Source organism: Vicugna pacos, chromosome 29 (genome assembly GCF_048564905.1).
Source record: "Vicugna pacos chromosome 29, VicPac4, whole genome shotgun sequence".
Classification (NCBI taxonomy): Eukaryota; Metazoa; Chordata; class Mammalia; order Artiodactyla; family Camelidae; genus Vicugna; species Vicugna pacos.
In genome coordinates, this window is record NC_133015.1 from 12,979,502 (window position 1) to 13,267,859 (window position 288,358).

Genomic DNA, 288,358 nt, shown 5'->3' on the forward strand with positions numbered 1-288,358 from the left:
AGATTGAGTTCAAGCTCCCAGCCAACAATTGGATCAATCATGCCCTACTTAGTGAAACCCCAATAAAAACTTTGAACTATAAAACTTGGGTGAGCTTCCCCCGTTGGCAGTTCTCTGCAGGTTGTCACACATCAGCATGCTAATTGAGTAATGCATCCCTGAGGATGACAGAACTTTCCTGTTTGGAATCTTGCCAGACTTTGCCCTGTGTGTCTCTTCGAATTTGTATTCTTTTGCTATAATAAAACCATAATCTTGTGTGTATATATATACAAGATCTTGTGGTAGCTCACAGAGAAAAAAATGTGACAATGAATATATATATGTTCATGTATAACTGAAAAATTGTGCTCTACACTGGAACTTGACACAACATTGTAAAATGATTATAAATCAATAAAAAAAGTTAAAAAATCATAACCATAAGCACAGTGCTTCCAGTGAGTTCTGTGAGTCTTTCTGGTGAATTATTAAACCTAAGAGGATAGTAGGAAAGCCTGAATTTGTAGCCAGTTGGTCAGAAGTGATGGTGGTCCTGGGAAACCCCCAAACTTGTGGCTGATGTCTGAAGTGAGCACCGTCTGCAGAGGACTGTACCCTTTCCCCCTGTGCACCCAGGAATAGAGAGGCTCTCAAATACCCATACTCATTCTCTCTCCCTCCCTCCCTTCTAATTAACACTACACATATGTTTAGGATGGAAAGCTCCTTATTGTTCATTTATTTTACCAGCACAGTTTTCATGTGGGCTCACTTCACTCCAATTTTGCCACAATTTGCTTAGCTTCTTTCTCTGGGTTGGAGGGCGGGTGGTTGGCACCAGATCTCTCTGGATGGGGGAGGGGAAGGGATTCCCAAAATGCATATTTAATTCAGAAGGTGAGAGAGAAAGCTATGGTAGCAAAGTGTTGCCTTCTTTTTTTAGCTGCGTTCCAAGTCTCTTCAGACCCTGTTAAACAGGACCAAGTAGCTGAATGACGCTGGCAGGAGCTGCAGCAGTGCAGGGACAAACAAGTAGGATTAAGTGGATCAGCCCACAAGACAACTGCAAACAGAATCAGATTTAAACAACTTTCACGGCCAAAGGGGCCCTCGGATCCCGCTCACCTCTCTGACTCCCTGTCACTGTGCATTAGGCTCCAGCCACACCGGCCCCGTCCTGTCCCTCAACCACTCTGTTCTTGCTTCAATCCTTGCCACTTGTTTTCACTCTGGAAGGCTCCTTCCTCGCAACTCATTTGGTGGCTCCTTCTAAGCACGTACATTTTAGCTCCAATGTCACTTCCTCCCAGAGGTCTCCCTGGCTATACTTGGTAAAGCACCCCCACTCCCCAGCTCCACCCCGGAGGCTCCTTCCTAGCCTCTTACTTGGTTAATTTTCTTTGCAGCACTTAATGGCTACAGGGATTGATTAGGTATTTGTTTGGTTACAATCTTGTCTCCTATTTGTACTTCTCCCACATACACCACCCTAACATGAGCACAAAATGACGGGGACTTTGCCTGTAATGTTTACATCAGATCCTTGGCTCAAGGAATAGTAAGGAGCAGCTCTCAGTGAGTGAAGGACTGAATGGAGAGCATTCGCCAGCTGCTTCGCCGTGGTAGGTGGTGTGATTCCTACAGGTGGTGTCTCAGATGCATCTCCTCTCTTTAAGGAACTGTGGAGACTGAGTCACATATCCAGCCATTTCAGTGGCTGCTTCTACTGTCTAGTAAGTGTTGCTCAAGGTCGTGCCCTTGACCGTCTCTTCTTCCTGCCTTATGGATCCAGCCCTGCCCAGACTTCAAACAGTATCCTTCTGTGACTGATTCCTAAATTGCTCCCTACAGTCTTAGCAAAATATAATAGTCCTTTTTTCCTCCTTTTTCCTTTTCTCTGTCTCTCTCATTCTTTTATTTAAAAAAAATTAATACTGTCTCCCAGGAAACATAAATTAGAGGTCAAAACAAAACAAAACAAAGAATACAACAACTCATAAAGAAATTGGAAAAAAATATACGGGAAAATAAGATTCAGTGCTTCAAAACTGACTAAATTTACACCATGAACTATAAAGCGATATTAACAAGGGGAAAAGGACTTCTGGTGCAATTATTTTCTTATATTATTCTTAGGGCACAGCTTTGTTAAGATTTAATGGATGTGATTGGTATGTTTTAAAGTATAGATGGATCTGTACAATAATAAGTAAAGCTTACAGGGAATTTGATAAGATGTATACAACATGTCATAATTTAGCTACAGTGTTAAAGACAGAATAAATACCAATGGTGAGTTGCTTGTCTCAGAAGAAAAAAAATATGTAAAGCAAAGAACTGAAAATGAATTAAAATTTATCCAATTTAAAATCAAATAAAAATGCTATAGGCCCAGCGCCAAGGAATATTCTTGGATTGGAATTTGTTCAACACCCTAAATTAAACCAGCTGCAATTCCTTTTTAAGTGCCATCCAACACAACCTTTTGAAATAGAGGGTGTGCTTTTAACGGGAAGTTGCCATTCCGGCTGAAAGATGAAACAAAGCCTCCCTGGAATATTTACTCTTTAAGATAAAAAGATGCAATTTTTTTTTCATTACAGTCAACCTCTATTACAAGAGGTACAGGTTAGAGATAGGAATGACATAAAAATGAGGAGTCATGTGCCTAGAATATTGCCACGCTGATAACTTGTGCTACGGACAGGCAACTTCAGTGTTACCCCAATGCCTGCTGTTGGGAGGGTAATCCATCAGCCAGAGAGGTAAAAGGGCAGTGTATTTCTACTCCTGGCTCTGGACTGTGGCTGGGTAGGGTGGGACATGTCATCCATGAGAAATAAAAATCCCCAGTCTCCCCCAACCATGGGTACAGAGTCTGAATTTATACCACCCTTAGGGTGTTAGGAATACTAAGCAAAAATAATCTCTACCTAGCTAAACTATTTTTCAAGTGTGAGAGCAAAACACATTTTCAGAAAAAGACTATGAGAATGATCATTATAGACCTGTACTTGAAAGAATGACTAAAGAATGAACATCAAGAAAAGGAAACCCGAACACAGGAGGAAGGAATGGGATTCAAGGCTCAATCGAGACAAACTACCATGCACAAAATAAACAAGCAACAAGGATATACTGTACAGCCCAGAAAAATACTGCCATCATTTAGTAATGACTTTAAACGGAGTACAATCTATAAAAATATTGAATCACTATGTTGTACACCTGAAACTAATAGAATATTGCAGATCAATTATACTTCCATAAAAAAGGATCAATAGTGAATATGTGTGACAAAACCTAAAGAAGCCTTACCTGAAACCATAATCACAATGCCATGTAAAAACAGGGTAGGTAGCAAAAATGCCCACAACTTGAAAAATGAGCACAGACAAGAGAGTCACTGATTCTGTCCAGGGAGTTAAGAAAGAAGTGACTTTTGAACTGAGGATCAAAGGAGGAGCAGGGATGTAGCAGGCATTAAGGGGGTAAAAGGGACCTTACAAAGTTAAAGCTCCCAAATATGATGGTACGTGGCATTGTTCTAGAAACCGCAGAGTGGCACACAAACCGTGTGTTCATTGGGAAGCGGCAGAAATAAAGGCTGGAAAGGCGAGTATGAAATCTGGTCTCCTTCCTCTCAAACCAAAGTCATCAGAGTTAGCCTGTGCAAAATGCCGTATTATAACCAAAGCTCTTAGGGAGATACAGAAAATATATGAAGTTTAAACATAATGTTAGAAATAATAACAAATTTGGGGGCTTTATTGCCAAGATTATTTAAAATAGTTATTTTAACTATTTTCCAAAGACCTCTGCTCTTTTTCTTTCCTTTAGATTTCATGGGGGTTTATTATCCCTGAGACTCTATGTAAGAGGAAGGAAACTTCTCATTCATTGAGGTGATTTTTTTCCATTTCCATAATCAACAGTATTTTGGCTCACAGTGAGAAAGTGGACCTGAAAAGTGAACATGTCTTGAGAAGAGAAAAACACATCAATTAAAAACAGTAAGATATCTAAGACATCAATTAAAATATCTAGAATAAAGTTATATTATATACGATGCAATAGCCCATGGAAAAATTTAGAATTCATTTTCCTCTTTCTGCAAATGCTACCTGTCGAGATTCAAAAATACTTAGTCCCGTAAATTCTGAAACACTTCACTTAGTTGGAAGAACAGATGATACAAGATCTTACGAGAATTAAGTTAGGTACTGAGGATTCAAAGACAGGCTGATGGATTTTCTTTAGCTGTAGTTCTGACTGAATCATCAAAGGAGAATACAGGGCTGGCCAAGTATACCGTGAGCAGGGTCAAGTTTGTGTTTCTCTATCTGAGCCTTTTTCTGCTCTATCCCTTCCTTTTGGCAGCGAGTGGTTTATGGTCCTCTTAGGTTTTCCCAGAGACAATTTGCTCTTTGGGAAGGATTTCATAAACATATTCATATTAAGTCTGAATGATTACTAAGGATTAACAAAGTGTCTTTCCCTGCCACGTTTGTAGTAGGAGACAGCGGTCCAAACTTCTTATTGAAGAAGTTGAGGCATTAGCTGGCTTGACTGGGGGAATTCCAAGAGCCCTAGCACTCACCACATAGGTCCCTGCTCACACCTCCCAGCCAGAAACCTGATTCTGAACCTGTGTTTTAGAAAATGATATCTTATATGCTCTTCTGGGTCAATGTCAATAAAAACAGTACCTGTTTGGCATGACACAATTTCAAATATCATACAAATAGGCTGACTTCAACTTGATCTAAATTAAGTCACTATTTGAATATTATCCAACCTCAAAGAGTATCAATATCAAACAAATGCAGATAGAAGTTCACGAATAAGTTTTCTTTTCTTTCTTCCTTTTTTTTTTTTTTAAACAGGTAGAGCCTTAAAACCCTCAGAAGCTGAGTACCTACAAAAGGATACTCATGAAGTCACTAAGCTGGGCCCAAACTATAGCCATCTAGAAGCAGGTGGACTGTTCCAATCAATCAATCAGCACTTTTTGGTTCAATGTCTGTTTTCCCTATAGTGTTGAACATGGCACAGTTTGATATAGTTTCTCTCTTTTCTTTATTTGGAGAGATAAAATTCCCAAGAAACAATTGGAGAAAAAATAAAGGGGAGAACTATGTGGTACTGATAGAACTGATGATTGATTATTCTTTCTATTTTTCTGAGGCTCTCTTTAATCTTCAGGACAAAATCCAAGTCTGTTACAAGTTTTAGGGAACCCATTTTACTTGGTCCCTGATTTTTTCCAGCCTAATCTTCTGGTCCTTTATTCCCTGAACCCAAAGTCCTAGCCCTACTAAATCATAGGCCATTTTCCAGATTTATCTTTTTTTTTTCTTTTTTTTTTTTTTTACCTCCAGGCCATTTCCTCTGCTTGAAAAGCACTTCCCACTCTCTTTGTTTAATTCCTACTCATCCACTTAAAAGTCTCCTCTGGAAAGTCTTCTCTCATCCTGAAAAGTTCTGTACGTCTCCTTTTTGCTTCCACTGTACCTCCATATTTGACTGTTTGATAGCAATTTCACATGGTGTTGAAATCTCTTATGTATTTGTTGAATTCTCTTATTACCCTAGTTTTGTAAGTGAGGATGAGGATCTGAACCTAATTTACATTTGTGTCCCTAGTGCCTAATGTGGAACTAGGCATACAACGGGTGCTCAATAAATATCAGTTAAATAAATTCTATTGTGGGGGTGGTGGCAGATAGCACAGAGGTTTTCTTCAAGAGAGCTGAAAGATCTGAAAAGAAACCATAGAGCGCAATAGGGTGGAGTGATTACGGGATGATACCTATGAAACCATTCAGAAGCTTAAACTTATCCACTGAATCTCGTAATATGTCCTCAAGCCAGGATCTTTCACTTCATATTTGAAAGTCAAATTTAAAGAAAATAGAAAAATGGATCTTTTAATCCTAATAAACAGTATAGTTGGAATATGTAAATAATATTTAAAATGATGGAAATTTGGGATGATTATCCATAAAGAATACTTTGAAGTTACACCCTTTCTAAGTGTGATGCCAACACGAACCACGTCCTATGCCATCATGTTCTCAGATGCCCCTATTGAAGAAACGCTCTTTATCAGGCTAGAACAACGATGTAATTTAATATGATGAAACTATTTTTAGCTTAATTCTTTGTTCAGTGTGTTGTTCTTTTGCCAGAGAGTCTCAGACTCGACTCCCTTTGCCCTGGTACTGAGTTGCAAAACGATGCCAAAGCAACCAATTAATTTGTATCACCATATGCCGGCTGTGTACAGTCACAGCAGGACAGCGAAGGGTGGGCTGAAAGTGGTTTGCTTTTCTCCCAGAGATTAATGGAGGGCAGGCAGGGCTTCTTGTGAGTCCTCATCATAATGCATCCATGTTTCCAATGGCTGGGGATGGCTCTGAATTGGAGAAGTAAACCCCAGGGAGAGCTGAGGAAGAAGGAAGCAGACACGGGGCTGGCAGGTGCTATCTTAGAAGACAACTTAGACGACTGCCCTTTAAGCATCAGGAAACAATCCTACAAGTCACTTCCGGTAGTATGAGCAATCAAGTGAGGATCTGACAATCAACTCCCGGAAGGACTTCCTGCCCAGAGTCAGAGTTCAGGGTGAGTTGTACAGGTCAGTACGCATTTTAAATAAAAAACAGAAAGATATCCATTTGTAGTTTAGAAACTGTAGGTGGTTATTTCTCTAAAATGAGGGCTCTTAACCTTTTTTTGAGGGGTCATAAAGCTTCTGAGAAGTTGATGGATATCACGGACTGTATTCCAGGAAAAATGCACAAATTCCACACATACAGAACACTGGCTATCCCGTCCCCACTCCTCAGAGAGGCCCTCAAGTTGAGAACTCTTTTAAGGAATCTATGAAGATTGTATTTGTTTTAAGTTTGTCAATTTGAGTAAAGTGAAATATTTTGTGCACAAATACTTTGAAAACTCTTGGTTCTAAACATATGCTGCAAGTCTGCAGTGAGTATAGGGCTGCCATTTTGAAAATCAGGAAAATCCCACACCTCATTCAGATTTTTTTAATGGGACCCAATAGAGATGCTTCTAAATTGCAGTAAAAATATCATCAAAAGTAAGGAATCTGACAAACAATTGCTATGAGTTAATAGCTATGTAAGAATTAAGTACTGAAATTTGTATATTTTTCTGAGGAAAGAGAATCCAGACTGTTGTCTGCTCTTGAACTTACAGCAGGACAGTCTTCCACAAATGATGTTCTATATCCACCCCCATTTCTAAGCTCAACTGCTAGTTAGTAATAGTTAATTTAGTAATCTTCCCATCCTACTGCAGAGGACCCGATTTATGACTCATTACTAAGTTTACTGTACTTTTCACACTGTCATGAAGTTGGTAACTATAACAGTTGAAACTAAACATTGAATCTAGCTATCTGCAAAACATCGCAGAAAGGATCTACATCCTCTTTAAATATGCTGTTGAGAACATTTGTCTTCAACTAATTTGCATTAATGAACACTGGCTAAGTTGACATGCTTACAAGCTATGAAGGTGTAACCTCGTCCCACAGTAACTCTGAATTGAAGCCAAGATTTTAAGCAGAGTAGGCAATTGATTTTGCCCATAAGGAGCATTCATTACTTAACATAGTTGGCAAAATCCATACATTATCAATCACAACTAATAGTCCTTATTTGGAAAGCAAGCACATTGTTGTTTATTTAGCTCAGAAATTATTTGCAAACTCAACTACAACCCAAACTTATGTTAAGAATCAGCCACAAGCATTGTTAGGTTCTTGCGTAAAAAGTATATGATGCTTAAATAATCCATTTTTACTTGGATTTTTTTCGCTATTGAATTGTATGTGTTCTTTACACAGTTTGGATATTAAACTCTTATCAGATATATTGTTTGCAAATTTTTCCTCCATTCTGTGGGTTGTCTTTTCACTGTTGATGGTTTCTTTCGCTGTGTAGAGCCTCTTAGTTCAATGTTGTCTCACTTGCTTATTTTTTTTTCTTGCTTGTGCTTTAGGTGTCATTCCCAAAAATCACTGTCAAGACACATGTCAAGGAGCTTTTCCCCTGTTTTCTTCCATGATTGTCATGGTTTCAGATCTTACATTTAAGTCCTTAATCCACTTCAAGCAAATTTTTGTGAGTGGTGAAAGATAGAGGTCTACATTCATCCTTTTACACGTGAATATCTAATTTTCCCAGCACCATTTATCAACGAGACTGTCTTTTCTCCATTGAGTCTTATTGGCTCACTTGTAAAATACTGGTTGACTATATGTGCTTGGATTTATTTCTGGGCTCTCAATTCTGTTTCACTGGTCTATTTGTCTGTTTTTATAATTTGGCTCATTTTTGACCATCACATTTACCTCTGTTTCAGACTTCAGTCATAAAGTCAATTTAGAATGTATTACCCCTACATTTTGTAGACTCTGAAGAAAAGGGGATCAAAAGGGTGGGCTAGAAGGTAAAGGATGGTGGGATATGCATCTAAAACCAGACAAACTCCTTTTTGCTTTTTTCAAGCAGGGCATTTTGTCAGAAAAAAAGTAAAGAGATCCATGGTTCATTCAGTAGAGAATGAGCATTAACATCTGTCATATTCCTTAATAAGGAGAGTTAGTCATTTTAAGTTTCAATCGAATGAATTTTATCTTGTTGAATTTTATCAATAGCAACTGTTGGGAGTGAGCCAACGTGGCAGATGAATCTGCAGCTCTCCATCAACAATATGGAATAATACATTACTGCTCTACAGCTTCATCTCTGACCATTTTGAGGCCAGATGTATCCAGGATTCAGAATTTTTTTTTTTAATGATGGAAAGGCAATAGGGTGCATATGCCGGACTACTGCGTAACATTACCAGCAGGGAGTCCAAATCAGGACTATTTCTGCAGTAGAATGTTTCAGTAGTCACACTAAATTGTGTAATTATGCAATAAGTAAAGGCTATTAATAGTCTCACATAGATTCAGGCCAAATTTTGTTGTCAAGAGACTTTATATGCAAAACTTGGGAAATCTTTTAGTCTTCAGTGTTTGGGGACTTTGGAGCTCAGATTAAGGACTGTGGTCCTGCATGGGCATTTGGAAATTATTTCTCTAGCATATATATTCTCCAAGCGGGAGCAATGATCATACAATTTGTCTATAAACTTGTAGTCTGATTTACTGGGAAGCTATAATTTCTGTGAAATCTGAACTTGAGTCAGCCCCATCCAGTTTCTATAATATATCTTAATGGCATCCATTAAGAACAATCTTGCTGGCATCTGGGCAAATCAGGAGATTAAGGGATTGACCATCTAGTTTATTAAATGACTACTATGCGTACCATTCATACCCTATGAGCATTCCTGGGAAAACAGAGCCATTACTGTTCCCAGAGGACAGTCCAGGCTTGTTCTTCTCCTTATTAAACCAAAGCATGAAACGGTCTAGCCCAGTGTTCATCAGCCCCTGGAGAGACCGTAAAGAATACAAAGACCAGCCTCGCTGAAGTAGGAATGGGCCTCAGTCTCTGAGTGTTCACCAGGTAACCTGGATGACTCTGATACACTGTGAAGTTTGAGAATCACTGATGCTGACAATAACTTGTTACTTTATGGCTTCGTCTTTTTTATGCGTTGGAGACCTTTACCCAGGCTGAGCATCAGGGCTGATGTGCAGATGCTTGAGGGAAATGAGAAATTATTACCTTTTTTTTTTTTGGTAAGATACACAATGACTTTCATGAGTGAAATAATAAGCCTTGCTGGGAAATGACTGCGATTCCAACTGTTTATCATCAAACTACTTTGTAAAAGCCCCAACACTTTTCTATAGCAAAGCACAAGAAATAATCAAAAAGTCACCTCCTGGTGACCGATTCTTATTTGTGCAAATTCAAAATATTGTGTTAAAAAAATGGAACTGTGCTCCTGGGTGCTATTTAAAATCGTGAAGTTCGTAAATTGGAGAGTCTGTGATTTAAATAGCTAGGGTGGTAGAAAGTGACTATAATTTGACTATGAATCATGGTGATGTTCACAGGAAGATTGTGACAAAGAGACAAAGGGGCCCTGCTGTCCATTAAAAACCACTGAATTGCCTTCAGATAAATGCATCTTGTCTTTTGAGTGGAAGCCACCTATCAAATTTCCCCCGCAGCCTGCTTTGTTCATAGTTATGAAAATGCACTTTGTACAGTGTAAGCTGCCTAATTCATTAGCACAAGCCTGCTAGTGGCCCACCTGCCTGGCTCTAGGGGGGAGAATAAGGGACAAACAAAAAGTCCACATTTTTCTGAAACGGCTGTCCTTTATCCGAAACCACTGAAAATTTTCCGTGTTACCGTGAGATACTGCCCACACCACTCAGCCAGACGACCCCCTAGAGCACACCCCAGCACGCTGATGCTGATTTCCTCTCTAAAGAGGTCACCGTCTCAGTCTGGACACTTGGTACTGAAGACTCAGAGGTGATGGCAATGAGTCTCATTCAGCTTTCTTCTTCCAGGGTCACACGCGAATATATGCATTGGCATCGTGCTATGGAGTCTGTGGCTCAGGTGTTGGAATGATAATAGTCGCATCCAGACTCTTAAAAATAACTTTTCAGGGTAGGCCAACAGGTAGGACATGTTCCGACAATTCTTTAAAAAAATATTTTCAAAGCGCCAAATGACACAGACGTCCTACTTTTGCATCAGTTTGTAACTTCATATAAACGCTCTTTGGGAGCAGGGGACTCGAGTTGAACCAGTCTGATAACAACGGGAAAACGTCTAGAAACGGTCGAAATCAAGGTTTCATCCTAAGAACAAAGAGGACAGGCTTCTGTGGTGCACCGATGTGAGCACGAACGTTCACTAAAGCTGCCTTTGTTGTCAATCTAAAGCACTTTTGAAATGGTAATGCTGTTTGCAGTCTTGATAGATAAAATACCATTATGCTGAATCCAGGCTATGGTTGATAATGAGACTGTTTTTACATCTTAAAGGAGTAGTTAATTACTAATCTAAACGTTGTCTATTCCAGATTGCAGATGATAAATACTCTGCAAGCCGTCTTCCAGAGCAGCTCAGCAGCCTGGGAAAGGATGGAGGAAGAGTCGCCTTTAAGAAAAACCAGCCACTCTAAAAAGAGCTGGATCAAGAAGTAGACTCCCGAACACACACCCACTGTGGCTGGGCTGACAAAAATAGCCACTTGCACAGATTTAGTTCACTTCAATGTCAGGCTTCCCCCTCCAACCACCCTGGCTCCCTCCCCCCATCCAGCTCCTTAAACGATGATTTCTATGGTGCGTTCTGTGCTCCTAGCAGGCGCGTTAGAGTCATCAACACCAGAGGCAGGGGCTACATCGGAAGCTGCAGCGTGAAGCTGTTGGCTCAGAACATCCCTCCTCCCTCGCTCCTCTTTCTCCTCCTTTTCCTCCCCCCCCCCCGCCTCTTCCTCGCTGTTCTAACAACAGCCTTCCTGGGAAAGGATGGCTTTTTAGTGCTAACATTTAGAACGTGTGTACAAGGTGCCGGGCACTGTACCGAATGCTTTAATACACGACTTCTTGAGTCTTTCAACAGCCCCATGAGGAAAAGAGGGCTCAAGTAAAGAACTCGTTCAAGGGCACATGCTTAATGAGGGGTAGAGCAGATTCTGGTATCAGAAGACAGAGCCCGGCTTTCAGCCATTGTGCTCTGCTGCCTGTTTGGTCAAGAACAGTAAACTCACCACACACCCAAGTTAGTGCCCTCTTAGGGGATCTGCCAATTTGCCCTACGTCCCGCACCCCCATCTCAAAACCAGAATCTTGAGTCTGGCTGACTTGAATTTAAAAAAAGAAAATATAGGTGAAAAGTAAAGAAATAAAGTGATGCAGTTTTGTTAAAACTTGGAATACACCATGATAATACATGGCTGAAAAGTGATGGAGTTTTAGCTCTTGCTGTAACATCTGTCCATGCTAAGTAACCGTAACTTTAGCATTTGCAGAGCCTCCCTTCTTTCTTTCTGTTTTTATTGAAATATAGTCAATTTACAAGGTAGTGTTAATTTCTGGTGTACAACATAGTGATTCATTTATAAATCTTTTTCATTATCGGCTATTACAAGGTATTGAATAAAGATCCTTGTGCTACACAGTAGGACCCTGTCATTTATACCTCCCTTCTTTTCTTCCTTTTTCTATCCCTTTCTCTCTGTTTCTCCCTCCCTGTTCTTTCTCTTACAGATTAATTTACTTATTCATGTATTTATCTGTTCTATTATTTCTTCACTGCTTTCAACACACCAGGCCCAGTGCTGTGTGCTGGAGATACAAAGATACAATTACTGTCTCAAAGTGCTTCCTTTCTAGCTGGGGAGACATAGAAGTCACAGGTAGGTAATGGTGCAGAGTGATACCACCTATAACAGGACATCACACTGAATACTGTCTTCGCTCCTAGGATGGGTAGTCAAACCAGCCTTAGGCAGGTACAAAATGTAGTTACATGTCTTATTTTTAACAGCATTCCTATGTTTAATACTAATCTCAAGCATGGTTGAGAAAACAGTCAATAGAAGGAAGTCACTCTTATTTTTTTTTTCTTATTCTCTTTGTATTTCTGTTTTCTTTTTTTTTTTTTTTGGAAGTCACTCTTATGTACGCCATTTCACTGTCCAAGTTCACAGACTCACCACCTTCAACATTACACTCACTGTAAATATGGGTCTGGTGAGAGGTCCTAAGTACTGTGTTAGCTAATCAGTCCTGTAGTCAAAAATCTTTTGAAAAAAAAATCTGTCTCTCTAGTAGTCACCTCAGTTCTATTAGTCACACTGTCTGGTAATGTCTAAACGTCCAAAAGGTAGAGAGTGACCAGCAGGATGTTGCCAAGTGTTTCCTAGAAGCCTGTGGGCTGCCTCCCAGCAGTGGAGTTGGGTCTGAGTGACGACTGGCTGTATGACCACAGCTTGTAACACAAAGCAAGCTCTGCCTCACCTCCCTCACCTGGGAAGTCTGGAGTCCGAGCGGATAGAGCGATAGACCGCAGTGTTCACAGGTGCTGGCCAAGGAGTAGCACCTACCACCTAAATACCTGCTGCTTAACTCATAGTAAACTGCCCCTGAATAGACAACTGTGGGATCGTGTAAAGAAGCCACTTCCAACAGAATAGAAGAAAACATCTTCCGTGGAAAATAAAACACCCTGTACTGCACAGAATCAACTCTATGCACACGGCTGCAGTGACTTCCGACCGACACATCCTCTTGGGATCCAAAGCGGAAGAAGACTCAGCAGAGAACTCAAGTCCATCTGTGTGAAAACATCTTCCATTCTGCAAAGATGAACTAACTAGACTCATATGTGCTACCAGACGCCATGTGACTTCAGCAGAGGCTGTCCCAAGGCAGCTGGTTTCTAGCGAGCCAGTGGCCCCAGAATGACAAGATCGCCATGGCAGGGATCCAGCTTTCCAGGCATGACATCAAAGAGCCAGTTTCTAGAATCAATTACCTGTTCAAACGTAGGACACTGTGAGAAGTACTATTGCTCTTCTGTTAAATATCTATTGATTTATGATGTGTTTTCCTCTCCTCTCCTCTCCTTAGCTCACTTCTCACAGTTGTACTAAGAGGAGGAGACCTTAACACCCCATGGGAGCCAACAGAGGCTGAGGAAGGTTAAATGACGTGTTTACACCCAAACTGCCTCACACTTGAGAGGGAACACCACACTGCCTCACAATATCTACCCATGAGCCAGTGGCCATGCTCAAATCAGCTCCTAAAGTGGTACCTCTTATAAGGAAGCATCTATCTTCTTGTTTGTGATGTATTCTTACAAACATAGTAATGCTTGGTTAACAGGCAAACTCTCTTGGCAGGTCCTTTCATGTTTAACACACAATGACGACTGACATTTACAATGAGGATTTCAAGATTCCGAAAAGCCTTTTGAAACACTAACATGAAAATTAAATTCTGCCCAATATGGATTTTTGTCTGCAGTGCATTTTATTGTATGCTACTCTTAAGTGAACAATTCATCATTGATATCCATGTATGATGATTTTTTTTTTTTGCAAGGGAAATATTTCATTCTCTGAAAAGGTAGGATGATGCAGGTACGATGCAAGATGTTTTCCTCTATCTCTTTTCCCTGTCATTCATCCTTCCATCCAGTCCATCCTTGCAGACCTAGGGCTTCTGATCATTGTACCAGAATTGCCAGAGATTCCACATCTCACTTCCAGTAGCCATTTCCTAGTAATTAGGATGACACACAACAGAAGGGAGGCGATGGGGAGAAGGCTTCCTGGTCAGAAATGTGGCTGGGAGATTTGGCTTCCTGGCCAGGAAAGCTATATCTGGCATCATTATTTTTGTAAAAGAGAACATCCTCTCTTGGTATGAAATTTCCAAATCATTTATACTCCAAAGTACTTTGTTTTGATGAGACTTATCTGAGTGATTTCTTGATAATAAGCTTTTAAGAAACTGGCTAAGTTGGCTGGTCTTTAGAAGTTCAACCTTGAGCTTGGTTATACCTCCTAATTCTGATTTTTTAAAAAAAAGATATACTATATTTTTCTGTCTCCACATACTGTATTTTATGTAGATGATTTAACTCTGCCATTTTATTTTTGGAGAATTCACTGTGGAAAGTAAAAATGTTGAATATAGAGCTAATTACTTTTTTCCTTCAAATTTCACTGCTCATTGGATGGGAAAAACTGGAAAAGTGACACTGATTGTGAAGAAACCAGGACAAATGAACTAGTTCGTGAGTTACTGCCTCATTATACACTCAGTAAGACTTCGCTGGATTAAAAAGGCCAACCACAAGAGGTAAAACTTAATCAATCATTAAGATAAGCATTATACACTCTGTTCTTTCTCAATATGGTTTCAGTATTCAATTGACATTTCCTTTGAAATTAATACAAATTAATCTAGATTTCATCAAGGCTATTTTAGACATCCAATTTAAAATGTACTGAAATAAGTTTGGAATGGTGGTTGACTGCTTGAAAAATAAGGACAGTCTGAAGGAGAAATGTATCAGAAGCAAATCCATGAGTGTACTTTGGAGTCCAGCCAGCCCTAAATAAGCTCAACTCCTCCCCCACTTTCTAGGCGAAACTGAAAGTTTTGCTACAATGTAAAGTACAGGGTCTCCTGCAGAAGTGGACAGAATGGGGGGCCTCTCGTACGTGGGGATGATGTCTAGAGGCATCAAAAAGGAACTCGAGATTAAACAGCATCAGTAAACAACAAAAGCCACAGAACTAGCACAAAACTTCTCTCCCCTTGGTTACTAAAAATTGAAATGGCCGCAGTCATATTAAGTGAAAGAAGTCAGACAGAGACAAGTATCATACGACGTCGCTCACATGTGGAACCTAAAAAGAAAAGATACACATTCAAATTTTATTTACAAACCAGAAACAGAATGACAGACGTAGAAAACGAACTGTGGTTAGCAAGGGGAAGGTGGGGAGGGATAGACTGGGAGTTTGGGAATGTGAAGTAGGTAAACATCAGGGACCTACTGTATAGCACAGGGAAGTATATTCAATTTCTTATAATGAGCTGTGATGGAAAAGAAACTGAAAATACATATAAGTAGGTATGTATGTATATAACTGAACTGCTTAGCTGTACAACCAAAACTAACATTGTCAACCAACTACACTTCAATAAAAAATAATAAAAATAGATAAACCACAAAGATGTGATCCTCTATACCAATAACGTTTAAAAACAAAAAAAGTTTATTCTTTGCCCCTCATTAAGATCCAAATATTCTGAGGAGTCATTGAACATTATCAGCTATTTTGTAGGAAAAATAAAAATTCTTCTTCCTGAGAAATTTGAAAAGGGAGGAGGTGTTTAGAGAATATCCTAGTATCAAGTGAGACTTCACAGGACAGGAATTCACTGCAGAAGCATCTTTCTCCGTGGAAACACATGGAGAACCCATGGCTGGGCAGGAAAAGGCCCTGTTAGTTTGCATTTAAGAGTCAGTTTGCTAGCCTTCAGGTTCCTCTATGTCTAGAATCCTGGAGCTGACGCCCCAAGGAACACCTGCAAATTAAAAACAAAAAATGGACCAATGGAATGGTATTCATCTAAAATTCTTTGAAGAATAACATTGAGTATAAATAGACAGTTTGCTATTCTTCCTGTAATGCTCTTCATTGCCCTCTCTGTCTGGCAAACTTCTCATGATACTTCAGGCCTTGCTTAATGTTACTTTTTTTCTGTAACTTCTCTTGTGTTATTGTCCCTCCCCTTTACCCTAGAGGGGAAAACTGAATAATTAAGGTCTTAACTAAGGTATAATTAATTTCCCCATAGTGCTCTTTTATGTCTCCATGACAGCATGTATCACATTATATATCACAGACATCTGTCCACCTCTGCTGGTCCCACCAGACTATGGAGACCCAGGGGGCTGTTGCCTGTTCTGTATTCTAGAGGAGTTTAGTGCTTGAAATGCAATCCATATAGATGTTCACTGAGGACTTGTTCAATCAAGTGTTTGTCTTTGTCTACTGGTCCCGAATGAGTGCTCATTTATCTAGCTCTTAAAACACAGTACATTATTAGTATAGCAGGGAATTAGACCAAGGAAACAAGACCAGAAAATACAGCAGTATTAACAGGAACAGGGGGCAATGCCATTTATGACATTTCGTGAAGAATAACTGAGTATCACATTACCAGGACAAATGAAAGCATTCTAAATCACATAGATTTTTCACCCAAATAGTTAGCTGACGATACGTGGAATTAATGTTTACTTCCTCCTTCCCACTTTAAAAAGTGAGCAGAGATGTCAGGAGAATAGAGTCAGACTGAGAACAAGACACTTCTGGAAGCTCTGCAGTTGGGAGAGAAGGGTTGACCTCCATTCTTTCGCATGGTTTCCCGGCTGTGACGTGCTTCAGGTAAAAGGACAATTACAACCGCCCAAAGAAAGAGACTATGTTTTGCTTTCTGCAGTTTGGACCTGTTTTTCATGCTTCCCAAATTAGTTTTCCTTGCATTTTGGGGTAAATAATCTTGGTATTTAAATAAAGTCTAGAAATGGAAAGAAGGTATTGCTAAGATTATTACTTACGTGTATGCCATAAAACTGTGCTTTAAAATAGCTGCTTAAAGAATTATGTTGATTCTCTCCTTTTATAATAGTTCTAACTCATCTTCAAAGTTCTTTCGTACGTGTTTAAAAGTAGTAGTTAATGATTTCTGGCCCAGTCTTCTTTGTGACTTAGTCTGCTAAGGATTCATGTGCCACCAGCCACTTTACACAGTCTTTATAATTTAGGCACTTCTCTAGGCTTAGGGTCACTCTTCATAGCTTGTGACCAAAAGGGCAAGGGTAATTGTCCCATGCAAGGTTTCAACCTCAACCTTGCTAACGAGGTACAGACTTTGCATTATTTCCAGTGAGATGCCGGGATAAAAGGACCTCGCCTATGTTAAGGGTTGGAGATCACCCAGCAAATGAAGAGACTGAAATCTTTTGAATGTAAGCTACACAAATGCTTCCAATTTATAACAGTGCAGCACAGTCACACAGATGTACTATTATAATGAGCTATATGACAAAAAGAAGACAAAGAAGTGGGGGAAAATGTCTTGGTTAATGAGCTGACTGTACTAACCAAAGGAAAATAAGGCACATACCCCTGTTTCTGAGTTTGCAGTGTAATTGTTAAAATATTTGATAGCAAGACACATTTTCAAACCATGCACCGATTAAGGAAAAGGGTGAGTGCACAAGGGATTTAAAATTGGTCTAAAGGGAAGGGTAGAGAAGCCAAGTCAGACCTTTGAAACAACTCATTTTCTGTTTGAAACATTTCTCCTCATTTCGTTTCATTTTCTAAAGGTCTCTTTAGCTCATTAAAACATCTTTCTGTTTCTACTTGTTAAAGATTTCCTGGTTCTTTTTGGCTTACTAGTTTTTTCATCCAATGAGCAGAAGTATCAGAAAAATTGGCAAGTGAAATAGTGATGAGATAAAAAGCTGAGAAAAGAAAACAGAGAGCATTTCCATTAGGTGGGGTTCAAGACGCTACTGGATCTCTGAGCTCCATCTCTTGGTACAGTAAGAAGCTGCTGGCTAAAGCTGGGGCCTCTGAGCCATCATGGGAGAGACTCCAGGTCTAAGAAACTACATCTGTATTTTCAATGTTAACCCCCCTAAGTGGATATCAGCTCATTAACAAACAAACAAAAAACCTCAAAAACAAACAAAAACTCTAAATTTATTTTTCTAATCACAAAACCAAAAAATATTCAGAACCCAGAATTTGTAAAATACAGCAGAGCACAAAGAAAAATTAAGGGAAAAATAACCTGTAATTCAATCACCCAGAGATAATTATTTATTCATATTTTGGTGTCTGACTTGTATTTTTCAAAAATCTGTATATAATGTGTATATGTGTATGTATATTGGTTTTAAAAAATGGTACCACATTCAATACTATTTTTTTAGCCTCCCTTTTCACTTAAACACAGTGAAAATATTCCCATACAAGTCTTTTAAAGAATGATTATGACCACACAGTAATTGACATACGGATTCGGCTTCTTTTATTTGACCAATATACTATTCTTCAATATTGTCTTACTCTGTGGGGGCTGAAGTAACAAAATAAAGCATAGATTGTGTGGCTTAAACAGCAGAAATTGATTTTCTCACAGGTTTGGGGCTGGAAGTTTGAGATCAGGGTGTCAGTATGGTAGCATTCTGATGAGGACTCTATTTCTGACTTGTTCACAGGTGCCTTCTCGCTGTATCCTCAGGGCAGGGAGGGAGAGATAGAAAGCAAACACTCTGGTGTCGCTTCTTAAAAGGCCACTAATCCTGTCATGAGGGCCCCAGCCTCTTGACCTTATCTAAATTTAATATTCATTCCCAAAGGCCCCACCATCACATTTGGAGTTAGGGCTTCAACCTATGAATTGGGGCAGTGAGTCCATAGCTGATATTTAAGTTGTTTTCAGTTTCTTCTACTGTATGAATATTGTGACAAACATCCTTGGGCATATATCTCTGTGAATATAAAAATCTTTCTTTGGTATAAATTCATAGAATTATTGATATATCCTTTATTAGATAGAGAAAGAAGATAAAATGCATGTATTCACCACAAATACCCTGTTCTGAGGTACAATGAAGAAGTGAAAATTTTAAAATATTTAATATTTCTTGCTTACAGTTTAATTTTGGAATAATCTGGTGGGGAGGGGGGAACATCAATGCAACCAAAAGTTTAATTTTCTTATCTGAAATATGATTTGCTTTAAGGACTGATTTTCTAGAGGTGTTAAGTGAAACTAAATCTTAAAACAATTTTTTGGAAGTGATTTTGACATCTCTAGTGTTAACAGAAGAAAAAGAAAAGTAACATTTCTTTGGTGCTAAAGCTCTCAAACCTAAACTATTTCTCTGAATAATAAAGAATTTCTTTTCTTTCCTTCCTCCCTTGCTTCCTTACTTCCTTACTTCCTTCCTCCCTCCCTCTCTCTCTTTCTCTCTCTCTTTCTTTCTTTTTTCTTTCTTTCTTTCTTTCTTTCTTTCTTTCTTTCTTTCTTTCTTTCTTTCTTTCTTTCTTTCTTTCTGTCTTTCTGTCTTTCTTTCTTTCTGTCTTTCTTTCTGTCTTTCTGTCTTTCTTTCTTTCTGTCTTCTTTCTTTCTCTCTCTCTCTTTCTCTCTCTTTCTTTCTTTCTCTCTTTCTTTCTTTTATTGAAGTATAGTTAGTTTACAATGTGGTATCAATTTCTGGTGTAGAGCATAATAGTTCAGTCATACATATACATACATACATTCATTTTCATATTCTTTTTTACTGTAGGTTACTACAAGATATTGAATATAGCTCCCTTTGCTATACAGCATAAACTTGTTTATTTTATATACAGTAGTTAGTATCTGCAAATCTCAAACTCCCAGTTTATCCCTTCCTACCCCTTTCCCCCACTGGTAACCATAAGTTTGTTTTCTATGTCTGTGAGTCTGTTTCTGTTTTATAAATAAGTTCATTTGTCCTTTTTCTTTTCTTTTCTTTTCTTTTTTTTTTAGATTCCACATATAAGTGATATCACATGGTATTTTTCTTTCTCTTTCTGGCTTACTTCACTTAGAATGAGATTCTCCAGGTCCATCCATGTTCCTGCCAATGGCATTGTTTTATTATACTTTTATGGCTGAGTAGTGAAGAATATATTTTTTTTTCAGAATGATAACCCATGACTTCTTAATAAAGGGGAAGAGAAACTTACTGTGTGTTGAGTATTATGGTAGATTCTTTCATTTATATTATCTCAGAAAATTGCTTTTATTTCTTACAACTGCTTTATATGGTAGGGTTATCAAGTTTAGCCAAAAAAAAAAAAAAGGACACCTAGTTAATCGGAATTTCAGATACACAACAAACACGATTTTTATTAGTGTGAGTATGTCCCATGCCATATTTGAGACAAAATTATACTAAATGTTATTATTCAACTGAAATTCAAATTTAACTTGGCATCCTGTATTTTATTTGGTAACCATAGGCAGGTATGGTGATTTGCATTTTTCTTTCCATACCATGAAAATGAAATGGCAGGGAAAGAAATCAAATAAAGCTGCCACTGTTTGTCTTGAAAGATCTGAACTCTCGCAAATTAAGGCACTAGTTCTCCTCCAACATTCAGTTTCAAAATCTTATGGCATATTTGGCTTGCTTTCTTTACCTTCACTTTGATTTAAGTTTTTCCAAAATGATACATTCACTGTTCTCCATTTCTAAGCCAAGGCACACATTAAATGGAGAAACAGCTATACAACTGGCATTAAAATATTAATTTGTTTAAAGATTGATTTTCTTGGCCATAACCACTCACTCATATTTAATTTATGGAACTGTGAGTACACAATAAAAATACAAAGCAGACAGTGACACACAATATCCTCAAGTAAGGTTATGAAATATGGCCATTACTCTGTGACAAGAAGGTAGAGCAAAGAAAAGGGCAGGAGGCTAATTGGGAGCAGAAGAGGTGAAGCTCTAACCCTTAAGGAAAAGGTCCTTAGAACCTGAATAAAGGAAAGAGGAAAGAAGGATTACTTCCGAGGCACGAGATGCAAAAATCATGGTCAGACAGACAGTGAGGAATTCCTTTGAATCTGCCCAAGTGAATAGATGCAGGGAGCGATCATGGTGTAACAGACGCATATAAGGGGTGCTCTGACAAGTCACAGCCAAGGCTTTTGGCCTCTCCATGTAATTGCCAGGGAGAGAAAGCTGCTCCAGAAGGTTCTGTGACCAAACGCCCCAAAGCGGGCTTGGGAAATCCTACCATTTCTTGGTTCGCCTCAAGAGCCCTTGTTCAACTGATTATGGACTGGAAAACGTGACCATGACCCCGAGTCTTTCGCATTTTGGACCGCTGGATTGTGAGACTGGGGAAGCAATCCCCACTGGTATCTGAGGTTTGAGTGTTTGCCAGGGGCCTAATCATCAGGCAGAGGAGGACCTGACCCTTGAATGAAGAGCTGGCTACCAAAGGGAAGGCAGAGCCCAGGGGTTTCCCAGGCTCTGGATTTCAGGGCTTCTGCCTTCATGGAGGCCATAATGTTAGCAATTGCTTCCTGATGATCTGAGCAAGGACACAGACTTTAGGGAGAGACTACGGAGGGGCTTGCTGAAAAACGAGTAGGTGTTGGCCAGGCAAAAAGGGCAAAAAGAGAATTCTGAGCAGAAGTCACAGCACAGGCAAAAGGCCTGGGTTAGGAGAGCACTGCACATTTTAGGGAGGGAATGGAGGTCCTGTGCTGATGCAGCGAGGACAGCAGGGAAGGGAGGCAGACAACAGGCCCTGCGGGTCTTGTGGGGATTTCCCTTAAGTGTATGAGCAATGAGAAGCTATCCGAGTGTTTCAAGAAGGGAGCTGGCAGGATCACTGGCAGTTTTGAAGATCACTCTGCCTGCAAGGTGGAGAGCAGGCTGGAAGAAGGCCCCAGTGGACGCAAGGAGGAAAGGCTGCAGGGGTAGCTGGGACAGGTGATGGTGGTGGGGAAGGTGGGGTCAGACTTGAGGGGCAGTGAGGAAGTAAATCAACAGATCTGATGACAGATTTCACAGACTCAGTAAAGGGAGCTTCGAGGAGGGTCCTGGGGTTTCCTGCTTGCTCAGCTGGGAAGACCAGGATGTTGATCACTAAGACAGCAAACTCCAGAAACAGAGCAAGCATGGGGAGAAGAGGGTGCGTTTGGTCTCGGAAAGGCTGCTCTTGGGCAATCCAGAGTGATCTACCCAACAGGAGGTTGTATATATGCATTTGGAATTCAGAGAAGGACCAGAAAACCCATTGGTTCAAGTGTCTATTGCCCAAGGTGTGTCAGAGAACAAGGTTCATGTTTGCTATATGGGGCAGAAGCCAGCAGAGCAGAAGACTTCAAGCTAGAGCACCAATTCAGCCTCAGCTCTACCATGTGCAGGCTCGATGTCTTCCTCTGTCCAGTAAGAAGGATGATGCAGGGTGGAGTCTGCATTAAATGATTTCATGTACATAAAGACAGTCAACTGCAGAGTCCTGCACCGACGTGGCTCTTGCTGACCATTGAGCCTGTGTTGCCCTCCCACTCTTTCTGCCTCTGATATTTTCTCTCTCTGTTACCTTACTCTCACCTTCTTTTAGGTAGTAGGGACATAGCAATATTGAGAGCCTATTAACTGTCAGACATCATGTGAGATAGTAGGAATATGGCTAAAACAAAGACACGAGGTGCTTACCTTCCTGAAACTTCTATTTTCAAGGAGAAAAAACCATATCAAACTCATTTCCACATTATAACTCATCAGAAGAGTTCACCAGGAAAGACAGCAACCTCTGGATGATGGGGCATAGCCTAGGCTTGAGAGAGACCTGGTGAAGAAATGCTAAAACGGGGGTCAGAGAAATAGCGGTATACACACCAGAGGCAGTATGAGCCAGGAATGGGATAAAAATTGTAAAGTTGGATGATAAAAGTCCTCCTCTTTTAGTTATTTCAGCTTATCTCTAATGTCTGCATAGCATCACTTGGTGATAATGACAAAGTCCAGATCTGAGGTCCTTTGTTTATTTGAGACTAAAGTCAAATGGAACTTCACCTGTCTCTTCCCTTTCTGCAAAAGGCCCCACTCAACCAGTTGTACTGTCTCTAGATAGTATAAAACAAGATGTCAAGAGTCAACAGAAGAAAAATTCTTCAGCAAATTTTAATATAAATACTTGGAAAATAATGAGACATTTATAACATGAAGCATTTAGATTAGTTGATGATGCAGAGTGTCTAGGGTGGACCATATAATTGAGATTGAGTGCCTTGGCACAGAACAGATGCTCAATAAACATTTATCAAATGTCTGAATTCAATCTCTGTTCATGCACTCATTCTACTAATTTTTATCAAGCATCTACTATGTGCCAGTCATTGTACTGGACCCTGGGATGTGATGATGAATGGTCCCATGACTAAGTAGGGAAGAGAGTGAGTGCAAACAAATAAGTACAATCCAGCATCATGAGGGCTACAAGAGAGGCAGGCATAAAGGGTGACAAGAACACAGTGGAGGAAACCATGACATACGACCAGGAGAGGTTCTGTTTGGGTAGGAAAAGTTTTGGAAGGAGATGAGCTTGGCCATGAAATGCTTTTGGAAGGAGGATTTGAAGGCATATTTAAAGATGTTGGGAAAGACTTCTGTGGAGTGTGCGGATGGTTCTGATGTAAACTACCTGAAACTAACACAACAATGCAAGTCAACTATACTTCAACAAAAAAAGGTGCCAAGCAAGAAAAAAAAGAGAGAAACAATTGCTAGGTGAAGAATTAGAGCAAAATAGCAAGGGTTAAGATCCAGAGACGTTTTCTCCACAACAGATAATATTTAAAAAAAAAAGATGGGTAAGTATCATCCATACATGACAACTCTCTCCTGTTCTCTGATCCCTCCCAGCTCAGTCTCAGCAAACTTGGCAGCAAATGTGTCTCCTTCCAAGCACCAAGATACTGGTGTACCTAGAGAGAGCAGGACTTACTTGTGTCTGGAGGTTCAAGTACTACAGATCATCACAGAAGAGAAAGGTAGCATAAAATATACTTAAAAACAGAATTTGTGGCTTAAGGTATAGTTTCTAAGATCACAATGTGAAACATGCAGGGAGATGGAATGGATGAGTGAGTAGGCCAGCCTTGGTCACTCATTAGTTTGGACCTCATTTCTCTTTAATTCCATTCTTCATCTTAAATGCTTCAGAGCCTCTGAATGTTTTCTTCAGAATATAGAATAGAAGACTGGTCATCGTTGTTTTTTTTTTTTTTCACCTCACTATTTCCCTTAATCTTTTTTTTCTTCCTGTTATGTATTTGAATAAATTTAATTTTCTTAGGGTTTTCCTTTTGTCTTTTTGGCTCCTTGTTTTTCAATTAGAATTGATTTTTTTTGCCCTTCCTTTCTTCCTCCCTTCCTTCCTTCTGCACTAAAACACTACAATTGTCAGCTGCTACCACCTACTCATGACTTCTCCCTGGTTTAATATGACTGAGCAGGGGCAAAGGAGGAAAGTGTTTAACTCTCAGGCCCCAAAGCTTCTTTCTACTTTTCAACTAAAATGAAATCTGTGGGAGGACACTGATAATGACTTAGGCAGACAGAAAATTAAGGGGTAATTTAGATTTTTATCAAAGAAAATATATTTTGATGGGAAAACCCCAACCACTCTATAAACCAAACTTGTAAATGTTTAACTATGAAATGAATGTATTTAGTAATAAATACATCTGCATATTTTCAGCAGAAGAGCTCTGAGATGAGAGGAATGTCATTATCCTCTGTATTTTAAAAGATTAATAAATTAGATGGTTTCATGACTGGTGTCGCCAAGAAAGTTTCATTCTAGGGAACAGGTGAGCGAGGACCTTGCCTTCCTAGCACTTCCACTGTTTCCACAAGAGTGTCAGGAACTATTGGGGGTTGAGTACTCCTTTATGGATATGACGGACAACCTGGGTTTGCAGCACTTGACGGTAAAATCAAAAGAAGCCCCACGTGGTGATTGGAGAGAATGTTCCATCCCTTTCTTAATATTAGGCATTATTCCAAGTATATCAGCCAAGAGACTGGATACCAATGCCTATCACACATTTGGGGTCTCATATTAATATTGTTGCCGTACTAATATTAATTCAGGTCTCATATTACTATTATTGCCGTAATCCTTCTCCTAACATTTGAGGTATTCACATCTACTGAAAGGTAGGAAAAAATTATCTCGACTTATGACCTTGCCAATTTACTCCCATCTCTGAACTTCTTTTATTTGTAAAAAAGGGGGAAAAAAACCCGATAATAATATGCACCTTACAGATTTATTGCCATAATGGATAATTCCATGAGTGGTCACTAAACGTTAGAATACTGAAGTGCATAAACCACATGCACGTAAAGCTTTGACCACCATCTATGGCATACAGTAAGCATTCAGTAAATGATAGCTAATGTTACATTATTGTTACAGAAGAAATCCACATTATCTAACTCGATGTCAGCTCAGGTCACAGGACCATGGACAGAGCCATGGTCTGAGTCAGGCCACCAGGACAACCGTTTTCAAAACAAAATGCATATGGCAGGATAAAAGGGCAAGAAACCTGCCACTCTATCAGCAGGAATCAGTGAACAAAATGCTACTACCCACTCTACCAGCAAGACTGTAGGTAGGCGTCACGGCTGATGTGGCGCCTGGCACATCTCGTGACTCTATGAATAATTTAGGCTTCCCTTCATATGTGCTCCTGTGCATTCTTTATCAGAGGCCTTATTAAAAGTAACTGAAGTTGACAGTTTACGTATCTGACTCTTCAGTATGAACGTACAGACTGCAAGAGGAGACTGTGAGCCTGGACCTCCGAGACAGCACAGCACATGTAGGCAGTGTGGCTATCATTAGTGCTGTTTGCAAGTATCCCTGGCTCTCTGCCTCCCCGGCTCACGGTAGGACTGCACCACCTGGCCCACCTATGGTTGTGCTGGGCTGTGCAATGTGGTCTGGCCAATGAGCTACGAGTGGAAATGAAAGGTATCACTTCTGGGACAGAGCAATCAACTGCCAGTGCAAGATGCGACATAGCACTCTTCCTCCCTGCCAGGGGGGCCAGCAACATCCCAGACAGTGGCTGCTCTGTCCATCTGGATCCTGGAGTGAGGACAGTGCTGAGCAGAGTCCCTGGCTGACCTCGATGGACATGTAGCAAGAGCAAGAAACAGATTCTTGTCCTTGTAGACTACTGAGATTCTGGCGTGGCTTGTTATTAGTATAACTTAGCCCATCCTGATACGGGAGGCCCATAATATTGATGAACGAATAAAGAAGAAATAGCACGCTGACCCATCTGCTTCAATAGTCCTGAGGGGCTTTCCAATCCAGTGCCTCTCTTTCAAGGAAGCCCGTACTTTAAATTTAATCTCTTCTTAAAATCTCTAGAGATGACTAGGAATACATCTGGATGTTTAATGCCTTGGTTAGGAAATTCTTCCTTGCATCTAACCAAGGAGGTGGCATATGGAGTATGTCTGGCAATACGGAAGGGTCCTCTGAGATGTCACTATGCTGTTGGTTCTGGCACACTGTGGCCAAGCCAGCGATAACTCAGCTCAGTGTGAGGCCACCTGTCACCACTGCTGAGGGGGGTGGGCCTCCCTGCTCTTCCCATCCACGCGTCCCTTAGTTTCTGCTCTTACTCAACACACACAGACACACAGACACACACACACACACATTCTCTTTCCCTATGGTTCAAAATATGCAGAGCCTGAACAAGAACAAAGGCCACATTCCTCATGTCAGTTCATTATTGACTCTAATTATCTGTGTCCTTAGATAAGTCACTTATCATTTCCAAGTACTGGTTTCTTATTTGGGAGTTTTTATGAGATCTGAAAGAGGTAAATATGGGAAATAAAGCAGAACTGTAGTGTATTAGCCACGTCCTGTGGCACGTGCTCTGAAGGGAGTCAGAAGGCGTAACTGTCCCCAAATTGCCAACATGCCTTTGCACTGGTGTGCCTGAGAGACCTTCATGAAATCTAAGCTATCTGGGGATAGATTAAAGTTAATTAATTACTGCCCTAAAACATCTGCCAGCTAATGTGGTCCTGGGAACACTGGGACACCAGATAAAGGTGTTTTGATGCTATGAAAGTGCTTCCATAGATGCTCTGGACAGACTGAAGGTCACGAACACTTAGGAGCTGGGTTACTGACTGGGCAAGAAGTTGCAATGTCAAAAGCTCCATTTCATGGCTTCATCCAGAGTCAGTGCAGCTATTTCCCAGGGCTGAGCAACCGCTCGACTATAAGAGGCGTCTCTGAGACCATTCTGGTTAAAAAGCAACTTACCGAATGGTTCCACTGTCATCAAACAGAGGCATACTTGGCATAGCTGAGAGACAGAAAGAATCTTGTTCTTTATTTAAGGAGGTTAACCACATTCCAAAAGAGTAAAAAATTAGTTTGGGATCTTCTTTTGACCTTACTGCATGCCAAGGAAACTTCAAAAAAATTTGTTTTTGTTTTACAGTGTAAGTGATAGAGACAGACTAGGGAGAGTGTTCTTTTTCTCTTCCTCTTTTATTTATTTATTTATTTATTTTGCTTTCAGTAGAAAAAAATAGTACTCCTACGCCTCTTCTTGTAGACATATTTAATAACCGCAGAGGTTAAACTCAAACCACTGGCTGCTTGATGAAAATATGCAAAGAGGCAATAAACAAAGTCAGTGCCTGGGAGAGTGATGTTATCACAAGGTAAAATGACACATCACTTTTTTCAGCACCTGCCATTTTTTATTAGCTGTTCCTTAACCACCTGGCAGGGCGTAGATATCCAAGTCACACGTCAGGCTACTGATGTCCGCAAGGTAGAAAGGCGATCCTGGGAGAGTTTGATTTCTGAAATCTCTTATGTCACCAAGCCAGCCTGATAAAAATAGGACAGGGGTAAGAATAACCATAGCCAGATTCTCACTCTTTAAACTATGTCAGACTTTTGGAAACACTTTGCTTCCATTTTTATGAAACACGGAGGCAGAAAGACATTATTGTGAAGTCCAGAGGTTGGAACCAGGAAAACCACTGGAGCCCATGTTTCTGATACAAAACAAGTCTGCATGTGCCTTCCCGCTGAGCAGAGGGAGAAACAGGCACATTCATGAAGACACTGAAATCAAAGACTGAGAAGTCATCACTCTTTGCACTCTAAAAGGGTAAAATGCCTGAATAATTAACACCAGTGGAAGAGAGCCTGCAGGGAGATTTGAGGCTTCTCCCGACCCTTGAAAAGAGAAGCATCAACTCTAAGATAATGCACCCGAAGATGGCATTCCTTGAAATCAATGGCAACTTCCAGTCAGTACTCAACTATTGATTCCTTATTGTCCCAGGATAAGTCATTTTGGGTGACCTCAGCACATTAAAACAAACTGTACATTCACCTCTACTCACACTTAGCTGTTTCTTCTGTGGTCACACTGTTGAAATAATGTACTTTCCAAGGAAAAGAGAACTAAGCAGAATAGACAATCCAAATTCTACTTTCCATAAGAAGCCACATTTCTTCTTACCGTCAGTACTGGAACTCTCTCATTTGCCCACCAGGCCTGCTCTCCACGTTTCCCTGTTTTCCTCTGGGCCCTGCAAGGCTGACTGCAATGGACCACAGTGAAGTCTGCCTGCAGTGCTCTCCAGCTTCCTTTTGGGACTGGTCACCTTTTGGGATGGGGCACACTGGTAGGAGACTGGCTTCATCACAGGAGTCTGGCCACACCCCTCACCCAGGGACTCTCTCTACATTCTCTCTGTGTCTGGGTTCTGGTGTCCTCAACTCTTCAGGCCTGGGCGTGGGAACAGAGCCCCACTATTACCACTTCCTTGGGGTCCCCTCACCCTGTTCCACCTAAGGGTCCCTTTGTTACACTCTCCTCCAGTTTGAGTGTGCTGCGTGGTCTGTTTCTGGCCAGCTGACACCCTGAATGACAGCTTATTTGAAAGTGAAAAAGTGTATTTCCCAGGCCATGTCTTGATGACCTGGAAAATGGAAGAAAAATAACCCTGAACAGGAAACACATCAAGCCTTATTCCTGTCCTAACTTTTTTACAAGATGCACCGCTTTTAGTTCCGAGCTCTGGATAACCTCTTTCTTGGGCACGGAGTGTTGGTGGGGCTTCTGTGTGTGTGGCAACTCCTGTGTTTGTGCAGCCTGTGCTTGCAGGAGTGGGGTCAGGTTTTTTGATTCCCTAACTCGCATCACCGACTCACCATGTCACCCCTTGTTCTGTTTTGCATTCTGTGAAATGGAGCTAAAAAAATAAAACCAGAGTAACCAAATCGGGTAGCTGAAGGAGAAGAGAAACATAGGAACAAAAAAGGGGACAATTAGGAGGCTCTTTCAAAATCTAAAGGGCATCCACCAACCATTCTTCATCCCTCCTGTGCTCGCAAGAAGAATTTAAATTGCAGCATGAGGAACCTAAGTTAGAGATTTAAAAAGAGAGCCACTTCCTGTCTGTAAAGGTTATTCTCTTTGAAAACACTGAAGTGGGAGAGTAAGGAAAGCTGTGAAATTACTTTCTCTGAATGTCTTTGAGAATTAGGTTCTCACCTCTCCGGGATGGTTCTTCTCTGACTCTCTCAGAAGGCAAGGTTTGAGATTAAATGATCTCTCAAGGTCCCTTCTTAGTCCATAAAGTACTAATCAGTAAGCACCATTATTTACAAGGCAATGGCAGAAAGGGGTATCAAACTGGTATCAAACAAAGAAGCCCTAAAGCTGATCACGGGAAGCAGCGGCACTGATGGGAATGGGATTCAGCAGAGAACCGGATGGACAATGAGCAACACACACCCGAAACACACAGATTCGTGAATAAAGACTGAAGCTGTGGGCAATGCAATGGCAAAGCAGGATCAGTTCTTGAAGACTTTTTAAGAATTATATGACTTGCTTCATAATCTCATTGCTTCAAATGAGACCCAACTGTTATTTTAACAAACTGGTGGCAACTTTGCTCATCATTCTTCAAAGGGGGCTTTACAGAACACAAAAACTGTAAGCATATTTTTTATTCTGCATGAGACAATGGAAAGACAGGTCATGTTTATTTTTCTAACTTGTGGAGTGTTTATTGCAGCATTCTGTACAGATGGAAACAATGATCCTGGGGATAGTAAAAAACCAAAAGCAAAACAAAAGCAAAACACGACTATGAATCCCTGTGCCTATCTGCACGAGGAGAAACCTGGCACCATGACACTAACTGGTAACTGACCTCTCTGGGGACATGAAGCAGCAATCCCGCTGCCTGACGAATTCACAGTTGTCTTAAAGGAAAGGCATTATAGTCAACTTGGGTACCTTGTGGACTATACTTATGTATTTTTTATTAAAAAAAATTGTGGTTGGTGGTTTAAAACCAACACTTTGAGCCAAAACCCTTGGTGCTTTCTATCTACAGATCCATAACCAAGTGTCCACATTGAGCTATTAGATCAGCTCATAATAATAAATACGTACTATTTCTAACTGTGGAAACTGAGGACTTCAGGTAGTGAGAGGAGAGAAGGATCAGAGTCTTCAGAAGGTGCTTAGGCTCATTCTGACCAGACACACACTCATCACTCAGGCTGAATGCCTAAGAAAGATCTCACCAGTCCTCCTCTAGTCACTCCATAAACATAGACACTGCTGTGTGACCTTTTCTCTGAACACAATTTCTCAGACTGACCCCTTCTCTTTCCATTTTCAGGAGGCTTAGCATCCAGGGGCCAGTCTCCTGTGCTTTCAATCCCCTGCCCCTCGACTAGCCCAGCTCTCCCTCACTTTCCTTCAGTTGAATCCGGCCCTTGTCTTTCAGGTTTGCCCTGGCAGGGGAAGGTCATCCTCTGAGCTTCTCTGTCTAACATCCCTCTCTCTCCAGCCACACCTGCTTTTGGCTCCTTCCAACTGAAGACTGGAGCTTTAGGGGTGGACTTTCTGCCCCAGTTGCCCAGCCAATTCCCCGAGGTAGATCTTAGTCAGGAACTGGGTCCCAGTCCTGTTCCTCTGAGTCTGCATCTGCCCACGTAACCCGCAGCAACCCCGGGTCTTTAAACTGAGCCTCTCTGCACTTCCATTTCTCCCACCGAGGTTGCCTGGGTGCCATTATCTGCTGCCAGCAGTCCTGGTAGCACACACCTCACTCCCATGCTCCATACACCAGACAAACAACTCTGATGCCTCTTAAGATCCCTCCCCTACATCTGTCTAGACCTTACATTGTCTACCGACACCCAAGGGTGTTCTGACCTACTTGGCTTGATTGCTTTCTTCCACCCTAAGACAAACTCAGTTTTCGTGGTTTCTCACTGTCTACTGAGCCGCCGACCACTACCACACCCACTGGTACAGCAGATAAGAGAAACCCATCCAACATGTCCATCTTCACAGAACCTACAATGACTTGCCAGTAAGATTTATTTCTTCACAGATACAGTGTCTCAGAGGTTCTTAATCTTTTCTTCCCTGCTCTCCATTAGTTAAGACCTAGTTTAAATTCCTCCCAACATTGAATTTTATAGTCTTTACATTTTATCAGAAAAACTGGATTGGCTCCTGTGTGGGAATTCCTTACTGGACTTGGTCAATGGGGGATGGGTCCTACCTACAATCTAGTGAGGAAAACCAGGTGGGACTTCGCATTATAAGGCTGTGTGCAATAGAAAGGGCCAGCGAAAGAAACAGATTCCAGGGATAATAAAGCTTTAGCTAGACCACTTTGCTGGTAAATAGCTTGAGCTTCAGTCCCACTGATGATTAGGTAAAGGACAGATCAAGGAATTAAAAAAAAAATGTCAAAGGAATTCACCAGTGTAGAAAGAAGGAGTCCTGAGCTAAGATTTATATCATCCTTTGTTGACTTGTTACCTTTCACATCTTCAGATCTGGAGTTACTGCTAGATTTCTCATCTTTAGAGAGATCATCAAAAGAGTAACTCTTAACTTATCTTGAAGCCTACTCCATATTCTTGAGTGTCAGGTCAGAGAATTCTTCTGAAGGCTGATGTCCTCTTAGGGATGCAGTGCTCATCCAATCTATACCCCGAGTCCAAGATGGCTTATCTGTTTCATACACACACACACAAGCTACCTCTGACTCTCTCTACAGCTATTAATGAGCTGTAATAGCTGTGTCATTTCAGTAGCTCCTTCCATTCTGCAGACTCCTAGAAATTGTTTAGAGTAATAAATACCACCTATTATCAGCTGCATGAAATTGGGCAATTTACTTGCTTTTCTGAACTTCCTTTTCCTCATCTATAAAATGGAGACAGTAACATAGCTCATTAAATGAGATAATATAATGCTAAAATATTCCACATACAATGAAGAATGAGCCAAATGTTAGTAGTCATTGTTTCCACTCCTCTTTGATGGTGCCTTACAACCTTTATATCAAAGGTTATTTGCTCAATAAATGTCATTGACTAAATGACTGATAAAGTAAGTTGGACTTGAACTCTCTCAATTAACTCTAGTGCAAAGGTCTGTTTTTCACAGTCACTGACATTATCCAAGAATAGATTTTCAAGCTGGATGGTTGACACGTGGGATGCTTACTTACCCTCTGGCAGCTGCACATTGAGAATTTAGATGCAGAATCAGTCTTTGGCCTCTTTCTGGAAACTTATCGACTATATTTAAATGTTTAAGCATAGAATCAAAGGCGGTACACTTCTCAGAGTGACATTAATAGGACGATGTTTGGAAGCATTATCTATTCTTCATGAACAACACACTGTTCAATCCAGAGCTTCTTCCCTAAATGCACACCATTTCATGGGTAGTTTTCAGAGAGTTCAATGACATTATACCTCTTGTCCCAGAACTACCTACATAAACCATTTAACCACCTACTACAGTCAGATTTCTTTTTCTTTTGGCAGGGATGGGGGTGGGGGTGGGGTTCTATTCCTTGCAGTGCATTCCCCTCCAGGATTCACTGCAAAGAATAGAACCCCAGCTTTTCCCCTACCCTGACCCCAGGACTGAAGTCCTCATCCTCTCAGATGCTGGAAATATTGGCAGCCAGAAGCTCTCTCGGCTGAGACCCTTTCTAGGTATTGTCAAGGCTGAAGAGCATCATTTTCCCCAAGATCATGTCCCTTTCCTCAGGACAGCCTACACCCAATGAGTGGTCACAGGAGAGGTATAAAGGCCCAGTCTTCTCATCCCAACTGCTGACAACCTGTGGGATCAGCTGAGGCTGTGGTGGTGACATCACAGGTCTACTTCTTCCTCTGCTGTCCACAGTCCCAGACAGGTCACTTCCTGATAAGTTAGGGCTTGCAAATTTCCGTCTCAGAGATGCTTCCCAGGAGCTGGAGCCTGACGCCCTCATCTCCTTGCAGGAGGAGCGTTCCAGCATAAGACGATGGCCAAGCTCTCTCCTTCCAACAGCACCACAATTGCACTTAGAACTGTGCATAGAACGATGCAGCCAGGAAAAGAAAAGGCCTTTAATTTCCATACTTTTCTCTCCCTGGCCTTTTGATGAAGCGTTTATTGATATTTACATAAGAGCTCTTAATTGCTGCCCTAACAAGATGAGAAGCAAGCCTAAAAGCTTCCTTGGTAGAACCGGGCCAGGGAAGTGGTTCCTTAATGCTCCCCACTGGCCCAGAGATGAAGCCAGGTCACCGGGAAGAAGGACAGCCCAAATACAGGGCAGCATGGCTCTGAGGAAGGGATCACTGGAAACCTACAGACCTCCAGGACCCCTAATGTTACCCCCTAAATCTGGTGACCCAAGTGCCTCTCACTTCCCAAACCTCTTCTAAGGTACAACAAGCGCTCTGCCTCACCACCCGCATCCAGGGCCGTGTCTGCCAGGTTGAAGGCCTCCTATGACAGAACACAACATTTAACAGTTCAGCTCACTATTTTTCTAGCAGATTCGTGGCAGAAGCTGGCTTTTCAAATTAAATGAACGACACATCATGGTTCAATTTCTTCACATCATTTCTTTCCCTCCAAGTGTGGCAGCCTGAGACAGTGAGGGCCTGGTAAGGTCAGCCCTCCTCTCCTTTCTGATGTTCTGGGAGCCTGAAGTTTCTGAAGGGCCACTAGCAAAGTAATTGATGGTGTGCCCTATTTTCCAGGCTCTGGGGGAGAAAACACAAAATGAAAACAAAACCAGACTTCTCTCTGAGCCAAATTGGCAACCAGGCCACATAGAAACCATGTTCATAATTTTAGGACATTAACAATAGGAACCAGTATAGACTCTGTACTGCTGGCACGCTTTGTTTGGTGTTATTTGAGGGTGCACATTTTTGTCTGTGTTCACAAGCTTCTATCTGTCTTGGTCCCAGTGAGGAGTTCCCTGGAAGATGACAAGCTGGAGGGTGGGGGAGAAATCGAGTTAGTTGGAAATGACAGCAGTACTGAATGAGTTCTTCCACCCTTTTATAGGCGTGTTCACGAAATCTGAATCCAGGGAAGTTAATTTATGTTTTGGTTATGTGCACCCACTGATGAGATCATGTTTTGATACAGCGCTGGGGTGGGCTTTTGACCTCATCACTGACAACAAAGGTCACAACGGAAGTCTCCTAGTGCTCTGCGTTCTGCGGGGAATTCTACACCCAAGTTAGGAAAATCATTGTAGAAAAGCAGCAGGAAGTTTCAAAAAACCTACGTGACAGGACAGGTGTAATGTAAAGCACCACAGCTCACATTACACCTACACGGTATCAACATGGATGCAGGGCAGGGAGGATGTTGGAGGCTGATGTTACTAACAGATAACTTGGTCGCTAAATGACATCCATTGCTATGAGATGTGTGTGCTTTTACACAACTGATTAATCTTTTAAATAATGAATGTAAGGAAAATGGTAATAACATTTTTAATGTGCAACCAACAGTGCCTATTCCACAATGAAGTTTAGTTTTAATTTGAGATGTGTCAGAGAGGTGGTTCTCAGACCTGAACATGCATCAGAATCCCTGGTTGAAACACGGATTGCTCAGCTCCAAATTCAGAGTTTCAGATACAGCAGGTTGGGTCCGGGCCTGAGCACCTGCATCTTTAACAGCTGCCAGGTGATGCTGCTGCTGCCGGTGCCTAAATCATACTTTGAAAACCCCAGTTTTACAGGAACTTATTTAAAGAACCTGAAGAAATACTTTCTTGTTTTTATTCAATGTTGCTTCTTGTTAAAAAAAATCACATTTTATGTATCTATAGACTGAATGTTTCAATCCCCCCAAAATTCATATATTGAAACCTAATCCCCAAAGGGATGCTTTTTGGAGATGGGGCATTTGGGAGGTGATTAAGACATGACGGTGAAGTCCTCATGAATGGGATGAGTGCCCTAATTACACAAACCTCTGAGAGCATCGTTGCCCCTTCTGCTTCGCGAAGACACAGTGAGAAGACAGGTGTCTATGAACTAGGAAGTGGGCACCCACCAGACACCAACTCTTGATCTTGGACTTCCCAGCCTCCAGAGTTATAAATTTCTGTTCTTGACAAACCACTGAGTCTGTGACATTCTGTCACAGCAGCCCAATGGACAAAGAGAGATGTCAATAATTCCTCCCCAGAATTATCTGTTTTGTGAGTCTGAATTTTCTGAAAGTGGACTGACCTAAACAGGGCCCTGCTTCTAGGGGGTGATGACTTCCTGGGTAAAACCTTTGCTGAATAGTATGTAGAAGATATTTAGCTGGAGAATCAGGTACTGAGAAGACACAGAAAATATCTAAGGTAAAAGTAAAAATAAATGCTGATGATCGCTGACATTTACTGAGCGCTTACTATGAATCAGAGCCTTTCACAAGCGTTGTACAACTATGATTTCTCCTCCTATCAGCACTGCAACTGTAGGAGGCGAGCCTAGCCCATCTCTTCCTAAGATAAGAAAGCAGAGACATATTTCACATGCTATGGAAAGTGAATTGTTTGGTTAGTTATCTGCTGTACCAGTCTATTTTGCAGACAGACCTTGAAACACCCCCAATAATGCCAAATGCATAATAAACTTTACGAGTAAGGCAGCAGTGATGTTTACAGTGATTAAATAGTAATTTTCTCAGATAAATACTTTTCAGTCTCTCATATAAATGACTGGTATGATTTTAAGTGACATTCCAAGTTTCTTAGGAAGATGACCGCATTTTAGGTGTACACAGGTAGGTTTAAAAACAGATTAATCACACAAATCCATTATTTTTACTTGCTTTTCTCAGATGGACTACTGTGTAGAAGAAATAATTTCTTCTCAGGAGAGAGAAAAGATAAACGATGAAAAGAAAGGATTTTTATGAAAATAAGAAACTTTTAGCATGGCTGTGGCTCATGAAGGTCCCTAACGTTTAGCAGGGTGATTTAAACAGAAAAGTGGTTCTCAAACAAGAACGCAGAATCCAAGACCAGAAGAGTTGCTCCCTCCATGGCCATGCTTCCTTGGTTCCAAGTTTCCTCCTGCTGCTCTCGCTGTCCCAGGCTCCTTCCCATATGGCTTTTCCATCCAAATGCTGTCCCTACTTGAAGGCTCAAGTCGAATGCTCATTCACTAAGTCAAGGATTCTAACCAGACTCCCACCACACACACACACACATCACACACATATATACACACTACACACACCACACATAAACAGACACTATACACATATACACTACACACAACACATGTACACCACATATATAATCACATATCACACACACACACCACACACACTACACACATGTGCACATCTACACTCACCACACACACACACATCACACAGTACACATCACACACACACACCACATACACATACATCACACACGTCACATGCACACACACATGCCTCCAGTGGTTCCATAAACTCTCTGAAGTTATATGCTTACTGGGAGGTTTATTCTGCTTGAGAAAGGTCTAAATCCTTTATTGGGCTCCAAGAGATTCATATTTTCCTTAGTTTCCAACACTGAAATCATCTCTGCCGTGTGAATGACCCCTCACTTTAGACACCTCTCATGCCACAGAGCAGACGAGTTCAGGCTATTCCTGCTCTGGTGTTTCTGCTAGATTATCAACCTCTTGAGGGCAGGAGCCACAACTGATTTCCCCCGGCTTCTTACCAAAGCACTTAAAGAAAGCCTTCAATAAATATTTACTGAAGGAAAGGAAGGAAAGCAGAGAGGGAAACTTCAAAAACTAGATTTATTCCTGGTCCCCCGACAAGGTTACACCAAACCGCCTCCAATGGATGACTCCGTAGTGCCAGCTACTAAATCACTTTAGAAAAATCACTGTCTCGGTGTGGTTCATGGGCTGTAGCCTAGGACCACAATTCAGCCAACCTATATTCTATCTTTGTCACTAATTTGATGTGTCACCTTGTACAGAGGATACTTAATTTGGAAGAGGTCTTGGAAAATACAAAACAGACAGACAATATTAAGCAATTAGGGCAAAGAAATTGTTAGAATGATTTGGCTGTCTACGTTAAACAAGGACCCAAGCTCAGGCAGTGATTCACTCAGGGGTTATGGATACACTGATGTGTCAAAAATCAGTTCTAGGAAATACATCAAATGAGTTAAATTAGTCAAGAAGAGAAAAATTACACCAGAAAAAAAAATAATGCTCTTGTTTAATTTGCTGATGGCTCTGCCTCTGTCACTTACAGGAAATTTCTCCTCTGAACATATGATCTTTGCATGGATGAATTAAATGAGACATCCAGTACCGATTAAGAAGGCTACTATCTTTTAAAATGCTTGTTGTTTCGATGACTTGATTAACCTTTAAAATCTGTCATCTTTGAAAACACCATAGTCTTATAATCAGGTTCACATGGGAAAATTTATCACTCTCTAAATAAATACCATACTTGCTTGAATACCTGGTTCCTACTTTTTGAAGGAGATTTTTTTACTGTATTGAAGTAAACTATTTCTAGTGCTAACAGGGTGAAGTTTCCAGGTTGAAGAAACATCATTAAATATTGCAATATTAAAATCTGAATTTTTATTTCCTCATTTCCTTTTCAAAACTGGAGGAGGGAGATAGCAAAGGCAGTAGAATAAAGGTTGAAAGATCTCTACAACTAACTAACAAGAACAGCATCCATATGCTGCGCACTTACTTTATGCCAAGCACTGTGTTATTTCCTTAGCAGTGATTGTCTCATTTATTCCTCAAAAGTTCCCTTTAAATAGGATATATTATTAACCCATTTTATGGATAAGAAAATACAGGCTTATAAATGTAACTGTTCAGCTTTATATATTTAAGTTAATGAATTAACTAGGACAAAAATTTAGGTGAGCCTGAAACATACATGCACTCCAATGTTCATAGCAGCACTATATACAATAGCCAAGACATGAAAGTAACCTAAATGTCCATCGACAGATGACTGCATAAAGAAGTTGTAGTATAGCTATACAATGGAATACTACTTAGCTATAAAAAAGACTAAAATAATGCCATTTGCAGCAACATGAATGGGCGTAGAGATTGTAATTTAAGTGAAGTAAAGAAGAAAGAGAAAGAAAAATACCTTATGATATCACTCATATGTGGGATCTAAAAAAAAAAAAGGATGCTATGAACTCATCCACAAAACAGAAACAGACTCACAAACATGGTAAACAATCTCATGGTTACTGGGAAAAGGGGGTGGGAAGGGATAAATTTGGGATTTTGAGATTTACAAATGTTAGCCAGTATATACAAAAATAGATTTAAAAAAAAGTTTCCTCAGTATAGCACAGGGAACTATGTTCAATATCTTGTAATAACCTTTAATGAAAAAGAATATGAAAACAAATATATGCATGTATAGGCATGACTGGGACATTGTGCTGTACACCAGAAACTGACACATTGTAACTGACCTCCATTTAAAAAAAGCCTGAAACATAGAGTTTAGTAAGTTGAACAAATGAAATATTTACTTATTTAAGAAACTTTATATTTTTAATGAGAAAAGATGCAAACCCAGATGCTATAAAACTTTTTATTAAAAATAGTCACTACTATTGCTTATTGCTTGATCCAGATTGATAGTGTAGGTAACACATTATACTCAGTATTTTTAAAGAAGCCCATTTATCAACAGCTCACACTCATGAAATAGTATATAATATCCCCTATTTTGTTATAGCTGACAGGATTTGAAAACACTGTTTTTTTAATGCCTATGTAGAAGTCACCACCTTCCAGAACATTTTGATCTAATTTTTCCATACACATTAAAAAAATGTTATTTCAAAACTGCTGCTACATGATGGATTTATTTTTGGTCTTTAGAATGATTGCTTAAGGCAGCTTTCTCTTTAAAATGCAGGAATACTTAAATGGAACAAATCCACACAATATATAAATCCTGGTATTTCTGAACACTGCAGAGGGCTTATGGTTGGAAAGACAAAAGGAAATGCACGTATATACCAGTGAGCAGATGTGACTGTGTCACACATGCAAACCCGCCGATTTGACTCTAAAAGCCAGTCTTCTTCACGGCCACCTTATGCAAAGTAAAATACTCTGCCTGCCTGCAAGAGGATATTTTAAGGAATGACCTTTGCAGAATAAACAAAAATTAAGTTAGGCCCCAGTACTTCCATGTCCTTTAATAGTTCATAATTGAGTTATGCTACAATTACTCCTCTTCCTCTCCCCCAAGGACAGCAGATGACATAAAAATGTACACATTTAATACTACAGTTCTAATTTCTTTCCCAATGTATCTGTTATTTCATCCACAGGATAAACATTTCATATTCTGTTTGGAATACTGGTCAATTTGAATGCAAGTTGTCCTGTTGTTAGCAAAAGGAAAAACAGAATATTGAAGTGTAAGCCACAGCAGCATGTCCAGGGGAAATCCAGGTTTTGCTGATTTCTAGGTAATGTTTCCCAGATGCAGGGGCGAGAGAGAGACAGGGACATTCTTACTCCCTCCCTCCCGGGGCCTCCGCTTCTCTGTGCGTCTCCGTTCTCTCCTCCCTGGGGACATCCAGTACAAACTGAAACCCTGTGACTCCTGGGAGAAGCAGGCTTCCTCAGATAAGGTTAAACTGGCTAAATTTTAAGTCCTTCCGAGAATATGTCTGAAATATTATGAAATGCCTATATATTCCCGAGCCAGGGCCCAATCGGGGGCGGAATGAGTGACATTCTTCTGCAGAGAGTTGTTGCCTATTTTAGAATGTAGAACTTGCCCTCTCTCTGGCTGTGGGGTGTGGATGTGCAAGTTGACAGACAGTAGGATTCATGCTCCTTGTGTGACACAGTCTCTCAGCAAGTCCCATAGAACCTGGTACAAGGGCACGGGAAGGACAAGGCCTGACATCCACAGGTGTACTCTCAGACACGACAATGGGTGTGACAGCAGTGCTTCTGTGCAAAGACAGCTGGGCACTAAAAGAGTGGTCTCCGCTTTGTGCAGAGAGCAGATGGCAACTGCAGTAAGAAAAGTGCTCTTGGAAGCGCATCTTCCCCAGGCCCCGGCCAGCGTCCCCACGGTGTTAAACACAGACCCACGCATACGCCATCCACAGGCCTGGCTGTCGCTGAAGACCAGCCAGCCATAAATGGAAGGAGCTGGTGCAAAGGTACTCAAACTGCTCATTTGTTCAAATTAGACAAGGCAGCTAATCATGGTGACCAAAAGAGGGTTGTCAGGGATAATGCTATCATAATATGATGATAATCACGGTCTTCTATGTTTTCATTATCAGCAGCAAGTTGCAGAATTTCACCATTAGCACAAAGCCTCAAGACAAAATCCGTGAGACTTAAGTCGCCATCGGCACTACTACCTGCCGGAAGGTTTGTCAGAGACCTAGGCTGCCTTGCAGTTCACCACTTTAACAAAAACAATCCCGAATTAGGAAAGCTATCAATATATTTTAAAATGCAGTGAATAATATAATATTAAGTACCAATAACCCCAAAGTAGGGAAAAAACCTAGTATTATGGAATATAGTTTCAGAAATAAAACAGGGAGCTGTTTTATGTAATTTGTGAGATTATGTACGTGGGATGGGACGACATGTAGGTGTGGGGAGCACTTCGGTGGGCACAAGCCTAGAATTCAAGACCCACGTGTCTCTTCATCCCAAAATACAATCTTTGGATGTTGACATGATGCCAGACGGAAGACATTATAAACCACTGGAGGAGACAAACTCTCCCACTAACTTTCCCAAATAATAGCAAACTGTATTGTTAGGTGGGAAACATGGGGACCTGTCCATTCTGCTCACAAGCCAGGTGCTGCTAGAATGGGGTAGTGTTTCTTTAACTACCTGGGATAAAGGGTCTGCTTCCCCTACTCAAGTCCTTCACAGATGGATACTTCTGTCAAATACAGTAAAAATTAAGGAATAGAAAAATGAACTTGAAAAGAAAACCCAACATGTCTAACATGCACCCCCAGTTTCTATAATTAGATTCAGCAGACACAAACTATCGTATGTATCTCATCGCAGACCACTGACAAACAACTCACTTTATGTAGCAACAAAATAGGAAGTCAGGGATCTTTAGTCATCTCGTGTGGAAATACTGAAATTACAGAAGGAGAAAGGCGGTGATAGAAATGAAGTAGAGCCAATATATGTTGCCGTGAAAGTTTCCTGATAACCAGCTTTGAAATGAATTTTATTTATTTTACCTTTTTTATTGAATGAAACATTCTTTACATTCTACCATGCCTTACAATTTTCAAAAGTTTCACACACGTGATTTCATATAATCCCATAAGAACCTTTTTTTGCTACCCCTGTGTTGCCACTTCCCCTTCTCTCTCCCCACTAGTAACCACTAGTTTGTTCTCTATATCTGAGTCTGCTTCTTTTTTTTGTCTTATCGACTAGGTTTTTGTATTTTTTAGATTCCACATGTAAGTGATATCATACAGTGTTTGTGCTTCTCTGACTTATTTCACTTAGCATACCCTCCAAGTCCACCCATGTGTCTGCTGACCAGCTCTGAAGAATCAAGACACTTCCAGGCTCTCTGTGGGAATCACTGGGCTTGAGAATTTTGCAGATATCAAATGACTTGTGAGCTTGCTGTATTTGTACTACGATGTGCAATTAACCTGTGACACCTGCAGAAGTTGAATATTATTGCAGCAAACAGATTAGCTCCTTACACAGGAGTAAAACCTACCACTTACGTTTGCTGGAATGATTATAAGGCTTCCTACTGCTGAGATTTCAGGATCTAAAACCGATTATCAACTGGAAGGAGTTTCCCACTGCGCAGTAAAATGGCATTAGTTCAAGTAGGTAAGACTTTTCTTTTGACTGCAACTTCAGCACTGGCTGTTATGAGAGGATTTAAGTCAACTGGTTATTTGTCCAAAGTGATAAAAGGTGTCCTCACAGCTGTGAGACTTCGTTTTTATTCTGTGCAAATGTCAGGTGCTTGGAGAAGCACAGTGATGTCTGCTGTGAGAGCTTGCTTTTCAGAATTACAGGGAGTCACAGGCACTGGGGAAGACAAAGCCAATTTTTTCAAAACGTCAGGTTATATAAACACTTGCTTCAAAAAGGAAACAGACTAAATGTCCCTTGGCCTGGGGGAGCTGAACCCGCCCATCATATGAAGACAGGTACCAGGCCGACTTGACACTCACCTCTGTCGACGTAGCAAGTTCAGGATCTGCCAGAGATCTTTCAAAAAGGACACACACCGGCTACCTGTAAGACCCCGTCTATGCATCCAGATGTCTTTATTTTTCAGGAGGATGGAACCAGAAGCTTTGGCAAATGTGAGAATCAACCACTCTTTTCTGATTTTAAAATGTGAGGGACTTTGTGAGATTCTTCTTGTATCTGCTGTCTTAAAAGACATGTAACACATGGTTCTGGACGCTCTGCAGCATCTGAATTGACTAATCATGGTATCCTTTTATAGTTTTAACTTAAGGAAGTACAGTCATGCATTTGATGACCCCATGAGATAAAATGGTCATATACAATTTTAGTGGTAAATCGTTTAAAGTCATATCAAAAGCTGAAGTTGGGCACTTCTAGAAATGATGGCTCTAGCCAAGGAGGATTTAGCTGTTGTCCTCAAGGAAGTTCAAGTCTTGTGGGGGTGACAGACAGAGTGAGAATTAGAGAAAGTACAAAGTGCTACAAGAGAGGCAAGCATGTGTGGGGACAGGCAGAAAGATTTTGTGGGAAATGAGAATGCTTATTTTTGGCTTTATTCCATTAAAGGAGGGATCTTCAGCTGGTCTACAGACACTGAGATGATAGTTGATTTAACTGATGACAGTTAGTAATGACAGCGATTTGCTTCTTGGGAGAGAAGAAAACAATAATTATTGAATCATCTAGTTCCTCTTACTGTACAGCATTTGACAAGTCCACTTTGAAAAGGATTCAAGATGAAAATCACGTCCATTTCCACACAGTAACTGTTCACAGGAGCAAGTGACTTGAAATAAAATTCTTCCTATGTCTCAAAGCTCAATGTATATAGAAAATGTGACAGGTTGGCTTCAGAAAAATCTCTCTTGCAGGATCCCACTATGACTACAGAGCTTTAAACTTTTAGCAATTTGAACTTTCTTTTTCATGGCTAGAGCAGGCTTTAATGTAGACTTGGTAGTGGAATGAATAATTTCAGAAAAAATAACCATTTTTAGTGTCACAAATAAAAGAAGCTGGGTCCCAGTCTGGTTAACAAATCTAAAATAAAGACAGATTTTACAGGTAGCAATGCAAAGCATAAGCCAGACTCAAAAGCAGAAGAATTTTTCTTTAATTCCAAAGTTCATTTTATTCCCCCAAATGGAAACAACACAAAATGTCCATCAACCAGTGAAAAGATAAACAAAATGTGGAATATTCATATAATGGGATGCTATTTGGTAATAAGGAGAAATGAAATACTGAGATAATCTACGCAACGTGGGTAGGTCTCAAAAATCTCATGCTAAGTGAAAGAACCCAAAGACAAAAGATTACAGAGATGTGATTACATTTTTGGACGTGGCCTGAAAAGGTAAATCTATGGAGGCAGAAAGTAGATTAGTGGTTGCCTAGAGCTGGGAGAGTGACTGCAAATGGGCACAAACTTTGCTTTTGGGTTGATGGAAATGTTCTAAAATTAGGACATGGCAAAGACTGTACAATTCTGACAATATACTAAAAATCATTGACATGCACACTTAAAATGCGTGAATTTTTTGGTATGTAAATTTCATCTCAATAACATAGCTGTCATTCAATACATATTTATTGGTGAGCAATTACATGAATGAAATAATTTTTAAACTACAATCTATCTCTGTTATTTATCGATCTATCTAAATTTATATCTATATCCACCTGTATATCTATCTCGACTCGAAATGTTTTAAGGTTATTTATAAACACAATGTACCTTAAGTGAAAGAATGAGTGAATTAAATTCTCTCCTTTCTTTCTCCTTTCAGTAATTATAAAGTAGTTAATTAATTAATTAGCAAATTCAATATTTCCTGAAATATTTATTAAGCACTTCACTGGGCACTGAAATGCAAAGTGCAATGAGCCCTGGTCTCTGCCCTCAGGAAGCATATGACATAGTGAAGAGCCAAATAATGAAGGATTAGAGTAAAATGTAGTGAATATTACAATAAAGGCATATGGAAGGTATTGTGGGGGACTATGAATTTTCAACCCAGCCTATCCACGAAGGCTACGGAAGAATTAGCTATAAGATAGCTCAAAGAGGATGGATAATCCAGCAGAAGGACCAACACGGAGGTGTGAAACAGCACCATGAACTTGGGGAAGTTTCACAGGTTCTGCAGCCTAAGGTGTGAGGGCATCCCTGGTACCAACAGGAAACAATGGGAAACAAGACTGGTGGACCAACACCAGTTTAAAAAAAGGCCTACTGAGACAAGCAGAAAAGGTCGTTGATTTTTTTTTTTAACCTGAAAATCAGAGGACCCATGAAGGATTTCAGACTGGTGATCTGAAGATCAGATGGGTATTTTAGAAAGAACATTTTGACGTCAGTGTTGGGGACAGATAGGATATACCTTGCAGACGAGCTGCACAGCAGTGGTGCTCCTGGCATCTCTCAGGGCTCTGCCTCCCAGGTTTCCAGACTCTAATTCCATCTCCAGTAACCAGGACTTCAGTCGGCCTCTGGTGTTTCCACACTTCCTCTCATGGACTCTGGCCTGCCCTGTCCTCTGTGGCCAAGACCTCTCCAGCTGCCCTGCACAGGAGTCCCTACTCTCCCCTTGGCATTGACAAATCCAGCTCCCAACCATGGCTGCCCATCGGGCATCCAGAGCAGGCTGCCTCTGGGCCTCTGTGACATGGGATTTAGAGGCATCGTGCATCTTATTTAAAAAGACATTCAACTAAAAGAACGCGGACCAATGTCTCCATTTCCAAGGCCATTACATTTTTCTAGAATTCACGTGCTAGTGCAGAACCATCATTGTTTAAGGTCAAAATGAAATTACTAAAACAAAATTTTAGTGGAAAAAACCAACGAACTCTTTTAACTATCTGGAACAATATAGTTTGTGACCTAAGCCACAATACTTAGATCATGGTTTATTTTTGGATTTTTATTGCTGCCATCTTATTGTTAATGAGTTCCATTGTTGCAGCCCGTCCCCCACAGAGAAAGTCACATGTCTACCCCAAGGCAGCATACTTGCTGCAAACGACAAAGAATAAATCTCCTTAGACAGTTTTCTCATCACTCACTGAGGGAGAAAGATGACGGGTCAAGCCTGAAAACAGGCTAAATATAATATACACACAAAATAAACCTGTTTAAGTGAGGAAATTTTTCTGTTACGGTCACGTAGGCAGTCTAAAATTTCCAGAGTTAAGAGAAAAATACTAAAACTCTTCCAAAAAATGCTCACAAAGTCATGAGAAAATACCATAAAAACACTCATACTGATTAATCAGTTTTTAAAAATTGCTTTGTTTTCAAGAATAGGTATTTCAATATGTTACTATCAAAAGCTATCAACAGCAAAGAGTGAGTTGAATCAGATTCTTTCATCTCAAAGAGCTGTGGAGACATCACCAGCTTTTTGCCAGGGAGAGAGGATGCTTTTTATTATTCTCAGCAGCATTCCCCAGTGACTTCACACCGAGCTTCCCAGGTAATTGATGCTGTGAGACGAGCATTCATGTGGAGCAGACCTCCCAAGGGAATTCTATAGGCACCTCATCCTCATTATTCTATGTCATCGAACTTGGAAGAAGAACATTGTCCTGGAGAGCAAAGTAATTTTACGATGGCTATTTAGGACACACACTTAATTCTAAGTATTGATCTGGATAAACATGATATGGGTTTAATCTCTGAGTTCTGTGCCTCAGGGTTCTGTTTCTAAACAAAATCAACCAGGGTATGTAATCCTACCACGGGTGAACAATCATTCTCAGGCTTAGAAAACTACTTACCACTCAGTGACAAGAAACAATTTCTTAGAGGTCACTACAGAACACTGGCTGATGTACTGCGTTTGAGGTTAAGTTTGTTTTCAGGTCGCTTACCATGCTGGTAAGAGAATTTATTGACGGCTTTTTTGTATTACCAACTTCTTTCCCTGTAGCTTTGCTTCCAATTCTCTTTCAAGTTTCTTAGGTAGAAATTTCCAAAAAAAGAAGGACCACACACTGTGAACTTGGAGAAGCCCAGAGAGAGCTTGTGAGCCTAATATTAGGATATTTACGGAGGAGGCTACACTACAACAGGCCTGCACTACAAACTCCATCTAAGGAGCAGAGCATTTTTCTGTGTGAAATGTCAAGGTCTTGAAGAAGCATACGTTGAGAAATTTTGTTTCGAATAGAAATGTCATCTTACAGACAACGTTGCAAACAAACAGGACTGACATCAGCAGAAATCTCCTTTTCACGTGCTGCCCTTCCAGCATCTTGGATTTCCTCTGTTTCCACAAACGGACCCAGGTACCATCCCCTCTCTGGCATCTGGACCTTCTTGCACCGACTGACGTTCCCTCTGCTGTCTCTTTCTGACCCTGCCTCACCCCCTCTGCCACTCATCTGCAGGTCTCAGCTTGAACATTCCCTCTCAGTTACCTTCTTTGACCTACATTTAGTTAGGTGCTTCTGGCTACATGCTCGCATGGCTCCTGGGCTCTCCAACGTCAGAAGACCTACCAGGCCTCATTTTTAATACCCTGTGCCTGTCTTTCTCTACAGACTGCAAGCTGAGAGGATAGGGGCCATGTTGGTCCATTCAACATGGTACCTCTATGTCCAAGGACAAAGCCCGGCATAGAGAACTCAAATAAACATTTGTCGATGAATTCATGAAAAACTTCCCCAGTTTTTATGAACGTGCATTTTGCACATACTGTTTTTAGAACTTAAAAGAACAAAAAAGGGATTGTCAGAAACATGGTAAAAAAAAAAAAAAGCCCACTGTAAGAACATGGGATGCTGATTCTAAGAGTCAGGTTTCCCCAACCCCGAGTCATCCTTTTCTGAGCCCTATACACATCGGTATGTCCTGTCACAGACGGTGCAATGTCAGAAGCTTTTTTCTGATTTATGAGAATGGCATTATGTACTGACTCTACACATGTGTTTCAGAACAGCAACAGAGTCCTGTCGTAGTACCTTAGTGAAATGTTTCTTGCTTTTCTTGACCTTAGTAAAATTATCATTTTATTTTCATAACCTGGAAACCTCCTAAATTTGCTTTGACATAAGTTATTTAAAGATGAAGGACTAAGAGATGACCGTGTTTATGCACAGGGTAGAAGCATAACGAAGGTGATTTAAATTAAGGTGGGTGCACCTCAGAAAGTCAACTGGAATACTCTGTGTGAACATCTCGGTGTAGAACTACACATACCACGCATGCACTCGGTGGCTTTCTAATTCAAACACTGAATACACTGATGCTGGTCCAAATCTTAAAAAAACTCTAAGCCTTCTAGTGATGGTTGGTGTCAGCTGTCGGTCACTGATCAAATAGTCTTTTCAAATCGCACATATTCAAGAGCTCCCCATGGTACCAGGATGTACTGTACTAGGGACGTGCTTTTTTTAGAGAAAAGGGATTATTTGAATCTCTACAGATTTATCAAACCTACTTACAGTTTGGGGGTAGGGAAGGGTCAGGCAGGGACAGATGACGTTCCTTTTTTCCTCCTGCCCTCTCTTCTTCCTCCTGTCTCAAATCCTGTGAATTCCAAGGATTCTAACTTGCCCTCTTAACACTTTCTGCTCTGCCTGAGCAATCCTGCCGACATCAAGGGCTTTACTACCACCTATCCGCACTGCTCATGGCCAAACCCCCAGCCCCGACCACTTGGCTGGTCTCTGATCCTTTTACACCATGGCCTCTTGGGCTATGCCACCTGGAAGTCCCAGGGAAATATCAAGTCCATGTGTCAAAAGTTCAGCACTTACTTTTTTCTATCTCCTCTCTTAGTTGGCTTGAGCCAGAAGCCCGAAAGTCACTCAGAATTCTAATTCTCCCCTATGTCTCATGGTCAGCTGGTCACCAAATCTTTACATTTTAAGTGTGTCAAGAACCTGCCCTCTTTCAGCTCCACCAGTGCTGCCCTTTGTCCCTGCCACTTCTCTTAATTGATGACCTTGCTCTTCTCTCATGTCATCTGTCCACTGCCTTGCCAGCCGAGTCATTTTTCTAAAATAATTTTTTATGTTTATATCCTTCAATCTCTAGCCATCATTCACAGTATAAAGCACAACCTCACGAACAGACCATAAGAGGCCCTTTATGATCTAGTCCCTCCCAACCCATCCAACCCCATCTTTTGCTGCTTTCTAATACGTGGATCTCCTCTTGCAACCTGTCCATCCGAACCCCTAACACCTCACCCTCACAGCGGGTGAGAATGGCTCTCACCTGCCCCCTCTGCAGCAGGCATCTGCTCTTCTCGCCTGGGCAGAGTCTGTTCTCTCTTCTGGTAGCGGAACTTTGGAGTTACCTGGGCTCTGGCTCTGTTGGAAAGCCCGTCAATCAAACTACTCTGCCCTCCTTTCTCAAGGGGTGGGCTCCTGCTTATACACCAGGCTAATCAGAAGCTCCTCCCAGATTTTCAACTGGTAGAATGACCCCAAATGGACAAGAGGTGGAGCTGATACACTTCAACAGCACTGCCTCTGTTGGGACAAACCCTTAATTCTGCCATCTAGATGCTACGAGTGACCCTTGCTCCAGCATTCCTAAAACTTAGTTCTTCGGATCTTGTAACTTTTTTTTAAGTTGCTTGCCAATTGGCCCCCACCTATCCCACCAAAACACACACACACAAACCCTAACTGAAAAAGCTCTTGAAAAATGGATTTTATTGTTTTACTCTTCTTTCTCTGCTGGCCTGGTACAGTACCTAGAAATCAATGAACACTTATTAAATTAATTAATGAATGCTTGCATACATGAATAATGAAAACCCTTGAGAAGGAACAGAAGAAAACGTGTCAAAGCGATGGAAAGAATGCTGACATTCAATGATGATGGCAGAGTACATGAGCTATCTTGTCTCTTTACTTCCCTAATGTTCACTTCATATTCCCTGACATTACAAAGGAAAGAGTAAGAGAGCTTTTTCATTACGTCGGGATAAATGTTGCCCACAAGGACCGAACGTATGACTTCATCAGTACTAGACCACGTGATTCTTTGATTTCTCTTTCTACTTCACATGTTCTGGAAATACAATAAATATGGGGAAAGAATAACTTCTAATATTTGGATGCAATCTTAATGATAGTATTTTATCAAATTTGCCCAGGTGACAATTAGAATTCAGCTCTAACGCCAATGACTACCTGGACAACTGTGTTGAGAAAGACTCTGAGGCTGAGTCAGGAGACAGTGAGAAAGAGAAAGAGCCACCATCAAATATGGGTTTTTTTCTAGTTTCTGGGATTTACTAGAAATGACTTTAGAGCTTACAGAAATTCTTGTGTGAACAGGATGATATTAACACTGTAACTGGCAACTTCTTTTTAATTCTAGTCAGCAGTATTCCTAATTCCAGAGGGCACAGTACAATAATTATATATATTACTATACATTATATATGTAATTACATAAAATTTAGAAAAGTATAAGATATTCTGTTGCCTTGGTCCATCACCGCCCAGTAACCAGTAAGTCATGCCAAGCCTTTCAGGAGACTCCTGCTGAAAGGACCTATGGTTCTCCTCTAGAATCAAAGATGGTATTCTTTTTTTTATTTAATTTTTTTATTGAAGTGTAGTTGACTTACAATGTTCGTTTCAGGTGTACAGCAAAGGTATTGTTATACATATGAATACATATATTTTTTTCTTTTCAGATTGTTTTCCATCATACGTTGTTACAAGAAATTGAATATAGTTCCTTGTGCTATACAGTAGGTATTTGTTGTTTATCTATTTTATATATATAGTAATGTGAGTCTGTTAATCCCCAATCCCTAATTTATCCCTCCCTGCCCTTTTCTCTTTGGTAACCATAGTTTGTTCTTTATGTCCATGAGTCTGTTTTTGGTTTATAAATAGAATTTATCTCATTTTTTTTAGATTCCACATATAAGTGATATCATATGATATTTGTCTTTTTCTGCCTGACTTACTCCACTCAACAGGATAAAAAGATGGCATCCTGATTGGGAAAGGAAGGCTCACTTATGAAAGCCTGCAGCCTTCATGGGCCTTTCTCCCAACATCTATTGCCACAGAGGACCGAATCTGGGATGTAGGTTACCCTAAACTTACTCCTAGGCAATATCCATACAGTGAGTCTGGGGGATAAGTAAGACTTTTGTTGTTTAATTCTGGCATCTACCCAACAGTAATAAAGTGAGCAGAGAGCCAGGTATGAAGGAAGCAAGGTGTCATCCCAAGAGCAAGCAAGGGGAGGCTGGGGACAGGGGTCCCATCTGGCTTGTCCGTTCAGCAGCTGTATGTACGTCCCTGAGCAAATCAACTGTCTGCCTTGGGTCCCCATTTACTCAGCCAAAGAATGAGGGGATAGACTCAGATGATCCCCTTCAGCTAGAAAACTCAGTGAAAAATTTTTTTTTCCTTTAAAAATAGCCACGAGGGAGGGTCTATGAAGTTCAACCACCCTGCAGAAAGTACAACTGGCAAGTTTGGGTTTTCAGCCCCTTAGTGCAAATATTAATAACATCCTACATCAGTGCCTGATAAATGAAGAGTGAAAATAAAGTATGCTGCCCCAGTAAGTTTATCATTTGAACTTGGTATTGGCCTACTATTGCCAGTGGAAAGTTACTTCAAGTCAACATCTCCCACTATATCATTTCATCCCCTCAAACTGAACTCACTCCATTTCCTGATTTCCCGTTGACTGTCCATCTAACCATTTTGAGGGCTGACTTATTATTTGCAATACCCTTAATATGAAACCAGTTATCAGCTCTTCTCCACCTTTGCCACGCCTGCTCCTTTATTTCTTTTTGCTCCTAGACTGCAGGCTGTTACACGACAGCAGAAGAGATACAAAAGCGGGCAGAAATTGAATGCTTATATTTTTAATCTTCACAAACTGCCTTTGGAAAGGCTCTATAATCATCCCCCTCTTCTGGGTGGAGGGAGGAAGTGAGGCTTGGAGAATTTGGGATTATGTAGCAAGCCCCATCCAGCACATAGGTGCCAAGCCAGAGCTCAAACCCAGGCAGTAGGCTCCAGAGCTCAAGCTACACCACTCTGCCTCCAGCACTCCTGCACGCCCACCAGCTAAACGTTCTATTTTACTGCATAAGTCATCAGGAATGACCTTGTGAGCTTTGTCATGCCCTCACTTGACACATGAACTCTCACAGCCAGGAAGTAGCCCCCAAATCCACATAAAATCTCCAAATTCATTTTCATGTCAACAATCCAAAGGCTTCCAAAAGCCTCCCCTTAGCAGCATGACAACTTTCACTAATAAACTCCAATGTCTCAATGGCGCAGGCATCCAAGGCCAAGGGAGAAGGTTAGATGTCGTATTACACCATGACCTCACCCCTCTTATCCTTCTGACTTCACCTCCCACGGCTCCCTCACCCTGAGGTTCTCCATCCTCAACCTGTCTGGTTTATCCCTCCATGCCTTTACTTATGTCATGGCCCTTTGTCTGTAAGCTCTTCTAGGTGGCCTCTAAGGCTTCATTCCCTGGAATACGGGCTTGGGTAAATCCCCAAATGTATCAGAGCTGAAAGTGTGTTCTAGTGCCTTAGAAATTTGGGTAATGAAAATCTTATTAAACGTTCAATATTATTAAACTATGTTTTGTGCTAAGGAGGGGTGACACCATAGCGAAACTTGTATATAATTTGAGCTTTCAGGATGCTAGTTCCATTATTGATCTTGGCTTAATAGAACAGGATGAATAAAACAGGACCCATTACACAGTGATGCATCATTCTATTAGAGATGAGGATTGGATCAGACAGGAAGTTATCAGCTGCCAAGAGCAGCCATAAGACCAGAGGGCAGCCATCCTAGGCAGTTGGGTTGGTTCAGTAGCTGCCAGAGCCACATCTAACAAAGATGGTCAATTCTGATGTTTGCCAAACATCGTGTAGTCAGTCCCAGATCCAGGATTTAAATTGATGCCAGGTCCCAGGGGCTACTCCAAGCCACAGGATAAACAAGGTTCATTTTTGATTTACTTTTGAGGATTCAGGAAAAAATATAAATAATTGAGCTGAAAATATCTCATAGTATTTTATGTCAAAACATAAAACTCCATGGGTTTATTATAGAGTAGAATGGAAAATTCCATAATTTTTTTCATAATAAAACATGAACCACTTTTGAATTTGCTGCTGACTCTTTCGGTTTACACAGCCAGACTCTGGGGAGTGCATGCTGCCATTCTCTCATATTACAAGTATTTCACTGGAAAAGCTTGAGACATGCTGATGTCATGTGCTAAGCATTATGAACCAAGACCCACTGCAGTCTAGTTACCATGTGATGAAAGGCTCTTGCCAGACATGAAGGGCATGTCCTATTAATACATACAAAAAGAAAAATGTTTAAATTGTTTTATATGAGACTGTGTACAAATAAGAATATTGTCCACGCTATTCTTTAAAAGTTGGTTGTGAAAAAAAAAGTTGGTTGTGGCTTTTATTGCTTTAGCTTATTTCACTAAAGTTTCACAAAGTACCCTGGGTTTTCTAAAACATGATTTAGTTGTCATACTTTGGAAGATGTGCCATCTAAATCCCTTTAAAACAAATCTGTCATGGAACAAGATTATAGCAGAATCAATTTGGGTCAGGATTATAGCTCAAGATTAAAAAGCTAAAGCCAAAAACCAACTATACACTTAGCCATTCAAAATCATTTACCATGTGATGGGTACTCATCTAGACATGAAGACAATACAGAAAACAAGAGAAACATTCCTCAAAGGTCATCACCATAAGAATCCACACTGGGACACCTGGCAGGATCTGAGGTGGATACATCAGAGCATTGAATGAAGTATAGGAATACCAGGCTATACTCGGCAGGGTAAACTTACCAGGCTAATCCTGGGTTATTCAGTAATTTATTCAACATAAGTTTGTGTGTCATGAAGCTTTTAGTGTTCCTTCAAATAAGGTAAGAGGAATAGTGATGGGGAAGAGTTTGATCAGGGAAGACTCTTCAGTTAGATGACATTTGAGCACTTGAAGGGGTGAGGAAGACAGCCATGGGACCATCCAGCAGAGGCATCAAAGGCAGAGGGAACTACCAAGTGCAAAGGCCATTAGGCAGGATCATGCTTGGCATGCCAGGGAAAAAACAAAACAAAACAAGAAGTGAGGCTGGGGCGGCTGGAACAGAATGATGGAAGAGCAAATCACATGGAGCCTGCAGGTCAGGATAAGGACTTTGGATGGAACTGAGATGGGAACTACAGGAGATGGTGACATTATCCATTCTTTTTGAAAGGATTATCCAGGAAGCCATATGGAAGGTAGATTACAGGGCAATTATTAACATAGCATGTCTTCAATTAGAAGACTCTTGCAATAAATGAAGAGAGAGATGATGGTGGCTTGCTCTGGTAGTGGAGATGGTGAAAAGTGGTTGGATGCTGGCTGTTACAAAGATATTTCCAATTTTCTGGTATCATGGATATGGGTGTCAGAAAAAGAGAGGAGTTAAGGATGTTTCCCAAATATTTAGTTCACACATCAGGAAGAATGGAGTTTCCATCTGGAGAACAGGTTTGAAGGATCTAGGTTTACTTTGAGATCCTTATTGAGATGCCTCCTAGTAGCTGGACACACAATTCTTGAGTTCAGGAGCAAGGTCCAAGATGAAGACAAACTTGGAAGCCTCAGCATAGCGATATTTTATTTACAGCCAGGGGGCTTAGATAAGATCATCTAAGAATGAATGTAGATTTAGAGCATCTTAATAGGTCTGGAGATGGAGATCTGAAGTACTCTACTGTCAGTCTGTTTTTGTAAGAGTTTTACTGAGGTATAATTGAAACACAAATGTTTAAGGGGAGCAAATAGGATGAAACAGCAAAGGAAATAAGAAAGAGTAGCCATTGACTTTGGAGAAGAACAAAAAGAGAATGGTGTCCTGGAGGCCAAGTATTCACTGCTGCTGATGGATGAAGTAAAATATATACTGAGATACAATGCCCTGGATTTGGCACTGTAGCAGTCAAGAGCAGTTCTGATAAAAGCCTGAATGGAGTTAGTTTCAAGGAGAATGGAGGAGAAGAGGAGGAGGGAGGGATTATAAATGATTTCTTGACTTTTCTATGAGGGAGCAAAGAAACTGGGCCAAAGCTGTTGGGGGCTTACAGTATGTTTATGTGCTGATGGAAATGGTCTACATGGAGGAGAAGATGTCCTAATGCTGTGAGAATAATGGCTTGGTGAGGAGAGGGGCTGGTATCTGTGTCAGCTTCCTGGGGCTGCCACAAACTGGGTGGCTTAACCAAAAGATATCTATTCTGAAAGCTAGAAGCCCAAATTTAACATGCTGGCAGGTCCATGCACCCTCTGCTCGCTAGGGAAGGGTCTTCCCAGGCACCACAAGTCTGATCTTCACAGCAAGTTCTTCCTGAGTCCAAATTTTCCTTTTTCATAAGGACACCAATCATTGTAGATTAGGGCCCCATCCTTATCCAGCATGACCTCATCTTAACTAACTACATCTGCAATGACCCTGTTCCAAATAAGGGCACTTTCTGAGTACCAGAGTTAGGACTTCAATATATAAATTTTGGAAGGACACGAGTCAACTTGTATCAGGACCCAATGCAAAGTGGAAAGGCTGGTGTTTGTAAGAGGGAGGCAGACAGAGAGTGTATACAGATTCAGGTACAGATAAAGGGTTGGTTGTGGTGGTGGAGTGTGTGGACGTTCTCTTCTGATTGCTTCCATTTTCGAAGTGAAATAAAAAGCAATCTCAACATCCTAATGTTAACCCCTGCTTGCCCAACTAAACTAAACGTCTGCTGACTACTGCCCAATCCAATTGCAAGTGAGTTCTACTACATTTAAATGTAAATTCTATTATCCAACCCCCACCCCAAAAAAAGTATGCAATTCAGCAAAGCTCTAGCTGGAATGATGATTTAAGGAATCAAGGAATTATGCTTTAATGTGCACATGAAGAGGTATCTAGTACTACCTAGAAAGGTGGGTTAATGGATGTGTAAACATTAGATTATGGGAGGAGGTAACAGAACAAGAATATAGGGAGCAGAAAACACTAATCCAAAGCAGAAACCCTCCTCAAGCCATGAAAACTATGACGGAGTCTTCCCAGGATGCTATGGGAGAGAAGAAATATTAAAGTGGATTTTAATAATCCCAGGACTGAGGAACAATTTTATTATCCATGGGAATTGAGGTAAATGCTCATTGCTCATTGGCCTCAATATCTTTATGATTTAAATGAATTATTTTCAACTTCTTTATGTTTAGCAATTATTGCCCTTGATTTTGCAATGGAGACTTTGACAAAAGAAATACTATCATTTCCTCTCAATTTTCACCTCTAAATCTAAAGATGCTCTGTGCATTAGTGATGACTAGGTTGGGGTGGTGGAGGAGATAGTGTGAACAAAAACAATGCGACTGGTCTGGAATGTTCATTGCTGAGTTATTTTAAACATCTCTCCTTTAAATGAATCTTTGCAATGTTACCCTTTTCTGAGGCTTAATTCTTCTCCAGTACACTCACATAATTGCTACCAGCATTTTTGTCTGTCTTGAGTGTATAATGAGGGACAATGGAGTTCTTATACCAAACAGAATGATCTCATTCCATAAATAAAAATAAGACTGCAGATTGCCTTATTTCTGCAATAAGCCTCCCATTAATGTCAGTGAAAATGGTGGGAGTGGACCAAGGGTGATATGTGGCCTCAGCCACCTAGGACTGTAGACACAGGAAAATGGAAAACATCTATTATATTGTCAGCCTGTTCATACCCAGGGGGATGGCACAGAATTTTTTATTATTGCATATTTTGTTCAATTTTCCTCAATATTGCTTTGAAACAAATTGAACAAAGATTGTGCTCACTGCTTCCATCAGAAAACTCATAAACATAAAAGCTTTGATTCAAAAAAATTCTTGGCAAAGACACTTAAATACTTTTTATTAAGTTTTTCCCCCCAATGTACCTACATACACTACCTTGTTTTGCAATAAAAACAATCCTTTTTTGTTTCATGTTGTTCTCTCCCAGCACTGTAGCCCGCATCGGTCATTTCTGCATTTAGCTGTATGTAAGCAGAGGGAATAACTAAAAGAATAAACAGAAGTCGGCCCTCCCAGCAGAGTGAAACCACAGCAGTTACTTTTGGGTTGTTTTAGGCACATGTTTGCTTTCTCATTTCCATGTAACATCATTTTTTCCTTTTATAAAAGGAAAAAAAATCCTTATTTTTCATTTGATGTAACTTTATCCAATGCTCCACAGTAGAACACATACATTTTTCTAACAATTCTTTCAACTGTTCAATCTGGAAGCTTGTGTGCTGGAAGCATGGTTTCACAGTTGCACCCTTGTAGTTTTCAACCTACAAATACCTTTCTCTATGAGTCAGAAGTTAGGTTTCATATTTCCATTCAAAACACAAATTAAATACTTAATATGTGCCAACTGCTGGGGCTACAAAGACAAATGGCATATCTCCTATCACCAGTTATTTAAGCAAATAACTTCACACTTACTTTATAAATAAAGAGAATTACAATCTTTACCATGATGGTATTTGTAAAGCTTCTTTTCATTTATATTGAACTTTTTTCTTCGATAAGTAAATGGGGCTGATGAATGAAAAGTACTATATTTGTAAAGTTTAATTACTATACACTAACTCCTCAAGACCTTAAAATTACAAATGGGAAGTAACGAAATGCCATTCCACCCTTCCAAAACCTAAGCAGACCCTGATATGTCCTTGATCTTTGATGAAACCTGTGACTTAACGTAAGTGGTATTTAGCAAACCAAATGAAGGAAAATCAGAAGCATTAGTGCAAAAAAAGAATGACACTATGATCTCTAAGATGCTTAATTCTTTAAAACAACCTATCTAGGTAGATATTACCATCACCATTTATAGAAAAGAAAATTAAGGGTAAGAAAAGGTTAATTACCTTGCCTCATAGCCGTAAGAGATGTGCTTGAGATTTGAACTCATGCCATGATTTGACCTTACAGCCTATGACCTTATCATCATACTATCATTCATCCAGTTCTTTCTGCAGAGACAGGCAATCAAGAGGCTGACGGAAAATGTTCACAGAATGACCAGGGAATGTACTGATGCACTTAAGCTACTAGTAATAGTTTTTTTCTCTTTCATATTTTGATGTTGTAAAATATAGCCAACATAAAATTTACTATTTTAACCACTTTTATATGTACAGGTCAGTGGCATTAAGTGTGTTCACTTTGATGTGCAATCGTCACCACCACCCATCTGCAGAACATTTCCATCATCTCAGACTGAAACTCTGTACCCATTAAATAACTCCTCTTTCTCCTCCCCTTCAAGCCTTTGGTAACCACTACTCTATTTTCTGTCTATCTGACTTTGATGATTCTAAGTACCTCCTCTAAGTGGAATCATGCAATATTGTCCTTGTATGTCTGGCTTCTTTCACTGTGCATAGTGTTTTCAAAGTTCACCCGTCTTGTAGCATATATCAGAATTTCATGACTTTCTAAAGTTGAATAATATTCCATTATCTGTATAAATCACCTTTTGCTTATCTATTCGTTGTCAATGGACATTTGGGTCTTCTCCAGAAGGATGTGAATAATGCTATTGTCAATAATGCTGCTATGAACACTGTCATACACATATATGTTGGAGTCCCAGCTTTCAATTCTTCTGGGTATATACCCAGAGGTGGAATTGCTGGGTCACACGGAAGTTCTATGTTTAACTTTTTGGGAACTGCCATACTGTTTTGCATAGAGGCTGCACCTCTGTGCTTTTTACATTCCCACCAACAGTGTGCATTTCTCCACATCCTTGCCAACACTTCTTATTTTCCATTTTGTTTTCATTTTAAAAAGAATTACTTCATGACAGACATGATATTACAATAATAGAAAGCCAAAGCAAAAACTGCTCACAATCCCATCCTGAAATGAAATCAATGAAAAATATGCATGATATCCATCAAATATAAAATTCTATCCATGATGCTACAAAGGAAACCAAGCTCACACGTGGACACGGCCTAGGAGATGATGTCGACTAATTAAAGAGGGTTTTCTCAGGCTTAAGCCAATCATTCTACCCACTACCAAATTTTCAAGATGACTTTTCAAGATGCTCTAGCTTAGATACCATGGAGGAAGGCAACCCATAGCTCAGCCAGACCCACCCTGTTCTCATTCTTCTCCTCCCGTGGGCCAGTCTATCCCTACGAAACAACTGCAGGTCTCTGTAGGAGGCAGATCTTCTGCTACTTTGTGACATGGCCCCTTGATGCTAATGGCAGGGAATGAACCCAGTCTATGCATCTGCCACTGAACAAATGGTGCTTCACCTGTGGTTCTTTGTACATGTGTATGCTTCTGCATTTCCATGATTTCTTCCCTCCGTAAACAACCTGTTAAAGGCAACATTTAAACCAGCCTTTATCTGCCCTCTTGGTGCAGCAGGCAGCGCGTCAGTCTCATAAACCAACCTTGCATGCATTATTGCAAGGCTGGGGCTGAGTCACATCAACTGAAGGCTGCTAGCTTCCCCTGACAGAAGCAGGAGGCACTGGGAAAAGTGGAAATTGGACAGTAGTCTGGTATACTCTCTGCTCTGTCATGGATGGCCTTCCACCAACCCACAGAATCAAAAGAACAGTCTCCTCTTAACATAGAGAAATATCAAATCCACCAGACATTACTGACTCATGCCTTGTGTGCCAGTCACTGTCAACCATGGTATTTTTTGTGATAATGCTACTAATTTTTAAGTTGCAATTTGATCCAGAAACCTTTTCAATAAATAGAAGACTTGGAGACCTTAGAAACAATCGTCATTAAATAAAAAAGAGCAAAAGACAATATAAACTGAACTTTCACTAGAGATGGTATCAGTGAATGGTAATAGGAGCCATTATAATAGAAAATAAAACTATCTTACTTGATCACAACTGCCTACAGCCTTATGGTGCCCCCTAAAATTGTCTCTCAAGGAGCAATGTGCCATTGTCAAATTTCATTAAGCCATCTGTAATTCAGGATGCGATAGTATGCTGATAAATAAATAATTACTGATGTGGAGAAATAGTCCACGTTAATTTGCTGCAATGGTGGTGGAAATGGCTATGCTAATGAGTTTGAGGAAAACAAGTTAGTTGAGTAGTATCTCTTTTATGGTTTTAAATAGAGAGATTCCATTGTTTTTCTAATTCATTTAACTCAATTAAAAACAATAATTTTGTAGCCAAATAAACCTTCCAGAATACCTTTGATTTTTTTCAATGAACATTGGATCCAGCTGCCCTTAGATATGCTAGCAAATAGGAAACCGCTAGTGAACGACTTGTCACTTCCTTGCTAGGGCAGGTACAAGACTGAGGACTCTCCTTGCTCTCACTGTGTCAGTTATCAAGTGCCCCACTAATGCTACAAAACAATCAACTATTGATCCTCAGTGGAATGGAATGACCATTTATGTAGCCGGTGAGTCTGCAGGGGCTGATCTGGCCAGGGCTTAGGTGATGGAAACTGGGCTTCGTGACATGTCTAGGTGTCAGCTGACTGTTGTCTGACCCAGGATGGCCACACTCAAGAGACACGGGGGACTTGGCCTCAGCAAGCTAGTCTAGGTGTATTCTTGTGATGAGGGAAATGAAGTAGGAGAGGAAACAGAGACAGGCGAGTGTGTTTTCAAGCTGCCGCCTGTGACACAACTGCTAACGTGATATTGGCCAAGGCAAGTGCAATGATTACATTCAGAATCAAGCAGCAGTGAACTGTACTCTACCTTTCGAAGGTACAAACTTCAAGGTCATATGGACAAAGAATCTGCATACAGAAAGAGGTGAAAGACAGAGCCATTAATGCTAACAGTCTACCACACTCACGTTCATATATTTAGGCTGTGATAGAATTTTTCTTAATACAGTTTCTGGGGCTGGGCCCTTTTTCCTTTGGACCAATTACAAGTCTCCTGACAAGTACCTTGCTAATCTGTAAGTACTCTAGAACAGGAAGAATCCAACCCAGTACCTAACACAGAGTAGCTGTTCAGTTAAGGCTGGATGAATGAGTTAATGAAGAATGAAAGATTCTTCAGACTGTAATGTTCAACATGATATTAACTTGTGACAGTATTAATTAGCATAAGAAAAGTGTGTGTTGGTGATTTTTCTACATCAGTATTTATTTTCCTTTGTTGAGGTGACTGCATCCAATGTATCCAATAAATGTGAGAGGTGCATCTCTTTTGAGCAAAAAGCTACGGTAAGAACTTAGGAATGTGAGTGATATGACTCTAGTGAGAAATCAATGGGCAAGATGAAAAATCAATCTCCATCCCTGCTCAGAATTCTGCTGCAGGATCCATAAAATATCTTTCAAATTAAGAATGCTCTGTAAGATTTCATTCAGCTCTGAGGTTCCCCAATTTTATTATTTAAGGTATAAAATAATGGAAGGCAGAATATAAGTACTTTAAGAGAACTACCCAGAATAACAGATGAATTTAAAAGAAAAAGAGGTGACACACATTTGCAGCCAGAGAAGGTCTTCATGGGAAAGGTAACATTTAAGGACTTGTAGGACTTTAAAAACCAGTGGGGGCAGGGAAGTAGCAGAGTTAGGTGAGGCTGGGCATACTTAAGGCCAGGGGGTGATTCAACTTTGCTGAAACAAAGGGTAAACATGGACAATTGGTGGGAGATAACCCTGGAAAGGCAGGTGGATCTATATTCTTTATGGCCTTGAACAGCAAGCTGAAGAGTTGCACTTTTTTCTGCAGACTTAATCTTTCTAAGGCATTTCTCCATGCTTATAGTGCTGTACAGAACTGCCTTATGTAGAGAGAGGAGGTGGGCAGACAAGTCCATGGGTTATTGAAATTGTCTAGGTAAGAAATAACGAGAATCTAAATTAGGAAGAAGGCGGTGAGAGTGAAGAGGCTCTGAAAGAGAAGGCTGTGGGTAAGAGAGGATCTTGGTGCCTTAAATTTCTTTTTTTGAAAGTAGGAAGCCAGTCCAATTATACGCCAAGTTATATATTCTACAGTAAATGGTAATCCTCAAACTTTCTCCAGAATTTCCTGTTGAAATGAATTTATTCCAAATCCAGGTTCTATCAAAGACAGAGATCCTTGTCATAGGTCATAGTAATTAGCCTTGAAAGCATCACAAGAGTAATGAGAGGCTCAAATTGACCTATCACTAAGAGCAGTCATCACCTATTGGAAGCACTTTCCTGGCCACTCAGCTTTCAGCAGGCTCAGCTGTTCACCTGGCTGGTAGAGCACAATCTAATCTCTTGATAACTACTGAGGTCCTCTAGGACATCAGCAAAGGAAGACAGAATCTAGGTTATTAGTATTGTAAGCAATTTTGAGATCATCGTGTTCAATCTTCTTGTCTTATGAATGAGGAGACCGGGGCTTGGTGAGCTGTAGTCAAGTGATCCAGTTAATCAGTGATGGGACTGAGACCAGAGTCCGACTCCTCTGATCAGGGTCAGCCGGTGCTCTTTGTATGATACTATGAGCACACAGGCACCTTTACGTCTGTGCACATCTTTAAGTCAATATTCTCAACCATGTGATCTTCAACTAGACTATAAAATATTTGAGGACAGAGAGCAGCAGGCAGTATGGTAAGGTTGGTATAGGGTAGATCCAGGTAATCAGATGAGCCTGTGAATACTGGCTGCTTCCTAATTCTCCAGGACCCTGAATGGCAAGCCCCCAGATTTGAAATCCCTTGAAATAGAAAATGTGAAATCATGAAATAATGAGAGAATTTTTTTTTACGGCTGTGTTTTATTTAAATTCTTGTACAGAATCTGAATGAAATACCTGTCAGATGATTTCATTACTAAGAAAGAATACATTTTCTGAAAACTGCCATAAGCTATTAGAGTTTTTCCCCAAAACTTCAAAACTGCAAGAAGTTTCTGTTTATGATAGTGACATTTCCAAAATTATACACATCAAAGTGAATCAGAATCTTTTGGATATATTTATCTCTTTCCTCTCTGTGTCACATTTCCTTGAACTGAGAAAGTTACCTTTTTATTCGGTTATTTCTATAACCGTTATTAGTAAAATATTTTAGTTAAAAATTGAAAACAAAATGTTATACATACTCTAAAATCTTACTAAGCTATGACACATTAATTCTACTGAACTCTCTGAATAACGCTGATTCAGTTGAAATGTAAATGTCATACACATGCAATTCACAAAGTAAATGGAGGTGTGATCTAATGGCTGTAATGGATCTTGAGCTGTGCTGTGGTTCTGGGAAGAAGTTATGAAGAATGAGTTGCTTTCCCTCAGGGCCTGCCTCTCTCCCTCATTCACAGAGTGGGTGCTTCCCATAGACACACATGAAGGGCCAGCAGAAAGGTGGAAATTGCCTGACCAGCCAGGCTAGCCTAATTAACCCAAGAGGTTACAGACAGGGCAGCCAGAATATCCTCACAGCTGACTGACAAATTAGATAATGAAACAGTCATTAAAATTACAAATGAAGGAGGAGGTTATAGCTCATGTGGTAGAGCTCATGCTTAGCATGCACAAGGTCCTGGGTTCAACCTCCAGGACCTCCTCTAAAAAAATAAATATAAATGAATAAACCTAATTAGCTCTCTCCTCAAAAAAAAAAGAAAAGAAAAAAGAAAAAAGGTTTTAAAAAAAGAAAAAAATTACAAATGAAAACCAAGGAGACAAGTATACATATAAAAATAACAGTTCCCATCATTCAGAAAATGTCTTTTGAGTAACAATCACATCTCAGACAATGTATTGCACACAAGACAAACATACGTCTGTCTGCATCCTTATGGATCTTCAAATCTAGTTGAGGAGACAGACAAGAAGCAAGTGAATGATTACACACACACCTAATTGTCATTTGAGATAAGTGTCACAAAGGATTTGATGACGGTTCTGTGATGGAGTGTAATAAAGGAATGGACCTACTTAGGTATGGTGGTCAGGAAAGACGTCTCTGCACATATGACATTAAAGTAAGATCTGAAGGATGAGGAGGAAATATCAAGTGCAAAGGCCCAAGGAGGAAAAGGGCTTGGCCTGGTCAAGGAACTTCTAGATGACCGGTGTCTAATCAGGGGTTAACTCAGCAAGCCTGGATTGTCCAAACCCCACACACTACAAAGAAAAGTCTAGCCTTTGACCTGCTCCTGGTCTTTAACCTCTAAGCCCTTGGAATTACCTCCCTGATTAGAGTGTCTGTTTCCTTGTGGCTGTGGTCCCCAGACAGTTAATGCTAATAGTGTGATTTATGGTGGGGTCCTTGGGCCAGTGGTATCAGTTCTGCCTCTGGAGAGAGTGGAGGTTGAGTAACTAAGGTCTGTCACATGGGAGCTCCGTGTCTAGATAACCGATCCCCAGGAAAAACCCCAGACACCAAGGCTGACTCGAGCTTCCCTGGTTGACAACAGTCCACATGTATTGTCACATACATGGAGCATGCTAGGAGAATTAAGTGCTATTCATACAACTCTGCTGGGAGAGAACAACTGGAAATTCATGACTGGGTTTTCCTAGACTCTAATCTATATGCTTTTTTCCTTTGCTAATTTTAACCTGTATCCTTTTACTACAATAAACCATAACAATGAATATAAAAGGTTTTCTGAGTTCTGTGAGTCCCAGCAAATCACTGAACCTGAGAGTGGTCTTGGGGACCCTCATACAGTCAGTGAGAGCAGAGGGTAGTGACAAGGACGTGATCATGAGGAATCTCGGATGCAGAGGTTACAAAGGTTACGGAGTTTAGGTTTTAAGCGCAACAACACATCATACAAAGGGTTTCAAGTAAGGAGGTAATATCTGATTTACATTTTCCAAATATCTCCACGGCTTCTTCTTGGAGAAAGGGTGAGAGTAGGGTCAGAGAAGAGAGAGACAAATCAAGCAGCTGTCCAGAAGGAGGATGATGGGAACTTAGACTGGGCTGGGAAGGGAAAGGTTGGTGAAGACAGAGAGAAATGGCAGATGTGAGATATTTACTAGATAAGTAGGAAGCAGTATTTGGTTATGGGTTGTATTTGAAGAGGAATGGAGAGGACAAACCACAGATAATTTACTAGGTTTCTGTCTTAAATAACTGGGTTATGATGGTGTCACTGACATGGAGAAGACTCAGACTCAGGAAAGAAGAGTCTGTGGCATAAAGGAAGGGCCAAAAGTTCAGCTTTAGATAGGTTCAGTTTGTGATGCCTGTGAGACATCTTAAGTTGAGAGAACCAGAGATGTAAATTTGAGAGGTAAAAGCAGATAGATAGATATTTAAAGCCACAATAATGGATGTGATCACCCAGAGAGGATGTATGCAGATTAAAGAGAGAGGGCTCAGCACTGATTCTGGAGGGCCTGCAACATTCAGAGGTCAGGAAGGGGATGAAGGGGCAGCCCACTGTGTATCAGGCCCAGCACCACAAGGGACATCATTAAATTCCATACAGTGAACAACATGTGATATAGACCCACTGATGTTTATGATGTATTGAGCTCATAAGTTTTACCACTCTGCATCACCAATGGCTTTGGCAAATAAATGGTCTTCTTTGAGCATTTTGTAAATCTCACCAGTGAAGCCAGCTGGTCCTGGACTTCTGTTTCCTGGGAGGTTTTGATTATTGAATGAATCTCCTTACTAGTAATTGGTCTGTTCGGATTTTCTATTTTATCACAATTCAGTCTTGTGGTAGGTTGTATGCTTCTAGGAATATATCCATTTCTTCAAGGGTGTCCTTGCTGGCGTATAATTGCTCACAGTAGTCTCATGATCCTTTACATTTCTGTGGTATCAGCTGTAAGAATAGTTTCATTTTTGATTTTATTTGCATCTTCTCTCTTTTTTTCTTGGTGAGCCTAGCTGAAGGTTTGTCAATTTTGTTTATTTTTTCAAAGCTTTTACTTTCATTGATATTTTCTATTGCCTTTTTAATCTTGATTTCATTTATTTCTGCTCTACTCTTTATTATTTCCTTCCTTTTACAGGTAAAAGCATAACTCAGAGATATCGTAGGTTCAGTTCCAGACCACTGTAATAAAGTGAATCACATGAAGTTTTTGGTTTCCCAGAGTATATAAAAGTTATGTTTACACTCCCCTCTAGTCTGTTAAGTGTGCAATAATAGCATTATGTCTAAAAAAAAGAGTACATATCTTAATTTAAAAATAATTTATTGCTGAATAATCTATCATCTGACAATGCAAGGGGCCACAAACCTTCAGCCTGTAAAACATGTAGTATCTGTGAGGCACAAAAAAGTGAGGTGCAACAGAATGATACATGCCTGTACTAACTTTGAGCTTCATTTGTTCTTCTTTTTCTGGTTCCTTGAGGTGTAAAGTTAGGTTGTTCATTCAAGACTTTTCTTGTTTCTTGAGATAGGCATTTACTGCTATAAACTTTCCTCTTAGAACTGCTTTTGCTGCATCCCATAAATTTTGGTATGTTACATTTCCACTTTATTTGCCTTAGCGTATTGCCTTTTTTTTCCTCTTTTGATTTCTTTTACCCATAGATTGTTCGCATATTTCCATTTTTAAGAGGAGCAAATCAAGACTCATTAAAGAAGCCAATCAAGACTTACTAGAGAATTCAGATAACTTTCCTTAAAGTATCTCAGTTTCTCCTTCCCTCCAACACAATTATGTGGAAGAACCAGAATCCAAATATCTGGCTCCAAACCCTATGTTCTTTTTAATTCTACTTCAAGTCATAGAAAGAAAGGAAAACAAAAACCAAAAAACAACAAAATAAATGACAAAACAGGCAAGGATTGAAGAAATTTCAAGTAATTACAATTTGCAGGATCAGGAGAAATATACACACAAAGAAATTATTACTGATATAAAAGTCCTTCCACTTCTTATTTGAAAGTCTCAAAAAAATAAAATAAAACTGTATACATTTCAGGCAACTAGCTAAATAAAAGATAACACCATAAAATATTGCTCCCCTGACATTTCATTCAGATCAATACAAGCTTTTGATTTTTTTCATCTATAAAATCAAGATAATGGTATGAAAATGAACTGAAAAGTGCTGTGCAAAGTGTTACAGATGGTGGCCATTGTTATTTTCTTTAAAGAATGGGCAAAATCACATTCTTCTCCAAGTGGATGACATATGGAATAAAATGGGAGAATCTTTCCTCCTTATTTTAAGCAGCAGAAAGAAGTATGAAGACGGGGTCCAAAATGTAATTTTCTAGTGTGGGGGGGATGGTATTAGGTGTGTGTTACTGGAGGGAAAATGAAGCCTACATCTGCGCAATAGCTTTTCTTTGTTTTAAATGTATTGTTGTCGTTATTTTTGTTGGTAGAGAAAAGAAAGTTGAAGATGCCCATAGGCAATTAAAAAAAAATCCTCTTGAAAAGGAACATATCTTTCTGATTTTACTTTAAAAAAAAAAAAAGAGCTAGCAATCATGGTAGGGGAATGCTGGCAAATCAAAAAAAGGTAAGGGATGTTAAACTCTCCATGCAGACACAGCGAGCCATTTCACTTCTCTCCAAGGGCGCACAACTCCACCCTCCTTATTCACTGCAGTACCCAGTTAATTTTCACAGTATGGTAGCTGGTTAGGAAGGGAAAGTTTTGCTGTGTTTAATGATTAGCCTGATGGGAGGCAACTAGTCTGTTTTGACTGGAGCTATGGTTGCTTTTTCAGTTGAAAAAAACATAATCATCTGGATAGAACTAAGTTTTTGTCTAGGACAAACTCAGGCTTACAATTTGTAAATATCCATAAACCAGGAATGATTTAAGCACAAATTTACTTATGGTAATCAGTGGTAAATCTGGTCGACTTCAGTCAATATCCATGGACTAACTTACTCTGTGCCAGGGCACCTTAGGTTCTGAGGATGTAACAGTAAGTAAGAGATTCTTCCCAAATAATCTGATGATCTGTCTTAATCATGTTATTTATAATGTTGATTTAAAAAAATCTCTACTTGGAAATTTCACTGATATGTTTCTCAAAAATATGGTTCATATATTTACTTTAACTTTTTTAATGGTGATAGGAAGGACAAGCAACAGGTATTTTGCAGGTTTTCTCTGTTCTTTCCTCCAACCTGCTCTCCTACAGTTTCCCCATCTCAGTTAATGGCAACTTCATCCTCCCAGGTGCTGCAGCGAAAGGCCTGGAGACACCCTTGTCTTCTGTCAGTCAAGCCGCACACCGGGATCTATCCACATCTCACCATCTCTCCTGCAACTACTCTGGCTCCTCTTGTTTGGATGATCACAAACCACCACATCAGCATCTCCTTGATCCTTCTGATCCTCCTTCATCCTATTCTCAGCACAGCAACTCAAGTGAGCACATGCATAAGTGAGTCATCACGGCAACACATCCCTCCGTCAATACCCTCCATGAGTGTCCCAGCTTACGTGGAGTGAATGTCAGTCCTACAAGGTTCCTCCAGATCTGTTCCCGTGTCCTCCCCCACTGCTTCCACATTTGCCCTTTTCCTCTGCTCTTGGCACTTCAGCCTCCTTGGCCCCTGCGATGCCCACTGAACCCTGAAGGCACTGCCTTGGGCTTTCGTCTTTGCTGTGTCCTCTGCCCACGTTCATTGGTTTGCATCCACAGCCTTCCCCGATCACCCTACTTAAATTTGGCAATCCCCCAACAAGCCCCAAACTGTTTCTCAGCATTATTTTTTCCATGACAGCTGTCATTTTCTAACAGACTACACTTTTATTTATTTATTTTATCTATTTCTCTCCACTCAAAATGAGTACCAGGTGGGTAGGATTTTTTGTTTTGCTTATTGCTGTATCCCCGGTACCGAGAACAGCATCTGGCACGCAGCAGGTATGCAATAAGGACTTGTTACATGAACGAGCGTTATAATGAGACGAATGCTTTCTATGTTCTAAGTCAGAAAGGGTAGGTAGTGTAGCCTTTGAGATAACAGATTCTGCAGAAGCAGGCTCTGTGCTAGAAAAGGTTTTTATGTGATGCAAGCAGCATTTCAGGTTGACCCTCGGCAATGAGGCCATTAATCAAACCAGAGATGATGGAAAGGGTTAGGGCTCTGGGTTGGGAGAAGGGACAGGTGTTTGTCGATGCTACCTCGGATGTGTTTATGGCACTTTATCCTCAAGCACAGAAACAAACGGACGGTTGTTTGACCTCAAGTCCTCTCCGAGCCCAAAATGCAGGCACGCTCTTCCTCAGACACCATCACTTTACATTGGCCTGATCCCCGCGCCGGCCCTGCATAGAGTCACGCATGCAGACTTCATCTGTGAGGAAGCTGCAGAGGAACAGAGTTGGGAGGCAAAGCTGACACGGGGGAACAGGCGGCCACTGAACAGTGAGGGTCTGGCATGTTCATCCTTATCTCCTGGGAACTTACAGCTTTGAGAGCCCAGATGAGTCACATCATTCCTGCTGTGAAAATGAATTCCCCTTTTAACTGTAACCTCAATCACAGAACTGGATCTTATCCTAAAGCTAAAATGACCCAACTTTTGCACTCAAAGAGAATTTCATTTAAAGTAGGGTCCCATGGTGAAGCACCAAGGAAGGGGCCCGTTTATTTATGGAAAGAAAATCATAAGGAGGCGACGATGTTGCATTGCTAAAAGAAGAAACTGTACTTGCTTCCTGGAAATAATACTTTAGGATCTTTAAGGTCTTTGTTTATAAAGAAACAATAAAAATGCAGAAATAGGAAAGCTATTATTCTATCAGTGTAAAAATCATCCTTTCTGGTTGCCCTAATTTTCATCTTTCTCGACAACCCCCCTTTTATGCATATCTTAATGTGACTGTCGTTCATCCCATATCATGTTACTCCCTCTCAAATACTTCCAGTGACTTTTCATTGTTCAAAACAGTGGTTAAATTTTTATGTTTAAGCAATAGAACTCTTTCTTAAAAATAAGCGCCATACTAAAATATAATACAGATAAAAACAGAAATGCTCTGCTTTAAGAGGGTGGGGTAGCAGCCTAGAAATCAACTGACTGGTTCTCATACCTACCCTCCCCTGTCCACTCCCCAATATCCCACACACACATTTGCAAACATTAGGTCTCCCTGGCACTGTTTGCAAAACCTTGGCCTGAAATATTGACTAGCTGTTTTTTTTTTTTTTCACTCTGCTTCCCAAGATTTTCCACCAATGATGACCCCGAAGTACCTTCCCATTGTTCTCTGATTGTATATTCAATATCTATCCCATGTTAAAGCAAAGCATCCTACTCACCGTCATTTGGAATACTTCCTCACTTTCATTCTGCCATGTCCTGTATTATTAAAAACTGGATTGGAATCAAGCGTCTTCTAGTTGTACAAACCTTAGGCAGGTTACAGAGCCTCTAAAAGCCTTTGTGAATCCATCTGCAGGAGCTGGAAACAGAAATATCTACCCCATAACACTGTTATGAGCTAACCCGCGAGCAGCAAGCAGCACCCCACCTGGGTGGGAGCCGTGTCCCACGGATGTCGGCGACTCTCCCAGGCCCAGGGACGGTCTCCACATGGGGGAGGCACTCGGCGGCCCAGCACTCCTGCCACTTCAGGGAGAGCTCTAACACCCTCAGAGATCATCTTTCTGAATCTCAGTGCCCCGAAGAACCTCCTCGCCATCAAACATTTCACCCGAGGGAGGAAAAGTCTGAAAGCATGCTTTCCTTGCTCACAGCTGGGCTGCACATTCTTGATCTGTGTGAACTATGACCACCCTACTTACTTTTTTCTTAGTTTTTAAAGGTGCACTTCAGGAAGAAAGCCGAAACCCTCCAGGAGCCCTCCTGCACCCCTCCCTGTGCTGCGCAAAGCAGGCCAGACGCAGATGCAGGAGGGGCCATGGGCAGTTTCCTGTGACTCATGTGGGCAGGATGAGGTCTCCAGAGTCACAGAATAAAGTGTGTGTTCAAGAAAATGAGGAGCCTTGGAGTCGAGGGCCTGCAAACCCTCCATAGCAAGGTGGCCCAACCGGTGACACTGAATGGGTTACAGTGTGACACTGCTTCCCTTAGGAGCAATCAGGTAGGGCCTGGGGGGCCTGGAGCCCTGGGTCATCGTCCACATCCTCCAGCAGCCTCGGTTCATGCTGCCCAATGCCATGCAGCAGTATCACTATCTACATATTTTGTAAAGTGAGGAGGTTCGGAGGAACTGTCTGTCTTCTCTCCCCCTCCTCCACTGAGGTCTGTGCTGGTTGCTCCACACTGGGTTGGTTCTTGGAGGAATGCTCTCTAGTGTTCTCTGTGGTCTGCTATGGCCACCAGAGCCATGGAGCTAAGGCAAGTCAGTGGTAGCCCGGGGGGCCCTGGAGGATGCACAGATGATCACGATGCTCTGCACTGTCAGGGCCCTGGAGAGGCTGTGCCAGGCGGTGCAGTGCTGCCAGGGCCCGGAGACCAGGCCCAGAGCCCCATGGATGGCTGTGGAAGGGGAGGCTCTTTTATCATGAAAAGTCTACTCTATGTAAAACAAAGTCAGGAAGAAGGACATCAAATTCTTGAGAAGCTTAGCCTCATTGAAAAAGAAAGGGAAGGGCTGGAAGGGTCTAGCTCTTTACTTGGGTTTGCAATAGAGACTTTAAGAAAAGGTCTTCAAGAAGAGGAATCTAAACAATTAGAAAAGTTTAACTGATGTCTGACATGATGAGAAAGACTCAGTCTTTAGAAGGTGCATCAACACATATCCAATTCCAAGTAGCTGCCACTACAGCCTTCAAAGCACAACAGAAAAATGAAGAACTTTATACAGCATTAAAAGACGCTTTGGATGGAAATTCTACTCCTTTAAGGAAGTATAAGCTGCTTTTCATAAGAGATTGATGGATGAAAAGAAAGAGTGAACAGACTAGTTGAACAGAATAAAATAGTAGAAAATGCTAAAGTGCCTACGGGACAGGTTTAAATAACCAGAAAGTTAAATGAAGGCTCTGGATGACTTCTTGCTAAAGAAGAGAGATTGGGGTGCTCTCGACGAAGCAACACGAATAGTGGGAACTTGAAATTGGATCAAACAAAACAATTGGAAAATGGAGGCCTCTTAGAACAAGGATCAAAAGTAGTTTTGAGAAAACTAATTGAAATCAAATACATATTGATAAAAGAAAAAATAAATCAAATGTACCCCAAATTAACTGGAGGAAATAAAATAAACCAATGAACCTAAAGATCACATTAGAAGTCTCCATACAGAGAAGGCACTCCTGTGGTTAGAAAAAACACAGAAAGCGAAATGCAAAAAGTCCAGTAGAAACTTTAGACCCTTTCTGAACTGCATTTAAAAAAAAATGGAACGGATTTTCACCAAATATTCAATTTAGAACTAACTTAACTCATAAAAATAGAGGTGAATTTTTCCAAAGCTGATACAAGATCATCTGTGCACGTGAAGAGGTGGGCATCTATAAAGTACAAGCCAGAACATGTTTAGAAAAATTCAAATGAATCACTGACTCTTATCAAAGCCAGTTTATTTCTCACGAAAGAAAAGTTTATGGCAACAGTTCAAGAGTCCTGCTGGTTGACAGAAATCTCAATGACTTAAGAAGAGAAAAGGCATACATCAAATAAAAAACTTACTGCAGAAGAATTTAAGCATTTTGAAAAGTATACGTATGTTCTTGATGCTAGAAATGGGGCATTTTGCAGAAGCTTGCAGGGATCACCAAGGAATCCTCGATTACCAAGGAATCCTCTGGATGATGAAATCACCAGAAACAATGAGACTGTGATGGTGCATAGATTCAGTCTAGCACCCTGTGTGGACCAGATGTCCCGGGGGGGCCAAAAGTGTAGAGGGGAGAATCCCTCCCTCCACGAGGCCACCTCCATCCTGATGCAGCAGGTCCTCAGTGAGGGCGCACCAGCACTTCTCCTGGGGCTCCCTGTGCTGGCACTTGGGACCTTCTTTTGAGTGAACCTTCCCACCTAGACGGCAGCCAGAGGCCAGAGCGCTGGTCCTCCATCTCATGATCCCATCAGTGGTCAGATGTTCCGGAGGGCTCCCAGGAGGAGATTCCTCAGAAAAGAATTCCTATTTCTTCCTCCATTCTTAAAAGCGGGGACAAATTTTCCCTGGAATTATCTAGGAATTCTCTCTCCAGTGAGGGACTTCCCTGGCCTGAAACATCACTACAAGCATCAAGAAGTCTGCACCGAACTCTGGATTTGGTTTTCCCTTCACACAAGTGGAGAACACAAGTGAGTCACCCTTGCAAGTTGATCCCACCTTAATAAGCCTCCTTCTGAAGGTCCAGAACCTCAGCAAGATGCTTTTTTCCCCCTGAGACTAAAATAATTCAATGTTTCTGCTACTGGTTGTATCGCCATTAAGTGATTATGGCTCAAATGAAAGCATGATAGAATTTAATTCCTAGGATAATGTTTTATAATTGTAGATGACTGAAATGTAAATCTGGTAGGTTAGTAACATCTATGTAATTCTATTCATAAGTAGTAAAATTACAGCATTTTTACAGCATTTTTATTGTTAACAAGTCCATTAAAATCATCCAGAAACACAGCAAGATTTTTTAGTTTCTCCTAATATAATTTTGAATTTTTTCTCTTCTGGTTTTACTGCTGTTATGTAATGATTATGCAAATAGTTCAAATGGAAACTTGACATGATTAGCATTCTTAGGAGAATGCTTTATAGGTATACATTATATAAATGTGAACTTTATTAATGGTTTTTACCTTATTTGATTTTTAGATAGTCTAGAGGTTAGACTACTTCACAAGTCTCTTCTATTGACACAGAAACTTTTTTGTTTTCCTTCTAAAGTCATTTTGAATTTCCTCTCATTTACTTTCACTACAGTAGTCAAGTGATTATACAGTTGCTCAATGAAAGTGAGACACAATCCTTAGACTATTTTGTAAATGTAGTTTAAACGTGAATTCCATGAGTAAATGTCTCCTTTTCTTTTTGTTCTAAATAATTTAAGGATAAAATTTCCAATTGTTGCTGTTTAATAAGTCCTCCATAACATGATCTGTAATAAGAGCTTTACATGAATAATCTTGCAAATAGAGACATTTGAAACTCTATTTCTGTGTAACCAGGGCTGAATATACTAAAGATTACTATATTTAACTAAATGAAACTTGTTTTAAAAATCCTGTCCAGCTTTAACATCTTCTCTTTCATAGTTTCCTTTCTGGGAATCTGCCTTTGATCTCTTCCTGTAATTCCTCCCTATAAACTCTCAAAGCACCTTATACTTCTTTAATTATACACTATCTTGCTCAATCTTTGTCTAAGTTGACCACTGTTCCTGTAGATTACAATTTTATTGTGTGTGAGTAGGGAATATGTTCCAATCTATGCATTTTATACTGTGCCTAGGTGTATGTTGTGAATATAGGAACAATAGAGATAGTCAATTAAGTATTTACAAACTGAATTAGAATCACTTTTCTTTTAGTTAAGTGAATTTGATAACACTCTGAATCGTTTTCTACCGTAATAAAATAGAGCCTGATGCCAGTGATCACTTCGAGGCTGGGGGGCCTATCCCACTTGCGTGTTTACAGACATGGACCATCAGATTTTCTGTCCCAGGCAACCTGACTCCTCTCCTCGGGAATCCTCAGAATTTGACAGTGAGCTTCTGGTCCTCAGTTGGATTTGGTGAGAAGGCACAGAGGCAGCAAGGAAATCTACGTCCCTCTACTGAAAACCAGCTTCCACAGTACACGTGCTCCTGCTTTCAGAGAGAATTATTTACAAATACAAAGGATGGTCTGCTTTTACTCCTTAATATAAAACTTCCTGCTAATACAATGTGATGGCTTTAAGCCATAATACTTAGAAAAGGTCCAAATTGTGAGAATCTAAGGTTCTCATTAGAATGGTAACTTGACTATATTGCACATTTTTCATATAATAAAACAACCCTGGAAAGTTTATATAGATATTGAGGCACAATATATGTGTATGATTGGGACAAGTTAACATTGTAATGAAAGCCTTCGCTTTGGCATTTCCTGCCTTTTGTGCGCCATTATCATTATTTATGATTTGAATGTGACAGCCAATTCAGCATTGCATAAGCCATACAGTAAGCATGGCTTCCGCCCTGGGGCTTAATGAATGAAAAACACAGGCAAAATATTTCACATTAAAACTCTCTGGAGGTAGCTGACTCTCAAGGGTGCAAGGAGCTTTGTGTTTAAAACACCTGTCCTTTTCTTTCTTTATCCTTTTTAACCTTTTGCCTTAATTTGTGCACATCTTCATTCAGAGAAGATCATTGCAACAATGAATGAAGATGTTAATTTCCCTGAAAAATAGTTGGTCTGGGGTTCCAGTGTTGCAAAATTGAAAGCAAAGGAGTGAAGAAATGAAAAAAAAAGACAATGACCATGAGAATGAAGCTAAAACTTGTTTGCCTCTGTACTCTGGCACATGCAGGCACTTCTGCTTATAATGCCCCTTCCTCCCTGACCTCCTGCTCAGAAGCCTCTTCCACTGAGAAGCCTTCCTAGATCTCTCCTAGGCCACACCTACAGAAATTGTCTGCCTCCCACCTGACTGCACTCCCCGAGTGTGAGGCATGTGCCTTACTCGGCCGTGTGTCACCAGCATCTAGCATTGAGTGCTCAGCAACCACGGACAGTGAAGGAATAAATAAAAAACAAGAAAGGACCAAGTCTCAGGTAGATGTACTGACTCTGTCTTTTAGAATACTGTGACTAGTGAATTTTTTACCCTTCTATTCAAAGTCTTAATCATGATTATGAGTATGCTCTAACTCCTTAAATAATCTTGCAAATAGCTTACCAACCAGCATAACGCCTAAATGCATCAGGGTCAAACTATGTCTGTTGTTTGATGAACTTTCCTTGATGGGTAACCTATTACTGGTTTACAGGTACTCTACGTACTTGAGAAATTATCTCCTATGTCTCTTCTTCACTCATGAATCCTGTCATAGTCCCTGAATTTTTTCCAATTCAACACTCAAGACTTCGTTTGATAATAGTTTGTACTCTATCTCCTTTTCTCCTTCTGAAACTCCCATTGTACAGACATTGAATGTCTCGCACTGTCCCTCCTTATCTTTCATCTTTTCTGTCATAGTTTTCCCTGCTTTATCGCTCTGCTCCATGTTCTTGGAGAATTTTTCAAGTTAGTATTGGTACTTACTAACTGTTCTTTTTCCTATCCATTCTGATGTTTACTGCCTTTTCATTTAATAGTTCCTTATTAAAGCAAATGGTTTTAGAACCTGAAAAATCAGATAATGATACAAAGAGTCTAATAATTAACAATTTAGTGTTCCCCTGGGCCTATTACCTTACCCTCCATCCTATAGATGACCATTTGAGAGTTCAAGGAAATATTTTAAGTCACTTAGGCCTTCAAGTAGCACCTCTTTTTATTTTGTATTGGATATCAGAATTCAATTACATTTACTACGTATTGATTACTTATCTCAGTTTATATCTTGCACTTTTTCAGATACTGTGGGGATACAAAAATATATAGCATTATTTATGCTCTGAGGTAGCTGATAATCTTTAATCTTTAAATTTTACACTAAAATGTAAGCTAACACTCATGATCTGGGCAGTCTGAGAGGTATGTGAAGTCATGGTGAGGTATGTGTCTCTAGACTGTTGGAAACATGAAGTAGCCCTAGTGAAGCATCTGGATTTGCTGTCTTTAGGGGATAGTTACATTTGCTGTGAAACAGAAGCAAAGGGAAGACACCTGAATTTAAAGCTAGAGCCCAGTTGGAATCCTGGCTTTGCCTCTTACCACCTGGGTGACCTCATTTTTATCTGCTGTGAAATAAAGAACATAATGCTGACCTAATTGGGTAATTATGAAAATTAAACAAGATGGCACACCCTCCAAAGTAATTTGTGATCTAAGAAGTATATTCTGTAATCTTATCTTAATAGAATTCCTCTTCCTCTTTTAAGCACCCAAATTAGCATTTATAAATTATTCTAAATTAGGGGAAAAAAAGAACCCAGGGATCTTCTTCTTCAGGGTGTCAATCCTAAGACCAAATTAAATTTCTGGGTTTAGAAGTAACTCTTTACAATGTAAATTAACAAATACAATAACCCGGACACACTTGCCATGCACATGTCATTTTCCTTAAAGGGCCAGATAGCAGACATTTTTGGTTTTGTGGGCCGTATGTCTCTATCATGACTTCTATTTAACCTTTCCTGTTATAGCACAAAGGTGGTCATAGACAACATTAGACATATGGGCTTGACTGTGCTCCAATAAAACTTTACTTATAAAAATAGGTGGCAGGCCAGATGTAGCTGGTGGGACATAGTTTGCTGACTCCAGTCCTAAGTGATACTGAGATGAAGAAGACAAAGTCCCTGACCACACAGAGCATACATTTTAGTGAGGACAATAATCAATAAATAAAAAATAAACAATACACAATGAAATGGCAGATGGTATTAAAGGGCCACAAAGAACAATAAAAGCAGAATAAGAGAATCAAAAGAAATGGTGGGGGAGATGCTATTTTAGATGGGGCAGTCAAAGAAGGCCTCTATGAGAAATCATTACTTGAGAAGAAATGGATAAAGTGAAGGAGCAATGCCATGTCTGCAAAGTGACAAAATTTTCAAGAAGAAACTGCATATGCAAAACTGTTAGAAAGAACAGTGGTTTCAATAGTGGTGCTCCAAAGTTTATGTCCACCGGGAACCTTAGAATATGAACTTACTTGGAATAAGTGTCTTTGCTGATGAAAGCAAGTAAACGCTCTTGAGATTATCCTGTGTTAGGGTGGGCCCTAAGTCCAATGACAAGCCCTCAGAAGAAAAGGGGAAACAGACACAGAGAGAAGAGGGAAGAAGAGAAGGCAGAGGCAGAGACTGGAGTCACGCAGCTATAAGCCAAGGAGCACCGAGGACTGCCAACGTTCACCAGAAGCTAGGAGAGAGAATGGGACGGACTCTCCCTCATTGCCTCTAGAAGGCACAACTCTGAGGACATCTTGACTTCAGATTTCTTGCCTCCACAACTGTGAGAGAATAAATTTCTGTTATTTTAAGCCACCCGCTTTGTGGTGATTTCTTAAGGCGGCCCTAGGTAATGGTGATATGTTCCAGGAAAACCAGAGTGGCTGGAGCCAAGAGGTGGAGTTGAAAGAGGTAATCAGGGTAAATACTCAAAATATTTAATGGCTGACCTGATAAGGTACCCACCAGTCAGAACAGATGCCAGTTATTAAGCCCTGCCAGCATCGACTGATACATTTACAGCCTAAGAGGTGGTAGGAAAGACTAGAGAAAAGATTTGTGGGCTATGGAAGGGAGTTTGAATTGTATTTTGAGTGTAAATGGAAGCTATCGGAAGGTTCTGAGAAGGGGAGGGACATGATTTAATGACTGATTTTAAAAAGATCATTCTAGATGCTCTGTGAGAAAAAAAAATGACCATAGCAGGAGGGCCAGAGAGGAAGCAGGACAGTTAGACAGCTCTTGCAGAAGTCGAGACATCAGAGGATGGTTGCCTGACTCAAGGCTGCCATACAAGATTCTGTCGGCTTTGCACAGCACAACCTCAGGGGTGCCACTCACAGCGCAAACTTCATGGGCTTGTATGTTTGCTACGAGAGCGTTCCGGCAGACGGGCATGGTGTTGTCCTCTTTGGAGAAAAACAGTATAGAAGAGCAGTATTCCAACAGATTGCTGTGTCTTGAGAAAGGGATGCCTTTTAAAAATTTTCACGAGGGCTAATGATGGTTGGTCCTTGGGCCAGTGGTGAGAAGATCCTGAGAAAGGTCAAATTCAAAGTAGATTATGGTAGAAACTGATGGACTTGCTGCCATTGGGAGAGAGAGAGGGAAGATTCAAGCATGACACATGACTTTTGATTTGAGTCACTGAGTGATATAATTTACCAAGATGGGGCAAACAGGGTAATGCCCTTCTGATTGTTTGTGGGGGCAGCCATGGACTCAAGGATTACTTCTTCCTGTTACCTTTGAGATGTAGAGAGACTGAGCTGTATATACTAAATTAGGGGTTAATGTCTGATAAACTCTTCTCTAGAATGATTATATCTTGAAATTATGTAATAAATTGTTATTACCTTTCCCTCCCTAATAGTGTAAGAGTGACTGGGTGGACTGGACGTGGATCGAGTGCCCAAATTAAAAATAAAAGCATTTTTCAGAAAGTGCTTGTAATTGACTACGATTATCTGGTAAAATTTATAGAAGACGAACCACATCTGGGCCTAGAGCCAAGTCACCGCTGGGCCTCTTATCACTGGTTTGTGTGGCTCAGGGCTGCCTTCATTGACTTTGGGGTTAGGAAGTCTCTGTGGATGTTAATGTTAAGTAATCTTGAACAGTAGGGGTTTAATGAGTTGTTTTAGTGTTGGATGGTAAGTACTTCAAATCCATAATTCCACTTCCCGCTGCCTTTGTTATCCAACACCATGTCAACTGAAATGCAACTTTTGAAAGAATTCCCAAGAGAAAATTGTTTATTATTCCTTTGTCCAAGTAGCCACCCTTACTGAAAAAATTACTTACTTACGGAAATCATAACTTTAATCAACCATAGGTCAAACTGGATATTAATAGAAACAGAAACTTTTTAATATAATTATTTTTATAAGGCTTGTAGAAAATGAAAGATGATGCACAATTGTCTCATGGGTGAAAATCTGAGCCTGTTTATACTGGAAGAAAGCCACCAGGCTCCTGTCCGATCTTTTCCTCATTCCCTAGACTCTCTTCACTGAAGTTTTCTCAATGAAGGCTGCAGAAACAGGTAAAGACATTTTTCCAATGCTTCCCACAGGCCTGTGACACGGTAATTCAAGTGTTTGGAAAATTAATGTCAGTTTTGACACCTACGCTATCTTGACATTCTCAAATGTATCAGTCTACTAAACAGGACTTGGCTGCCAAGGAGTAAATATAAGTGTCTCTGGGGAGATTGAGTCATTTTTTTAACTGGTGGATGGGGGTGGGGCGGGAATCTCTACATCTGTGTCTTTATTTCTATGTTTTCATCAGAGCTCAGAGACACTGACAAGTAAATTCTTTAGAAAGTACGATAAATTTTGACTTCTCCCTTAAAAATAACCAACAAAAAATACTCTATAAATACCGATTCTGCTTTTTTTTTTTTTTCCAAGCAGACTGTCACAGATACACTCATTCATCAGTGAGTGACTCAACTGGTGACAAGACCTTGGACTGCAGGTTGCCCAGGTGGCATCAGAAGGACCTGTCTGGTGGTGATCCCTGGCTCTGATGGAGGCTGACAATATGAGTTTGAGCAAGTTACTTAACCTCTCTGGCCTTATTTTCCTCATCAGTAAATTGAAGATTGTTGCAAAGATTAAAGGAGAAAATATATTGAAAGCGCCTAACTCAAAGCCAGAGCTCTTTCAGTGTTACTTCCTGTCTCTTTTTATTTTAAGTAAGAGCAAGTGGGCAGGGGTAGAGTAATTAGAAAAAGGGAGCCACTAGGTGGGAGCTAGAGGATAATATTGAAGTACCAAGCAGACTGAAGTCCCAGGTTTGGATTTTAGAGAAGTGTCTAAGGTAGCCAAGAAATCTAGAATCACTGGTTGAATAGACTTGTGAAAATAAAAGCAGGCTGTATGTTAAAGCAATTTACAGGCAGGGGCCATAAAATGGCTACAGGATGTTATCTATTTTTCCCTCAACGAAAAATATATTTTATTTAAAGAATTAAATATGTATGTGACTACTTTAGTTTAACTATTTCTAGGTATTGTTTTTCCTTTGACTCTTTACTAATTTATGATCCATGGTACCATCAAGTGGGTGAGAACCCTGGACCACTTTTACCTAGCCCCTCCCTGCAAGTTCACTGCCTTCTCATTGTCAACTAATCAAGAACAGACTTGCCACTATTGGAAGCACCGCCTGTCCAGTGAGCTGCAGATGCCATTCCTTCAGATGCAATTTAATGATCTGCCCCCACTGGAGTCACTCCAGGTGGCTCTGTTAATCACTTTATTGGATGTGATATTTGGAATTGTTCAGAATCAGAAAAGATCACTGTGCTTAGAGGTTTGCTGAGACTTTAATGGGATCTCTGTCCACGACAGAGGCCTGGGAAGATTTTCACAATATGCCACTTGACCCATTTGATCTCACATGTCCATCACTGAAGCATCTATTGGCGTGGATTAGTGGAAAACACTTTTAAAGAGCCCATGACTCATCCTCCAGTCTCCCCCTGGCAAACTGAATGATATCAAATCCTTCAAAGTCAGCGAGAGCTGGTGTTTCAGTATCTCCCTCAGAAAAGTTCAGAACAAGACAAACAACAGGCTCTTAGTAATGAAAAACTTAGAAATACAAACATAAATCCATAAATCTGGCACAGTATAGCTCTGGAAACTATGAGTGAGATGTCAAAATAAGCACTATTTATTCCATTCTGTGAAATACAGAGGAATAATAAGGAAAAACATATTCTTAGTCTATCAGATATGATGAAAGGCTCTTTTAAAGGTAGATAAGAAAAAATGTCTTCAACAGAAAAACACAGCAGACATAGTTTTGTATTATGCACATATTTATAAAGACAAGAAAAGTAAACAATGCAAAAAAATTTAAAAAACCTTGCACAATGAAAAATTTCATAGGAGAGACAATGTCAAATTAACTTAGTCGCAAACATATTTCCTATGAAGTGAATGCCTACTATGCAGATATTTTCTATGGGCTCTTAGGTATGACTACTTGGTCTGGTGAGTAATATAATCTTCTCTTTGCTTATAAAAGCTATTTAGACAGACGTCATTTCCGAATCAGCAATTTTTCTCTCTCCTTCTCTGATATGCATTATTTCACATAGATTTCTCTAGACTAATATATCTTAGGTATTCTGTACTTAACCAGGAAAATACACAAGCCAGAATAAAAGAAGATAGAAACTCAATATATTAACGAACATCCATTCATTAACACTAATTTGTTAATACTTTACTGAAAAAATACATTAAAACATGCATTGTGCATGAATCTTCTGAAATTTCCACTGAATCTAGTGAAATTTCTCATGCTTCTGATGCAAAAATATTACTGTGTAGTTTAAAAGCTATTTCTTATTCCTTTTATCCTAAACTACAAATATCTTGGCCCAAACACAAGCGACCACTGGCAAGGTGTTCATCAAAGCCAGGTCAAACCTCATTCACAATTCTCACATTTAGATCCTGAAGAGCTAAAGCAGAGCTCAGAATCAAGCTTTTGGTTGCCCCCTCCAAATCAGATACTATGTTCTTTCCTATAGAGAAATAACATCTTTTCTACTGAGACGTAGTATCATTAGAACTGTGGACTACAAAACCTGTCGGGCACAAACACTCCATTCAAACTCCTGCACTAAGATATTTGACTAAACTTGTGGCTTCTCACAGCCCAAGGTGGTGTCCCTGGATGACCCAGTTCCCTTGTGACTTCCTGCCTAGAAAAGCTCAAGGCTATCAAAAGGATTTACTGTTTCTCCTAGCCAACACCTGAGAAGACCCTGCCAGCCCTTTCTTAGAGGATTTATTAAAAAGGACTTAACAATTGTGAATCCTTCTTCTATTCCTTTGAGATGTATCATCAACACACTCAAAAGAGCATCTTTCTCTCCAGGACCTGGATTCCTTTGAAATGGAATCATTAGGAGAGCTAAGGCCTTGGTCCCCGTGGGAAAACAGTCCTAACTCTGACTCTACAGGAGCCTGGGCTTGTCTTCCTCCCTGCTCCCTCAGCCTCCATTTAAAAGGCCCAGTTGCCTCTGTGCATTTTGCAGTTCAGAATGGAGCTCTGCCCTTTCCCCTACCATCAGCGGTTAGCAAATAAAATCTGTTTTCACCATTTTAAGTAATGTCCAGCTTTGTTTATTTTTGACAGCACCAAGCCTTTACTTTTTCATTAAAATATGCAACTTCACCGAATTGTCACTGAATATATCTTTGGTAAGTATCCAAAGAACCTTTCCCTGAAAACCATTGTGGAGTTCCGGTCTCTTGAGCACAAGCCACCCGATCTCTTTACTTGGCCCTGCAGTAAACCTTTCGCATGTGCTGTTTAAAGCAAACTGAAGACTAATCTGTTTGTTGATATTGAATGCATTTTAAAATTTCCATTAATTTCTGTGACACTGAAAAAGTCCTATCAAACTTAATAAAGGCACTTTTTGAAAAAGAGAAAAAAACTGAATTAAAAGGGACCCAAACAATTAAGAATTCAAGGAGGAGGAATTCAAATAGAAATGGCCACATGACTAATAGAAGAAGGAAAGCTGTTTCCTCAAGTTCCTCTCCATCAGGAGATAATGCCGGGCTGGGGAGCAGAGTCAGAGTGCGTAACAGAGAGTGCTTTGCCACCAGAGGTTTTTATTTTAAGATGTGGAAGGTTCTCTTCACGCTTCTAGCCTCTCACGTGTCCTGACAGCCTCGCTGCTGCAGAGAAGGACTCAGGCGTGTTTACTGAGAAGCAGGGTGAACTGGGGAATCCTTGGGTCCATTTTTAGCTTTTCCTTGTATTTACTGAGTGATCTCGAGGCTCCTCAACTTCCTTTTCTTTTGGGACTTCAGCCAAGCAAATAAAATCACTATAACTTTTCCTAGAAAATTCTGGTAACAAATGCTTTCTTCTAAAAATGTGTTATGATTTTGTGTCCTTGTGATCTTTCTCAGAATCGCAGAATCTCTATCAAGAATTGTTGAGGGCTGTGGTAAACAGAAGGTGCCATTTTCCCAACTCTTGCACTAACTTTTACAAAGTTAGGGAAGATAGATCCCACAAACCCATAGATTATTAAATGAGCACTGAGTCCCCTGTTTAAATTCCCCGCCTTTGTCTGCAACTCCTTCAAGACTTGGGGAATCACACTCTCTAGTTACAGGAAAACCAGGCCAGGATGACTTTTTTTTTTTTATTGTGGTGCAACACACATAACATAAAATTTACTACTTTAACCATTTTTATGTGTACAATTCAGCGGCATTAAGTACATTCACACTGTTGTGTAGCCATCACCACCATCCATTTCTAGAGCTTTGTCAACACTCCAAACTGAAACTCCACACCCATTAAACACCAACTTCCATTCCCCTCCCACCCCTGCCAGTCCTTGATGATATAAGGGAGCAAAATGTGCCACCCCAAAATGTGTCTCTTAGTTAAGAGGATTAATTTAGCCTGATTGTTATTAAGAAACAGAAGAGACTCAGGAAGTTTTAGATAAACAGCCTATTCCAAGAAAAGAGCTATCACTAAAGAAATCTACAAGAATGTGGGCGAGGTGTGAGGCGAAAACTCTAGGCAGGACCTGGAGATCGCAGTCTGCTCTGTTTCCCATTGTCTCTGCACAGCCCAGCAAACATTGGTTCACCAAACATTTGCTTTTTCATCTTCATGTGAATGGCCTTCCTCCTTTTTGATGTCCCAAGCCACTATCCGAAACATCCTCTTTTGTCTTTAGCTGAAGATGACACTCAAGGTGAAGGCTTCAGCCATTCTGGGGAGTTACTCAGTTTTTCTGAGTCTCTCCCACGTTTACATGTTATTAAACTTTTGTTTGACTTTCTCCTGTTAATCTGTCTCCTGTCAATTTAATTCTTAGACCAGCCAGAAGAGCTAGAAGGGTAGAGGGAAATTTCTTCCTCCCCGACAGAAACCACCATTCTACTTTGTCGTCATGAATTTGCCTACTCAAGGGACCTCATATGAGTGAAATGGAATCATATATTTGTCCTTTTGTTGTGTGTCTTGTTTCACTTAGCATAATGTCCTTGAGGTCCATCTGTGGTGTAGCATGTATCTGAATTTCCTCCTTTTAAGGCTGAATACAGAATTACTTTTTTTTAAGGTAGAACCTAAGTTTATTAATGCCAGCCTTTATTATGACCACTCTCAAGTGTAAAAAATAAAAGGATTACTAATTAAAATGTAGAACTCAGTTGGACTTGCTGTTTGGATCTTCACTGGAGGTGCCAAAGTGGGGGAATCTTGCCTGATTCTTAATCAGGTTCACTGGAGAATGTGTAATAAACAAAAAAGATAAGAGTGCCAATTGGAGAGCTCAAAAATTACTTTTTAATCTAATTTTTTTGGGAAGTATAACCTCTGTCTAAATAGTATTTATTTCTGACTTTCGTCATGCAAACAAAGAGATGCTGGAATACTATCACTGTATTTCCTCATAAGAAATTAAGACTTTGGGAAAAATATATATCTCTTAATTATACTTCTTATAATATCTGCATTATTAAACATTAAGCACTAAATAACAACCAAAAATGCAGAAAAAAGACAATGTTATTCAAATAGCAATATTAATGTATAATGTATTTGACATATATATTTGAATATATTGTGTAATTTTAACATACAAACATTTCTGATAGATCTATATCAGGTTATATTAAATTTATATATACCTAGAAAACTAGTAAAAATATAATTCACATCTCAAAAAACACTCCCTAATTCAACCTGATAAATCTTTCATCTGCTTTCAAATGAAGGGGATAAATTCTGCTGTCAACATTAATGAAAAAGCTAAAGAAGAGAAAAAGATGACAATAGTTGACATTTCAGAGGCTGGTGGCCTAACATACCAATTTGTAGAACAGGATACGTATTGAATATCAATGACAATAGTTGCAAAGTCTCCTCAAGGCCCTCTGTCATCTATTAATCAAGGTGACATCATTGATGGATCAGTATCTAAAACTGATAAAGGCAGGAGAACTGTTGCTATTTCCACTTGGAGTTTCAGCTTCAAGTAGGTGTGGTTCAATTCATGAGTGCTTAGGGCTGGCAAGTGGAAGCATCGGGACATAATTTGGTTCCATTTAGAGATCACCAGGCAGTTTAGCTGACAGAGCTGTCCCGTGTCCCATCTGAAGTGCCAGCTGAACACGGCCACCCATAAGCTCCTCTGAAATAACAGCCCAGAAGCTCTGATATCACTACGAGCTGAGCCAAGTGAATCAAAGTGAACTATATATAATACTTTCTCTGGGGCTGCCTTCAGCAGTGGAGGAAGACGGCAGCTGTGTTACTAGGCTTCGTGAAGACAGAATTGATGTTGTGAGATACATTATATATTTATATATAATGATGCCTTTGAAAGCATAAAATGTACTACTGCCATCTTGCAGCTGCTCATATGAAGAGTCCAGGAGCAGCTTGGGGCTCCTTCGGATGGGGCATATCCCAACCACAGGACATATAATCTATGACAAGGCACTGGTAAAGTGGTACACGGCAGAGATCTGGCATATGTACCCCGCACGTGAATCGTTAAGTGCTGGGGGTGAATCCCTGCCTCCACAAGACGTGGTTCTGAGGTGGGAGATGAGCGCCAGGATTCTGCATCACTGCACGTGAGACTCAGTCAATACAGGTGTGGTACCGATTAGGTTCTTCCAAGTGCTCATCAGCAATGGATCTCATCCTGGTGCCGTGACTCAATTATATTCTGCAAAGATCACAAATACAACGTCTCTAATTTCTAATAAGATGAGTATAGAGGAAATGCTGGCACCATTTCCTTTTCTCTACTGCAATCTGGGGCATTCCTATCGCAATCCCTTCAGCACAGGCTCCAGACCTACTGGTGGAGCAACAAGTCTATTGCTAGACTTGGGGGCGGCTGACTTGGATTTCAGTCTTGACTTTCATTTCTTTTGATCAAGCTGTTTAATTCCTCTAGATATCTGTTTCTTTATTTGTAGAGCAAGAGAAAGAAGCTCACAGGCTTCTGCCAAGGACTCCTTGAGAGAATGGAAATGAACAGATCCGTGAGTGCCTGGCATGGGGAAAACACTCAACAAATCTTGATAGGATTGTTTGCTAATACAGTCAGAGACCCACACAAATGCTTGACACACATTTAACAGATAGTGATGACTCTGCTTTAAATCCAGGGTACTGCTAGTGACATTCTAGTCAAAGGCTACGTGTGTGTTCTTTAGACAAACGTGTGGTTTCTAATATGGCAGCCTCCAATTGTGCAAAGCTTGTCCTAATGCTGTAGGAGCAATGGTATTATTATTTTCAGGGTCCAGTGTGTGGCACCAACATATTACACTGCCAGTCAAACACCTTTTCATCTCTTGCTTCCTTTCCTTTTGTTATAAAGATTCCAACCTGTACCATCAGGACTGGCCAAACTGACTAAATGGTATAGATAGAAATCTGGTAAGAAATCAGAAAATATCATCAAGCAGTATAATTCACTGCAAAACAAAATAAAACAAAACAAAAAAACACTTCATTTCCAGATAGCATTTGGCTGAAGAGAAAGGGGTGTGTGATTTTAAAAAACCAGGGTTTAATGTGGTTGGCACAGTTACGGTACACACAGGTAATTAAATTTCTGGTATGAATGATTGTTTTGGGGGTATGAAAACAACTGGTTCATGTACAAGACAAAATCCACTTTGAAAGAACATGGCATTTTACACATAAATTTAGGTTGCTGATCATAATGTTATCACTATTTATTCACTGCATACGTTTCAATGAATGAAGGGCCATTCTTTCCCCAGATGTTCAAAGTAATATAACCTACTGACAAACAAAGGTTATTTTGGGTTGTCCCAATTCAGCCAATTTCAAATTTCTGGGAACATGAGAGAAAAGTTTGTTTAAATTTCCTTCCTGCAAGTTTTCTCTATAGGCCTCCGCTCAGAGCAAAGAGAAATTTGTCCAACAGACGAAGTTTCCTTTGCTCATGCAGATGTCCACCGGTCTTCAAAAATCAGTTCTGTATGGGAAGTGTCTAGAGTCCCTATATTTTCCATTAGGGATTCATGGCATGAAAGAGTAGTTGCCAGAAGGGAGGACATAGCAGTGATCAAAACTGATACAAATTCAGAAGGAAAAGAGGAGTCAGCCTCAAAAACGTGCACCACATTCTCACCAAAAGGCAGACAAACACATCCCGGCAAAGTGAATGGCCATGCCCCACACTGCGGAGAGATCTTCCTCCCTGCGGGTGATGTGAGCGGGACACACAGAATGGTTGGAAAGAAACCTCAAGATAAACACTGAAGGGTCTCAGTCTAGACTAGGAAGTAATGCAGGGTCTAAGGTGTGCCATACTGTCACTGTCCTGGGATGACCAAGGAGCTTTTTGCTCCGTACCTGAAATTAACTTCCAGAGAGTTCTAGCCGATCACACTCCTCCTCAGTTAAACATGATGCTGCTGCCAAGCAGAAGAATCTCCATGAAGATTCTGTTTTTCTTTCTATCCTTACTTCCACCCTTCCCTTATTTATTTCAAAAAGCTAAAGGTTCAAGATGCTCTGTGTTTATTGGCTATGCATGCAAAGGGTCCCTGGATGTTTCTGGAAGCAGTGAAAGCGTGCTCCTGCACTAGAAGATAGAACAGCCACTTCAAATTTGGCACATGGGGAAAAAAAGAAAATCAAGTTCTGGTAGGCTAGCTGAAATTTTGCTTCCTTTCCTTGGCAGGCTCAAAAGCTATCTATCCGAAAGTCAAAATAGCTATTTCTTGACAAGGCTAAAAGCTTTAAAATGTGCCTTTTTTCTCCTGATTTCAAGTTCTCTATATTCAGACTTATTTTACATCTTATATTTTTTCAACAAAGCACTCCAAAATATGTCTTGATTCTATTGGCCAAAATACTACACAAACTAATGCAAAAATAAAAAAAAAGTTCTCTGAACAGAGAGGATCCAAAGATCACAGAACAAGCAGTGAGCTGTTACCTTCATTTTGCTTTTTTGATATCTGATTTTGCAGAAGACAAACAGGGTGCTGTGAAGTTCTCAAAAGTGTTTAGGAAAATTCCTCTAATGCTTAGGTGGGTTTTTAGATGATGAGAGCCATAGTTGTAACTCCCTCAACTGCACTTAGTATGTAAAAGATGCAGGTGACCTCAAAGCCCCCAGGTGTTATGAACCAGGTTAGATAAGGTACTGTGGGTGCCTTTCTCGTGTGTATCAATAGAAGTTTTTTGAGTCATGCCCATTCCACTGTTTTCTTTTTAATGATGAGCTGCACCATCTAGAATAGTGTTGTCTGCTAGAAATAGACTGTGAGCCATATATGTAATTTTAAGTTTTCTAACAGTCATGCTTTTCAAAGGTATAAAGAAATAGGTGAAGTTCATTACATTTCATTTAACACAATATATCCAAAATATTATCAGTTCAACATATAATCAATATAAGTGAATGTGGTTACATTTTCTTTTTCTGGACAAAGTTTCTAAAATCAGGTGTGTCTTCTACACTTAGAGCACATCTCAGTTTAGACGAGCCACATTTCAAGTACTCAGTAGCTACATGTAACTAGAGGCTATGATAATGGACAGCACAGATTATTCTTCCTTTCTACTTACTTAACTAAATCCTCCTTAATTAAACTTCAAGGTTCATTCAAATCCTGGGCTTAATGTAGCCCTGTGTTCAGAGTATTTATGATTAATAAGTAGTTGACAACTCAGTGAATAAGTGTTTCTGGCTTATGGAGGTCCCTGGCACAACTTCCCATGAAATATCTGGCTAAATATTATATTTAGTACTTAAGACCCAGCCAGCTCTTCACTGGTCCCAGGCACGGTGTTAAGTGTTTTACAAGACATTATTTTATTCATCTTTGTGACTAGCCTGTGAGGTCTGATGGTGCTCATTTTACAGACGAGAAAACTGAGTCTTAGTTAAGTAGCCTCTCCAGAGGCATACTGCCACTGAGAAGCAGCGTCAAGATTCAAGTCCAGGCGGCCTGATCACCAAGTTCTGGCGCATGCTAGCCATCATGCTCTTTCAGTATTCACATGGCTCGAGGAGAGCTCACAATACCCAATTTCATTGGTTTCTAATTTAACATGATATAAAAACAGAGGTTAAGAGGCCTGGAGGCAGTAGTAATGAGAGTATCCAAGTGGGGAAAGAAGATCTAGTCCAGGACATCCAGAATGTCCATTTATTTTCCTGACACAGAAGGACATAATGCATCTCTCTCTCTCTCTCGAGCAGACAGTGAAGAATTAACTACATGGGCTTGATTTAACCTACCTGGGTAGTTACAGGAAAGTAAGTCCCTGGAAGGTGCTTTAAGGGATATGAAAAAAATGGATGCATCTAGTAGTAGGGTGCAGTTAGGTCTGTTATCACCAGTAGAACCGTTACCATCAAAATAATCATCCCCAAATGAAAGCATATGATGGTACTTCGATGCATCAAAAATTTAATTAAGTAAGAAAATTTTGTTTGATTGTAAAGAGGGAATTGAGGCAGTTTAATCAATGGCATAATTAATAATTATACAAGCTAGCTATTGCTTGATCTCCTGCACTTTTGCTTTCATTTAGAACAATTCTTTTAATTCTCACTGTCTATTTACCAATCTCCTCCCCCTTTCCCCCCTCTGCCTCCTTTTCCAATATATGAACATGCATAGAATAAGCATCACTGTGTAAGTTTCTGAGGCTATGGCTGAGGAGGGCAGTTAAGACAAGCTTCTTTCACTTTTATACCTTTTCTTAAGCCTGGTCTTGCATCATTGGTAATTTAAAGTGGAATTAACTGACTAGCTTATAATAGCATCATTTAAAAAACGTTAGGTTTAGAAGATAAAGTTTTTCACCAAAATCATGAAGCCAGTTGGTCCGCATTGAAGTCAATGATAATGTAGCACTGACAGTTTATACACTGTCATTAAATTCCTTCTTCCTAATGTTTTTTTTATCATGAGTTGTTATATGGGCTTTCTTATACTTTTTCATCTAGCCTCTGATTTTATAGAGCTTAAAAATGAAATTTTTAATGAAGTTTTTCTTTTTTTTTTAAATTCCTAGACCTCAGCATTCGTGTTCCCAGCACACTGGATTGAGTGCTACTACAGATACCCGTTGAGAGCATGTTCCGAAAGGGCAGGATGTGATTTTTCTAAAGGACTTGATAAGGCAGGACTTGGGTTACTTCATGCCCTGATGCCAGATCACTGACAACCATAACAAAACCCAGCAAGATGGCGGACTGCCCCAGAGGTACGATTTTGTTGTTCATCTACTCATTCTTCCCTTATTTGTTTGCTCCACAAGCACATCTTTAGCTCCTGCTAGCGCTGGAGACAGACATGTTCCCATTACTGGAGAAGTCACTGTGTTGCAGGAAACTGATGTACAATGAACAGTCAGTATCACACAGCAAGTAAAACCCAGAACGAGAGTTAATGATCACCATTCACTGAACAAAGCACATACTACTCTATTCCTCCATGTCTTGCTTAAAAGGGTCCAAAAGCCCCTTTATCATGGGTCAGGGCCATGGCCCCACCACCCTGAGGCTACAGCTCCAGACACATGCAGTGATGCATTTGATCAACTGCTCTTGAAAAAAGTATTAAAAAAAATCCATAATGTCTTCTCATCAGGCCCAGCCCTGCCTTCTCTGCCATTAGCTCTCCTTTATTTGACACTGTGGATCTGTCTAACCTTTCAGGGGTTCAGTCCTTATTTCTATGTTTAGTTTTATTCTCTGTTAAAGGAAAACTCACTGAGAAGTTCTGAACCCTGGCTGCATACTAGGTTAACTTGGGAAGCTTAAAAGCAGACCTATGCCAGGACCTCCCCCCGGAAATTATGTTTCAAGTGGTCTCCAGGGTGGCCCTGGTTCCTACCTTTTTCTTTCCTTTCAATTTTATCATCATATAATTGACATACAGTGCCGTGTACATTTAAGGTGAACAGTATAATGACTAGACTTATATATACTGTGAAGTGGCTACCACAGTAAGTTTCATTTCCAATGCTCCCTCAGTGATTCCAGAAGACGGCCAGGATTCTAAAACACTGCTCCACTCGGTGATCATGAAGCCTGAGGAGCAAACTCGGGTGAAAGCACAGACTTCCCTTGGCTTCCTTGCACAACCCTAGGGAGGAACGAGCCTTCTCCCCCAGGGAGAGTTGTGGAGCAGAATATCTGGGTGAGAGGCAGAGGAGAGGCCAGAGGAAAGAGGCTCTGTTTGTCAAATAATAGCATAAGGCAACCACCGCAGCGGGAGGTGGAGAAATCTCCAACCACAGGAAGAAAATGTGAAACAGTAAGGAGGTTTTGACATAAACACACGAGAGCTGGGAATGTTCTGCCTGAAGGTTGAGAAACAGGTAACCAGTGACATAACTGGTGGACGTTCAATCAAGAGATCTGGGGCCTGTTCATTCTATTTCTGAGCTTCCACGATGGATGGTGGAGCAAGCTTACAGTCACCTGGGATCAGAATCAGGAGTCGTGTGGCTCTTCTACAACAAAGACCGAGCTGGGGAAGGTCATGTTCATCAGCCTCAAATATCACGGACCTGAAAATCCTGGCTTCCTTTGTATCATGATGAATTTGTTAAACATAAAAGTACCTAAAAGTTTAACGACTGATTCCCATTTCCAGCCAGGACCACCACTGTAGGTAGAAAGAAGGAGAGATCCAGGTGATAATTTGTGCACACTGGGACTGTCTGCAGCCAATAATGAGAATTCAAAGAAGACAAAATGATCTACATAAGTTGGGTAATGAATTTAATACCGTCTAAAGCTGGCCCTGGAAATGCTTTCTTTGGGCATTCATCCTCTAAAGGCATGAAGGGTGTTTTTATTTGGAGTTTTTCCATTTGGGGATGGGAAATGGTACAACGGAGTAGAAGTTCCAGGCTCTTTCAGAATAACCGTGTGTCTGAGCAGGTTCCAAACTCTCCAATATCACTCCTTCAATTGTAAGATGAAAGAAATGGCATCGAAGGGTTTCTGAGTTTCTTCTAGAAGCTATAAAAAGCTATGAATTGATTGAAATTGAATTTCACAGGAGTTAGGGGGCATTGCTGCGTTGTAGTTCGTTTTTTTTTTAATTTAAGAGGCAGAAATTAGACAGTAGTTAAGATTTTAAGGCTGAGTTAAAAATATAGGTGTTTGCCTTATACAAGCAAATGGAATCATTAGAAGCAGTTATTAAGAGAAGAACTCAGCTTCTACAAAAGGATTTTCTGGGGCTGTGAAAGAGATTGTGACGTGGTTATTTTGGAGAGAGACCAAACAATTAGACCAAACAATTGTGAAACTTGGTGGCCAGAGCCCTGGGTAGAAATAGCTTCTAGGGATTAAAGAGCAAAAAGGCTTAATTTCACCACGGTTTATCAATACTTTGCAAGTTTCCATATACTTACCAGGGAAAACCTTGGGGTGTTTACTCTAGTTTTAGCGTAATGTGAAAGATAAAAATGGAAGGGGGTAAAAAAAAGACGAGATGACAGAACAGGTTCTGACACATTTCAAAGCTCATAGGATCTTAAATGATCCCTCACAGAATCTCTAATTACTACTGTGAGGAAAAGAGTAATGATTCTAACAATAGCAAATGAACACAGGTGATAATCTGTGCCAATTGCTTTCCATTATTTTTTCACTCAGTCTTCACAACTATATGACATTGGCATTATGATTATCCCATTTTGCAGATGAGAACACAAAGGCCCAAGTCTCAGGGTTGGTAAGAGGAGAAACAAGGAAGCACCCACCCACAGTCCTTCCAGTTTTTACTTCTGTTTACTCCTCACTCCACAGCTGGTGTTCTCCTCCTCCTTCTTCTTTTTAATATTCCCCTCAAGTACCTTCAAATCTGGTGTCTAGTTGGCTTTGCAGCCCCTACTCTACTTTTGTTCCTCACTGTTTTCATACAAGGTTGATGGCAAGTCCTTGGTGACCTGTAGGTTTAATAGTCTTTTCGTCAAATGCATAACAGTGCAACTCAACTGTTAAATGACATTTATACATGAAGGAGATGAGAGAAGAGGAACTTGAGGTCTTCCAAGACTTTCAAGATTTAGCTACTTTGAAAGGACAGTAAGAGAAAGGGAGGGAGAGAGACAGAGAGAGAGAGTGTGTCTCTGAGCTCAACCAGGAGCACTGGGGCACATCTTTGCTGTTAGCAGCATGAGCAACACCGCACACATTTCTGCCTTCTAGGTCCTTCTCTGCTTCCTCCCGTCTCCCAGCCCACACACATGCTTACGATCAGCTAATAGGATCATCTGATGGAAAAGAGTGACGTGATTACATCCCTCTGGGTGGACTGATAGCTCTAATTTCCCTACAAAAAGATCTATTCAGAAGGAGGAGGAAAAACGTTGTTTACAAAAGCAATGAACTAAGCTGTGAAATCCCTTAGTACAACTCGCCCAGCAAAAACAGATTAACTCTCTCGATACGGGCCAGTATGAAATACAGAGTTCATTTAGTGTAGGGGTAGGGCTATTCTTTGCAGCCTAGTTTAATCCAGTAAGGCTAATAAACACTGGGTTATTCCAGACCACACTATGCAGTAGACTTTTTCATCTTCACCTACCTCTGGTTATTGTTGGCAGAGACTGAGTCGAAGGCCTCACACAGGTCTATCACCTAGAGATGGTGGCAGGGAGGCTTTGGCTCTAGAATCACTATCAACCACGTCAAGCCACCCGAGTAAGAATGGCACTTTCAAAAGAACCGTGCGCTTACTCAGCAAAGGCAGCTTCCAGGTAAGAGCACCAACCATTCCTTCCCCTTCTAACCCAGTACTGCTCACGACGCCCTCCTGTAAGGGGGATGATTTTGGGAGGCAGGCATTTCAAGACTGGAAGATAGCGATTCAGCCTTAAGGCATGTCAGAGTTTGTCAGTGTCAGAAACGGATCAGCACCTGACTTTTGTGAACCCTTGCTCTTTCTTCTCCTTTGGCCACCTTGCTTGCTTTGAACTGAAATTAAGACCTGATCTTCTCTAATTTGAACTGTCACAACAAAAACTTCTCTGAGAGATCAAGAGATTTGACTTGACTTATGGAAGGGAGAACATTGTAGTTGTAAAGCGTGCCATCTTTGGCGTCAGAGAGAACTAGGTTACAGCCTTGCCTCTGCCCCTCAGTGGCTATGTGACCTTCGGCAAGTTGCTTAACCTCTCTGAGCTGCAGATTTCTAATATACAGTATAACAGGGATCGTAATATTCGCTACCATGATTTTGCCTGGTTGTGGGAAGGACTGACGAGATGAAGGATATAAAGCATTCAGTAAATGTCGTTGTCATGATTATAATCTCATTTAATCAAAATGAAAGGATTAGAACAAACTAGAGGAAAACACATCACTTCCACTGCTCACAATGGGTACGTGTTTGCAAGAAGATGTCTAATTTAGAGAAGCAGCTTGTTTGCTTGCTCTCGGTTAACTTAATACCTTTTAGTAGGTACATACTTGCTGTCATGAGCTGGACTTCAACCTCCTCGAGTGACAACCTCCTCTTCGTATAAATTGTCCTTTCACCTTAACTGGAACCAGAAGAGACAGGTACCATGTTCCCTGTTTTACAGAGACAGAGCTGCAGAGACCCCGCGTGACAGGCCCAAATTGGTGCCCAGAGTCAGACTGAACCCATGTCTTCTGATCTCACTGCTGTTGCCTCAGGTTCTCTGAACATCAGAAAACTCAACAGAAAGAGCTAGTTTTCACCGAGCTCGTGGATGTGCCAGGCAATGTCCTAATCAGTCAGATGTGTAAGCTTATAATCCTCACAAGCCCCTATGGATTTCTACTAGTCCCATTTCATAGATGAGAAAACTGGGGCAACTAGGAAATTAAGGAGCTTGCCCAAAGTGACACAACCAGTAGGCAGAAGGGTGCCAGGAATCAGACCATTTCTCTCTGAGGAAACAGATGCCACAGAGAAGACCCAGATTATAAAACACTTTTGGTCGAAGGCAGGCGGGTGGGAATTGGTCTACTCTGAATGCTTTGTTCACACAGACTCTTGTCTTTTCGCCTTTATCTTTCATACCCCAAATAAGGTTTTAGCCCTTTTCTGCATAGGGTGGGTACCAGCCTTTGCAGTGTACCTCCATCTTACAAAAGTAGCCAGATGCAAACCCGGTAGCACTAGAGGTGAGGAAATAAAACTGAAGACCGGGAGCCTTTCCCACTATCCCTGGTGAGATCTCGGCTGCAGAGAGAGATGCTCTTCGTTCAAGCCTGGGCTCCAAGTTCCCCAGGAGGACCCCACCGAATGCCTCAGGGGCCTCTGCTGTCAATCAGGCACACTGAGCTGAGTCACCAGGAAGATAATTCCTTCACTTTGATGGTAACCAAACCTAATCTTGATGATTCAGAATCTCTCCTAAGTTGAGCTATATTGCTTTAGAAACGCTTTCAAATTCTTTGACCACGGAAGGTGAGGGATGTGATATCTGCCCCCACCTACCTTCAATCAGGATTGAATGGGGAGAAGAAGCCTATCGGAGTCCAGCTTTGCCAGCAAACACAGACAAGCAGGCACCTCCCCGGGGATACCCAGCCTCACACCAAGCTTCAGGTATGACAAAGCACTCTGAGAGGGTTAGGCTTCTCCCATAAAAGGCTCGAGTGTGGAGCCTGTGCTATCCACCCAGACCGGACCCGGGGCCACTTAACACAAATGCTAAGATTTCGGACTCATACTGCCTGGACCAACACAACACACACAACAAAAGCTAGCATGTTTCTGGGCTTCCCAAAGAACTCTAGGAGGCTGAAAAGAGATGTCGAGGAGGGAGAGAAGGGACTATTTTAGTCCAACCTCAAATGGCTCCCCATCAACACAAACCATTAGACCACACTGTCTATTCTCCAATTGTACCTGAAACATTTTGAAAAAAATGATCTTCCTCATGCTAACCCAGTCATCAGGACCCTATTTGGATCCAAATTTTAACTTGATGTATTCTTTTATACACTTATTACTCTCTTTAATTAGATTAGAGTTGATTAGAATGAATGGCGTTCTTCATAGTTGTTTTTCCCTGCTGAGGGAATACAGTGTCATTAAAATTACACTGAAACCCCAATGCCAAGAAAGAAAAGTGGAACTGAATTATTTGACTGTCCCAGTAACATGAATTTATTTAACCTAGAAATCACAAATTAGAATGGGAAAGAAAATAATCCTTCGGAAAGAAATTCACCCATTATTCTCATCATCTAAACTCCTGCCATGACAAGTGTGGTCTATGGACTTGCAGGGGTTACATCACCTGGGAGGTGGTTAGAAATGTGGAGTCTTAAGTCCCAGTCCAGACTCATATCATTAGAACCTGCATTTCACAAGTTCCCCAGTGACTGACGACCATGCTAGAGTTTAAGCAGTCCTGGTCTATACTCTCTCTGAGTGCCTCTGTGCTGCGGTTATAGTCAGTGAACAGAAAGGTAAGTTCCCCATTACCACATCCCCCACATCGTGTGGGGATCTCCTTCAGTTAGTTATCCAGCATTTTCTAAATGCATTTATAATGGAGCCTGAATTTCCACAATAATTCAAGTTTTCTCACACTTGGATTAAGTCCAAGAACTCTTCCAAACCTGGACTTCAACAAGATTCAGATGGGTAACCAGGAATAGAGGACCCAGTAAGGTGATAATTTGCCCATAATTTGAAAAGTCAGGAATAAATGGATATATTCCAAACTTCAGAGAGCACCCATGTTTTTCAGTCTCACTCCCCTGCTTTTGACTTTAGAAGAGAGAGAGGGTGGGTGACCAGAATATAGACAGAACTTTTGTTAAGATGGCAGTGTCAGGCTGAGTGTGTTGTGCACTGCACAAGCCTAGGTGCCATGTTCATAGTGTTGTTAATGTATATTTTATCCATGAAATGACTAAGTATACATATTCTGAGCGATTTTGGCTTAGACTGTTTAACTGTGTTGCATGGGAATAACATGGTGACGCCCAGATGAAATGCCAACTTTACAGTTCAAAGAAATGACCCAGCAAAAGGGGCTCCCAAACTGAAAAAGAGAACACAGTCACCAGGGCCATGTGATGATCCTGCGTTGTCTTGAAGGGGAACACAGAGGAGCAGAATGCTCAGGTTGGAAAGACAGAATCCGCAGAAGATGTGCTGGCCAAATGGCTCCCCAACGATGTCCTCACTCTAATTCTTGCAACCTGAATCTCTTAAATTACATGGCAAAGAGACTTTTCAGATGAAATAATGTTATAAACTTTAGGGAGATCTTCCTTAACTGCCTGAAGGAATCAATCTCATCACGTAAGCCCTTAAAGGTGAATGTTCTCTGGCTACAGGCAGGAGCGATGAGGCAGAAGGAGAAGACAGAGAGACTTGAAGCATGAGAAGGAGTTGAGGTGCCATCGCTGGTCTGACGATGGAGGTGGGCATAAAGATGAGGGATGCAGGCAGCTTCCTGGGACAGCCTGCAAGGAAGCAGGGGCCCCAGCCCTATAGCCACAAGGAACCGACTTCTGCCAACAATCTGGAGGAGCATGGAAAGCAGATTCTTTCCCAGAATCTCCAGAAAGGAATGCAGCTCTGCTGACATCTTGGTCTCAACCTGAACAGAGAAATCACTCGACCCCCTGGACTTCTGACCCACAGATCTCTGAGATAATAAAATTTGCACTGTTTTTAAGTCAAGTTTATGGTAATTTATTTTGGCAGCAATAGGAAACCAATACAGAAGGGGTTAAATACAAACCCACTGAATTTAACTCATCTGAATTATTTCAAGGTGTAAACTACACGCAGAGGTTATGTTCAACAAAATACTGCCATAGTGGGGGGAGCCTGGGGGCGGTGATGAACACACCTTTGATCTCTAGCAGTTAATTCTGTCAATGGAATATTAAGCATGCCCATTAACAGCATTGATTCAGCTTTCTAATTAAATGCTTACTGATTAACTGTATGAATCGTCCCATAGCAACGGATTAGGCCAAATCATGATGTTATCACTGATGAACAAAAACATCCCTCACAACATGAGGTTGGCAACATCATACTTATTAGCTGCCTTGGCGGCTGGGCTGTGTCATCTGGGAGTGGCAGCAATGGACTGTGAATGACGTACGGTTCACAGAATTAGCATCCTAAAGCAGGGGTCAGCAAACATTTCCTGTAAATGGCACATGGTAAGTATTTTAAGCTTTGTGGACCAAACGGTCTCTTTTCCAACCCCTCAACTCTGCTGGTAGAGTGTGAAAGCAGCTAGAGATGATATGCAAATGAGTGAGTGGGGCCATGCACCCATAAAACTTTATTGGGACTGATATTTGAATTTCATGTAATTTTCACATGTCATGAAATATTCCTTTCCTTTTGATTTTTTTCAATGCTTTAAATATGTGAAAACCATTCTTGGCTTGGAGGCCATATAGAACAAGGCAGTGGGTTGACTGACTCGGCTCTAAAATTAAGGTTGTACTTGCCCAAAGTAAGTACCGGCATACGGCTGAGGACCAGGACCGACTGACAACTCCCACAGGCCATTCTGAATAATATGGAAAGCAACTCCCTAAGAATATCTGCTTTCTAAAAGGAATGAAATGTTCATTTGTTAGAACTCTAATGTGGCAAAGGACATTTGTTCGCGTATTGATACCAATGTCTGACAACTGAACAATTTAATTACAGTGCTGTTACGAGTTGAATTACGTCCACCTCAAAAAGATATGTTGAAGCCCTAACCCCCTGTGCCTCACACTGTGACCTTATTTGGAAACAGGGTCTTTACAGGTAATACCTGAGTTGAAATGAAGCCATTAGGGTGGGTCCTCATTTACTATGATGGGTCCCCTTATAAAAAGAAGGAAAGTTGAACACAGACATGCACACAGAAAGAATGCTATGTGGCCCCTTGATATTGGAGATGATTCCAGAGTTTCTAGACACTGTGCTGCCTCTAACTTGCTGTGTGGCATCGAGAAAGTGACTTCACCTCTCTAAGTTTCACTTTCCTCAATTGTGTATTTATTCAACGAATGTCCCCAAACTACTGTAAACTGAGGGGGCCAGAGGCTCTGTCTCTTGGTCACCTATACAGCCCCAGTCCTAGCAAGAGGCTGGCTTAGGAGGCCCTGAGAGAGGCCACCTGCTCTTCTTGCGTGTCCAGAACCCGTCCCCCTTCTGGGGACAGCGCTGTGATTTCCTCTGAGGAACTGCTTATCTTCTACTCTCAATTCCTGTGATGCAATTTGAAATTTATTCCTTTCCTGGCTCCAAACTGAGCATGAGTCAGGGCTGGCCCATCAGAGCATCACATTTCTCTTGTCACACCAGCTTCATGCCTCGCTCAGGGTTTGGCATGCAGTTCACACCCGACCAGGGAGGCTCCATGTGGAGTCGCTATTATTATTGTTGTTATTACTCTGGAAATTCTGGGAAAGATACATTTGTTTTCCACTGGGATTGCTGAGAGGATAGACTGTAAGCCTGGAGTTTGCGGAAGCCTGTTAAGGAGAGAGCCTGCCTACGAAAGACTAAGGTAGGGCTTGAATTAACTTCAAGTGACATCAGTGCCCCTAAATAAGGAGTTACCAAACACCAGGAGTCTCCTCCTCCTGTCAATGGGATTCTTCCCATGGTTAACACCTGAATTTTCTCTTTGGCATTTGAGTACAAGTTGCAATTTATTTTTCAAAAGTCCTGAATTTAAACTACTGAGATTTACCGTATCTGGCTTTACCCTACTTCAGAACCACTGGATGGCACTAAGGCTTCCAAATGTCGTCCTTTTTTGTCCTTGGTGTCACTGCCTTCCGCTTACTTCTTGACGATGGTTTTGACTCTCCTGTTACATTACCATTGATTTAGTGCCTAAAAGGTAAGTCTCTCACACATGCAGCTCTAATGAATTCTGGAGCTGCACAGAGCTCCAAAAGCACAGATCTACTTCCGAAGCTTTGAAGCAAAGGAAGGGAGACTCAGAGGATGCTTTACAAAGGTAAGAGGAGGGAGTCAGCAGGCTCACCAGCCAAGGTCTTAACCTCACGGTGGGGTTTTCATGTGGATGTTATTCACCAGCAGGGAGCAGGGTTAGGACTATTCCCAAATGTTGACCCCAAGGGAAACCCACCAACTCCCGATCTCAGCTAAATCTGAGAATAAAAAGGTGGAAGCAGAGGTGAGAATTTCACTATCTGAAAGCTGCGCCCCGAGGCACTGGAGAGAGACACATTGTCATTAGCATGAGTTCTTTTGACATATCAACCTAGACGATCAATGCACCTAGTCCTGTGGGAGCTGTCCTCCGGGCACTCTCCTAAGAAGTATTGTTTTGATGCCTGGTTAGCGCTTCTTTCCTGGAGAAACCTGCCAACCTGCTAAACTGCTGTGACAAGAAGTGCTTCAAATAATGTCGGCCTCCTGCACAAACACGATCCACATGATACAGGACAGGACAGTCAGTTCTGCTCTAACGTTTCTAAAAATCACCGCGCTGTGTAAAATCGCGCAATAAAGAGCACGGGGCACATGAGAAAAATGGATGCCCAAAGTTTCAGCAGTGAAACATTGAAAAAAAGAAAAGTCACCTGATAAAAATGGTAGCAAAGTTTTACACATGTTAAATGGTTCCGGAATACCTAAATACTACAACATATAGAACACTTTATCCTGAAATGGCCTGGAGTTTGCTTGTGAAAGTGAACTTTGGAAGGACGGCAGCTTGTGAGTTATGGTGAAGTGTTGGGAGGAGGGTTACCTGAAACCGGGGAAAGGGGGAACCCCAGATGTGGATGGATGTGGCTCATAACCCGCAGGGAACTGAGGCAGCTGGCAGATGCCTGAGGTGCGTACACATGTGTGATTGGTGCATTTCTGCACAGCTCATTGTAGCTGAGTGCACTTTTCCTTATTCATCTAGTGTTCATCATGACAAAAACATGCATAAGAAAACAAGAAATGCCTGTTATGCTCAAACTGTTCTCTAATGTATCAACTGTGTTTTCAAAATACGCGTATAGCAGAACTGACTCTACCTCGCTTTTCGAATCTATACAGGTACTTTCCACTGTTTCTACTCTACAACTTTCTACTGTGATAGAAAGTGTAACTATATGCACAGAAAACTCCAAATTTAAAAGCTCTGGAAAGTGTTTTTCATATCTGTTTGTCACTAGGCTCCATCCCTCCTGCCCCTTTTCTTCATTCTTTGGTGACTTTTTCTAGATTTAGCACCTGGGAGCCTTATATTTTTGTATTCTCTTTTGTATAAAACTCTGCTTTCATGGAAGAGTGAGATAAACTTATTCTTACTAAAGTATACATGACTGATAAGGTTAAAGGACTAGGAACAATTTCAAGGAGATCAAAGCTTCCAGGTAAAGGATTTTAGCATGTAATTTTGGATATGAGGCATTATTAAACTCATGGTGGGGCTACAGGAAGTAAAGTGGTCTTTTAAATACTTCCTAAATAGCATACACTGGTCATCTACTTAGGACCATAGTCCTCAGTGCCCCTGTTCATCCCGGCTGTGTAAGGTGTGACTGTGCCATCAGAGGCATGTCTCCATCTCAGTTCCTCCTCAAATTGGTTGTTTGAGAGAGTCACTCAATGCTCATCCTATCATCCCCAGGTGTCTTTCACAAGGTTGTTCTAAGGAACAAACAAAAGAACATGATTTCTGGCCTCGTGATTATCAGGTTAATGGGAGGCAGCACACATGGTGGTTGAGGGCACAGCTCTGCAATCAGACTGCCTGGATTAGAATCTTGATCCCACCCCACTACGTCTCCTTTGTTGGAATTTGGGTATGTCCCTTGGGTTCTCTGAGGTTCAGTTTCTTCATCCATACAATGGGGATAATGATCCTTTTAAGAAAACAAAATGAAATACATTTCAAAATACTCAGTACAATGTCCAGACAGAGCTGATGCTCAATATGTGTTGCTAAGAACAAGAATTCAGACACCGTCTGCACACACAATACAAATGTTAGCCATTTAATGCAGTGCAGTACATGTATAAGCTGCCCATGGATGTTCTGAATATGATGGGTTACTTATTAATTTTAAAAGGTTCTTAAGTCTGTTCCATAGAATGTGGCATTAGCTTTGTGGTCTGCTAAATAAAGCACAGGCTCCTGGTTCCCAAGAGACTAGTAGCACAGAACCACCAGACACATGACCCACTGTGTGCCCGGCAGGATGGGACTGCAATATAAAGCCAGGGTGCTTGTATAGAGATTCAAGCCAAGACCCTGCCCTCCTTAGCGCTTCAGCCCAGACACCAGAACTAACATTTGTGCAGGTTAATAAATGTGACTTCAGTCTTCTGAAGATGCAGAATGATTCCAGGTTTTCCTTTAGACAGTCGTCTTTCAATCAAAATAGAATCGTTTGGCTAATTTTGAAATTGCTTTTTACTTTGATGACTTTTGGCAGTTTTGTATTTAGCCTTTAAGTATATTGCTTTTGAAGTGGGTACATGTGCTGTGTGACCAAATTATCAGGCACTGCCCATCTCTGATTCTGACGCTGCAGCTGCAGAGAACTCGTCTCTCCACAGCTGACAAAGCCCAGCTTATGGTCTTTCCTTGAAGAGCATGACCTGGTAATTCAATGCTAGCATTTGTTCAGAATAATCTTTTTTTCTCCTCTGAACCAAAAACAAAACCTTCAAATGTAAAATGTCTACCATGTTGGAATGAGGATTTTAAGCAAATTTGGATTTTCTTTCTTATTTAGCTGAGACTATCAAGCTTTTTATTTTGAAACTATAATTTAGATGAATTAAAGCTTCTAATATATATACGTGTGTGCGTTCTGGATTTATTTGAACCCAAGCTCCTCGGGGAAGACTGTTTTGCCCACTGCTCCATTGCCAACATCTAAGACCGTGTCTAGAACACTGTAGGTGCTTGTGTTAGCTCCCTATTTCTATGTAAGAAATTACTACAAGCTTAGTGACTCAAAACAACAAACACTTAGCTGTTTGTTAGAAATCTCCCAGTTTCTGTGGGTCAGGAGTCCTGATACAGCCCGACCAGGTCCTCTGCTAGGATCTCACAAGGCTACAATAAAGGTGTCAGCCAGTGCTAAGGTCTCATCTTAGACTTGGCTGGGAAAAGTATCTGATTTTGTTGGCAGAATTCAGTTCCTTATGGCTGTGATACTGGGAGCTTCGGTGATTTACAGCTGTTGGCTAGAAGCTCCCTTGGCTCCAGGAGGCTGCCCTCAGCCCCTTGAAATGTGGGCTCCCAACACGGGCAGCTCAGTTCTTCAAAGTCAGCAGCAAGGGGAGAGAGAGAGAGAGACTCCAACAAGATAGGCGCTGCAATGTTACGTAATCACATACATGTTATCACATAGTTCTTTCACCCCGGTTCTATTGGTTAGAAGCAAGTCACAGGCCCCACCCATACTCCAGGGAAGAATGAGACACAACGGCATGAACATCAGGAGGTGGGAGTCCTGGGGACTCTAGTGAACAAGATCATATGGGACAAGTTTAAATTTTGAGACCTTTATTCTGTAACCAGTAGATTTTCAATTCCCTCTTTAGTTAAAAAACACCTGAGTAAAAATAATTTGTGAAAAGCCATCTCCGGCTTATAAAACCATTTGGAGAGAGATTGTGAATGCAGTACAGAACCATCACGTGATTTTTTTTTTTTTTTTGCAGAAGACAGCACTTCCACAAGCACAGAGGGATGAAGTGCCGTGGCAGAGTGGCAGCCCAGTCAAGCAAAACGCCCTGGATGGGTGCTTCCTTCTTTTAGGCAGTTCTCCGAGGTTTTCTGAGCATACAGATGATCCGAGAAGTTTTCCCTCAGACCATTCAGCTCCATATGCTCTGAATGGGAGATCGGTACAGAAAGCAAAGTTTGCATAAGGCAGAATAAAGATATTTAGGAAATTAGTATGTATTTGGAAAACAGATCATGTTTAAATATTTTACTAACAAGAACATCAAATAAACCAGATTGATTTATATATTAAAGTGGAGTGGATAGAAAAACGAGGAGGCACGGTTTTCAGTTCCGTATCTACTAAGTGATTTATAGGATAAGCTCCTGACCAGCTTAACCACTCTATCTAATGAACAGAGGCTTAGGTGGTGATGAATAAAGCCCTGAAGCATCTGGCCATCTGTGAAAAGAAGGGGTGAGCAAGAGGGCACCGAGGGAGCAGTGGCTGGAGAGGACACAGTATGCAAATGGGAGTGTCATCTCTGGGGCCAGCCTGAGTGTGACCCTCCCTAGGTGAGACTTTGGGTTCCTGACTTCTCCGTGACTTCTCATCTATAAAACGGAGAGTAACAGACCTTCCTCCAGTGGCTACTGTGAGAATCAGTTACAGGTAATGCATTTAGAATACCGCCAGGAAGATAAATGTTAGCTCTGAGATTTACTATTATTCGTTAGAAAAACAGATTTAAACGTATCCAACTGATAATATGCATCCCTTCTAGCACAGAAACATTAAAACACCAGGAAAAGTTGTGTAAATTCATTCTGATAGCCCTAGAAGAAACCATATTAGTTATCAATTATTAATTAATAAATATTAAACTATATTACTAGCCTTACAAGAGATCATCATTACCAAGAGCCATTTTCCTTTTTTTTTTTCCCCTTCCAAACCAACCATGAAATGGAGTGCCCACGTTGTGACATTTTACAAATGAGTGGGTAATCTTTGTCGTCTGGTCCAAGCTTCCTGAACACTGGAAGCCTCCTTCCTTGCCACTCGATCACAAGGTCATGACTCGTCTCTTTCCCCTAAAAACCTATCAGCCTTCCTTCCATTTATAAAACCTTTTTTTTGTTTGTTTTTCATTGTCCCCTGAAGCATGTCCAGATGGCTTGGGTCCTAAAGTCCTCTATTAGAACAAACCAGTAACCGCACATCACAGCCTTCACTTTCCTGCCTCTTCCGTCTCCACCCTCCCCATTTCAGTAAATGATGCCTCTGTTCTCTCCCCCACCCCTTCCTCGGTGCCCACTTCCTCAGAGCTGTAGGTGAGCATGTGTTCTCCTAGAGCCATGTCAACTTCAGAGGGAAAATGATGAGAAAAGCCCCTGAACTGTGATGGGCATCTCTATGATCTACGTCAGTAGAAGGAATTTATTTTTTCCCTCCAGCTATGGGGATAACTGTTTCACTCGATCAATACAGTCAGAGAAAGTTAACCTCAACATCGATCAGCTCCGGCTGACTGCAAGAGAACCTTTCCCAACAGAAATGCTGCAATGAGACAGCATCGTCTTAACAAGCCAGCCAATGAGGACAGACCCAGAATAACATTTACAAACCTCCAGTTTCCTTCTTCTTGCATTATTCGGATTTTTTGTACAATCAGGATGTTGAGCCCACCCCCCCTTGTTTTATAGACAGGAAATTCTAGCTCAGGGAGATTCAGTGTTTCACACAAGCCCACACGATGGGTTCAAGAAGAGTTGGAATGGATCCCAGGTACAGAAGTGCTGGGATCCCGGGGTCTGAGAACTGAGCCACTGGACTCTCCTATAGGTTCCTCTGACTCCAAGGAAGACACACTGAGCACTTCGATAGACAGGGGTCCAGGATGCACCCCCTTCAGATCAAATTCTGCCTCATGCAAATTACAGGCAAGTTAACATTCTGATACAGAACAGAACAATTAAACATTAGGGTTCTCTTATCAGATTCTTACAGAGTCTTCCTGGCATTCACCGTAGACCAACTTATAAAGAAAATTGCACAGTAGGACTTAATCATCTGGATTATTCATGTCCCTCTTCATTAGATTCCTAGGTATTTTTTTTTAAATTTCCTAAAGTATTCTGATTAATAAATTAATCATTTTTGGAGATTTGACACAAGAGAAAATGACTTTCATCCCCATTTCACTTTGGCTGTGTAGGAGGATGTTTGTTCATCACTTGTCATCACAGTAAAATTTACTCTTAGACTTTCTATCAGACCATGATTCCAGTCACATTATATCAGCTGATGTGTGTGATGGCAGGTTATGTGAGTAACGTATCTGAATGTCTCCTAATACTGGAGGGTCAAGAAATGCTCCCACTGGTCTCTATATTCTTGGATGACAATGAGAAGACTGTCTAGATTATTCATAAGACCAGACACAGAGGTGGTGGGTTTTCCTCCTTCTGAAATCATTTATGAAGCATTTAAGAAATGTTTACATCCTGTTGAAACCAGGCAAACATTTTTATTCCTATTTTGAAGAACAAGAAAAAACTCTAAGAAAACTCTAAAGCATGTTTTTTTCCTTGCACATCATTCCACAAAGATTAGAATGAGATCTTATCAATTTATTCATAACACTTCACATAGGGCTTGGCATATTGTGGATATTCATTAAATAGGAAAGAAAGAAATAAAAAAAAAAGAGAAAGAAACGACAGACTAGATTATGGATAATACAAGTTAATGCCGTAGAAGGCAAACCTGACTATAAATCATTTGTCTAAAGGTCAAATGTAGCAGATTAAATAACAACAAAGAGGGAAACAGTCCCTGTTTATATGTTTGGGTTTACAATGCACACTCATCGGATGTGTGAACACAGCCACCAACATTTAACCAGTGTCTCAAATAACCCTGTAAAGTGAATACCAAATGATGATTAGATTAAGCTACAGATTTCAATAGGTTTTTATTTGATTTTGTACTTAATTGAAGATTTTAGTCTAGATTTTATTAAAACTGTGGTGTTGATACTGGATTATTTCTATTTTTTTTTAAACCTCTAAAGTAAGTGAAGGAAAATATTTGAGTCAAGTAATGTTGTTCTTATGGTATAACAAGACAAAAAAAAAAAAACCCTCTCTGGGAAAAAACAGAATGAGTCACTAGCTGAACTGATGATCATTTCATCTTTCTAGGTTTTAGAATAGAAGGATCTGGAAGCTGGGATGTGGACTGGGTGATGTGATCATGTTGGGGATCTCTGCCAAGTCTTCCAGGTACACCAGCAGGTGGCAGAAGCTCCTTGGTATGTGCAAGAGGTCATTACTGAGAGGCTGGATTTAAATCATTTGGATCATATAAAAAATTCAGATCAGAAAGGGTTAAGAGATGTAATTTCACTGAGATTCTTTTGAAAAACACATTTGCATAAATTTGCAGTCTTCTGTCTTGTATCAATAAAAAAGGGAGACCCATATGTACAGAATCACTTATATTCATCATAATGTATTAGTATTTCTTATTCTAGAACATTCACATATGAGATGGTTAGATTTCTCAGAAAAACAAAAGTCTCAGACAGACACAAGTCCAGATACCATGGGAACAGGGAGGAACAGGGAGCTGCTGTTTAACGGGTAGAGAGTTTCAGTTCTGCAAGATAAAAAGAGTTCTGAAAATTGGTTGTGTATGAGTATACTTAATACTACTGCAATATACACACTTAAAATGAGTAAGACTGGAAATTTTATGTCATGTGTATTTTACCACAATTAAAATGAAAAAGTCCAGATATTCATTTCCACATTTAAGGACTTAATACATAATGCACTGAATTAATATATCTGAGATGTAACATTGGAGGGTCCGACAACCTTGGACCACAATTGCTTCTAAAAGAAACGTTTTGGTTAGAAAGGGACACTGGTTGATGTGGTGTCATCCTAAGTGAAGTAAGCCAGAAAGGAAAATACCGTATGATATCACTCATATGTGGAATCTTAGAAAATGACACAGATGAACTTATTTACAAAGCAGAAACAGACTCACAGACATAGAAAACAAACTTATGGCTACCAATGGGAAAGGGAAGGGTGGAGGGATAAATTAGGAGCTTGCGATTTGCAGATACACACTACTATATATAAAGCAGATAAATAACGAGGTCCTACTGCATAGCACAGGGAACTATATTCAATATCTTGTAATAACATAAAATGAAAAGTAATATGAAAAGGAATGAAAAGGAATATATATACATGCATAACTGAATCACTATACTATACGCCAGAAGTCAACACAACACTGTAAACCAACTATACTTCAATTGAAAAAAAAGGGGGCACTGGGATTTATCACAGTCATTCAAGAGGGCACTGGAATGCCTGTCTCTACTGCACAGGGTAGTTCATTTGAATCCCTTTCTTTCCAGAAAGTTTAAGATCCTAACTCCTTCCAGGTAGCACTAATTGATATTGTTGATGTTGCAGAAGAGGGACTCAGGATAGAATCGGCACAGACAATAAGCCTGCCTGTTCCTTTCCAGACATGCCTTCCCAGTCTCTGCTGGAGGGGCACTGTCAGCTCTCTGTGGTCCACCTGAGGCAGCTACTCTATCTTCCTTTCATTGTTGTATTAAACTGTTTTCCAGTAGAATAACCAGGAAACTTTAGTTTCTAAAGCAGCGCTGTCCAATAGAAATACATGTAAATAAAAGTTTCTATGCCACATTTAAAGAAGTTCATGCAAGCAAGTGATGTTAATTTTAATAACACATTTAACACAATATATTGAAATATTATTTCAATATGCAATCAATACAAACTTTTTTTTTAATGAGATAGGTCACTTTTTTTTTTTTTGGACTAAGTCTTTGAAATCCATCACTCTTGTAGCACCTCTTCAATTCACACCAGCTGTATTTAAAGTTCAGTCGTTACCACATTGGACAGCACAGCTCTGAAGTATTAAATCCTATGAATATGTAAATCCCTTCATATATCATATAAACTGAATGGTTCTGACCGACTCCTCTGTTGCTAGGTCCTACAGAAACTTGAATCATTTGGGATGTTAGAGCTTTGGGATCATTTTCTTACACACGTTGTGCAGCTCGCGAGGCTGGAGAGAGAACGTCGGTCTCCAAGCCATCTTGGCAGGTATTTTTAGCTTCCCTGTCACACACAGGCAGCACCACGGGGGCTGCCGGAGAGTCGGCCGTGCGCGGGGGGACCACGGCGTGGGAGGCTGCGGCGCGGCCGCGGGTGACGGTCTCCCGGGGTCACCGCAGATGTTCTCGCCCGTGAGCCCCCAAGCCGGGCTCCCACATATTCATACCCCTCGCTAAGGAGCCTGAGGGGCTTAGATCATATTATGGTGTGTGTTTTCTGGAAAAAAAAAAAAAGGCTGTTGACAGCACTTGCCAAGAATCACTATTTTTAATTGGTTGTTTATTTATTTATTTATTTATTTGAAGAGTGTGGGGGAATTCAGAGTCTGGGAAAACCACTAGATGGAGAATTTAGAAGTGGGGGAAGGCAGACGACTGGGACCAACAGGGTCCGCTCTGGGAACATCTGTGAGTTCTGCAGATTGGTCTGTGTCCCCTCCTTTCCTCCAGGATTCTCAGCTAGGAAATGTCCTCATGTCACTGTCTACCTGCAACCTGTGTAACTTATTTTGGATCAGTTCTGTAGATATCATTTCTGTATATATCACTTTGTTTTCCCAACTTTTCTAAACCTTTCCTCTCTCTGCATAATCAAACTTCATCGTAAAGCTCCACCCAGTGCCAGACAAACAGGTAATCAAAGGATCCAACCTTGTTGTAATCCTCCAGCCTTTCTTAGATGATAACTTCTCCCCTGGTGTCCAAACAGTATTTTAAAAAACAAACAAAAAAAAACCCAAAACCCTTATTTCCAATCTCCAAAACAAAGATGTGCGTTCACTGATGTATGTTTCAGATGGAAGAGGGAGACCCAGGCAGGGTTTCATTTCAAGAAGACAGGGCTTTGGGGCTTGAATCAGACTCGAGTGATTCCTTCATCCAACCCTAGAGACACTCAGAGGACTCTCATCTTTGACTGGCAGGCTCAGCTCCTAGGCCCCACTTTGCCTCCAACATGAAGCAGAAACCAGCACATCTGACTGATCTAGACTAGCAGAATGGAAACACAAAAAGAGACAATGAACCAGGGCTCCTCTTGATTGATTAGCTGGCATTTTTATAACAGACCCTTAATTATTCCACCACTATGTCATTGGCTACTTGGAATTAATTTGTATAAATCACATTAGCGCCAAAAACCTGGGCCTGTATCTAGAAAGAATGAAGACTTTTAAGTTGAAAAGATACATGCACCCCAACATTCATAACAGCACTATTCACAACAAACAAGACATGTAAGCAAATTGTCCATCAACAGATAAATACATAAAGAAGATACGGTGCGTATATACAATGGAATATTACTCGGCCATAAAAAAGAATGAAGTAATGCCATTTGCAGCAACATGGATGGACCTAGAGATGATCATACTAAGTGTAGTAAGTCAGACAGAGGAAGACAAATATCACATGATATTACGTATATGTCAAATCTAAAAACTACAAATCAACTTATTATAAAACAGAAACAAATTCATAGACATAGAAAATAAACTTATGGTTACCAAACGGGAAAGGGGAGGAGGAGGGATAAATTAGAAGTATGGGATGAACATATATACACAACTATATATAAAACAGATAAATAACAAGGATTTACTCTATAATACAGGGAACTATGTTCAGTATCTTGTAAAAACCTATCATGGAAAATAATCTGAAGCTGTACACCTGAAACTAACACAATATTATAAATCAACTATAGTTAAAAAAAAAAAAGAGCCAAAACCTGGCCCAGAGTATGAAGTCACAGAACTCTGAGAGAGTAAGAAATTCTGGAGGGCAAAGGGCGGGACACAGGGCCCCAAGGAAGCTGTGCCCATCATATCTACAACCCACCCCAGACAATAAGCAAATATTTCTTAAGCTTCTCTCTTTGTGCCAGGTGCAGCTTTAGGAACTGGAAAGAGCTGTCATCCTGACAGATAGAATCCCTACTCTCAGAAGTTTTACATCCTAGTGGGACGCAGAAGACAGTTAATGGATAAAGAAATAGGAAAATTTCAGGCAATGCTACACGCTATGAAAATAAAAACAAATAACATGATGGAAGAGAGACAAGTTCTTTATATGGGGGAGTTTGTGATACACTCTTAGAACAACACTGAGTATTTAAATACAGACCTGAATGAAAACAAAACAAAACAAAACCCTAAGAGTTGAAGAATTTTACACTGAGACATACTGGAATGTGCCTGATTTTGTTGGTTAAAAATATTTCAATAAATTTTGGAGTCAAAAAAGCCCAATGCAAGCCTCTTTTAACATCAGCAGGTCACTGATGACATTGTTTTGTTGTTACCCTCTGTTCCTCATAAACATGTCACTTGTACAACCAAAATCCATATTACTCTGGAAATGACAGCTATATTTCCACCCCAGATCTAATTTTATAGCTATTCCAAATTTCCACCTGAAAGTCTCAGTGGCCAGGAAACAGAAGATGACAATTCTTGCAGGTCCTACACTTAATGCCAACAAAATGTATAAACTCAAAAGGAATCCTTTAATACAAAATTTAAGGAAGAGAAAGGCTGACATGATGGTCCGTTGAGAACTTTAAAATATTAGAATCACTTTAAATAGCTCAGAGAAGCTTTTTTTTAACCCTTGTCAACATATAGCCTTGGGTTTCAGGAACTAGGGAGAGTTAATCACTGGGACAAGCCAACACAGGGTAGCTGACGTTCCAACAGCAACACATTATTTTCTGTGTGACTGAAACTTAAATTATCTTTTGTCCACTGACTTTATAAACTCAGTAAAGCAAATTATGAGACTTGAAGCTGTGAGCTGACAGACTCTAGCAAGGATGAATCTGCTTTCTTCATCTGTTCACTGTGTTCATTCACCTTTAAAAAAAAAGTTTGCCTCATGTGGGCAAAGAAAAGCCAATTTATAGATCAGATAATCTCTCTTTTTTAATCTTACTCAATTTTTCATAAACTTTCCAAGTTTTAGTGTACAACACAGGCATCAGAGTTCCCAGTCGACAATATACACCTCTTCTCTACTTTATTATTTCTCATTAATCCCCCAAACATACCCATCCTCAAGAGTTTGGCCTCTTATAGCACAGAACAACATTTTTCACAGAGTGGCCCCAGGACCAGCTCTATCCAAACCATCACCTGCAAGTTTGTGAAAATGAAGGTTCTAGGCTCTCCTATGGCCCAGATAAGTTAGAAACTCATAGACTGGGGTCCTAAATTCTGTGTGAAACCAGCACCCTAGGTAATTCTCCCACAATTGAAAACCCAGACTCATGCATAAGGTGAGTTTTGGGCTCCATCTTGGACCTGGTGAGCCTCTCAACTTATGGTTCCAGAGCCAGGAAAAGCCAGGTTAAAAAACCAAAACAAAACAAAACAGGACCCCAGATTACCAAGTGCTTTCACGTACAACATCTTAATTGATTCTCACAACCAGTCTTCAAAAGAGGCAAAAGAGATCTTATGATTTTCTTTTAACAGATAAGGGAACTGAGGTTCAGAGGGAAAAAATGATGTGTGCACTGCATATAGTTAGTTAACAGACAGACCTGGGGCTAAATTTCAGGTCTTCTAAGGAGTTCCATGCTCTTGTTTTCTGGATTGGCCATACTTAACCTACACACTCCAAATATGGAGTCCAAGGGACAGCTCATAGCTAATGCCATGTGGGAAGAGGTTATGTCCATGGCTGTGGAATGCTGCTGCTTCCCTGGCCATGCCTATCAGCTGGCGGTGGGGGGCCTTCAGTGACAATACATAGTCCCTGATATGAACTGAACTGTGTCCCTCCAAAATTCATATGTTATAGCCCTATCTCCAATGTGATGGTATTTGGAAATGAGGTCTTTGGGAGTAATCGGGCTTAGATGAGGTCACGAGGGTGGGGTCCTTGTGATGGGATTAGTGCCCTTGTAAGAGGAGACACCAGACAGCTTGCTCTTTCTCTCTACCATATGAGGACTCAGTGAGAAGGTGACATTTGTAAGCCAGGAAGAGCTCTCACAAGAACCCAACAGTGCTGGCACCCGATCTCAGACTTCTAGCCTCCAGAACTGTGAGGAAATACATTTCTGTTTAAGCCACTCAGTCTCTGATATTTTGTTATGGCATCCCTAGCTGACTAAGATTGCCCTGTTTCTCTGATATTTTTGGCACCTTAAAAGTATTTTGGCATTTGATCACCTAGATCATATGTGCCACTATGTGGTCCTAAGTAAATATGACATCTCTTCAGGTCTCCATGGAAACATGTCTCCTCTGAACTTTTTTTTTAAATTCTATTTCTCTCTCTCTCTTTTTTTAAATGGAGACCCTGAGGATTGAATCCAGGACCTCATGCATGTTAAGCACATGCTCTACCACTGAGCTGTGTGCCTCTCCCCTCCTCTGAACTTTTTTGTCAGGATGGAGTAGGCACAAGAAATTATTCAAGAAATAAACAACTTGTTTCAGAAACAACAGAACCTACAGAAGACAGACTCTGAGCACCTAGTTGCAGGTGACAGATTTAACGTACCCTGAAGCAGTTCTCCTTGGAAAAGCCATACAAGAGCACACACCCTTATAAACACCCTTCCTCCAGAACACAGAGCAAGGACAAACATCAAATAACTTCAAAAATCACACACCAGTATTTGCTTCGTGCCCAGTTCTCTAATTTACTGTGTGATCTCCTTTAGTTGTAAGAACAATACGGTCAGGTAGGGAATATTCATTTAAAAACAAAGGAAATTAAGTTCAAAGTTACGAACCTTGCCCACATACACAGAGCTACTAGGGCAGAGCTAGAGCTTAAACGCAAGTCCTCTCTGATCCTTCATATAACATTATGCAATGACCCTTTAGAACACCACCACTAAAAATCCTTCAATGGCAGGAGCTAAAACAAAGAAATATATTAGAAATAAATTAGAAGGTGTCTCCTTCATATTTGGCATTTAATCAACATCTAATAGAACTATTCTTTCCCAATCAACAGCACTGGAAGAAGAGGCTGTGATGTTACCAGAAGCAAGAGCTGCTTAATGCAGACTGTACATTACACACTGTTGCAAGAACAAAACTAGTTTGCATCAATGGTGTGACTCGGTACGTTTCCCCGTCTGTCCCAGCAGGAAGACAGGCAGCATTGCTCCAGGAGAATTCACGCCACCCGACTAAAATTAGATCGTCCACATTTATGCTTTGAGTTGGTGTCATTATCTCAGTGGCAGTGTGGGAGTTTAAACCCGTAATCTCTGCGTATTTAAACCTCATCTGCATAACTGCAAGAGCTCAAGAAACCACTCTGCCGCATGACTTCATTCTGGGGAAGAATTTTCAGTGTGGACTGTTCAGAATTTACCAGAAGAGGAAAGGAACTCCACTGACGAAACATCTGATGTGCCAACGGACAGCAACTCACAAGTCCAGTGTTTAAGCCCAGCAGGATTAGAGTGTGACTATGTCAGACGTGTGAATATGGGATCAGGCATCCCGGAATGGCTGGGACAGGACAAAATGGGATGCAATTTACTCCTGGCAGCACAGCTCACACTGAGACATGATGTAGCACCAGCTGGGCACACCCCGCAGATGGCCAGATCTCAATACAGAGCAAAACGCTGATTCGATACAAGAGGGATTTTCTTTTTCTTTTTTTTTTCTTCTAAGTCAAATGCTGCAGAAACATAGGACTAATTAGCGATATTTTTTATAGCTACATTACACAAATCATCATAGTTTGTCAGTGACTCAATGTATATTGGATAACAGTGTGAATGGTATTTAAAACCTTTTTTTTGAGGAATATTAGATTCATAGTCATCAGAGGCATAGTAGCAGATTCCCTAAGAACTTTGCAGAGGCCAAATGTGACTGCCTGTTTTTTGCTTGTTATGATTGAATTCAGTGGGAAGATAATTGCCTATTCATAATCCACTGTTTCCACTTTTATTTTCAGCTTATCTTTCTAAATCCAGATTCACTCTGTCTGGTCACGGTGTGGAAAGCACTTTAATGATATAGAGGGACAGAAACAAATTAGCCCATATGGAACTAGGGAGCAGTTCTCTATCTGCTCTTGTCTAGTTGCCTTTTTCCTCTAACTGTGTGTGTGCAGGAATAAAGTGATACTCACTTTATAGAGATGTTATTTCAACGGGGGACTGTATCTTCTAACAATACCATCCTCTTTAATTTTCCAAAAAAAGTATTAAAACACAGAGAAACTAACTCTGAAATCTACTGTCACGCACATTCCAGCTATTTTCATGCTGCACTTTATTTAAAAAAAAAGAATTCTCAGTAAGTTAGAAACTTGAAAACGCCAAGGAGTTCTAAGGACTGAAAGAATCCTTGCCTCAGGAAAAATCAATCATTTCATCCAGCAGTATCCTGACGCCCATCCAACCTCCACAACGCCCAAGGCAACCGCTTCTGTTTATCTTGTTCTAGACTTTGACCCTGAGGTCTGGCTTCCTGGCATTGTCTGCTCCAAAGTGTTGAGCTTCACTAAGAAGACCCTGAATTCAAACCAGATTTTCAGGGGCACGTGTTTCTAATTCCTGTAGCATATCCTGTGATTATGATTTGCTTAAAAGAGACAGAAAACTTCGGGGACGAGAAAATCAGGGCAAAAAAATTCCATCGGTTTGAAATGACAAAAAAGAACTGGAAGTGATATCTTATTCTGAAAATTCACCAGCAAGTCTTCAACAAGGTTTTATTTCTGTGTGTTTTCAAGACGTTTACCAAAAGTTCAGTGTAGTGAATCTTGAGTCACTTGTGGGCAGCTTAAGGAACACTCTCCACCCAGAACCCAGCACTGCTGAATCCTTCAATCCAAGAACACTGAACAGATACAAGTAAATTCACATCTGTCAGGAAAGTAAGCTGGGACAGGCCAACAGTCAGGCTTTCTGTGCTAGTACTTAATGTTGTTGGAACAGCTGTGAATTGAGAAAAGCCACAGAATATATTGATTATGAGTTTTAAGTGAAAGGTGGGGCTGATAATGACATTGCTTAGGATATGTTGAGAGTACCTGACATTTGTATCGTGTTTTTTAAGGTCTATATGCCAGATTTCATTTGGACTCAATAATAGGGGAGTGGGCATTATTTTTTTCTACTTTAAATTATAGTTAACATTAAGTGAGTTTTAAACATATATTAATTCTTTAGCTAGTTGATTAATATCATTTAATCCTTATCAGAGTCCAGTTGTCCCCATGTGCAAGTGAGGAAAGTGAAGACCTGAAAAAATAAATGGATTTCTCAAAGGCAGGCAGCAAGCAGGCCACCTAGGTACTAAGTCCAATTGGAGTGAGCTAATAAGGCCTGGCATCTTCTATACCTGTACACAGCAAATATAAAGCAAAAAGCTGAAATGGAAAGAATTATACTATGGTCTTTATATGTATTCACAGTAGAAGGTGTTCTTTCCACAGTCCACTGTAAAGAGCCAGTGTGCCACAGAGCAAAGCAAAAGTCCACACAATCCTCTCTGCATCCACTGATGCTGCCAACAAGGCATGTGTAATCCACAAGGCAAGGGAGCCCTCCTCGTAATAGGAAGTATAGATCATTAAAAGATCATATATTACACAATATAAACTTATCTGTGACAAAAATAGCATAGGAAATGTAGCTATGGGACACACATCCCTATCAGGTATGGGACTTCAATACTCCAGGGTCCCCAAAACTCACAAGTTGCAAGCTTGAAAGTGGTGAGCCCAACTGTAGTCCCAGAATAGCATCTGGAAAGAGAGCGACCCCATCCATAGTTAAGAGATTTCTTTCTAATCCCAGGGTAGCATTTGGAAACAGTGATCCCTTCCATATTTAAGAGATTTCTTTAGATCAGTTACCTTTGTTAATATATTGGCGAAATTAATAGAGCTACCTATTTTGTAATAGCTATCAACTTTGAAAATGATGTTTTAAGCTTAAGCATGGGCATAATTGTCAGGAATTTATAAGAAAACACTGATAATATTCTGAGAATTAAACTATTATCTCAGTTTTAAGATTTATAGCATATCCATTTCTCCCTTTTTTCAGTACTCCACACTCCCTACAAAGTGACAGATCCATGAATTTATAGTGACCTCAACATACACACCTTGACTCTTCGAGCAAATCTGTTAATCAGTACCAGTGACGAAAGCAATGTTCTAAAGGTGGTTTCTTAAACCCAAGGCCAGCCTGTCATTACTGATTTGAGACAAAACCATTTTCCTCACAAATCTGCTCTCACTGGATTTGGCCTAAGACACCCCGTTATCCCCTCATGACCCAAGCTGCCTGTCTTAAATGACCAAAATCCTGTGTTAGGTAAACCATGTGTCTTCTGAATTTAACCAATCTAATTGCTGATTTGTCTTCATTTTCCTTTGGGATGATTTTATTTTTAATGTAATGCTGACTTAATTCTTCACCCACATTTTAGAATGAGCTAATAATAGACTTTACATCCCATGGTTTGTTGTGAGGGCTACTGAATTAACACACTTATAAAGTGCTTAGCGTGGTGCCTTCCACATGGGAAGTGCTGTGTAATTTCTGGTTATTATTAGTGTTATTATTACTAAATATGCAATAAGATATCAAATAACAAATATCCTTTTGTTAGCTGTGATTTGTTTTGAAAATTTCAGGAAGGGACAAATAAATTGCAGGTCTACACTTTAAAAAAAATCATGCTTACTAAACACAAATAAGAAAAGAATACTAAATAAATCTTCATATCATCATAAAGTAACTGCTGAAAGTCTAGATTCTGTTTCAAACTTTGTTCCTGGCTTGGAGTTCAGTTTCCCAGCACATCAGTTGGAAAAAGAGACCCCCACTGATTTAAACAGGAATTTTGAGATGTAAAATCCTTGAGTCCAAGGGGATTATATTTCAGTGCAACATCTTTTCAAGAGATACGATTTCAAGTGCTTTAAGAGTCATCATCTTTTTTTCTCTTTCCTCCAACAACTCCCTGCTCTGATCTTTTTCTGTTCATTGATGTGCAGATTTTTCCCTGTGGTCTTATCATAAACCTAATATTAGAAATGTCAGCAAATTCTTTTCAGGTATTATTAATTTATGGTACTTTAATAGGGGCAAGAAAAAGCTACTTTAGGTTTCCAGGATCCTTTACATAAGGAAAAAGAAGATATCCAGGGCTGCACCTTGTAGACACAGTCCATGTAAACCCATGTAAACAGCAGCCCCTAGGCCACGGAGTCCTAGGTGAATGCTATCCTGAGTGCAGTGCGGCAGCACTGGAGATGTGCATTCTAGATGACAATGCTTTATTCCACTGAGGACCATAATGAAAAATGATGGAGATAAATGCACACTTGAGCTTAATGCTCAATGGTCTAAAATATTTTACAGATTTTCCAAGAACTACAAATAAAATTATACTACACTGACCCTAATTGGCATTGTAGCAGCATAAAATGTTAAATATTTCTTTCTTGCTCTTTTTGCCTGAAAACAGATTTTACAGTACATTACAAATCTGATTATATCTCTGTCTACTCTAGTTTATGTTCAAATACAAATAAAAGGGCAGAAGAACATACTAATAATACTTATTGTAGATAAACTCTTGTAGCTAATGGGGAAAAAAGAATAAGATTACAAACCCTGTGATCTATTATGCTAACATTTTTTAATTGGAAGGAATAAAAGTTTTTGTTTTTTTTTTTAAAGAGGGCAAAATGGAACACAGTTTATAAAGAAACTTCTTGGAAAAATGTTAACTGAAATTTTATAAATCAAATAAACTTTTAAAAATGCTCCTGGAGAGTTTGTTATTTTTCAGCATGACTCTTTTAAATAACTTTTAAAGCAAATAATTATCACCTAATACCCTGTGATCATATGTGTGAATGGACTTGTGAGCACATGTGAGAATTGTGTGTGTGTGTGTGTAGGACCTGTTTGGCCTAAAAAACACAGACGCAGGTTATAGCTTTGGATTGCCATGGAATCTTGAACGAGTTCTCTTAGACACTGTGGGACTTAGTTTCCTTATCTGGAAGATAAAAGGGGTTTTGGACCATAACCTTTGAGATTTCTTTTCATTCTAATAATCCATGAAACAATTCACCTGCTTCTCATCCTATCGCTCTTGCTTAAAGTTATACCTCCATCATAGAAAATGACCTGTTGCATGTCATTGTACCAAATTATGGATTGTTAAGGTAAACTACTTGTTTGTACATATTGTCTTCCTTACAGTCACCCTTTGACAATCTTTGGATGGTTGGCATCTATATGATAAATGTAAGTTAGATGGGCCAAGTTGTGAGACTCAGAGCAGGCTCCTGGTCTTGAGCTAGTTTATGTTCACAGTGGTGTCTTCCATCTGGCCCCTGGACTGACCTCTCATCCCTTCCTTTTTGAAACACTTCCCTCTCTCATCTTCTGAGAGACCACACTTAAACTGTTGTTCTCTATTGGCCTCCTTGACTATCTTCTCTTATCCGCTCAACCTCTCAATGCTAGTAGTGCCCTTGGGGTATTTCCTGGCTCCCTTCCTTCTGTCCACACACTCCAGCTGCTAGGCTGACACCAGCAGGCATCTCTAACTTGCATCCTCCACTTCTCCATCTCCAGATCCACTACCCTCACCCAAGGCACCAGCACCCCTCACTTACTTATTTCTTAGTCTCCCAACATCCTCTCTGCTTCTACTCTTACATTCCTAAAGCCCACCTTCCACACAGAAGCCAGAGTGATTGATTAAAAGTATAAATCAGATCTCATCACATCCCTGCTTTAACACCATTTAATGTTTGCCCACTGCGGTTAGAACCAAGTCCAGCTACCACTCCCTGGCTGACACTGCTCTGTGTTACTCAGCCTCTTCCCAGCTCTCCGCTCACTTTCGCCTCCCATTCCCAGTCACCCCATCTCTACTGGGAATGGCCACCCCATCCTACTGCAAAAATACACGTGGCTAGCTCCTTCTCCCAGGGGCTTTCTTCAACTACGTGACCTAGAGTAACCACCCAGAAGTCTCTACCATATCATTCTACTTTCAGATCCCTGAGTGGCTCATCACTATCTGAAAATATTTTCAGGTTATTTCTCTCAGCCCCCATGAGCCTATAAGCTCCATTAAAGCAGGAGCTTGTCTGCTTAGTTTACATCAAAAAACTGGCTCTTCGAACAACGCCCGGCACATAGCAGATGCTCAATAAATGCTTCTTAATAATGATGAATGAATGAATAAATGAATGAATACATTTCTGCCTTTTCATTTACTGACCCGGTCTAAATAAGTCACTTTTCTTTCATAATTGTAATTTTAATTTTATAAATAAATACATGAACTTTAAAACAGATTTGACAAATTCAATTTTATTTGTAGGATTTCACGTTTGTATTCAAATGTGCTACTTCATTCCTATATGAAATGTATCTACGGATCTTTTCTAATTTATAAACTTTTTTCCTAAGACCAATTATGCAATGTGGAAGTGACAAAACTTCCTGAAGGTGAATTTTCTATAGCTATCTCTAAGGATTTAAAAAAAATTGATCATTTTCTAAACATATCATAAAATATGAATCACAAAATCATATTTTTTTGCTCATTATATTACTATTAGACACAGAGATTTAAGTGTTTTATCCTCATCATTCTTACACTTCAATATTTTTGCCAGGACACACCAGCCTAGGAATACAGTAATAAAGAACAAGTCACTCTAACAGCAACACAATTAAATTCTCTAGCTCAGTCTCCAATGGTAGATACACTGGGCAGATTCCAACCCTTCACCTCTCTCCCTAAATCGCTGCATTTGGAAACAAGGGGTCCTTGGAGTGCCTTGCAATATTCTTGAAATGACAGTCCCTTCTACTTTATGAAGTCTACCTTCCTTCCTTCTGCTTCTCAGGAGCCTCTGCGTTGGCTCCCATCCATGTTCTTCAAACTCTACCCTCCTAACTCTAACGGCCGCTGTTCCTCTGGCTGTCTTTGACGCTTGTGACAGTGTCACTTATCACCTTGTGAGCATTACCACTACCCCTGCTGCCCCAAATACTCTGTTGGAAGGAACCCATAAAGGAACCCAGGAAAGGCCAGTCAGAGGTTGAGGCAGTTACCCTGTTACTTACCTTCTCTCCCTCCATCAACACCAAGGACAGTCCATCATTCTAGAATAGATTTTGCCCTGGTCTCTTCTGTAGCCAAAACTGAACTCTTGGCTGTATGACCCCATCTCAGTCCCCAAGACTGGTCCCTCAGGCCTGCTCTCCCAGACACCAATCACAGCTCTCTCTACATCCAGCCCAGCAATGATGTCTTGGAACCCAGAACGCAGCTCTCATCTTGGATATGCTTTTCCACCTCAACTTGCTCCACCTTAGGGAGAGTTACTTCATCACCTGGGATCACAGGTTGCAGCAGTTACATCGTGGACATTCACATCTATCTGTTTGCCTCTCTGCTCCATGGAGAGCATCCCTGATGGTTTATTCATAACCTCTCCTCCATGGTTTATCAGACCTTCATGCAAACTGACCAGTCTACAGCCTCATAAAGGGCCAAATCCATAGGGACTATGGAGCTGAGAGCCTCTCTCTAGATGCCTCTGTGGTAAAAAATTAATGTTCCACTTGTTTTTGATTATAAAGTAGTAATTAATAGTTAGTATGATAAATAATAATAAAATAATACATCACCATTATCCCACCATTCACAAATAACCATAACATTTTGATGTGTTTCCTTCCCTATCTTTAAAGACATTATAAATTCTATACAATGATATATAGTATTTCATCTACAATTCTGTAGTTTTTTTTACTTGGATTATGAGTATGTTCATGTATCATTAAATATTCATCAACAGTGCATATGAGTCCATGGATTTGTCACTAATACTGAGTAATTCCTCTATAATTATTTTTAGTTTCTTCCTATTATAATAATTCTGTGAAAGAAGTATTTATACCTAATACTGAGAATTTCTTATTATTCCTCAGGACCAATTCCTAGAATTAAAACTGCAGAGTCAATGATGTGAACCAACTGTTCTGCCAAATTGTCTTCCAGAAAATGATAACAATTTTTACCTATTCTAGGGGTCCTGTCTTGTTGCACCAGAATTAAGGCTTCTTTCTTTCTTCTTTTTTTTTTTTTGATCTTTGAAATTGTACAATTTGAAAATTAGGTTATTTCAATTTATATTTCTTTGGTACTACATTGGTTAATTTGTAAATTTTCTTCAAATGTTTTGTCTTTTTTTCAATTGTTGGATTAATGTTCCTTTCGTTGTTTTGAGATATTAAAGATATGACATCTCTATAGTTTCTATTGAAAAGCTAGTCTTAAAAATTATGATTTTTTATATTCCTATAAAAATAAATTCCATTTAATTCCTACCTTGTCTATAATTTTATGCTCACCTGCCATCATTAGCATCTTTATTGAGACACACATCTTGACAGAGACAAGTTGAAATTGGAAAAAAGATTCATTTGGAGTACTTCTTTCCAATGAAATTGGTCTGCAGGTAAATTAGTTTGTGCGACATAAAGACTTTTCCACAATCTTCTGGAAGTAGTTTTCAAAGCATTAAAAAATACTCTACTTAACACATCTCTCTTAGTGTCTGTATATAACATGAAACTGTTGAAAGACATTCTTTTTGTTAGTAATGACTTACAAGCTGTTCTAATAGGACCACATGGGATTCACTTGAAATATAGTTCCCTTCCTCTAAGAAATTTCTTTAAGGCTATGCAATAGTGTTCCCCATAGTTTAAAGTCTTCATGTTTCCAGATTTGTAGTAATGACACAAATGGGCCCAAAGAACAAAACCAAAAGCTGTCACCACCACAAAACTCCTAATGATGTCTTGTGCTGGGCCCCAGTGTAGCTGAGACACCAGCCAGCTGCCTATGAGCGAGGTGACCGTGTGGGCACTGCTGCTACCACCACGTCCCAGCTGTGCTGTGTCAGGCTTGCTAACAAGCATGGCAGCGAAGCGATGGGGCATTCCATTTCTTCCTGACATTTCCCCCAAGCGACTTTTTACAGCCTCCTTCTATTAACTTTACCTCCCAGCCTTGTGCTGCAAATACTTTCTTATTGCAAATGTGAGTGGCACACACTATGGTGAACCACACTTAGGCTGACTGGCTGTCTCAAAAGTGACAGCACAACAGGAACAAAATAAAATATTCTAAGCGAAACGGTCAATAAAGTCATGAGAACAAGAGAAAACAACCTGGCATCAAGATGCAGCCACAGAAAGCTTGTCAAAGATGTTAAAACCATTACCTCTTCCTTCACAAAACACAGGGAAAGGTGTGATTGATGGCTAGTTCATAAAATAATGAAAGATGCATTTTTAAAAAATCATGTGCTTTTACTCAGCATGCTAATCCCTGAGAGGCATGACCTTTGGAATCTGAGTGAAAGGACACAAAATTCAAAACCACAAAATACTTCAGGGAAAAATACAGAATTAATTGCCAGAAATATTCATTGAAACAGGTACTGAGGGATTAATTAATACATCCAATTGAAAGACATTTCTGAGTAATTAGTATGTTCATGGCTCTTTGCCAGGTGATTTTGGGGAAAAGTACATAGCTCTCTCATTATCTGAAGACCTATTATATGTAAGACATATAGAAATTCTTATTCCCACAACAACCCAGCAAAATCAGGATCATTTGCCTCAGTTTACAGATGAGAAGACTGAGGCTCAAAAATCACACAGTGGCTTAAATAACACGTCTTGAAACTGAAAGCAAGGTTTTTTATTTTTCTGAGCATTGACTCTTTTTGTAACGTCACACTGCTTCTCAAAATAAGGCATAAAAAACAAACAAAACATGCTCTCCATCCTAGTGGAAGACACACACATACACATTAAAAATAGCTTAGAGAATGGAGCACTTATTGTATGTAGGTGGTATTTTAAGCAGTTACCACCTCTTGATTCATTGAATTCACACAAAAAATCTATTAAAATTCATTATTAAGACCATTTTAAAGATGAGGAAGTCGAGGTAGAGAGAGAGGATATGTGACTTGAGGTCACACTGGTAGAGTGTTAATTTCCTAGGGTAGCCGTCCAAAGGAGCGCAAACCAAGTGACTTCAAACAACAAGTACAGATTCTCTCACAGTTCTGGAGGCTGTAAGTCTGAAATCAAGGTGCCAGTGGGGACAAGTTCTAGGGGAGAATACACTCCATGTCCTTCTCCTAGCTTCCTGGGTTACTACAATCCTTGGCATTTCTTGTCTTGCAGATGTATTACTCCAGTCTCAGCCTGCATGGTCACATGGGGTGCTCGCTGTGTCTCTCATGTTTGTCTCTGTGTCTCCTCTTCGTATAAGGACACGAGTCATATCGGATGAAGGCCCAACTTACTCCAGAATGACCTCATCTTAACTAATTACATCTGCAAAACAACCCTATGTCTAAGGTCACATTCTCAAGTTCCAGAAGGATGTGAATTTTGAGAGGACACCATTCAACCTAGTACAGCTAGTAAGTTGTGAAACTGGGATTCCCTCCAGCTCAGAGTCTATGCTTGCGACCACTGTGTTCTGGGTACCTCTCCAACACACATGCGATGACTATCAGCAAAAGCACAACCCGCTTTTGCCCTGGTGGTACAAGCACCATGTTGTGGGAGAGCAGGGCAGGTGACATTTGAACGGAACCTTGAAAGATGAACAGACCACCCACTTTCAGTACGTGGATATGGGGGAATGGATTGTATTCAAGGAGGAGAGAACTGCTAAGGAAGGCACATAGCCATGCAGGGGCACGCCGTGTTTGGGAACAGCTTGGCCCTAGCACTCTGGGATGTGGTGAGGAGTGCACGTGTATGGCAGAGTTGGGAAGGGAGTGGTGCAGGCTATGGTTAAAAAGAAGACTGAGAACAAATAATGTGTGTCAGACTAAGGCATCTGGATTCTGGCTTATAGGCCACTTGGGGCCATTAATTAGAAATGACACAACACACGTGTGCTTTTGTACGATCATTTGGGGATACTAGTTAGGAGACTATACAAGAGATGCTCAGAGGCTAAATTCCAGGGGTCAAACTCAAGATAATAATTTGATTGGCTGAAGGGAGTAAGAGAAGGATGGACTACACGTTAGGTTTAAAGGAGATAATGCTTTATAGTCAGTGACTAGCCTGCAGGCTTTGTTTGGTGTGCTTAACCACAGAGAAAACGAAATTGACTAACCCACCTGTGGTGGGGTAAAGATGCCCACGAATTCTTTGACACCCTTCTGTGTAGAGTAGGGCAATGTTTATCCTCCTCTCCTTGGTTTAGGGTGGGCTCCGTGACGTACTGGGACGTCTGGAGCTAAGTCATTAGAAGCTTGGACACTCCTACCTGGGCTTCTCGGAAGACTCACTCTGGGAAACTGGAATTGCCACATAAGAATTCTGACAATCCTATTGGGGAGATCGTGAGGAAAGGCCGGAAGGGCACATGGAGAAGGAAGGGAGCCTCTGGGAGCCCGTCCTTCCAGGTGCTCCCACGAAGGCGCCAGGCTTGTGAGCAAGGACCAGCCAGCTGCCAGCTGAATTCTACCAAGTGACCTCAGTTGATGATGCTGCGTGACACTGAAGACCTACCAAGGTGTGTCCCGGCTGCATTCCCAAACCACGGAACTGCAAGTCAGAGTAAAACGGTTGTTGCTAAAGCCACTACGGTTTGGGACAGTTTGGAAGCGGTAACTGGAACCCAGCCACAGAATGAGATGGCATGACTTATTTAATCTCTCACACAGATGTTACGGAAAGCTAAGTGAACAAATATTATTAAGAGTGACAAATTAAAATAAGTTTGAAATGTACATCCCTCCTTTGATTAAAAGTCAGTAGGGTATTAAGTATTCTGGTAGTGATTCAGTAGTCTATGCAAGTGAGAAAAATTCTGCTTATTGTGTGATGCAACTCAAGGGAAGGAAAGAAATGAAAACAACATTGAGGCTACTTTCCCTCATATTTAGTTGGGTACAACCATGACAGATCACTCAGTTACTGAGACTTAAATGCCAAGGTTCATTCTCTTTTAATCGTTTTAAAAACGGCTGGAGCTGCCTAATATCAGTGATTAGTACAAAGAATAGAGCTTCTAAGCTAAATAGAACATTCTGCATTTCAGGAATGATAACAAAGCTTTTCCAGGGCTTCTGCCCACACACATGGAGTGAACAAAAATAGAGCATGTCTGGAAAAGCACAAGCCTTCATCTACTTGATTGCTGACCAAACTCGATTGCAATTCTGAGGACCTAAGCAACGTGAAATCTGTCTGCAAATGTGTGGATGTTCGTGGAGCTTCAGTTCATGACTCCTTGTTCTCATTAGTTGTCTTCCCACATCTTTTAAGGTCACTGAAGTACTGCTCTGCTGATATTTTCAACAAAGTGTTTTTACGCTAGCATGTCCTGCACTGACCTGGCATTTCAAGCCACTTAGGTCAAGAAACTACATTAGCATCTATTTCAACTGTTAAGATTTACCCTGCTAGGATAATAGTCGTATTCAGTATTCAGTAGCATGCCTGAGTGTTTGCCCTTAAACACTTACCAGTGGAAGCTAAGTCATCAATCAAGTTATAACGAGTCAAATCACTATCTAAAAATCAATGCAGGATTGGATCCTTAACTCCATACAAAAGTGGTTAGATCTTTAACCTACAGAAGTTTAATTTGTCATGTCGGTATCACCACTAAAAAGAAGCTAAGAAAGTTTATAGCCACATCTTCCTACATTACTGTTTGCTGAAAGGTCCATGACTTCTTTTGTAAACTCATGACTCACAATTCTCCCCTTTCTCTAAGTCATGGGAGGCAAAATGCTAATTGATAGAGGTTTAATAATCATATTTTTCATGCTCTCCATCAAAATGAATATTAACAACTTAATTTTCACAGCTTTATCTTTAGGATCACTTTGTGGGGGGGAAATGCTGATTAAAGATAATCCTTTGCCAGCATAAATAAGGCCAAAGTAATTGACATAAATGGTGAAATTCAAGTTCGTCAACTCTTACTGAGAGCTATATTTATGATTAAGAGAATGTTTAATGAAATGCTAAAATGTCAACTAAAACATGTAAGTATAATTAATGGATATGCTGATACTATTTCTTTATAGGTAGTAACACAGTTTTAAGACTCAAACACATAATTCATTGTAACTAGGATATATCATCTTTGTTTTTAGTGTTTATGAGTTGGGAACTACTGGCTGGCAAAGTTACGGCTGAGTTCTAGAACCCTGGGTTTCATGACCTTAATATTCTCATATGAGGCCAGAACAAATGATCTTAACTATATCTTATATATATCTTAACTATATATATATATATATGATTTGTCCAATAAAGTTTTTCTAAAAGTGATATGAAGAAAATAGTCTCTTTGTAAGATTTAATTCTCAAGAAGCTGGGACAGGTATGAAGAAAGACTATAAAGCCAATTTTTACATTGCACGGGCAAGGAACTAAAAAAAAAAATCCCAAACTGTAAATAGATTTTAGACTTCTGTGGTTTTTATGCAGTAGTTTGATATTGTCATTTATAAAAAAGGAAAACATGCCAGCTTCAGGCAACGTGAAAATGCGAACAAGCTGGCCGCATCACAATGCTCCTATGATGGTGGGGCCAACAGCACAGGAAGTAGCATCAGCAGAAGATCCTTAGGAGGGAAACCACACGCTGATCTGCGCATCTCATTTTGACACCATGTATTTGACGTTTGGAAAATTCCAAAAAGCAGGCACAGTTAATGCAATAGCAAAAGCAGATGATTTCTTTAGCCCAACACAGAAAATAGGATATAATACTTTGTATTACTTTTAATAAGCTGTATCTTGAACCACTCCTTTACCTTTATACAGAATACAGAACACAAGGCAACATTGATATTAGGTAAACGTAAGTTACAAATAGAATGGAATTTCTTGAGAATTCCGAGCTATGAGCAATGATTCTGAGGCACCTTTATGTAATAACAAAGATTAACATGTCTTGAGTGCTTCCGATATGCCAAAAACCTCAAAGCACCTTGTGCATAATATCTCATTTAAACTTCACAACATTCAAATGAGATGCTGAACTCTTCGCACTTACTAGCTGCAGAGACAAAGGCCAGAGGGGTTAAATAACTTGTTACAGTTGTGGACAATAAAGCACAGAGCAATTCAGTGACTTCCTGTTCCTGGTCATGAAACTTGTAAGTGGTGGAGTCAGGAGCGAAACCGGGCTCTTCACTCCATGGAATGCTAGCTAGTCTCTCCGTGTTAGACACAGCTCCTTACTACAGGGGAAGTCTAAGTTCAAACCCCAGGTAATCCATTTTTACTTACTTTGTATCACTTAAGGAAATCATTCATCCATCCTTAACTTCAGCGTCTCAATTGAAAACTGGATATACTAACCCCCACTTCACAGGGTTTCTGTGAGGATTACATGAGCGTACACGTACAGCACCTAGGACAGCGCCTAGTGCACGGAAGCTGCCAAATAATTATCTTCATCTTTCCTTGGTCACTCTTCTGGTATTTACGTTTAACTAGTTCCTTCAAAATATACAGAACATCTACTTTGTGCAAACACTGTGCCAAATACGAGAGATTCAAAGGTGAATAAGGTAGACATGCTGCCTGTTCTTGAGACCAAGAGTCAGCAAATTTTTTCTGTATAAGCCCAGATAGTAAATTTTTTGTTTTGTTTTGTGGCACATCAAAGTATCTGTCTCAGTTACTCAGCTCTGCCACTAGAGTGTGAAAGGAGTCATAGAAATAAGCATGGCTGAGTTCCAATAAAATTTTATTTACAGAAGTAGGCGGGATCTGGATTTGGTCCACGGGCCACAGTTGGCCAAGTCCCACTCAAGACCACTAAACAGGCTGTTACATTATAACGTAGCATGGCATACAGGAAACACAGGATGCTATGGGAAGGCCACATGGCAGGGCCACTTAACTCATTCCAGGAGCATCAGTGACATGGGTGAGAATTAAAGTATGAGTAGAAAGTAGCAAGAAGGACTTCAGGAAGAAGAAACCAGGAGGTCCAGAGACAAGAGAGATACATGATCCATTTGAGGCTGATCATGTGAAGGAGCTCAAGGGCTGGAGCAGAGTGGCAGGAATGGTGGTGGCCAGGGGAAGCCAGGGCCAGCATGCGAAGGGCTCTGCGAAGGAGTGCAGGGTGGATGCCGATGGGAAGAGGCTGATGCTTCCCCCAGGACAGCGGCAGGATCAGGCTGCACTACCGTCTGCAAAGTGGCAGCACCTCAGGGATGCTGAACGGAGACCAATTCCCCTCCACTACACGGTGCCGGGTTGCTGAGCTCGCTGTCTTGGCATCAGCTTTTCACAGTTTTTCTTTCTCCTCTGTTGTCCAGGTGTTTGTCAACTAATGTGAGTAGACTGAGGAAAACTTTCTAACCTAATTTGCTGCTTCCAGCCTGCTATACTACATAAAACTATTTACTCAAATGCTTTAATTTCTTTCAACTTTTTAAAAAGAGTAAGCAAACTGGCTGAGCGTACTTTCAGAAGTAGTATGAAGGACTGGGATCGAGGGCCCCTGGACTCTGTTACTACCTGTGCTTCCTTAGCTGGACTTGCTGAGTTGATGACCCCCAGGTAAAGAAAAGTGCCACTGTATTAAAGAGCATACTGCTTGCTGAAATTTGCATCGCTTTTCTGCTGACACATTCATCTCGAAACTTCGACCATTACCAAAGGAAGTCTAGCCTCTAGCCACCAAAATCAAATACCCTACTTCCTTGTTTCCAAAACCGTCAGAATCGACCTGAGATGTCACTTCAGGCATCTTCAGCCATATCTCCAAGACTACTCATCACAAGCCAGAGTAGTGCAAAAGATTTTCTGCCTGATTGTATTTGGTTTGGAAGACGTATTCTCAGTGATCTGGACCAGAGAACGTGGTGGACAAGCCTTTGAATGACGGTGGGTAGCAGGGATGAGGGGGCAAATTGCTTTGCCCCTTGTTGTAGAGTTAAATTTTTAACTTTTTTCAAATTGAAAATACTTTAAAATTTTAATAATAAGGAACATGTTCTACCTTCTTATTTCCATTTTCAAATTTTTGAAGGCTCTCATAAATATCAATAGTGCTGAGTCATAAGCAATATCAAGATGCAACATATAACTAGATTATAACTTCCTGTTAGATTCTAAATTCCTTGAAATTGAGGCTACTTTTACTCATCCTTCTATCCCCTAAAGGTGTCTAGCATAATATCTTGTTCAATTAGTTGCTGTTGAGCAGAGCTAAGTGAAACAGCCTTCACTGAGACTCGGTGACTAACTAACATTCTATGTAGAGGTTTTCTTTTCCCTTCACTCTGAAAAAAAAATTAACAAGGCCAAGTTCCCATTTGCTTTCTGTGAGTCCTATAAACAGAGCAAAGCCAATTTGGCAGACTGTGGCTCATTCAATATTCATGAAATTATCCATAACCCAGCAGATTCAACCATTTTAGATGCTGTAACAATGGTCTTCATAATTGATCACCACAAAATCTATTCAGCCATGGTAACAGATTATGGCTCCAGATCAGGAACAGGTTATTGGAAATTCACTCAGACCCAGAAATGGTCCCTATCCCCGGTGGTTCCACATCTCACACCATCAAGGTGAGAAAGACATCAATGGCTTAGTCCTGACCCCACATCAGTTCTCAACCATTTCCCTGGAGGTGCCCAGGAACTTAAATAGAAACAGGAGAGGAAAGCAGTTAACCTGATTTTCCTAACACCCACCTCACAAGTGGCATGTTCTTTACCTATCTTTTCTCCTACTGAACTGAATTTTCAACATCTTTCTCTTCAGTCACTAAAGACCCCAGAGCCACTTTCTTTCACCTTTTCCATAGCCAAGAACAAGATCCAGCACATCTGTACTTCCCCCCAAACAAAACCAGTTTACACTGAGAACATCATTAAAGAATTTAATGAAACTCTTCCCGTAAGTCATATTTCTTTTACAGTGTTTTGCACTTTGAAGTGCTTCTCTCCATATAGATATTTAGGGCTAAGCATATCCATCTAAATGTAAAAATTATACAAACTTTAAAAGATGTCTACAAACAACCATGAATTCTAAATATAGTAGCCGTTATTTTCTAATTTAAATTACAACCCCCATCGATCAAGCATGCCAAATACTCAATGTGATCAAAGAAAACTCCATTTTACATGTTGTCTTCTCTTCTGACAACTTTACAAAAGAAGCTTAAAATAAAAGTCTATAAATTTCAAAGTAGCTCAAATGTTAAAACTCTATATTTTTATCCCCTCAGATTCTCTTATAAATTCTTATATCAGATACTTGGATTTTTCTTCAGTGGTACAAAACAAAAATGACCTGATGGGTATTTTAGCCTTAGTATGTTAGGATATGCTGCTATAACAAAACCAAACAAAAACCCAAACACCAAAATCTCAGACGTTTAATACATAAAAGTCTCCCATTCTTATTGCATGGGACTAACATGGACCTTGAGGGTATTCTACTTAACAGAGTCTCTGAGAGAACCTAAATGATGTAAGACCCATCTCAATACACACCTTCATATTCACCAAGACAGGATAAATGTGCGAAGTGCACACTGAATCTTAAAGCGTCTGCCCAGAAGTGAAACCCACTTCAACATTCATATTTCAATGGCCATTGCAAGTCAGATAGCCATGGATCATTTGAAAGAAATATTTGTAAACAGCCCTAATGACTACCACAATTTTAGGTAGACCTGGCATCCAGAAATGAACCACTTACATTCAATTTGTGTATATATAAATCATGTATATACAATACATTTATATATATATATATATATATATATATAAATTTTGCAACATTAGTGTTAGAAAAAGAAAAGTCATTCTCAAATTCAGCAACAATGCAAGCACTCACTTACTATGAACTCCATTTTCTCTGTTATAGAGTGAAGAAAAAAATCACAAAGTCATTCTCAACCCAAGTATGCATGTCATAACTTCCTTATAGTGAAACAAAGAGGGAAGATGAATTTGGGGCAAAATTTACAAATCAGAAGGTTTCCATGTATCAGAGCATGAAGCAGATGAATAATCCATTGAATCTTTCATTTTGGCTCACTAGCGCCTAAATATATCCAGTACTTGAGCAGATGGACATAGCATAATTCAATAATAATGTGGATCTCTAAAGCCAAAATGTAAATTTCTTATGCTTTAAGTTTTGGATGTATACTTTGATGTAGCTAAATATTCATTTTAAGAGATTATCTAGTTCTTAGTTACATAAGCTTATGTAAGATTATTCTCAGTGATACTATTCTTATAATTCAAAAGGTTAACATTACAATGGAAAAAGCTTTACATAAAAAAAAAACCAAAATAATTTTATTTCACCAAGTATCTATTGAGTGTCTACTAAGCTCCACAGTACCTGCAAGGGAGCCAAAGTTAAAGGAAATATGACTCTGATTTTCAGTCCACTGATAGTCTGGTCTAAGTGCCCGTCATTGAATTTTTTCCATTGTGTATAAGAATCTTACCTTCCTTGCATCCTCTCCTTAAAATCTTGTGAATTCAAGTCTATGCAAATAGGAAAATTTGAGGGGGAAGAGGAATTGGATTAAGAAATAGAAATACAACTCGACTTTTTCTTCACTGATGGCTAAACATATGACAAGATTTTATGGCTTTGCCATTAGGTTTACTAGAATAAATAATTGCCACTTTCATAGAAGGAAAAATATTCAATTTCCATTATATTTCCAAGTAAGCTTTGAAAGAAGCTTGTTCTACATGCGTATCAACTTCCAGCTCAGTTCCAGATTCAATATATTATAGGTTGATTTATATATTTGTAAAGAAAACTTTTGGCTCCAAAACCACTAATATCCCACTGGATGCGCTACAGGGAACAGATCAGTATCTGGCTATAGAAATCCGTGCTTATCTGAGTCATCATATCTGAAGCTACCCAGAGTCTTCAGGGACCTACTAAGTTTCTGAATGCCTACGGAACTAGATCGATTGGATATAAAGTGCCTGAGCACTTTATGGGTAAGTGGACTGAGGAAGTACTATGGTTAGAAGAGATTTCCAAAGACGTCAACTGCAAAGAGTTCACTGAACAAAAGGTGCTTCCAAGCAAAAAGGGCAAAAGGATATTTAAAAGCTGAGTGAAACATTTTCATTTTCACTCGTCCCAAGATGTGATACGTACTTTTGAAAGGTTTCCTCTTCCTTTTCTTTATTAGTCCTTTCTCAAACATCATACATTTGAAGCAAAACCAAAGGTTTTAGCCACCATAATGAAAAGAAAGAGCAGTGGTTATGGGCACGCTATGCTCAGCTGTGATTTTTAACTTTTGTTTTTGTTTTTGCTTGAGTACGTAGGCAGCTACAAATACACATCCCATACACATCCTGAGAGGCAGAAGGAAGACAAAAATCTCAGGGTTTTTTCTCGGTCCCTACACTCAAAGGAAATGGGAATGCACCGTTTCTAGCACTCGGTGGAGTCTCTTTATCTTGTGTTCACAGCATATGGCTCAGTTTCATTAAGCATTTTAAGAAAATGAAATGCTAGTGTTGCCTCTTGAAAACTGCAAGAAAAATATTACAAGATAGCAAAGGAATCACTTGACCCAAATAAACGTAAAGTGTCACCTTATTCCAGTCCTTGCTACGCTAACAGGAAAGCTCATTATGCGCGGGTAGAAATGTATTTCTGAAAGGGTTCATGTTTCATGGGTCATGTGGTGTGTGTGTCATATGATAGTCTGGTTACCATGGTGAAAAGTGAGCTTTTCTTTTAAAAGAAGTAACTTTGCCCCTTTGCTCACTGGTATTAGCTTCGTTCTGATTCTAGTGTTCCCTCAGAGGAGAGCAAAAAAAATAGAAGCAACAGGAAAGGAGGACTAAGAGGAACCTTCTCAGGAAGATACCTCCATTCTTGTAGGACTTTTGGTTTTAGTGAAACTGAAACAAATTACAAAGCAAATAGATGGTGTAGATACATGTTAATTGTACCACATGGTATTTAAAAAGGAGACAATTCTGAGGTGATTAAACTACCTATGGTTAAATTGCTGTAAAATTTTGAAGAATAAAACTAAACAACTCTGGGTGTTTATGGCTCCAAGTGGAACTTAACTCAGGGATTCTCAACTCTATCACTCACAACATCTCCTTTGAGAAATATCATTTTGTGTGGCCTCGTTTACTACATTGAAATGGAATTCATGAAAAATTTAACTTACCTACACAGACATTCTTTTAAAATATCATCATAAGAACAAAACTGTAATATAAAAGATATAAGGAAACTAATTTATAATAAAATCATCTGTGTTTCCATAATGTAAACACTCAGGCTGGACAACTAGAATCAAAGAGTCACATGCCCTCATTTAGTTGTATAATCACCACGAATGCGGCATCTGGAAGTGTGTGTTATTAGTGACTCAAGTACCATGAGCAGTGTTGCTACCAATGATGAGATCTGCAGAAATGGTGAACATCTCCCGTAAAATTCAGAGCAAAAGAAACCACAATCATCTTTAGATTTATACTTCAGTTGTGCTCCTGAAAAATTCAACATTTATTAAAACTGGGATCAAAAATGTGTCAACAGTTAGGTTCTAGCTTCAAGTAATTAGACCAGGTCCTAGGTTCAGGTAATTAGACATGTTTTCCAGTTCTATCCATTCCTGCCTACACCGCATGGCTGTGTGCCTGGCCCCTACCTACTAATTCTCAACTGCGCCACAGTCACTGAGACAGCCTCCCCCTGTACACACACACATTATCTCCGTAGGGAGACGTGTCAACACCACTGAGAACTACTTCTACCAACAAATATTAAACTAAAAGGAAAGCAGTACATTGAGAAGCCAAGTATACATATTTTAGAAGTTTCTCCACACCACAAACTTTTTTTATTTTGATGTATTTGAGATATAACATTATACTGGCTTCAGGTGTACAATATAATGATGTGATATTTGTATATATTGTGAAATGATCACCACAATAAGACGAGTCTTAACATCCATCACCATATGTTGTTACAATTTTTTTCTTGTGATGAAAACTTTGAAGACCTATTCTCTTAGCAACTTTCCAAATATTCAATACAGGATGATTAACCACAGTCCACATGCTGTCATCAGTCACATCCCTGTGATTTATCATATCACACACACATTCTGACTCAAAGCAGACAGCAGACACTCACATGGACCAAAATTACAAAGAAATCTTCTAAGTGAATCAAACTAAGTGATTTATTTGCCATCATCCATGCCATATAGTCTAAGGAAGCAGCAATCTAAACTCATACCTTCAGGGGACCGACCCCTAATCCTGTCGCAGCCCAGAAATAAGAAACCGTGGGTGCTGGCCCTGGTTGACTGCTCAGCTTACCTACCCACCTTTCCAGCACTGAGTATCCTCTCCTTGTTGCTATGCCCTCTTCATTTTTCCCCACTGCCCCTGAGTAGAGCAGTGTGCACAGCAAGTCAGTCCACAGAACCTAGGATCAGACTATGAGTTCAGAACTCAGCTTGGTCCCCTATCAGCTATGTGACTTGGAGCATGTTTCTTAATGTGTCTGTGCCTCTATTCCCTCACCTAGTAAAATGATCTAAAAATACAGCAATCTCTTAGGCTTACTGTGAAGATGAAGTGACTCGATCCATTAAGTGCTCAGGACAGTGCCTAGGGTGGAGTTAAGTATTCATTAAGTCTGGGCTGTTATCATCAGTCCCAGAGTGCAAGTTAAAACATGAATGATATTCAAGAATCTCTTTTAAGGTGAAGAATCCCAGAGAGTCTGGAAACCTCAGAGTGGAAGAAAACTTAGAAATTTAAAATCATGAACTCTAAAGTGTGTCGTTAAGAACATTTACGAGTAAGACAGAACTTTCAGGTTTGAAAGATGTGTCCATGTTTCATGGTGCCAGTTCTGTTCTAATCCAACAACCAAGAAAATAGCTTTTCAGTAAACGTACTCAACAAAAACAGTGTGCGTGGAGCATAACATTAACTGTTGTCTTGAATGCAAATGGATGTTTGAATCCATCCTCTTCCTGGCTTTAAATGAATCATGTTAATAAAGTTAACTCTGGCTCTAGCTCATAAACGGATGCTCAATGCAAAGTAATATTTAGCCCTATTTTCCCAGTGTAATCAAGGGGTTGTAACAATCTTACCAAATACAAATAGTGACTTAAAGTTTCACCCTGCTTTGGAGTTTACATTTTCAGGATTTATGCTAACTGCTACAAAATCATATTTAGATGTAACAAATTCATTTTTTTTCTCCCTTCCTTCCTTCCTTCCTCTCTCTCTCTCCCCCTCTCCCTCCCTCTCTTTCTTCCTTTGTTTCCCTGAGCTGCCATTTAAAGAGAACCTCCCATGTTCTTGTCACTGAAGTAGGAGCTGGAAATAATAAATTAAAAGATATAATCCCTGTCTTCAAAAAGCTCTCAGTCTGTTGAGGCAGACAGGCTGATAGGCTGACACACACGGATTGGCACTCAGTGTGAAACACGATGCAGATCTTGTAAGCTTGGTGGTAAACCTGGGCCGAGAGCTGTTCTCAAGGTTAGAGTCAAGATTTGTTATTTCTTCACTGTCCAGTCTGTACATAGCAAATTCCAGAAAAAAAGAGAACTGTTTCTTCCCTGACAGCCAGGCACTGTAGTACTTCATCAAATAGAAAATTTAGGATTTTATCTTTGGTTTCTATAGGTCATTTTTGAATAAAGAACACAGGAATGCAAACCTCAGGGACGGAGGGAAATTGGTAATTTGAGAGTATAGAGGTGAGGGGGGACTTCCTGATGCCTAGAAAGTTAAATTAACGACTGCTGGAAATGACCCCAGTCCTACTAATTCAGGAAGCTTTTCATAAATGTGATGTGGTTGGATTGTTGACTTCAGTTTTTCTTCTTTATTCAAGGATTATTTACACTGTCTTAACAGCGCCAGTGATGGAGTCACTCAAACCAAGATTGGAAGTTTGAAAATGCTCTGGATTTTCTGGTTGTTTCTTAATCTCTCTCAGCTTTAGTTTTTCATCCTCAAAAGTAAGTAAAAGAGCTTTGGGCTGTGTGGCTGAAATCAGATAACGTGGAAAGTATCATGGTGGACAATTAATGCTTGTCTCTCTCCCACGCACTGTATCCTTCTGCATCATCATGTCATCATGGTCCTGCATTCTTTTCTACGAAAATTTTTCTTTAAATAAGTGCAGAAATTACAGAATGCTCAACACATTTGTTTCAAAAATGATATCAATTGATACATTTTATTATCTTTTTGAGGAACTAGTTGAATTACCTTAGAGCTTATGTATAAAAAGAAATTCCAATATAAGTACCACCTGGAACTCCATCTTTAATCTCAGCAATAAAGAAGCACCTACAAATGGAAGCTACCATTGTCATTCCTCAGACATAGTCTTTCAAAGTAGAACAGACTGCAGTAATGGGTTCTGCATTGGTAACTAGCCTGATGTATTTCCAAGCAGTCAATTTTGTAGAAGTTTTTCTGTTCTGCAGTAAGGAGGTAGGGGACAGAAATGTAAGAGTTCTGCTAAGCCTGAGGCATCTGGTAGTGTGGACATTTCTTCTGCTCCACATGGAGAAACATCGGTATGAAACACTTTTCAGGAATGCTGATGGGTTAATATAAAAGTCTACTCAGATTGAGAGAGCAATTAATTTTTGGAAGAGATCTGATAGAAATGCCATACCCTTTTAAATGTTTCAGACTATTGCCTTTTCAAACTGTCAGTTTTCTTTCTTTCTTGAAAATAAAGATTTGAAAAATATCAAATGACAAATTCAAACAAATGTCCACTGCCATTATTTGGCTGAAATAAGGTATTTTCCAAACCTGCTCAGAAAAACCCAGCAGATGCCTGTTACAAGAAATCATATTCTATCATAATTGCTTATGTAGAAAAATCTTAATTTTTTCCCTTTTTTTCACCATCGATATAATTTGTTTTTAAAGAAAACATTCAAAAACTAAGCATTTGCTGATCATATGCTTAATGCTTTGCATCACACTGGAATATCTTTTTGTGCGTGTACTTTTTGTTATTGAAGTATAGTTGATTTATAATGCTGTGTTAGTTTCTGGATTACAGCAAAGTGATTCAATTCTACATATACATATATATATTCTTTTTCAGAGGCATTCTTTTCCATTATAGATTATTATAAGAGATTGAATATAGTTCCCTGCACTGTACAGTAGGTCCTTGTTGTTTGTTTTATATATAGTCACCACACTGTAATACTAATTTGAGTATTAGAGAGAGAAGGAAATATGGAGCAGGACATTCAGTCTATTTAAGATCTAATTGGGAATAGGAACACATAGCCACAAAAGATTCAATTAAGAAGCAGATGACTAAATGCATGGTGATTTCTTACAGGAAAACTTTACTGATTTAAATATAAACAATTCCAAGGGAATTACTTGCAACTTTTCTTCCTGTTCCCTGAGAGTTGCTCACAGAGCTTGATCACATCTTTCGCGTACACTCTGCCACTTGGCCAGGGACTGAAACTAATAATAACAACAAAGCCCCTCATTCAGTGCTTCCTGTTAGCCAGGTATTCTGCAAAGCCACGTGGCATGCATTAAGCCATTCAGTCCTCAGCAGGACCTGTGAGCCAGGACGGCGACCACCCACGTTCCAGATGAGAAGCACAAGGCACTAAGTGGTTCCGTGCCTGAAGGACCAGCCTTTCCTCCAGGCCCAGAGCCATGATTTGCAAGGTTGAGGCTCCAGAGGCCAGTCTTCACCCTGGCACGCTCACTGTAGTAATCCAGAGTAAGGGAGCCAAGAGAGTTGGACACAGAGAAAGGCGCAAAGGCTTTTGCATCTTCAACAGCTCTGCGTGGTCATTTTTGTCAGTAGCAAGTAACCACAAAGCAAACACCAAAGTGTGTTCCAAGATCTGAAACACTGTTAATGTATTAGACCATGCCTTTCTCATACAGTAGGAACAGCGATGTGTCACTCGCTCTGTGAATCAAGATTACACAGATATTTGCTGTGGCTTTCCCGAGAGACAGTCCACATTCCTGTACAGGGGGTGGGGAGTGGCTTATAATATTGCCAGCAGGTGGACCCTCCTATGGGTCTCTCAATCTGGTCGAAATTTTAATATTTTTTCACTTCCTATAAATCATTACCGCTATTATAACTAACGAAATATTTAAAATATACATACTCAAACGTGTAAATATACAATACATTTATTTATAATAAAAATAAGAGAAAAATGCGTCTTCCATTTGAATCGAATTAGCCCTGGGAGCTGAGGTGGGAGAAGGCCCTTACGGACATCAGTTCTGAGCCACGACTAAGCACTGAAGCCAAGTAACTTCCATGGCACCTCCTTGATTCTGGATTTCCCTGGTTTCATGCAGGTCCTCATATTTACCTGTGTCTAGACTTGCCTTTTTTAAAAAATCTGTTTTTGTCTATCTTCTCTGATTGATCTTCTTTAGACAATCCTTCTTAGATGCCCCTCAAAAAGGTATCTGGGTTCATCTGTGCCTGGTTTTATTTTTCTCTAAATGCTCATGTTTTCAGACGGCACCAAACCAGTTAATTAGTTATAAGGCTAGCTGAGGACAAATCTCGTTATTAGCATTCTTAAACAGGTTTAGGCATGAAAGAGGTTAGTTCTTGGTTTCTTTTTTTCCCCCTGAGATATTCTATTAACTGTTGAAACCTAAATTTTGAAAGATGGCAATATTTCTCCATAGTTTAAAAAAATAAATCGCAGATTTAAGATGACAATATTCTGGATGCTATTTTGTTGAATAAATAACATACTCATTCATTCTGTGTAATTTTGTCATTTCATGTGATTCGGTCCCTCTCCAGAATTATCACAAGAGTCCCCAGCTTCATCTTCTCCTCTTGCTAAAGTCCGTTTTCAACACAGGAGCTAGGGTGGGCCTGTGACCCTGTGGCTCAGATCATCACTGCTCAGAACTCTCCCCTGGTCCCCATTCTCCCTCACAGACGAGTGGAAGAGCTGACAAGGCCCTGCAGGATCTGGAAGCCCCTTCTGTCTCTCACCCCATCCCCCTCCTACGCTCCCCCAGGCTCACGGCACTGTAGCCTCCTTGTACTGGACCAGGTTTTTCAACCTGAGCACTACTGGCACCTTGGACTAGACAGGTCTTTGTTGTGGGCTGTCCTGGGCACTGGAGGAGACGGAGCAGCTTTGCTGGCCTCCCCCTACTGGATGAGGTCAGCATCCCTCCCCCAAAGCTGAAGACCAAAACCTCCCCCTGACATTGCAAAGGGTCCCCAAAGTACAAAACCACCCCAGGGTGAGGACCACGACTGCCAGTCATGCGCCCACCACTGCCGGGAACCCTCTCCCCCCGACATCCACAGGTCTCCTTCAGTTCTGTGGAACTTTGTTCAAAAATAACATTTCCAGTGAAGCCTTCCCTGGAAAGCCTATTTAAAATGGAAGCATCAGGCCCCAGTCACTCCCTAACATTGCTTCTTGCTTTATTTTGGTCATCTGAAGAGCTGACCATGCACTCCTCCTTCCTTGCCTGCCTGTGCAGATTTTATGTAATTTTGTTCTTTTTATGTGTTTTCCGATTTGCTTTAGCATTAAGAATGTTCCAAGCCTGTTGCCCTGTTGCACCAATTACAAGAGGCACTTGTGTCATGAAGATTTTATATGCTAATCACCCCAATTTCCTCATTATTTTTCTAAGCATATTTCCTTTTTGCCATTTTTGTCTTTTATCTATCCATCTATTAATCTATACATCCACCTAGCTATCTATGTAGTTATCAATCTACTTCATTATCTATCTATTCTATCTCTCTATTTATCTATTCTGTCTTTCTATTTAGTCTATCTTTCCATCTAGTTGATCAACCTATGTACTTACAGTGCATTCAGTCATTTATTATCCTGCAGTGTTAGATATCTCTGTAAGATGCGTTAAATAATTTAGGGGAAATGAGACCAATAATGAATGTTCTTAGTCAAGACGATGGTTTCTTCAGTGCTAATCTCAATTTAAAAATCTGGTATCTTGATTCTTTTATAATTTTATTGTTTTATTTTAAATGTACACATCAGGAAACAAATGCTGTGCCAAATACCTGTCTCGGTCTTAAGCTTGGAAGATGTGGTTCTTCATGAAAAACTAGTAATTAAAAATCATTTATTTTCTATGAGTGATAGAAACCACTTTTAACCGCTCCCAACAAACTTGGGAGTTTTTGAAGTTCAGGGTGGAAATTTTATAGCTGAGACAACATTTACTTTGAATCCAATTCTTCCTGAGCCAAATATTATTTGCAATCAAACATATTACTGTTAATGAATCATAATGACAGGGATTTAGGAGGTCAGTGATCTGTGGTCAATTTCATACCCTACTAACAGATACTTAGATAAGAAATATGAGCCAATGAGCCCAACCGGAAAGCACAAAGTGGTAGTCTGATCACTTCCGTCTCTCAAAGCAGAGGCGCTGTCTGTGAATAAGAATAGAACTATTTCTAGCAGCTCAACTTCCAGGCAGCTATATTAATATTGGTGATTAACACGAAGGCAACCATCAGGAGAAGCAATAAACACAAAGACTCCACTGTAATCAAACTTTGGAATGGTCTGTTCATTCTTTTTATTTTCATCATTTCCATTAATAGGATCCATTTCCCCAAAATAACCTTTTTAAGATTTAAATTTTAATTTATATTCCAGGTTCCACTTATCTAAAGTATCACTGTCATGAAAATTTGGACAAATCAATAAACATTAATTCAATTCGTTGCTCTTAAGGGGTTTGGTGCTAAAAATGAGATGAAAATAGTTTGTTCCCTGTACACAGATGTTGTCTCCACAGTCTAATAAAACTACTCAACGTGCAACAGAAGAATACCCAATATTTACAGGAAAAAATTCCTCTTGATGATAGTTCAAAATAAATTCTTTTGAGTAAAACTGGTAATAATAATAACACTAATATGTAATATATTCTAGGTGTGCTTGTGCACCAGAGATTCAGCTAACTAGTTCATTTAATCTTTACAATAAGTGCATTGTATCCTCTCCACTACTCTGCTGGGAATCTGAGGCTTAGCAAGGTCACCAAGTTGGTCAGTGGCAGAGTGAGTCCTCTACCCCAAGGTCACCTTACCCCTATGGCTTATGCTCCTCACCACTGTGTCACCCCACCTCCCTAGCAGTTTTCCACCAGCCACTGACAGGTACAGGCCCAAACATCACCCATCTATGACCTTCTGTGCGAGCACAGACTCTCAGGTGGGCACCCAAGCCAGAGCAGTACCTGGCCCTCCCTGACCCTTCCAACCTAATTGCTACTACAGAGTTTCCCTAATGTCCCGTACATGCATCGAGCACCTTAAATCCCTCTCTTTTTTTGCCTTTGTTTATGCTTTCCCCCTCTTCTCCAAGTATTTTTCTATCTTTCCGATTTGATTCTCTCTCATTTACAAAGCTTTCCCTACCTGTTAAAAATTGACACAATCAGATCCTGCCTCTGAAATCCCAAATGTCACACAGAATGGAAGCTTACTCAAATTTGTGGTTATAAAGAACATTCTCCAATCATTTTATATCTATCAAGCTTGTCTCCCATAAAATCTTGTGATCTCTTCAAAGATGCCTTTTCCTCTGGTCAATGCACAAGTAATTAACAGCAGAACTGAAAACATACTTTAACTTGACAGTTTCCATTTGCAGTAGAATTGAAAGAATTAAATTAGAATACAACGCTATTAAAAACTCTTAAAAACCAAGCTGTGATAAGGTCAAAGGCTTTAACAAATGAAAACTATTTTACTCTTAGCAGCTATCTCATTAAAATTCTGAGAAGACATATATAAGGCTTAAAGATTTCTTATATACAAAGTAGCCCTTCAAACTATAATTTTATGAATTATTAAACTGAAGCATGTCAAAAATACTTCCTAAGAGACGAGGGCATTAAAAAGGCTCTTTCTAAAAAATTAAATATGAAAATCCCATCAGAACAGTGAAATATCAGAATAATAACTGAACATACCTGAAGACCGAGTGGCATGCTGACAGCAAGCAATTTTGAGACAAAAAGAATGCTTAATTTCTATCTCAAAAAATTCAAAATAGAAGTTTCCAGAAAATATCCTTTTGGATTACAATAAAAGTAAGTTCGCCCTCAAGTTGACACCATTATGATTATTACGGCTTTTGCAGTAAAAACGAAGACGCCTGATCTCCCTTTTTTACATTATGCCTTTAAAAATTTATTTTTTCAGACTCTTATCATATTTCTACAAAAAGACATCATATTGGAGATACGTCTTAACTCAAGTCTTGGAACTCTCCACGTTTGTGGCTCTCCTGAGTAATAGGATAACACATCTTGGGACCAAGATCCTCTAAAGGGTGGATAACTGAATGTAAAGAAAGGCTCTATCCAGGCTCTGGAGGGCACGGAAGGACTGCCTGTCCCCTGGGGGCCGGCTCACGCCCTCCTTCCCTGGTTCAGACAAAGGGAACATTTTACCTACTACAAGAGTTCCCAGAACTGGCAGTTCAGATGAAATGAGCAATCTCAGCAAAGCAAAGCCTCTGAAAGCTTGCCTTTCAGCAGCACCTGATGCCTTTCTCTGCATAAACTCGGTGGCATACAGAGCAGCCTACACGCTATTCTGGATGTAGCATTTATACAATGTGAAAATGGAAAACCCACATCTATGGCTCTCAGCCGATTTCAAAAACATAAAGCCATTTAAAACGAGTAAGACATTCAGCTTCCTTGAACTGCCTAAAACAAACTTCGCATCATTCAGGTCTAATCACTGGGCTGAGATACTCAACCTCTATGTTGTTTCATCTTCACAGAGAAATAGACACATTATGAAACATCTGGTTTTACTGTCATGTCTGCCCCGCCGTGCCATTTGGTGGTAGGTGCTGAGTGGCCAGGAACTAGGTGTCAGGAATTGAAGACGAAGGTTTGTAGTCTGATCCCTCAAGTGTGACAACCTAGCTGGGGAGGTGACGTGGCACAGAGAGATTACAGGTATGAAGAAAGAGCTAGGGGAAACCAGGAAGAGAGGAGTCAGGTGGATCTCACAGAAAGGGGTCATCTGAGCTGAGACACAAGGAAGGACAGACGAGGGACAAAGGGCGATCCAGGTCAGGAGAGCAGTGGTGTCCACGTGAACGTGCCAGGTGTGTGCAGCTGTGGTTGCAGCCAGTTTACAAGGCACCACACGCAAATGAGAAAAAAAGACATCCCCTCTGGATGGATGGAGCCCATGAGAGCACTGCTTGTTGAGTGAAGTAAACAGCCTGGTCTTCAGGAATGGTGGACAGTCTGGAATAACTGGAGCGTAATGGATGAGGAGTGGGAAGGCATGTGGCTGGACAGGTGGGTTGTGATGAGTCTTAAATGCCAATGCAGGAGTCTGAACTCGGCTGCAAGCATGGGAAATCACTGAGGTTTCGAGTTCAGAAGTGACCCAATCAGAGGTCAGCAACCTTTTTCTGTAAAGAGCCAGATAGTAAATATTTTCAGCTTTATAGGCCAGAAGGTCACTGTCACAGCTACTCAACTCTTTCTGGTGTGAAGGTAGCCAGACAGCACATGAAGAAATGGCGTAGTTGGGTTCCAGTAAAGCTTGACAGCAGCCAGGATTTGGCCCATGGGCCATGGTTTACGTAGCACTACTTTATACCAGTGCTGGGAGAAGACAATCCATTACACAGTTTAGAGGGCTGAGACCCAGAAATATCAAATTCCTGTCTGTCATCCCTCGCTAAGTGGCATGTTGGGATTTGTATCCATTCTGTTGGAAGCCTGTTGTAAATGGTCAACATGAAAAACCCCCAAGTTCAGGGTCTGACACACAGCGGGCACCCAGTATAAATTCTTTCCTTCCTGCTGTTACACAAAGGTCATCCTAATTACTGAAAGGATGAGAAAATGTGGCTTCTACTTCATGACTTTGGACTTCAGGGAACAAGGTTGATTCTTTTTCAGGTTGTGAAGGAAGCGATATTGTTAGAAAAGAACTGGCTCAGAATAAGAGACAGGGTTAAGTGTTGCAAGAACACAGATGACGTCAGGACATTCTAGCTAGACCTCACAGAGGACTTTGAAAACAGAATCTAATGTAGCTTCAAGAAAAGCATCTGTTACTGTATCAGGTATCAATAAGCCACCATCTCTTCCCCCAGAGTTAAATTTCTCCTCCAAACAGAAGGCTCTGGGGAGAGGGACAACTATTGTGAGGAAGTGGGAGGAAAAACCACCTTGATCTGTGCACGCAGAGCTCATGCGTTAGGAGAGGGCATGGGGGGTGGTGAGGAATCAGATTCTCTCAAACAAAGAGGAAAAGGACTATTTAGATACTGCTTTTAAAGAGTTGAGAAGAAAAAAGTCTGCCTACTCTCAGACTCTGATGCTGGAGGATAAAGGAACACAAACACCTGTTTATAAAGGCAAAATGAAGCCTGGATGTTTTAGGTTTCTCTGCCTTCTCTAATCTGGACTCTGCTACATTCAATTTCATTGAAATCTGGTAGATATCACCTTGTGAAAAGACTTAGAGCCAGACAAAGACAAATGTGAAATCCAACTGGAGGCAAGGAAATTACATGGAAAAATCAATGGTTTGATAGTGTCACCAATATAGCCAGTGATGAGGAAGACTCCGGAGGGGACCGGCAGGGCTGTATGTGGTGTGGGCAGGAGGACAGGGTTTCTTTTGTGTTCCTGTGGAAGGGCTGAGCCAGGTGAAGGAGCCGAGAAGGAGTGATGTAGAAAGGGGAGCGGGGCAAGGTGAGCCTCCTCAGACAGAGAGAGGAAGTAAGAGCTGCAAGGAAGCAATAAGGACATTTCTTCCTTTGGGCTGCGCTGCAATGAGAAAGGCATTTGGATGTTTTCAAAGTACCCACTGGTGGCAACCTGGAGCCTTGGAGGACTTTTTCTCACAGAATGTCTGATAAACAGCAGAGACTGTCCTCTGATCTTCAGAATCCCATTTAGATGTATGCCTCAAAGGGCAGCAGGGTAGAAAAGTTCAATACTTTGACATTTGTTGGATAACTTAACAGAGACAGGTAAACACAGAACCCAAAACGATGTTTCCAACTGTAATAGAACATTTCTCTTTTTGAGCACATAAATGTACCTGATATATGGTTAAAAGATGCCTATCAAAACAGTTTGCTCCCCTTTAAGCTACCTCATGCATAATCTAATTATAAAACTTTGGGGAAAAAAAGTGCAGGTGATTAGTACTTTATAAACACTCCCTGCAATTTAAAATATTTATAATGGCTCACGAGCAAGAGTTTGAAAAATAAAGATCAGTGCTTAAAACAGATCTTTGTTTTGAATTTTAATATTACTGATAATGCAATTACTTTACTTATATAATACAATAATTTTCACACCTGCAGAATTCACTTAAGAAATATAATAAAATGTGCTAGCTTTTTTACATAGCAAATATGGAAGAGCAAATTCACGTTATCCTAGATTCTAGCCTACTACTTCATGTTTTCTTTCATTGCATATGCAGTTCATTCCATCTGTAGTATAGCAAATTATCACCTCTTAAAAAACAAGATTGCCTACTAATGTTTTTCTGCCTCTAAACTAAGAACTGCACTAAAATGGAACAGGGTGCTTACCGTAAGGATACTATGCACGGCCTCTGCTAGTTTCCCAATGTGAAATTTTCCATTGTATTAATGATATACGTCTAATTTATCACAGGACAAATCAGTTGCTATACTTCATAGATAGTGGCAGTAGTTTATTTTCTAATTCAACCAAAATTCTTGCTGAAACAACACGTTTGGACACCAATGTACAAGTTCGACAGTCCTACACAGAAAGTTGCCAGAGACACATGTAACTCTAAGATGGAAACTAAACTATGAATGTTAAAAAAAAATCTAATTTGAAAAACACATTTGGTTGTGGGTTTCACTTAGATGACACCAGATAAGACAGCCACATGTCAATATCCAAAAATTGCACTCTAGGTTTTATATCAATTCAAAATAAAACAACGATCAGAAGGTTGGAAGCTCTTTCATTCATATGCAAATATCCTGAGGTTGGCTGCAGTGAAGGATGTTCCAATTAGGCAACTCCCTTCAGAGCTGCACCGGGATTACTTGGCCGTCCTTGGCACTGCTGTGGCGTAGGCTTGAGAAGGTATATAAAGTAGCATTCGATACTTGTGGTTGTGTCAAGAGTGACTCAACAAGACATAACTAAAAGCGTGAAATCCAGGGTGGCAATGACCTCTACCATCCTAAAACAAAATCCTGGAGACTAATGAAAACACTTCTTGCTATTCTTGGACCACTAGAACATTTTTCATGAACTTCATGCCCGATCAGGTTATCATAAAACTTTATATTCTGAATGAGCTGTCTTATTTGGATGACAAAGTTGCATCTATTGTAAATTAACAAATACAGGTTGAAGTTCACTGCATTTTTTGTGCAGGTGGGTTTTTATAACATAATAGCTCTAATGGAGAAGTGGAAGTGTATATGAGCAATTTTTCTCTCTCTCTCTCTAAATTCAGGTGCCACTTGGTGAAGGCTGCTGCTACCTGGTTTGCCCACCCTAGACACAGAAACTTGACCACAAACAGCAGATGGATCTATCTACTTCAGGTACCCGTCCTTAGTAATATCCAGAGTTCTTTCATTGAAAGCTTTATGAAGACATGAAAGGGGATGATTTAAAAGGGAAAAAAAATCCACTCATTTTCTGCATTAGCTAAGGCATTAACTTCAACATAGATGTATACAGACATAAATAAATAATACATAGGTGCAGAGTCTCATAGAGTTCTGATGTTAGCTTTTAGTGCCTCCTGGGAAAGTTCTAGAGGGATGAGGGCAAACATCGTCCTCTCCCACTTTTCCACTGCCTGTTACCGTACTTCTCCATTTGTTTCTGGTCCACATCTAGCTGCTTTATTCTAGATTGGTTAGGTCTGTGTATCAAGGCTGACAGAGCAATTGCAGAGAAGTCTCGGTCTCCTGAAGTCCTTCAAAGTGCCAACTGTAAACTATAAAGTTATCATCAACTACAGCGTTGGAGATACAGGAAGTGCAGCTTGCCTCAGATGCCCACATGCTACGTGGAATATGCTGGCTGCCACGACCTGGGAACTTCTTTACCTTCTCTGCTCCACTGCTGAGGTAGGAAGGGTTTTAACAACCACCCAGAATATTAGTGGGCAAGAATAATTTCCAGGTTGACTTTTGCCTTAAACAGCTTCTATCACTCTTGGAATACCTAAGTAGGATATTTTAAATAAAGGATGTGTCCTGTGTGAATCTCTCTGATACCATGATCTCCACTATAAAATACAGGAACAATTAATGAGAATTAGTGTGTATGACAATCAGAGAAAACAACCAGATTGGGTGAGGCCAACAGTGATAGTGATAAGAGCTAAGCTCACTATCAAAGTCACCAGCTACTACAGACCAACCTTACGTTATACAGAATTCAGATTTATGCCTCCCCACGTTACAGATTATTGGATGTCATGGAACTCTGGGGATTATTCTGAAACAGAATAAAACCACCAATGCTAAATCAATGCCAAAATTAAAACATCTATTGTAATCTATGGTTAGTTCATGGATTGTACATTGGCAGCTGGGTTTATTTTTCCCTATGTAATCATGTTTTGATCAAAAGGGTATTTTTATTCCAGTAATTCTTCTAGAATCAACTTTGTTAATTATTTTGAAAATATTTTTCTTCTTAATCAGAATGGTCAATTCACATGAGCATACAGACAGAGTCTTTGTGTTAAGAATGGCTCTTACCCTGGTCTGGTCAGTAAACCAGGTCCTCTAAGAATAGACAGGTACATTTTTCTAATCATGAGCACAAATTTTGTTTATTAATTGTCAACTCTATTATTAAACTGCAAGACTGTCATTTTTTAAATTAAAATTATGCAAAACATTTTGCAGAAAATGAAGCATTCCCTAGCATTACTGTGACAATTTAAAATTTATTTCTCTTAGTTCTTTTTCTTTGCTCTTAATTCTTTTTTGGTTATTTTATTTGAACTTTTAGTGTATATATTTCTAGCGAGCTGCCTCTTTTGTGGAATAAGGTGGAAGTGCAGAGGAGTTAAAAATAAATGGACTGTTCAAGGCTTTTTATTTCTGATGATTCAATGTATGCAATGTTTAATATTCCATAAATATCTCATATTTTGTATGCAATATTTAATATTCAATAAAAATTGGCTAATTTCACATTCCATAATAAACTATCTTAACAAGTTCTTTGGAAAGAGATTATTTCATTTCATTGTATACAACAAATATTCCTGTCAAATATAACGGCTAATAAAAGGGAAAAGAACAGTGACATTCAAAATAGCATCTTCCCATGTTCAGTTCCAATGTAACCAACTAGGCAGTTGTATCTGTACCACATCACAGGGCTAATTAAAAGTCATCAGGATGACCTGGATAGTCTCTAACATGCTGGGGAAAAGTTACACAGTAACAATATAAATAAATATGGGTGAGGCAATGACTAACCATCTCCTTGAGGAATCAAAGCAGTTACAAGGCTGTACTTTCACACAATTATTAGACAAAACTTTCAGGGCGAAGTTCCACTAGACAACATACATGCTTAAAAGTTAATACTATGGGCAAGCTATGTGAGGTCAAGGCATATGCACATGGGAATTTTCTTATAAATTCTTAGCATTTGGAAAGTATTTGTTTTGCTGCTGCTTTTTTTAAAATGGGAATTAAGCTCAGATAAGAACACTTAATCTAAAACATTTATTCAAACCCTTCTAGCTCCTTCCAAACTGGAGAGTGTTCAATATTGTGACCGTTCCTTCATAATGCTTATGCTCACCTAAAATAGTCCATCAGTCACTTTATAAAGTCACTCACTTGAAACAAAGAAAACAAATCTGTTAAAAATGAAAGCATGGATTTTCAAAACCAGAATATTTAAATACTGTCAATGTATTCTGTTTTGTGATAACATTAGATGATGTGGAAAGAAGTCCTTAGTTTTCTTTTTTTATACTTTGAAGATGATAATTACTTACTGAGGTTTAAAAATCAAGCTTGAAAGGGATCTGAACATCATCTAGTAATATTAATGGAAACCAATGATTTTTCAAAAGAGGTGAAAAAAATTACTTGAAAATTAAGACTGGCCCTCTTCAGATGTAACCAAGAAGCAAAGAGGAAATGAAAAGTACATCATTCTGGAGTAATTTCTTTCAAAAAAAATATTCACATGTAAGGTGATCTATAGTTTACTGTCCAAAGGTGGACACTTTTTAAGAGTGAAAGGAGATGTTATTAATAATTAGACTAGGACAAAAGGCATTCACTGGGGGTATTTGCAGCAAAATCAAGATTTATGGCACCCTAGGAAAAAGGACCTGGGATGTGGACTTTGTATCAGTTTCCTCCTCCTTTCTCCTCCTTCCCGCTATGATCAAGTGAGGCCAAGAGGGCAGAGTGGTGCATTTTCAGGGCAGCTTTTCAGGGAAAGCAGAGAAGCACAGATTTAGAAATATAGGATCACTGGAAGCAAACAATGGAATATCTGAAGCATTTTAATGAAAACCCAGTGCTGTTTTCTATCTTATCTGTTTTATTCTCTTATCCCTAATTGCTTTGGGGCTCTCAACCTGTTAGTCTGCATGGGTTACGTATAAAAAAAGGAAAACCTATCTCTATGTCAACCCTCCATGGACTGGCCAAGTCCTATTAAACTATCTTCTGTGAGCACTTCTGAGCCCTCACGCCCTGCTATCAGAAAAGCACGAAAACCCACTCTGCGCCGCTGGGATGCAGAAAGGAAAGCGCCAAGAAGGGAAAACAGCAAACATTCGGCCCAGAAGCAGCACGACTGGCACGCTCGCTAGGCCACGCGCGATGCCAGGGAGGAACGGGAGTTCCGCACACAGAGGGGCCCCGATGCAGGCAGGCGGCCGTGTGTGCTCACACTGCATCTGCTTCCTTGGGGTCTTAATGGCCACCGTTAATGTTAATCACTATGAGAGGCATCAGAAAGCGAAACTGAGAGTTTTGCACGGACAGAATGGTTCACTTGACTATACATATACACAGACTATATGCACACATATACACTATGTATGTGTGGTGCACTTATACACACACAATGTGAAAGTTCTGTTCTTGGACGAAAAGGAAATCATTTATGGCTCTGTTCTCATACCTTTCTTTTTTTCATTCAAAGCCTGAGAATAACTGATCCATATACTATAAATAGAATAGGAATGTTAAGCATTCTTTTCCCCTTGATGAGTACACAGGAGTTTTGTTTTATTTGGATTTATTTTCTTTTTACTATTTCCGTGGCTGGAAAGGCCCACACTCAATTCAGTTACAAGACCGAGTGTGGTTCTCAAGGTTATTGTCAAAGGGCAACAAACAGGCACCATCCCCTGGGAAACCTCTAACCTTGCCCCTGGAGCTCCAGGGACAGACTGTGAACGTCAGGACCACCACAGCTCCCTCTTGATCCGAGGATGTGACTGAGGTCTCCTGCCCCTTCCCAGGCTTCCTCCGAGTGCTGTGCCCTGTCTTGCCTGCGATGGTGGCCATGTGAGTGGGTGGAGTAGGCAGGAAACACTGTCATCCCCTTCCCTCCATTTCTACACATGTTCAATTTCATTGCCAAGAGGAGAACGTTGGTTCTTACGGGGAGGGGTGACAAAAATCTCAGATGTTACAATAGTTTGTGGCCCTTCCAGCTCCACTCTCCCTGACAAAATCTGATTCCTTTGTAAGCAGTTTTTCTCTTTAGGGAGAATTTAAATTTAGCTTCATTTTTCTCCTTCGGAGGTCAGCCATGGAAAACGTTAATGATTCTCTGGTCAATCATCCTCTCCCTTTCTGGGGCACAAAAGAGAAACAGAGAAAATGGGGGTGGGGGGAGGAGAAGACAATGGGGAAAATATGCCTCTTAAATAAGTGACAGCTGAGGATAAATGGGGAGATGAAGAGAGGGCAGCAGATAATAAAACAGTGGCCCATCGACCCTGGACCCCGCCCAACAGGTGGCTCTCTCTGCACTGGGTCAGATGAACAGACACGTCCTTCTGCAGACCTTGCCTTGTATTGTCCTTATCAAATGAGGGCTGCTTGCAGTCTTGTTCCTGACCTGACACCTGAGATTGGCCAGTCGCTGGTGCTGTTGGGCACACCAGATTCACCCACCTGCTCGGCTGAGCTCAGCTCAGGGCCCAGCCATTCCCTGCTGGGTCTGCCTGAAGACCCGCTGACATCCTTCGCTCTTGACCTTCTTCAGATATCCGAGTGAGGGCGCCGTACGGCCTGAGCCCCACTCAGCTCGCAGGTGGGCTGTGCTCCCTCCTGGTGGTTCTTCACCCCCAAGGCTGCTAAGACCTCATGCCTTAGGACCCCTTTCCCTTAAAGGCTTTCAAACACTTCTGAGACCCAAGTCTCTGTGCAGTGTGTAAAGGGGAACAGCCACTTCAGTTCCTTAGGGAAGAGGCCAAAGAAAAGAGAAAAATGTTTCCAATCCAGAAGCTGACTAAATTGCCCTGGGCTGGAAGAGGTACAGGATCAAGTCTAACTTGAAATCACTGCCCAGGAGATGCAGGAGGCAGCATCTCCTCCCCTTGCATGTTCCTATGAAAGGCGTCCCAGAGCTAGCAATTCTAAGATGTGGAAACCCCGGAGATCAGTCCCAGCCACGCCCCACTACCCTGGGCCCATTTGGCCGGGCCCCACATTCATAAATAGCCTCCAGTTTAAACTTGGTACATTATCTCTATATGAGGGAAAATACACAGTCACCAGATACACTGACGGAACTGAAAGAAAACAAAGTCTATCATACAGATATACACTCAAGTCCCATTACTAGGTCACCCCACACCCCAGAAAACCACCAATGTCTATTAATCCTCTTGGTATTTTGTGAAAAGTACCATTATAGTTCATGGTATTCTGTGTATTGTAAAAACGTTAATTTGTTAAATATAGACATTTTAAATACACCACAGTTTTAAACTCTATTTGGCATTTTTTTCAGTTCCTAATACACTAGAAAGTTCAATTAATAGAACTGACACCAAGAAGCATGTTCTACAAGAGCTGAATTGCTACTGGGTGTGTCAGGGTTACACCCAAGGATAGGATGACAGATCAGTGGGCCTTGCAGTAATTTTACATATTACAGTGGATGCACATGGGCTGAACAATTATTCCTTAACTGACTATTGAGTATTTATTCCATGTCAATGAATAGATGTTTTAACCCACCGTGGAATATTTGATAGAAAAGATCAAATTTTTCCTGCCACGCTAGGAATTTGTCATGAAATCCCATCACATTTATACTTTATTAAAGAAATATTATAAATTATAAAACACAGAAAAACCAAAAGAGAAAAAACAAATATTTTCAAGGATATGAAATCCCTGCTTAAGCTAAGAGTCTTTTTTTTTTTTAATTTCTGGAGAGAAAGGATTGTCTTTCTACATGTCTACTCGAATGTGCATAGTGCACAGAGAACAATTTTTATACATTTGACTCATTACCAATTATTGCTGAATAATCACTAACTGAAAAGGCAAGGTAAACAGACATTCTCCTCCAGAGATAAGTTATCTCCAAAGCAAGTTAGGAAAGGACACATAGATTCCAAGCCGCCCTACACGGGAGCTTCCCAGGAAAAGCAGGACCTGACACCCACAGCACAGTGAGGGCCAGAGTGTCACCCCACTGCAGCTTGGATGAAATGAATTTCTTCATTTTGTAATGAAAAAATGAAAGTTGTAAAAATACTATTTACACATATTCACACACACACACACATAGCATTAGCACTCCCCTCACCAATAATTATCCTGGAAAAATAACAAGTTACTTGAGAAGAGCACAGGCAAGGTGGTGGTTTATGTAAGTATCATACAGAGCTGGTTTTAAAAGGCTCCAAACCTTAGACGAATGAACAACACTTTCACTTAACTACCCTATAATCAAATGTAAGGAATTTGCATCATATTTCACCATTCAGAGAGGGGAAATGCAGACATTTAAACAAACAAACACAAATCCTTTATGAAAATTTAGTAGAGACTCCACTTAGGGTAGCAAGGATTCACTTATCCTGATTAATAATTTGGAACCAAATTTATTATTTATAACTACATAAAAATTTCCAAACCAATGTCCTTCACTGCCAGGTATAGTCTGTCAGTAGATATCTGTACATACATAATGTGAAGCACGTTTAAATAATCTGTCTGATGTATGGGGGTATATAATGGTATATTATAATAAGCCATTATCAACATCACCTTTGACATCAAGAGAGCGCTACTATGTCTAAAATTTAAAGATTAAATGAACTCCCTTATCTGGGAAATGAGTTTATGACCTTATGCCATCCTTACCAGAAATCCTTCAGAAAAAAAATAGGTATATATTAAAATTTTTTCTATAACAGTACTTAATTTTAGATGTGTGTTAGTAATGTCGTTATCAGCAAATAAACCACAGTAACCTTTCAAATTTTCTTTAACATAGCTGCTTATTTTTACATATTTGGCTAACTTCCTCAGGAATACCTGGTGAAACAACGATTTATTCCTAAATTGCCTAAAAGCTTGAAAGAGTTCATCTGACACCCCAAAAACTTCCCTAAATCCAGAGTTTATCTTATTCAGCTTCAAAATTCACTCCATATTTTTAGTGGTAACTCGAATGTGTAACTTAAACACTTGATCTTGGAAAGAGCAGTAACCTTTCTCACCAAAACCCACAAATGTAGCACAGCTCTTTCTTACAGATAAAACAAAAGCAAACAAATTACTCATAACTACGAAAAGACCTGGCTGAAATCTTCCATTTGCCACAAAATGTGCATTATTTCACTATGTACAGCAGAAGTAACATTTTATTTCATTTAGTTCCACATTCTGGCCGGAAAGTAAAATGCCTGTAGAAGTCAAAAGATGCAAAACTAGAAATATCAATCAGGGCAAGAAGCAGTTTTATGATCACTGCATTCAGCTGGTTATTTACATTATTTATATGTTGTAGACTATCACGGAGAATTTTAATTTCCAGTCAAAAGGAACATAGAGTCAATTATATTTCTGTCATCTTTACTATTTATAAGAGAAGATAATTGAAAAAATGGTAAATAATCATAAGAATTCATGGGCTAAGACACTCTTCTCGTCTCTATTCCATGTTACATTTTCATCTAATATGCATGAAACATCAGCACTGTGCTTCTGTAGCTAAACCAGACTCTTTTGGCTTTTTACTTATAGTTCATATTGAAATAAGGAACCAAACATACGAGATGAGAATCAGTTTGTGCTAACCCTCAAAGCTCTAAATAAAAGTAGATAAACAGAATCATCCAGGTGAATTAAATACTGAAATCAGTGGCAAAAAATTTTACTCTGAGATTTAGATACATGCAGGCACAATGGAAAAATATGAATGAACCTTCATTTCCCACCAACACTTTATGACCTCTGAGATACAGTACTACCTGGATGGTGGATAAAAGTATACGCCGACAGAAATAGACCTCCCAAAGGGAGGTAACTGGACGCACTCTGGACACTGATTCACTGCTTACACTGCTTAAAAAGGCAGCTCCTTCCTCATGTGTGGGGCCCCCAGCCCACTGAGACACATGGGTCCACAGTCCAATCTCTCCCTGCACCTCTAGAGAACCAGGAGGCACCTCCTCCACTTTCAAAGACCACACCGTGTTTTCATGCAGGATGGAGCCCAGGCCTTTCTGCAAGACTCCACGCCTGACGCACCTGAGCTTGTCCTGGCTTCTTAATCTTCAAGTCACCAACATCATACAACACCAGGGTCGCCAGGACTCTCTGATGCTGCTGCCCAGACATAATAATACCATTTAGGAAAGAGCAATGCCATCGCAGGCTGTAACAGGAAGACTAAGTCTGACTCACTACGATCCTGGAAAGGATGTCTCATCGCATGACCGCACTGTGCTCTGTCTTACCAAAACACCCTCTGTGATGACCACCACACTCTCTAGGATACACCTATGGCCTTTTCTGACCACGCGCGGGAAAGCAACGCTCTGCTTTTCATACCTTTGCGGCCACGGACGAGTTGGGTTTCTCCAGCAGGTCCCAGAGTTTCTTCCTCTTCTCGGGGCAGCAGGTGTTATCGAACTCTTCTCCCTCCCGCTCCCGCATGGTCTCTGCCTCGCGCCGCAGCTCTTCGTTCATCTGCTCTTTCTTTTGATGATACCTGGCTTGGCAGCAGGACTCTAAGTAGATCTCATCAATCCCCCAGTAATCAAGCTCTTGGCCGAAAGACAGAGCGCACATTTCTTCCATCATGTGGAGCTTCCCTGTCCGGTAGAAGTTTAAAATGGAGGTGAAGGCTCCGGGATGGCGATCAAAGAAATACTCGTTCTCGCTCAGATTGTAGTCATCGCACACCTCCAGGAGGCTCTCGTGCGTGTTACAGTCCCGGAGCTTCCCCAGGCGGGTCCTGGGCAGCCGGTCCAACGTTCGCCACAGGACCTCGTGGTTGAGGCCCCCCACGTTGATTTTCACCCTCCGGGAGCACGTTTTGCTCCTAATGATGTCCACGGGTTCAGGTGGCAGAGAAAGCGTCGACCTTGAAGTCTTCCTGTTTAAGCCAGGGGGGGCCTTCTCAGCCATTTTGGACCGAACAGAGCCACAGAGCCCGGGTCCTCAAAGGAAGGAGTCACCAGGTCAACTCGAGCAATATTCCCCTGCGGCCGGCATTTCCACGGACACACCTGGAAGAACGGAACAACACACCCCTCGGTTACTTGCATTTTTCCTAAATAAAGCATTTCCTATTCCGTGGGATCACTGCTGTTCCTGCACAACCAAGAGGTATGCTATTAATTACTGGGTATTTGTGGAGACACAATCTTTGCTTTAAGATATAAGGAGAAAAAGACAACACAGCGCACTACACAGAAGAGGCTGTGTATTGCGTTTTATATACCTATAGGTTGACAGCCCCCCAATTTGTCACCAGAGACCTCTTTCTGAAGCTCTGGACTAAAATATCCATATGCTAATCAATGCTTCCTAGACATCTTAAACTAAACTGGCTGCACCTCCAACCTGCCCAGCTAGTTCCTAGTTCTTTTCAGGAACCTGAGGACCTTCTCCTGGTCTTCAGATTGAGAAGGACCGGAAACTGAACCGCAGTATGAGCCACACAAGCTAAACCCCTGAGAAATCCTGGTCCATCTGTCCATATCCAAATAAACACCAGGTCTCAGCCACCTGTACCTCCTAAACGTTGCTTAAGCCCTCCGTCCCCATTACCCTGTCCCTGTTACCCTGAACCATGAAACTGGTTCAAACTCTCAGAATCTCTTGCAACATTTCTACAGTAACATCTTAAACTGGATCCTGAGCTCTGGTTTAGTCTATATAAAAACCGTTCTCTGCACAGCTACTAGAAGGACAGTTTCTGGTCCTTCTCAATCTGAAGACCAGGAGAAGGTCCTCAGGGTCCTGAGAAGAACTGGGAACTAGCTGGGCAGGGGCAGGTTGGAAGTGCGGCCAGTTTAGTTCAAGATGTCTAGGAAGCATTGATCAGCATATGGATATTTTAGTCCAGAGCTTCAGAAAGAGGTCTCTGGTGACCTTATCATGCTTTAAACCCTACAAAGGCTCATTGTTACTGGCAGTATAAAGTCTATGAAGTCAAGATCTGGCCTACCTCTCCATCCTCACTTCTCCTCCCTCCCTCATCACTTTATTCCAGCAACCCCAGACTCTACATATCTTTATGTTTCAAGCTCCTGGCCTTTCTTCACACTGTGTCCTGGAGGAGCCTCCACCTTTCCCATTTCCTTGCTCCTTGCTCTTTAAGACTCAACTCAGACATCACCTGCTCCAGAAAGCCCTCCATGATATACCTCCTCTAGGATCATGAACTCCCTGAATGTGTCCTCTGTTTTAACAGACCACTGCAAAAACACCTTTCCCAAGGATGCTGGGAGTTCCTGAAGACAAAGACTATCTTCTCTGTTACAGTCTTATCCCTGAGCACAGTGCTTATTTATTGTGAGGGTTTAATAAATGTTAAATAATTTGTCAATTCTTTGTTTTCCACAAGACAGCTGACAAAATATCTAGCAGGGCTAATGTATATGGCCAGAAAATGCATAAAAGGAGATATTTGAATCACTTGACTAAAATGCATCTATGTGTACATGTTATGTATACATGTTTGTGTGCACATCATGTGTGTCAGAATGGGTGTGTGTGCACTTGTGTTCTTTGCCCCACAGCTCTTTTCTCCTGTGTACTAATTGTTTAAGACACAAGTGCCCTGGCACTCCCTCTTGTTGATCTATTCTTCTGATCTGTAGCAGCAAGCATCTTCTTACTTGATCTTCCCCTATAATGTTTTCTGCAGAAAACCACAGAGCTCCAAGCAATTCATCCAAAACACCACTTTTAATGTAAAACATCATGTTTCACACACAATCAGTTGCTTATACCAAAGGGAAAAGCTTTTAGATTTACGAGGTCCTTATAATTAGAATTCTCTTTATAAGATCCACACCAATTTCTGCATGTGTCTGGTTTCTCCACTCCTGTGAGTTAAATTTATTTCTCCATCTGGAGCCAAGTATCCTCTCAAGTGAAAATAAGTCAAATTTATGAAAAAACTGGAGATGGACTATATAAAAATTATTGTAAATATGGCCAATAAATATATTTGAATTGGGAGTTTTTTCAGCTCCACAGTTAAAAGAAATATTTAAAGTATACACACACACACTTTCATTGCAGATGACAATAAAAGCCTATTTTTCTAATAAAGAAGTTACAATAATTGGCCAAGTAACTTCAATTCCCTAAGCCTCAATTTCTTAATCTACAAAATGAAAATAATAGTATCAACTTCATTGACAGTATTATGACAATTAAATGAGATAGTTTATGTGAAGCGCTCACTACAGGGAGGTATATCCAAATACAATAAGGAAACTCATATTTCTCCTTTATGTTTAGCTTCCAATCACTGAATGAACACTAAGAGTAAAAGCTATACTGGTGTTTATTAAATAAATGCTAACATTTAAATTTTTTTGTATATATATACACACATACATATTCAGTCCTCTCTAGTGGATTATAAGCTTATAAGGCCAGGAATTGTTGGTCCTAACTTTTCTCTACGGAGCACTGTATCTACACACAGCGTGTATCTTTGACGCCATTGATGCCCATGTCCAAATTTTGTATTCAAATGAGAATGGAGTACACACACATGCATGCATGCATACACACACACACACACACACACACACACACACACACAGAGGTGGGGGCACAGTAATATTAGGATCAGGCAAAACATCTAAAAATATGAGAGATGAGCAATTTCAGTGGTGAATCTAAATGTTCTCCATTAAATAACTTGGTTTTGGTGCAATGACATCTCAGTAATCCATACAGATTATGCGAACAACCCACATGAATAATAAGCAGGAAACCTAATCCATCTTTAATTTGAATAAAAATAAAAATAAAAATGAATTTACTCTTTTTGGAATATCATGATTTACAACTACTGTGAAGAAGAGAGATGGTTTTTGAACTGATTTTAGTATCAGATACGCGGTTTTCCAGAAAGAGTAAGAGCAAACTTCAAAGGGATACAAACATCTCATGTTAATGGTCAGTGGCTTAGTGTGGCTTGCTTTCTTGTAAAAGTTATTACTAAAAGCATAAATGCTCTGTCATAGTCACCTGTAGGTCACTATTTATCTTAAATAATTCCATCCTCATGACTTATAGTGAATTCCTCCTTTCTGTAGAGTATGTGTCTCAAGTGAAGAGAGGTCATAAGACTTAAATTTCAAAGTCCCTTCTTTACTAATCAAGAACTTTCTATTATAAGAAATCCAGTGTTGATTACAAACCCCACAATAAAAGACAGCCTGAAATTCAATGCCCTTTCTTCAAAGCATGGGTAGAGAAACTTATCATGAGAGAATGTAGCCTGTTGCTTTGATTTTCTGAAGACTTTAAGATGATCTGCTCTGATTATTGTTACTGTGGTTAAACATTTTTGATTCTCCCTGAGCAGAATGTTCTACTTGTGACCTGATGTAGAGTACAGGCTCAAAGGGGTGAGTTCTCGAGCAGGTAAAGAACTGTGACTAGTGTTCAGAGAGCTCATCAGGCTTTCAAAATAGTTGTAGGACACAAGGGGTCACACTGGTAAGCCTGAAATTCAGGTCAAGTGCAGAGCATAAGCCCTGCTCAGCAGTCCCTTAGAAACTCACTGAGCCTTTCTGTCTACCTGCCCATCTGCCATGCTCCCTGCTACCTCCTCCTCTGTGGTTTTTCTCTCCCATTTCCCATCTTACTTCCCCACAAGCTGCTCATCTCTCTTCCATTCTTCTCCCTCTCTTCCTATCCAGTTCCCTCGATCTTGCTTTTTTTAAATTGAAGTATAGTCAGTTATAATGTGTCAATTTCTGGTGTACAGCATAATGTCCCAGTCATGCATATATATATATATATATATATATATATATATATATATATATACACTCATTTTCATTAAAAGTTATTATAAGACATTGAATATAGTTCCCTGTGCTATACTGAAGAAATTTGTTTTTTTAAATCTTTTTTTATATATAGTGGTTATCATTTGCAAATCTCAAATGGATAAGGCATTGGCCTCCTAGATCTTTCTACCCTCACTGTCTCTTAACCAACCACAAAACCAAACCATGCATCTTCCAACTTGTACATACTTCACGAAGCTTTCTACATCCTTAAGGAGAAAACCTCCTCAGCCGAAAATGCCATGTCTCTCTCCAGAAGAAGAGAAAAACATCTAAACTGAGCTGCCTCTTATGGGAGGTGGTATGGGATTGCAGAAGGGGTTCTGCTCTGAGACTCATGACCCCAGGGTCCAGTTGGGTGGGACTCGTGCAACCCCCTCACCTTTTTGATTGGACTTCAGTATCTTCACATATCAAACAATGGCATTTCCATGCCTAAAATTCTTTGGTTTCCTATGGCACTTGGTTAGTATTTTTTCTCTCTGGCCATTACTACCCTCCCCTTCCAATCACCATCTTCACTTTAGATAGAAATAAGCATATCATATGACTTCGGAGTCCATGAAAACATTTTTTTCATGTCTAGTTTCTTAGGAAAAGGTGGTTTTCATATTTTATTTCAAGGACCCTTTAAGATTTATCAGAGCTTGAAACACACTACATTCAGAACATCAAAAAAGTTTCCTTCATTTTATTTAGTGTTTTTAACTTTCCATTTTAATCTATGTTCTTTTCTGCAATATTAATTTTACTTCTAACAGTGAATCTGTCGTTTCCCTCTGGGTTAGAAACCGTGTTTTGCCACTCTCGAGAGCTTGCAAAATTTATATTTTTAATTTTATTAATTAAAGTGGATATGAGGCTATGTTTTGTCACATTTACTTTTACAAGTGAAATTATGTCTACCATAATAATTTTGCCCCCTAAGAATCATGTAATTCAGTGTAGTATATAAGTTTAATATAAAATGTAATAATTCCATATTTCAGCTGTGGAGGTGTTATACAACTGAGTAGAATTTATATACATAAATAGTTATAAACTGAACACACATTTTTACGTCAAAGGCAGAATCTCAGTAAATCTTCTCTTTCGGCAGTCTGTTAGTTTATTTCATCTCCTTCGATCAATCGAGAGTCAAGCTTGCAACAATCAGTCAACCAATGCAAATGTACTAAACATCCCTTCATTAGTCTGTTAGAGGAAGAACGCGACTCTTTAAACAATAAACAACAACAAACATTCTCGGTTTGCACAGCTGCACAAAGCCTCGGTTTGCAGGCTCCTACCAGCAGCGTGGCATTATGCTGCCATCCATTCAGGGCCAAACCTGACAAAACACAACTTTCTGATCATGGCATCATAATTACAGCTTGAGACTCCAGGTCTAAGGCAGGGGAGTGGTGGTGTGGGGGCAGGGCGGATTTTTTTTTTTTTTACTGTAGTCTCAAAAATACTACTGTTACGTCATATACTTGACACTTCCTTAGTGCAGCAAGGCAGATAAGCCCCATGTGCGATTCTGTGAAGATGAAAAGCAAATCTTTCTAAAGACCTAAGTGATGTTTAACACTTCATTTCTGTGTTGCTGGTACCCGCTGAGCACACATTGTAAACACGCAGTTCTGAGACCTTTAAGTCTAAATCACTCTATGTATATACAGCTCTGCAGCATTTTCTTCAATTTTCGTGTCTAGTATTAAGTAGTAAATGCATGTTTTTAATCAGTGCTTAAAAAAATTAGCACTCACTGGAGTTTGAAAAAGCACCTCCAGAACTTACCAGTGAAAAACAATGAATTTATAACAAGTTAAAAACAAGTCAGATTTATTTGAGAAAGACAGATTGGTAGTATTGCAAAGTCAGGTCCTGGAAACTTTCAGCTGTTCTAAGAAATTCAATAAAATTGAATTACTGCTGAATTACTTTAGAACCTGGCCAGAAATACTAATGAATTTCATACTGTTTGTTGTTTTGAACACGACAGGTTCTAGTAATAACGGAAACACTGTCCTTGTCCCCAGAAAGGTGGACGTGGCACTTCTTTTCTGCTATCAGAGGCCGCTAATATCAATATGTTCCTCGATTTTAGCGCAGCTATTTACTCCTTAGTTAAAAAAAAATCCGGAACTTTTATCCTTGATATAACCGATGCTTTTTTTAGATACACTCAAACAAAATCCTAAAAGCTTTGCCTTCAGTGGTCAAAGGAAGCATTGTGTTGCAGTGACAAGCAGTAAGTAATATGAGCATCTTCGCATTTCACTGATGTCTCTGACTAACCAAATTTATAAATAAACTATTTTATTTAGACACAGAATATGAATTTTCTTCATCACAAGAGAACTATTTAAAGAATTAGCTCCTATATATACATTTGCTATAATTAGAGAGTAAACCACTAGGTTTGCCTTTAGAAAAATGGCCTTTTATAAGGTATCACTCAGGAAAAATACTTCCCTACTCTGAAAAATGTAATACTAATGCTATAATGCATCGGGGGCCTTTTATAAACTGCCAGGTATAGTCATAGTTTGAAATTTCAGTCTGTTTCAAAACACACATAAAAAAAGCTCAAATTTTTATATAAGCCATTCAGCTGGTAGAAGATTTTTCTATTATGATGGTCAAAGTGCCCTTTATATTGGTGCCCAAGATGTGTACTTTTAAATGTCTCCTCTTGCAGACGTCTTCCCAGAGTCACAGTGGTGTGCAGGGGATAAATAAAGATGAAAGAGAAAAATAAAAAAAGTCAGCAGAGGAACTACTGACACCACTGAAAGGAATGAGAAATGAGGCTGGGCCACGCCATAATATCCTGATAAAAGAAATCACAAACTTCAGTCACTACCTGCAGTTCTCTGTGGATGATACAATCTTCTGTTTGGGTGACTGGCTTAAATTTCATATCTCATCTCCATGTGGGGGCATAAGTTAGAATTAGCCTCTATGGAACCAAGTAAAAAATATTCATGAAGTTTGAATAGGATTCGAACACTTTTTTAGTTTTCTTCTAATAAAATTAGATTTTAGACCATGCAATGGTTGGTCTAGAATGTCCGGCAGTAAGAATCTTGACAAAGGATGTTTCTCTGTTGGGCTCTGTTTAATAGTAAAAATATACTTTTCAATTACATTCTGGTCCCTTATTTCTCCACAAACAAACATACTGTAGGCAATGAAGCTTTTATTAAGAGCTCAAATACTGTCTGATTTGAGACTAGTCTCTATGACAAACAGATATCATGCTGTAGATACCCCCATGTTTTGTTTGGAGACCAGAATCACAGAACATGACAGAAGGGAATGTGTATGTGCTCTGGTCCAATTGCCTTATTTACAGCTTTAAAAATTGAGGTCCAGTGAGGCCACGTGACTTGGCTGACCTCTCTCTGTTAGCTGCTGAACTTGGACTAGAACCCAGGTCTGCAGACGCCTACGTAAGTCTCTTTGCATTACACTCCAGCTCACTTTTCTTTGCTTTTCACTTTCTACTCGAAGTTTTCAAAAGCTTTGCTTTCTTTGTCTCACCCCCATGTCAAAATATTGGATTCAAACTACACTAAGTTGAATGTGTTATCTCCTACACATTGTTCGTTTCCTTAGAGGGTAATGGCTGCAGTCAGGCAACCTGACCGTGTTCTTCTGAAGAGAGATGCCCTTCACAGAATTGTTCTTTCCTTGCCTCTGATGCCCTAGTGTCCATTTTTTTTTAAAGTGAAGTATAGTTGATTTACAATGTTGTGCTAGTTTCTGGTGTTCAGCATAGTGATTCAGTTATACATATATATATTTGTTTTCATTACAGGTTATTGTAAGGTATTGAATGTAATTCCCTGTGCTATACAGTAGGACCTTATTTTTTATCTATTTTATATATAGTAGTTTGTATCTGCTAATCCCAAACTCCTAATTTATCCCTCCCCTGCACTTTCCCCTTTGGTAACCATAACTTTTGTTTTCTACATCTATGAGTCTCTTTCTCAGTGAACTTGTAGATGAGTTCATCTGCATCATTGTTTTAGATTCCACATAGAAATGATATCATATATTTGTCTTTCTCTGTCTGACTTACTTAGTGTGATAATCTCCAGGTCCATCCAAGTTGCTGTAAATGGCATCATTTCATTTTTAATGACCGAGTAGTATTCCATTGTGTATATATGCCACAGCTTCTTTATCCAGTCATCTGTGGATGGGTATTTAGGTTGCTTCCATGTCTTGGCTACTGTAAACAGTGCTGCAATGAACACTGGGGTGCATGTGTCTTTTCGAATTAGTTTTCTCTGGGTATATACCTGGAGTGGGATTGCTGGATCATATATTTAAGTCTATTCTTAATTTTTTTTTAAGGAATCTCTTATCCATTCATTCAGCAAATATTTATGAGCCTTTCCTCTGTTTGAGGGGCAGTCTCTGACATCATGAAGCTCACATTCTAGTGAAGGTAGATAAATATGCTATGAACAAACACAACAAGCAATTAATGACAATGGTTATAAAACTACAACAGAGAAGTGGTGCCATGAGCTTTAACTGAAAACACCTCCTTGGCTGTGAGTCCTTAAAAGTGATAAACAGCTCTTATCCATATTTGCATCTTTGGTAGGCAAGTGCTTGACAAATGTTTGTGGACTACATGAAAGAAAGAAAGAAAGAAAGAAAGAAAGAAAGAAAGAAAGAAAGAAAGAAAGAAAGAAAGAAAGAAAGAAAGAAAGAAAGAAAGAATAAGAATTTCAAAGCACTAATATCCTTTTTTTGTGTGTGGTCACATGTTTTGGTTAACATCATCCGATATCAGATTATGGCGGTGATTTCCAATTTGTTTAGAAGTTCTGCTGGCCCTTATTGGCCTACTTTCATAAGGCTTGGGTTCAGAATAAGAGCCACATGATAAACAAATGAGACTCTCTAATAATTATTGCTGCCCCCAAGTGGAATACACTGCCTCAAAACACCCCTGGGCCTGGTAAGGTTCAAAGGACCCCAGGTGACCACCTGTAAGGTATGCAAAAGGGAAACTCCTGCCCTGCTGAGAGATGGACAAGACTACTTCCAAGGTACCTTCTATCCCTGAAATGTCATGGTTCTAGGAGATTTCTGTGTGACTACAACTCATCTACATATTCCACTGGGCAGACGAAGAACAGGAGAAAAGTTCACTATTGTCAATTTCTTCTGTTTAAATTTTGGCCAAAATGAATTTCCTATTTCTCAGCTTACACTCACTCCTAGGAAAAACAGTTGAGTCAGAAAAGCCAACATCACTGAATTTCTACCAATAAAAGGACAAAGAAAAGAGTCAAGGTTAGTGAGTCTCAACATTTTTTCAAAAGATGAGCTTTTCTTTCTAAATAATATAAAGTATTGTGATGTGAAGACTATAAGATGGGGGCAAAGTTTAATCAAAGGAATGACCCTACAGTAATGGAAATTAAGCAGAGCAGTATCGGCTTGGGAAAGCCACTTAGGGCAAAAGGCAGAAATCCTTCTCAGTGTATGCAGCTCACAATGTATAGGTGGCCGTATTTCACACCCAAAGCACATCTTAGGGCACTGTGTAGCCACATCTGTAAGTAGCTCTCCTTCTTTCCTGACTCTGCATATTCAACATAGTGTATCTAGATTCTAGCATGAAAAAGAAAAACAGTTTCTAACAAATCAGGTATCCTTCATTAATGGAACTAATTTTAAAAAAGCAGAATATGTCACAAGTAATTGTATGCTTGATTTTTTCCCCCTGTGCCTTAACTAGAAAAGGGAAGAGGTTCACTGAACTACAAACATCCATCTCCAGATACCCTATGAGTAATGTTTTCCAACCTATGTCATCAGTGAGTATCATTAAACAGCATTTATTAAGCATCCATCTGTGTATGGCACTTTATAAATATTCCTCCCCTCGCCTCTGCCCCTTTTCTCAATCTACCATGTGTCTCTGTTGTATAAAATGCTAGGGAGCTACAAAGTATAATAAATAATTAATGGTAAGAACGTAAGGCAGATGGACGAGATGACCTGCTAGCATCTCTGAATCTTAGGATGTTAAATTTACGGCTAATAATACAATTTAGCACAATTTGATAAGAAAACATCAAAGCATTTGACGGGGAAAAATGAGCTCATCGTATGCCATCAACATTTTCTAAAATAAAAATGTGAAAATTAGGGACCACAGATGGACTGACTGAAGCCCTGAGTTCATGTGACTTGTACCAGATGATACAGTCTTGAAATAAATAATGTGAAAAAGTGTGGAAAAATCACAAAAATTATGGTTGCAGCAGTGCAGTAGGGAATGGGACTTTGAGCCAAGGGTGAAAATGTTCGGAAACAAAGGACAGCCATTGTTTTCACTGAAAGGAGTAGTGTGCTTAAGGATGGGGAAATTATGGATTTTATTCTGCTTTTTCCAGTTCTTCTTTACTGTTATTATTTTTTTCTTCAATAAAAAAACTAATTATATTGGTTTTAGAGTTGGTGATATTTAAAACACTCTTTTTCACCTCTGAAATCCTCAGGTAGACGGGAATATAATAAAAGAGCATGTCAGTGTGAAATAAGCCATTGCTATGGAATTCAGATTTGCCATTGGATTTTGTTTCAGCTTAAGATCAAAATATCCATAAGTAGACACTGTTATTTCCTAGAAGGCAGGGATGTTCTTGGAGTTGTATCTGAAGGGCAGCCAAAGTTGCAGATGAGGACATCTCATTTGCTCTGTGAATTTGGTTAATAATTACCACTGTTACCACCTGCCATATGTTGAGAGATTATCCTATGCAGCCACTGGGCTTATTCCGCTTAGTTCTCCCAGGGAGAACTCTCACTAATTCTCAGTCCACCCTGGGGTAGGTGTTATTACCTTTGATTTATAGATAAAGAAAGTGAGGTTCAGACAGGATGACCCAACTAGCCTTAAGACAACATAACCAGTGAGTGCCGGCTCTAGGGTTCCAGCCCAGCGTTACCTTAACTCAAAGCCCACGTTCTTGACCTTCTAAGGTGCTGGGGATTTTCCTTGAATGGCAGGTTTCTAAATGCCTCAGAACAATAAATAAATGTACAAAGGGGACCAACACTGAGCGATCTTTTTAGCATGATAGAGAAGGAAAGAATGACCCTCAAATAATTCCTATAGCATTATGTCTGTCCCTTGGCCTAGACATGTGGCATGTATAGAATACATTTAAAGTAATGATTTCCTTGTGGCTAGAGATGGTGAGGTTGGCAACTGTTTCTGTAGTTTTAAATCTTTAAAACCAAATAGAAATTTTAGTACATGGATTTCAAAAGTAATGCTATTAGTCTTTGTATTTGAGATTTACAGTCAAGAGAGGTGCTTTAAAAATATTTTTTAAATGTCAAAAATACAAAATTTACAGTATTTGGGAAGGGCAGCACCGGGGGATTTAAATGACCTTCCAAGGGTCCATTCAGCATCAAGGCTAGAAGCCAAGGCTCTGGTTCCTGAACCCATGTTCTTTCCACTAGATCCCACTACCTCCAGGCACCAGAAATGAGCATGAGATTAGAGTGATGAAAGAGGAAAAGTGTGAAGCAGGAGCCACTTAGCTAATTCATACCCACTAAAACCTATAAATCCTGATGAGGTGAACCTAATTATTAATGATTCCTGACTAAAACATAAATCTGTAATTTCTACTATTCCAGTAACGGTCAGAATGGAAAGAGATCATAAACTATAAATAACATACACTGATTTAGATCCATTATTCCTCCCTCATTCCCTCCCTTCCTTCCAAACCAAGGCATTACTTGGCTATTAGTATGTATTGAGTGCAGGGGGACAAAAGTGGGTAAAATAACCCTTGATCTCAAGGAACCCATACGATTACTGCAACAAGTATTACAGGAAGTTTTGGATTTGTGCTTTTAGCATGTTCTGTAGGCTCAGACAGTATCATGGACTTAAATATTTATCTAGCACCTAATTAAAGCTTCCTACCTGATTTAAACATGTTGATGTAAAGGAAGAGAGAGCTATAAAACACCAGCCAATGAGGATGATGTCTTAAGTCATGAGGCTCTACAGAATACAATCTCCATTTATGGGAGTGATAGACTTGGCCACCATTTGGGATTTTAAAAGCTCTCTGAGATCTTCTATGAATTAATGAATTTGATGAATCAGTTAATTAATTCATTCAACAAATATTTACTGAGCACCTATTACACATCAAGCACTACGTTCCAAATGTTATAAAATGCCTGCAAGAAAATGGCTCCCTAGATTTAAAAAAGAAAAGAAAAAGGCTAAAGCCCTTACTAATGTTCTACTTTAACTGCATATACATCTGATTACAAACTGTGTTTATTATGCTGGGCCTGAATGAAACCAGAAGTCAAGTTTAAGCAGCTTTTTAATAGCTTCTAAGCTTTCTATGTGCACTCTTTCTAAAAAGCCGAATGCAAAAGCTCTCTTTAGATTTAGCAAAGACTAGGATTCCAAATTTAAAATGACATTTATCTCAAAAGTAAGTTAATATTTAATGATAGTCTGATTAATAATTGTGATTTTATGAACTGGAGACATTCAGCATGAAAGTCTGTAGACACACTTGTTCTATCCAGACTAGGGAAAAGGGATAAAGATGGACCATCTCTTTTCAAATGTTACTTTACTGTTATGTTTCAGAATTTCTCCTTCAAATCTCCACTTTCTCCCTCTGGTATTAGCTTACTGGAAAGCTTTTCATTTGTGAAAAACTGGACAAGAATTCAAGAAATCCAGTCACATGAGAACTTTCAAAGGATTAAGAGCAACCATAATGTTATCTAGATGATAGCTGTGAAAAAAAAAACAGTACAATGCTTCACCTTACATTTTTTACAGACTAAATACTGAAATTGTTGTATCTGATAAATTTCCAAAAATGTATCAATTGGCCTGCCAAGAGCTATCATTTCAGATTTTTTTTTTTTTGGCTAATGAACTGAACTGTCCTTTGGCTGGTTTTTGTTAATGATCTGAACTGATAAGACAGCTTTTGTAAACAAGCACAAAAGTAAAGAAATCAATATGCAGAAGAGGAACTTGCTAAAGGACATAGTGTTGTGTCCATCATTTTAGAGGTTAGAAAAGAAATTAAGAACAGAGGAAGGAGAGACAGAGAAAAGGAGAGGGAACAAAAAAAGAAAAAAAAATCCTGGTTGGGAAAAGTGAGTGTGAGAAAGCCTTCGAGGTCATATTACATAGACACTTACAAAGATAATGGACTACCTTTGTAGAATTTTACATTTTGCACAGTTCACACAAAGAAAGAAATGCCTTCGATAAAAAACAATTCCTATGGTTAGAAACCAGACATGGTGCTTTCAGACCTCTTCACTAGGAACTTGGGTGATATTCACCAGAGTCAAAATAGGCATTGGATTCCAGACATGTTTATATATGGTGAACTGGAGGCCAACATTGGTTGTAAATGGATATTTCTAGAATTTAAGCCATACTACTTTCGAAACTTAGGGTTTCCTAAAGTAATTCATGCTAATAGTCCATGTCTGCACTGTCTCATATGGTAGCCACCAACCATATATGTCTATTTTAATTTTAATTTCTCTGTCTGACGAGTCATTTTCAAGTCAATAGCTTATGTGGCTAGTGGCTACTCTATCAGAGAGCCCAGATACAGAAATTTTCCATCGTCACATCAAGTTCTATTGGAAAGCACTGGGCTAGACAGCCTTCCTGTAAAGTTTGAGGCTGAGTATCTTCTGAAATAGGGGACAGAGAAAACTTCTATTGGAAGCACCATGTTCTGTCTGGTCATTTTATCAGCTGCCTCCACTCTTAGCAGTGATGGCCCCTGGACCTCCACTTATAAACTCTTCTCCATCCCACATTCTAGCACCATTTGGTCCTCATCAAGAAGAACATGAAGAGTGTGTGAGTGTAAAATAGCGCAGGGCCATGGCTTGGCAGTTCATCACCAGGCAAATTTGCTCTGGTCTTCCTATGCCCAACCCTGGCCAGCAGTTCTTGGCCAATGCACTCTTGGTGTTGTTTTGTGACCTACAACCTGACTTCAGTCCCAACTCCATCCATTCCCACACTCATTGGATCAACAAATAAACAATGAGCATCAATTATGTGCATGGAGTTGCGGAGGCACCCCTGGATAAAGCAGTGAAGGAGGACAGCCCCTGCCTTTACTGAGCTGACGTTCGCACACAGGGGAATGACACTTCAGAAGTAAATTACTCACAATTAAAAATCAGAATTGGGTTAAGTGTTGCAAAGGAGAAAACAAGAGTGCTAGGAAAGGTAAGACTGGAGAGACCCAACCCGATTCTGGGAGCCCTAGGAGACACCTTTGAGCGACGACTTTTGACCTGAGATGAGAGACATGAGTAAGAGCTCAGAAAGTGGGCGGAGAGAGCATTCTGAACAATGACGTGTGCAAGTCTCCTGGCACGTGATCCCAGGGACCTGAGGGGGAACTCAAAGAAAGCCAGAAATCACAGCAGCAAACGAGGATCAAGTGTGCCTGAGATGACACTGGCGGGCAGGGGCCAGACTGACTAGAGTCTGTTATGAACAACAGCTTTACACTGGTGATGCTTTGGAAAATCAAGACGGAATATGGCAACTCCCCAAGTTAAGGATTTAGGCCTTTCTCTGAAGAAAAATGGGAAATTGTTTCAGGGTTTTAAGGACATCAGTGATACAATCAGATTTGCCTTTTATCAAAAAAGCAAAGGGCAAATGGATTGAAAGCACAAGAAGGGAAGCTAAGAGTCCAGGTAGCAAGCTTTAGTGAAAGTCCAGAAAGAGGAGTTGGTATTTGTTGACGTACAAGGAAATGGTCCTGCCCACTGTGCCTGAGTACCTGATATGACAGCGCGACCATCACACAGCTTTCCAGAGAACACACACCTATGTCTAAAGTGATCTGGACCCCAGCTAGCTACCTAAGACAGACCCATTCCTAAACTCTAAGTCCCCCCCCCAAACTGTAGCATTTGAGCCTCTGGGGCTGGATCTCCTTTAACCCTGCCTGCCCCACCTGCCCCTGCCCGCCTAAATCTCCAAATCTTCCCAGTTCCCAGACTACCCTCCCCATGTACAGCCAGGACTCCGCCAAGAACTCCTTAAATCTAACTTCCTCCCTCCTTGAACTGCCACTTGCCCTCTGTCTCCATTCTCTCCCGATGCCATGCTTGCCTACCTGGCTGATCTCCTTTTAGGACCAGTTTATCCTGCCATTCCTGAGTACTCCCTGCTAGAAAATAAAAGGAGGGAGGAGAAAAAGAACCAAAAAGCTCTGGAATCTGCAGAAAACAAACCAGGTGACCAGAAACAGAGTTTAAAAGTATCTCTGGGTAATTAGTGGTGGCATAATGATCCAGCTCCCCCAACCTAGCAAAACCACAGCCCACGTGCTGTTCCTCACTCCAGAAATGTCGCTGTCACCATTTCGTTTTCAGGAGCCTTGCCTCTGCCCATCACTTTTCCTTTCTAAATAGTTCATAAGGACACATTGATCGTTTGAGCCAGGGCTCACTGCACTTGGTCACTAGAGAGGGAACTGGGGGTTCCTATGTTTGCCTTCAGAGAGACTATAAGACCGGTGAGGGTAAAGACCAATTTCATTTAACCTAGTGACCTAGAAGAGTGCTCTACCTATGAAAAGTACTTAATAAATATTTGCTAAGTGCATATCTTTTAAAAACTGGCTACAACTTCGAGCCAGTTGGACTATGAGAAAGCAGTAAGTCCTCTTAGAGAAAGAGCTGCTGCTCTGTTTCAGAAAAAAAGCATAATGGACTGTTTGGCTATTCCAGGCACGTCCCCTTGTGAACTTGCGCACTGAGTCCACAGGCACCTCAGGGAAGGACAGAGGGAGAATCCTAGATGAAGAGATGGGAGGGAGAGACCAGAGGAAGGGAAAGGCCTACCAAGTGGCCGGTCTCTGTGTCTCAGAGAGATCTCGGCAAATCCCCATGGTGAGAAATGGTGAGCACATTTCTAGGAGCAGTGACATCTAACATTCAGTTAGAATTAGTTTCCGGGCTATGATAATAATCACCATCCTTTATCCCAAAGCACTCAACCAGAGTCTGTTATCTGCAAGAGCCTTATACTAGTGATGCTTTGAAGAATGAAGGAAAACGTGTGGTAGTCTCAGAAGTCTGGGTCAAGAGCCAAAGACAGGACAGGAGTGAGATGGGGGAGATGCCATCTATAGCACAGATTAACTAGTGAGTGAATGCAATTCAAACCCTTCCCCCACCCCCCCCCAGTTTATTCTGGAGGAAGATGATTATAGCAGGGAATGGCTAATTCCCTACTTAAACTTAGGTTTCATTTTTGTAAACAAGAATTGTCACTGAGATGCTCTTGTTAAGCCAGGGATGACGTTCCCCAGCCCCTCTGCATCTCTGTGGACCATGTGATTAGTTTCCATCAATGGAATATAAGCAGAGCGCTGTTGGTGTCACATCTGAGTCAGGAGGTTTAAGAACTAGATGGCTTTTCAATGCTTGCGCTTGGTCTCACTCTCTCTCCATTTGACTGTTATGTGGGTGACTTTATTATGGTAAGCCACTAAGTTTAGTTTATTACAGCAGCTAGCATCATCCTACCTTATTCTGAAATTGATACCTTGAAGTCCATGCTGCCTCAACAAAATCTGAATACGTGGTGTTGGCCACTGGCAAGGGAACAGTGAAGACCAGACACCGGGAACCCGGTTATGCCCTGGCAAAACCGTGCTAACCAGAGGGCAGATCTACAGCTCTAGAACAAATGGCTGGAAAGAGCCAGAATGCTAATAATATGTGATGGCTCTTCACTGCCTACATCAAGGTGTTACAAGATAGTGGACGAGCTCATGAAAGAATTGGCTAGTTTGAGACCAGAAATAAGGGCAAATAGCCAAACTCTAGAAATATAAGACTACAAAGCTGGAATGAACCACTGCTTCAGGGGCTCTAATGGTGAGGAATGACACTGAAGAAGGCTCTGAGTAACAGACGCCCATTTAGACTTCCCAGTTACACAAGAGAACTCCGCCGTGCAGCAAAGATCTAATTAATGAAGTTACCCAACCACCCAAGCCTCTTGTTCCAGATGACCCCAAAATAAACACTGGAGACACGGATGGTTGAGACATGAGCAAAGAAATGAGGCAGGTTCAAGAACTATGAATAGGGAAGAACTTTCATGGTAGTTTAGTGGTGCAACTGACAGCAAATAGATAAGAAACCCGTAACGATCTTGAGGGAAATGCATTGTCAAAGAAATTAGGAGCCTGATTTCTAGTGACTATAGAACAGTGACTATAAACAACCTCAAGGCATCTCAACTTGTACCAGCAAGATGTGGGCCAAGAAAGTAATATAACTCCCAAGAAGGATCAAAGTGCCAACACCCACTGGATGTAGCCATGGCAAGCAATGGACAAGGAAGAACCTTCCAGAAGGAGACCAGGGCTACAGAGAACAATGAGCAATGGAGTTCTTCCAAGACAGCAAAACCAGAGTCTAACAGAGGAATTTCCCCTGCTGCCAGAGCAGGTCTTCAGCAATGTATAGTGCGATTTCTCGTGTTATCGGCCAATGACTGCTCTATGTCTCCCGTTCTTTCCTTTTCTAAATGAGAATTCTGAACGCAGTTATTCCATACCTGGCCCATCATGTATAATGGGAGGCCAACAACCTGCCTTTCAAGTGTAATGGTATCTGGACAAGGAGGGGCCATATCCAAATTTATCTGGGGAGGAGGGATTTAGTATTATTACCCATAGAACCTGGACTTTAAAATGGATGCAGTGACCAAGGAGTCAGGTAGTCTCCTGGGGGTGAGGTTTTTCTGCATGTAGCCAGAGAGGCAGAATATAATATAAATAACTGTTTAGCAAAATTTGTGCCTCCCTTTCCATGATAAAAGAATGTTGCTGGGGAGTGGCTGCTAGCCAGGGGTTACACATTCCCCTCTGTGTATATGGATGGAGTCATGTGATTATCACACCAACAGAATGTGAAATGGAAATAAGGTGTGTCACTTCTTGGATGTGCCTTCTCTGTGCTCATTCTCTTCCACATTTGCCAACCAGACGCAGAGAACTCCAAGTCCCTAGTTCAGATGGAAAGAATCTGGGTCCCCAAACCACTGCATAGAACACACACAATGGACTCTCATATGAGCCAGAGGTAAACTTCTACTCTATTAATTACTGCAATATGGAGGTTTATTACAGAAGCTCAAGTTACCTTAATTAATACAACGATCCTTGAAGAAGAAAGAGGGAGGCTTTAAGCTGGCTATTATGACCTATGTTGGGAGTTGAATGATTTGGAGACACCTGGATTACAAGTGTTTGCTGTGGGGTCTCCAAAGCCTCCTCCCACTCTTCACCATTCCTTTTTAAGCTACTCCTGGACCTTAGTTCACCTGCATTCCTCAACAGTCTCCTGGCTGGTCTCCCAGGCATCAATCTCTTCTCCTCTTATAGTCCATCTTCCTCGTGCTAGCTCAGAAGCTGGCCCCCAATAAAACTGAACCACACTACTCTATTTACTCTATTGACCCCCACTGCTTGTCCTACCAAGTGATTTTGCATGGCTTTCACATTTAATCCCCAGTCTCATCTGCCATCACCTCCCTACAACTGCCAATGTTGAGCCCCAATTACCAGCCCAGCCCTTTGTATGACTCTGCTTTGCAAATGCTGTTCCCTCTGCCTTGAATGTTATCCATCTGCCTCCTTTTTAGCCCAGAGAACTTACTCATCTCTTAAAAATCAGCTTAGATGTCACTTCAACTTTGAAGTCTTGTCTGACACGCCTGCGTAGAAAGTGAAACTCCGACAGCTATGATCAGATTAGTCAGTCTCAAATATTGTGCCTACTATTAGTTTGTTTCTAGTGCTTAGAAATCTGCATGGTTTAATTTTGCTGCTGTTTATTTCGTTTATTTAGTCAGCCTCTAAATTTACCTTCTTACTAAAAACTCAGAGAAGTCTGCTTTTTCAAAATTATGCATTAGAATTGGATTGGCTTCTTTCAGTGGGAGAATACAGCCATAATCAGTGTTGCTGAATGGGATTAATACAATCTTTTTGAATAAGTCTTCAAAAATTGTTAGTATTTGGAAGACAAGACCCAGGAATTCAAGAAATCCTACAATGTGGGTAGAAATTCTGCATCCTCCATTATTTTCACACTTTCACCAGACATACATGTAAATGAAGACTTGATTATCATCTGTGACCACATTCTAACCATGTTGTATGTAAAATCGTTTTTCATAGGAATGTTCTAGGAATATAACTACCATATTTGGAACTTCACCAAGATTTGCTCACCATTTTGGAAAGTCACATCACCCATTGTAACGCTGCTCATGTTAACTGCTTCATCAATAAATACAGCACACCCACATCTGTTTGCAGCTGTAACTGTCACACTCTATGAACATATTTACTTCACTCTTATTTCAAAATGCCAAGTATACCAAAGAGTCAGCAATATTCACTTGAATACTTTCTCTTAAATCCAAATTTTGCATTTTAAGTAGCAGGCATCTGAATGCTTTATGACATTTTTAGTGTAGTTATACCTGAGTGTACACACAATGATATACTTGCAATTTTCATAAGCTACTTTCCTTTTATTTCTTGTTTCTATTACAGAGGGAGAATTTATATCAATTTTTAAAACATTATACGTATAGACAGATTATATTACCTGTAAACATCATTTCAGGAAAGTAAAAGGGACATTGCAAAATACTGCTTTTTAAAAGAAGGCTCTGGGTCTGACTGAATAGAGAATTGTGGCTAAATACATCTAGGAATTCAAAGAAACCATATTTCTTTTACTCTTGGGATGCTTCTGTTAGGCGGTTACTCAGTTGAACTGCCATCCTGCTCCACCAATAGAATTTACCACGTTTTGTTGTGATTTATGAATCTGCATGTGTAGGCTGTGAACGTATGATGTCTTATTCATATTTATGTCCCCAGCACCTAACTTAGGACTTGACTCAGAGAGAAAGCTCAGTAGATACCTTCAGGATGAAATAACAAATGAGGATCCTGAGGAGGTACGCAGTCCCTGGCTGTCTCCACTGAAGTCTGAATCAATTGTTCCACATTTTGCCTATACCAATATTATAAAGCTTTCTTCATTCTGCCTAATGTCAAAATCAGTTACATACAAACTCTCTCAATTTCCTCTCCTCCTTGTGGTTCCAGGCAGTTCTCTGTTCACCTGTGTATCCTAAAAGAACCCTACACAGAAGAAACAGTCAATAAATACTATTTAAATCAAATTATTCCCTGGTAATATTGCTATACATAATGGCTGTGTTTTCAGTGCTAACAGCACTGTACTTCAGGTAGACTATTGATTAAAAGGGTATTTGTGGATTGGTCTAGAGATCGAAGCATCATTCCAAGTACTGTTTCTATAAATGAATGACAAGTTCCGAAAAAAACAAACTTTAAAAACTGACTTTTATGCTACAAGCCAATTGTAGGTTGAGAGTTGTCCGTACAATGTGACTGGGCCTGTGAGACCTAATATTTGTGAGAAAAATAAAAATGTTAATCAATCATGAGGCTGTATCTAAATATTTGATTGTATGGCATCCTTCAGGCCAATATTTAGCCATTTTATCGTCCAACTTTAATCCAGATGGTATTTTTCACATAAACAGAAGCCGTGGATATTTAGAAAGAACTTTCCTTCAAATATTACATAAACTTTTGTTGATGAAGATCTCATTAATTTATGATTTGACTTATGTTTTCATGATTTTATTACAGTTGTCACTTCATAAAATAAAAGGCACTCTAGACAATATACTAGAAAGTAAACCTGTTAAGTGACTATATTCTATTTTCCATCAGTACACTGGGGATACATTTTGCAGAGGAAAAAGTGAGGACATGGGTAAAAGAAAATTATATTGCAAAACTAGTCATTCTCTATTATTATATGGATATATAACCTAAACATAATAAATTAAAATACTTATAACACTATATCCAAAATAATTTGTAATTAAAAAAGAACTGAAAGTGAAAATGAAATAAACTAGAATTAGAAACTGACCAGTCAGATCACGTGTCTTGGCCTGCGTCAGTCTCTGCCGTCATTGTAAGGCCAGTACTTCCTAATGCGTTAGCACTCCGATAAAAGCCCAATCACCATTTTTTTAAACAAGGACATAAATGAACTTATTTACAAAGCAGACATAGACTCACAGACATTAGGAAACAAACTTATGGTTATCAAAGGGGAAAGGGGTGGCAGGGAGGGATATGTTGGGAGTTCAGGATTTGCAGATACACACTACTATATATAAAATAGATCAACAACAAGGTCCTACTGTATAGCACAGGGAACTATAGTCAATACCTTGTAATGGCCTATGATGAAAAAGAATATGAAAAGGAATATATATATATATTCATAACTGAATCATTATGCTGTATATGAGAAATTAACACAACATTGTAAATCGACTGTACTTCCAAAAAATTAGCCTCTAACTAAACTACCTTCTAATTTCAAATTCATAATGAAAGTTTTGGAGTTTTCTCCTATTTAAAATAAAGTCTCTACTTTTGGCCTTTTCCAAGCATCCCCTGTCATAACAACTACGGCCTCCTCTCATGGCGGGATATAACTCCAAATAAATCTAGGAGCTACAATCATCTTTTCTTATTCTGCCAGGGATCAAGTTCCTTGATACTTAATGTCATAGTAGTTGACTGGAGCCAGAATGCCTGGGTTCAAGTCTGATGGTATCATTTACTTCCTCTGTGACTTTAGACAAGAAAAGTCTCTTTAATTTAACTTTTTTTAAAATAACATTTTTTATTGAGTTATAGTCATTTTACAATGTTGTGTCAAATTCCAGTGTAATTTAACTTTTATAGCTATCTAGTGAAGAGTATTAGTAAGAGCTTCCTCATAGGGTGGTTGTGAGAATTAAAACATTTAGTATTTGTAAAACATGTAAAAAGTAGTTGGCTCAATGGTTTGTCATAATAATAATGAAAATAAATTTATTTTACTTACACAAATAAAATAATAATGTAAATGTTACTTATAAGAAATAAACAAAAATAATGTAAATATTACTAATAATGCTTTATTTAATTTAAAATTTAAAAATTTTAATAAGTTATTATTATTATTGTTTTCTAGTAATTCCCCAATGCAGAGACTGTGACAAATTTTCATGATCCTCTTCCTCAATCTGCCTTAATTTATGAAGTATGAAACTGTTGAATGTATTTCTGTTAGCAGGAAATCCCTGATTTTGAAGCAGACACATGATTCTCCTATTAGTTATTCAAGTTTTACTCTCTATATTGTAAAAAATCCTTGAGGGGCAGGGATTATGTCTTCTATCTCTTTTACGTTGGTTATACTTTAATCAAGTACCCTTCTCCTAATACTTGCTTAATGAGCAATGAATGAATTAATGAATGAGTTAGTGAGTGAATACATGGCCTTAAACCAGACAGTATAGACAGGTGCAATTCAGCCTACAGGAACAGGCACTTTTCCCTTAAAGGTGATACAGTTGGGTCTGGCTCACAGAGGCCACAGAGACCCTAGTCTCACACACTTGACCTTCTGCCAGACAGCCTGGACTTGCAGTGAAGAGTTGGTGGGAATATGTATCTAAGAAGCTGAAGGAGGAAATAAGCAATGAAAAGAATGGGCTACCGATCTGGAGTACGAAGATACTTGTAGTAAAGCATTAAAAATTTTAAGTTTGTGCTGCTCCTTAAAGTTTATTTTATCACTTTGGGAGTAACAAGGTGATAAACTTTTACCTTAAAAAAAAACTCTGGACTTAAAAAATACCGTATGTAGTGCATGTGTACTCTCCAATCCTCTGAAGTGCTTATGAGAATAATAGGTTTCCGAGTTTTATGTAAAATCCACCTGACAAATATATGCAAACCTCAAGTAATATTACATTCTGAAGCAAAAAGAAAGTCTTAACCATATATGTTTAACTTACAATGTACACGAGGAGGTGTCCCATCAACTCTAAGGATGTTCCTTAGGAATCAGTCTCTAAAGGATAGCAAATTTCAAGGAACTAATTACTTTCTTACAATTTGTCAAGGAAAAAATGCATTAGATCAGAATAAACTATGTCTTGTAGATTTCCTAGATTTTAGCAGTCCTTTGGTTTACTTTCACAACACACACACATACATGTGAACCAGTCTCTCTAGAATACTATTGCAAAATGCTGGATACAAATTCAAGAAAAAAATTTTTTTCAATGCTTAAATAAGATTTTGCACAGATACACAGACAGGTAGCAAAAAACCTGCACAAATATGCTTTTAAGTTGCCAAGGAACATGACTGAAAGCATATCTTGTCATTTCATCTCTCTGGCGGTCTCACTTTTGTTACCACACTAGAGATTAGAAGGGTGAGTTCATGTTCATAGTTGCCCTACAGTGTCAACAAGGAAACTTTAAAAGCCAGATGAGACGTTGGCTAAGGTAATATTCACCCATCCCATCTGAATATTCAGCAAACATATATGCCTGGAAAACTGAACTCTGGGATTTGGAGACAAGTGAGATTGGAAATAGTTTCAACAGATGCCTGGATTGATTCTATTTAGAAAAACACAGGAGCAAGAGAAAAGACAGAGACACTAGAATTCTCCAAATGGCAGGCAATAGAGTTATTTTCTAGAAGCAGGGTGTGCATTTGTGCATGAGGGAGGTTGCGGAACACTAACGCAGAGAGGGAAAGGTGAAGGTTAAAAGGAGGAAGAACGCAAAGAGAACTGCCAAGTGATTCACTCCTTTCTCCAAGAGTCTGATTCGTGCCAGACAAGGCAAGAGAGTGCATCAGACACAATTCTATTTGTGATAAACAATTGGTCTGAACCTGACAGCATGAGGGAGGGGATTGTACTATTTACTTGGTGGAGGCATGTTAACTCTTTTAGAACATGAGGTTACTTTTCATTCCCTGGAAGAATCGTTGTTTATACAATGGACCCTCCAAATTCTCAGAAAGTCTATGTAGCCACACAAGTAATCACATATTTATGCCTTACATTAAAAACCCCATCTCCAGCAGCACAGACACGTGCGCAGTGTGCCAAATCACTGAACTGTTTAAGCTGTGATGAATTTAAGAACCAAGAACTCTCTAGTCCAGCTGACCATAGATCTTATATCTGTTACATGTAAGCTTCGGACAACTTTACATTTATTGATACACACGTGTAAACACACACACATAAAGAATGAAATAAAGTAAAACTTTATAACTACATAATTTTTTGAATGTTATCATCTTTTTCAAAATCTTTCCAGTAAGTTACTCAGTACTGACAAGTTGGACTTCTGATTTTTGACTGGAATTTCTCTCTCTCTCTGGTCCTGTGAAATGTGATATTTCAATCGATGGTTTTTTGGTAAATAAACCGAGAGACCTCTGTCCCACACAATACTACACGGTTAAAAACAAAAACAAATCTCTACTTTTCCTTTGAGTTGAGCTTTAAAAAAATCAGATTCCCAACAAAATGCAAAAACGCATCAATGCAAAAACAGAGATGTAAAATGCTATTTAAAATACTGACATTATTGCATAACTTGATGAGAAGGAATGCTGAACCTGCAATGAAATGAACCCGGTGTACATCTGTGCATCCTACATTTTCAGTGTAACCTATTATTATAACACTTATGCAGTCATAAATGATGTATACATGGCATGTCTGGGCATACTGCACACAGAATTTTTATGAATGAATACACAAAAACGCTCATAATTCTAGAAAATGGAAAGCAGCATACTATTTTGAAAGCGGTCTTTAAGCCCTGGAAGCAAACAATGAGGCAAATGGTCAGTGTCATTTGGTGCCATTCAGGGCAACTGTATTCCCAAGACACTAGCAGAGTGCGTTGGAAACAGCCATGAAGCTCTTTCCTTAGAGACTCGTTCGTTCTCTCTCTCAGGAACCGTGTGCTACAGAACGGAGACCGTGCACGCTTGGAGAGCAGAATGCATGCACGTCTCTGTGTTCTGAGGACTGTTCATATATCAGAGACATCACACTCCCCAAATCCCGTCCCACAAGTGTGTGCATGTGAGTGTGGCATTTACCAACAAATGAACAGAAGGCAACACGAGCTCATCTCCTAGAAATAACATTTCCCATCCCTTTCCAGGCAGACTGCTTGGAAGATTTTCGGGGGGCTGACACTTGGGCGCCTTCCCCACGGGGACGGAGCCTTACATTAATAACCCTCTCAGGGTTAAGTCAGCTTTGTCTATAAGCCCACTCAGTGCCATATGGCAGTTTCCAATTCCTTTAGCAACTCAAGTCTGGCTAGGCTGCCCGCGATGATGCATTCTTAAAGGAAGACCCCTTCGGGGAGCAGCAATGCCCCCGCCACTTACCTAGCTCCCACCGACCCCGCTCAGCCGGCAGCACGGGCTCGGGCGCCACAAAGGGCTGTGGGATTCCCCGCTCCCTCCGGGGCTCCTCTCCCCGCGACGGTCCCCTTCGCCAATGATCTGTCGCTGGAAATCCCCCTCCCCTCCACGGAGAGGAGGGTCTCCCCGGCTGGCTGGAGCTCCTGGCGTTTCCCCCCTCCCCTCTCTTCACATCCCTGACTCTGGTTCACGGTCTCTAGTAGGAAGGCTCAAAAGAGAGGCGGCGGGAGGAAGCTAAGGCATCCTTAAAAAGAACAATAATCTTCATCGATCTTCACCCCCTTCCCCTCGCTGGCCCCCATCCCCCTGCCGCCGCCGCCGCCCAGACCGGAGAGGGCTGGGATAGAAAAGGAAAAATCGAGCGGGGCTGAGCTCGCCGTGCGGAAGGAGCCGAGAAGGCGAGCCGCGCCAGCCGGGGAGTTGCCGCTCGGTCGGGCGGCCCGCGGCGCGGCGGCGGCGGCGGCCGGTGGGGGCGGAGGGCGGTGGGTGCTTGGTGGGTGTGTGTCTGTGGCGGAGCCGGGCAGAGGCTGGGCGCGGGAGGCGAGGCGGGGCGCTCGGGGGCGCCGGCTCCGGCGCGCACACCCGCCCGCGGCCACCCCACCTCGCGCTCCGCCTCCTCCCGCGCTCCGCGCACCCGCGGGCTGGAGCGAACGCCGCCGCCGCCGCTGCCTCCTCTTCCTGGGCGCTCGCGGTTCTCGAGGTGGGCGGCGGGGCTGCGCGGCCGGCCGGGCACCGCCAGGGACGCCCGGGCTCGGCCTCGCGGCGCGGGAGCTGTGCGCTCGAGCGGGGACAGCGCCCCGGTGCCCAGGGCGCGGCCGGGGCGCGGGCGGGAGGGCACCGCCCACACCTCGCCGGGCGCCTCCCACTCCTCCCGGGCGCCCGCTGCTCCCCGCGGCCCGGGCCTGGCTCCACACCCACCTGCTTCCCTCCGCGGCTCCCGCTCTGCGGAGAGGGAGGGTCGCAGCCCCGCGGGCGCCGCGCACACGGCGGCGGGGAAAGCCCGGGCCGCCCCGCCGGGATGCGCTCGGGCGGCTTCGCGGGATTCCCTGGGCCCTTCTGCTCCCAGCTGCTGGGCTCTCCCAGCTCGCCCCTACGTGCCCCTGACCCCGGCCAGCTGCTCTACCCGGGCAACCAGAGCGAGAGACCGCTCCTGAGTGATGGGGCCTAGAGTTTTCTCCCGGGGAAGGAGTGCGGGGATAACTAGGGGCGCAGATAGGACCTGACTTTCCTCCTCCCACCTCCAGCTCCGCTCGAGGGCCGCCGTCAGCCCCAGTAACCCCGCTTTCCTGGGTTTGAGAGAAAAGCCGGGTCGGTAACAGCCTTAACTCTTGCTTCCCACGGGGGCGCTATTGATACTCTGGCTTGCTTTCTTTTGCCCGCTTTCCCTGCCATCCAGAGAACCGAGCCAAGTTCCTCCTTGGCGAGGCCACCAGATGGACACCCAGACCTTTCTCCACCTTCAAGTCAAGGTAAAGACAGGATAAACTTGAATAATAACATCATTGGGCTCTCCGGGTTCCTGACCTATGTACTCCTTAACAAGAACGAGGTAGAGACAGCCGGCATAGTTACCGGCTTTCAGGAAACCATCGTAGCTTGAAACCCCTTTTAAAAAGAATGTAGGCCATGACAATATTTTTAAAGCTGGAACTCCTTTCTGAGTTTCTTTAGGTCGGGAAATACAGCTATGGAAGAAGGTCTAAATACACTCAATTTAAAATATCTCATTTAATTCTTTCTTCTGTTTTAGCCCTGACGTACACTGGGATGCGCTACTATCTAGGATTCTCTACACTTTGACTTCCCACCTCTCCGCGGACCTCACCTTGTGCTAAGTGGTTTTTTCCGAGGTGCTAGATGTTGGGCCGGATGCTTAGTATAAACGTTGGTCCTTCAGACGCCATCGCCCTCCGCCCAAGACCTGTGCTGGTCCTCTGCTGTCCTCCGGGCGTCTCAAGTACTTCTCAAGTACACTAGGGGAAGGAAAAGGACTCCCAGATCCCCAAACCTTTATCGCCAACTCCTGACCAGTTTTCAAGACTCAGCTCCACATTTCGAGGGACCTGCAGAATATCCATTCTTGCGCCTCGCCTCCAGCCTTTCCAGTGTCGTATAAGTACTTCCTGCAGGTTACTCTTCCCCGACTGCACCCTGACATAACACTTCTCTGTTCATGAACGTTTCCTAGCGTCCACATTCCCTACTAAACAGTGTCTGCTGATTTCTGTGCACTGCACGCCAGTCTCTCCTGGGATGCGCCTCTCCCAGTCTTAGGTCTAAACCATTCCAGCACTTCAAGGCCCGCTTCAAACTTGGCCTCCTCCGTGACCCCTCCCTTTTGTCGTACGTACGTAGTACGTGGTCAGAACTATCTTTTTAAAGACATATCACCTTCCGCGCCCTACAGAATACATGTGCTTTCTATGTACAAGCCTTACCACTTTAAATGTTTCTCCAGGGTGGATTCCATATCACTTTGCATTTTTTCCCCTATAACCCAAAGCCAAGCACGTTTGAGATACCTATTCATCCAACAGATACTATTTTGCAACTTTTGTCAGGCACTCGGTATTTGTTAAATGAATGGAATTTACAAAATATTTCGTCTAGAAAGACTGCTTAAGATTCGTTTTTAGGGGGCAGGGTATAGCTCAAGTGGTAGAGCGCATACTTAGCAGGCAGGAGGGCCAGGGTTCCATCCCCAGTACCTCCTCCAAATATAAATAAATAAATAAACCTACCTACCTCCCCCTCATGAAACAAAAGAAAAAAGAAAAAAAGATTCATTTTGAGGTGTGCCTAAACGTAAAGTAGTATTATCTTTCACACATTTTATGGGTGGTGAAAAATCCCCTTACTTTCCTAGCCCACATCAACATCACTCATCACCTTCAATAAGAATTTAATTATTTGACAAGTATTTGTTAAAAGTATTTTTTATTTTAAATTTCCGTAAGAGTTTAGAAATTTAAATCCATTTTCTTACTAAGTGGTCATAGGTCAAGAGAGCAAATTATTTATCGTGTAAAACACTGCTGCTATCTCCACTAACAGGAAGTAGGGTGCTAGGACCCATCATGCCTAAGTCTTGTCTGTAAGCATGCAGTGATACGGAAAACAACCTTTGGAAATAAAATCTAATTCTACTTACTAAATTACTCATAGCTCAAATGGATTACAGAGAATAACCTTAATATACACATTTTTTTTGAAAAGCTGAGTTCTCCATATGCACAGCTTGAATTCTGGATGGCTGCTAAGGCTCTTGTGTTGATTATCACCATGTGGTTTTACTGCCTTAGTGTTTTGTATTTTTTGTATAATTATGTATTTTTTAAATTATTCTCCAAACAAAAGATCAAAACGATCTAGCTGAAAAGTTAGACATATTTTCACATTGCTTCTTAAGCCATCTTTTTTGACCTTTATTAATGTTTATGAAATGTTCCTTTTGCTTGTATTTCAATTTCTCAGATTTATCATGAGATGAAATCATGTTAATAAAAAAGAGGAGAAATATCTGTTTACTATGTCAAAATGCTTTCCTCATAACACTTGGTAAAATAAATCACTTTAATATAAGGTTAACCTGAAGTAATCTTATGTGTATCATAAGATTAATTTAGATGAACAATGTTATTTCCTCATACATCACGATGCTGTATATTGGAATTTTGATGTATATACACACAATACCGAGAAAAATAGATTTTTGGTAATTTTTGTTCAATAAAGTATCTGAAAAATATTTAGTATAATCTGAATAACATAGTTACTGACTACACTTTAACTTACCAAACTGGAATTTTCATTGGCGAGTTGACTTACGGGAAGAGCCTGTATAGATGAGAATAAAGGAGAAAAGGCTGGAGAATGAACATTTTTTAAAATGCTAAAAGGAGAAGGGGAAGAATTTGCAAATTTTTGGAGACTAAATAATTAGAATTTGATTTAAATTCATTTAAAAAGTCAAATGGAAAGAAGTGTATATAGCATATTGAGTGAAATCAAACAGAAATAAAAGCGAATTTAGAGGAAGAGTCTTTAAAAGTGATGTGAACTACATTAAAGGAAAAATACAAAAACATAAATTTAGTGTGTGTGTTATGTATTCTGGAAGGATGTATGTTAATAAGCTACAGGAGTTATCTTTAAGAGTTGAGAGGCAGGTTTTGTTTCATTTGGTATAACATGGTTATATCCAAAGATGGGTGAATATTAATCTTCTGCAAACATCAGCACCATGAGAACACTAGGCTTTTCATTATTAACCAAATATATCCATAGATCAGGGCTACACTTTTTTTTAAATGGAGAAAATACTGTTACGATGCTCATCGTCATATAAGAAAGCAGCCACTGAAGAGTGATTAGGATTTACCACATTTTTAGACTTAAAGTGCCTTCTTTTTCCCTTTTAATTGAAAGTGTAGGAAAGCTGGGCAATTTAGAGCAACTCACAGAATCCTAGCAGCCACTGAAATCCTATACTTGTACATTGCAGTGAAGGCTTGAAAAATAAATGAGCTGTTTGTGTGTTCTTCATTGAGGAGATAAGTACTATCTCACTGATTCTTTTGAGTTTTGTTGAGACAGATTTGGCTGCCCTTTGAAGATTTAAAGTAAGAGATAAACTCCAGACTGACTGTATTTGTATTTTTTTTAAAAAAACAATTCTTGTACTGAGCATGAACTTCTTGGAAAATGTCAAATGCTTAAACATAACATATTTTTTTTTTTGCTATGTAGTAGCAGAACTGTAAGTACTGTGTTTGAATCCATCTTTAGAACTACTTCCCTAGGTTTCTAAGCAACCTAATTTTTTCTTAGGAATCCATGAGGTTGAGGGTAAAGAATTTCTTGGGCCCGTTAACTGGAAATTCAAAAAATACGCTGCATAAAAAATATTTAACTACATTTTTCCAGGACATGGTAGAGCAATGATTGGACTCCTAGTCAGATCTGAGTTCCATCCCTGCTACATATTTGTGCTGTGTAATAACAGGTAAATTTCAGCAAGACATTACAACATTAGGCACTGGGCTAAATTCTTTACTGATAGTGGCTAATTTAGTCCTTACAATGGCTCTTTGAGGTATATACTATCATTATTATTCCAGTTAATAAAATAAGTGACTGAACAAGAGAAGATTTAAATTCTTTGCCCGAAATCACACTGTCAGAATTAGAATTTGACCTAAGACATGTGACTTTAAAATTTCAAGCTGTTTCCCTCTACCTCATCCCACACTGATAACATCTTTCTTCCTGTTTCGCAGGTTGTGTCCAGTTCATGTGGGGAAATAATGTATAAAATATTATTTTTAATTTTTAGGATAGAAATCTGGCTAAGATGAATGTAGGAGTGGCGAAATACAATCTATGAAAAGAGAAAGAGAGAAGAGAAAAGGAAGGAAAAGGAAAGAATTTGTTGTTGGTCTTTAAGGGGGACGGAGGTAGGACGGGCAACTTTTGTTCTTCCAACAGGTAGACTGATGCTGATCCACCCACCCCACTCACTAATTTTTTACAAGTCATTTGTCTGAGATTTGATCTGTCAAGCTTGGGCACATTTGGGGTGAGACATGTTGCCACGGAAGAGGATGAAGGCTTTCAGGCTTCCACAGGGAGATATCTTTGTGGATCACAATCCACACAGAAGGCCAGAACAGATCCTGATTATGAACGTACCACCTGCACAGTGGATCAGAAAGCTTCTAGGGCTCTTAGAATAATCTGGGCTTTGGAGAAGGAGGAAATGGATAATCTCCAACAGTGGAGGAAATAGCAACCAGTCACGAGCAAAAGAACCCTCTTTGCAAATACAGGGACATTATTCTCAACCCCAGACTTTCCATGACTATAAGCAAAAAGTGGATCTAATGATATAATATGTCCCTCCTGGCTATGCAAGGGCTTTGTCTGTCAGAAGCCATGATCACAGCCACGGCAAGCAAAAGCAAATTAGTTACCCATGATCTTTTCTGACAAATTGCCTAGTGGACCTAGGACTCAACAAAGCAATTGGGTTTAAATTGTGGCAGATACTCTAAGAGTGCCTTTGTTTGCTTCTGAGAAAGAAGCCTGAACTGACATTACATTCAGCAGAGGCGTATTTCCAAAAGGGCCGCTTATTCTCAGAATGACAAAATAGTAATGCTGCCATGTTTCTTGGTCTTCCTTGTCCTTGCAACTTTCAAAACCTTCTTTGCAGTACTGAGTAGGAATATTGATCGTTAATATAGAATCCATAGCCTGACAGTTATCATTTCTCAGTGCTAATTAAAGTTGCTTCAGTGTTTTGTTCTCAACAAAATATATTGTGGTAATAAATACAAAATCAAAGCTTTTTTTTTAAAGCACCCTAGCATTGTATATTCAGTAACATTATATCAAGAACTTAATATAGTAAATATTGAAAAGTTTTTAGTATTAAAGATGACTGGATGTGAGTAACTAGTTAAAACTGATAAACACAGATCAGAAGGCAGACAGATATAAAAATAAGCACATTTTACTTAAAATATGCTAAAGAAATAAAAGAATGATATTTTTCACTAATGCAAACCTTTGCTTATTTACTACTAACAAATTGCCCATTTATGGAATTAAATATATGTGCTAATTTTAGCATTCAATATTTTACTTCACATAATATGTTATATATTTTATATATATATATATATATATAAAATTTGAAGTCAAATATTGTCATTGTGCATCTTAGATGTTTGGTTCTGTTTATTCATCTCCTCCTTTTCAATTAAAAAAAATGAAGACTTCTTTAAACAAGCACTGGTATGTATTTTAGAACACAAGAGCAAGTGATTTTAACTGGAATTAAAATTCCAGAGATGAAAATTTTGAAAAGACTATTTTTTACTTACCCCCACCCCCCACTTTTACTCTATGCATAGCTCAACCAGGCCCAACTAGATGTCAGAATCTGTCATATTTCCTGTTTGATTTAGTTGATTGCATTGCTCGTAGAATAATCAGATATGGGAAACGAGAATCAGACGTGGAAACTCAGCCTGTTAAATGAGTCTAATTAGCATGAAAGCAATCTGATGGGACTTTCTGCTCCTGCTATCAGGAGGTCACCGTACTGCCCCAGCAATGCATCAGTTCACACAGAGCTGCATTGACAGAGATGTTAGTGTCACTAAAAATCTTCATGAGCGCCAAGTCGGCCATGATTTGTCCTATCATATTCCTTTCCGCCACACAAGAAAGTGAGTTCAATAGAAAACCTAACCTCTCTGGAAAACAGAAACAAAAATTAAAACCACATCCCTTCTGTGGTTCACGCTAATTGGAGTCGGTGGAGGGGTGAAATCTCACATGCAGAAATTAGACAATTTCTGTTGTTCCCTCTTTTACTTTGTATATTTATCTCCCAAACTAGCCCCTGATATTAGCTGGGGGTGCGCATCTCTGGTACCAGGTGGGAATACCTGTTTATCAGTTCTGACTAGTTACTTGTGTGACGGCACACACAAAAAGGAGTGTGTCATTCTCTTGTACTGCTTTGAAATTCCTGAATAGTTGTGACAACTATATTTGATAATAATTGACACAAAAGAAATCTAGCGTAAGCCTCATCATATCTTCTACTATAAGTTGCACTAATTTAAAACATTTCTGATAATTATAGTCCAAGGAGAAATCTTTAATTTTAGCATCTTACACAAAGTTCATTTGAAAATTTGAAGGGCACCGTATAGGAAATCATGAAATTGTTGTTTGGAGGAGAATGTGTTTCTCTATATACATAAAATGACATTTACCTATTAAGAACTACAAGCTCAAGATAGTTACCAGGAAGAGAATTTCAATACAGTGCCAGGTTATTGGCTTATGTAATTTTCTGTATCGCCTATGGCAATTACCAATAGTTGTAGAACTGAAAACTAATGCAAAAAAAAAAAAGTTAACAAAAAAGCAGAGTGGATAAATTGAGTTAGTTAAATAGTGAATGCTGAGGAGGGAAGGAGCACTTGCTTATCTCTTTACAAACTCTCCAGTGTACTCCCTGAAGCATGACATTTGAGTGCCCATAGACAATATTCCTGTTCAGTGTGCAGAGCTGTAAAGTACTCAGACATCCCCATTTGAAAAATAGGACTGTTGACATTTAAATGACTCTGTTATGACTTGACCCGGAAAATTACAATCGATTTTATGTACTTTATTACCAAAAGAATGTGGCCAGATTATATGGAATTTGGAAAAGACTAACATAAATGATTAAAGAAGAAAATAGGGCAAAGGAACATTACATTTGTACTACCAGAGTGACTGGTGAGGAAACAAAGATTTAGAAACCCTATGTCTGAAGAATGATCCCTCAGTATGAATAGAAGTAACACTGAGATTGTGTTCAGTGTCACGAACTAAATACAACAGAGGAGTGAGATTAAAGATAACCAAAACTTCTGTTCTTAAAACATCCATTTTATAAGATACGAAAGTTATTATAAAATACTGTTCTCAAAGTGCTTATAGTAAGCACCTCTTTAAAACAAAACAAAGCAAAGCAAAATGATATTTAGACTTGAATGTAAGTTGTTCATGATAAAGAGCTAATTTTCTTACTCTCTTAAGAAAAAAAAATGTATTTTAGAACATTTTATCCTGATAATGCCTGCTAATGTAATGAGCACCTAAGAATTGTGATACTTTATTTGATCCTTTAAATAATAAGGCACATTATGTAATATGTCTTGGGGCCACATTGTATTTTGAAACTATACAGTTCTAGGGGGAGGGTATAGCTCAGTGGCAGAGTACATGCTTAGCATGCACGAGGTCCTGGGTTCAATCCCCAGTACCTCCATTAAAACATTTTTTAAAAACAATAAAAAAGAAAATATATAGTTATATCATATAATAAATATTAACATTATTAAATACTTGGACTACTTATACCTTTATCCATAATTATTTATGATTTAGAGAATTAAAATTCTGTTAAGTCTATGTCTAAATGAAAATTTACTTGCCAAAGTCAGAGTAAATGATTTCTATACAAAGTACTGCATTTTTTTCCTTAGAAATTTATAGATTTAGCTAAGTTTTTGGTGTTTTTATTTGATATTCCTTCCCAATTTCCTTCCTATTACACTTTATGGACAATTTTATATCTATCACAGCTAGAGTGACAGTTTTAGTAGCTGAAAAAATATGTAATGATTTCTCCCACAAGTTGGGTTGTCCCTTGGAAAGCTGCATGGAAATGATAAAATCAGGAAAGCCAGAATCAGTGCTGACCACATCCTCCGCTCTGATGTTCCTGCCTTTTTCTCTCTTGGTGCCCATCACTGCCTCTAGAACTTTCATCTATACGCAGTTGGCTCCCAAACCAGATTTTCTAACCCTTGATAATTGCAATTAATGGGACCCTTCCAACTGTCTTTTGGGGCCTTCCACTTGGATATTCTGCCATCACCTCAAATCAATTCACCTGAAATACTTCCGCCCCTTGATCACCAGGCCTTCTAAGTTACTGCTCTTCTTTTCACGGTCCTGCATCAAAGCACTGGCAGGCATCTTAACCCATCGCTTGCTCCTTCACACACCCAGCTACTTACCAAGTCTCCTTGATTTTTCTTCATGTCTCCTAACTCAGTCTTGCAGGTGCATGCACACATAGACATTCACACTCACACACACACACACACACACACACACACACACACTGCTTCATACCTTACCTCATTCCCACAATTCCCTCTAGCATGAATTCTCTCCCCATGACCACGTTCCCAAAACACTCCTATCATCCCATCACACCTGGATTTAAAAATGATTCCCTTCTACCTATAGAATAAATCCTCAACCCCTCAGCCTGAGGCTCAAACCTCTCCATGATTGGACTCCAGCCCACGTTTGCAGCCTCATTCCCCACACATATTCCTTTAGACACTATCCCTCAAAGAGACTCAGCCTTTCCCAACTCCACACTTTTCAACCGCACCATGTTCTTATCTTGAAATACTCCCTCCTTCCTTCTCCGTCAATCAGAATTCTGAGAAGTCCCATCTAAATAATAATAATCATAACCTCACTTACTTCCTGAAGCCCTCCTTGACTACTTTAGGCGGAAGAGATTTTGTTCTCTCTGAAACGATAACACCTTATCTGCTATTTATTTCTCTTAGAAAATAGTAGCATTGAGCCTTTAGAATCAACATACTCCTTTCTCCCACATATTATACTGGATGTCTAATATATGTGCTAAATGCGGTCTCATCATTGCTTTTTATAGAGCATTGCAAGGTCATCTGTTTCTCTAATTAGATCATCAGCAACTTGAGGGACATTTGGTAAAGAAAAAATGAAAAACCACGAGCTCTGAAATTACAATCATCTATGAAGTTCAAAACAAACTCAAGACATTGCCGTGAGAGTGGGCAAGTTACTCAGCTTCTCTAAGCTTCAGGTTCCTTGCTTGCAGAGAGGAAAAGGATGTACCTATGTTGCAAGCTTATTTTAGAGGCTAATTAAACTAATCTATGCAAAGATATCAACCACAAAAGGCACTCAAGAAATGGCCACTCTTCCTTCCCCTGTGTGCCCTCTAAAGTAGCTTACTCACAGAATTTTGACCAGGACTTGGTCAAAATTCATGGATAACAAAACTTTTTGTAACAATTTAAATTTTTAACATTTCTTAGAAAAGAAGTTGTTCAGCCTCACTAGAGCAAAAGTATACACGAGAAATTGGAGAGTAACAGGACTGACCATGTAGGCTGGGGCAAGGCTGAGAAAAACCGGGATTGGCAGGCCAGGGGCTGTTTTTCTCACTAACCTGAAATAAGATACACTGAAAAATATCAAACTGTGAACTGTTGCTCTCTTTTTAATTTGTCCCCATTGTAATATGTGGGAAATAACCAGAGGGGAAGAAGAGTAGGTGCAAGATATTTGTAAAAGCATGAACTTGGTTTCAGAAGGCTGGGCTAATGTCCTGACTTTGATAATGAATAGCTGTGTGAACCTAGGGAACTCTCTTCACCTCTCTGAACCTTTGTTTTCTCTTCTGTAAAATAGGACTAATAATTCCCTTCCCATGGAATTTCTCCGAGGATTAAATGAGATTAAATATATAGTGTATAATTCATAAGATGTGATGTACTACATGAATGTAAGATATTAAGAATGACATATAAGTTCTGTTTCATAGATTGCAGTGTTATTAGTGTTAGATTTGGTGAGATAAACCATAGGTTTGTAATTCTCCACACACAAAAATTAAGACGCAGGTCTGTCTAAGTTTATGGTGAAATGGGAGTTTAACATGAATTCATGGTGGAGCTGACTCCCATGTTGAGGGGGGGTGCAACTACAGAGAAAATAACAGTATAGAAGGCAGTGACCCCCGTAAGACGGGCTCACTGACCTGTAATTTGTCCTTTTCTTTTTTTTTCTGATCTCAGTGCTGCCAGATTTCAAAAGGAGGCTGAAATTTCATGAAACAAAATAATGTACTTTAACTGTTTACTAAAAATATAAGACAGCCTCGACTACTGGAAAAAAAGTAGTAACATAACATCCAGTTAAGCTAAATCCAGTAGGCAGAAAATTGAATAGAATGTTGCAAAACAAAAGCACACATTTTGCTCTGAGCGCTAAGGACCAGCAAGGGAATGACAGTGTGGAAGCCCCCGTGCGGAAACGCTGCCTTGTGTTTCTGCGTTCAGGTGTGGGAACAGTTGACAGCAGCACCCAAGCTGCCTATGCTGCTGGGATGTTGGATGCAGGGCAGTTAGGCCCCAAATCTTGTATGGCTTTAAGGGGAATAGATAATTCAATACAAATTCAGAAATCAGCCATGTGAAATTACCTACAAATTGTAAACAGAATTAAGAAACAAGTAATAATCAGTAATATTGTTTATGTTTCTTAATATCATTTGGGGGCATTCATGATTGACTTTCTGGTTGCAGAAAAGGAGATTATGTTTCTTTGGTAACAATAAGTAACACAGAAGCAGAATTGTAGAAGGAAATAAGCTTACGAATAACTTCTGGATTGTAATGTCGATTTGGTACATATACTATTTAGAGGATAACTCAACTAAGGTAACACTACTAGCTTTCTTTTTACCAAAAATGAACTCAGAGTATAAGGACATGAAAAAAGTTTACTTAAAAGTCTAGCTTTTATTATATATTTTAATGATTTCTGGCTTGTATTTATGCCTTCAGGCTTGGCAATCTTCCCATTTAAGGTAAGGAAATGAAAAATTGAAACACATACCACTTTTAATTAAAATTCTTATATCCAAAGATATTGAGCAGCCTCCCTTGATTAAATCAGCCTGTTGATGCTTTTGTCTTTACAGATAATGATTAGTCTCATGCAATTTTTTTTTATTAGGTTCAATAGTGCTTGATTAGGGGGTAGGACTTCACTATTTCTGAGTTATAACATAGCATAAAAAGAGACAAGCACCCACATAAGATTCAAACTCCTTATTCAAATATGTATTAAAGACCCTGTCTTGATAATTTGATAGGCATAGCCAATTAGTTACATAGCTCTAAAGGCTGTAAGAATGAGTTATTTTTAAATAGCATAAGCAATCTTCAGATTTCTTAACAGATCAGCTGTCTATAAGTTAAATTTGAAGTTCGTCTGTAGTTGAAAATATAAGGGAGAAAGTCATCTGGAATTTCTTTGGTCTTCAATTCTTTGGTCTTACTTTAAGGACGCATGCTAAATTCCTAAGAGCTTTCAAGGATCAGGCTGTCATCGGACTTCTCACTGGCAATGTGTTCAGATTTCTGAATAAGAACTGTTTTCAACCTAGAATTCTATACTTGGCTAAACTGTCAATAAAATCTGAGGGAAATTAAAGAGATTTTTAGACTTTCAAGAACTCAAAATATTTTCTTTTCATTCATCCCTTAAAAAATATTCTAAGTAGCTTACTTTATTTTTTCCATATTGTTATAATTTTTTTCAGCTTTCATTTCATTTTTATTGAAGTTGATATACAATATTATATGTTACAGCTGTACAGTATACTGATTCACAATTTTTAAAGGTTATTCTCAATCCATAGTTATTATAAATTATTGGCTATATTCCGTGTTGTACAATGTATCTTTGGAGCTTATTTGATACATAATAGTTTGCACCTCTTAATCCTCATCCCTATATTGCCTTCCCCCGACTGGTAACCACTATTTTGTTCTCTATGTTGTTTTTTGTTATGTTCACTAGTTTGTTGTATTTTTTAGATTTCACATGTAAGTGATGTCATACAATATTTGTCTTTGACTTATTTCACTTAGCATAATGCCCTTCAAGTACATCCATATTACTGCAAATGGAAAAATTTCATTCTTTTTTATGATGGAGTAATATTTCATTGTATATATACACCAGCTCTTCTTTATCCAGTCAGCTGTTCATGGACACTTAGGTTGCTTCCATATCTTGGCAATTGTAAATAATGCTGCTATGAACATTGGGTATATGTATCTTTTTGAATTCGTGTTTTTGATTTTCATATTACTATAATTTTTATTGTGATAAGATATACATAACATAAATTTTTACAGGTTTAGCCATTTTTAAGTGTACAGTTGAGTGGCTAGATACATTCAGTTGCTGTGCAACCATCACCATTATCCATCTCCAGAACTTTTTCACCATCCCAAGCTGAAACTCTGTTCAGACAATAACTACTAATTATTCTCTACCCCTGGACCCTGGCAACTACTTCTACTTTCTGTCTCTATGAATTTGACCATTAGAGGTATCTCATGTTAGTGAAATCATATAATGGTTGACCTTCTGTGTCTGGCTGATTTCACTTGTTTTCAAGGTCCATCCATGCTGTAACATGTATCATAATTTCATTTCTCTTAATGGATGAATAATATTCCATTGTATGTATCTGTCACGTTTTGTTTATCCATTCATCTGATAATGGACATTTGGGTTGTTTCTATTTTTTGGCTATTGTGAATAATGCTGCTGTGAACATTGGTATATAAATATCTGTTCGAGTCCCTGTGAGTTACAGAGAAGACATCAAATGCATTCATAAACTCCTGAGATCTCTTTTTTGTGTACATAAGTTTAAGTAAATGGCATCATTTTTACCTATCATTCTGCTACTTATTTTTTATGTTCAACATTTCTTTCCAGCATTATCCATGTTGATGTAGTTAATTTATTTCAATTGCCTGTAATGTTCCATTGTATAACTTTACCACAATTTATTTATTCTGCTATAGACAGAGATGAATGATGCAGTGAATACTGTTGTCGCTATTTTCTTCCACGCCTGTGCCACAGTCTCTCTAGGTTACGCAGCTAGGAGTGGAAATCCAGCCTTTCTGCTGGATCCATCAAGTTTTCTTTATTCCTCACCTTTTTAACCCCTCGACTGGTCTACTGTTACAGATTCTTTTCTTATTTACTTAGTAATTATCCTTAAATTTTTAACATTCATATTTGACTCTAAAAAGCTAATAGTAATCATCAAAAGGTCTGACTTCATCTTGAACAATAGAAGCATCTTAGAACAAACACATGGACTTGAATTATCGTGTTTCCTATCTTCCATGTCATGGCTGTGAAATATTTTAATTTCACCGTCTTTTTAAACGCTCTCACTCCAAATTAGTCTTTGCTCTTGTTTTTACAGTTAATGTTTATTTAGACTTCTCCAGATGTTTCCTAATGCTTTTAAATTCTCTGTTTCATACGTACCCTACTCCTTCTAGGATCTGTTTACTTATCCCTAAACAACATCCATTAGTATTTTTTTTTATTTACCTAAAAATGTATTTTTTGAAATCTAATTCTTAAATGATAGTTTATTTTTAACAGTTAAGGATGACAGCTGTTCTCTCTTGGAAGTTTGAAAATATGCTTTTGTCTTTAGCCTATATTGTTGTCATTGAGAAGAGAGCTACCAGTATAAATGTTCCTTGGTTGATAATCTAGCTTTCACCTCTGGGTGTTTTTTACTGTTTTTGATGTTTCACACTTTTACTATGATTTTTCTAAGTGTGAATTTATTCTTCTTCATCCTAACTAAATTAGATATTTTGAAATTTCATACTTTGGTTGTTTCTGATGTTTCACAAGTTTACTAAGATTTTTCTAGGTGTGAATTAATTTTTTTATTTCATGCTAATTAGACTAGATGTTTTTACTTTAACCTGAGGATTTCTGTCTTACATAAATTCTGAAATTGTATCAGTCATTATCTTTCAATATTGCCATTCTTTATACACTCTCCTTCTTGGCTCTTTCATCCTTGTCTTTTAACAGTTGTTTAATCTATTTTTCTCGTTGTGTTGCACCAAAATAAGTTTTCTTGGATAGAAAATCTGGTTCACTAATTCTCTCTTCTACTGTCTCATCTACAATCCAATTTGCTAAGTTTTTAACATCAAATAATTAAAATTTTAAATTCTATATATTCTTTTTAAAGAAAATATGTTTTATTTCTTATAATATTCCTTTTTTGCAATAATGTTTCCATTTAAAAAATACATCGAGGTGGGTGGATATAGCTCAGTGGTAGAGTGTATGCCTAGCACGCACAAGGTCCTGGGTTCAATCCACAGTACTTCCATTACGAAAAAGCAGTGCCTTAAAAATCTATCGCCATCATTCTAGATATGACCACTTTTGTGATTTTGTGTATACGAATATTCTAAAAGTCTAACGTGGCTCTTTCTTCTTTGTGCTGACTCTGCAGGAGGCAGATCACTTCCCAGTGCACCGTGTAATTTTGGAAGGTGAGTTTGTTTTCCACAGGGATCATCCTTCTGTGAGAACCGTGTGTATTTTGGGCCGAAGTCTGCTGAATAATGACTGTGTATTTGCTTCTGTCCGGTGCCCCAGGGGTTACCCCACATCAGGACTAGTTTCGGACGTTAATTTTCTGTTGTTGCAATGGTTCCCTTATTGTACATTTGGTAAGATTCACAGGTACATGGCTCAGACTTTTTAGTTCCTTCTTCACCGAGTTTCTTATCGCTTCCCTGGGCAGATGTATTGGCAGAGAGAGTTTTTCCAGTTCACCTTTTTGGAGGAGGCAGACTTCCCAGAGCTCAGTTTTCTGCAGGTGTCTCGGTTCTTGCTACATACCCTGGGGCCCTAAAGTCACATCTTCTACCCTGGCATGGGGATTAAAACCCCAGCTCCAGATCCTCCAATCTACCTCTGATTCTCTATCTCTCTAGGATGCCACAACTCCAGCTTGTCGATTCACAGCTCATCTCTTAATTTCCCCTTTTGCTTCAGCACTGGGACTTTTCCTTCTCTTTCCTTCTAGCTTGGTCATGTGTTTTTTTCAGATTTGTTTATATTTCATCCCTTATTTCTATGAATTTATAACAATGAGGTTTTCTTTGTTAGTTTGGTCTGCCATAGTGCCAAAACATTACAAGGAAGAGTTATTATCAGACTTGTAACTCAAAGGATAAATTAAAAATAGGGATACTTCATATAGAATAATATCCCTTCAAAACTGACACAATTAAAAAGTCTTGAACCTCAAAATGCTGTCCCCTAGCTCTCTGGCCAATTCAGTCATTCACAATAATGTACTCCTTTAGGGCTGTGGTTTTGCTAGCATTTACTATCCATCTATTTCAGAAATTTACATACAACACTTTATGATCTAATGCATGTGTGGTCTAGATCTAAATACGTATGAAGACTCATTTTATGATAAAGATAATACCTTACCTCAGTGAGGAAAGGATGGTCTGTTCAGTCATGGTGATGGTATAACGTTACTTTCTTGTGGCAAAAAAGATAAACTCATACCTTTGAGAAAACAAAATTCAGACAGATTAAAGGCCTGAATGTGAAAAAAAAATTTAACTTAAAAATTACAGCAGTGCATCTCTTTGACATCAGATTAGAGGAAATTTTGAAAGCACTACCAAGAATATATAAAGAATACATCCAAATGAATAAGAAAAATAGAAAAATAGGCAATGGATATGAACAGACATTTCAGAGAACTGAAAACCCCAGTGGTCAATAACCGTATTAAAATGATTTCTATCTTTTGACATGTAGAATTGTAAGTGGAAGAGTTGTTCTCAATGCCACCTGGTCAAAGCAGAAGTTCTCTTTTGTCAATAGCAAACTATCATAAATATACACAGATAAATATACAGTGTATAACTATGATTACAAAGACACTATGCAATTTTAGGGGATTTGGATAAAATAGAATTCATGAAAATTTTGTATTTGCACAGCACAAACCTATAGCAGTATGACAAACAACCAGAATATGTGTGAAGTCGTATGTTTTATGTCAGACAATTAATAAGAAAAACAATTTACAGTCAATTTTTAGAGGAAAGAATTTATTACCTTTCCGTTTTCTCTACAGAAGATGATTTTTAAAAAGTAATTATCATATGAAGATGTGATTGAGTATGCAGCCAAGTAATGTAGAAAAAAAATATTGTAGAAGTGGGTAGGGCAATTCATTAGTAATTTTATGCTATTTTTTTCCTGGACTTTGTAACGCTTTTTGCATTTGTCAGCTTCAAAATTTTGGGATACATTGTGAACTCAGACTCTGTTCCACGGGTTCAGCCAGGGGCTGAGGTCCTCACTCTGATGACTCGGCCCCAACGTGGTGCTCTCAAGGGCTGAAGACTCCTGAGGTTTTGCCGTGACTCACCACTGATCTCAGCTTGGCCAAACTGTCCCGCAGTCTCAACCGTGGGCTCCCTGTCCCCGGGCTGTGAGCCCTCTGGCCAGGTAGGCTCCCCACCTGAAGGTGTACATGCAGCCCTGGGCTGCTTCCTCCCCCACAGGATTCGAGTGTGGCTCTGGAATATTCCCCCAGGCTCCCTCCATGATGCCACTTGCCTGTGCCAGCCAGTTAGGCCGATTTCCTCCCTCAGCTTTTGGCTTCCCTCTACCTAAATGCTTTTCCACTCTGGGACTTTGACCCAGAAAGGTAGGGTGGGAACACACAGGTGTCACAGGCGAGCCACACCTACCTCAGCCCCGTTCTCCTCTCCGGGACTCCCAGCTTCGTCTCTCTGCAGCTGTCGGGCTCTTCCCGAGGTGGCCTCTGTCACCCCCCATCTCCGAGGCAATCCTGAAAGACTGGTTGCCAGGGAAAATGTTCCACGAGAAGAGAAATGAAAAACACCTCCTTTCAATCATTGTAAACTATTATCTTAGTTACATTTTATTTCAGTAAACAAATTCTGCACTATTGCTGCTGAGGGAGATAACTAATACACTGGGGACATAAAAGCTGTTTCTAAATATTTAAAAAGCCATCATATGGAAGAGACATTAAGTTTGTTTTGGATGGTCCTGAAGGGACAAATTGAGACTCAAGGGCAGAACTGACCAAGAAGTGACTTGTAATTCAAAGGTTAAAAACTAACACTTTCATATGCCTTTTATTTATATGGGAAAAGTTTAACCTTGAATAGATTTGGCAATAAATTAATTTGGAAGGATATTTCAACACACATGACTACATTTTTTTAAACACAGGTTATCAAGTCACGTGGTAGAGATGCCATCGTGGCAAAATTGGGATGCTCACCCTTCACCCCTGCTTTGTGTGAGGTGGCTGCTGGGTGGCAGCCCAGATTTCACCTCAGGGTGTCAGAGAAACATGAATGGTAGGTCATTTCCTCTGGCTGGTGTATTAAATAAAGGCCAAGTATTCCTGTATGTGTACAAATTAGGTGTCAGCTTTCTGGCAGCATCAGCCAAAGCTGGAGAAATTGCTCCTCTACCCCTACCCCCCACCCCATCCCCAACTATTCATAATATATTTTCACCTTGTATAGCTTCTTTCAAATTTTAAGTTTAATACCAAGTACTCTTGGTATTAAATTTTGAAAAATGTCTCCAGTACAGCAATGTTGTGGGGAATACATTGTAAGTCAGTCTTGTCCGTGGGAAAAAAATTAAGGAAAGTGGTTGCCTCTCCTTTTAGGTCACCAAAAAGCTACCCTTTCTTCCTACTTGCCTGGACACTTCTGCCACTGAATTATTCTTCTATGATGTCACAGATTTGAGCTATTATTTCTAGTTAAAATATTCTACAGTATGTTTTATCATACTGTAGAAGGATGGGAGGGGGCTTTCTTGAGGACAGAGTAGCTTTTGTTAGAAGATGAAGAGATCCAATCCCAAGGAGTGAGATAATTCCAGAATGAAAGAAGAAGTAAGCATTCAGAAACTAAAAGTGGGGAGTCTTGGTGGCGAGGGAAGAGTAGGGTTTGGGATACCATTTAGAAGAGATAGAAAGGGTGTGTGTGAGAGAAAAGGATGGCACATTTAGGGAAGGAAGCTCTCAGGAGACGCTCAGGTCTTCAGGATTCTATAGAAGAGTCGGGGATTTCTCTTTCTTCCTTGAGACCAGGGAGACCTGGTTGGACACTTCTGGAACATCACTGCCCTTCTTAACCATGAAGCAGAGGAGCATGACTTAAAACTTGAAAAAAGTACTGAATTTGTATGTAGATGTTTGCATTTTTAGAAAAGAATGATGGAAAATATTCCAGAAAAGTTAAAAATGAAACCAGACCCTAATCACTCTTCATGTCCCCTAAGAGCAGGAAGCATCAAAGACAACCCTCACCAACTTCACCATTTTGCCTCTATTGCTAAAGACAGGATAACCTTGTTCCTAGACTTCTCCTACTCCGTCCTCATGTAGAAACACAGAATGACTTGTTAACAGTCGCTGTTTTCTCAAGGTCTAGTATGACTGTGATTGCTTCCCCACTGGATGCCCATTCATCTTTCAAGTCCAGCTGAATCGAAGCTCTTTGGTGAAGCCTTCCTTGATGTTGGCTGCAGTTTGTTTCTGTGCATCGATCTGCCTGTTAGATGGGGAATGAGCTGCATGTGGTCAGACGTGGTGGAAATGTGTCTAGCATCCCTGTGAAATACGTGAATGAACGTGTGGTCATTTGTGGCAGGGATGCCAAGGAGAAGAAATCAGCAGCCACACTTGGTGGTTGCTTGTAAATACAGTGATTAAGTGTTTTCTCTATATCTCTGAGTTTTGCAGAAATGCAGAAGCCAATAGCCTTACAACTGGGTTATCACTTGGCCTAATGAAATTTTTATAGTCTATTGAAATGAGAGGAGAATGAAAATAAAGGGCTCCAGTTTTGAAAAGATCGCACCAATAAGCCAGAAATGTATCTAATTGTCTACTCTCACTTGTTAGTATTTATATCCATATTTAGACATATATGGGTGTACATATTTATATGTATGTTTATATGTTTATATGATTCATATGATTTATGTGATTTTGTTTATATGATTTTGGTCCCTATGTATGTGTGGGTGAGGAGCATAACTGTAAGGAAAGCCCATTCATTCCCACACTCATTTACCTAATCCATGCTAAATGTTCACCATGCTCCAGTCCACATCTGACATTCTGGTTGGCTCTTTATATTATGCGCTGATAGTTTTTTTTTAAATTAGCTGAAGTCCACAATTTATTCAGATTTCCTTAGTTTTTACCTAATGTCCCTTTTCTATTCCATCCAGGATGCTGTGTAACTTTCAGAGGTCAGGTTCTTTCTGGCTGGGACAGCTTCTCAGACTTCCCTTATTTTTAATGATCTTGAAAGTTTTGAGGAGTACTGGCCAGGTATTTAGTAGAATGTACCTCCAATGGGATTTTTTTCTGGTGTTTTTCTCATTATTAGTCTTCAGTTATGGGTTTTGGGGAAGAAGACAGGAAAAGGGATCAAAGAAGACCCACAGACAAAAAGCACCACTCCCATCACAGACCATCCCTACGATTTATCACTGTTGATGTTAGTCTTGGGTCTTGACTGAGAGGGAGTTCGTCGAGTTTCTCCACCGTAAATCTACTCTTTCCTCATCTTTCCATCCTGCACTCCTTGGAAGGCAGTCACCCTGTGCAGCCCACACTTAAGGAATGAGGAACTATGCTCCACCTTGAGGGTGGAGAAGTTATATAAATTATTGAAATTCTTCTGCAGGGAAGGTTTGTCTCTTCTTCGTGTTTGTCTGTTTGCTTATCTATCATTTACATCAGTATGGACTCACAGATGTATACTTTGTACTTTAGGTTATAATACACTACTATATTTTGTTGCTTAAATTGTCGCAACTTTGGCCATTGGGAGCTGTTTCAGCTGACTCCTGTGCCCCTTGGACCTGTCCATCATTGGTGGTTGTTTTAGTACTTGCTTACTTTCTGGCCCTAAAAGATGCTCCAGGCTCATCTTGTACATCTCTTGCTCCAGTTCTCTAATCAACCATTTCTCCAAGGACCCTGGTTCTTTTTATCGGAGAATGCTACAGAAATCAAGGTCTGGGCACTAGGCGTGCTTGTTGCTGCTGGAGTGGTGTTATCTCCAGGCCCCCTCAGTTGACTGAGCCAGGAAATACAAACGCACGTTATGATCCTCATATTTGTATCTACCTACATATACATTTGCATTTATATTAAGCCTAACAGGAGTTCATACTGATGTTTCCAATTCTAACCTATTTCCACTTGGATCATTCTAGCCTTCTCTCCTTGCTTGTCTGAAACGTCCCACTCCAACAGAGAGAAACCTGGCTCCCACCTTCTGCCATCCATTTACTTAATTGTCCAATTCCAGTACACATGCATAGTGGTTTCAGATTATGGGCTTTTATTGAAGAAAGTTGAAGCCAGTTATTCATTCCTAAGTGCCATTATGGACTGCTCATAGTAACGGCAATGGGCATCTATCTACTATTATTAGAGCCATTTAGAGAGAGTTAAGAAAATTAAAATAATTATCAAATATTTGTCTTACATGTAAATGGATTCTGTTCAATTCTACAAACATTTGCAAAGAGGCATCCATGTTGACAGGTACTGAAGGCGGCGTGGGTGGAATGAGAAACCCTTTAGAAAAAAACAGCACACGGTGTAAGCAGACTGAGTGTCTACTGTGCTTCAAGCCTCGTTCTGGGTATTGGGGCAACAAAGATGAGAAAGATCCAATTTAAAAGTTTAAATGTAATGGAGCAGACAGATAAGAAGCCAGCAGAGAACTAGAAAGAGACACACAGTCAGAGCCTGGTAAGTATTAAAACACTTGTTTAAACAAAGGGGAAGGTGAGAGAGCTTTATACTGGGGAAGACAGAGAAGGCTTTACAGAGCTGATATTTGATCTGGGCCTTGAATACACGTCGAAATTCATAAGAAATAGAGAGAGAGAGAGAGGTAAAGAGGCTCCCTGGTCAAGGGAACAATACACACGAAGGCACAGAGGCGTGAAAGTGCACATTGCTCTTAGAACTTTCTCAGTATCCCACTTAACTTACCCTAATAATATCCTATCGCCACGTAGTGACATTATTTCCTGGTAAAACATAGATATAAATGACTAATGGAGGTTTATGCTTTGGAAAGACAGTGACATTTATAACACCTGCACTATTTCCAGTGTGGGACAAACGGTGCAGAAGTGAGTTGCTAATAGCATCCTCAGAGAATTAGCTCCTTAAAACAACAGACAGGGAGATTATGCCCGAGGAAGCGAAGGAATAATTAGCTTCTGTGATCTCTTGGGTCTAATGGAACAAATCGCTTCATTTTTAAACTTGAGATTAGCCCAATGACTAAAGCATAATTTTAAAATGTCATAATATTATTACATCCTTTCTGAGCATATGAGCCTAAATCCTGTGTAATCTCCTCCAAGGTTATATGAAAATGGGGAATTCTTTTCTTTTTAGGTGTTAAAATAGCTATCACCAAAATTTTATTCATCTTCGTCTGTTTGGGTCTATCACACTAAGTAACTTGTTTTGTCCTGTTTTTACAAAAGTGACCTGCATCCCTCTTAATGACATTATGCGCGCATGTTCCTTCCCTTCATGGTGGTCATCACCACAAACAGTTTTCCTATTATATCACCGGAGGACCCATCAGCATTCTAAAACCAGAGCCGCGTACTATAAATACTAAGAATTCTTTACAACGTCAACTCAAATCGAAAGTGATTTTGGTGCAAATATTATCAATAATTTCAACTTCACTCCAAAATACTGGATTTAAACCTAGAGCATTCAATAGTATGGGGCCTAGGGGTCCCGAATTCAAGAAACACAAGACTGACTTTAAGCCTCCAATACCTTACCATCTTCGAGGAAACTACTCAGCCACTTGGTGACAAGCTGATTACCCTGAAAAGATTCTGTCTTGAAAAGGTCAACACTTTTGTCCTTATGGGAATTGAATCATATTCCAGCTATGAAATTTCCTTTTCTCTAGGCACTATTTTAGCCTGCATCATGCTAGGATTATAGAGTATTTGATTTACTGACATAGACCCTATGTATCATTGCCTCCAACTTTTACAGCAAAAAAGGTACATCAATGGACAGATAATCATGGGATCTACTGGTCAGAGAATATACAACATTTAGAAGTGCTAGTCTAACAGATATTTATATTAACAGTTTATTGTTTCAAAAATGTAAAAACTGACTGGCCTTTGATACCCTTAGCTCCTGCGTTCCACCCACTTCCACTCAATAATTCTACTTTTGAGAGCTCCATCTTAAAGTAATATGAAATACAGATTAAAACTTATGTAAAAATTTTTGTCATAGCATTGCTGACAACAGTGAAAAACTGTAACATTACAAGGTCCAAAATCAGGAAAATGAATAAGTAACTTAGTGTATGATGGAATATTTGCAATCATTAAAAAATATTTTAACCAACAATATTTCAGGACATAGGAAAATGCTTATCTTATGACTTCAAAGGGAAAATGCTTAAAATAGTTAAGAAATTTTTAATTAAAAAATAAAATAGGAAAACAACTTGGCCTGGCAGATATCAACATTAATTATAAAGCTGTAGTCATTAAGGCAATGCAGGCTTTATGCAAAGATCTACAAATAGCAATGAAAACAATAACAGCTAAAAATTTTAAGCTCTTACTAACTGTCCTGATCAAAGTAGCAGATAAGTATTAACTCATTTAATTCTTGAACCAGCAACAATAAGAAATACGTACTAGTATTATCTGCACAGAGAGGCTGAGCATCTTACCTCTCTGGAACCGAATAAAGAACTTTATTTACATATACATAAAGCAGTTAATACTAACTAATCTACCAATTCTATCTGAAAGGATTAGGAAATGCTTCAAAGTTGACTCCTTAAGCATGGATGAATTTTTTCAGGGAGTACATATAAAAGAGGTGGGTGTGGGGAGGGGTGAAGTAATTTTATGTAGAGAATAGCATGAGCAAATATTAATGTCTTTGATCATTCAGTATGGCTGTCCCATCAGGGGTGAGGAGGAGTGGGCTGGAGCAGTAAGTACACAGGACTGTAATGCGGACACTCTTACCTTTCCATCCAGAAACTTAGGACTTTATTTTTATGCTGAGCATTTCTAAGACACATTTCACAGAGCCACAGTGTTACCTTAATCATTGTCACTGCCTTTTTCTCCAAGAAGAAAGAGAAAGAAAGGGAACTGGGGTTGGTTATGGGGCTTGAAGGGAATATTCACCACTAATAACAGCCAACAAGGGAAGTCGCCAAGTATGTGACCAATAACTAGGACAAGATTTATTTATTTATTTTTAATGTGAAAGAATTTTGTTTTTTAAATTTTCATTGAGATATCATTGACATGTAATAGATTACTTTCAGGTGGACAAAATAACGATTTGATATTTGTATACATTGCTAAATGATCACAACAATAAGCTAGGTAATATCCACAACCATCCGTAGTTACACACGTAGAGTGTTTTTTAAATATAAGAGGAAAATTGAAAAGAACTCAATGTTATTCAGAGGAATAAATAAATTATGGTGTAGTCATATAATGAAATATTATCTTGCAGTTAAAATCCATGAGAAATGCATTCACTTTTGACAATAAGGATAGATTAAAAAAATAGTCTGAATGAAAAAAAAACCTTAGTTGAAGAGGGCTTTAGCACAGTATGGTAGCATTTATGCAAAAATTTCAAAACCTCAAAATAATATCATACAAATGTGTATATAACAAAAATATAAAATATTACCTTGAAGGATGTGTGCCAGTTTTGAAAGTGGCTGGCACTGGGGACAGAAGAAAACGGAGCTGGGGAGAGAGAATTTAAAATACTTCAGTTTTATTTATAATATGCAAAAAGCCACAAACATGAATTGGACAGAGGTAAACTAAAATGTAATAGGAAGTGACTGTGGAAGGTAGCACCTTGGACAACATTTTTCCTACTCTTTATATTTCTGTCTATTTTTCAAATTTTCTAAAATGACCAAGTATTACTTTCACGCATGTCCTCCCGTTATATTTTAACCATCCATGTTATAGGAACCATCATGGCGGCCTCCATTTTAGAAGAGCAGCTGGGTAGCGGTGAGCACGGGATATAAGGAAAGCCTCGTCACTGTGCTCCATGTCCTGCTCTAGTCAGGTGAAAGCCAGTGGGCTTGACGAGAGAGGATAATTTAAGATGCTCTGACTTCAGCAATGCTTATGATTCTCCCCTTATTTTGTACTCAGTGCATTGAGAAAAGGTCATCTAGAGTCATGGTTCTCATTAGTTTTCTCAGGGTCATATCCAGGTTAATAAACTATCTGAGTGAATCACCAATGATTGTGTACATAATTAATGTTCGCAGTCTGTTTTTAGCCATGTTCAAAAATAAAGCTTTTTGGTACTCATTCTAAATGCATTATGCCCTATTTTTTTTTCTTTTCTTGAAATCTCACTCTTCCACACTCAGATCTCTTAAACCAGTTTCCCTGTTTCTATATGCCTTCTTTCTCATTCATCATTTTTAAGACCCATCAAACCAAAAGGCAACATGTCACAATGCGAGGAACATGGAATTTGAAATTAAAAACCATGGAGCTGAGTGCAGGCTCTGCTTCTAATTATTTGCATGGCTGAGCAAATGACTATCTTTCTGAGCTTCGGTTTATCTCTAAACTGGATATTGTATCACCTGGACCTCAGGCGAGTGACCTCAGCAGAATACCCAGATCATGTAAACTAGCAAATGCTAAAGCCAAGGTTTACCAGCTTTCGTGGACTAAATGGGTGGCTCCAGGATATCCCAGAGAGAGGGTCTAGCCATGTCTTTGACAATCAATGAACCAAAAGATTTGTAGCTGGGTGTCCTCTGCAACAAATTACTAATCACTCTGTGAGCACACACCCAGGACACACTGCTGCTCAGATGACCCGTGACCACCAAAATCCATCGAGCAGGTCAGTGGCACTGACAGTCATTTTTTATAGCTTTATATTCTTCTATTCTTGGACTTCTTGACCCACATCCCATGGAGTCAATTGCCTACTGCCACAATCCAAAGCCAATGGAAATGTGGCAAAATTAACAGTCTTTCATTCATTCATTCAATTTTAAATTGAATTTTAAACAGCCTTTTCTTATGCTCCAGGTGCTTTTCCTTGTGGAAAGAAACAGACAATACACCCAACCAATCAGGAAATTATATAAGTTGTTAGAAGGCGCTATGTGCTATACGATATAAGGGGAATAAGGCAGGGGGAAGTCTAGGGAGAAAGGGCTGGACTCAACCTCTCAATAGGATGGAGTGGAGGCCTGGAGAATGAGCCTCACAGATCTCCAGCTATAGAGAGTGTGGCTTTGTTTCTTCTGCTGCTGTAATGAGTTACCCCAAACGTTGCAGCTCAAAACAGCACATACGTACTATCTCACAGTTGCTGTAGGTCAGAAGCCTTGGGCTGGCGTGGCCGGTTCCTCTGCTCTGGGTCTCAGTGGGCTGTAAGATGTGGGCAGGCCTGGACTCTTCTCTGTGGACTCTGGAGGAGAATTTGCTTCCCAGTGCACTCAGGTCTTCGGCAGAGTTGGTTCCTTGCAGTTGTAGGACTGAAGTCCTCGTTTCCTTGCTGGCTGCCAGCGGAACCATCTCTCAGCTCCTACAGGCCCACCTGCATTCCTGCAACAGCACTGTGAGTCCTTCTCATGCTTTGAATTTCTCTGACTTACCCTTCTGTTACAGGTCTTCTGCCTCTAGCAGGAGAAAGGTCGTTGCTTTTAAGGGTTCATGTGGTTAAACTGATCTCTTATCCAGGATAATCTCCCTACCTTACGGTCTCTAACTTTAATTATATTCGTAAAATCCCTTTCTACTATGCAATGGAACATTCACAGATCCTAGGGATGAGGCTGTGGACATCTCTGGGGGGGGACATTATATACACTACCAAGTTCAAGGGCACCAGCTGCTGCATTAAGGAAAGTGCATTCCTGGGACACATGGGATCCTCTGACAGCTGACTTTGGCTTGAGGACAACCTGAGGGTTTTTCCGAACCTTCCTCAGTCTGCGTGGCATTCTGGGATGCTCTCATCCAGCCTTCTTTTTCTTCCCCCTCAGTGGGGTCAATTCTTGCAACACAAGAACTTCCCCTAATAAAATCCATGCACGTAATATTGGTGTCCGCCTCTTGGAAGTCCTGGACTAACAAAAGCGGTACCACCAGTGGAGATAGGCGTCTGGGCTTGGTTTAGGTAAACAGGCAGCAGGCAGAGAGCTTCCTGTACTTGTTGGTAAGCAAGACACCAACAGTGCCTGACACAAGATAGCACCCCCATTGCTAAAGATTTCACTGGGGGTGGCCTGGAGCCACGTCCTGATGGGAATGAGAACTCTGTGGCAGGTGTAATATAAAAGCATTTGTTAAAAATCAGGGGAGCAGTGCCTACAAAGACATCGGAATTGACAGTTACTGCTAAGCTGCAGTCATGCTCTACAGAAGGAAAACAAGAAAGCGAGTCTGTCAACAAGTGTGACAGTCGTAGGGCCTATACCAGTGGCTTATAAGGAGGCTTCTCTGTCCTAGAGTGGCAGGGAAGATACAACCGAGGGCAGGCTGAAGGTCTAATTGTCAGACTTTCAGGGATGTTTGAAAGCTCAGCCAATGCAGGTCTGCTATGCAAAGGTCAGGAGATCCTGAAACAAACATGGGATGGGGACATCTTTATGGATGCCTCTGAGGATGCTGACCTTATCACATCCCTTCTCCCAGACTCTGTGGGCTTGCAGAGGTAGCCCACTCTTCCCTAGTAAAACTAGCCCTTCAGCTTTGCTGGAAGATGCTGCCAAGGCCTCTGCCCCATAGACCGCATGGTCTCAGACACCTCCACCGCAACCTCCTCCTCTCGCTCCTAGCCTCAGGGCCAGGCTTGCATCACAGTCTGGTGATTCTCTCAGCCTTTCCGAGATGTCTACTGAAAATTCCCTAAAAGGTGTTTCCCCTTAAAAGATCCTTGCACATCTGACCCCTTCTTGAAGTCTGCTTCTTGGAGGATCCAGATAAAGAGAGGTGGTTGAGGAAGGTCTCAGTGGGAAGGTGACATTTGTGTCAAGACATGCACTGGGTGGAGACAGGTAGCCACGAGGGAATAGGGGGTGGAGGAGAATAGCCGAGGTGAGGAAAAAGCAGTAGCAAAACCCTTGGCGGAGCCTTCCCTGCTATAATCAGGGACACCAAGAAGCCAGTGTAGCTGGGGATGAGGTGGTGGGGACCAGTAGTAGCAGACAAGGTCAGGGAGGTAGGTTAATTGGCTGCCTTTTAATCTGAGTGGCAAGGAAAGAAACTGCAGAGTTTTGATCAAAAGAATTATATGATCTAATTTAAGTCTTAAAAGGCTCTTTCCTGCAGCTGCTTGAGAATTAGGCTGCAGGAGGCCAAAGGCAGAAGCAGAAATATCAAGGTCTAGGTCAGGATGATGGAATTGGCCAAGGGTAGAAGCAGTGGAGGTGACCAAAATCTGGAGGTATTCTGAAGGGAGAGCCAATAGAATTTTGTGAAGGATTGGGTGTGGCTGGTGACAAGAATGCAGATGTTACTCATAAAAATGGAGAAGAGAGCAGTTGCTTGAGGAGGAGCTCGGGAGTTTGGGGCATGTTAAGTTTGAGACATTTATTCATCACATACGTGGAGATGTCAAGCGGCTGTTGGATGTATGAGTCTGGTGTCCAGCGGAGACGTCTGAGCTAGAGGCATAAATTTGGGAGTTGTTGGCAGTAAGACGGTATTTAAAGCCATGAAACTAAATGAGCTCACCAAGGAGTGACTGTGGATAGCAAAAATGTGTAGTTAATAAATTCGTATGTGAGCAAGATATTCACACCTGAATATCTAGGTTCAAAAAGCACCAGAACTATATGTCTTTCTCTATAGTTGAATTTCTATGATTCAAATTCTAAACCTATTCACTGTACATCTCTGCATAAAAACCAGTGGAATTTCTTTTTTCTTACCTCCAGCTTTCCTATGATTAACAAATTGAGAGCCAAAGATGTTAGTGAGTAAAAAAGATTTTTTTTTTCACAAATTACCCATAGAACTGAAACCTCATGCTAGGGCTAGAAGCTAATTTCCTTATTAGGTTCATTTCTGTGTATATTTTATACCTAAATTACATTCATCAGTATTTTCCATTTTCTTCTATTTCTGCTGCATTAAGACTAAAATAAAATCTATTTTCTTTACTCTGCATATTTAAAAATTGTGTTAACTATTTTCAACTGAACAGTCTTCACTGAATTCCTGGAGGGCAATTTTCCACAGAACAAAGCAAAGGAAATTTCCTTATTTCCATGACTGGAGAAGAGAGTTACCCAGGGACTATAATCTACCTGGACTGCAGGGGCGCCTCGAGGCAGCACGGCTAAGGGAGCCCTTCAGAATTCTATCTGAAAGTTATGATTCATTGAGTATTTATGTTTATCACGTATCGAAATTCTTTCACTTAACCCTTGTAATACTTGAGAATGATGAACCATATTGTCACCCCCTTTTTAACAGACAGGAAATTAAGGCACAGAGAGGTTAAGTAACTTTCTCTAGAAGGCATAATTAGGGAGAAAAGGCAAGGGCCATTGGTTCTCAAAGTTCAAGTTCTTTCATCATTCCATATTACATAGTCTTAGTGCTCAAAGAAAAGTGTTGAAACAAAGACCTTAGGTCTAAGTAGTTATTAGAGAATGTACAGGACATGTGGTCCAATGGTTTCATTCTGGGTCTTCAGAGGAGGTGTCTGACGGTCACCAGGAGGCTGCAAAGTCTGCATCTTGAGAGTGAAGCTGCAGCACCTCTGGGATCCAAAGACTCAGCCCGGATACTGCAAGGAAATAAACAAAAATAAACACAAATGAACAACAAGAGCAAAAAAATGCACAAAAAAACCCCACAAAAAACAACTAGTCAACACAGGAAAGAAAACACTAAATTCTAGAGACCGAGTTCAACTTTTTCATCTCGATGTGTCTTGGTAAGCAGAACATAAACTTGTCATAAAGCATCAGACATTGAAAAGGAAATTAAAAAAAATAAGTATTGCCATTTATGTACAGGATAATCAAATGATCTTCTCAACAAGCCGGTAAGTTTTCCTTCAGGGAAGACTCAGCAAGCCAGTGTTTACGGTGACTGCATTTTGATACAGACTAAAACAGACATCTTCCACAAACATGCACTGTATCTCTTTGTGTTTTCAAAATAAAAAGAGATGATTAGTGTACACTAATCTGAATGCCTTCATGAAAGGCAATTTTAATCTCTGCATGTAAAATGTTTGGACAATAATGAATGAATATGCTATTTTCTGAAATGGTCTTCCTCTTTCCATCCATATGGATGACAGGCTAGCACGTGGTGCTCAGTACTTCTTCATCCTTCCCTGACCTCCATCCTTCATGCTCGTTCAGCCATCTTAGTTCCATCTTAGCCTTTTCACTCTTGATCCACCTCTTAGATTTCAGGCTTTGAACCATCACTTCTGGTCCACCCTGTCTCCCATTTCTTTGTCCCTATTACATCTACTCAATCTTTGCTAATTATTTCAGGCTGTCACTCCATTCTACTTTCACTTATCTCCCTCCTCAACTAGATTTCATGGTTAGATGGAGCTAAGTTGCAATCATTACCACCCTAGATTCTTCAGATTTTAACTTTCCCTTCCTCCTCCTCCAACCTTCCCTTCCTCCTCCTCCAACCTTCCCTTCTTCCTTCTCTTAGATTCTTGTTCCCCCCACACTGCCCCCACTAGCCTGTGTAACTTCTGCTGTCTACTTCCTCTTCTGTTCTTTAGGTTTCTAGTTTCCGGAGAACAGACACCATAAAACCTTGCTGATTAGGTACCCTGTTTGATGCTACCTATGAAGAACTGATTAATTTTATAGCTATATAAAATTATTAAGTAATTAAATGTACAATCTCTCTCCAAGATATTTTCCTAAGGAAACATTCATGCATAGCCTCTCCATGTGCTGACCACTCAGATAGTGAAAATTAGCATTGCAGACTGCAGTCTATGCCCTCAACCAAGGAGTCAGAGCTCCCCACCCTGGAAAATGCAAAACCCTCGGCTGAGTGTATTTATGTGAAATGTACTACATGAGATGTGCTCTGTACCCCATCTGGGCTTCCCTTTTGGTCATTTATGTGATGCTTCATTGAGCCATTTCAACATACAATGACTGACAAAGGTGTACAATTGATAGTGAAATTCCTGCAAATGAGCAGAGGGGAAGGATCATGCTGGTTTTTTAAAGCGAAAGTTTTAGGTTTCCTGAAGCATAAGACAATTGTGTAAGCAGAATGTCTTTGATTTTAAATAACAGAAAATCCTAGCTCAAAGTGGTTTAAATAATAAAGAAACACATCTGACCTCACCTAATTGGAGGATAGGTTTCAGAGTTGATACAGTGACTCAGTATCATAAAGAACATTGATTTTTTCCGTCTCTTTCTCTGCCTCCCCTAGATTTGCTTTGCCCTTAGGTTGTCTTGTCTCATGACTGTAAGATGGCAGCAGTGGTTGCCGAGATAATTAAGAGACAGCAACACTCAGAGACAGTAAGGGACTCTTTTCCAGGGCCTCCTTCTGGCAGTGAGCAAAGCTTTCCCTAAAAACCCCAATGGTATCACCATCACCCGGTGTGGCTACCATGACCGGTTACAAGTTACCATTTACCTTTGGAGTTGGATATGGGGAAAAGGTTAGATCCTCAAGCAATTCTAAGGGTAAATCTTAATTGGCTCTAAGTCACGTGTCCCTGGGAGTCGTGATCCATCATTTCTGGTTCCAGGTGTGAGGATTCTAGCTCTAGTGACTTTTCTTGCTACCTCCGTGCCCTTCATTGGTGCACAGGAATCAATTTTGCTGCCACAAGACCCATGGGGCCTGAAAATACATTATGTGGCTTTCTGAGATCCTATCTGCCTGCAGTTCTCAGACCCACAAAGTCATCATCCTATTTTTGCTCTCTCCTGAGTGGCCCTCTCTGCTGAGACACACCATAGAGCCATTTCTCTCCTGTTGTTCCACTCCACTCCTGCCGATCTACTCAGGAAGAGATGCTCTGGTCTTCTCTACTCTCCATCCTGCAAATCCATCTGGACGTTGTGTTATCACTTGCTTTCCTCCCTCCTTTCCTCTGCTCTCCCAGAGCTCAGTCTAAATGGCACAGAAGTTGACCAGTATCTAAACTCCCTTTTCTCTGATTTCCTTCCTGCTCCCTCCCGTCCTACTTTGGGAATCTTCATATAATGTTATTGGTGGGAAGTGATGCTCTGATTTGTTATGATTTTGTATCACCAATTTTCTTCTGCACCTAGTCTTACAAAATTTAAAGTGCACGTGGGTGTTTAGGAGAAGGAGCACTTAAGATCAAATGGAGGAAACTTCAAAAGCTTTACGAAGAAGGTTTTTGAGAGGACAGCTAAGGATGAGTAGTAATTTTCAGGAATATTGAGGTAGGAAGGCAAGGTATGGGGAGAGAATGTCCAGGGAGAGGGTCCTTCATGGGCAGGTGTGAGATCATGAGGCATTCTGGAACTAGCGCTGGTGGGAGATGAGGCCAAGAAGGTAGGCAGAGGCTTTGGCAGCAAGACATTGATAAGACATTTTGATCTTATCTTTTGGTGTGATAAGGAGCCACTGAAACACTTAGAACTAGGGCCATGACATCGTCCAGACTGTGTACAATAAAAAGTTCTCTGGCAGCAAATTGAAGGGGTGACTGGAGGTGGGTAAAATCTGAAGCAGAGAGACCATCAGAAAGTTCTCGTTGTTCTTCCGTAAGAGAAAAATGACAAGGGCCTACAATATGTTAGTAGTAGGAAAATGGTGGTGGTGGGGTGGATATAAAAGGAAGAACTGATAGAAATTGATGACTGGTTCAATACAGAGTGAAGGGAAAGGACAATTTTAAGATGACAAGTCTCTGGCTTCAGTAAGTGGAAGATGTTATATAACGGTACCATTATATAACAAATGTAAGTCACAGGTATGTTTCTGGGGAAGATAAATCCCTCTTAGAACATGTTGAGTTGGAGAGTATTTCGAGTAAAGAAAACATCGACATTGGACATATGGACCTGGGACAGGCAAGTCATTTGAGTCAGCTATAAAATTGGAAGTCATAAGCGGCAAGGTTATAATTACAGTCACAAGCATGCACAAATTGTCCAGGGAGAATATATAGGGTGAGGAAGGAAGGGGAGAAGTGGGGAAGCAGGAGACGAGAGGGAGCCTTGAAATATTTACACAAAGGATGAGAAGCCTACAAAGGACACGTCTCAGTGGCAATCATGGAGATGACCCAGGGAGAGTCTGAATGGAAAGTGAAGGTAGAACCAGATTTGAGTGGGTTCAGAAGTGAATTATTGCTGCATCTTTAAGTTCACCAAGCTCTCCTTCTGAAATGCCTAATTTTCTTTTTACCGCATCCAATGTATTTTTTGAAAAGTCTCCTACATTGTATTGCTTCATCCCTAGAAAATAAAACCAGGCTGTCTTGTGTAAAAGGCACAAAAACCTAACTGTGGGGACACTTCTGCTTATTTGTATTCCTCTCTTATTTTCTACAGTTTATAAAACTCAAGAATACTAATTGAAGTTACTGTACACTTGGGGAACTAAAAAGAGAGAGAGAGATCCTTCAGTGTAAATATTTGATCTAAAAGAATGGGAACAAGCTAGCTAGAAGATTATAGCACATAGCTTGGCTAAGTTTTAGATAATGAAGAAAAGAAACTGAACTAGTGAGCCATAATTTAGACTAGTTGTGACATTTTAAAATGCACAAAATATGAATAATGAGCAGAGAATCATGAAAAATCTGAATGTTTTAAAAATAATTTAGTGATAGCCGTATGATTTAAATGTTCTTTATTATGCAGACACAGCTACTATTAATGTAGACTAATATGTTTTTAAAAATCTCATTCTTACTATATAAAGAAATGCTATAATAAATATAAGGCCTTACTTTTTTTTAAAAAAAAAGGTGAAGGAACCTTGGTGAAAGGAGAGGAAATGTTGAAGTTGCAGTGTTATGGAGACAAAGACAAATGGAACAATGAATGGGGAGGATCATACAATAAGTGCCTCTAAGAAGACGTACTTCACTTGGTGAAACTGGGGGAAGAAGAAGAACAGGCATAAATGGGCATCACATACACTCTGTCTCCCCATTGCTCCCCATTCAGCTGTGCTTATGTACTTTGTGTTGCTACTTGGTGATACAAAATAATCCTCCCAACAAAATTCATGAACCAAGGTGACTTCATTCCAAAGCACTGACATCATTCCACCTTAGGTACCAACCACTTAGGAACTAGTTTTTGTTATATTTACAAATTCTAGATTGGAGTCTAATGGACTCTACCTAGGAAAAATCCTGCAAAAGTTGTTTGAAGCCATTTTTGGAAAAAGTATGTAACATTATTTAAATGCATTTTTGAAAGACCTTAATAAATGGTGTGTTAGGTCATGTTCATGGATATGAAGACTCCAAATCATAACAGCTCTCCCAAACTGATCAGTGTAATGAACATCCCAATAGGGATCCTTTCAGGAAAATTTCAAGATGATTCTAAAATTTATATGAAAGAATAAAGATTCCAAATAACCGAGACTCCTTAAGTAAAAATATAAGATGGGAAGCCTTGCTTTACCAGTTATCAAGACTTTAATATAAAGTTATAGTAATTAAGAAACTGTCTAGTATCAGATAGCAAAAGAGTATTTGATCAAAGAACAAAATGAAAGAGATTCGAGTATACATTTAAATTTGATTTATAAGATAAGAGACATTGTACATCTGTGAAGAATTAGTGCTTAATCTGATAAACAATGATAAGATTCTAGCACATAAGTGAAATTGAATTTCTGCTTCACGTCATACACAAAAATTTCAGTCACTGATGGATTAATGTGAAAATGTGAAGCAGAAAAATTTAAACTACTAGAAGAAAATAAAGGAAAATAGGTCTGACATCAAGTTAGGAAAAGATTTCTTAAGCAAGAGAAATAGGTATAAATAGTGAAGGAAAAGATGGATAAATTGAGTTTCATCAGAATTGATAATTTCTGTTTTTCAAAAGATAACACAGAGAACTGGAAAGGTCAAGTCACAAACTTCAAGAAGATATATGAACCACATATAATTACCTAAGGTCTAATATCCAGTAATTCAATAAGGAAAAGGAAACTAACTCAAAAAGAAAATGGGCAAAGACGTAGGTAGGTACATCCCAGAAGAGGAAACATAAATGGACCATTAACATATGAAAAGAAGCTTTAATTTTGTTAGTAATTAGAGGAACATACATTAAAATTACAAAGACAAGCCATTTCTGACAATCATAGTCACAAAAATGTCTGGTATACCAGATGTTGGTGAATGTATTAGTCTGTTAGGGCTGCCATGACAAGGTACTATAGACTGGGTAGCTTACACAACAGACCTTTATTTTCTCATGGTTCTGGATGCTTGGAAGTCAAGTGAGACCTCTCTTCCTGGCTTGTAGGCTGTTGCCTTGGCCTCTCTTCTGAATGGAGAGAGAGAGAGAAAAAGAGAGAGAGAGAGAGAGAGAGAAAGGACGTGTGAGAGTGTGCTCTGGTATCTCTTCCTCTTCTTTTAAGGACATCAGTCTTAAGTCCCCACCCTTATGACCTAATTTAACCTTAATTGCTTTCTTAAAGGAGCTCTCTCCAAACACAGTTACCCTGGGAGTTAGGGCTTCAAAATATAAATTTTGGAGGATATGGTTCATTCCATATAGTGAGGCTATAAATCCATGAGAACTCATAACCTCTTGGTAGTGGTATGTGTGGCAAATTGTTTCAGCTATTTTTGAAAACATTTGACAGCACCTCAAATATTCCCTATGGCCCAGAAATTCCACCCTTAAGTACGAGAAATCCATCGGGTTGCTAGATTAAGCAAGTAAAAATACAGGGCATCCAGTTAAATTTAATTCCAGAGACATGACAAATAAATCTTAGTATCAGTATGTCCTAATTTTGCATGGGGCGTACTTGTGTTAAAAAAAAACTTTCATTGTTTCTCTAAAATTCAAATTTAATTGGATGTCCTGTTTTATATTTGGCAACCCTAGAAACTCGTGTGTATATGTACTGGGAAGCCTGTACATGATTGCTTTCAGGAGCATTGTTTGTAATACAAAAAACAAACAAACTGGAAATAACCCACACATTCATAAATAAATTATGGGGTATCCAACACTAAACGTGGATGAGCTCCTTTTATACATCTCCTCTTGGATGAATATCACAGGCTCAGTTGAGAGGAAAGAAGCAAGTCACAGAAATAATACAGAGAGAGATGCCACGTCTGTAACTTTAAACGATGCTAAAGGACACAGTATATTTTTTAAAACTCATATAAATGTGGAAAAACAATGTAGCAAAGAAAGAGGAAGATGGACACAAAAGTCAGGGTAGAGATTACTTCCAGGGAGAAAGAAGGGAATGAGATGGGGAGGAGCACACAGCTTGCTTCAGTTCAGAGGTGTATCTAATATATAGTTTCTTAAGCTGATTGCTGGGTCCATGAGTTAATGGTTTGTTAGTGTAATTTTTTAAACATCCATGTGTGCGTGCACATGTGTGAGTTCTTTTGAATGTTTGAAATTGTGTAGTAAGAAATAAAATAGTTCCTGTTTGGTTTTAATAAATGCTTCATCTTATATATATTTTTTTCATTCATTCATTTTTTTAACTACTATACTCTGGATCCTATGCTAGGTCTCATTACATTTAATCAAGACAAGAGTCCTTTAATCGGTATTACTATGGTACTATTGTATCTTTACTTTGGGTTTGTTTTATCTTGCTTTGTATTTTTTTTTCTTTTTTTGGTGTAGATCAGTATGATGCCTGCTACGGAGAAAGTGCTTAATAAATGATGACTGGTAGCATTACTATATGTCCTCAAGGAGCAGGTATTGCCTTAGGCATGATAATCACTAAATTGTGAATCCAGGGTTGGACTCAGGGCTGATTTCAAAGTCCAGAACTTTTTCCAGCATATTTTCCTGTGTCAAGCCTTGAGTTCAAAGGAAGAAAATGTCCTCAGAGCATTCCTCATTACTTAAGTTAAACTTTTATATTCATGATAGTGAAATGTACTGTGTCATGAAGAGATAATTAAAATGACAGCAAGACAGAAAATACCAGAGTACATTATATGTAATGAGGCTGATTGCTGTTCTGCGGATTTTTTTCGGTCCCCCTTTTGTGTATGTGTACCTAATGTTGTAAAATACAATTCTTACTGTGAGTTGCGGTTAAAAATTTGAAAGCCTCTGAAATAGAGAAATTGGTTTCTGTTCCTTCTAATTGGACTTTTAACAAGACAAAGAAATGTGAAGCCAACACAAAGAGAATGGATGTCTTTTCAGTTGTTATAACAGTAATTCAAAATTTTAAAAGTCTGAACTGATTCCATGAAAAATTTCACTGTTCCCAGGCTGGTTGACTTGATTCTATTTCTCCCCAGTGTCTTGGCCACTACTTTACTTTTGGGGTCACAACCATCATTGACTCTTTTCAAGTAAAGCCTGTCCAAATAGGTCTCTCCTCTTCCTGTTTTGGCTTTTGTTTCCTTAACCATTTAAAATTCCTCCACCTGTTTACAGAAGGGTGAACTTTCTAAAGGACACGTTTGATAGTTTTACCCCTCAGCTTTTCTGTTAGTGGCTTTTCTGAGGTTCAAATAAGAGTTCAAACTCCTTTGCACAATGCAGTGTTCTACGTTTTAAGCCCGATCTCCAGCCCCACACTCGTAGCTCCTTCCCTCCCTCCCCAACAAACACCCACCACAGTGAGCTATCTGCGGTGTCCCTGTCACACCAGACTCACTGCCATCTCCAGTCTCTTCCAGCAAACCAAACCTGGGTTAGGGTACTTGGTACTTCTCTCTTTCATACCGTGAGAAGGTGCTGAGTCACACTCTCCTGTTTCCTCACCCCTTCCTTACCGCTGGCTGCAGGCTCCTTGCGGTGGCATAGTCTGGCTCACCATGTCATCCTGACGCTTGGCCCAGTACCGGATACATATTCAATTTTGGAGTTGATTTTTAAAGTTCGCAGGCAAATAAATTCAAAATAAATTATAAAAAAATTTAATTCTGAAAGATTTTAGATTAGGTCTTCTGTAACTAGTCATTCAAAACTAATCTCTGATTAGGCCCCTTCTCTTAATATGTACCCTTCATTGATAACAGCTGTTCTGAGACTATTCCCAAAGGCATATAAATAAACAATGGATTTACACCATGGTGGCTTGTTTAATCTTTTCCAGAATCATACCAATCTTATTAGTGGATGGAGGACTTTCTCCATGGTAACACTTCTTTGAATGCAAAAAGCGCTGAGGACTCTGAGAGCAAACACTCAGGGATGCTATTCCTGCCAAGCCCAAATCTTGCTTAACTAGAACCTTCAACCGAAAAGGGTGCTCATAGAAACAGGTGATACTTCATGTTCTGTTTGTTGAAAAGAAGACACAAACTGTGCCCTGTGGATCTCTGCATTTTAATTATTGCCATAAAAGACTGGTGCGTGATACCTTCCCTAAGCAAGGAACAAAATATGACAAATATGTCCTTTCTTTTTGTATAATGGAGTAACAGGAGAGCCAGTTGAGTCTGTTGCCCCCTCACCCTGCTCAAGGATACTACACCTCCAAGTTGCAGAAGAGTTTACAATTTATAAAGGTAAATATTGGATAAGTCTCTAACACTCTTTGAAACATCCAGAATTACGAAGACTTGAAAGCACTGATATGAGTACCAATAAACTGAAAGAGACAGAGTGCCTGTAACAAGCTATTGCTACAACTTTAATGCTATAGTGTTAAAATCATGTGATTTGAGACACTGCAGAATCTAAATAATAAAGCTGATTACAAAGACACCGATAGACTTAAATATTTGATTTTAGACATATTCTATTTAGATTCTCTGTTTTGGAGAACCTTGGATGCACACCAGGAGCAAAAATTACTGTGAAATAGTAAACAGCAGGATTATTCTATGTCTAATTTCTCAAATCCATAATCATCTTCTCGAAATGGATGAAAGGATTTGTCATTTCGAAGCTTCATGAAACGTGCTACTTCTTGAGGAGGCAAGTCATTTTAAGCTTTAATTTTATTTTTGTCAACTTGATAAACTCTGAAAATGAAATAAATTGAAGTAATTCATTCATTAAGCAAATAGTTATTGAGCACCTACTATGTGCCAGGCAATGTTCTAGACTGTACACAGTCATTGAAACAAAGTTCTCAACCCTTGTGAAGCTTATATTCTGAGGTGGGAGGCAAGATAGGCAATAAACAATCACCATAAGGGATGGGGGTAAATGATACAGAATAAATTAGAAGGCTTTCATATTGTGGCAAAAAAAAGGGAGGAGAATGGAGTAATGGCTGATATTTTGAATATACTGGATGAGCAAGGGCCACAGAAAACAAGAGTTAATCAGAGAATGGTTGGAGATAAAGGAGTTAGCTGTGCAGATGTCTGCGAAAGAGTATTCTGAACAGAGTGATGGCCAATGCATGCTTGTTTTGTTCAGGAAACAGGAAGGAGGCCAGAATGACCAGCATGGTAATTAGTTTATTGGTTAAGCTAATGCAATGAAATCTTAATGGTTTATCAGAATAGAAATTGATCTTGTTCACATAATTTGGCTCCATTCAGAAGCCCAAGGCCGTTGGTGGCTCTGTCATCTTTGATAGGTGACTTTCAAGGTCACCTTGGACATTGGTATCCAGCAGGTGGTAGAAGAGAGTATGAAGAGTTACAAGAGCTTTTTACAGGCCAGGGAAGGGTGACTAACTCTCCCCATTTGCCTGGGAATGACAGGTTTCCCAGGATGTGGGATTTCAATGTTAAAACTGGCATGGCTGGTAACCATTGGCCAGACTGGAAATGCATCATGGTGGGCCACATGCCGTGGCCAGAAGTCAGTTGCACATTATGCAAAGGGCCATCTAGCTGAGTGCTAGAACAGAAGAAATGACATCAGACAAGGAAGGGAGACAGATCACAAAGGACAGACCATTCAAGGGAGTTTTACTCTGAGTGAGATGAGAAGAATTAGAAGGTTTTTAGGAGAGGAGTAAAATTTCACTTCATGTACTTTTTAATTTAACACAGATATATATCATTTTAAAAACTCCAGGCACTCCTGGAAGCATTTACAGATATATAAGTCATTTAATCCTCATAGCACCCTCACAAAATAAGCACTCCTATTATTCTCATAAAACAGGAGGAAACTGAGGCACCAAGAGACTTGGTAATTTGCCCAGTGACTAGTCAGCTGTAACTGATGGAGCTGGCATTCGAATCCAATCAGTCTAGCTAGAGCCACCATGCTTCTAACAGCTATAATATTCACCACTGATATAATTTCCAGGTTTTTGCAGAATCCTCAGGAAAAAAGCAGCTGTTTGTTATCGGCCCTCTCATGTCCGGGGCAGCCTTTCCCCCTCCTGCAGGTAGACGTGTGGTCTTATCATTCCGCCGCACCAAAACCTGTCCTCCAGAAGAACGATGGGCGGAGCAAAAACTACAATGCCTTAAATTTTTTTAAATTGATCTATAATTGACTTACAATATCATATTAGTTTTAGCTATACAACATAGTGGTTTGATATTTTTAAACACTAAGAAACGATCACCATGATTAAGTCCAAGTACCACCTGTCACCATGCAAAGTTATTACAACGTTATTGACTACACTCCCCATGCTGCACGTCACATCCTCATGAATTATTCATTGTATATAATGTGTGTCTTCGTGGTGGGTGGAAAAACAGTGATAAAAAAGGAAAGGGGGTCCTTTAATAATAACTTCAAATGCCTCTGCTCTCTCTAGACTCCCCGATAGCCTCTTCCTTTCCCCTTTTATTTCATGATGTCCAATTATGGAAAATTTGAAAGAATGCTTTAAGTCAGTATAAATGTTGCTTTGTTATCATTGACTAAAGTATAATTTCTTAATGTAAGTTCATGCTTTTGTGAATTTTTTCAATAGTAGGATCTAAATGTGGGAAAATCCTGCCATCTGCTAACACTGACTACTGATTTGAAAACAAAGTGAAGTCAGCCCTGTGAATATTTTGAGGACACATTCCATAACAGAAGCTGGAGTAAATATTAATTATCTCTCATAATCATGAAATGCTAAATATCAAAATGTTAATATCAAGAGATAAGTAAGTACATTGTTCATTTCCTAAATAACCTTTTAAAAGTGAGATGCTATAGAAAAAAATCATGCTGAGGCCAGTGTGAAATTCCAGTAGACAGAAAAAAAAAATTAAAACAAAGGAGAGTAGGACTAAGCAGTCAGAAAAACCCAGTATAAGCAATGAAGAAAAAGCAAAAAAAAAAAAAAAAGGACTATGTAATTTTGAGATTCAGGACAGGGTAGGAACTAGGTGTCCCTAAAAGCTGAGTATAAAATGATCAGTGAGAGGTCAAATTATACTTCCCATCCACTCTCCATCAGGTAAATTTACATTTTAGAGTTGACCTCTACAAAAAAGCTGAATTAGCAATTTTCATCGCTGGATAAAATATGTTTACATAGAAAGAACAATTCATATTCATTACTCACATATTTTTGCTGCATAAAAACATGGGAATTTATCTCTTGAAAGCTCCAATATTAGTGACTACTTCTAGTATGTGTCCAGAATTGCTAAAACTTCCTTCTGAGGCCTGAATCAAGTATTTGATTACTTGCATACATTGGCAGCCTTGCAAGGATATAATTAGTGTGCTGTCATTTCACTCATAAATTAAGAGGAGAACGTCTTTCCAAACCTGATTAGTGGGTTATGGCCTTGGTTTCGGGGTGGACATCAAATCTAATGAACAGAAAAGTGTACTTCCTTTCCCCAGCATATTATTACTGGGGAATCAAGGAATTAGGCTACATTCATGGAGCTGATGACATTAATGAGCTTCATGTAAAATGAAATTTATTGGTGGCCTTTAGTAACCAGACACAAATTTTAAACAGGAGTTAAACAGAGCAACCTCAGTTTCCTTATTTCAGACTTGGATTATGTAAAAATGAACATCCATAGTGATGGACAGCATTTCACTGGTAAAAACTAAACAAAAGACTTGCATTTCTTTTCGTCCCAGTTGTCAGCCTGTTACAAAACACTCACAGCAGTGGACCGCTGACCAGTGGACTCACTGGCCTTCAGACACTGCGGCATCTTTAGACTCTGCTGGCCACGGGCCTGAGTATCCTCACCCACAGGGCACACAATGTCTGAGGCTTGCGGTCCTATCTGCTCTTGTTTTCCATCTTCTGTGATGATGTTTTAATCTTTCTCATGTCTTTGGCTCTTTGCATTCACACGCTGCTGACTGGGAGACAGGACCCTCCATCTATCTCAGAAAAATAAGACCCCTCTTTTTATCTTCAGTAAACTGTGCTTGGGCTGTCTTCATCGTCTGGGCTGAGATCCCAAGGGCTCCTCTAACTCCTGAACTGCACTCACTGAGCTTCTGTTTAGTGACTCCCTTTCGGTTTCACAGACGTCTCAGGCCTCCTGATATTTGGCGGATCCGCAAAGGCCAGCACGGCTGCAGAGCCCGGACGTCACTGGCAGCGTTTTCACCCTGTCCCCGTCGGCCAGTGGGGTCATCCCTACCACTCTGGTCTCAAAGCCCCTTTCCCGTTAGTTTTAAGTGAGGCTCTTAGGCTTTTACGTAGAGTAGAAAATTATAATTTCAGAATATAAATTTATAAGGAATTCTAACAGTTTGGGTTATTAGGTGTAGTCATAATAGCTAGTATTTATTCTAAACTTGCTATTTACTAAAATCATTAAGTGTGTTGTCTCATTAAAAATCTCACAAGTAATTTCATGAGGTAGACAGGATTATTCTTTGCATTTTACAAATACAGATTTTTAACTATTTTTAACAGTACTTAAGTTGCATTTATTTGCAATACATGGGGGAGGGGAGATTAAAAGTCTCATTTTTCATGAATCACACAGACCACTACCTCAGTTCTATACTTCGCTATTCTGAGCTATATCTCCACTTCAGAAGGCAAAGTATTCCTAGGGTTAAGCAAATAAGTACAGCCAGATCTCCATATCCGTGTGTTCCACATCCTCACATTCAACCTCAGATTCAACCAATTGTGGATGAAAAGAATTTTTTTTAATTTAAGAAAGTTCCAAAAAGCAAAGCTTGAATTTGCCATGCACCAACAACTATTTACATAGCATTTACATTATATTTACAACTATTTACATAACATTTACATTCTGTTAAGTATTGTGGGTAATCTAGAGATGATTTAAAGTATATGGAGAATGCATATTGCTTACATGCAAATACTACACCATTTTATGTAAGAGACTAGAGCACCTATGGATTTGGGTATCCATGGGGGTGGAGAGTTTCTGGAGACAGTCCCCTGTGGATACTGAGGGACAACTGTACATGAATTGTACCTCACAGTCCTGGATTAGAATCAAAGATATCAGTAAGATCATATTCATCCTAATATTTATACAAATGGATTGACGGGGCTTTTAGGCAGTGAACCCCAGCAGCAATGAGTATACCCAGTGCCCAGTCTTGGTTTCTAAACGTTATTCCATAATAAAAGGAACTTAGCTTTTTGGAAAAATGACTGATTTCAAGACAGGGACAGGGAAAATACTAGATGATCTTGGAGTGTCTTCCAGTGCCAGAAATGAAGGAAGTGCTCTAAAAACAAGAGGATGGAGCCTGTCAAAGGACATAGGACCCACTGTGAAGAAGGCCCAAATGGCCAAAACTGAGATAGTTTGGGCAAAAAAAAAAATTACTGTATAATCCAAAATATAAAATAAATATGAGTCCATAATAATTTAAAAATGATTGAATAAATAAATATCTTCCTTAAAAGTGAATTCCAAATATAGATAGATACTCCCTCTTCCTCCAGGACCTGGAGCTCAATCCCTCCCCTCCTTGAAGGTGGGCTGGAGTTAGCGACTTGCTTCAAAAGAAGAATGTGGAAAGGGAATTACAGTACTTCCACATTGTAAAGCCTGGCAAACACTACCTTAACCAAGTGATTAAGGTTGACATCTCCATGTGATATCATGCTGACATCGAGTACCTCTTCAAACATCTCAGATTCTCCTGACATAATAGGATGAGAAAGGCATCTCACTTCCGTGATACTATTTCTAAAACTGCGTACCCGGGGTTATGCATTTCTCTAATCATGAGGAAACACATCAGACAAACGCAAACTCAGAGACATGCTGCAAAATACCTAAGCAGTACTCCTCAAAGCTGTCACGGTCATGAACAACAAGGAGTCTGAGAGACCTCACAGACCCGGGGAGACTGGGGAGACGCGAGGACTAAACGCCACGTGGTGTCCGGATTGGACACTGGAACAGAAAAAGGACTTTAGTGGAAAAGCGAACAAAATCAAAATACAGTTGGGAATTTAGTTAAAGACATTAGTTTCTTGGCATTAGTTTCTCAGTTCTGACACTCGTACTTGGTGATGTCAAATCTAACAGGGGAAACTGAGTGAGGAGTGTAAGGAAACTGTCCCTATTACCTTTGCAATTTTTCCATGAAAGTATTCTCAAACAAATTTATTATAAAAAAGCAAAGTGGAGAATTGAGACGTTCTTCTTTGTCCAATACCCACTGCCCTTTGGCAACAGTGATCAGGTCTCCGCCTGCTGACGTCTGAAGGCGCGGTGGGCTCCAAGCCGGATACTAAGAGGGAGCCCACTTCAAATCAAGGCTTTTAGAACCCCTGCCGTATTCAGAACACGCTAGGCTCTTGCCTTCCAGTTTAAAGCATAGTTTGTTTTTGGTTTTTGTTTTTTTCTTTAACAGAGGCTTTCAAGTAGGGGGAGAAAGAGTTGTGGGAAAAGGAACTTCCCCCATGTTTTGCTACTGTGAACTCTCCAAGATGAAACATGCTGGTATTTAGCGGCTGTCAGTGAAGAGAAATCTCTGTAAGCTCACCCTTCTCCATGAAGTTCCCAAGGGACGTATTTACAGTTGCAATGGGAACAAGAGGGCACCTGGAGGCCCCTTCCTTCGGAGGGCTCCTGTGCATCACTGCAGTACAGAGCTCTCTGAGAACCCGGGCTGGGGCAGAGGCTGAGTCTCACAGTCCAGGAGAAAGCTTCTCCCCCATCCAAGGCCAAGCTCCCATCCTACCCCAGTTGCTGGAAACTGAAATAACAAGACCACTCACGTGTGTGATAGCTGTGTATTTACATTTGTACCTAAAGCATCCCAAGTTTAACAATGAGCTGAGGTCAAGCAAACATCCCCCCACTTCAGGTGGCGGGTGGGTACCTTGCAGGGTTTGGCAAGAGTTACCCAGCATCTTGCTTGTGCAGAACCTTCTGATTTAAGTCCTTTGAGGGAAGGGAAGGCCCTGAGGATTCTAGGAAAGTCAACTTTCCACCTCAGGGCAAGTTTAAAGAAAGGATGCTGGGACCTGTTGAATATTTTTCCTTTAGCCTATCCCAAATGTAAACGCTGTGTTTCTACCTAATTCCTCCACATCGAGGTGTTGGCTCAAATGCTGACATACTGACATTTTCATGCTTTTATTAATTAGCAATTAATGCCAAAAGTGAGAAGCGGCATTTGAAAAAAGGCCAATTAAAGACTACATATTGTCAAAATGCCTAAAAGCCAGAAACCCAGCAGGCAGGAGAGTCGTGGCAAGCAGTGCCCCACTGAGTGATTGTTCTTGTTCAAATTCTCCAAGTATGAAAACTTGTCAAGCTGCCTTGAAAATACTTGTTCCTGGGTTGATCTTGGTGGGGTTAATACAATCTTAGTTGGGTCCATGAGGAAAGTTTTTTCTTAAGAAGCAAAAGCATTTAACATCTACATCTGTATTCCAGTTTCAAACAATGCTGAGAAAGTTCCTCTCCTATAATTAAAAAAACCTAATTAGACACTTACACTAATCCAAATAAATTAGATATATTCTATCATTCTATGATACAGCCTATTTACAAAGAATGCCATGAGTTTGATTGAACATATGGGGATCAACTAAAGTTACACTCTTCATCCATTATTTAATAGTTTTTAATAGTATTTAATAGCTGGGTAACCACTTTGCATGTCAGTTTTCCTATCTGTAAAATTTGAAGAGTAACACAGGGCTCATTGGGTGGTTTTGCCAATTTGATATAAGGATGGATATCTGGAGCTCCTAACTTTTCCTCCTTGCGTGCTTCCTTACTTTCTCTCCCTTACTCTTCTGCCAGTTCTCACAAGTGGCTGGCTCCCCTGACCTCCTCTGGGCTCGTGCTGGGGGAGGATGAAATAGAAGGAGCCTGTAACTCTGTCTGGATTTATTCTGCCCAAAGCATAAGCTCATAGACAGAGTTGCCTCCATTAGAACCAGGAAAAATAGGCACTGCAAAGAAGAAAGTAGGTGTGCTCCCAGAAGGAGGAGGAATTCTGGGCGGGCTAAACACTGGTCAATGACAGGAAACAATGACTGTCTTCAGAATTATCTGCTGTTCTTCTCTTTGGCAGAATTTGCATTGCCAGACCAGATGTCTATGGAAGCTAGATTGTGACAAATCCATGACCTCTGTATGTACAAAAGCGCTTACATTTCTATCTGTAAGGGTAGAAGACATGCATCCACTCCATCCAGAGACTATATCAAGCAGTCAAGCAGTAAATTAAAAAGAGTGGTGGAAAAAGAACTCTAACAAAATAACAATAATCTAGGGATGTAAGGAGTAGGTTGAGGCATATAGATGAAATGAGGTAGAAAGTTGATAAGCGTTGGATCTGGGTAGTAAGTATGTGAGGGGTTATTATACTATCCCACTGTGTTTGCATATGTTTGAATTTTTCCTTCGTTAAGAGCTAAAGTTTTTTAAATGGTGGAGATTGGCAGTGAGTGGTGGCAGAATGCATCATTTTTAAAACGACAACTGGAAATTATTGTTTTCTGTTTCAAGATGTCATTCTTCTCAAACTCTTGAAATAGCATTGACTATGGGTTTGGTATGGAAATCAGACAGGAATCCGTACTAAATCCATCCATCACACTGCATAATTAACCAATTACCTGAGTCAAAGGCTAAGGTTAGAAAAATGCAAATAATCTTATAATAGTCTCAGCAGATTTCTCTAGAAGAAGATAATATATGTTAGTTACCATAATAGAAATGCCATGCATTAGGCCTGTCTGCTCCTTGGCTAGGATTCTAACCCAAGGATCCCAGGACTGCCATCTACTAAAAAGGAGACACAAATTTCGAATGGAATGCATTGCACTATTGAGTTCAGTATCTTGAGAAAATGAGATATTTCCTTTTAAAAAAATGAGGTAGACTGTAAAGTTCCACACGTAAGGTTGAAAAGAGTGGGAAAAAAGAAACGAGAAAACCAGGGACTAGTACCACTAGTCCTTGACAGTTCTGGGGATGAAAGACTCTCCCCAAGGCACTTTAGCATGAGCTTTTTATTCCACGCCAACATACAAGTGAGTAATAGCCAGATCCAGCAAAAAATTCTATCAAGTTCATGGCTCTTGACCTTGGTTTATAAAGTTGGGTAAATGAAATACATTTCTAAGATATGGACCAAGAATAGTCTAAGCTTCTATCTGATCTTACTCGCCAAATTTACACCTTATATAGCTACATTTTTTTCTTTCTTTTTTAAAAACTATATACAAGGGTCAAACTTGGGTCCTCTGGATGAGTTTATTATTTTTGTTATACTGCAAAGGATTTAGGATTTTAGAGGTTTAACATTATATTTCAGTTTTATTAGGCTTAGAAGTAATTTTAAAAAATGTTTTACTTTGCATGTCATCTCACTAAATTGTGGAATATAAATGTGTCTGTGTGTGTGTGTGTGTAGTGTTTAAAAAGAGAAATACACACACAACCACACAGTAAAATAGGGCTCAGCATGTTATAAACATTTTGCCTCTTTTATTTGAAACATTTTTCCCCTCCATGAATGTTTCTGTGGATCTGTGTGATTTGCCTTCTCTGCCCCACTGCTCATATGAACCCAAGGAAAAAAAGAAAATCAGGAAGTGTCCTCTGAGGGCAGAGACTTGGCCAGATGGCTGGCCTTTATGTGCATCTTCAGCTCTGCCATGCTGATTAGAAGCAGCACCTTAGAGGAAGAGGATCTGGGTCTTTTGTCATTTGCTGTCTTGTCTCCTTTGTCCTTTGTGTCTACTCGGTAATTGATATGGTTGGTATACCCTGAGGGACTTTTGAGCACTGGGCACAGATTTTCACATCCAGAAATAAACAAATAAAGAGGTTCCAGCCAATCCCACTGAGCAGGGATGCTCAGTACAGTCAAGTGGGTTGTAGCCACACAACCAGCATGTGTTAAGTTGATAAATGCGTCCCTGCGTTGATGCATTTGCTTCTGTGTTACATTTGGCACCAAATACAAACCCTTCCCAGCTTAGCAATTTCAATTCCTTCCACTAAACTCTCCATGTTCATCTCTTTTGTTTTTCTGGCCATCTGTGCTTAGAGTCTTCTACTGTAAAATTCATAAATATTTTTGCTAAACTAAAGAAATCAGTTTTTTCATAAATCAAAGAGGAAGAGACCCTTTTCAAGTCCCCCAAATCCTGTAGAACAAGAGTAGAATGTTTAGCTTTTATTTCCTTTTGGATGTGGGTTAGCAGATGAATTGAGGCCACACATTTTTGGAATATTTTTGTTTCTTACCAATTTTATAGACATATATTTCCTCCTTGAGGTCTTTAAAACATGTTAAAGAAATTATGGTTCATTTTGTGTTTAAAGGATTTGAGGTTCATAGTTGCATCAACTATCCTGCAGTCTAAGTCTCTAATGAAAAATACTATACATTATAGACATTTAAAAACAATTTGAATAAATTAATAAAAGAACATTGGATATTTCATTGAATTCCAAAAAAAATGCCAAACACAGGCCTAGTACATAGTAGACATCCAGTGAATTCAAGGTAAAATTAACAGGCATTTGTGAATAACTGGATAAAACAGATTTTTAATGGACAAGCAGGAAAGATAGTTGGGAATATGGTATCACTGACGTACTATTCTTGACAAAATGTTTAACCTAAGTCTCATCTCGAGGAAGAAATCAATTTATTCCAGATTGTGTGAAGTTCTCAAAACAAAATGTTGGTGAGGAATGTGTGGGCATCTGATGGCTAAGATAAAATGGAGTTTCATAATATAACCAATTGCTATTATATAGCATAATATAACTATTGCTCTGTAAAAAATTACCCCAAACTTAGCAGCTTAAAACAATAATAAATATTTATTTTCTCATAGAGTTATGAGAGTCAGGAATTCAGAACCAGCCTGGCGTGTGGTTCTAGCTCCGGTTTCTTCTTCTACGAGTTCATTTGTTTGTTTTCGAAGTGAACTTGACCTAAAACCCTATGTTAGTCCCTGTTCCATACTGCCCATGTTTGACATCAGGCTTAGCAATGTGTTTTTGAATATGTCTCCTCAGGCAAAGGAAACAAAAGCAAAAATAAGCAAATGGGACTACATCAAATTAAAACCTTTTTGCACAAGGAAGGAAACTTTCAACAAAACAAAAAGGCTACCTAGTGAATTGGAGAAGGTATTTGCAAATGATACACTCAGTAAGGGGTTAATATGCAAAATATAAGAGAACTCATACAACTCAATAGCAAAAAACAAAGACAAAACCCCAAAACCAAAACCCAGAACAACCTCATTAAAAAATGGGCAAAAGATCTGAACAGATGTTTTTCCAACGAAGATGCATGGATGACCCACAGGCACGTGAAGAGATGCTCAGCCTCACAAATCAAGAGAGAAAAGCAAATCAAAACCACAATGAGGCAACACTTCACAGCTGTCAGAGTGGCTACTATCAAAAATAAACCAAATAACAAAGTGTTGGTGAGGATGTGAAGAAAAGGGTGCACTGTTGGTGGGAATGCAAACTGGTGTCGCCACTAGAGAACATAGTATGGAGATTCCTCAAAAAATTAAAAATAGAACTATCATACGATCTAGAAATTCCACTCATGCAATACCTGAAAAAAATGAAAACACTTATTCAAAACAATATATGCACCCCTAAGTTCATTGCAGCATTATTTACAATAGCCAAGATATGGAAGCAATGTAAAATGCCCATTGATCGATGAACAGATAAAGAAGATGTGGTATATAGATGGATGGATGGATAGATGGATAGATAGATACGGATGGATAGATGGATAGATAGATAGATACAGATATATACAATGGAAAATAGGCCATAAAAAATTAAATCTTGCCATTTGTGATAACTTGCATGGTCTTCCTATTTAAAGATTATGGGACTTCAAGGATTCCAGAGCAAGTAAGCCAATACTAACTCCATTAATATGAATTTTTCACATCAGTAATAGAGGGTGAATTTAAAATAAAGCAGTCAAAATTCAATTACCTTTACAGAACACACACACGTTTTTGTTAGCACTAGACATAAACACAAAATTGTATTTCTTCTACATCAGAAACTTTAACTATAGTACTGAAATAATGTGTGAAAGTACTGTCTAAAAGCGCTCACTTCGGCAGCACATATACTAAAGTACTGTGCAAAAAATACTTTTGAAATTGTCAATTCTTACGTAATTGAACAATGGCCATCATCATAGAAAGGGCACCTTGACATTCATGCCTCTCTTGATTATTTTCACTGTGTTTGAAAACGACTATCTCCAAAGGGTAGCAAATCCAGTGATTTGTCACATGCACATTATAGGGGAACAAAATTTGCCAAAATGTGTCTCTTTGACAAGCAGATTATTTTGAGCTGAAAACAATCAAGGCCCAAAGGACTCAGGAAGAAACTTAGACCCTCCCATATCTGCCTAAAAGAACTTAAATAGAGGACCTATTCCTAAAACAGAGCTATCACCAGAGGTATCTGCAAAGGATCTGGGCTGAAGTGTGGTGGGAGCAACTAGCAGGGCCTGGAGACCAGAGTCCACAGTGTGTCCCATGATCTCTGCACAGCCCAGCAAGCATTTGTTTCTCATATCTTTTCTTTTCCATCTCCATGTGAATTGCCTTCCTCCCCTTTGAAGTCCCAACCACCACCTCCAACATCCTCTTTGTCTTTAGCTGAACAGGGTTTTCAAAGTGAAGACTTGGCTCTGTTTGAGGGAGTTACTCAGTTTTCCTGGGGCTCTCCCACGTATACGTGTTATTAAACTTTTGTTGAATTTCCTCCTGTTAATCTGTCTCTTGGCAATTTAATTCTCAGAGCAGCCAGAAGAACCTAGAAGGTCAGAGGAAGATTTCTTCCTCCCTGACAATCTCAAGCACATTAACGAGTTCTAGGGGGAAAAGCCACATTAGAATTGGATGGTTAACGCTTCCATAATTATTACAAGGGGAGACGTTTCTCTTTGAGGAAGTCAGCCATTACTTTTAAAAGTTCTTTTAAAAATAATCCAAAGACCTCTTCTTATAGGATTCTCACATTGCTGAAAGCACTAGTTCCAACATTTTTCAGATTTTTCTAAGGTTCTTTGGAGAAGAAGAAATAAGAAAGCATCCCTTTGACATACGTTGTTACATTTCAATCAGTCACAATATGCTATTTTGACCCCCAAAATTCAAAATATTTCTCAAAGCCAAAGATCACTGGAATGGCAAGATAAAACTAAGCCCAGTTAAAATATACACAATAAATCAGAACAAGGGTACATTTTCCTCCTAAAATAATGAACAACATTGCCCTTTTGGTAACTGGTTTCTTGGAAACCACTAATCAAACGGTAACACTGCCCCAGTTCACTGCTCAAACATTCTGGTGCTAGAAGAAATTAGTAATTAACTGAGTTCTATTGGGATGGGAGAGCATTTCAAATAAAAGCATTGAAATATAAAAACAAGAGGTGTCTTTGCTCTTAAAATTTCCCCTTCAACTTGTTGATTTTGTCTCTCTGTCTGCAAAGCTGTTAAAATAACTAGAACCCAATTTTCTAGACATCTTTTAGATAATGAAGCTGAAACCAGTTGAAATCTTATGAGATGGCTGAACAAGTGTTTTCAGAGGAATTTGTGCCATCATTGGTTTGCCTGCTTTGGGAACCTGAAATCCACAGCATGCTCAGTGGAAAGCTTGAAGCAGAATTCTTGTTTCCTGATTCATCTAGCAGAGGAAGCACTGGGTGATTTTAGCGTTTTGTAAAATTTCTTCTCCTTTTGAAATGCTCTGTTTAACCTCACATAGTTGTGAATGCAAACCTCCATTTCTAAGGACAGTTTCAATATCAAAGCTTTGATAAGGTCTAAGGAGAAAAAGGCCACCACTGGGATATGTTAAGGCTAAATGAAAGATTGAATTTGAAACTGAGCAGGTAACTGTGAACAATTTTATTGAATTACAGTTGATTTAAATATTGTGTTAAAGTTTCTTCTGTATAGCACAGGAAACTATGTTCAGTAACTTGTAATAACCTTTAATGAAGAAGAATATGAAAACGAATATATGTATGTGTATGCATGACTGAGACATTGTGCTGGACACCAGAAACTGACACACTGTAACTGACTGTACTTCAATAAAAAAAATTTATATATATATTCATCTTTGAATGATCTACAAAAAATATGTAATGGGAACAACTTTATAATTCCAGCAATATAATAAAAAATTTTCAAGTTCAATCAAAACAATGAATAATGAAATGAATTTTAAAAAATAGCCATGCCACATTCCAATGAGTGTATCTTAAACATCACAACTAATACCCTGTTTTCAATGATGCTGTTCCGTTAATTTGTTTATTTCTGTAGTCAGTCATCCTGGAATATCTTGAGCCTTTATCATATGCCAGGCTCTGTGCTGTTCATAGATAATACAAGCCAGTGGTGGGCAAGCTGGACACAGTTCCTGTCTGCATGGAGTTTACAGTCACTATGTTACATTGCATTACCTCCTATAATTATTAAACCCCATAATACAACCTGTTATATTATATTATATCCCTGGTGAGGGAGCAAACAGTTAGCCTACCACAAAAAGAAGAAAGAAAGGAAAGGAAGGAAGGAAGGAAGGAAGGAAGGAAGGAAGGAAGAAATAAGAGGTCTGAACGAATTAATCAATAGTTTGAGAAAGAAACTAAGAGTGGATGATCTATTTTTGACAGGGTGCTCGGGGATGGCTTAAGAGACATATAGGGTGAAACTGAAGGTGGGAGAGTTGGTGGGGAACCATTCCATAGAGAAGAAATGGCAGGTGGGGTTAAGGAGAGACCAGGTATAGACACCTCTTAAGACACATTTGGTTGAGGGGGGACAGGAAATGTAACAGTTGCTGGAGGAAGGAGGAGGGTCCACAGAGCTTTGCTGGTTTGATTTTAGAAGGGAGATATTAGAGTGTATAGGTAGGCTGATGGGAATGATCCTATAGAAAGAAACTGATGGATGATACATGAGTGTGAGAGTGTAACTGATGGTGAAGAGAGATGGGATCCTGAGTAGTTGTGGGGGGGCAGGGCTTGATGGGAGAAGAACATCCCCTGGGAAGGATGCAGACTGTGAGTTGGGCGGCTCTGGTGGAAGGAAGGGAGGGAGTCTGTGTCTGATGGTTTCTCTTTGCTCAGTGAAGTGTGAGAGGAAATTGTCAGCTGTGAGAGAGGGCTGTGGGGCTGCGTGAAAGCAGGGAGAGAAGTGGGAAGTCACATGGAGCCTCCAGACAAACATCGACATTGGCGATATGATATTTGTAAGTTTTTGTCGTGGGGGCTGCCTTGTGTATTATAGGGGGCTTAGCAGAACACTTGGCCTCTACCAACTAGACACCAGCAACACCTCCATTGAGTCGTGAAAATCGAAAATGCCTCCAGACATTGACATATATCCCCTGGAGGGAACAACTGCCTCTATTTGAGAATCCTTGTCCTAAAGCCACTACCAAAAAAAACAAAGTGTAACTAAAAGCCATAACTAATAAGTAAAGATGATATGGCCTAAGAAATGCTCAGTCAGTGCAAAAGAAGGCAGGAAACAAAGGGAAAAAGGAACAAAGAATAAACAGAAAACAACTGTGAAGAGGGTGGATTTAAATCCAATTATATTAATCATTACACTAAATTTCAATGGCCTGAACATTCTGATTAAAAGACAAAGAGATCAAATTGAATCAAAATGCAAGCCTCAATTATATGCTGCCTACAGGGAAACCCAATTTAAATATATAGATGTAGATGAGAAAAGAAAGAAGATGTACATAGCATGGAAAAGCTAATCACGAGAAAGCTGGAGTAAATATATTAATGAGACAAATTAGACTTCAGAACACAGGATATATATAGCTAGGATGAAAAGAGACACTACAATTTGTCAATTCATCAAGAAGACATAACAATCTTAATGTGTTTGTACCTAGTAACAGAGCTTCAAAAGGCATAAAACAAAAACTAATAATGAAAAGAGAAACAGAGAAATCAACAATTAGCTTGGTGACTTCACAACCGATCTCTAAGAAAATGATGGAAAAAGAGGTTAAAAAATCACAAATATGTGGAAAATCTGGACATCATTCTCAGTAAACTATATTTGTCATTTATAGGCTACTTGAACCCTCAACAGAGAAAGACATATTCTTTAAAATGCACATGGGACATTTACCAAATTTCTGGATCATGAAACAAATCTCAGCAAGTTAAAATGACTGAATTCATAAAAAAAAAATTGCTGACCATAATGAAATTATATTAGGAAAAAATTCCAAAATATCTGAAATTAAACACACTTCTAATAACCCAAGGATCAAAGAAGAAACCCACAGGTAATTAGAAATTAGTTGAATTGAATGAAAATGAAACAGATCATATCAAACTTGTGAGATGCTACTAAAGCGGTGCTTAGAGGGAAATTTATGGCATCAAATGTTTATCTTAGAAAATAAGAAAGGTCTTAATGCTTAAGTGTTTACCTTGAAAACTGGAAAAATAAGATAAAATTAAACTTTATGCAAGAAGGAAGAAAATGATGTTAGAGCGAAAAAAATCAATGAAAAAAAGAAAAACTAATTTAATAAATGTTTAGTCAGACTGATTAAGGAGAGGGAGCAGAACAAATCACTAGATTAGGAACAAAGAGGAACCATCACTACAGATTCTATATGCATCACAGGACAGCAAATAAATATTATGAAAAACTTCATGCCAATACATCTGATAACTTACATGAAATGGCAAATTCCTGGAAAGACACAAACTCCCAAAGCTCACTCAAGAAGTAACAGATAACCTGAATAGCATTACATCTATGGGAAGTTAAAAGCCTTCCCATAAAGACCACAGGCCAGATGGCTTCGCTGGTGAATTACACCCGATGCTTCAGGGAGAAATAATACATGCGCTACACAAACTCTTCCAGAAAATAGAACACAGATGAAAAAAAAAAAAAGCCTTCACAAAATGCCAGCAGACTGAATCCTGCTAAATATAAAAAGGGCAGTGCCTCGTGAACAACTGGGGTTTATCCAAGGAATGGGAGGTTGTTTCAACGCCCCCACATCAATCTAATTCACCATTTTAACCGACTATAAAAGCAAAACCACGTGCTCAGCCCAGTAGATGCAAAAAAATAATTTGACAAGATTCAACACTCGTTCATTGTAAAAAGTTCTCACTGAAACAGACAAAGCAGGAAATTTCTAGAATCCAATAAAGATCACTCATGAAAACTGACAGATAGCCTCAGACTTAATGGTCGAAATCTGGATGCTTCTGTCAGATAAGGAACAAGGCAAGGGTTTGCATTCTCTGTGAACCAGAGTTACAAAGACTTAAGTTACAGAAACTACAAACTATCAACATTTAAAATTGCTGCTCTTTGCAAAACATTCTGAAGAGAAGGTAACATTAGCCACAAATTGGAAGAAAATATTTGAAAATGATTTATTTGATAAAGCACTTGTGTATTTACATGTTACAGCACTAGCCATAAAAAGGAATGAACTGCAGATAATGCAACAACACCTCAAGAGCATTCTACGAAGTGAAAAAAGTCATAACAAAATAATTCACACTATATGATTCCATTTATACAACATTTTGTGAAAGAAAAAAATAAAAATGGGAAAGAATTCAGATCGCTGGCTGCTGGGGCTGGGATTGGGGGAAAAGTACTGATTTGCAAAAGAGCAAGAGAGAATTTTTTGGGGTATTGAAAATGGGTGACAAAGCATTCCAAAGTGGTGAGGGGAACACACCTATACATATTTGTTTAAACTCATCAGTCATTTAAAGGCTGAAACTTACTGTACATCACTTACATTGCAATAAACCCGATCATCCCATCTCAGAGAGAGAAACAGACAGACAGACAGACAGACAGAGGGAAAAGTAAGGAAAGAAACGTGATGTTTCTGTACCACTATTTATCACTCAAAGGGTAAGAAATTTAAAAAAAAATCCATGGTAACAATTTGAATAGAAAAAAAAAGAGGCAGTAGCAAAAGCTAGTGCTTATTGAGGGCTCTCAGCGTGTCAGACACTGTGTTAAGCATTTTACAAGCATTGTTTTCAATTGATTCCCACAGCAATCGAATAAACAAGGCAACACTATAAAACAGGGATAGTAAAAGTACTTATCTCACAGGTTTCTTATGAAGATTAAATTTAGCAATATTTGTAAAGCACTTAGGAACTTCCTGGCATAAAGTCAGTGGGCATATATCACCGTCTGTTAAATAAACCAAAACAACTGAATTACTGAGCACACTGTGCAGGTGAGAACACTGTGGTTTGCGAGGCTGAGGGTGGTGAGGAGGCTCACACAGGTGCCAAATGAGGGAGCTGTGATTCAAACCAGCAGTCAGACTCCAGAGGCTAAATTCACTTCTCAATTCTCCTATACATTTCTCCGCTTCTGAACTACTGCCAAGTAAGGAAGTCCGCTGGCCCCAGAAATAGGACCTCAGGAAGGGTCCTTCTGGCTGACCCTTATTCTTCATCCCACGTTGATGTTTTGGTTCACCCTCTTTCTTAAACTACTGCACCCCTGAACTGGCTTCCAGTGCACTGGACACAACTGCCTGGGCTGTTTTCCTAAATAAGCAGCATTGAGCGTATCACATAACTGCCTCGATTTCTCTGTTGGTTTGCAATTACCAAGAAGATACAAATCCAAATCTAAATCTACAGCATTCATGGTCTTTCACTTCTAGCCTCATTTCCTGCTGTGGCCCCCATCTCTTTTTCTCTCTCTTTCTTTCATGATCCTGCCATTCTTAGCTTCTGACCCATCTGTGGGCAAACTGACCCTCCGCACAGACACTGCTGCGCTTGGAATACATTGCCGCTTTTGCTTCTTTGTGTCAGGAATGCTTTCAGCTGTTAAGTTACAGAAAACTTGACCACCGTGGTTTAACCAAATTGAGATGTATTTTTCTCCCTCAGCAAGACTAAAGACAGGAGTTCCGGGATGCCCTGGTGATTTACTCACAGTGTCAGGGACATGGGCTCCTTCCACCTCCCTGCTCCCTCCTCTGAGGCCCACTGGCCTCTGCTCTGCCTCCTTCTAGGCACTGCATCTGCATACCAGACAGACGGAGGAAGGGAAAAGGGAACGGTGGTCTTCTAATCGTGAGGCTTTGTCTGCTTAATTCAAGAAGGGTCGCCTTTTCATACACCTAGGTTGACAGACTGAACCAATTGATGGCTAAGAGGACAAATAGTACCAGGACTGGTTTAAATCAATCTTGATAGATCCATGGGACTAGGGTAGAGACCTATTTGCCTTAAGATCAGGGGTTTCTGCAAGGTTCTTGAAAAAGTAATTTCCTATCTTCAGAAAAGAGGGGGTGTCATAAATATGGGTCTGCCACACCTACTAACTCATATTCATCCTTCATGACCCAACTGAGATGGCCACTTTGCCATTAAGTATAGTCCCTCCTCTAGCCTCAAGCAGGATTGGCTACTTTGCCATCTATACTCCTGGAACACTTGGATTTTTAATTCAGCAGCAATACTTGTCATAATCTCACGGTGATATCTGTCCTCTGGCTTATTTGTCCTTCTTGGACCTCATGTTCTTCAAGAGCAAGACCTGTCTAAATTGTTTTCACATCCTCAAGACCTAGACTCATAGCTAGGTCTTGGAGAGTATCAAGTAAATGTGTTGAACGGAAAGCTGGACTCATGCTCCTAGGAATCAAAAGACTGGATCGTCTTCAATTGTGTAATAATAACTCACACACACATAGCACTTCCCATATGCCAGACACTCTCCTAAGGACTTTAAATCCCGAAACAATCCCATAAGGCAGGTACTTCAATGATCCCCAATTTATGATGAGAAACCCGGCACGCAGAGACTTTAGGTGACTCGTGTTGGCTTGCACATTTAACAAGCCATGGAGCTAGTCCAGTCCCAGAGTTCACGAACCACCACGATGTGATCTGCAGAAAACTATTCAGCTTTTCAGAGGTTTAACTTTATTCACAGGGCACTGCTCACTGTGCAGAAGCAGAGTGAAATCAATCAGGATCATCTAGATGGCACGGAAATCCTTATCTGCAGGAAATATGGCCTCTCATAAAACCACAGACTTCTAAAGTCATGTAATCTAACTTTCTAACCCATGAAATCAATCACACAACCAACTAACAAATACTTCTTGAGTGCTTACCAGATACTGGACACTGAGAATATGGTAGTGAGCAAAACAAGCCTAGTGGAACAAATGAATATTAAAGAAAATTATTTTACAAATATGTAACTGAAAATGATGAAAACAGCTTGAAAGAAATATTCCTAATGCATGAAGAGTGCAATGGGAGCTACTCATTTAGATGGATTTATATTTTGAGACACTAGGCCAATCATGAGGAAATACAGGTAAGAGCACATGATTAAAAGTAAGTCTTGAACAATGAATTAATGATTACTGGAAGTACTAAAGATGTTAGGGAACTCTGATTCATCGTTGGTCTACCTTGACGAAGGTTTCCCTGACATCGAGCTGCTTTACCGACAAGTGCTGCTCTTGCTCCCTGAACCACATGCAGCCAGCGCTAATCATGGCTCCAGGCCTCCGTGAGACTGAAGTTCAAGGGTGGTACCTGACGTAAGTGTGGGTGGCAGGGCCCCTACCAAGAGGATTCACAGGATGACGTGACTTTGGTGAATTTACTACATGAGGACCAGCCCTTGGTCTTGAAGAGGCAGAAAATCTTTTTCGAGTCCTAGAGTTTATCAGACTTGGGAATCCTGATTTAATTTCTTTCTCAATAAGCACCCAAGAATCAGAGATGTCTAACTAGAAATATAACTTATTCACAGGTAATAAGAAGTCTAGCTGTCTAGATACCATATTCAGCTGGGCGAGGGCAACCTAACGTGATAATGGGGGGGTGTGATGACAAAGCAAGAGGAGGGAGCTGGTTGACTTCAATAATTCCAATTGATTCTGCCCCCTAGATATATGTCTTGAACCCAACTATTTGTCATCTTCCCTGCCCTCGCTCTACTTCTGGATACATCATCGCTTTTCTGGACTCTATTGTGATGGCCCGTATTAATCGAGATGATCTCACTGAGATACAAACCTGACATTATGTTTCTGCCTGAAATTCTTTTTACTGGCATCCTGTTCTTTTTGCTATAAAATCCCAGTAAATTTACATGAGTGAAGCCCCTGAGTGATGGCTCCAGCCTCCTCTCCTGACCATCCCTCATTCATTCACACTGACCCTGCCTAGCCTTCTCTGATGTACAGGTTCTGTCTCTCTTTTGGACATCCTGTTCCTTGTTCCCGGACCATTCTCCACCACAGGGTCCCCATCCTCCTACTGCCCTGCATCACTCCTACGGATCCTTTAAAAATAAGCTTAGTTCTATTTCCTCTAAGAAGTCTTCCCTGATTCCCTCTTACTCTAGCTAAGTTGCTCCTGCTCTGCTCTCCCAAAGTAACTTTTTTTCCCCTAATTAATGTTTTTTTCCCACTGGATTATATGGTCGATGAAGGCTAGGGTCATATCAGTCTCTGAAGGGTCTGGAAAAACAGAAGCTATGTCCATATTCTTCACTTGGTACTTCATAGAATTCATGAGATTCAGCAGATGCTCAATAACATTTTGTTGGAGAAATACATACATAGTATCAATCTGTGATAAACTGTACATTTTTTTTTGCTTGCCAGGGAGCTCCTGCTCTGCTTCTCATTGTCTTTTCTGGAGCCAGTGCCAAAGTATGACTCTTGGATTGTCCTTTATCAAAGGAAATCTCTTTATTTCCCCTAGGATAGACTCTCCTATGCACCATTTTAGATATGCAACTGGCAGTAGTGAGTTTATAGACAGATTCTTGTTTTCATTTCTGGAGCAAGAAAAATGTTGTCTCCAATGAATATTTTGAGTATTATTTGTTGCCATTTATTAAGGGCTCATTCTGGACTTTAAATATTAGGGGTCCTTTGCTGTCACCCCTGCCAACAGGCAAAGCCACTGCACTCATTCCTAGTGTAATAGTGGCAGCTGATTCCTATTATTCCGAGATAATGAGGATGAGCTAGGAAGGGAAATAATGCTTTAGAAGGATATGTATTGTTCCTGAATCTGGGTCTTCATTAGTTGTTCCAGTTTCTCTGTCCCAAATAACATTCCTCTTCATTTTCCATAAGAAAAATAAAAAGTAAACTCAGCTTAAGAGTGAAAAAAAGTTACTGAATTTAACAAATTTTCTTTAATCCACAGGACAAATCATGATAATTTCCCATGGTACCCAGATGTGATCCTCCATCTTGTTTGAAAATAACGACTTTCATTTCCCTCCCAGGCTGTTCTTAGGTTTCAGGCAGTGGTTCTTGTTTATATTTGAAACTTTGAAAATCATTAAATGCTTACTAAGAAATTTCTGAAAATACAGTATTCTAAAAAAGAAACACACCAAGTTTCTGTATTAGTCAGCCTTTGCTGACGAAACAATTCTAAAACTCCAGAGACTCGTGGTAACATATTCATTTCTCAATTATAGGGGGTCTGCAGGGTGATCTGTGCCTTCTCATTTTGAGATCTGGAGGAGTGGTCCCTATTCAGGACGTGCTGCTCTCACAGCAGAGGGCAGAGGAGCAAGAGGCTGACTCCAATCATGCAATTGCAAGAAAGCTTCTCCTGGGACAGAGAGCATGCTTGTCTAGTCACAGTCCACTGGTCAAAGCAAGTCATGTGGCTAACCCCAGAACTCAGGGGACAGGGAGGTATAAGCCTCTTACAGTTATGCATTAAGTGAATTATTAAGAACAATAACATTATGACAATTGCTATATCCAAACATCACTTCTGCTGAAACTTTCAGGAATCATTTGGGGCATAGTTAACTTATTAAACAGTTTTTATTTTAGTATATATATAATTTTAGGTTTCAAATATTTGTTCAATAGAATAATATTCATGAAAATTATCTTTCCTGGCTGTACAATATTTCATCAAGATGAGGAACCATAATTTCTCTACATTCTGGCCATTTAGGTTTCTTCCAATCTTTTGTGTTATAATGATCACTGCTGGTGTTACGAAAATCTTTGTCTGTGAATTTTTTTCTGGACACAAAATCCTTCCTTTCAACTAGGTGCCTAGAAAAATAAGAACTGGATCAAAGAGTAAGGATTTAGAGTTCATGCATTGGCATTCTTAAAATATGTCGACAATTTCTGTCCAAAAATGTGGTAACAGTCCTGGCAATCCAAGGCCTAAAAGGAAGGTTGTATTAAGTCAGAACAATGTCTGGACATCTTGACAGTTCTATTTCTCACGGTAGACTAATAAATGAGAATTTTGGTCTAAAAAAAGGAAATGGTAACAATTTTGACTCCTACTTGCCATATGTAAGAAGGCCTGTTTGTACCAAATTCTTATCAGTAGTGGTACTATTAATGATATCAAATATTTGCAGAACTATTTCCTCTACCATGTATATTTTACCACTCATTTATTTTTTGCACCTGTTTTCTCATTTGAGCCCTTCTCTCTCCAAGGAGCTGAAATGTCACTGAGGGCAGGACTCTGGGTGTCTAACCACTAACTCTTATCACCTTGCCTGTTCTTGTTGAATGAAGGCTGGCTGGGTGAATCACGTACTGAATAAGTAAGTAACTATTACTAAAGGAATGGAAGTGGTATCTTAGTTTTTAAAATTTTCATTGATGACTACAAGGTAGAACATATTTCTATATTTTTAAAAACTGGCTGTGTTTCCTCTTTTGTTAGTTAAGGTAATTCTCATCTTTTGCTCATTTTCCCATCAAATCTTACTGCTTTTCTTATCAAAATATGTTAACCTTTTATATAAAAATATTAATAATCCTTTCTTATCAATAATAAGCAAATGCTCTCTTCTAATGTGTTGTTTGAATTTCCATTTTTATTATTTTTTATTGAAGTATAGTTGATTTATAATTTTATGTTAGTTTCTGGTTAATAGCAAAGTGAGTCAGTTTTTTAGATATATATATTTTTTTCTTTTTCATATTCTTTTCCATTATAGGTTCTTACAAGATATTGAATATAATTCCCTGTGCTATAGAGTAGGTCCTTGTTGTTTATCTATTTTATACAGAGTAGTTTGTATCTGCTAATCCCAAACTCCTAATTTATCCCTCCCCACCCTTTCCCCTTTGGTAACCATAAGTTTATTTTCTATGTCTGTGAGTCTGTTCCTGTTGTGAAATAAGTTCGTTTGTATAATCTTTTAGATTCTACATACAAGTGATATCACACGATATTTGTCTTTGTCAGATTTACTTCACTTCATATGATAATCTCTAGGTCCATCCATGTTGATGCAAATGGCACTATTTCATTCCTTCTTATGGCTGAGTAGTATTCCATTGTATATATACCGCATCTTCTTTATCCATTCGTCTGCTGATGGACATTTAGGTTGCCTCCATGTCTTGGCTATTGTAAGTAGTGCCACTATAAACACTGGGGTGCATGTATCTTTTTGAATTAGAGTTTTCTACAGATATATGCTGAAGAGTGGGATTGCTGGATCATATGGTAAGTCTATTTTTAGTTTTTTAAGGAACCTCAATACTGTTTTCCATAGTAACTGAACCAATTTACATTCCCACTAACAATGTAGGAGGCTTCCCTTTTCTCCACATCCATTTCTATTATATTTTTAATTGGAGGAATTTAAATGTTTTATGCAGATATAAGTCTTTCAATCTTTTCTTTTGTAATTTCTCCTGTTGCTTCCATATTTAGACATTTCTTCTCCTAAAGATTTGATGAATATTTGCTTCCATTTTCCTATAGTCTTTAACTTTATATTTAGTTCTTCAATTTATTTAGAACGTGCTCTGTTGTAGGGATTGAGATAAGACTGTATTCCTTTTAAGACTCACAGGCTCTCTAATGAATCTCTTGTCAGAATCTATGGGATTCGGAATGGGGTTACCTTCTAATGAGCAAAATTAAATGAACTTTGTGTATTTCATATTTTAAATTACTTAAATCCTTAAAATTTCTCATATGATTAAGGGTTAAATCACCAAAGAGTGATTTTTATCTTTATTACTTTGGATCATCACAGACCATACTCCTGACCCAAGTCCATGGTCTAATTTTTCTAGATAAGCACAAAAAGAACTGGGCAGATCAGCACAAATCTATTATTACAAGTAGAAAAACAACCCTTAGAAAGTTCCCTGATCTCAGTATGTTAGGAGAGCCAACTTCATGTCTGAAGGAACTATGTAGCTCAGAATGATGTAATCCAAGTTCACAGTAACTTGAATTGTGAGGGTCATGGCCAGATTGCACACAGGATCATGGCTGGAACTTAATATGAGGTAATGGCTGTTGTTGATGAAACAGTGTTCCCAGGATCCACTCTAGAGTCAGGACGACCTCTACCCTTCAAGGATGACTTCACCCGGAGAGAAGGGGGAGGAGGGCCTATGGCTGACAGCTGCTCCAGAAAGCCTGCAATGAGCACCTCACGGTTAATGCCTCAATTTACAGACTCTGGAAGAAGAAAAGCATTACTTTTTGAGAAGCCACTATAAAATCTGCTGTACAACCCTATGCCTACAGTTAACAATATTGTCTTGTGCGTCTGAAAACATGTCTAGGGGGCAGATCTCATATTAAGTGATCTTATCATAATAAAAACAAACAAAAACAACAAAAACGATGACAACAAAAAAACCCCAAAGGGGCAGGAGAAGACTTTTGAGGTGTGATGGGTATGTACCATCAGGGGTGTACATATGTCAAAACGTACCATGTCATATAGATTAAAAAGCTGACACACAGTTTGAAAATATCATTTACACCTCACTAAAGCTGTTAAAAAATCTGTCTGTCTTGGGGGTAAACTGCTGGATACTTTCAGAGGAAAAGACTCTAATATATGCCTTTTTGAAATCAGGGATTTGGATGCTGGTGAGAAAATTAAACCATCAGGCACCAGGATAAACCCCACTCTGGCAAGTCTGTAGGTGCCCAGGACTAACCTGAACAGCACGTGCTGACCGAGGGAGTGACCACGAGGCAGAACGTGCGCCTGGAGGGCTGAGGAGAGCCTTTGAACCATATGATTTAGAAGCCTTCCTCTGAGCTGCGGTGATTGTGGAAGCTTTTGGATTTCATTACCAGCAAAACCATTTGAATTTTACAAGTATGGAAATGTCAGACTGTCCAGTAGGATTTATTTAAATTTGTCAATAAATATTTATTTAGAGCCTATTATAGACTCTAGGTGCAGGGCATACAACTGAGAACAAAAAGACATCGTCCCCTCAACCTTCTATGTTCTTTACAGCCTAAAGGAGAAACAGACATTAAACAAGAAAGTATAAAAAGGGAACTGAGCCACCACAGGGAAGCCAATCTTTATATTAGGATATAAAACTGATGCTGGTGTGTCAGGGTAGACGGCTAACGTCGGCCAAAGCTGCTGCAGGATGCCTGCGCTTTTTTTTAGCTTCTTGAAAATGAAAACAATTCCAGCCTTATCCTCTTTTTTCTTGCTTTGAGAAAATGTTTAAGCTTTCAATTTCATTAATTAAAAGCAAATCACTCTACACAAGTTTCCTCAATTTCCTGTCTGTGGTAGGCAGAATAATCACCTCCCAAAGATGTCCACGTCCCAATCCCCAGAGGCTGTGAATATGTTACCGTACCTGGCAAGGGGGAACCAGATTGCAGATGGAATTAAGGTTGCTAATAATGTCTTTAGGAAAATTATCCTGGATTTATCAGGTGAGGTCAAGGTAATGACAAGGGTCCTTAAATGTGAAAGGAGGAGGCAGAAGAGGGTCAGAGTGATGCAATGTGAGAAAAACTCAACTGGACACTGTGGCTTTGAAAACAGAGGGAGGAGGCCACAAGCCAAGGAATGCAGAAGTTGGAAAAGGCAAGGAAATGTATTTTCTCCTAAAGCCTCTGGAAAGAAATGCAGCCCTGCCAACACCTTGATGCTGGCCCAGTGAGACCCAGACCTGACTTCTCAGTTAAATAGCTATAAGGGGATAAGTCTTGTTGTTGTAAGTCATTAAGTCTGTGGTCATTTGTCACAGCATGCAGAGAAGACTAAACCACCGCTCTAACATTTCAGTATATTCAAAGCTCCCCTTTTCCTTCCCTCGTTCAGAAGAACATGGTTTCTCTCTCATCTTCAAGGCCATCCCTCCAACTGTTGACCTTATTTTATTCACCATCTCCTCTTTTCTTCAAAAGTCATTTCTGTAATATCCTTCTCCTCAGCCTGTGGGGAACTTTATTTCCTTCTTTTTCAAAAGTCACCAAGGACTGCTAATTATATAATACAAAATCTCCTAGTAGATCTTTATGAATTTGTCTGTTCCACATTTTATTGAATTTTCCGGAAACCTTTCCCATTGTCGTCTACATTGTGAAAGAAGTGCTTACGCAGAACAAGATGAACAGAAAGAGTGGTCTATTTCCTGAGTGGAGGAATTATTAGTCATTTCTGTTCTGTTAGTAAGTTCAGAACTGAAACAACAGAAAGGCAAAGGAAAGGTCACATGCTTATTAAAGGAACTAGAATTGGAATGGTGACACTGGGGAAAACTGGGGAGGCCCAACACCTGAATCCCAGCAAGACTTTTTGGCAAAGTCTTCCTCATATCCCAGTGGCTCAGAAGTAGAAACATGGTCTTTAGATGACAGTACAAGCCTGGTCCTTGGCTGAACTCAGCCCTAAGGATGCTGATTAATGCCTCAAGTCAATCTGGAAAGAAATCTCTTGCTAGGGTAGATCTGTGCAGGACCTCCCGAGTTGACCCTCCTCCCCAATTCACCCTCCTCCCCAATTCCACTTCATTATCTGGTCATTTTTATTTTCAGAAGCCTGCCAAGTTGTGGTAATGGAATCAAGAGACACTATAACTGTCCAGTGGAGGCATTAAACCCACAGCAACACGAGATGGTTAGTGTGATGGTGCTCTGTGCTCTCACCATAGTCCACTTCACTGTGAGGCCGTTCAGTTCTAGGCTCTGTCCAAGTGTAGAGAGTTGTTAGAACACTGTGGAAGTCTCATTACAGAACAGCCATCTCTGAAAAGGCCCCACACTCTAGGCCTATGAGCAGAATGAGTGGAAGCTACCGAGATTTTATTTTCATATCTGGATGTGGACTACAACCTAGGTTATCGACTAAATGTTTTGGTCTTTCCTTTAAAAACTATATCTATCAGTAAGACCAAACACTCTTTCCCCCTCATCTATAGACAGTTTACCTTGTCCCTTGCTCCTGTAAAAGAAATAAAAAAGCCTTTTGTGTCTTAACATTGTGTGAAACAATGAAGATTGATTTTGGAGAGCAATATGTGCCCATCCCACTTACTCTTCAACATCCGTCTCCTCCTTCCAGCTAGTCGTCTCCTGCTCACATCACCAAACCAGCAAACAGCTCTGGTCAGATTCTAACAGGTGGAGGGAGTCTTGGTGCTGGACACACAGCCCTGTCTTGGTAGCTCCACAGAGCAGAGCGGGGATGAACAGACGGACACAACAATAGGGCAAGTTGCAGCTGAATGTATCAGGGAAAGTTTCTCAACAAAACTGCACAACCATGGAGAACGCTACCTCTTAAGTCTCCAAGCTCCCCTTTCCAGGAAGCTTTCCAAAGAGGCCGGTGCAGGAGAGAGCAGCAGGGCAACAAAGGCTGGATTGTATCACTTCCAGAACCTGTCAACTCTACATCATTGTGAATCTAGGTTACTTTTCTCTCTAAGTTTCCTGAGGCATCATCAATGCATCTGGGTTACTTGAAACTGAAGATTCTCAGTATTATGTACCCCTAGAAGCTCAGAAGATACAATTCTCTAAAAATCTAATACAAATCAGTGCAAAAGCCTGATGAGTCACCTCAGAGGGAACCCTCCAGATGGACAAAGATTTTGCTGATGAGTTAAAAGTATCTCTTAAATATCTCAAAGAAGAGATCATTTAATTCATATAAAATGAGTGTAAACAAATTAAGCCTAATTATTTCAAAAATCTGAATTGTTTTTCTCATCTACTGAAATCGTAGATGTTCACTGTCAAAGAAAATCATGTTTTACAAAATACAGAAAATTAGCAAGTAAATGTCTCATATTCTCTTAGAAATAACCTGTTAATAGCTTGGTGTACACTTACTCTGATTTTTTTCTGTGCACATACCAAAAATATCAAACTAATTAATTTCAAAATATTCCCATGACAGAAGAGTGTTATACTGCGTAATATCTTAAAAAAAGGAAATCTGAATAGTAAGATTATTTTCCTGAGGCTCTGGTCTTTGCGGAGCAAAGGCTGGGCTGAGTCCAAAGCCCATGGCCAATTCTGCATCCAGCAGTAGCCTGGGAAAGGACAAATCTGCATGGTAGCATGGTCCTTGGAAATAGTCCTGAAGGCATCATTCCTTCGGTATTTGTCGGGCACCTGTTCACGTACAGGGCTTCACAAGGGACTGGAGACATAAGTCATGTAAGACCCCTTGAAAATACAACAGTGAATAAGACATTGTCCCTGGTGTCAAGGAGTTAACAGTCTATTTAGGGAGAGACACACTTTATGCAACTGTATGTCTTATTCCCATTCATTTTCATGTGCCCTATTCGACCTCTTGACTTGAGTCCATTTATCCACACAGGAGGCAAAATAGTTCAGGAATATCTATCTATGTGTCATGGAAATGATTACCGAGGGGGGCTGAAAGCAGGGACTTTGGCCTCTGATAGATGTGTTTCAAATTGTAACTATGTGATCTTGGGCAGTTTTCTTACATTTTCTGACCCTTGGTTCCCATAATTAGAGTAATTACAATATATAATAGTTAACATTTATTGAGCATTTGTTATGTGCCAAGCACTGAGCTAAGACCATTGTCTGATTTATTCCATTTAATCTTTTTAATGATTCTATGACCCAGTTTGGCCATACTGCAGATACAGACACTGAAGCTCCGGGTGGTGAACAGTTCAATCTTTCATGGTTAATCACAGGAGTGTGTCAGGATTTGAACCCAAGCAGTCTAATTCCAGAAGTTTTGTGCTTAACTATTGTGCTATGCCCCTCCTAGGCTCATATGAAGATTAAATGAGAAAATGCACATAAAGCACTCTCCCTGGCACATAGTGAGAACTCAATAAATAATAGCAATTCCTGTGCTTTGCAGTATCTCATTAAGTATCATACTTACTGAGAATTCTTTTATTCATGACTAGTTGTGGTCATCTGAGAGTTGAGAGTCTAAGGCCCTACCAGATTTTATTAATGGAATCCTTTATGTCTAGAGAATAAAAAAGGACCCTCAATCCTAAGCCACCCTCACTTCAGGGCTTTTCTTAGAATTCATCCGAGTGTCTAATTCTGGACTACGTGCATGCTGACATATTACTGCACATCTTGTTCAGCAGGCAGACTAAACTCTGTCCCCCAGTATCCAAACCCACATGGCATGAAGCATTGCAAAAAGACAAGCAGGAGCTCCCACACCAAGAGCTGGGTTTTGAGTCTCTAATTATGGGTCTGTGTGAAAAGCCTGCATGTTGACTGTTCTGCTACAGCACTACTAGCAACAGGGAGCAACACAGCTTGAAATGTGTGTGCCTGTCTCGATTTCAGTGCTTCAACATAGGTTTCTCTTTCAGCGTGATCCCTCCCTGACCAGGGACAGATTTGCAGCACACCCCAACCTGGTGAGAGTGCCAAGCAGAAGGGGAGTGGTCACTGGTGTTGGCGATGCAGGAGGCAAGGCCAGGAGGACTCCACTCGACTGAGCTGAGGGAACTGACCCACAACGAAAGACCTCGGAAGGCTATGAATCCAAAGGCTTCACATGTAATGCGTGTTATAGCTTTGAGGGTAGATGGCATTGCTAAGGTTGAGAACAGCAAGCCAGTCAAAACAGCCATGTCCACCAGTTTCCGACACAAATCAGTTTTCCTTCCTAAACATGGGCTCTTGTTTTTATGATCAGACTCATGCCGATCCCAGGACTTGGCTGCCAGCAAAGTTAGAAGGAAATGGAATTTAAAGGGCAACGTTGACTAAGCTGTGGCTCTATTTTTAGACCTGAGCATCCCAAGTTGCTGTCTTATCTGGACTCATCTACATGCTGAAGTGATACATGGCAAAACCGTCACAGCGTCCAGGCGTGCTGGTGCTAGCCAGTGAAACCACTTCCCTGAGCATCTTATACCAGAGGCTCATGTACAGGGGATGTACTCTTTGCATAGGAATGTGACAATACTCACCATCTCTAGAGGTGTCACGTGGCCTCAGCCGAGGTAAAGTTACCTCTTCTGTTATAAAATGGAGGTCTGACTTGTCCTTCCCAGGGGTCTTGCTACTTATGGACAAGAGCAGATCTCATTTGAAACTTCCAGCCACCTTTGTATTTGCCTGACTTTTAACTGCCCCATCTTGAAACTTAAATATTTCCAGCCATACTGTGCCTGTGCTTATGAAAATCACATAAAAGACCACAGCAGGGGACTACAGTCCAGCTTTCTTATTAACCTAGGTCAAAGATCACAAACTGTCCATCTATAGACCATAGACATGTTTGTCTGACACATTTTTTTTTAAATTGAGACAATATTTAAAAATCAGGAATTCTATAAAAATCCACATTTCTGGTTTATTTCTAAAAGATTTTGAATCTCAAAGCTCTGAGCTATCTCCATGGGTAGCACCTGCTGGGGCTGAGGAGCAGTGATTTAGGTAAGACGTGGGCTTCCCAGATAGCTTTAGCCACATCCTAGCCTGCTCCACCCTCCACCTGCCTGGCCCCTCAAGGCATTTGAGATCCTGCCTCCAATCTTCCTGCACCCCCTTGTCTCCGCCTTCTCTTCGGCTTCCAACCTTAACTTTCTCTTGATGGATAGTTAGTTTGACAGCATTTACTCTCAATCTGACCTGGCATTCAAATTCCTGATTACCATTCCCCAGGGACGCATGGCAAAACAGAAAAGACTTCCTCTTACCCACACTCTGTTCTAAGGCTGGATGGACAACACTCACAGCTGGCCATGCCCTGTGGCCCCAGGCTTTTAGGAGAGGGAGAGTGGGACCCAGGGGACCTAGGCAGGATGTAGGGAGCAGGAAATGTTTGGGAATTCTACTTTAATAACAGAATAAATTCTAAGCACTTATAATGTGTTCTGATATAACAGTATAGTTCACTGAAGGGACTCTCTCTGGATAATTAGATATGTTACCAAAGATACACTCTACAGGATGAGAACTCTCAGACATTGCTGCATGAGATGTAATTTAGTACAACCTTTTTGGAAAATAATGATGGAGTCTTGGTAAGTTTTGTGCCCCTATATTTTCCACTATTAAGACTCCATTCTATGAGAGTAAGCCAGTATGAAAGCAAAAATCACTTTACAAAAATATCTGTTTAAGTATTATTTATGATAACAGGAAATTGGGAAAGGTGTAAACATTCATTCTCCAATTAAGATATGGTACAACTAAGTTGTGGTATATCCATTAGAAGGGATGTTTAAGAGCCACTGAAGATGATGTTTTGGGAGCAATCATAATCACGTAAGAGATGTTCATGTTAGAATGTTTGGGAGTTTTTTTCAAAGGCAGGTTACATGTCGTCATGTTCAGGATGGTCTCAGTGACATTTATGTGTTTGTGTAGGTGTGTTTTATGTCTCGGTAGCAGCAGCGGCAATAGCAGGAGGGTAATGTAGTAGTAAGCTCTGGAGGCTTTGTCCAGGGGACAAGGGTTCTCTTTTTCTGACAGATGACCCACTTCCCACACACATGGGCCCTCAGCATCCATGCTGTCTTATGCGAGTGCTCCTCTACCACAGTTGATTGGATGAAGAGTGGACTCTTGGTCTAAGCTTGAAGAAACTGATTGATTCCCCCAGGAATCTAGGCTTGTTTTTAATAAATGGTAGAAAGAATACAGTATAGATTTGGAACCTATGGAGCAACCACATTTGACTATCTGCATGCCAAAGCCCAGAAAGCCAGGCTACAGAAAGAGAGAACAGAGCTGCTGCTCCCTATGTCCTCACTTGCTTCCCAGTTTCTGATGTTCGTACCTGTATGGTTCTGCCCTTGTAATTCTCTGGAATATCCCCAGTGTACGCTATATAAATTCTCATTTTTCTTTAAATCAATTTGGAATGCCTTTCTATCATTAATAACCAGTAAAATATGGGATAAACAAATATTCATAGAAAACAGAGTAGCAAGAGATTTTTAGAATGTTAATGGTGGTGAGAAATTATATACAATTTTTATTTTCTTCTTTATGCTTTTTGTATTTACAGTTCTCTAAAGGGAGTAATATCATTTCCATAATAATAAAAAAACAATAAAGTACATTATAAGAGAAAGAAATATTTCTAAATAAATCTTTGGGTTTTCTTCTTACAATAGAAAAAACTTCACTGCAAAATAGGCTACTCAGATATTTTCGAATGTAACTATTTCCAGCAGTGGAAAAACAGCCGAGTGTCAGATGGTTGGAAGAGCTCTCAGACAGGTCCAACGAGTCCTCAGGTTGACCAAACCCCAGATTCATAGATGGCCCTCTGGTCTAAGGAGAGGGAAGACCATCTCTTGTGCCAGTGATTGTTTCATGAGTGACCATGTGACTCAACATGGGCCAATGAGATTAAAGAGGAGGCTTCTAGGAATGTTTTTGGGTAATGTTTCTTAGGAACTTCAAGAAACAAATCTCTGTCCCTTTGTGGGAGTGAGGCGGGAAGCCCCATAAAAAGACCAGCAGGACCCCCAGGCAGGGCCACTACTCTCCGGCCAGCACCATCCAGTTCCCTGGCCCAGAGGCTCTATCTCACTGTTTGCCTCTGAAACGGCTTACTTACCCCTAAAATTCTACTGGTTCCCTGAGCTCACTCCTGATTGGTTATTTTCTTCACTCCTGATTGGTTATTTCTCTCCCTCGTGATTGGTCCATTTTTACAAAGCTTGTTCTTAATTAGTCAACTTTTGTTATACCTTATTTACATATGATGTTGCAGCCTATAAAACTGATAGCCTATAAAAACTGGCAGCCTATAAAAGCCTGTGTAAACCTATGGACGGGGTCCAGAGCTTGGAGTGTTAACTCCTCTGGGCCTGCTGGCGTAATAAACCTGAGTTCTCCAACTCTTTGAGTGCTGCTTGGTCTCTCGCCCGGATCCAGGTTGCTGTCACAACTGAGCTGTAACACATTTTTTCTGCAACAGGGGAAGCTGTCACATATCAACACAAGACCCGGGGCGGCTGCTACCATCTATTCCCAGCGCAAGGACGAATGTGACATCTAGAAGAGAGGAAAGTAAGAGAACTACAGCCAAGTAGAGCTGATGCTGCTTAGTTAAGCCATCTTGGAGCCCAATTTACCTTTGGATTTCTAGTTAAATAACTGAATAACTTCCACTGTGGTTTAGCCAGTTTGGATTGAGCCTTCTGTGTTTCAGAGCCAAAGCTTCTAATTGACACACCTATGAATTTAGAGATAGTACCACATAATCCCATTCAGTTATTAAGCTCTAGTCTAGCATTTTCATTCTTCTCCATTTATCTCTACTCTATCCTTTTTGTCACTAAGTCAGTTTCCCTTATTTTCAGCATATTTTAATGTGGCTCAGCTTGTAAACAGCACATGTGTGGAACCTACTCAGAGATATTTGTAAAGTCCAAATCTGCTATTTCTTCTAGCTCTCTCTGACCACACATCTATATTCTGCTCACCCTTCACCGCCTCTCCCTCCCACTCACCCTCCTCCACCCTGTCCCCTGCTGCCACCACTGCCACTCCTCTAAGAAATCACGTAGCCTACCCTTTGTCTAGTGTCCCCTGGCTTGTCTCATTAGGAACTGAACCCTGAGATGTGTCACTTCCTACTTTAAGTTAACCTCTGGAAGTCAAGTGGAAAGAAAAGTGGATACATTTTGCAGTTATTTATTCTGTCTTGGTGTGTGTTGGTTTATTCCAAATAGCTTATAAAGAAACAGGTAGAATTTAAATAAAATTAAACCAAGATTTTCATGCACTATAGATTCCAACGTGAAGTGGTATAATCACATTAATGATGATGATGCTGAAGAAAATTTAGCTGTGAGAGCCCTTAGGAAATTCGATTTTACTAAGTCCCAGTAAATCAGTCCCACTTATGCAAGACATATTTATTCAAGGGTTTTATATCAGTTCACCTGTTAATCAGCTGAAAGGAGAAATGTAAATGTTAGAGAGTGATTAAAGTGCAAAGGTCACAGGAACACAATCTCAGTATATTCTCCCAGAAGCAAACGAGGAAAAACTATATCTTAGACCTTAACTCCCCTCCCACCTTCCAGTACCACACAAAGAAGGGAGTTTTGTACAACAGCAATTCATGTGATTTTTAGATTTCCAATAACTTTAATATATCATGTAAGTTTTATTTTAACACTTCCTTTCAGTCTTAATAATACATGTAAATACTTCGAGTTCTTTATCATAAGATTCTACTTTGTCTGCCCAAATACTTCTGGCTTTCAAATAACGGAAGTGCACGTGTCCAGTAGAGTACCTGGTATATCATAGGCATCAAGGAAAAGTAAGTCAATAAGTGTCAGGTGGGTTGTAGTAATCAGTGAATTAAAGCAGCAGATGGAAGTGGGTTTCTGGCATTGAGAAATGCTACAAAAACAAAACTAATTTTTTTGGAGCTGATTTGATAGGACTTAGACCATAATCAGGATAATTCACTCATGTTAGAACAATGGGATTGGTTAGGGAATACCAAAGCCAGAATCTGGACCTGAATGTCACATAGGAAACTCTCAGCATTCACTGTCTACTACTGAGGAGGCAGAGGAATCAGTGTTCTGAGTGGGCCCAGAACGGGAGAGCTGCAGGTAGCACTCTGACTTGAAAAGGAGTCTCCAGAGGGTAGAAAATGTCATACAAAAATAAACTCCAAATGGATTAAAGACCTAAATGTAAGATCTGAAACCATAAAACACCTAGAAGAGAACATAAACATGTAGAACACTCTTTGACATAAATCATAGAAATATTTTTTGGATCTGTCTTCTAAGGCAAAAGAAACAAAAGCAAAAATAAACAAATGGGACCTAATTAAATTTTAAAACTTTGCACAACAAGGAAATGACTGACAAAACAAAAAGACAGCCTACTGAGTGGAAGAAGATATTTGTAAATGACATGGCCAATAAGGGATTAATATCTGAAGCTTATAAACAGCTCATACAACTCAATCAAACCTAATCAAAAATGGGCAGAAGACCTGAAAAAACATTTTTCTGAAGAAGATATACAGAGGGCCAATGAGCACATGAAAGATGCTCAACATTGCTAATCACCAGAGAAATGCAAATCAAAACCACAATGAGATATCACCTCACACCTGTGAAAATGGCTATCATCAAAAGTCTACAAATAACAAATGTTGGTGAGGATGTGAAGAAAAGGCAACCCTATCGGTGAGACTGTAAATTGGTGCAGCCACTATGGAAAGCAGTATGGAGGTGCCTCAAAAAAAATAGAAATAGAACTGCCACATGACCCGACAAATGCACTCCTGGGTATATAGCTGAAAAAAACCAAAACACTCATTTGAAAAGATACACACACCCCGGTGTTCACAGCAGCATTATTTACAATAGCCAAGATATGGAAGCAACCTAAGTGTCCATCAATAGATGAATGGATAAAGAAGATGTGGTATATATATATATGTACACAATAGAATATTACTCAGCCATAAAAAATTAAATCTTGACATTTGCAACAACATGGATGGCCTTAAAAGGTATTATGTTAAGTGAAATAAGTCAGACAGAGAAAGACAATTTCATTTATATGTGGAATCTAAAAATACAACAAAGTAGTGAATATAACAAAAAGGAAGTGGACTCACAGACAGAGAACCAACTAGCGGTTACCAGTGGGAGAGAGAGGTGGGGAGGAGAAACACAGGGGTAGGGGATTAAGAGGTACAAATTATTATGTATAAAATAAGCTACAAAGATATATTGTACAACATGAGGAATATAGCCAATACTTTATAATAACTATAAATAGAGCATAACCTTTAAAAATTGTGACTCACCATATTGTACATTTGTAATTTACATAATATTGTACATCAACCATACTTAGTAAAAAAATGAAAAAATAAAAAATTACTGAATAAAATATTTTAAAAAATAGAATCATTAGGAGTTAAAAAATAACAAAGCACATTTGTAAAGTACTATTTTTTAAAGTATCGTGCAGCTAATGAAATAGCCCCATCCCCCGTATGTAATGATTTGATACTTTCTGAGTTGTAATTATTAGATTTCTTTTCTTTTCTGTTACTGAGATAAATACAGTTTGGTGGTATACGTTGTATACGTTGTATGTTTGGTGGGCAGATTTGCATCCAATAGTGTGGTAGTTTCTGTTTTGGATTTGCTTTCGTATGCAGATGAAATTATCTGGTTTAAAACAATCCTATAAGGCACAGGGTCTTGTATAACTACCTCTATCACTGTGGTTATCACTTAGCGTGTAACCGCCTGTTCAGGTAATTCTTTTCTCACAAGACCTTGAGTGCCTTCAGGGTGGGAACTGATTGGAACCCGTCCCTCTCGATGCCTTGTGCAGTTTCTAACACATGGACGTTCAATAAGATGTTTGTTAAATCAATAAGTGAATAAATGGCCGATGTTTAGAAGAAATCAAGAGAAGTCTAATAAGAATACAGTGGAGCTAGCCCAATAGAAATCAGATCATATTCGGAAAGAAACTATTCTATTCATCACTTCAGGGGATGGGTTTGTACTGCTTTTAGACTAGTTATTAATTTCGTCTTATCCAACTTAATTTCATTATGTTAAATGAAAAAAAAAACCTTGCCTGTATCTTCTTAGTATTGACAAATTTTAATAAATGAAGAATGCCTATATCACAAATGATGGAAAAGCCCCCAGAATGTGATCATGTGTAATTTTTTTGATCTCTTAAAAATGAGAGTATTGTTTTTCTCTGTTCTCTAGTTCCTCCAGCGGTAGTGACAGGCCAAGAGAAGCAGTGAAGAGTACTGCCCAGCTCTTTGAGGGCTTGCGAAGCTCAGATCTTGAACTATGAAATTCCAGTCAGGTTCAGAGCACAGGGCGATTTCTGGAATGTAGTTAAAGTGAGCTTACAGGCACGTGGGTTGCTTTCCAGATGCCTGTCCCTTCACACGGACATATCTGCATTCTGAATCTGAAATTTTAGCTTGGTCTTCTCACACCCTCCCATTCCAGAAAAATTTTTAACCCATGCAGAAATGTTAATCAGATTTTGAAATGAGAAGGTTCCGATGAAAATATCCATCTTTTAACCTATAATGCTGGTATGCTGGGCTCAGGCTCCAGGAATTGGGTGGATGGTGGCCAGTCTGAGGAGGCAGTGAGGCGTGTGTGTGAAGATGTGGGGCTCGGGCCACACCAGCCTCACTGCCATGGTCATTTTGCATCAGCCCCACGTGGGACAGCAGGCATGCTTAATAGCATAGGTCCACAGCAGAACGCATCAGAAGCATGCTAAGAAACAGGCATCTTTCTTCAAGGAGGAAGCAAAGTGGTTCAGAAATTATTTGCTTTCTTCTAAATATTATCTGATTAAGACAATCAAACCTCTTCTCATTAACAGAGGAAGGAAAAAGTATGTTGTGACGGTTAGGAACACCGACTGTGTCCTTAGATTTCCCAGGTTCACCGTGTGGCTCCATCTGCTGTCAACTTGGGGCAACTTAGTGAACTATTCTGTGTCTCAGTTTTTCTGTCTGTAAAGTGGGACACCTTGACTGCAGTGTTTAGGAAAGGATAAAACTGAGGTGATATTTGCATAGCTCTTAGCATCATGCTTGGCACAGTAAACACTCAATAAATATAAATATATATGTACATTATATGGCTAGAAAGATACACAGACTGATGGATGGATATATAGATATTTAGGTAAAATTTGGTATGAAGGCTCTCAAACTACCAATATGAAATTTTAAAATTCCTTCAATACTAAAATTACAAATATTTGGTGCTTCATATAACATAGCTAAGCTAGGAAGCATCTCCACTGGAATGTAAAGAAAGTCTGTAATTAAGACCTGCCCGGCCCCGCCATTTACTAATTTTGTAAGAATTTGCACAAACCACTTAAGTCTTCTGAGTTTCATTTTCTTTATCAATTAAATGAGGACTATAATGCCCATCTCACAATGTTGTTGGGGAGGTTTAACTGAAAGAAATGATAAATCCGTAGCTGCTAAGCACCTGTGAAGGTTACTACAAATATTTATTTGATGAATATGTTTTGCCTTGAACGCAAAAGAGTTAGATAAAAATATCATACACTTCCTTTAGCTTTCTAATTAATTTGTTGCAGCTTAGCAGACACACCACACACCATTGATGAGATTTATGGAGAGTAATATATTTACCTGGCACAGAGAGGCAGTTTCTGACTTCTCATTCATAAATCTTCAGAGAGCTCACAAGGGTTTTTTTTTTCTGATAGCTAAGTCTATTAATTCAACTTACAGATATCTATTGACTACTATGTTCTAGGCAGGGTTCTAAGAAGCTGAAGATACTAGTGAATATGAGTCTCATGGGACTCACACTGTACCTGGGGGAGAGGCAACACCCTGTAATCAACAGAAGGAAGCAGTCAATGGCATTGGGAGGGGCTCCTAGGAGTTTCAGGAGGAGCGAGGGAGAGCCCCAGATAACCAGGTACCTTGCAAGGACTCTGCCCTTTCTCCTGTAAAGTGAGGTCCATTGCAGGGTTTGGAGCACAAGGCTGGCCTGATCTGACACACCTTTTAAGAGGATCGCTCTGAATGCTGTGTTGAGGACGGTTCATAGGTGGATAACGGAAGGACGCAGGGAGGCTAGTTAGGAGCTGCCACAGTCGTCCAGGTGAGAGACCACGATGGCCTGGACAGGCTGGCGGCAGGGGAGGGGGTGACAGGGCCAAGATTCCTCACTCTTTTCTAAAACCAGAGCCTCTCTCTTGTTTTCAATCCAAATGCATTGCTCCAGCAATTCTCTCCTTACTTTTCCAGAGCAAATGCAGTCTCTACTGGATCATTCTCATTAGCATACAAATACACTGTTATTCTTCCAACTCAAAAGAAAAAAAAAACCAAAAAACTCCCCTTGGCCCCACTTATCACCCAGCTACTAAAACGTCTTTGTTGCTTTCTGCGGTAAAACTTCTCAAAATATGTATCTTTACCAACTGATCTCATAAACCGAGGCCAAAACAAAATCTCTTGTTCGCATTCTTGCCATGGTCATCACCGCTAGAATCGACGACTGATTTTTAGTCTTTAACTCAACTATCCTTTCTTGCTGGAGTGTGCTACTTGGTCTTATTTTGGCTGCTGGGCCCACTTGAGGTTCACGGTCATGAGTTAAAGGGAGAATTTGTCCCCATAATAACAAGACTAAATTGGAAACAGCATTTTTCTCTGAGATACTAGGAAAAGCGAGGTGAGTGTGGGCTTTTGGAAAAGTTTTGCACTGGTTCTTATAATTATCTATTTTAGGAAAAGTACTCAGTATCCGTCTCAGATTTTTAAATGTTTGAACCATTCCAGACCTTGGGACCGCTCAACTGCTGTGATCTGAACTGGAAGGGTTTGGAGGCGGGAAACTCATGGACAACAATGAACCCTACAGTGGGTTCGTTCCCAGCCTGGAAGCTTCTCCCCCAGGTCTGTGGGGGATGTTCTAGCCACTTCCCTCCCCCTCCTTCAGACCTTGGCGCTGATTTAGGGGACAAGCTTGTCAGCACCAGAGCAGGTCTCCCAGGGTGAGGGGAGTGGCAGACAACGCTGTACCAGTCCTTTAGTCACTGACAGTGCGCCCTATAAATCAAGTTTCTAAACACCCGAAATCTAGAGTGAGAAATCTTGCCTCTAGTCGTGCCTGTCTCCTGCTATCTGCCTACCCCAATTTGAAGTAATGAGTTGTCCAAAAAAGCACTTCAGAAGTGTCCAAGAGAAGAGTGCTTTGTCCATAAATTGAGGAAGCACGAAAATGAAAGGTTTAAAATCCATTAAGAATCCCCTGAGTCACCCATCTTCCTCCCTTCTTTTAGTCTGCGCTGTGCAACTTTAGCTCAGTGGGTTTTCTAAATTGTTCTGTTAATTTTAGCTGTTTCTAGATAGATAGCCATATTCTAGGTGAATCATCAGGAAAATGGAGGCTAGGAGTAAATAGCACACTGCTCTACTGTGAACCACTTAATCAGCTCTTTAAAGAAAAGACAGGCAGGGTACCTCTTCATTACATGGGTGTTTCTGGATAATACAGAATGCGTGTGTGTGTACACATATGTAGGGTATGTGTGTAGTGATTGATGATGGGAAAACACAGTAACTTTGCTTTGTTCATACTTAGCTTTTCTGTGTCTTTCTATTTTCTTAGTCAAATGGAGTCAAAGAACACCTATATCTGACTGTTCAATTAGGGATCTGTTACACAACTCTGATGTTATCTTCTCCTCTTGATGTGACTCATCACCATTTGGGAGCAAATGAGGAGGATCTGTGTATTGTTAAAGGGTAAACGTGACTAATGGCAGACAAGAAAGGGTTACTGGTTCCGCCTATCCCAAGGTAAATAATGTGAATAAGTATTGCCTTACTTGTCCATGACCCTCTTCAGGAGATTTTATCACTTAGATTAAGAAATCTATTTTGTAACCTGTTATTAAGCCAAACATTTCCCCTATATTATGATTACAAAGGGTCGCATTTTCCTGTCCTTCTCACCCCCACGCAGTTTCTGCCTTTCATGCAGTTTGAACAATAGAACTGCATTTTTATCTTGCAGAGAATTCAGAACTAGACTTGTACGGTGCAAAATGGGGTAGAGAGAGCTGGGATGATGAACAGAATGCACAAAAGATGTCCTGGTATCATCACCCAAAGGAATGTTTCAATTGGTCACTCATCCTTTTCAGAAAGCCAAGTCATTCTCCAGCTAGATGTAAGGTAGGTTCTTGCAATCAGATGTAAATTAAAGACCAGATATGCTATGTTATATATCTTTGTATCCCCCACAGTGTCTTAACAATGGTTTTTGGAAGAATGTAAATAAATGAATGGTTGACTAAACCAATGGAATTAAACTTTTGAAAGTGAGGTGGGAAGGCAGAGGGAAAATAAGATGTGGTGGGAATAATCTATAATAAAAGTGAGGGCAGGGTTTCTCAACGTTAGCAGTATTCACATTTGGGGAGGAAAATTTGGGGTTCTTTTCGGGGGGGGGAGCATTTGCTACATTGTGCATTGTAGAGTGTTTAGTTTCAGCCCTGACCTGTACGCATCAGATACCAGTAGTGACAACCAAATATGTCTCCAGTCTTTGCCAAATGTCCTTGGGTGGCAGACAAGGGAGGGAAGAGAGGGGCAGGGATTAGGGTAAAATCATCCCAGGTTGAGAACTACTGAGCCAGAGGTTCAATTTCATTTTAACAGTAGGATCTGGGAATAATCAGTTCTTTTAATACCCACAAGGCAGGATATGCATGTAGAGTCATGTTGCAAATAACAACATCATTATTAAGAAATTTTAGTTCCAAAAATTATTTAATGTACATCAAATGACAGAATCCAGATTGTATGGAAGTATATAATCACCAAGTTCAACATGCTTCTTACAACTGTTCTTCTGATTGAAGTCATGTAAATAAGGTACACCATAGTACATATGGACCAGACCCCCGACAGATCATCGTGCAGGCATCTGTATGGGTATTTTGAACCTTCTTACTCTCCCTGGTGCCAACATGGTTAGAATAGAATGTGAATTCGGTAGGAGAAGGCAACATCCCAGTCTTTTACATGAGTGCAACTCTGTTGATATACTGGTGCAAGTCAACAAATGTTAACTGGATGAAGGAAGGAAGGAAGGAAGGAAGGGAGGAAGGAATGACTGGCTTCTCTTTCCCAGATTTGCTGCCAAGTATTATCTTGTGTGTTGACTGAGCCCAGATATTAGGATTGAATCTGATCTGTATTTTTGATGAATATTGTAAGGTAAAATGGCAATCTTCGTAAGATTTTAGTTTTCTATCTATGCATGAAATTTATGAGGTTTCAAGTTCCTTCTGCAGTTGATTATTTATTTAATGATTCCCTTAAGTATTCTTTTTATAACTGAAGAAGCAGAAGCGCTTGAATAACCCACCCTCCTCCCAGTGGGATTCTATGTCTGCCTGGTTAGTTAGCCGGATCCTAAATAATATGAATAAAGTTGTTTAGTTTTTAAAAATTATAATGCAATTTACCAACAACTCTCCTGAAAAATTTAAATCTAAAGAAATGAAATAAGTTAGAAATATACAAATTACAATATGCAACACTGTTCCTGATAGATTACTAGGTTGTGATATATGAAATTATTGTTTTTATATGTTAAAAATGGTTAAATACAGCAACTTTCAATGGTTCAACCTAACAGATAAAGAAATCATACATACAGGGAGAGAAAGAAGAAAAAAGCTACCTTCAAAGTATAGATCAGATAACAGCAAATGTCAGCAGAGATGGGAGTTAAGGCCAAGTGTTCCTAGGAAACTTTCTTAGCATTACTTGTGAAAGATCTCCAGGAAAGATCACCGCTGCATCTAAGGATGCCCAGATTTAAAATACATGTTGGGGTAAATCTACTCTCCTTTCTTACCCAGTCTTTCCCCCCAGTTTATCCATGACTCGTCTATTTGCATGATTCAGGGACTAACGACTAGAAGCATTAGAAAGAAAGTTCACTGTTCAACTCAGGAACAAGATACTTTTTATTTCTTATACTACAACTGAAATTGATGCTTCTCTGACACATTTTGGCTTGGTGTGGCTTTCATCTTTGGGCTTTGGTAAAGCCAGAGGCATTTGCCTGTCTTCAAAGAGAATGCATTGCAAAGCACGTTGTCGTCTCTGGAAAGAACGCTTTTACAAGTAATAGGTACTAGTAAAGTTAATTCTTTGGGTACATATTTAATACAGAAATTACTTTATATTGAAGTTGAGTATTTGTTTTTCTATACGGGATTTATTTATTTTCTAAGTTTCAGGGATTTACTTTCTACTTATAGTCGTATTTGTGGACCTAAAAAAATCGACTACCAGCTATTTCTCCAGCAAAGATGGGTCTATATGGGATCAGCAGAGAATTTGGAGTTAGGAGATGATGTGAAGTGGAGAGTCCATTTTTGGCTCCAAGGTTGGGACAGGCTGGTCTTCCACCTCTGGTCAGATTGCTTCCAGAAGACGTCCTGAGTCCTGACAGATGACCACACTTGCTCATCTCCTACAGGTAAGGGTCAGGTCACACATCTTGTCTAGAACTTAACAGACTACATTCTCTAAGGGGCAACCCATGAAAAGGCACAGGACTCTAGAGACAGCCTTTAAGCCAGCAGGAAGCATGGAATCCCAATCAAAGGAGCAACCAGGCATCTGGGTTCCACAGATTCATTCTGTGCCCACCACTGAACACAGGCTCTGTATGTTCTTCGTTAACCCTGCAAAGAGCGAGCATTGCAGCCCTCTCTTCTCGATAACTAGGAGAACGGAGTGCCAGCTAAATTTAACCATTTTTCCTTATTATCCTGTGCCCCAGGTCCTTGAAAGAGAAATCTGACAATAATATAATTATATCAATTATCCAACAAAATAAGTTAACACATAAAAATTAATCTCAGTGTTGTAATACATTAAAGAAACTACGTCCAACCAGGGCTCAGAATGAGGCAGCAGTAAACAAACTGCCCATAAAATGAAAAGACAAAAGAACTTGGCTTATATCTTCCATTATCTGGGCAGGATCTGGATGGCCCCATCTGTACTCTCGAAGGTAAACAATTTTAATCCATTTAAATTAGAATGTGAAATGAATTACAATGACCCACCCTCCTCTCCAAATGATTTAATAATCACAAAATTCAAACATAGGAGATTTCTCGGCTACTATAAACACAGAGTCTGTCTATGACTTCAGGAGCTGTAATATATTATGACTTAGGACCGTGATAAATTCTGGCAGCTCTTCCTCTAAGAAATACTGCAGAAGTAAGTAGTGTGAATATGCAATGCACGAAAGCAAAAACATTGTTTTATCCTATTATTACCTTTAATATAGTGACTGAGATGTGAATAACTTGAAATCAGCAAGATATGTCAATCCTACCTTGCAAGGTGATTTTCTATTGCTCCAAATATAGTTTTCTTCCTCCCAAGAAAAATCCCTTGAGAATGGTGTGTGGCTGCAGAGTAATTAAATTAATCAGGACCTGAATTTTCTTCTTTGGTCAAGAAGGGTCATTCTTTTTAACCTTTACATTTATCCTTATAGTTCCCAAGGGTTTTTCAATTCAACATTACTTAATTTCAGGACATCCCTATAAGGGAGGTCAACAGTATTAAACTGAGATACAGAAATGTTAAATGATTTGCTCCAAGCTCCATAGAAAACCAATGCCAAGTGGCAGAGTTGAAATGTAAAAGGCTCATCTAATGGATCATTTTCTATCTCTGGACACAAGTGGCTTTATCTTTTGTAACAGACTATCAAGAAATTTGGAAGTTGGTAATGACATTTTGAAGATATATTTGCCTTCTAAAAGAATAAAGTAATGAAAGATTGATATAAGACTTCACGTGGAAGCCATTGTTTTTTTAAAGAAGGGAAATGACCAGAAGTGTCATGTTCGTCCCAGAATAAGTGCGATGCAGTCAGAAACAAGGGCACATGATGGTGTCCTTCTTCCTCAGTGATGCCCCGAAATGATGCAGGGATGAGCTAGAGTCAACAGCAAGGGGATGGACCTTGTGGTCAGAGATGTGTGTTGCTATCACCTGAGAGCCCTGAGATCTGAAGATGAGGGGGAAATGGAGTGCACAGTGAAGTGTTTCTGAGGCTGTGCTAGCTTCCCAGGGCTGCTCTAACGAAGTACCATAAACAGAGTGGCTTCAAAAAACAGAAATTCATTGTTTCTCAGTTCTAGAGGCTAGAAGTCCAAAATCAAGGTGTTAGCAGCCTTGATTCCCCTCGAGCACTCTGAAGGAGAATCTGTTCCATGCCCCTCGTGGCTTCTGGTGTTGCCTACGGTCCTTGGCTTGGGGACGCATCTTTCCAATCTCTGCCTCCGTCATCAGATAGCATCTTCCCTCCCTATGTCTCTTTACATGGCCCTCTTTTTTATAAGGACACCAGTTATACTGGATTAAGCCCCACCCCCAAACACCTCATCTTAACTTGATTAAATATGCAAAGACCCTACTGCCGAACAAGGTCACATTCACAGGGACTACGGGGTAGGACTTCAGCATCTGATCTTGAAGGACACAGTTCAATTCATCACAGAAGTAAAGGGAGTGGAACTGAGTCTCTCGTGAACCTTTCATCGAAAGCCTACAATTTAAATTGGTCTCATCATCACGGCCAATTTTAGATGTAATAAGGTAAAGAAAACAAAGCCATGGGCTAGTAGGTTGGTTATTAAGCTACTAGCTTAGTACATGGTCCACCTTCCTGCTCCACTGCTCCATGGTCACTGCAGGTCACGGATGCTTAGAAGTGGCATTTCTGCCTCCAAAAGGCACCAACCTGTGTTTGTTCCTAGGCCATTTATGGAATAGGTAGTAGCTTCTTGCAGAAAATAACTCTTCTGCCTGTGTGAAGTTTAGATAAACTAAACTGCCTCAGTTTAATTAATCTGAACTTCACACTCTGGTCAAGAAGGGTCATTCCTGCCTGTAAGCCCACTCACACTCCAGTCACTCCCTGCCCACTACCCCAGCACATGCACACGTGGCTCAGGATGCTGTTAATTTTGGGAAGACTGTCACAGAGAAGTCACTGACATTCAAATAAGCAGAATTTTTTTTTAATGAGCAAAAAAAAAAATATTATGAGGACAACTTATTTGCAAAGTGTGGAAACTCCTACTTGTGCAAAAGCATTATTTGTAAACAAGATATGCTGAATTAAAATTATTTCTTCTGCAAATCACATAACTTTTAATTCTAAAAAAAACAGTATAGATCAGTAAATAATTGATTTATCTTTAGGAAGTATATCTTTTGAAATAAACATGACACAGGGAACTATATTCACTACCTTGTAATAGCCTATAATGAAAAAGAACATGAAAAGATACATACATATATATATATATATATATATATATATATATAAACTATATATAAATAAAACTATATATATATAAAAACTGAATCACTATGCTGTACACCAGAATCTTACACATCATTGTAAAATGACTATAGTTCAATTAAAAGACATGAATTTCTGAGTCTTACGAAAATGATTATTAGTTGGGGAAAGTCTTATCATTGAGTCTATTTTGGGTATAAATAAAGAAAGATGTTGGAATTATTGGATGTCAAAAGGATTTAGGAAGAAGAATTGAATAGGTTTGCAATAGTATTTTTTTCTTGAATCTTGATGTATAACATGACTGACAATAGAAGTGAAAATTGTATTATTCTTGAAGGAATTACAAGGATTGCTTACTTCAGATATATGCTTTGCCCTTTGCCTGAAAGTATCAGGATTATATTGAAAAGGACTCACATCATTAAAAGTCTTTTTTGGGGGGGTGGGTAGGGGTGAGGGTAGGAACAGGACTAGCTCCCCAGATGAAGAAATAATAACATTCATGTCAAGGAAAATCATTACTTGGCATGTCTTTGGCTAGTCTCTTGCTGGGAACTTATTTGATTGCTGAAAAGGATTAGACATGTTTAATTTGCCTTAGGTCAAAGTCTTCATTAAAATGAGAATTTATTGTTTACTTTCCTTGAGAATTGTGAAATTTTCTGTTTGATAAGAAATAGTGATGGTTATGATCCTACTTAAAATACATTGTGATCCATCCTAGAAAGTATAAGTAATCTTTTTTTAAAAGAGTAAGCAAGCAATTTGGGAAAGAACAAAATGTAACAGAACCAGGAACAGGACTAACGGTGCTATTCTCACATTTTTACACAATCTTTCATTCAAGCATCTAACAAATTAGATACAAGAGACGACTTGTTCTGGGGAGTCCGCATTATGCAGTGGAAATGTTACAGAGCTGCATGTACTGTCCAGCAACTTTTGGCTTAACCTTTGGCCACTTTTGTTACCACTGTCTTCCTCATCATTGTCATCATGTCATTACTGTCTCCATCATCATCATTATCATCACATCAAATGTCACTTCTGTAGACTAGTCTTCTCTGGACTAATTCTCTTTCTTTGTCAATAGTGCTTATCTTCCCATCTTTTTCAGCCCTTTACCCTGTCTTAAATTTTTTCATGATACATTTTTCATGATACATCAAAAGTTACATTTTCTGTTTAGTTGTTCACTATAACTACATAAGAATAGGGACTTCTGTCTAGGTTTCCCAGTGTGTCTTGAGTTCTTAGGAGAGTGCCTGACATGTAGTTGGTACTCAGTAAATGCTAGCTGAATGAATTAAGTATCATTTATCACATGCTCATCCTGCTCCTTGAAAAAAATTTAAGTGAAAGAATGTGAGGGAAACTGGATGTTCCTACAGCAAACTAGATGTCTGGAAAAAAATGTGTTGTAATTCAAATACAGTGACGCCTAGAAGCCCATAGTAAGTAGGATGGATGGATTGACTAGATTTTCTAGGGGCGTCTATGACGATGTATGAAGTCATCCATATGTTTGGTCTCCTCCAGAAGTGGTCTGCCGTCTGGGATAGGAGAGTGGGAGCCAGCCTTCCTACATGTGCCAAGGTACCTTCTACTATCTGGAACACTTACGACAGGGTATTACAACTGCTTGTTTTATTCTCTGACCGATCTGTGAGTTTTTGAGGGCAGCAACTATTTCTTGTTTAATGTTGTGTCTATATAACATAAATCATGCCCCACCAAGACGTGCAGCTCAGTTTTGTTTGCTCACTGAATTAATGAATGGGTGTTACACAGTCACTAAACATGTACGTGCCATAGTTAAGGGGGTGTGTGTGTGTGTATGATGTTGAGTTCAGAGTTGGCCTTTATAGTTCCATGTTATATCTAAGGTTCTAATACATTCAAATAAATTATACTGTGAAAATTGTATTACAGCAAATGTTGCTTCCCGAGCAGAGTAGAATCAAGCTGTCACAAGCGATTGGAAATTTTAAATGATTACTCCAGCCTTTGATTTTGTATATATACCATTAAAATTGTTTGAATGAAGCAGGAAATATGGCTTGTGATATAAAAAAGGCACAAGTAGCCATAATATATTCCTTGATTACCAATGGTGGATTAATTTAAAAAGAGTGGATATTAAATTGAAATACACTTTACTCCTTTTCAAATTTCAGTTAACCTGAATTGCAAAATTCAAGTTTTATGTGAACATTAATGGCCATTGGAGAGGCCAATATAATTAAAACTCAATTAATATGTTACATATTTTTTTGAGCCTACAACAAACCGTCCAGTGTATTTTGGCCATGGGCAAATTCCCATTTGTCATGAAATGAGCCATTTCCTTCCTCCTCCAATTTCCAAATCGAGTAGCAGACTGATCATATCCATTTCTTTCTTGGTTGAACTCATATGTACATTTTTCATTCATAGTTTCTGTGAGATTCTCTGATTAATATTTATTTACTAAGCCTTTTGAAGTACAAACATTTATAGGTCACTTCCATTAGAGAAATAATTGGGTTCTTCACCAACATCAGAACGCAATGAGTGACTGTAAATCAGCCCTTTGAACAAGTAGAAAATTAACATAAAGTGTCTATTATGAAAAAAGGGGTTGCATTATTTTCCGATTCCCATCCCAACAAGAAAAAAATTCCAAGACTTTCCTTTCAGTTCCTTTCAAGTCTTGAAATAGACCTTGGGCATTGATTTGGTTTTACAATGATTTAGGTCAAAATGACATTTGGATTAATCATACTTTTTTGAGTCAATTGAGCAATAAAAATGCACTGATCATAAATAAATACACATATTGCTTACTCCGTACTAATTACGATGTTGTCTCATTTAATACTTACAGTTAATTTGTGAGAGATATATTATTGTTCCAATTTGCCAGATAAAGAAACTAAGGCTTCCAGAGGTTCAGTAACTCGTCTAAGGTCAGAACAATATTCTGCTACCCAGCAACACACATGAGAGCTCTAAAGTTACATACTTTTCATCTGCTTATTGAAGGCTATTTTCATTCAGTAACTTTAGTCTATGCACAGTTGTTCAAATTGTGCAAGACTGGAGATTCCTAAGAAAATTTTGAATCCATGAACACAGTTGCCAGCTCAGTTGTTTTAACTAAATGTTTATCCAACTAGGCCTTGCATTTCTCAGTAGTAATTTCACATTTTAGTTATAGTATCATATTGACTAAATATTTGATTATTTCCCCCAAAATAAACATGTCTGTGAGCATAAATCTCTGGACTTCGGGTATAATATCTCTTTGGAGCCATGGCTACGCATAAGATGATCTTGCAAAGAATGGCCTATTTGCTGTAGCTAAATTAACCAAAGTCTCTCAGACCATTCATAACTCTAGAAATGCCATCTGGTATCTATGCCACATAAATCAGACTGAGATTTTGGAAAACTGGAAGCATTTTGTGAGTCTTTTTTTAATAAGCGAAATTCCTAACTTCCAACCTCCGGGCGTCATCTGGTACTGCCCAGCAGTCCTTCCACGTTTCCCTAGTCTGTTTGCTTCATTATTCTCCACTGTGATGAGCATAAAATTTCCCCTTTCTTCCTAAATTTCCCCTTTCTTCCCCTTTCTTCACAGGAGTTGCTATGGTACCCTTTCTGGCCATAGCAACTCCTGCTCACTCTCAGCCCCTACTTCACAGAGGAAATAGGAACATTAGACAGGATGGCAGGCAGACCATGGTGTGATGGGGCCCCAGTGTTCACTGCCTCCTGCTGTTCACACACCGCTGTGACTTGCATCTTGCTGGCAGGCTGTATTGCTTTCTAAACCTACCACACTTCAGTGAATCAAAACTGCTTGTGGTGGCAGAATTTCTGGCTCCCCAAAGATGTTGGGTTCTAACCCCCAGAATCTGTGAGTATAATAAGGTATCACTCTCATCACTGTGCTATGTTCAGTGGCACATGACCTCAACCCAGGGAGATTATCTCGGTGGGCCTAATCTAATCACATAAGTCCTTAAAAACAATGAAATTTCTCTGGCTGGTGTTAAAAGGGGAAGTAAGAGAAACCTGAAGCATGAGAAAGATTCTCCACACCGTTGTTGGCTTTGCAGATGGCGAGGCCCATGTGATGAGGAGTCCAGGCAGCTCTGAGGAACAAAGACTAGACTCCAAGTGATGGCCAGAAAGGGAACACAGACCTCAGTCTTAAAATCACAAAGAACTAGATTCTTCCAACAACCTGGCTGAGTTCAGAAGTGAATTTTCCCCCAGATCTGCCCGAGTGGTAAGAAACTGATGACAGCCTCTGGAACTGAGGCCTTCGGTCCAGCAGTCCCTGGGGAACTAAGTCCTACCAACGACTACACACACTTGGAAGCAGTTTCTTCCCAGTCAAGCATTCAGATGAGATTCCACTCGGACCTTTATAGTTAAATTTACACAGGCATCCCTAGGAAGAAAATCAGAAGAGTTTAAGGCCAGTGTAAGATTAAATTTAAAATGAAGCGCAGGGCCTACTTTTAGGTGGGGTCTTATGAAAGGACTAATCAATCAGGTACCAAAATAAAGATGTCAAACCAGCCTTGACAGAAACAAAGAACTGAGAAATAGAAATGGAGTCAGAACTTGGAGGTGAAAGCTACTTTCCTACATTTCAAAGAGTGACCTCAAGCCACAACAAAGTCCTTACCAAGTGAGACAGAGATGCGAAAGCCTCAAAGCCAACACAGAGAAGCAGCTGAACCAGGAAAGGCCTGGAATGTTCTGCTCGCCTATACGAATAACAAAGGCCATCGTCCATCTCCTCTTTTTACTGAAGTACAGGTGATTTACAATATTGCGTCAGTTTCAGGGGTACAGCAGAGTGATTCGGTTGTACGTATGTATGTATGTATCTATATTCTTTAAAAATTCTTTTCCACGTGGGTTATTGAAAGATACTGACTATAGTTCCTTGCGCTACACAGTTGTTTTATGTATAGTAGTGTGTATCTTTAAACCCCGTGCTCCCAATTTATCTCACCCCTCCTTTTCCTTTGGTAACCGAAGTTTAATTTCTGTGTCTGTGGGTCTGTTTCTGTTTTGTAAATAGGTTCATTTGTACTATTTCTTAGATTCCACATATAAGTGATATGTAATACTTTTCCTTCTCTGACTTCATTTCATTCAACGTGATAATCTCTAAGCCCATCCATGTTGCTGAAAAAGGCATTATTTCATTCTTTTTTGATTGGCAGGTAATTTAAAAGATTAGAAAAGGTAATAGTCAACATCTGCCTGCAGGGGGCTGTAATCCCCTGGCCTAGAGTAAAGCTGGAACACCAGGAAGACCCAAACACACCAAGAACCCTAAGATGTTCCATTAGTTCACTGTTCAGCCATTTTACTTGGCAGTGGTTTTATTTCAATATATTCAATGAGAGTAAAGAAGACATGGTATACAAGCCAGATTTTAGAATCTAAATTCTAATTCATTCTCATTATTGCTATTGAATTGTGAGTCTCACCTGCACCAAAACATAACTACATATACAATTAAACCACATTTAATTATTGATATGATGTCAGATGTACAAGATGTACACTGTAGAAAATTATCTCATTACTGCAATCCCTTCCTCTAAAACCAGGGCTGGAGGAAGAGAGCCTAGTCTTGACACTATTCCATACATGTGTCAAGAATAGAATAAATCTCACAAATCTGGAAGCAGCAATTTAAAAATCAGATCAACCATGGCTCAAATCCCAGCATTGACACTTTTTTGGCTATGTGATCTTTGAAATTTATTTAGTCCCTCAAATCTGTCTTCTCCTCAGGGAAATGGTGAAAATAATGTCTCCCTAAGAGGATCGTTATAAAAACCTGAAGGAGGCAATGTGTGGAAATTGCTCATCAGACAACCATAACCTAACAGACACCAAACTATGTCAGTTCACGTCCTGCTTTTCCTAATAAGGACTTACATTGGAGATGGGAAAATCACTGAGGGACTGAGAGAATTTTATTGGCCAATGAAAATATGTTTTTCATAAGGGGGATTCACATTTAAAATAAAGTACTGATATATCTATGGATCAGTCTCCCTAAGGGATGTTTGTCAAATGGGTTCCTGAGAAGTCAGAACATTTTTTTGCTTAGATGAGAATTCTAAGTTACAGATACTAAAACATGGCACTACTTTTCCCTGAAATACACTAATGTATGTGAAAAATAATTGCCTGGACCTTATTTTTGAATTCTTAGAATAAAAGAAGAGAGACTCTGTTTAAATGTCAGTATTTGTTTAAATGCCTGCAAGTCCCTCTTATTTTTAGCTCCTGGTAGCTGACAGTTCTAGCTCCGGGGGAAGACAGTGAGAGGGTTTTCAGTATTTACCAAACAGAACTAAGTAAACAAAATAAGTGTCTGGCAGAAATGGTATTCACAGAAGTCAAGCCACTGAAATCTGCTGTGTGAGAGGACTGAAACTAGGGAGGAGAGACCACAAGACTCTCCCTTCCGTTCAAGTCTACGTAGACCCTGTCAAAGGGCGTTCAGGGGCGCCCTCTCCTGGATGCACTAGTGACGACAGGATGCCGGTCTCCGGCGAGGTCTTCTCAGCAGAAGCCCCATGCAAGAGGGGGATGGGGAGGAGGAACACTTGCCCCGGGGCTCTGTGGGGCTCTTCTTAATGACTTTTTTGGGATGAGGAACACCCTACTCATGCAGCTTTTGATCAAGATTTAGAGAGATGTGGGGAGGCAAAAACACTCTCTGCACCCGGCTCAAATCTGTTGTTTTCCAAACAAGTCGATAGATAATGTCTTTCACACACTTAGCATCTCTTCATGGAATCTCACTTGTGTCAGTCTGAATTTTGACAGGCGCTGGATGACTTCTAATTTGACATCTTCTCTGGTGGGTGTTGTGGTTCTGAAAGTTTATGCTGCTGACGGATGAGAGATTTGTGTATTTTGATGGGTAGGTGAACAGGCTGCAAAACACCTCAGTGCGTACTTTTTGACTTTTAAGACCTGTCTGTTATTAGAATGTATTGCTCCTTTTCTCTCTTTCCCCACAGCAGTCTGTCTGTATGTATCTCTATAAGTACTTCTAGAACCTTCTAAAATTATTTGTTTATAAGTCTCTACTTTATTAAACTGTTAATTCCCCGAGGGCAGATACCTGGTATTATTCATATATAAACTCTCAGCCCCTAACAGGTGACTGATGTATCATTAAGTCCCCAATACTTCTGTTGAGGGAATAAATAAATGCTGACATTCCTTTACAACATTTGCAAAGATGGAGAGCCAGGGATGGTTGGAAGGGAATTTTACATAATTTAAAATTACCCATATAAAACTAAATATACCTTCAGTTTCTTTCTGTTTAACAAATGTTTATCAAATGTCTATAGGTACCAGCCACTGTATTGGGTGTAGGGGATAACTAAGATGATTGTGACACTATTCCTACTTGAAAGCAGTCATGGTTTTTGAACCATTATTGCCCTCCAGTGGGAGAATATGGTATTTCATTAGATAAAAGGAAGCCCATTTCCCCACATAACTAATGTTATCATCATGATCAAATGTGTATAGTCATGACCACCAAGAATTAAATCCTTAGTAATACTGAATTACAACAAAAACTAATAAAAAACGAAGTCCTTTAAAACGTTAGCCATTCTAACAAATCTTGATCAATAGGTATGGATATTATAATAGTTTGACACGTTTTAGCCTGCATTGCAGTGCTCATTAGATACTTCTTTTCTATTCTCCCACATTTACTACAGTTAGATGACTATTCTTATCCAGTAATTCTATGTGATTAGTTTCACTCTTCCTATTTCCAATTTTTCTTCCGTTCTTTGGGGTTCTCTGTGGAAGATACATAGAGGTTCATGCAGGTTCATTTTGGTCCTGCTGCTCATTGGATAATCTCGTTTAATATCTCATTAGTCTTTCTGCTGTTTTCTCAGAATGCTAACCCAAGGTTCAACCATTTTATAGTTCTTAAAACTTTGTTTAGATAAATAAATGCTTGGTTGCATATGCAATTCTTGCAAATATCTTTTTTTCCTGCATTGCTTTAGTTTGAACTAGCTGATGTACAATAGAAATCTGAGCTTGATTTTAAAAAGATTATGTCCGTAAAGGCTCATAAATGCATATGATTCCTATACATGGTCACCAACTACGGGGCACCTGACAGGGTTAAAATTTATAGATGAGCAAAATGTTTATCTAATCACTGCATGCTCTGGAACGTGTTGACTGGCATAGTTAGAAACATACCTTTCAGTTTTAAAGAGTGAGTGTTTGTCCTAACCTCTTGTCAGAGGGAGAGAGAGAGTCAGCATCCCTTCTATGAATTCTTCAACGTACTTCTCAGCGTAGATGGTTCTTGCCAGCAGATCACACATCAAACTCTACTCCCAAATCTCTGCCTTCCTGGTCAGTAAGACAGGAGAGAGAACTTCTCCCATGAATGGACCACAGGATGTAAAGTTTACTGTACGGTCTATTGTCACTCCTTTCAGGGTGAGTTTATTTTTCTTGTGACATACTTGACTTGTTTTGAAAGAACAACTATAGAAAACTACCTTTTGAGGGAACTTTTGAAATTCCATTAAATCTCGTCTCATATAAAGGCATTTTCCTTGTGATTTCTGAATTTTCGCATAAGTCAACATCTGATCACTTTCTCGTCCATATTAAAATTGTTAGTGATGAAATTTCTGGTGCTGTCCTTGGGAGACTATAGCCTGAAATTTAAAAAGCTGAAGTGGACGTTTTATCTGGATTATTTAATATCTGACTCATCTCAGGTACCCAGGCAACTTTGAAATATTCTGGCATGTTCTCAGAATAACTTTACTACAATGGGTAGCAAATGTGTTCGTATCTTCTTTATGCCTGCTCATTTTGTAACTTTTTTTCTGTTTCATATCTTTACAACAGGTTTCTGCTCTCAAATGTTTTTGTTCCTTGATCTTCAATTTGTTACAGTACCTTGCAAAAGACTCTCTTGACAGCAATCAAAAACTTTACAATGATAGAAGTTCTCTCTCACATTTCATTCTTCAGCCTAGTAAATCTTTCAAATCTCTTCATAATGTGTTTCCTCTCTAAATTGTAAAAACCGAAGACACCCTTCCCCCTTGAGCTGATGGCTCCACTGAATCAATTTGAGGGAGGAGCCCAGGCTGCCCTGGGTCCTCACAGGCACATAAAGAAGCTTGGCCGGAGGCCAGAACCCGTGACAGGTCTACCTTCGAGATCTCAGAAATTGTATATTATATAGAACGCCGATTCAAGGATAATGGAAGTAGTTAAGAAAATTCTAAAAAGAGGAGATAAAAGTAAGTTTGTCTCAAAAACTTAGAAAACAGTCCATCTATTTTATCTTTTCCCGCAGGGCAGTCGTGGGGCGGAGCCCACGTGCTGGCGAGTAAACTCAATCCCTCGGAATGAGACAGCAACATAAGTGTCAAAATACAGGTCTCTAGACAGCTGGGGCAAACTAGCCGAGGGAAGGCAGTGCACCTTCTCAGCAAACTCAGACACAAAACCCACCAAAATCCACAGGCATAGAACAAGCAGAAGTATGCAAAATAGCATAAATTTCGGCAGGCGATTCAAATCCGTACCCACATTTGACTGATTTCACTTTACAAGGCATTGACAAGTGTAATTCTCACTATTGCTTAAGTAAAGGGTAACTGCGGTCATCCAAAATCACTACTGATCAGTGAAGTAAGTCAGAGAAAGACAAATTCTGTATGGTATTACTTGTATGTGGAAACTATACATATAATAAGAAATAATACAAGTGAACGTATATGTGAAAGAAACAGACTCACTGACATAGAAAACAAACTAGTGGTTACCAAAGGGGAAAGGGAGGGGGTGGAAGTTAGGAGTATGGGATTAACAGATACAAACTACTACCTACAAAATAGATGAGCAACAGGGATATATTGTATAGCACAGGGAATTATATCCATGATCTTGTAATAATGGAGCATAACCTTTAAAAATACTGAATCACTATGCTGTACACCTGAAACTAATATAATATTGTAAATCAACTCTACTTCAATTAAAAAACTCACGTTTCCAAAAAAAAAAAAAACATTATTGAGCACTTATTATGTGCCGGCAGACACTGAAGATGTAAAGAGGGCTGAGATTAGTCTCTGCCGCCTTAAGAAAACAGATAAAAAGACTGACGCCAAGGTGGGAGGGTACAGCTCAAGTGGCAGAGCACATGCACGAGGTCCTGGGGTCACAAAGGTCCAGCACCTCCTCTAAAAATGAAGAAAGAAATAAACCTAATTACCTCCCTCCTCCGACAAAAACCCTAAGTAAATAAATAAGTTATCTTAAAAAAACAAACAAAAACAGACTGACTCCAAAGGAGAGTGGCAAAGAATTTTGATGTACAACACCGTTGCGCTTCTCTCTCTCTTTGAAATTCTGCCTTACAGTCAACAGAACTGTACAAACGAAATACAAAGCAACTGGAGGAGACTGAGTTAGAATTTATTTGCTTACAGTCCAATAAACATCTAATTAGCACAGAGAAAAGAATACATATTTTAGACTCCTCTCAGGCAGATGAAAATGAAAAAAAAAATCCCACAAACGCGATCCTTGTATTTCAAGTGTCAGTTTCTCAATATTCTATGATTAGAATTCATTTAATCATCATCCAAAATGTCTTGGAATTTAAAATGTACACAATGTCTGGAAATGTCTGAGTGGGGAAAAAAGAACTTGCTTTAGGTAGTTCAAATGTGAGAGACAAATGTATTCTTTATTAAAACCAACTCATCCAAGCAAAATTAACTCATTTTTAGAAAATGCAGTTCAAAGGTGGGGTGACACACACTGTAAATGTGACAGGAAGGAGCGTAAGTAAAGGCGCCCTTGGTGCTGACAGGCTTTGCCCCGTGACTCAGCTTTTATCGCAGGGAAATGCGTGATGGAGGGTTCTTGGCTTGCAAAGTACTGTTGAAATGCTATGTGCTTTAATGTGAGTGCGCTGACCTCTGTTTACACATTTGAATGAAAGAAATGAGCCAGGATTCATAGGCTCCTTGAGGTACGTGTCTCACGGCAGTGGTAACTGGAATCAACCATCTGTGGTCCTTCCCCTGGGGGAGCTGACCAAGGGCACCCCTCTGTGAGGTAGTCTGTCGACATGCCTAGTGTTTATCTCTGTGTCACTTACAGAAAAAACAGACAACCTCTGTGGATCAGGGTTTTCCAGAAAAACAGAATCAACAGGATGTTTGCTTATGTGTATGATGTATGCATGTATTATAAGACACTGCCCCGCGTGATGATCACGGATCTGCAGTCAGCAAGCTGGCAATTCAGGCGAGTCAAAAGAGAAGTTCCAGTCAAAAACCAACAGGCTCGAGACCCAGGAAGAGCTGAGGTTGAAGTTCAAGTCCAAAGGCAGGAAGAAACCCAATGTCACACCTCAAAGGCAGTCGGGCAAGAAGAATCCCCTCTTGTTTGAGGGGATAGTTGGCCTTTTTGTTCTATGTTAGACCTAAAAGTTGCAGAGATAAAAATAAGGAATGCATACGAAAATGAAAATACAGGAACCAACACCTGGTTTCGTAAGTGTTTACTGTGACTCACTGAGTGCTGGGCTCTCGCTGTTCCCAGCACAAGACAGAAGGCAGTGAACAAAGACACGTTTCCTGGCCTCGTGGAGTTCACACGCAGTAACAGAAAGACAGTGAAAAATCAGAGTACGTGCAAACAGAATATGATTTCTGGGAGAGATAAGGGCTGGAAGGAAAGGTAAAGCCAGCCCAGTGGCTGGAGAGGGACCAGGTGATAGGTAGCCTGAGACAGGGTGGATGGGCAAGGTCTGAAAAGTCAGCATTTGAGCAAAGACTGTACTGATGTGAAGGAGTGAGGCAGAGGACAAGCATTCACACAGAGGGAACAGCAAGGGACATGTCCTGCCATGGGAACAGACTTGGCAAGTTTGAAGACTAGCAAGAAGGCCAGCATGGCTGCAGCGAGGCCACAGAAAGCAGTGGGGCAGGTGGGGAGCTGGGTGGGGGCCAAATCAGGCAGATGTGCCACGAACATTTATCAGTGAACGTGCGTACATAATGTACGATCTTAGTTTCTACCCAAGTAGGGTTAAAAATGTAAACAGACCTTTTGGAAACAGATTTTAACCATGTGGATAAGATTCTTGCTAAATGTTATGAAGAAATCCATTGTACATGTCAATATATTTCAGTGGCACACACACAAAATATATGTACTATGTGAATCTTTCCCAAAAGGGTGGATATTCTAACTAGAATGCTAAATGCTTTGGTGTGTGATGGCACACAGGTCTGAAGTGGAACTTGGGACAGATGAATTGCCTGGCATTATAACTACTTCAGAACTATGAAGAGGGAAACAGAATGCAAGGTCGGCTGGCAGCCATGGTTGGGAGGTGGGCTGAGATGCACGTTGCATTATTAGCATAAGAAGTGGGGGGTTGGAAAGGAAGCAGTCCAAGAGAAATTTGAGGGCAATAGGCTCTTGAGTGGAACTCATAACTCTCACAAAATGCTCAGTGTGCTTGGCGTGGTGGTAGAAACCAATAAAGAGGTGCAGTTCTGTGTGCTGAAGACAAGGTGCTCAAAGTATAAGGCTTTGTAGAGGAGGGCACTGCAGACAGCTGAGTTACGTAAGTGAACTCGGGCACCTGGTAGCATGAAAAAGAACTCACTTGGGAATATGTTCCTTCGTGGGCCTCAGTTTGGTGGGTGTATGTTTCTCTATACTTTAAGGACTTGACTGGTCAATAGGGATTTCCTGTACTTTTTGCACTAAGCCCTTTTTACCATGGGGCAATTTAATAAATTTGGTAAATTTCTTGGGCTAGTTCACAGGCAAACAAACTCATAAAAGGATGGGTGACAGTCTGTTCGCTGGTTTTCTCTAAATAGATACAATGAGTCACCTCTCCCCTTCATTTACCATCTGCTATGATTTAGAAATCAGCCCCAATTTGAACACGAATTTACTTTATTCTTCTTTTCTTTCCTTTGAAATTCTTGCATGTGAGAAGACTGGCCTAAGACTCACACATTTATCTATTTCTTCTTGTGCGTGATAAACCAGCCTCAGTCTCTTGTTGTAAACCAGTTAACCCAGTGGGATGTATTACTTCTTTCAGACTGAAAGGGTGAAGCCTAGAACGCTAAATTTTTCTGTAAGAATGAAGAAGCTGTTTGGGCCAGGCAAAATGAATCAAAGGGCTTTAGATTATCGATAGCCAGGCTATAGCATGTATATGTTATCAGATCAAAACAGGTAGCAATTTTACCCTACTGGGTAAAACCCCCACAGGTATCTCCCATATAGAAACCCACTGGGTTCATGGCTAACCTTGTAGACAACTCTGAGCATCAGAGCCACCTCTCAAGCATTCTGTTCTATTCACTGCCCTCAAACTACTTTGCAGACATGTGAACATTATAAATAAATATGGCTATACTGAGAAGCTGACCTTGATGATTACCAAACCAAGTTTCCCTCTGATTAGAAACGGGCTAGGTCTACACTTGTCAACAATTTTGCTGATGGTGACCAACAAAATTCATTTATATCCTTTAACTGTAATCTCTGCTTTCTTCTAAAAAGGCCAGCATCTCTATGACTTGAACCTAATTTAACTATTTGGAGTGTGTCCAGTGATGGTATGTTTAAGGAAAATTGCTTCATGGTTCAAGAGTTATTTGGTGAAGAGGTTCCACTGATTTTATTGGAAGTTCATGGGTTGTTATGTTGTCATCTTGGAGGGGAACTTTAGAGTCAAAGAAGATAATTCGTATCTTTAGCCAAACTGCTCACTCTGAACTCAAAGGGAGATGGAGCGGTATAAACCCTGGTTCTCACACTGATTTGTTTGGAAAAGTACCTAACTCGGTAATCCTAAACACGTGTATTTGCAATAGGGAGTCACAACCATGAAGAGACAGAATTTGAAATGACACGGTCCTTCCTGAGAGTTGTATCAGAGGCTTTATCTGTCTTGTGTTCTGGTGCACTTTTGCACAGTATTTGGTTCTTTTGATGTCTCAAGGGTAAGAATTTCAGCAATTCTCACTGGACAGGAAATGGGGAGACAGGGGCCAGAGGAGAAATGGAATAAAAGTGCTTAACTTTTCTAAATATCCTGACTCATGAAATGCTGACGAAATAATGGACTCCTGAAAACATCTTACCTAAGTGTCACAACAGTCCCAGGAGGGCAATACCATCAGTCTCATTTTGACATTAAGCATCAGTTTGGGAATGCAGAGCTGTGACAGCAGATCTCATGGGCTGCCCTGTGTGCCATATGCTGAGAGAAGGAAGCTCAGGTCAGCTCTTGGCGGAGCTCGAGTGCACCGTGACCAGAGCCAGCCTCCTGGGCCATTGGTACCGCCCCTACCTGGACAATTCAGGTGCCTCGCACATGAGAGCACTCAAATAGTTTGTGTTTCTTTTGTCTTCTCTCCAGCTCCTCTGGTACACTGACTGTTGACTCCTTTCCCTGAAATATTATTTCTGTCGTGTTATTCCCCTGTTAAAAATTTGATAGGTGAGAACCACATCAAAATCATAGGAAACGGAGCAGTTAAATCAGCCATGGGACGTTTGTACAATGAACTATGAAGTAGCAAAGAGAATAAGTGAACTGCGGCTATCTGCCCCCTCACAGACGAATACTCTGAAAATGTTGAACAAAAGAAAGTTGACCTGCTGGGTCAGGGAGACAGTGAAGCTTAAAGCACACGTGTAGTATCTGGAGGCAGCTGAGCTCACAGGAACCACGGACAGGAGCCCGACAGCAAAGGTGGCGCAGCCACAGCAAGAAGCCGGCGCTTCCCAAGCACATGGCATTTGGCATCAAAGCCCAGGTAAAACCCAGGACTTTGCAGGAGAAGGTGAATGGGGGCAACCAGTTAAAGTGGAGGCAGGAGTGGAAAAAATGGCGGCCACCTCTTGGCAGATTCCTGGTGCCAGAAGTTCTCCATGTCCTTTTGGAATTTGTCACGTGCTGCCTCGCTGCACTGGATATTTATCTGTGTAAGTCTGTCTCCCCAGCTCAATCATGTGGTGCTAGAGGATCAGCATCATGTGTTTTCCAAGCTTCTGGAACATTCTAGGTCTTTCTAGACGTCTCCGGTCTCACTCTGGCCTCTCCGTTCCTACCTCTCCCTGACCATCAGTCAGTTCCTCAGATCCCACAGATTCTTCACACCTGAGGGCATTCACAACAGACTCTCCTGCCGCCTGGACCACCCTTCTCCCACCCGGACCCTCCTTCACCCGTGCCAGCTAATAATCCTTCTTCAGGTCATGATTTAAGCATCACTGCCGGTGACATTTGTGGACCAGGCAAAGCACTCCTCTGGTATCTGTACGTCCATTCCAGAACACTCAGCAACAGGTAGCAAAGCTAACCACTCGCTTGCCGTGTGGCCAGGCACGCTTCTGAGCAACACAATTCGACTCTTAAAATCCTGACTACCGTCCTGAGTGGGTAGTATTGGTGCTTGTATGATCATTTACAAAGGAGAAGGTGGAGGAGAAACCTGCATAATTACAGGGCCTAAGACACAGTAAACTCTTGGCTAATAATCTGTTCATTTTGGTTAGTGATACCCAATAAAAGTGGTGAGCGGATAAATGTGACAAAAGGATGCTCTCACCTGGGGCAACACCTAGGATCCCAACCATCTGCTCATTTTACTTTCCTGCAATTGGAAGAATGGTAATCAATTTTCTAGTTTAATTGGAAAAAGAATGGTGAGGCTTTTTTAGGGGAGCACAATAACTCTCACCCATTTTCTTTTCAGGTTTTCAGCTGACTTCTAACTTAGCCCACTAATAACCCCACTGCTTAGGAAAGATCGTCCCCTTCAAACCCAAGTCTGTTTCAGCTGGAAAACCACTGACACTTGGACTGAAGCTGCTTTTGATGCTCTGATGCCTTTTCCCCTAGGGGAGTGGTTCTCATAAAAACCTGGTCCCCAGACTCACGTTATCAGGCTCCATGGGGGTGTTTTAGGAATGCTAATTCTCAGGCCCCACCCAGACCCACAGGAAACTTGGGGGTGGGGTGGAAGGAGGGCAGCCACCTGCCCTCGGGGGACTGCGATACAGTCTATTGTTTGAGAACCACTGCCCGAGGGGGTGAGTGAGGAACCGACCTCAGACAGGGCACCTCAATACCACTTCCCTGTGTTTTTGAATTCTGCATATTTATCACGTGTTTTCCCTCCCAGCACACCTACAGGACACCCGTATCACTTGTATTGTCACCTAGAAACTATTTGGAATTTTTAAACTCGGGAGTCTGTGAATAAGCTAATTGAATTCTAAGACAGTCTTCCAGTTTCCTCCGTGGCCCTGCCTGCAGATGGAAGCGGGGGGCAACCACTCCAGCCCTCGCTGTCTAGCTGCCCCGTACTAACCATCTAAAGGCAGCGTCTGTGGCACGTGTACAGCGAACTGCAGACCCAGCAAGCAGACAGCGAACCCGTTCAAACTGTCCTTTCCCCACATGAAAAGTCCTAAGGGGAGAACACGTCTGCTCTCCCCAGCTGCGTCTTCAGCTGGGCCGTGGCTGCTCAGCAGCTCCGTCTGCACAACGAGCTCCGACACCTCAGCCCGTGTCCCCCGCACCTGCAGAGCCTCGTGCTCCCGTTGGGCCCTTGCCCCGCCTGCTGGTCTCCTTGCTGAGGCCTGAGCTTCTGGAAGGCCCTCCAGTTCTGAGCATCATTTTCTAGAGTCCCCAGAGTGCAGTCCTACAATGACTAATGACTCATTCTATGCCAACGGTGACCGCTTGCACACGAAGTTGTCCTACACTGGGGCTACCCGGAATGAGAAGGAAGGCAGGCATCCTCCGAATGTAATGCCTTAGGGTTGGCAAAGTTTTAACTGTTTTGGCTTCTGATGTAGAAGAGAAATTCACTGTTCTTGACAGGGAGGCCGATCTGGGAATTGAAAAGGCTGTCCACGGAGATGGAGCTCTGTGCATAGAGTGTGGATCTGGGGCTCGGGTGTGATGTTTAGCACAGAGGTCACAGGGTGAAGAGTGGAAGCAGGCCAGGAAGCTTCCAGACCCTGAGCTAGCCCAGTGGTTCCTGTGCCGGCTTCAGTCTGGAGTCACCAGGAATCCATCTACTGTGAATTGCCGAACCTGGCGAGGTGCAGGGCCAAGGCTAAGTTCTCATAATCAAGCTTTGAGACACATTTATAGGTAAGCCATGCAAATTCCTCTCCCTTAGTGAGTGTCTTCGATGCTCCCTCCCCTGCACTACTTGGTAGAACTGCCTTTAGATACTGAATCTCATAGCAAACATTTGAGATGCACTACAGGTCACTTGGGATGATTTCGCGAAGAGCTCTGTCGTGACTGGGAAGTTAGTGCACTTGGATACAGGCAAGTCCTACCCAGGGCTGCTGCATAACTTTCCTCCTTACAGACCCACCCCCCACTTCCCTGCACACTTCCTCGGATGAAAGGAGCGGTTCTTCCAATTTGATCATGAGCTTCATTCAAAAGTTCGATAAAAATTTTGGGTTTGAGCATCTACTGGGTGCAGTCACTGAATAAGATAGGTTTTTTTTTTTTTAATCCTTGCTTTTAAGCAGCTGAATGAGAAAGCCAACAATTAGAATTGCCAAGATAAAGATACGTGAAGAGCTGGAGTAGGGTGCCTGGGCTTAGCCTGGGCGTTGAGGGAAGGCTTCCCAGGGGAGATGCTGCCTGAGTTGTGCCTGAATAAGGAGAAAATAGCCAGGAAATGAGGGATTTGTCTCTGTGTGAGGGACAGACAATGCTTCCAATGGTGGGAGTGGAATGAATACAGCCTCCGAGGTATGAAAAGAGAGACGGGAAACACAGTGGGGTGTTCAGGGAGTTATAAGCAGTTGAAATCACGGCAGGGCAAAGCGTGAGACCAGATGGTGAGAATCAAGGCTGGATAGCTGGGGGAGCAGGTCGTGGAAACACTGCAAGATACACGAAGAGGTTTGAACTTGATCCTTGGGTGACTCAGGAGCCTTCGGAAGGTGTTAAGTGGCAGAAGCTGGCTATAAAAAGACATAGCTGTGTGGAGAGAGGATTTGAGGCAGACAAAATAAGGAAACACTGCTGCCGTGGGAGAGAGGGAGATGGATTTGAGCACTATCAAAACTAGTAAGACGTGGTGATTGATTATATGCAGGAGGGGGAGGAGAAGAAGTTGAAGGCGGAGCTCAGTACCTGGCGTGGTAATTGATTGGCTGTAATATGGTCTATACAAAGAGCCCACTTAGAGGAATATAAGTTTAGTTTTGGATATTTTATTGGAACCCTCCACGTGGAGGTATCCACTAAGCAGCTGGAAATGTGCTGACATGGAAAGCTGAGGTCAGGGCTGCTGCTACAGATTAGGAAATCAACAACAGAGCAATGGGAATTAAAACCAAGAAGTGAATGGGGTAACGCCGGGAGAATGTGTAAGAACACAGAAGTCAACGGTCAGAAGCAGCACTTGGATGGGAGGGCCAAAGAACAACAAAAAAGAATCCATCAGTTTAAAGAGGTGTGAAGCCACAGGCTGGGGGTGGCAGCAGTGAACGTTAGAAAGAAACAGAGAGATTAGGGAGAATCTGATAAAGACTTCAATCAGGAACAAGACTGAAAACTTCTTTTAAAAGTTTAATTCTGAGACAGTCTTTTCCGAGTAAATGCATTTAAAACAGTGGAGCAAGCTTTAACGCACAAAGTAACATTAGTCAATTTGACGTCAGGAGAAGCAATTTGATCCACCGACAAAATCATCTGTACCATCTAGAACTGTATTCTCCTGGCTTTATACATTTCAATTAATTCAAAGTTAATAGAGTTAGAAACTGAGTTTCTCAGTAGCACAAGCACACTTACTAATAGCACCAGCACATTTAAAATGCTCAACAGCCACATGTGGCTAGTGGCCACTGTTTTGGACAGTGTAGGTCTAATATTATCACCATGGTAGAAAGTTTTGTTGGACAGTACTGATCTAGAATATGACAAATTGTTCTGTTATTGCCCAAGGAAGGAGTCATGTGCTAATCAAAATGTAGTTCACTAGCAGGAAAATTATAGATGTGGTTACAGTGATTTATGTATTTTTACGTGCAAAATGTAAGACATTATAGTATTAGGAGTAAAGCCTTTGAAGGATGAAATTACGTGGAGCTAAAAGGAAAGCAGTATTTAGCATTACTGAATTAGGGGAGGTGCATTCTTTTCCCTTGTATGTTTGGAGTCAATAAAATTTGGATATCCAGCCATCCTCTGGGTGATTAGGAAAAGTCTGAGCATTTGAAGTTTGCATTTACCGTCTCAAAATCTGCCGCATGACATAAAACAGCAGATGCCTTTTGTCTGTCAGGAATACTTGGTTTTTAGAAAAAATTCTTTCACCATTTCTAATCCAAACCAATGACCTAAACTTTTTAAATTGCTCATTATTATAAAGTGAGGTCAGAGGGTCCTACAATACTATTTCACCAGGGAAACAGTAGGTTAAAAGTTAAAAATATCTTCCTAAATGTGTGTTTCTTGATAAATTATCCTTCGTATTGGAGAGTATTAGTGCTAGCCTCTACTGAGAAGAAATAC

General features: G+C 40.0%; 1 protein-coding gene and 1 long non-coding RNA gene across 2 annotated transcripts; one reads left to right on the forward strand and one right to left on the reverse strand.

Annotated features, from left to right (window-relative positions):
• Positions 1-15,976: 15,976 nt before the first annotated feature.
• Positions 15,977-182,641, reverse strand: LOC102543787 (potassium voltage-gated channel subfamily B member 2). The gene is made up of 3 exons (XM_072951666.1): positions 182,544-182,641; positions 156,608-157,287; positions 15,977-16,051 (listed from the first exon to the last, which is right to left on the reverse strand). The coding sequence occupies exons 2-3, from the start codon at positions 157,184-157,186 to the stop codon at positions 16,019-16,021; spliced, it is 612 nt and encodes a 203-aa protein (XP_072807767.1). The 5' UTR covers positions 157,187-157,287; positions 182,544-182,641; the 3' UTR covers positions 15,977-16,018.
• On the forward strand, positions 137,371-148,672 carry LOC140690176 (uncharacterized). The gene is made up of 3 exons (XR_012065351.1): positions 137,371-137,485; positions 148,030-148,120; positions 148,436-148,672. It is a non-coding gene; the product is annotated as an uncharacterized lncRNA (long non-coding RNA).
• Positions 182,642-288,358: the final 105,717 nt, after the last annotated feature.

Bases quoted from the DNA above. Each gene is read 5' to 3' on its own strand.
- LOC102543787 (XM_072951666.1), bottom strand. From the start codon at position 157,186: ATGGCTGAGAAGGCCCCCCCTGGCTTAAACAGGAAGACTTCAAGGTCG. The intron at 16,052-156,607 runs GTATGAAAAGCA...TTTAATTTGCAG, and splicing joins ACTCGTCCGTGGCCGCAAAG to GTGTTCCTTGGGGCGTCAGC.